A 288,358-nucleotide genomic window follows, 5' to 3' on the forward strand; every position below is an offset into this window, starting at 1 on the left:
ATCCCCCGCCACTAGTCCATCCTTGCCCCAATACGGCTGGGGTCACTCACCCGCATACTGCATGCTCCTGTGGCATCTCCGGCCTGTTTCCTCCCTCCTAGCCTCCTCTCCCTGCCCTCTCCTCCTGCCTGTCAAGGTGAGGAATAACCATGGCAGTGTAGGTGGGAAAATATGGACAGGTTTGACATTTTAAAGGAAGACTTATATTAACATAAGACTTCAGTCATAAATTGTGTTATTTATCCATGTTCATATAAATATCTGCCATGTGTATATACACGTAATACTAATATAATGGTTAAGATGCATAATTTTGTGTCCTATGTTTCTCAGCTCATATTCAAAGTTATTTTCTGATGGACCCAAATTTCTACTAATAAAATTATGTTAAGAGCTGCATAAAAAGCTAGAAACTGACCAACATATGGTATTTTTTCAGCAACTTTGGCCGCATGTGTATTGAAAAGTATTTAACCTTTAACCTCATCACTTATTACTTGTCACAAAATTTTGCATTCAACAACCCAAATCATATCACAATCGTATTTTTGTCTTACTTTTAAAAATTGAGTCACAGGGCAAAATTCTGAGTTCTTAAATGAATTGTGGGCTAAAGGGTTCCTTTTACAATTTTTTTTATTTTGATTTTTGTGGGTTCACAGTAGGTACATATTCATGGAGTACATGAGATGTTTTGATTCAGGCATGCAATGCATAATAATCACATCAGAGTAAACGGGGTATCCATCCGCTCAAGCATTTATACTTTCTTTGCATCACAAACAACCCAATTACACTTTTTTAGTTATTTTAAAATGTACAATAAATCATTGTTGACTGTAGTCACCCTGTTGTGCTATCAAATATTAGATATTATTCATTCTACCTAAGTATATTTTTGTACCAATTAATCATCCCTACTTTCCCTCACCCTCCACTACCCTTCCCAGCCTCTGGTCACCATCCTTCTTTCTCCATAAATTCTATTGTTTTGATTTTTAGCTCCCACAAATAAGTGAGAACATGGGAAATTTGTTTTTCTGTGCCTGGCTTATTTAACTTAACACTATGACCTCCAGTTCCATCCATGTTGTTACAAATGACAGGATCCCATTCTTTTTTTACAGCTGAGTAGTACTCCATTGGGTATATGCACCACATTTTCTTGATGCATTTGTCTGTTGATGGACACTTGGATTGCTTCCAAATCTTGGCTATTGTGAATAGTGCTGCAATAAACATGGGAGTACAGGTATCCCTTCAATACACTGATTTTCTTTCTTTTACGTATATACCTAGCAGTGGGGTTGCTGGATCATTTGGTAGTTCTATTTTTCATTTTCTGAGAAACCTCCCAAACTGTTCTCCATAGCGGTTGAACTAATTTACATTCCCACCAACAGTGAACATGGGTTCTCTTTTCTCCATATTGTTGCCAGTATTTGTTATTGTCTTTTGCATAAAAGCCATTCTAACTAAGGTGGGATGATATCTCATGATAGTTTTGATTTGCATTTCTCTGATGACTGATGATGTTGAGCACCTTTTTATATGCCTGCTTGCCATTTATATGTCTTCTTTGGAGAAATGTCTACTCAGAATTTTTGCCCATTTTTTATCACATTATTCAATTTTTTTCCTATAGAGTTGTTTGAGCTCCTTATATATTCTAGTTATTAATCCATTGTCAGATGAGCGGTTTGCAAATATTTTCTCCCATTCTGTGGGTTGTCTCTTTACTTTGTTGATTGTTTCCTTTGCTGTGTATAAGCTTTTTAACAAGTGACCCGTTTGTCCATTTTTGCTTTGGTTGCCCATGCTTGTGGGGTATTACTCAAAAAATCTTTATCTAGGCCAATGTCCTGGAGAGTTTCCCCAATGTTTTCGTGGAGTAGTTTCATAGTGTGAGGACTTGGATTTAAGTCTTTAACCCATTTTGATTTGATTTTTGTAAGTGGCAAGAGACAGGGGTCTAGTTTCATTCTTCTGCCTTTGCATACCCAGTTTTCCCAGCACCATTTATTGAAGAGTCCATCCTTTCCCCAATGTCTGTTCTCGGCACTTTGTTAAAACTGAGTTCACTGCAGGTGTATGGGTTTGTTTCTGGGTCCTCTGTTCTGTTCTGTTGGTCTATGTGTCTGTTTTTATGCCAGTACAATGCTGTTTTGATTACTATAGCTCTGTAGTATAATTTGAAGTCAGGTAATGTGATTCTTCCAGTTTTGTTCTTTTTGTTTAGGATAGCTTTGGCTATTCTGGGTCTTGTGTGGTTCCATGAAAATTTTAGGATTTTTTTCTATTTCTGTGAAGAATGTCTTTGGTATTTTGATAGGGAATCAAATGATTTCAAAGAAAGCATTGAACCTGTAGATTGCTTTGAGTAGTATGGACATTTTAACAATATTGATTCTTCCAATCCATGAACATGGAATATCTTTCCATTTTTTTGTGCCCTCTTCAATTCTTTCATCAGTGTTTCAGTTTTCATTGTAGAGATCATTCATTTCTTTTGTTAAGGTTATTTCTAGGTATTTTATTTTATTTGTAGCTATATTGTAAAGGGGATTACTTCCTTGATTTCTTTTTCAGATTGTTTACTGTTGGCATATAGAAATGCTACTGATTTTTGTATGTTGATTTTGTATTTTGCAGCTTTACTGAATTTATCCGTTCTAATAGTTTTTTGGTGGAGTCTTTAGTTTTTTCCAAATTTAAGATCATGTCAAGTATAAGAATAATTTGACTTCTTCTTTTCCAATTGGGATGACCTTTATTTCTTTCTCTTGTCTGATTGCTATAGCTAGGACTTCCTAAAGGGTTCTTGATAGAGTTTTTTCCTGGTTTGAGTTTTCTGATGAATTCCTGCAAATGGTTTTTCTACTCGACTTTAGGATTAGTATCACCCTGCTGTAAGAACTGTACTACTGACTGAGGAATGAGTGATCACTGGGCCCTGTCCCTCATTGGTTACACTGAAATCATTCTACACCATGTGAATCCTTATATGTCCTACAAGAGTTGCTGTCTGAATAAAGGGTTTCTTATGTTTATTTCACTTCCTTCTCCAGTAGAAATTATCTGATATTCCCCTATTCCATTTTAACTACACTAGGGGTATATGGATATTGAATTCTGACACTGTCCAGAGTTAGCATCAGACTTCACATGTTTAAAGGCTCATTCCCATTGAGCTTCTCTTAAGATTTCAAATACCAGGCACACTTTGGGGGGCCCCAAGCCACTTGCACTTCTACACAACTGGCTACAAAATCAGAGGTTTTCATTTCCCCTCAGATTCAATAATTCACTAAAATGACTCACAGAGCTCAAAAGTAAGCAATAATTATGATTACGGGTTTATTATAAAACATACAACTTGGTAACAACTAAATGAAAGGATGTATAGGGTGAGGTCTGGAGGGAATGTAGAGCTGTGTGCCCTCTCCCCATGGAGTCACTGTTGGTTACCCTCCTGATCAGCAAAGTGTTCACCAACCTAGAAGCTGCCCTGAGCCTCAGTGTCTAGAGATCTTACTGTGGTTTCATTATGTAGGCTTGGCTGGCTAAATTTTTGAAGCTCTGTGCTAAGAACTAAAGACAATGTCAGATGTATTCTTTACTATATCACGTCCTCCAGTACTCCCCTAAAACACCCAGGAAGCTTCCTCTTCCTGATTCAGAATTTCTATCCAATTTCTTGTGTTTTTTTTTTTGTTGTTGTTGTTGTTTGTTTTTTGTGGGTTTTTTGTGTTTTGTTTTTGTTTTTGCAGTTGCAAGATTTAATAGAGTGAAAACAAAGCTCCCATAAAATGGGAGGGGACCCAAAGGGGGTTGCCGTTGCCAGCTTGAATACTTGCGTTTATATCCCGATCATTGTCCCTCCCCCTGTGCGATAGATGATTGGCTATTTCTGTACCTCCTTTTAGCCCAGTTAGCATTTTAGTGAGCTCTCTTTACTAGCTGATTGGTCGGGTGTGAGCTAAGTTGCAAGCCCCGTGTTTAAAGGTGGATGTGGTCACCTTCCAGCTAGGCTTAGGGATTCTTAGTCAGCCTAGGAAATCCAGCTAGTCCAGTCTCTCAGTCCCCCTCTCAACAGGAAAACTGAAGTGCTGTTGGGGAGGTTGGCTGACAACTGCTCTGTTTCCTGCTGAATTGGGCGTAGTAGGGGTCGTGCAGTTGAGATTTCCTCAGGAGGGGTGTCTTCAATGTCATTAACATCAGAGCATGGGCTAGCAGGCGGGTCCAGGGGTCTGCGGTAGATCTTAGTCATGGACTGCATCTGGGGCTCCATTTGAAGAACTATTTGTAGTTTTACAGCTTCTATTCTGGAAGAGACAAACTTAACAAGGAGGTTAAAGATACAGGAATTGAAATGTATGGCCTGCAGTGCAGGGGATTATTTCTTTGACACACTCTGACTATCTGCTTGATAGTTTTGAAAGGCCTGGTCCAGTAAATAATAATTTGGCCATCTGATGGTTGCTATCAATGACTAAGTGAAAGGTTTGGTGAAGGGTTTTAAGTAATTTCCACTGATTAGCTGCAGGCAAAAGTATTTTTCCTTCTTCGGTGGCTAGCCATCCTGAGGGGAGGAAACTATGTCCTTGTGAGTTTCCTCCTTCTATTTCTCCTGCTGAGTACTGGGGCTTGGTTTCCTGGAGGGGATTACCCCATACTAAGGGTCCTTCTATGAGCATTTATTTTTGTTGTTGTTGTTGTTTTGAGACGGAGTCTCGCACTGTCGCCCAGGCTGGAGTGCAGTGGCGTGACCTTGGCCCACTGCAAGCTCTGCCTCCTGGGTTCACACCATTCTCCTGCCTCAGCCTCCCAAGTAGTTGGGACTACAGGTGCCCGCCACCATGCCCGGCTAATTTTTTTGTATTTTTAGCAGAGATGGGGTTTCACCATGTTAGCCAGGATGGTCTTGATCTCCTGATCTCATGATCCACCTCTCAGCCTCCCAAAGTGCTGGGATTACAGGCATGAGCCACCACGCCCGGCCTCTATAAGCATTTCTAGTGAAGGGTCCTGCCTTGCAGCTCTTTTAGCTTCAATATCCACTTGGCAGTTCCCTTCTATTTCCCTTTTCTTTCCTTTCTGATGACCCCGGCAATGTAAGACTGCCACCTCTTTAGATTTCTGTATAGCCAATAATAATCTCCTAATGGCTTCCTGATGTTTGATAGGTGTTTCCCTGGAAGTTAGGAATTCCCTTTCTCTCCATATTGCTGTGTGGGCATGGAGGACTAGGTAAGCACACATAGAGTCTGTATATATATTTACCCTTTTTTCTTCTCCTAATTCTAGTGCCCGAGTGAGGGCTACTAGTTCTGCCAGCTGAACACTAGTTCCTGGAGTGAGGGGATTGCTTTCAAGTATTCGATTATCACTGACCACTGCATACCCTGCTTTTTGAAGTCCTTTTTCTACAAAGGAACTTCCATCAGTATACAAGTTGAGGTCAGGATCAGTGGGAATCTCTAGAAGGTCCCCTTGAGCACTGTAGGTTTGAGCAATTACTTGTTGACAGTTATGTTCTATTTTTTCTTCATTGTCTGGAAGAAATGTGGCAGGATTGAGTTGCAAAAGTGCGCAGACACAGCACTGGCCCTTCAAGTAATAGAGTCTGACATTTAAGCAAACGGTTGTCTGACAGCCACAAGTCTCCTTTAGCAGTGAGTATGCCGTTCACATCATGAGATGTCCACACAGTAAGTTCTCCTCCCTATATCATTTTAACTGCTTCAGGTACTAAGACTGCGATGGCAGCAAACAGCAGTGGTGGACGGCAAGCGAAAGCTCAGCCCGAGCCATAACAAACGGCTAGGCTAGGCGAGCCGTAACAAACACAGACAAGAAGAGTGTGCACTTGCAAGATTTAATAGAGTGAAAACGGAGCTTCCATAAAATGGGATGGGACCCAAAGGGGGTTGCCCCCAATTTCTTATTAGAGGCTATTCCTCCTCTGGGTTTTCTTGTGCACACTGGAGCTGGACCTCTGCTGAATGCTTGTTAAAGGTGATTACAGACCAAGGGCTTATCTACAGTACAGTTCAGTCCTGTTGTTTAAAGGATCAGTTAGATATGACAGGCATAAAGTTTCTCCTCCATGTAAGTTCTCTGGTGTTTATAAAGTTTACAGCTACTGCTGAAGGCTCTTATGCATTCATTACATTTCTAATGTAGGTTCTCCCAGGTTGTCCATAGTCAGAGAATTGACTGAAGGCTTTCCCACATATCTGACATTCATACGATTTTTCTCCCCTATAATTCTTATTTTTGGTGTGTGTGTAAATCAAGTGAGAGCTCTTGATACAGGAGATAGAAAGAAATTATTTAGGCAGATAGTGAGGGCAAAAGAGTCCTCGACAGAGCTTCCCTTCTAACAAAAAGCAGCCCAAGAAATCATTCCTTTTTTAACAAAGAGAAGCATGTAAGATCGAGCTGCAAGCATCGATAAGGAAGCTGTAAGCTTGCACTGGGGGAGGCCTATAGCTACACCCATAGAAAAGGGCTACCTAGGGCCAGGCATGTCCACCATGGGGCTCCACCTTCCCTTTTTTTGTTACCATGTATACAGTCCGAAAGAAACAAGCAACGTGGAGTAGCTACCCACCTGCATAATAAAAGATTGGGGTGGGGGCTGCCAGAGATTCATGCCCTGTGCAAATGGCACAATTGGTCCTAACCGGATTTTCACGCCCTATGTAGATCAGACACCATCTTCCCATTCGCTCATCTATAAAAATCCCCTGCATTTCACCACAGATTGGCAACCCATTTTCCTGGGACCCCTCTCTGTAGCAGAGAGCTATTCTCTTTCTTTCACCTATTACAGTTCTGCTCTAGACCTCACCCTCGTGTGTGTCCGGGTCCTTAATCTCCATGGCCATGAGACCAAGAACCTCCCCACAGACAATGAGGCCACTTCACTCTGATCTAAAATCCTGGTCACAGTCACTTTATTTCTTTAGTGCAAATTCTCTCATGTTTACTAACCAGAAATTTGACCACACTCTTCCACATAAATGACATTCATATCATTTCTCTCCAGTGTGAATTTGCTTGTGTTGACCAAGGGATAAAGGATAACTGATGGCTCTTCCACCGTCATTACACTTACAGGATTTCTCTGCAGTGTGAATTATGTGGTGTGAATAAAGCTGAATGCTCAGGTGGAATTCTTTCCCACATTTACTATATTTACAGAGTTTCTCTGTCATGGCAGTTCTTTGGTGTGAATAAAGGTTACACTTTGTCTGAGATGCTTCCCAAATTTATTGCATTTATAAGGTTTCTCTCCTGTGTGAGTTCCATGGTGTGAATAAATTTGGTGTTCTGACAGAAGTGTTTCTCACAGTAATTCCATTTAGAAGGTTTATCTCCAGTGTGGATCTTCTTGTGTTGTCTAAGGCCAGCGTATGTACTAAAGACTTTTCTACATAGATGACATTCATATACTTTCTCTCCAGTGTGAGTGGGCTCCTGTTGTCTAATGTGAGATCAATGATTAAAGCCTTCCTGCATGGATGACATTTATAAGGTTTAACTCCAATGCGAGTTGATTTATGTCAACAAAAGGACTAGCAGTCACTGAGAATCTTTCCACATTGATTGCAGGCATGGGGTTTTTCCATGTGGGTTATCACATGCTGAGTCAATGTGGAGCTGGGATGGAGATTTTCCTACACTCACTGTATCCAAGGGCTCCTCTCCAGTGTGAGTTCTCTGTTGTTGGGAAGGTGACAGGCTGCTGAAGGACTGATTACGCTCATACTTTCATTAATTTCTCTACAGATAGATTCTGATCATTTCGTAATAGTCTCCAGTCAAAATCACTTCCATATTGCTATACGTAAATGTATGTTAGTTACACACAGACTCTCTTGCATGCACAGAGATTTTCTCTCTTGTAGCATCTCAACGGTATAACTATCTGATGTATTTTCAAGGCTTCATTATGTTTCAAAGATGATGTATGAGCCATGTCTATGCAATTGTCCTTTTATAAAGAATTCAGGTTCTAATTTTGAGCTCAAGTTAATTTCTTTCCTAAATTCAAATATCCAAAACCATATGAAGGGACACACTCCCAGCTCCTATTAAAGCCATGTGACTGTGCTGTGTTCCTAACTCAGCCCATCCCCAGTTCTCTAATCTGGAGGAACAGGGTTCACCCCCATGAAGCTTATCATTGACAAGCAAGTAGAGGGACTCCTTCCTCCAGAGAAAGTGTATGGATACCATTTCTTGTTTTTAAAGGCCACCCTGCCTGCCTAAAATAATTGAAAAAATTAAATTGCTAGACTGGCATTAGGAGAATGAACACACTGAAAAGGATACAAGGCTCACGTGGGTAGGTTTCAAATACTGGCTCTCACAGGGGAGAGACATGTGAAATGGAGGAATACACCAGTGACTAGGAAGACATTTGGGGAAATTAAAAATTTTAAAGTATTTTCAAGAATGAAGAGAAAAAATAAAGATATGATATTGGGGAGGTCATGAAAAGGAAAATCATCAAAGGGAAGGGACCAGGGCAAAGGTCACAATGTGAAACTTTACCTCTAAAGAAGACATGAATATATGTGAATGAAACTGGTAAATATATGAGAAATAATAACATTATGTATGGAATTTTTCTCCCAATGACTTCTCATAGTTTTCTAAAAATATTATTCACTCAAGGTCATCTGCATTTGACATTATCAAAGTTCTGTCCCTCACTGACCAGGCACCTCCTGCACTGAGCCTATCTATCTGCAGCTCACCTGGATTTGGGCTCTGGGGAAATCCTTCCTTCCCTCCACAACACTGCTCCTTGCTTCAACTGGGAAATCATGAATGATTTGCAGAGCTGACGCTCTGTGGGCAAAGTTGCATGGATTTTGAATTCTGTGTGAGAACTGTGCATGTTCTTCAGATCTAAGGCAGGCTCCCAAAAAGACAAGGCAAGCATGGAAGGGCACCCAGGGAAGAGCACCTTGAACACCTTGAAGGACATTGAGGGCCCTTCCCTGGAGCAGGAAGGAAAACCCCGGACACCAAGCCCCTGACAGTCTCAGAAGCAGTGAAGATTTAAATGTTTCCACAGTGGGTTGTGGAATTTATTCTCATAATTAATCCAATAAAATTAAGATCCATTGAAACAATCTAGGTTCTATTTGGAAAAGAAAAATGGCTATATTTTTATTACTATGGTCTCAAACCCTAGCTTAGTGCTTAAAACAGTATTGTCACTTAGTAAAAAATTTAATCCATTTATTTATTCAAAAAAATAGTCATTGAGTTCCCAGCACTGTTCTCAATGTTGGAGACGGAGTAGTAATAAAGACACAAAACTGTGGTCAGGAAGACGTGTTCTAGTGGTTGATGAACTAGATTTAAGTAAATAAACAATGTTCAGGCAGTTCTAAGTGTGGTGAAAGAAAACAGATGAGGATAGAGACAAAGTAGCATATGTGGAAGCTGCCTGGCCTGACGGGCTGAGCACCTGATGAAACCCTACCTCCATACCCGACCTTCAGCACCTGCTGTCACACATCCCTGTCACCTGTGGTCACCACACACCTAAGACCCCTGCAGCCACTGACATGGTTAACTGAGTGAGTCATTTCCCTATCATGGCATTGGATGGATGAGAAAATGACAACCCTCCACTTATGTTCCCTGAAAGGACATCCTCAATGGAGAATGAAAAAATTATTGTACATGTTGGGAAGGACATGATCTCATGATCAGTTCTTGACCTGCCACGAGCATTCCAGAGTTCTGGAGAAACAGAACTTGCATGAATACTTCTCGGACACACTTACTAATAGAAGATCCAGGCTGAGAGGAGAAATGTGCTTGTCTGCTGGCAAAGGGTAATCAACTCAGGAGAAAGAGCAAGTCCCCACGCACCCATGGGTTCCTTGTCAGGAACTCGGCTGCCACCTGTCTTCCTCCACATTCTCCCTCAGGATAGTCTGAAAGCAGACAAAACTGAAGAAGGATAAAGAAAGGATAAAGACCCTGGTCTTATTCACCCCTTCATGGACCTCCAAGCCTTCATCTGGGAGTTAGTGGCATCACCTCCAACCCACATGCACCTGCAGGGTGATCTAAGACAAACAGGAGGAACCCTTTTTTCCCAGATCACAAGGAAGAAGGCTTTGGCTACAGCAGCTCATAAGGAACATGTGAAAATTCTCATTTTATAGAAAAATAAGAGGACAATTACAGTGTTGTATGCTTTACTTAGACCTGGGATTCAGGGCTATCATGTAATTCCCTCCCTGATGGCAAATCCTAGGAGGACCTGACTCATGTCACATGGTGATTCTTGTTTGCACAACCAACAACAAAATTTTGTGACTTAATACTTCTTGGTTAGGTGCATTAGCATTCTTTCGCTAACACTCACCCAGCCCTGCAGAGCAAAACTCTCCCTGCTGTGCCCTGCCCTCAACCTCCCTGTCCTGTCCCACCCTACCCCCTTCCTCTCGATCCTGCCCTGTAACCCACCCCCACGCTCCCCCCTGCCCCCACCCTCCAATGCACTTGCCCTCAATCATCTTGACTCTGCAATGTGTGGGTTCAGGCAGCACCAGAGCCTCAATCCTAGCTCCATGTCCCAAGGCCTGAATGTGCAGCCAAGCACCTTTGGAATCTGTTTAACAGTGGACATAACAGTTCAAAGCCTCATCCCCTGTTGGAGGGTTCAATGGCTCACTATGTTAGTTTAGCAACAAAATCTCTTTTACCAAAAAGAAGCGGAAGTGAGCCCTTTCTAATGCTACTGCTGTGTCTCACAGTCACCCTGGGGCAGTGGATCTCATAGAACACAGAAGGAAGGAGCTTAGTTTTGGGGGACATTTGACTCCTTTGGAAATCTTAGTGAAATGGTAGCTGGAGTTTTGCCTCAGTAATTAGCATTGGCAGGAACATCTCAGCATTTCATAATTTATGTATTTGAAAACATTTGTCAATAGTAGACTACTTTCTAGAACAATGTTAATAATTGGATGTATTGCATGGACGGATAGTGATAATGAGTCGTGAAGAGGGTGAGAAGACAACTCCTTGAGTTAGGTCCCCAAAAGAGAAAAAAAGTCCCATAGCATTAGCTGAGACTCTGCGAATCACTTACTTGCATTTGCTTATTTAATCCTCACAATAATTTTGCTATTTATGGATCAGCTGTCCATATAACAAGTGATGTGAAGTTCTAAAAGCTTTATGAATGTGACCAAGTGATGTGCTACAAAATGACAGAGCTAGAATTTAAACCAAGCTCTGCCTATCTGTGTCTCAAATTTCTACATGTGTTTGTCTTGAGAGAGGTGGACACCAGAGCCAGGTTTTACTGGGATATGTCTCCTGTCTGACCAGGGAGGAGAGGCTTTTCCTTGTTATTACAGCCTTGTCTTTTTAGTCTGTACACACAGTCACTACCCTATCCCATGCCCAGGTTCTACTCTATGCTCCAAACATCAGCTCCCACGTCTCCCTATTTTACTGTAAACCAAAAAGCGCCTGAGACAGATCTTCATTGATTAGAGGTTTATTTTGCCCAGATTGAGGATGTACCCAGGAAAAAGAAATGCAAGTTACAATAGGATCTGTGACCTGTGCTTTTTCCAAATTGAAACACCATGCCCATTAAACAACAGCTCTCTATTTCCCCCTCTCCCCACCCACTAAAAGCCACCATTCTACTTTCTGTTGCTATGAATTTGACAACTCCAGGTTCCTCATATAAGTAGAATCACACAATATTTGTCGTTTGGTGACTGGCTTATTTCACTTAGTATAATGTCCTCGAGGCTCATGCAACTGTACTATGTGCCAGAATTTTAAGGCCAAATAATATTCTATTGTATGTTTATACTACATTTTGTTTATCCATTCAACCACTGAAGGACACTTGAGTAATGCTACTTTATTTAGAAATCCACCTACGGATATCTCTTTTGAAATTCTTTTTTTTTTCCAGTATAAATTTCCCTCGCAAATTCAGCATTGGGGACTAGCTTCTTCTGGCTTGTGAAGGGAGAAAGGCCTTTGGCTTTTTGACCTGCTGTTTTATCAGTGTTTCTTGTCCCTTTGAACCCGTATGTTAAACTAGGCTTACCTGACTTTAAAATGGACAAATTGACATCCACTTAACACTGCATCTTCTGTCCTTTCTCCCTCCCCACTATATGTTTTATTCTGATAAAATGCTTTAGTTTTGTCCTATTAACATTTAAAATTTTTCCATCTCAGCCTTGACACCTGCACATTACCTTATGATGGAAATTTGCTACCATCACAAGAGCTCTGCTTTTCCCTTATATTGGTAATGTAAAAGCAATTATAAGGCTGCATATGAAGTATGATAGTAAAGGAACTGACTTTTGCACATATATCTAAACGAATGTTGTCCTTCAGAATGATCACCTTCTTATAATGTCAGTGGAATTGTCTTCCCATCTATTTTATGAGTTTTATTACTTTACAGTCTCAGGGTGCTTTCGTGGTTGATTATCTCCTCTGCTTTTTGACTCAGTTTGGGCACCTTCCACCTTCCCTGATGCTGTCCTTGACTGTAGGACCAGACAGTGAAGTGGAGGTGGAGGACATGAAGAAGAGGACTATTTCATGTCAGTTTTTTTCATGTACCAGCTGCTTGTCTGCTCAGCGTACCTTTGAGCAGTTAGAACTTTAAGTTAGAATTGGTTAAGTTAGAATTGGTTGTGCACCAGAAACCCCAAATCTAATTGCTGTAACTCCATAGCCCCAGATGCATATAGGGAAGCCATTTCTTTCTATCTTTTCCCCTACCTTCTCATTGCATCACTACATCCTACCTTCACTGCTGACTACATATACCATGTATAGTTGTGCAGGTTGTGCACTGACTGAAGGCACAATATCACAGAAATATATATATATAATATATGCACACACATATATGCCTGTGTATATATACAGATCTATATCATAACAATTTCCAGAAAGAAGTAAAGAAGGTACATTGAGGAAAGGGAGCCTTTTTCTGCTCCCTATCAAAATATCATAATGGCCCAGCAGCAGCTCTGCCTTTCAAGATCCCATGCTTGCATACCTTAGATACCATAAGGTCTGAAAAGTATGACTTAGTAGTGGCTGATACCTAATTCACAATTAACTGATTAATTCACTATTGCCTTATCATACAGTGGTTTGAGCAAAGCCCTAGGTCAGTTTTTAGGAATTCATTATGACTGGGCTCTCACACACAGCTCACACAGCTCATTGGTTATTTTAGTCTAGAATACAAGACCAGCCTTAGACTAGACAAGGAAGGAATTGCCTACATTATACGATATGGAGGCTTTTGTTCAAAACTATCTCCTCCATTGGCAGTTTTAGTACATAAAAATTCATGATGAAATTATTGAACTGGAGGGAACTTGCCGATAGAACCATGAAAACCATGAATCATAGTTTCCCCCCAGTCCCTGTCCCACCCTGTCTCAACCACACAGGCATTACGAATATCACAGCACTTTCCTGTTGTGCCTGGATACCCTTCCTAATCCAGAGCTTCAGGCAACCCCACATTTCTACTGGAGTGGGCATGCATATAAGACCTATTTGTCAACTTTGAATTCTAGTCCAGGAGAATCATTAAAATACAAACACCTGGGAGGAAAAAAAACTTTCAGTCTTCACTAACACCTCAGGAGGACCTGTCACCACAGCATATGACATGAGAGTCTCATTTGATTACTCTTTCTCCCTGTTGATCTACACAATCAACCAGAATATCTGTCATTCAACTTCTAAAATAACCCTCAAAGTTATTCCTACGCCCTTTCCACCACAACTACTAGCTTTTCTCGCTCTTGTCCACTTGAATTGCCGCAGCAGCCTTCTATGCATGAGCTTCTCCTGAGACCACTCCCACTCCAGCCAATGCTGCTGGAAAACCTGCCTGGATGATGGGAGCTACTGCTTGAGACAGACAGTCACACCCCACTGTCTGTAGACAAAAGGCCAGATTCTTACCCTGGTCAGGTTTAAGAAGGTATTTTAAGGGTCTTTGGTGCGTCTTAGGGAGGGAACTGGATTTTCTTAGAAAATACTTTTATTAGCAGGTATAGATGAGGAAGGTAAGTCCTTCATGGGTATGGACAAAACGAGGGAAGACAAACTGCACAGCACAGGAATGAATAGGAGTTCCAGAGTTGGGGTGGGATGCAAGGTTGTGGGGAGAGCAGAGGAGAGGAAAGGGGTGTGTGTGTGTGTGTTTGTGTGTGTGTGTATTTGTGTGTGTGAAGGGAAAGGATAAAAATATGCACAGATGCCATCCCGTGGTCAAAGAAACAAGTGACACTGCTATATGTGTGTACCGGAATCGAATGATTTAGTAAATGGATGGCAGATGGTGGGAGCCAGGTTTAGGGAGATGATCCTAAAATGATCCATGTGGCAATGTATTAGAATTGGAGACCTCAGTAGGAACTCCTGTTTATAGATATGGATTGTTATCTATAGATATATTTGTTGCTATGTGTATATAAAAAGGTTAGTGCACATACACATATTTCTTTGCTCTATGAGCTAAGAACACCTAGAAGCAACAACACTCCAGTAGCACTAGCACACCTAGTACCCAAATCTTGGTTTCCAATACTATTCTCCAATAAAAGAAAACAGGGATCTTGGAGAAATGGCCGATTCTGGGACTGGGGCAGGAAATATACAAGATGAGTCTGGAGTTTCTTGTGAGTGCCAGGAAGTAAGAAAATGCTAAGACAAAAACAATAACCTAGAAACTCCACAATGATGGGAGTGTGTCAAAGGGGCACAGAAGCCAACCAAAAGAGCTCCCTATAACACACACTGGCAGAATTTGAGTGACAAAATTACTAAAGTAGTAGTGTATTATAACTCCAAGTATAAAATAAATATCCATGGGTCTATACTGATATAAATAAATGATGGAATAAATTAACAAAGGGAGAGAAGAGACAAACTCCTGTGCAGTAGAATTCCAAAGAATTTATGCAGATTCTCCACCCTCAAGGAAGGAAAGCATGATGCCCCACTCCCTGAGTGTGGGCTGCATATAGTGACTTCCTTCCAAAGAGTACAGTATGGAAAGGGATTTAAAAAAAGAGTAATTTTCCAGTGGAGAAACTTGATAAATACTACCTCAGTTGGCATTGATCTGATCAAGGTCCACATCAGCAGTCACAAATCATGTTGATAGTGCGAACCATTGGTATGAAGTGATAAAAATCCCATACAGATGCAAGATATTAACAATAGGGGGAAAATGGTATGGGGTATGTGGGAACTCTTTGCACCATCTTCTCAATTTTTCCATAATCTAAAACCGTTCTAAAAAATAAAGTATGTTTTTAAAAAAGACTCAAGAATGGAAATATTAGATAAGCAATTTTAAGTTATTTATGATGCTATGATATTAAACCCATCTGTCTGCCTAAACCAGTAAGAAGATCTAGCATACTCACTCATCCTGGGGTGATGGTATGGTAGGAAATAAAGCAACAGGGCAGCAAGGCCTTGCATCTATCCTTCTCCTCAGACCCTAGGAAAGAGAAACATATGCTCCAGAAAGGGACTCCAATACAGGCAGGGTTGTCACTACCAACAGGAAAACTTCTGTGGCCATGGCACAGCTGGCATGGCAGGGAGGAGCAGCTTCATGGCAGGCACCTCAGGAGGAGGTCTGAGACCAAGCCTTCTTTCTCACCTTCATCAGAGGAGGATGTATCAATTGAGATCTAGTCAGGAAAACTATTGTAAGTATTTCAAACAGAAGAAATTTAATATAGAGGTTTGGTTCCAAAGATGTTGGCAGGGTTAAGAAGCACCAAAGGGAGAAGAGAGATTCTGAGGAAGCAAAAATGAAGGAAGTGATGCCCAGAGATCAGAAGCTGTCAGCTGCAGATCAGCTGAGAAGAGGGGCCTTGATAACAGGGGTCAACTTCAGAAAAGAAGCCCCAGCCTCCCTGGGGCTGCTGAGTCCAGAATCACCCCATCCTCACTGCAGCAAGTGCCAGCAACTACCAGCAGCCACTAGCCATGGCCACGCTAGAAGAACTGACACAGAAGCATCTCTCCTCTGCCCATTGATCTTCCTCTGGCGCCCTCTCTTGGCAGAGCATAACAGGAAGCCTGGAAGATGCAGTGAGCACACGCTAGGCCCAGCAGTGTTCAGAGTAGAGTGCAAAGATAAAGATGGAGGCTGACACTGCTAGTGAGTAGCCAGGAAAGAAAGTAACCCTTGATGAGGGTGTGATTGATGCCTACTTTATACTAACCCTCATGGCCTTCCTTTCCAACATTATTTATACCTTCGCTTCTTTTTTTTTTTTCTTTTTTTCTGTGATGGAGTCTCACTCTACCAACAAGCCTGGAGTGCAGTGATGCGATCTCGGCTCACTGCAACCTCTGCCTCCCGGATTCAAGTGATTCTCCTGCCTCAGCCTCTCAAGTAACTGGGATTACAGGTGCCCACTACCATGCCCAGCTAATTTTTGTATTTTTAGTAGAGAGGGGGTTTCACCACATTGGCCAGGCTGGTGTGAACTCCTGATCTCAGATGATCCACCTGCCTCAGCCTCCCAAAGTGTTGGGATTGCAAGTGTGAGCCACCATGCCTGGCCCATATACCTTTGCTTCTTGTTCTCTGCTCCTCCCGCCAGAGATCCCCAGTATTTCCTATGGTAACCTTTCCCTCCCCAGCATCCTTGCCTTTGCTATTTCCTGAGGGATGCCCCTGCCCAAGATGTATGAGTCCAAATCCTATACTACATCCCTTCAAATTCAGCTCATGTAGGTCCTGCTCTGCAAAGCTTTCTCTCTCTCACTGTTCTCATCTGCAAGCAGAAGTATGCTAGTTAAAAGAAAAAAAAAAAGAATCCCTGCTATGTAGCAACTGTGTATTTCCATGGTGCAAATAATCCCAGAGGAACAGTTGCTAAATGTCAGCTCTTGTGAGCCTGTCAGCTGGTCCTGGCATGGCAAACCACAGTCCATGACCTGAAAGCATACTTTCCTGTTGTGAAATTCCTTAGCCATTCATGCGACCCTGTCCCACAGTGACCACTCACCACATTTTGCTATGAGTGATAGTCATTTCTGTGCAATTCTGCACTCAACTCCAGAAAAGCATCCTCACACAGGGAAAATCATGGCTTAAAATTCCAGCCCTACACTCCCAGCTCTGTGACTGGTAACCCTGTTACTTACCAAGCCAAGTAACTGGTAACCCTGCCAACTACCAAGTGTTGGGACACTTATCAAATGTTCAGAGCCTCAGTTTCCTCATCTATTAATGACAGCAGCAATGTAAATCAGTACAGCCATTAAGGAAGACAGTATAGAGGTTCCTGAAAAAATTAAACATACAACTACCTTATGATCCAGCAATTCCACTTCTGGGTATGTACCCAAAAGAACTGAAAGTGGGGTCTTAAAGAGATATTTGTACACCTGTGTTCACAGCAGCATTATTCACAATACCCAAAAGGTGGAAGCAAACTAGTTTTAGCTATTCCACCATCTATACATATATTAAAACATCATATGATACATCATAAATAGATACAATTTTTGTTGATTTAAAAATTAATTTTAAAAAGTTTTTTTTTTTTTAAAGAGCAGCAACAACAGCAACCCTGCCCCACAGGGCTGTTACAAGAATTAAATGAGTGTATTAGTAGTTTTCACACTGCTATAAAGAACTGCTGGAGACTAGCTAATTTATAAAGGAAAGAGGTTTAATGGACTCGCAGTTCCGCATGGCTGGGGAGGCCTCAGGAAACGTACAATCATGGCAGAAGGTGAAGGGGAAGCAAGGACCTTCTTCATATGGTGGCAGGGGAGAGAAATGCCGTGAAGGGGAAACTTCTAAACACTTTTAAAACCAGCCGGGTGTGGTGGCTCACACCTGTAATCCCAGCACTTTGGGAGGCTGAGGCGGGTGGATTACCTGAGGTCGAGTTCAAGACCAGCCTGACCAACATGGTGAAACCCCATCTCTACTAAAAATACAAAAATTAGCCAGGCGTGCTGGCAGGCACCTGTAATCCCAGCTACCTGGGAGGCTGAGGCAGGATAATTACTTGAACCCGGGAGGCAGAGGTTGCAGTGAGCTGACATTGTGCCACTGCACTCCAGCCTGGGCAATAGAGTGAGACTGTCTCAAAAAAAAAATGCCATTGGCTCTCATGAGAACTCCCTTACCATCACGAGAGCAGCATAAGGAAAACCACCTCCATGATCCAGTCACCTCTCATCAGGTCCTTCCCTTGACATGTGGGGATTACAATTTGAGATGAGATTTGGGTGGGGACATAGAGCCAAACCATATCAATGAGATAACAATGAAAGTGCATTGCATAACAGTCCCTGGCACATTGTAGAGGTTTAATAAATGTTAATGTTCTCCACTCCTCAGGCTTTAAACAGTCTAGGAGAGAAGTCATATTACAATTCATTTTTTAATTACCCTGAGTGTCAAAAATACTACCTTTGTAACTTGTTCAAAAATATGTAATCGCTCAAAAATATTGTTGTTAACCTATCCACTGGAAATATGAGGGGGTTGACAGTAAGGGGAGGGGGCAGGGAGGGATGAGCCCAGAACCGGCGGGGGAAGTGGGGATGGGCTGGGAAGAAACAAGGGAGGCAAGGAGCACAGGGAAATGGTGCTGCCTACGCCCAAGATCCCCAGAGGAGCTTGGAGGTCCTCTTTGGCATCTCCCTCCCTCAGGCCTTCTTACCTCCACTGGGTGCACACTTACTATTGCTCACTTTTCAATTCTGGCTGTGGCTGAGCTGGACACCAGCGTCCTGGGACAACAACCGCCTTCTGGGTGGCAATAATGACAGCAGCAGCTATTTCAACTGCAGCTGCTAATGGTATTTCCATATACTTAATCCCACAGGGCAGAAGTTGGCAATAGTGTCCAGCAGCAGAAAAAAATGCTAACTGGGAATGCTGGGCTTAAGGAGTTTAGTACAGAAATGGCAAATACCCCACAATTTCTGACCTTTTTCATCCAATAGGATACCTATCAACTAAACCCTACCTAAAACCTAAAATGCTTGAAATCCACCTAGAAGCTTCAGTCTGATTTTGCCCGTAGGTCAAGTGTTAATGAACTCTTCTTTTCTTCATTTCTGCTCCTCATCTTTAATCTAAAAACCACGGAGTCATGGAATGGGAAAGAACTAGAGCTCCACTTGCTCTAGTTCTCTTTTCAAAAACCATAGGTCTAAGGCAAACCCAGAAAGCCAGCCACGAGGAAATGCAGACTTACAGACAAAATCAATTTGTTCCAAACTGGCGTGCTCGGGGGGTCTGGCCCTTCTGGGAACCCAGGGCTCAGGCTCCCATGCCAGGTATTTTGTCACTTGGCAGCCTCCTTGGACACGTCAGAGTCAGGGAGCTGGGCTTCTCGAAAGAAGTCCACTCCATCTACGGGCAGCATGCATAGCAGGGGCAATCCGCCTTAGCAAACCGCTCAGTCTGTTTCCTCCTAGTCAGGGATTCTCGATAGGTTTAGGGGAGGGGTAGGATGGAGGGAGGTTTTATCATAATCACAGCATTTGCACTATAGTTTGAAAGATGTAACATAAAGCTGCTGCTTTAGTACCAGCTGCCATATTTCTTTTTCTTGGAGGTTTCTAATAAATCTAAAGAAGGGTGTTCTATTAAGTTTAGCAAAATGGCCTGAGGTTCCAAGAGGTAGGAGGGCTGCTGCTGACTTCAATTTCTCCGTATAGCTGAAGATGAGCTCTTGAAGCCTGCAGATCCCAAATCCGGGATCTCTCTTAATGTGGCATCACACACATCTGTGTGTACCTGTCTTTTTTTTCCTCCATGGGACCAGCTCTCTGCACATCCAACGACAAGCCTCCGATTATCTGTGGATCTTTTGATACATCTCCTTGCTTGTAATCATCATTTGATAAATGCTTTTTAAACACAGGTGCCTCCTATGCAATCAGTACAGCACTCATAAAACAGATATACTCAACAAAAAGATTGAATGAAACACGACAACATGTTCAGGGTTTTTCTCTAGGCAGGGACAGCACAATTTCATCTTTTCTTTTCCTAGTCTATCCTAAATTAATATACTTAGCACTGCTTTTTAAAATAATAATAAAAGACTTATTAAAAGAAAGGCACCCCAGTTGATCATAGCCAAGGAAAAAAAACGCAGCCAGTTTTTAGTTCGGCGAGATTTAGGGGATTTATCATTTTCGCTGCCGATATTCTAACTAAAAAAAGCCAACTAGACAGCCCAAAGAACGAGGCAACTTTCTGAGGCAGGCATTCAACTTCTAAGGCTCGGCCAACTTTAGCAAATAAGTTTCGTTTCACGGCAACACCAGAATGCCCACCGCGTGCCCCCCGCCGGGCGAGGCTCGGAAACTGGCCACCCGGGTCGTGCCCTTGGGTTAGAGACGCACCTCAGCGAAACAAACCCAGCCGTACCTCCCGGCTGGCGCCCGCGCGCTCTAACTCGGGGAAAACAGACCGGAACGCGCATGCGCCGCGCCGTGCCGCACCGCCCACCAGCCCTCCAGGCCACATTCTTCGAAAACCAAGGGAAGAAAGGCGGCAACTGCGCCTGCGGGGAGAGAAGCCGGAGGGGCGCGGGCGGAGCCGGAGGAAGGGGGTGGAGGCGCGCGTGCGCGTTGATCTCGCCAGCAGGAAGCCCGGCGCGCGGGGGCGGGGTCGCGCGGCGGCAGGAGGCGGGGCTCTCGGGGCGCTGTCGCTGCCGCCGCCGCGCATTGTGCAGCAGGCGGGCCCCCGCGCGGCAGGGCCCTGGACCCACGCGGCTCCCGGGGATGGTGAGCAAGGCGCTGCTGCGCCTCGTGTCTGCCGTCAACCGCAGGAGGATGAAGCTGCTGCTGGGCATCGCCTTGCTGGCCTACGTCGCCTGTGAGTGCGCGCCCGCTGCCAGCTGGGGAGCCCCATTCATTCCCCGGCGCCGCGGTGGGCCGGGCGGCTGTGGTGCGGGGCCCCGAGGCGGCCCTGCAGCCCCGCGTTGCTCCCCGCCCCGGGCGGGCCCGGCGCTTTCTGCTCCCACCCCTTTCCACTCTTGCAGTAAAGCGGGCCAACTTGGGCGCACACCCCCAACCGCTTAGGCCCGGGCGCGGACCCCGGGCGGAGGGGCCCCTGGGCGGAGGGGCCCCTAGCCCTCCTCAGGCGGCCCCAGGTCCCTGCCTCCTGCCCGGGCGCGGGGGACTCGGCGGCGGCGCTGTCGTCCATGTCGCGCTGGGAGCCAGCGAGTGTCCGGGTCGGCGACTCCGGAGCGTGCCGCGTGGGAATACCCTTGGGGACACCCGAGGTCGCGCCGCGGTGTTGGTTAAGTCGGATAAAAATACTGTGGCCATTGGGAGAGCCCCCACTCCGACTGTTTGCTCCTCAGGAAAATTACTCAGCGTTTAACTCTTGGGGAGCCAAGTGTGGGCGGCCCCCCCCGCCCGCGGCCGTGCCCAGGTGTCGGGGCGCACGGGCACCCCCATTCTAGGTTTTCCCCCGGGGCTCGGCGGCCGGGCCAAGCAGGCAGGCAGCTCGGTGGCCGGGCAGGGCGTGCCTGCAGCTTCGCCGTGCGCGGGTCTAGTTTCTGTCATCGCTCACAGCGTGCTGCCTGGAGACAGGGCAGGAGGGGCACTTCGCAGGCAGGTGGTCGGCCCTCTGCTTATTAGGGAAGTCAGAAACCGTCCTTTTAAAGATGTATTCGTTGGGAATATGTTTTAATTGCTGCTATTAATACGTTACCAAGTACCAAAATTGGACTAGAAATAGCTCCCAGTGTGAGCTGCGTTTGAATGCTAGCCACCCAGACACACACTGAAATGAAATCACCTGCTAACCTGTTGAGTTACCAAGATCTGATTCCCGAGGTTAGTGGGTACTTCACTTGTCTGAAGTGACTTCAGTTGAGCTCTAGGAAGGCAAGTATGAGTAGATCCAGCCTGTCTGCTACAGCCCAGCTGTTCAGGAGGTGGAGCTGGAAAACCCCAGCAGGACTCCGGGTTGCTAGGGGAGGTTTCAGGCCTCGGATGGGTGTTAGATGTGTGTAGTTTTGCAAGGGAGGAAGAACTAGTCTGAAGTGTGTGTGGTCAATCTTGAGTAAGAAAGCTGAGACCCAAGAGGAAAGACCATTTAAAGTTGAATAACTATTATTATGGCGGTAATACTACCTGCATTTGTTGAGTGCTTAACTGTGTGAGTCATGATTCTTAGTGCCATTGTCTCAATCATTCAGCAACCCTGGGAAATCGGTACTATAATGATTCCTATTTTAGAGGTGAGGAAGTTAAGGCCAAGAGAGATTAGGAAATTTATGGATGATCACACAGATAGTAAGAGAAGGAGGGCCAAAATTTGAACCCAGAAAGGCCTGGGAGCAGGAGCTAGAACCCAGGTCTTCGGACAGCAGTTTCAATGTTTATTTTGGGGGTATTCTATAGTTGCTGCAAGGGTTTAGAATTAATAAAATAGGGGATTTATGGAGCCATGGGAAGTTTTTTTTTTTTTTTTTTTTTTTTTTTTTTTGAGACGGAGTCTCGCTCTGTCGCCCAGGCTGGAGTGCAGGGGCGCGATCTCGGCTCACTGCAAGCTCCGCCTCCCGGGTTCACGCCATTCTCCTGCCTCAGCCTCCTGAGTAGCTGGGACTACAGGCGCCCGCCACCACGCCTGGCTAATTTTTTGTATTTTAAGTAGAGACGGGGTTTCACCGTGTTAGCCGGGATGGTCTTGATCTCCTGACCTCGTGATCCGCCTTTCTCGGCCTCCCAGAGTGCTGGGATTACAGGCGTGAGCCACCGTGCCCAGCAGGAAAGTTTTTTTAACCAATCATTCATCTGACCAGGAAATCCTACCAAGTCCTTACTGTTGTTGCTGAACTTGGCACCAGGAGACACCATGGGGTGCTAAAACTTACCTGGTCTGTGCTGTTATGGTGCAGACCATATATACCACGTAGTGTAGCACATTGGTTCTCAGACTTAAGCATGCATCAGAATCAATAGGGTTTTTTTTAAAAAACACAGACTGCTTGTCTCCCACCTCAAGTTTCTGATTCAGTTGGTCTGGGATGTGGCCTGAGAATCTGCGTCACTAATAGGTTGTTCTGTATGCTGTTGCTGTGACCTGACCCCACTTTGAGACCCACTGGCCAGGATGGTGAGGTGGGCATGAATTGGAAATGAAGGTTAAATTGCAAACTGGTGTGAGGAAAAGGAATGCATGAGAACTGTGTCAGGAACTCCTGAGTGAGAGCAATCAGGTACGTTTGTTTTCTTGAGAAATCAAAAAGTGAGCTGAGAATGGAAGGCTTATGTAGGAGTTAACAGGGAAGTCATAGGACAGAGTGTGTTCTAGGAGGAGCAGTGTGTGCAGAGGTCCTGCGGCAGCCAAGAGCAGGCAGTATTCTAGGAATGCAAAGAAGGATGGTATTGTTGGAGTGTGAAAACAAAATTCCAGCCATGAGGCTGCCCAGGCAGACAGGGGCCAGAGCAGGCTGGCAGGCAGGCAGGGGGTGCAGCCCACGACATGGGTGATTTTAGCTATGAGGGGTTTAACACAGGGTGGATGCGGTGTTAGTAAGGAGCAGGTATGCTAAGTCTGAGCCACTCTGCAGGGAAAAATGTTACAGGGCTTGTGACTGATAACACCCAAGGACGCTGAAAATGTAGTCCCTCAACCGTGATGTCTGTGTTTTCTAATCTCTGCTTTTCCTAATTAGTAATCTTGCCCTCCCTGTTACAAGTGAAATCTCACCACTGTTTGAAAAAACTGTCCATACTTCCCAATTATATACACCCTCACTGTTAGCCAGCCTCCGTTGCAGAAATGCCCTCCCTGTTTCGGGAACAGAACTCAAGTTCTGTTAGCCTTTCTCCTACTCCTTACGCCTTTCCCAAGGTCTTTGTTACCTACTCTGGCCCTGAGTCTCCTCCTTGATACCACATAACTCTTCTTCATGTCTTGGGGTTGACCACCTGCCAACTTGCATTGTACTTGAGTTCTTTCCCATTCATATGTTGGCTTTTTTTTTCTCAATGAAATCCCAATTCTGAGGACAGGGATTGTGTCTTATGTGTTTCAGCCCTTGAAGCATTTATAGCAGTGCTAATGGCTCATTGAAAGAACTCAGTTTCTACCCTTTGTACTGAATCAAAAATCAGGCCAACCTACTAGGTAGCTCCTGGGCAGACTCGGCTTGAATTACCTTTAACGTATTATTTTTTTAACATGCATATAGTGTAAAAAGTTAAATAGCCTCTGCAGGGCCAAACAGTATCCCCTGTCACCATTTCCCTCTCCCCAGAAGCAGGCACTTTACTTCTTTTTCTTTTCTTTTTTTTTTTTTTTGATTCAGAGTTTGGCTTTTGTCACCCAGGCTGGAGTACAATGGCATGATTTCGGCTCACTGCAACCTTGGCCTCCTGGGTTCAAGCGATTCTCCTGCCTCAGCCTCCTGAGTAGCTGGGATTACAGGCACGTGCCACCATGCCCAGCTAATTTTGTATTTTTAGTAGAGACGATTTCTCCATGTTGGTCAAGCTGGTCTCAAACTCCTGACCTTAGGTGATCTGCCCGCCTCGGCCTCCCAAAGTGCTAGGATTACAGGTGTGAGCCACTGCGCCCAGCACTTAGGCATTTCACTTCTTCTAGTTGATTATTTTGGTATTTATCGTCGTGCCATTGAATCACCTGGCTTCCTGATTTTTCAGTTGTAGATATTACCTAGTGACTTTGTTCTTTGGGAGATGATTTTTATCTTCTCTTTGCCCCTGTACATGCTTTCCACCCTCCTATATAGATGTGGTAGAATCTCACGGAGCTCAACATGCAGTGTTTACAAGCATGACTATGTAAATGCTGTTCCTAGTGAGTCATGTTGTACGTTACTTTTTGTTTTCTCCAGCAAATAATTGGCTGGTGTTCTAATTTGCTTGCTTTCTATGTAGTATGACAGATCCACCTCCAAACTCTTTGCCAGTTGTTGCGTGTTCCACCATGATGTTCATGAGCATCAGGATGCCCCTCTGTCAGCACCCCTTCCTGAAGAAGGGCCCCGAAGCCTTCTACTGCAACTTGTGCATGCATCTGAGGATCAGCTGCCAGCCTCACCACCTGCACCCACATCAGCCTGGACCTGCCCACGGCAGGGCTTCTGTTTCCTGACTTCCTCTTCCTCACTCCCTGTTGTTTCACTCCCTGGTTTGGATGTGATGGGAGGTGAATTTTGAGACTTTACTCATAAGTATATTTTCTGCCTTCATGTCTGATAGATTGATAGTGTAGAATTTTAGAAAAAAAGTTCCTTTAGAATTTTTGAAGCATTGGTCCAGTGCTTTTTGGCCTCCAGTATTGTTGAAGAATTTCAAGCCAGTCCTTCTCTTTCTGAAGATTGTAGCATCTTCCTTTCGGATCTGGTCGTCAGTGTTCACCACACATGTCCAGCCCCCTGTCCCCCAGGCTCTTGGTAGGATTGCCCTCCCTTCCTCACTCCCTGAGCTTGATGGCCTCACATGGTTGCTGTGCCAGTGGCCTGCCCAGGAGCTGAGCGGAAGTGCTACTTCCACTTCTGGGCCTGCACTTAGCTGCGAGTGTAAGTTGCTGCCAGAGTTTTCCTTCCCTTTAGTTTGGTTCTGAACTCAGCTTGACAATGATGATACTTAGCTTGCGGAACCCCCTCCCACCCATGCTATGACCCTGTTCGATTGAAATAAACTTGAAGAATAAATCTTTGTTGTTGTAGGCCTCTGAGGGCTTTTGGGCTGCTCATTGCTGCAGCTTAACAATGCCTGCCCTGACTGGTACATCCATGGTGTTCCAAGATCCACAGTGCTAGGCCTTGGTGTATTTTATCCAGCATGTTGGGCATTTTTTGTGCCCTGGCAATCCAGAAACACTTATTCTTCAGTTCTGGGAATTTTCTTGAATTATTCTTTGGTGATTTTTTTCCCCTCTCATTTTCTATTTCATCTCTTTCTGGAACTACTACTATTCTGATATAGGATTGCTGGACCAATCCTCTTATTCCCTATTTTTGACCATTTTAAGGTTGTTGTGCTTTTGGGAAGTACTCCTCATTTTTGTATTTAGACTCTTCTAGTGATTTTTTTTTTACATTTTATTTTTGCCATACTTTTTCATGTATAAGAGTTCTTTTTTGTTCTGTGAACTTTTTTTAAAAACTAAAACATGGTCTTCATTTCGTGGTATATTCTCTTGATTTTTAAAAAATTTGTTTTCTTTTCTCCTTACTGAAGGATCTCTTTCCTCTAGGCTGCCTTCCCATTTCTGTGTGAGGCTCTCGTCCGATGGCCTGCCCATGTTTAAGAGTGGGGGAGTCTGGGGATGGGCAGTGCCTGCTGTGAGCTGAACCTTTCCTTGTTGGGGCCTTCTGAGCTTAGTGCTGCGGGTTGGTCCTCCTAGGCTGTTGTCACAAGACTCTCCCCGGTCCCTGCAGGAAGGGGAGGCTTGGCTGCCTGCATCCTGGAACCCAGTGAGCGAGGGCTATGGCCTAATTAGTAACCTGATTGTCCCAGGGGGATCTGTGCTCCTCTGTCAGAGACCCTGATTCTACCCTCTCCAGAGATGGAGCCACTTGTCTTCTGCCAGGGTGGGACAGGAGCTGGAAGTTGTCCTGCTTCTTAGATATTTTTGAAAATTAGACTTCCTGTCTCTGCTGACTCCGCATCCATTGCAGATGCGCCAGGCCTGGCTAGTTCTTGACCCTAAGTATAAATGGGCCATTCCACTGCCCACCCACGTCCGTGCCCTCTCCGTGTCCCCATATTCACCTATCTTCTTTTTCCCATCCAGCAGCATTTTGCTGCCTGTTCTCCCTTCCCCTTCTCCCTGTCCACGTGGATTGATTCCTTAAACAACAAGAACAAAAAAAAAAGTCAGGGAGGAGGGATATGGAGAGAGGGGCAGGGAGGAAAATAGATTGCCTATATTCAAAAAAAGAAAAGAAATCAAAGACAAAAAACATTTTCTGATATTGTAGTTGGGTTTAGGAGCCATTATCTTTTTCACCTTTAGCCTTTGAAAATTAGAGTTGAGGCTGGGCGTGGTGGCTCATGCCTGTAATCCCAGCATTTTGGGAGGCCAAGGCAGGTGGATCAACTGAGATCAGGAGTTTGAGACCAGCCTGGCCAACATGGTGAAACCCCGTCTCTACTAAAAATACAAAAAATTAGCTGGGCGTGGTGGCGGGCACCTGTAATCCCCAGATAGGAGGCTGAGGCAGGAGAATCTCGTGAACCCGGAGGTGGCAGAAGTTGCAGTGGGCCAAGATCGTGTCATTGCACTCCAGCCTGGGCAACAAAACAGAAACTCCATCTCAAAAAAAAAAAAAAAAGGAAATTAGAGTTGTGACATCTAGTAACATTTATGTAATTTTTGGTGTTTCATGGATTTTGTTGTAGTGACATTTTAGTTGTGGTACCTTTCTTTCCTGTCAGTGTTACTTAACAAGAAAAGAGACAAAACCTGAAAACCATATGAAAGAGTGTTTTATGTGTCTTAGTTTTGTGTTTATGGTAACAGACTTCAAACTTCTCTGAGATTGGGACTTTGGTTACAGTATAGTTTTGCCCTTAATATAATCAGCTCCCGCATGATTGGCAATTGCCCTCATAAATTCACTCGGGACACAATTGTTAGCCTCTGCCTTGGAGGATGTGCAGCAAGTTAGATATCACTGTGACACCAGAGGACCCTGGGGGAGAGGAGACAGCCAAAATCCAACAACCTAGTACCAGTGGCATTCCCAGGCTGACCTGAGCATGAGATCAGCTTGGGTTTGTCAAATGCAGGTTCCTAGGATCCTCCTAGGCCTGTAGGAGCCTGAGGGTTGGAGGTACAACCTGGAAATTGTGAATTTTCAACATTTTCAAACTTTCAGATTTTCTATCTTTTCTACTAAAAGAATGTTTTAGTGAACACCCAAATACTCTCTGCCCAGATTCACCAGATGCCTACATTTTTTCCACATTTGTCTTTCTGTTACTTTTTTTGTATATATTTTATATATACTTTTTTTGTTGAAATATTCGAAAGGTGCAGACATAACAGTACTTCACCTTCAAGTACTTTACATATATCTCCTAAGAATAAAGGTATTCTTCTATATAATCTCATTACCATTATCACACTCTAAATCTTATCTAAGATATAGTCTATATTTAAATTTCCCCCCATTGTACCATAAATGACTTTGATAGCCTTTCTGAGATTTTTTTTTTTGCTTCTGCTTTTTGGGACAGGGTTTCAATCTGTGCCCAGGCCAGAATGCAGTGGCACGATCTTAGCTCACTGCAGCCTCAAAATCCTGGGCTCAGGTGATCCTCCTGCCTCAGGCTCCGGAGTAGCTGGGACTACAGGTGTGTGCCACCACACCCAGCTAATTAAAAAAATTTTTTTTGTTTAGTTTAAAATCTAGGACCCAGTCAAGATTTACATGTTGCATTTGGTTTTATGTCTCTAAATTTCTGGAACCATAGTAGCCTGATTTTTTTTGTTTGATTGTTTCTCATGACATTTACCTATATGTGTGTGTGTGTGTGTGTGTGTATACATATTTATGTGTATTCATGTATATATGTGTGTGTGTGTAGATGTATATATATAAAAGCCCAGAGCAGTTTTCCTATAAATGTCCCACATTCTGGATTTGTCTGTTTCCTTATGATTAAATTCAGTTAAACATTTTTATAACAGTGCTTGCTAATTGGTGTCATTGGGAACATGTAGTGTCTGGGCTGGTCCCACTTGACAGTGTTCAGTGTGACCCCTGGAAGGAATGGCCTCTATGCTGCTTCATTTTGAAGGTACATTTTTGCAATATGCAATCTGTGGAGTGATTCTTGCCACCTGTGTGAATATCTTGTTCTCCAGCCAGTGCATTTCATGTCCATTGATGATCCTTGCCTGGACCAATTTTTATGTTGGGGATTGCAGTTAGTGATTTTCTAATTTTGTAAATCTTTTGATAGTTATTAACTGGTGGTGTTTTGAAAAGAACTTTCCCTCCCTCTTTCTTCTCTCACTGTATTAGTTTCCCATGGCTGCTGTAACAAATTACTCCAAATTAGGTGCCTTTGAAACAAGAGATATTTATTATTTCTAAGTCTGGTGGCCAGAAGTCTGAAATCAAGGTGTTGGCAGGGCTGAGCTCCCTCGGAAGGCTCCTCTGTGGCTCCAGAGTTTCTTGTCTTTTGCCTGCACTGCTCCAGCCTCTGCGGTGACATGGCCGCCTCCTTTTCTGTCTGCTAAATCTCTCCTGGGTGTTTCTTATAAGAACATTCGTCACTAGATTTAGAGTCCAACTGGATAGTCTGGGATGATCTTTTTGTCTTGAGATCTTTAATTACAGCTAAAAAGATCTTTTTTCCAAGTAAGATAACAATCACAAATTCTAGGAATTGGGATGTGGACATATTTTAGGGGGCACCGTTAAACTCATGGCGATCTTTCTTTAATCACTGTGGACCCGTAGCTTCTTTTAGTCTTTGAGCACTTCCTTAATGTCTAGATGTTTCAGGCTCATCTTGTTCTTTTTCTGCCCCAAACCTGGAATCAACTTTCTCTCCAAGGAGCCAGAATTGAATGGAATCATTGGCCACTTGCTTGGTGTCTAGAGAATGGGAGAATTGGTTGGTAGTATGGGAAAAGCACACGCATGTGGTATCAGAAGTGTTCTGTAGGTAGAAACAGGGTTTAAGACTTGGGCATCTTTATTTTCAACAATTTTCCCATTTTCCACCATAGTTCCTAAGAAAACGGACAAGGTAGAGTAGTCAAGGTAAAGTGCTGAGTACCATGAGAGAAATGAGATCTGGGACTTGGAGAGAACGGATGCCCTTAAGACCTGGGGCATTGAGTTGGCATTTAGCAGAAGGATACAATTTGGGCAGTGGAGTTGAAGGTGAAAGTGATGGAATGAGCAGAGACTGGAGTGGCACAATGCCAGGAGCAGGAGTCTTTGTGGCCCATAAAGGCAGAACGTGGAAGTCTGACCTGACATAAACTTGATTTAATGAGATGAGTAAGCCCTCCATAAGAATTTGTGCAGCATGAGAGGGATTTTGATGAACATGCCTGAAGTGTTCAGACATTAGGGTAGGGCAAAGTTGAATCAGTTTTGCATTTTGGGGTTGGCCAGTGTGGCCTGAAATGTGCTTTGTGGTGTGCATGTCTCCTGAGCTGCCTACCTTTTGTAGATATGTGACTGAATTCTAGTCCTGGTATATGATACGTATGCTACTTCTGTACAGGCCAGTGCTGTGATCTGAATGTTTGTGTCCCCTGGAATTCATATGTTGGAACCTAATCCCTGAAGTGATGGCATTAAGAGGTGGGGTATTTGGGAGGTGATTAGGTCAGGAGGCAGAGCCCTCATGGATGGGATTAGTGTCTTTTTAACAGAGGCCCAAGGGAGTTCATTCCTCCCTTCTACCATGTGAGGATACAGCAAGAAGGCACCGTCTGTGAATAGGAAGTGAGCCCTCACCACCCGTGTCTTGATCTTGGACTTCCCAGCCTTCAGAACTGTGAGAAACAAATTCCTGTTTGTTAGCCACCCACTGTGTAGTATATTTGTGGTAGCAGCCTGAACATGGACTAAGACAGCTGAGAAGTCAAGAATATGTCTCATGTGAAGTTGGAGAGCTTTCACAAATAAATGTTGAATAGGTGAGGCCAGTTATCAGATTCGTCATGTGTACTGAATCCACATTAATGTCTATTGCAAATTTCTTTTTTTGCTTTTTGTTTTACAAATATGACAGGTCCTAGGAATTACCTGAAGGGTAAATGTGGGGAGGAGTAATTCAGGGTCAGCCCTTTCCTTTTTCTTTTTATGCATTTATTTTTTTCTGAGACAGAGTTTCTCTCTGTTGCCCAGGCTGGAGTGCAGTGGTGCGATTTTGGCTCACTGCAACCTCTGCCTCCCGGGTTCCAGCATTTCTCCTGCCTCAGCCTCCTGAGTAGCTGGGATTACAAATGTGCGCTGCCACGCCCGGCCTAATTTTTGTATTTTTAGTAGAGATGAGGTTTCACCATGTTGGCCAGGCTGGTCTCGAACTCCCGACCTCAGGTGATCCACCCACCTTGGCCTCCCAAAGTGCTGGGATTAGAGGCGTGAGCCAGTGTGCCTGGAGGGATCATCCCTTTTCTGAATAAAGTGGTCTCACCCTGATTCAGCTCACCCTATCACGTGGTGCAAGCTTTCTAACCTTCTGTTTCAATTTTTTTTTCCATTTGTAAAATGAAAATACTCTGGTCTCTTTTGCCTTGCAGGGTAAAAATAATTTGTTTTAAATACTGTGAGGACTTGAAGGGATTTCTCTAAAGAGATGATAGCTTCACTTGATGAGCCTCAAGGGAAAAAAGGTGTGGGTGTGTGTGTTGTAAAGTAACCTGCAACATGGAGGGACTCCTTCCAGGCAGGAAGGGCAGTGAAGGCCACCAAGTGGGAACTTCTCCTCCGAGGGGGGCTGAGGGTTTCCTCATCGCCCTGCATTTAGAAGGGCCAAGAGTGAATTTGGAGTTAATCCATCAGTTTCTTTTCGGTTAAGCTTTTTAGAGTTGCTGTAACCAAAATAAATAAGCGAAGTAAAGCAACAGCAGAAAACATTTGAACTTCAAAGCAGTCTTTTTCAGAGGGAGTCTGGATGTGCTAGAAAAGGAAAACAATTTTGTTAGGGTGGTGAGATCTTGGAATGTTATTCTTAGTATCTTTGAATATTTTTATAGTATTTTTAGAAATTGAAAGCAAAGCATGCTGGTTCTAAGTTAGAATTTGGTTGACGTATATACTGGGGGTGACCTTGTTTTTTTAAAAAAAAATAAAAATAAAAATAAAAAAGACTTGAGCAGGCAGCTGGGTTTTATCAGCAACAGAACATTGGTGGTGTAGGATAGTTTGGTTGTAACCAAGGGAAAGAACCAAGTTATTCTGACACTCATCAAAGGGGCTAGTGATGGCTCTGGTGGAAATGGCCATTAGCTGTGAATAATGGATCCTCATAAACAGGGCTTCTCAGCAAAACTCATATGTTGCCAAATCTGGATCGTTTTCTTTTTTTCCTTTTGGTTTCTTTTGCTGTTCTGTGGAATTTAATTCTGATTCCCTGCTCCCTTACCCCAATGTATCCTACTTACTGCCCTCCTTAGGCTTCACCTTGCCTGCGTTCCCACCCCACCCCCACCCACCAGTGTAGATGCTGAAATGCAGCCCTCACTTTGGGCAGGAGAGGCAGCACCCGACTATCCTACAGTGAGGTGTGAAGAGGGGAGATGTTCTTTCCATTTCGTAGATGGGGAAACTGAGGCACAAAGAATGAGCCCAGAGCACTGACAACCCTCTGGGTTGGGGCGCAGCTGCGGTGGCTGAGGATCGTGCCCATGGGTGCTGTGGTTTGGAGGTGGCCCTCCTAGATCCCTCTCTCACCTTCTTTCCCTTTCTGCCCTTTCTGAACACAAAATGAAAAGGCTCGCTTAAAACCATTATTAAAACTTTTTAAACTCCCTTTTGAAAATTACAAAATACAGGAGAAATAAGAAAACAAGGTGCTCAATGAGGAAAAGCTAGAGAATGAAGTGCATAGAAGAGAAAAATCCCAAACCTCATAATTTCTGCATATTAAATTGCCTTCCCATCTAGACATAGCGCCTAGCTTTTCTTTACCAAGCTTGTTTAAGCCGTGACCTGTGGACTGCATGTGGCCCAGGACAAATTCATAAACTTTCTTAAAACATTATGAGTTTTGTTTTGCTTTTTTTGCTCGTCAGCTATTGTTAGTGTTATATGTGACCCAAGACAATTATTTTTCCAGTGTGGCCCAGGGATTCCAAAAGATTGGACACCTGTACTTTAGACAGACCTTTCTTTTGGCCCTCAGGAAAGTTTTGTAATTTCTTTCTTTTGTGAAGTGTATTTCCATCAAGTTTCTCTTTAGCATTCATTCTACATCAAGATCAAGTATCAAATATATTACTAACAAAACTTTTTAACGGTAAGCAATAAAATGAGCCCTGAAGGCATAATCCATCTTTTAAAAAAATTTCTCCTTTGCCTTTTGCATTAATCCTTAAGCTGTATACATTTTTCGCATCTTGTTCTTAACTTTTAGAAAGTGCCCTACTTTCTGAAAGAAATAATAGAGCTTTACATGTTATGTCAGATCCTAGCATTAGCACTCCTGGGTTTCTTAGATCATAGTAGTTCCTCCTAAAAGTTTTGGTGAGAAGTCTGAATTTACTTTTTCTTCTTAATTAGTATGGATTTTTTTTAATTAATTTTTTTTTTTTTTTTTTCAGACAGAGTCTCACTCTGTAGCCCAAGCTGGAGTGCAGTGGCGCCATATCGGCTCACTGCAACCTGCCCTCCTGAGCTCAAGTGATTCTGGTGCCTCAGTCTCCTGAGTAGCTGAGACTACAGGCGCACGCCACCATGCCCAGCTAGTTTTTTGTATTTTAGTTGAGACAGGGTTTCACCATGTTGCCCAAGGTGGTCTCAAACTCCTGAGCTCAGGTGATCTGCCTGCCTTGACCTCCCAAAGTGCTGGGATTACAGGTGTGAGCCACCGCGCCCCGCTTGCCCCAGCTTTCTTTGCCTTAGGCATTCTAAAAATAGATTCATCAACGATTATTCTCAAACCTAATCGGTGGTGCTCGCTGGAGCCTGCTGAGAAGGGAGCATGTGCTGGGAGCTGGGGCCTGTTAGCAGTTTTCAGAGAGGAAGCCGCACTTGATGGTGAGGTTCCAGAGCCCTGCCCTGAGCCAGGGACGTGATCGGCAGCGGGGAAGAAGAGTACAGGGCTGCTGAGCGATGTGCCTGTAAGGATGAGGGCCCTGATGCTTAGCCTCACTGGTGACAGGCGTGGAAGGGATGAAACTCCAGTGACCTCTCTGCAGCCCACCCTGTGGGATGCCCCCATGAGCTAGGAGGGATTCCCTCCCCTTGGTTTCCCTCTTTTTCTTTAATAAATCTGTTCGTTCCATCAGAAAACTAAGGAGATTCATTCATTTGGTAACCTTAGGGGAAGTATATTTCATTTTCCATTGTTATTGTTTGAGGTAAAATATTGTCACATTTCCTTAGGTGGAGGCTACATCTCTTTAAGTAGAAAAAGACAAAAGAAATAGCATGGCAACATTTTCTACCATGCCACACCAGGCATCATTGATATTTGCGAAGTTGGGAGGAGAGGAGGAAGGAGAGTCCATTTCTTGTCATTTGATATTTGTCTGTAGTAATTTGCAGGATCAAAGCCCATTTTTGCTTTCTGGGGTTCAGAAGTGGTCTGGAATTTTTCTATTTCTTTCTCCCTATTCTCCCCAAATTTGATGCTATCCTCTGGTATTTCAGATGAAGAGATGTTTTGTGCTTGTTAAATGGTGACACTGGACTAGAACCTCGAGTGAAATGTGTGAGTGCAACGTGTTTGCAAGTTTATTGGTGTCCTGCTTCCAGTGACAGAAAGTACTTGATTTTCTCAGGTGGAGATGTGCAGATAGTGTATCTTATTTCCAGCTCTAAGAATTAGTCACATAATTGTTACTTAAGTACTTATTGCAGAGCTTTCTCTCTGTAGTATTTTTGGAGCCAAATGCTAAGTTGAGGTGGAGAACCTGGGAAGGTACTTGGTGGTTAAGAGTAGTTTATAATTTGGATAGTGAGATGCAAGAGTCATTGATATTTTACATATCTTTCTGGGGCTTAGTTTTAATTCATAATTTTAACAATCAAACAATCTGGAAGTGTATGGAAAGCATCGGTCCCTTCCAGCTAATCCCGTTGATCTTCCTGTGGGTTACTGGTTGTTTCCTTTGCATTGTACCATTTGTAGAATGTCTTAGGTGCTTTTAAAATGTAAATGGTTTTATGCCCTTGATTTTTCTGTGCTTTGCTTCTTTACTTTGTATGTGGAGGAAATCTTTCTTTTTTGAGACGGAGTCTCGCTGTGTCACCTAGGCTGGAGTGCAGTGGTGTGATCTCGTCTCACTGCAACCTCTGCCTCCTGGGTTCAAGCGATTCTCCTGCCTCAGCCTCTGGAGTAGCTGGGATTACAGGTGCACACCACCATGCCCGGCTAATTTTTGTATTTTTTTTTAGTGGAGATGGGGTTTCACCATGTTGGCCAGGCTGGTCTGGAACTCCTGACCTTGTGATCTGCCTGCCTCAGCCTCACAAAGTGCTGGGATTACAGGCATGAGCCACCGCACCTGGCCATGGAGGAAATCTTTCAACGCAGAGATCTACCTCATGAATCTATGGTTGCACAGAACTCATTGGTAGATTTATATCATAGTGTCTTCTCATGTAAACAAAAAGAAGGCTTTGCATGAGTGGGGACTTGTAGTGGAAAATCCTGTTCCTTCAAACTGTTGTTCTTACAGCCTTCTTGAATAAGAGTGAAACCCCTTAAGGATAGAATGCAATATTTGGAACTTTAAAGTTTTACCTTCAAGCCTGTCTTGGGATTTGAAGGTCAGTCATGTTAAAGTTCTCATTGTAATCTCCATTTCCTTTGTAATGTTGAACTTGCAGAGTAAAGTAGAGAATGAATCGGACAGGGACCTTGTCCTCATGGTGAAGGTGGAGACAGGAGCAGGCGGAAGACTCCGTGGTGATACAAAGAAAGGGTCTGGGCGGGCATCTGAGAGGGGGTGAGGCCGCACAGGGTCGGGAAAGATGACAGAGCCAGAGTGCGGAGAGCAGGAGAAGTGCAGGGCAGGGCCTTTGTGCAGAGGGTCGGGGAAGGGCCAGGGTTTGAAGTCAGAGCAAGAGCAGGGGTTCAGCGTGGAGTGGGGGAGACCGTGGAGGCCTCATCACAAAGGGTTCCTTTGGGCGTCCTGTCCAGGAACATGGGCAGGGAGCCCTGGGATTGGCCTTGATTTGGAGAGGGTGCCTCGCCTGTGCCTGATGCATGACGGAGCCACAGAAGGAGACTGGGCACCCTTAGGAGGAGGAGAGAGCCAGACACCAGTGACCATGCAGGGCTTTGCTGCACAGAGCAAAGGTAACATGAAGCCCTGCTCCCAAGCTGTGCCCAGTCCAGCCCACAGGGACCTGATGCTGAGCGAGCTTTATCAGCACCGCCCTGCTGTCCGTTAGATAAAAGGCCCATTAATGATCAGATGCTGATTATTTCTTGATCAGGAAGTACGAATGTGATAGAAGAAGCTGGAAGGCATTCTGTGGTTCAGGAAGGCTGGGGGGTACTGGGTGTGCTCAGAACTACACTGCCCAGCTTGCCGCAGGCGATGGAGGAGTGGACATAGGGCGGGGGCAAGGGGGCTGGGGGTGGGGGCCAGTGCCAGGCATCCACTAGGGTGGGGCAGGGTAAGCCCCATAGGCCCTACTCCACGTGGAATATTGTAAAAAAGATTGCGGAGCTGCTATATATGCACACACCCACTCTAACATATATACACACACACACATATACACACACGTACATGTACATATACACATATATGTACACACACATATATACACACACATACACCTACTTGTATATATTTACACACACATACATATACACGCACTTGTATATGTATACATACACATACTTGTATATATGTACACACACTTGTATGTATATACACACGCATACATATATACATACACATGCTTTTTGCCTTGTCCTTTTACATTGTTTTTTTCTGTTATAATGAACATAATATAGTGGTACATATACATGTATGTGGGGTGCATGCTCAAGGCTGATAATTGGAAGTGGGTGACCAGATTGTTCTGGAGAACTCGAAATCTTGAGCAGGAAAAGCACAAAGACTTTTTGGACAAACCGTGTAAAGAAGGGAGAAGTGCCACGTGGGGATGGCATAGACAGAAGGAGGTGGCCTGGTGATGCAGTGGCCAGGGCCCCCACGTGGCAGGCACAGAGATGGGGGAGACGTGGAAGAACACATTGTCAGCATCTGCCAACCACAATGGAAGAGCAGTGAAGAGGGAGAAGGGGCATCTAGAATTTAGTAGTGCCTGCGACGGAGGAGGTGTGTGCAGAGTTCTTCTGGTATTTGACTCTGTTCTTTGTCTTACTAAAATGTGGAATGTCTTAAGAGGAACTGAGTAAGTGAGAACACAGGTGGGTGCCCAGAGCAGAGGGTCTCAGATTTGGGCCACATCAGCATCACCTGGAACCTTGCTAAGGCCAGATGGCCAGGCCACACCCCAGAGTTTCTGCTTTGGGAGCTGTCCTACCCCAGGCTGCAATAACAAAATACCACAGACGGGGTGGCTTATAAACAACAAAAATTTATTTCCCACAGTTCTGGAGGCTGGGAAGTCCAAGATGAAGGCCCCAGCAGATTCAGTGTCTGGTGAGGGCCCACTTCCTGGTTCATAGATGGCGCCTTCTCCCAGTGTCCTCACATGGCAAAGGGGTGAGGGAGCTCTCCGGGGTCCCTTTTAAGAGGGCACTGACCCCATTCATGAGAGCTCTGCTTTCCCAACCCAGTCACCACCCACAGTCCTCACCTCCAAGTGCCAATATATTGGGGGTTAGGATTTCAACATGTGAATTTTAAGGAGACACAAATATTCAGACAGGAGCCCTGCGTGGGACCTGAGAATCCGTATTTCTAGCAAGTTCTCAGATGAGGCTGCTGGTACCGTTCAGGAACACACTTTGCATAGCTCTAGTCTAAACAAGCGTTTGTTTGTGCTGTTCTCCATTAGAGGGTTCCCTGTGGAAGTGTTTCTTTTATCCAGGCTTTTAAAACAGAGTAGTAAATTTCCTTGAGATACTTCAGTAAATGGTTTTGAATTTCTGGCTCTTTTGACTTACAAGTTTATATAGGCTTTTAATTTATTATTTAATTTACAATTTGGGGAATTTTGCATTATACTTTGAAAACCATGATATTGCCCTACCTGGACTAGACAGACCAACTTAGCATCCTCTATAGACTTAAAAAAGGTGTTCAAAAGTTTATTCTTATGATTTGCAGAAATTAAAAGAATACAAAAGTATAGGAAGGTCATATTACCTGGTGTCCCCAGACTTCTAAAATAAATACATACATGTATAGCTTTAAAAATGCATGTAGCTAGGCTGGGCTTCGTGGCTCACACCTATAATCCCATCACTTTGGGAGGCTGAGAAAGGCGGATCAACTGAGGTCTAGAGTTCAAGACCAGTCTGGCCAACATGGTGAAAGCCCGTCTCTACTAAAAGTACAAAAATTAGCCAGGTGTGGTAGCACGCACCTGTAATCCTAGCTACTCAGAAGGCTGAGACAGGAGAATCGCTTGAACCCGGGCAGCGGAGGTTACAGTGAGCCAAGATCATCGTGCCACTTCATTCCAGCCTGGGTGACAGAGTGAGACTCCATCTCAAAAAAAAAAAAAAATTCATGTAGCTTTAAAAAGCAAAAGCATTGACCCTGCTGTATGCATTATCCTCTAAGTTGTCCTTTTTACTTAACATTGGCATTTTATGTGCAAAAACTTTTAAAAGGTGCAGATATCATCTACGAAACCCATACTTTTAACGACCTTTTAAAAAAAGTGACATCTTGGGGCAAAATTTTTTCCCCTGGGCATATTGGTAGGCTTTTATTAGGTAAGCCTATGGGCAGGTGTGCATCACAAACAAGAGTTTTATAGCCGGATTTCAGAGCCTACCAGCTGGGGTTGCAGAGAGCTGCTCTTTTGCCTGCTTCTGGAGGCAACAAATTGGAGTTCTGGCTTCCTGGAGGGCTGAGAGCAGGGCGAGGACCACAGGGAGGTCTGATAAGCAAGCGCCTTCTGTTTTAGGCTTGGAGCATGCCGGTTGCTAGAGCCTGCTCAGGTACCCCAAATTACCTTTTTACTTGGGCCACTTTTCATCCTGTGTAACCACTTAGGATGAGCGCAGGCCTGGAAGGCTGAGGGCGGTGGCGGAGTGCTTCTCTAGTCTGGGCATGCTCCAGGGTTTAGGGCTAAGGCTCCTTCAGGTTCAGGAAGGCATGGTTTCCCGTTCAGCAACTGTCACTCTTGGGTCTATCATGATGCCTGACCTTTGAGCACCTCATTCTTTTGGTGGGAACTAGCAACTACGAAGCCCCCTCACCCCAGGGACACATCCCCCTTTGTTACTCAAAGAATTAAACACAGAGCAGTATCTTCTAATTTGAACCTTCTGGTCAGCTTAAGCAAAACTTTGAATGCTTTTCTTCTTAGAAGAATGATGCATATTCTTATCTGCTTTAAGAAAACATTTCAGTTGTGCCACCTCAGGGTTTATCCAAGGAAAGTCAAAGATTTGCCCTTTACCAGAGTGCTAGGATGATTGGGGTTCTTCAGAGGTGAGTAAGGATGCATCTTTCCTGTGTACACCTGTTTTCTTCAGATGGGTGGTGGGAGGACTACAGCTAGGTGGTGAGCAGCCTGGGTTGGGGGGATCGGGATCAGAATTTTCCGAGGACTTCAGACTTGGCCCTTGCCTTCTACCCAGGCGGGCCAGTCTCTATGCAAAGCACTGCCTTCGAATGGAGGAGGCGCAGATACACTTGGTAGGGCATGCTGTAGGTGAGGAGGGATTTAGCCCTATATTTGGCTTGATTTGAAGTCTGTGACCTGGGCGTATGAGCATCAGTAGATTAAAGGTGGTGACAGGTCTGACTCTGTTTTGGTTGTGGTTATGTTTCACTGCTTAACCAACCACTTTAAAACCTAATGACAGAAAACAGTTACCGTTGTATTTATACCCATGGGTTTGGTGGGTCAGGAATTTGAGTTGGGGATGGCTCTTTGTTTCGTGATGCCTGGGACCACACCCAGGTTAGAGCATCCACTTGCAGGCGGCTTCTTCACTGGCAGGTCTGGACCTTGAGGACAGACTCAGGCTTGGCTGTTAGAGTGCCCACAGGCAACCTATCCAGCCTCGGGTGGTCAGACTTCATGCATGGTAGTTCAGGGCTCTGAGACCAAGTGTCTCAGCAAATGTGGCAGAAGCACTGGCTGTTTGTGACCATCTAAAGACATCATATAGTGTATCTTCTGCTCTTCCCTATGGTCCAAGCAGCCCAAGATCCCCAGACTTAAAAGAAGGACATAGAGACACTCCTCCTGTCCCCCCATGCAAGGTGTGCCAGATAATTTTTGGACAGGTTTTAAAAGTGTCGCTTTGGAGTCTCCCTTTGGGTATAAAGGCTCCATGTAGCTTTGCTGCAAGCACTTGGCAGACAAACTGTTTTACAACTCAGATGAAATTTTTCGATACAGCTCACATGTTCAGAAAAGCTTGAGAGGAACAGCAAACAGTCCAGCATTGGAATGCATGCAGCAGCAGCATTCTGGAACTTTCTCTGCCAATAATGCTTTCAGTGTGCTCAAGGTGCCCCTGTTTGTACAAGATTTCCATGTTGACTGTCTCTCTAAATTAAAGTGTTCCTGCTCTGAGCACTGGAAGGTTGGAAATCGCTATTTGTTCTCCTGAAATGGGGGGCATCTTTCACATTCCAGGAGGCTTCGCTGCTCCACTGAGGATTTCATGGAGGTTGATGTCACTCAGTTTTTGTTTGAGCACGTGCCACGTGGCATTGAGGATGGGGGATTAGCTTAGAGGATGTGTTTGGAAATGAACAAGATGTGTTTCTTCCATGCAGATGGGAAGGAATCTGGAGCCCTTTACAGGTCATGCAGGCCTTGGACTGAGGCCTCACTTTTCAAAGGGTGGCCCAGGGATAGGCTAGCTGTGTGTCCTAGAGCAAGTCACCGGCTACCTTGGGGCCTGTCTTCCGCTGTGGGATGGTGGTGATACCATGACTTTGTGATTTAGAACCAACATAAAAGGCCCACGTGGAGTAGGTGCTCAGTAAGCAGCAGTGATGCTGGCATTGCCACTCTTACCGGGCACATGCCTTGGTTCTGTTACAAGGTCCTCCCCAGGGCTGTGGCCTCTCACTATGTGCGCCCCGCACAGGCCCTGGGGTTGCACCTCTGGCTGGTGCAGGCCTTCAAGCCCCAGGCCTCAGGTTCCATTTGCCTGTGAGACATCTTCGTGTGGGTTGCTACAGGATGCCCTGAGCTAAGCATGTGCTTATCTCAGATCATCCTCCCCTGCCCCAGCTGTCTGCCTCTGGTGCTCTTATCTTGTGACATTACTGTCCTCACCCTCAGGACCTGTGGGCTCTGCCCTCTGCATTATTTACTCTCTGTTCACCTCCTCCCTTGCCCATTTGTCTCTCACACCCCTGCTTCCAGATTTCCTCAGGCTACCTCACTGTCTCTCATGCTCTGAACAGCTGTTCATTGCCTGCTGTCCGGAGCCCAGCTTTCTTGGAATAAAATAAAAGGAAACAAAGTGGTGCCCGTATTTGGTTCATGAACAGAATCTCCTGGGGCTTGTTATGAAAACAACCATCCTGCCCATCTTGACCTTGCTGCTGCATCTTCCCCTCCCCAGAGGCCTCTGCTGGCATTGCCCCCTCTTCCTCCATGAGACTCTCCTTCTCCGTCTGGGAGTCATCCCACTTATGAGTATGAGGCCCACAGGCATCTTCACACTACTCCCCAGGACTTGGTGACTTCAGCCTTTACTTCTCCAGCGTGCATTATATATAGGTGGCTGCTGGCCATTTTCCTTCAAGGATAAGAACTCCCTAGACTGGAATCACCCTAGTCATTCTGGTATCCCTTAGAGCAGAGGTCAGCAAACTGTGGCCCATGGGCCATATCCAGCCCACTGCTAGTTTTTGTAAGACCCAAGAGCTAGAAAGTTTTAACAATTTTTAAATGGTTGAAAAAAGTCAAAAAGAATACTAGTTCACAGTGCCTGAAAATTATATAAAATGCAAATTTCTGTGTCCTTCAATAAAGTTGTGTGGAAGCACAGCCATGCTTTTACAAATTATCTTTGGCTGTGTTCATTCTGCAGTGGTAGAGCTGAATAGGTGGGACGGAGATGTCCCACAAAACTGCAATATTTGCTATTTTGGCTCTTTTAATAGAGTTTTGTGGGTTTCTAATTTTTTTTTTTTTGAGACAGGGTCTCACTTTGTTTCTTAGGCTGGGTGCAGTGGCATGATTATGGCTCACTGCAGCCTCAACCTCCTGGGCTCAAGCGATTCCCCCACCTCAGCTTCCTGAGTAGCTGGGACCACGGGTGTGTGCCACCATGCCCAGCTAATTTTTGTATTTTTTTGTAGAGACAGGATTTCACCATGTTACTCATGCTGGTATCAAACTCCTGGGCTAAAGCAGTCCACACTCCCAAAGTGCTGGGATTACAGGCGTGAGCCACCACACCCAGCCTACAGTTTTCTGACTTCTGCCCTAGAGTAGCAATTCCCAGTCATTTGGGGGAGATTTTTAGTCATTCTTTCAGCAAATATTTAGTGAGCACATATTATGTTCATCTGTCTCAGTACCCTAGGTAACAGCACTGAACAAAACAAAATTGTTGCTGCTGTAGAGCTTACATGTTTTTATTGGGCACAAACAGGCAATAAACATAGACATAGATACGTAGGTGTATTAGCTGGCGATAAGTGCTGTGAAGAGAAAGAAAGGCTAACTGGGCTATTGGTGGGGGTGCTCCTACAGGTAGATTGGTCAGAAGACCTCTTTGATAAGGTAACTTTTAAGCTGAGACCTTGGATGAACTGAGGGAGGAAGGGAGGGAGGGGGAAAGGTGAAGAGGCAGTTGGGAGAAGTGTAAGTGCAAAGGCCCTGAGGCAGGCAGACGTGGCAAGTCTGAGGAATGACGAGGCAGGTGGCCTGAGCCTGGACTCTGAACATTCAGAGAGGTGGGCAATAGGTGGTGGCAGCAGGTCCCCAGATCCCTTAGGGTAGAGGTCCTCCTCCCTCGCCAAGGGTCACAGTCACCTGGGGTACTTAAAAAATACAGCTGCTGAGAGGCCTCTGCAGAGATTCTGATTCAGCAGGTCTGAAGTACAGACCTGTGGTCTGGAAGGTCCTAGATTTTATCAGTTGTGATGGGATAATCAGATCCACATTGCTCCACCCCCGGCCCCATCTCTGTCAGTGTTGGGGCCTGCGGAGCCCTTGCAATGCTAAAAGGCAGTGTGGATTAGGAACCTTGGCTACTGGACGTCACACATTGCTTGGCTCCTAGAAGATACTCAAATAAATGTTTAAATTCTTAAAAAGAGACCTGCATTTGCCCTGTGACTGATGGCCCGTTACTGTTATTTTGGGGCATACCTTTTCTTTCTCTGGGCATGGTTCGGTCTAGAGGCCTAAGTCTAATAAAGGGGTAAGTCCTCCAGCATCTAGCCAGCAGCGGCTGCTCCATCTTTTATTGCAGGAATGGGGGCATGCTGTTTCCCATAGTCTGAGGTGGACCTCCCCCCTCCACTGCTTGTCACCCAGCCAGGCCTTTGGGAAGGGTTCTCCACGCCCTCTTGGGGGATCCTCCCCATACATGCTGCATTTCCATCACAGACCCCACGTTGCCTCTGGACAATAAAGCAATGTTTGCAGGGTCTTAACTTGTGCATCCGCAAGCACTGAGTTTGTTGAATGAATGGGGGATGGATGAGCAAGGAAGGATTTTAGGAAACATTGGAAGGAAGGCAAAGCCTGCATGAGGACCCTGCAGCCAGGGGCTGCCTGATTTCACTGAGCATCCAGCAGGCTGCTTTATAGGATGTCATACTGTAAAGAAGCGCATGCCTTACATACAGTGTTACATAGATAACGTAGGGTAGGAGAGCAGTCTCCCTAAATCACATTTTCTTCCTGTGACTTAGTGTAAGAAAGTACATGTGCTTTCCAGTTTGAAATAGTGATCGGAATGACTGAGAAAAACATGCTAAAGCATACTGTAGCCATTTAAAATGGACAGGTATAAAATGGAAATGATGATTTTGCCTGATCCAGCCTTGTAACATTACTTGAAATAGGGCCATTGAAATTGCTACCCAGATCTGGATTCCTGGTGAAGAATCTGTACTTTCTGTGTGGCCTGGCATTCAGGGACTCAGACTATATCCCTATTCTAAAACAAATGTGCCTCTTAAAATCCCGGGCTTTTATGGATTCTGAGTTGGTGGTTTTTCATTTGTTCGGGGTCTTGAATTCATTGGAGGACCTTTGAGACCTGTGAACACACAATTTCACATGTGCTTTCACATGAGACTCCCCGCTTGTCTCCCTGAAACCCATTCAGGGATCCATGGAGACCCACAGACTTCAGATTGGAAGACTGTGTTCTAAAAGGATTGATCTCATGATAGCTGATGATTATTTAAGAAATCAAGTTAGACTCAGATTATGAAAGTGTTGGGTTAGCGTTTTAATATTTTCTTTGTTGGAAAAGGACACTCATTTTAATCATATCCTTTAAAAAACTCAATTTTTCACTCTAAATGAAAATTTTTGTGAGTTAGATTTTCTTGAACTGAGTTCCCTGCATAGCTTGAAGTCTGGATACCAACATAATGAGAACTATGAAGCTGATATGCCTCAATTTACATACAAAGTATTTTTTAAATTTATATTAAAAATTAAAATATCTTGAAAGCTGTGTAACGGCATTCAGTTAAAAGCCCTTTGTCAATAACTGAATAATTATCTTTCTTAAAATACTTCCTTTACTTAATATTGATTCCTGGTACTATATAAATGGGTTTAATTCAGTTCAAATATTTGTAGAGTGCATCTATTAGTAATGCCCAGCTATCTGTTTGAAGCACCGTAAGGTGGGTCAAAATAACTCAAGCAGATTGCAAAACCTTTAAAGCAATATTAATTTAAAGTAATGTTTAGCTTTTAAGGTATATGCCCTGCAACCTTCCAGGCTACTCTACACAAAACTAAGGCTTCATAATTGTTGGAAATTGCTTGTGTCTTTCCCTTTGGAATCTGTGCAGCAACATGGGGGTTTTTCCTGCTTTGCTGTATGTGTGTGTCTGTTCTTTGGTCTGGGCTGGGTATTGAATTCTGTCTGAAGCAAAGCAGGTAGAGCTTTTGATAATTTGAAAGGAGGCCAGAACACTTGACATAAAAACATTGTAAAGATTAATTGGTTATAGTGCATCTGAAGATAAAAAGTAATAAGCAAGGGATAAATGTAAGAAAAGGGAAAAATTACTTGGCATGCATTCAACTAATTTTAGTGCTTGGACCATGTATGCCTTGTGTAACAAATGTAAATATGAAAACACCTCATCTTGCAGTGAGACCTACCTGTAAGGTACCAATTAGAATAAAACATGTAGTAGGCCTTGGCCACACAGCAGGGCCACCAGTGTCTCCTGGAGCAGGAGGGAAGGTTGAAGATGCTTTCTGGAGAATCAAATGCTCAGATGAGTCTTGGAGGTGCAGGTGCCCAGGACACTACCTGTAGACGAGCTGAAGGGTTGGGGACAGCAAGTGGTTTAGGGAGGGTGGAGAGTCACATGCAGGGGGCTGCTTGCAGGGGCCTGCTCTGGAGGTGTGAGTGGTGAAGCGTGGAGGTCTGAGTGGGGAAGGAAGGGATTCGTGAAGCCTCCTTTGCAGTGTGAATCAGGAGGTGCAGCTGGGGAGGAGAGGGCACGTCTCCAGGTGCATCTCCAGCCTCCAGGGGCAGTGGAAGAGGTCTGAGACACAGAAGTGGATCTGGTCCATGTCTGCTTACATCCATTCTTATCCATTTATGAAGGGTGGTAAAGCTTTGGCTGTGGCTTGGGCATCATTCCCCAGGGCTGATCCTGGGAAGCATGGGTGTCACCTGCTTCCCCAGGAAGAGATGATTAAGGAGAACCAGTGGGCAAGGGGAGAGGGCTTAGGACATCATGGTCAAGGAAACAGAAGGTGTCTGGGATGGGTGGCAGCCTTCACTGCTGTGAAATGGACTGAGAATAGAAAGATTGAGAGATTTCTGTGAAATCAACTTTTTTTCTTTTTTCTGAGACAGGGTCTCACTTTTGTCACCCAGGCTGGAGTGTAGTGACGCTATCTCAGCTCACTGCAGCCTCGACCTCCTGGGCTCAGGTGATCTTTCTGCTTCTGCCCCTGCCATGTAGCTGGGACTGAAGGCACAGGCCACCACCCCTGGCTAATTTTTTGAGATGGGGTTTTCACCAGTTTGCGCAGGCCGGCCTCAAACTCCAGAGCTCAAGCGATTTGCCTGCCTTGGCCTCCCAAAGTATTAGGATTACAGGCATGAGCCACTGCACCAGCCTGAAATCAACATTTTAAAGTGACTTGAAGAAAGGTTTGAAAGAAAAAACTGAAAAAGCAAATAACCATGGAATGATTTGAAAAGTCTGCCAAAAGGTGCTGCCCACCCAGAAGGCAATAAGAGAATGGATGCTTCCATAGCATGGAATACTTATTCTCAGTAAAGCAGCTTAATCCTATAGCCAAAATGAGACAGTATACTTATTTGAGATATATAGCACAGTAAAGAAAAGCACACATGGGTTGGGCAACTGGTGGCTCACAGGTGATCTTCGTGGACTCTGGTGGCAGCAGTGCCTGGTGTCCGAGCTGAGGACTGACCCAGGTGTTCACCAGGTGTCTAGAAAGAGGCAAGAACAGGACAACAAGGACATAGAGTTTAGTAAGGGTTAAAATCTCTTCCCTCCTTTTTTAAAAGTAAGTAAACTTTTTTAAAAGTAAGCAAACACTTAACCACAAGGAAAATTAAGCAGTTACTCATGTCATCATTTAAACTCAGTATTTTGGAAATTTCACAGTCTTTTTTTCCCAATGCATTTTATAGAAGTGAGAGTCACACTGTATATATATTTTTTTGTCTGGTACTGTCATAACTGCATCATGTTACAGTGTAGTTCCGTGGTCATATTTAATGGCTTTCTGATTTCATCAAATGGCTGTATGACAATTTATACAGCAATTCTCTAATTATGGGATATTTTGGCTTATTCCTTTTTTGTGTGTGTGTGGTTATAAATAAGGCCATGACACTGGTGAGGGCACTTTTCCTGTATGTTTACTGATTTCCTGAGAATAAGATAAAAGCAAAATCACATGGTTGAAAGGTATAAGTGTTACAGGAAAGGGGTCCCAATCCGGACCTCAAGAGAGGGTTCTTGGATCTTGCACAAGAAAGAATTCAGGGCGAGTCCTTAAAGGGAAAGCAAGTTTATTAAGAAAATGAAGGATTAAAAGAATGGCTACTCTATAGAGAGGGCAGTTCTGAGGGCTGCTGATTGCCCATTTTTATGGTTATTTCTTGATGATATGCTAAGCGAGGGGTGGATTATTCACAGCTCCTCTTTTTAGACCATATAGGTAGGTAACTTCCTGACATTGCCATGGCATTTGTAAACTGTCATGGCGCTGGTAAGAGTGTAGCAGCGAGGACGGCCAGAGGTCACTCTTGTGGCCGTCTTGGTTTTGGTGGGTTTTAGTCAGCTTCTTTACTGCAACCTATTTTATCAGCAAAGTCTTTATGACCTGTATCTTTTTTTTTTTCTTGAGATGGAGTTTCGTTCTTGTTGCCCAGGTTGGAGTGCAATGGCGTGGTCTCAGCCCACTGTAACCTCCATTTCCAGGGCTCAAGTGATTCTCCTGCCTCAGCCTCCCAAGCAGCTGGGATTACAGGCATGCGCCACCACGCCCAGCTAATTTTGTATTTTTAGTAGAGATGGGGTTTCACCATGATGGTTAGGCTGGTCTTGCACTCTTGACCTCAGGTGATCTGCCTACCTCTGCCTCCCAAAGTGCTGGGATTACAGGTGTGAGCCACAGTGCCCAGCCCATGACCTGTATCTTATGCTAACTTCCTGTCTCATCCTGTGACTTACAATGCCTTAACAGTCTGGGAATGCAGCCCAGTAGGTCTCAGCCTCACTTTACCCAGCTACTGTTCAAGATAGAGTTACTCTGGTTCCAATGCCTCTGACAAAAGCAGTTTTTATTTTTTTTAATGAATAATGAATCTAGTTAATAGCTGTATTTTAATTTCTCCCATTTCCCTGCTTTCTTGCCACTTTTATTTGGTCATATATTGCTGTCTTTTTTTTAAATCAAGTTTCCTCCTCTGTTTGAAGAGAGATGTGCTTTTGTGGAATTAGCAACATTCCCCTTCTTGAGAGTGGGAATTTCCTGTGGGGGTGTAGTTTGGATACTGAATCCTATTTGATGAGTAGCTATTAAACTCACTACTACACACAAGAGGATGGCAATGGGAAGATGCCTGGGGTTATGAGATCCTAACCTCAGGGCCTTCCCAAGCTCACAAAATTAACAGCCCCGGACAGGGAGAACGTTTGTGTTTAATCTCTCTGTTCTTCCTCGGCACCTGGAAGCACCTAAATGCACCTGGCACTTAGAAGGCCTTCAGTATCTGCTGAGTGGCCAAATGAGGGCCAAATAGGAGTGTGTACAAAATATTAGGACTGCTTATGCTTAGGAAAGGCTTCCGTAGAAAGAATCCTGCTCAGTAACTTAAAGTGAGTGCTCATGGTCCAGTATTACGTTTTAAAGTTATCTGCTGTTGATTCAGGGCTGACTTACACACACTTACTGAAGGCCAGCTGTATACAGGCACAGGAGAGCCTGCCCACCAGATGCCTAGAGTATAGAAGGGAGATGTGGTAAGTGCTGAGAAAGGATGGCACTCCCGTTGGAGTTAAGCTGCACTGCAGGCCACTGTTTAACCTCTCTGGGTTTGCTTTCATCATCATTACAAGGGAGAGGTTAGACTGAACCTCAGGACTTCTTTCAGACATGTGATTATTTGATTTTTGTGACTAGCTCTTCCTCAAACAAAGGTTGAGAACATACTGTTTATCAAAACACATGCATCCTTAGCTAGGTGTGGTGCCTGCAGTCCCATTTACTCAGGAGGCTGAGGCGGGAGGATCGCTAGAGACCAGACTAGGTAATATAGGGAGATCTGTCACTTGGGAAAAAAAAAAAAAAAAGAAGCTTCACACGCACTCTCCAACTCCAGACCCCAAAAGAGGTATTCCAAAACTGTGGGGATAGATAGAAAAGAAAAACAGCTCAGAGCAATGTGAGCCATGTGAGGTATGCAGAATTGATCAGGCCAGAAAGTCATGAGCACGGAACTGAAGTCATGCCCTGCCATGACCAGGGCCAGTTCTTTAAAGGCATTTTGTTTCTGCCCAGCTGCCTCACCCAATTATCTTTTTCCTGGAATTTGTGATACAAAAAACAATATATGGCCAATCAGTAGCTTATGTTATTTTAATGTAAATTCTTGATAACTTAGAAACTGCCTCTTCCTTTAAAAGCCCACTTGTCACTGCTGCTGATGGGAGCATATATTCAGGGCAACTTGAATCGATGTTCCTGGGTTGCAGTTCTCAAACTTGGCCTGAATAAACTCTACCGATCCTGTTTTTACTTATTTTGTAGTAAGATTTAATTGTTTTGAAAACAAAGTGTGCATTTTGTTGTCTTCATGACATAAATTAATTTTCTTTGTAAAATTTAAAATATTGGTTAAAATTTAAGATTCCATCCATTGGAATCCCTGAAAGTTGTGGACTTAAACATTGACTTCTTTTTTTTTCTTTCTCTTGCAGCTGTTTGGGGCAACTTCGTTAATATGAGGTAATTGTTTTTAATTACTTGGGTACTGTGGTTGGATTTTATACCATGGATGTCGTGGGTTAATTGAAAAATATTTTTAAAACAAAACTGGGTTCTTGGTATTCACATATCTGAGCTGTTTCTTTTCTCCTATGGGTATTCTCAAGGAATGCAGGTGATTTTCACAATTACCAAGTAAGGCCCACAAGTAAAACAATGGTCGGCCACCCCTGCCTTCCCTCCTTGTGTAGATAGTAAAGGGTTGACCCTAGCTTATGTAAATCGTATTTCTGGGTGGATTGAGCAAGAACACTGAGGGGCTTTTGCAAAGCCTTTTGAGAAGGGAGCTGTCTTCGGGAAGCCATGGCTGGCCCATGACCTCAGGGGGCCAGCTGTGGATATCTATGCAGAGACCACCTATTTAGTCTAGCGTTAGGCCTGTATGCATCATGTGTGCGTCTTCGCAGGGCAGGAGGCACTCTTGTAAAAATAAAACCCTTGTGTTATCTCTTTACCAAATTAAAAAAATAGCCTTTAAAAAAATCAGCAAAAAGAAATAAGCATTTATCGTAAAAACAATGTGGTACTGTTAATAGTTTTCCATGTAAAGGAAAGTTTGCTCCACTTGGTTATGTTGTGAGAATCACTATTGTGATGATTAGGTTGGTATTGCAATATAATGCGGCTGCACATGTCTACCAGGGTAAAAGGTTACTATGCCCTCAGGAGGCTTTTCATGTGGAGTTGGGTTTTGCAAGGTGGGTAGGGTGGTGTTGATTTGATTCCTACCACCAGGGCATGTGTGTGTCTCCTGACAAAGGCTGCTGTGTATGACTGGGTGGGGTGCTCAGATCCCATTTAAAGGAACTCTGTGGTTTTACTTAAAAGACTCCATTTTTGCATTAAATCCCCAGGAAAACCCAGCAGGCACAAACATATACTCCTACAGACATACTTCCTGCTTCAAATTTAAAATCCTGTGTTGGATGTAGCATAGCAGTGAGATTATTTTAGTTTAGTGGAAATAATCCATTAGGTAATACTTAGCATGTTCATAGATGGATTTAAGGGGATTCCTCCCTTTGGTTGTCTTCTTTTCCTCTGGTGCATCCCTTCTGGAGGGAATTGTACACATGACTGATACTTGAGCAGGAGACGGAGGTGGTCTGCGTCCTTTGAGTTATGTTAGGGTAATTTATTCAGAAACAGTTTTAAAGTCACAAAGCCTTTCAGTTGATCTCAGTTTTATAGCTTTCTACTCAACAGGTCTATCCAGGAAAATGGTGAACTAAAAATTGAAAGCAAGATTGAAGAGGTTAGTCTCTTTTCTATTTTTGTATCTATTTTGTCTGTGTACTTGTCAATTTTACTTCCTTTACTCGTGCTGTCATTCTTATTGTGGCAGCTTGATGCCGTTCTGTGATTTTGCAACCATGTCTCAAAACATTACTCCCTTATTTTAGAGGACATGCAAGCTGTTACTGTTGGTCCGTTTTTGACTTATTAAAACAAGTTCTACCTCAAAGGCAAAATGGATTTAGACTTTTACATGACTTTTCAGGTAAGCATTTTTTAGAGAAAGGGAAGTGATTGCCTTTGGGAGATAGGGACGAGTACCAACATCCTCTCACTGGCACAGGTGCTGAAAAGAAAAATGGCCGCCGATGCTAGGTCACAAATGTAAAGAGCATCCACGTGCACAGATGGAGACGTCGCACACCCACCCAGCTGAAGGCTAGCACCTATGCTCGGTTATGCACCTCCTATTTAAATACATATAGATACAGCCAGACCATTGTAACATGGGCTATGGGGGAGGGGATGGGAGGTTACTTACTTTGGATTTGAAGCCAAATGAGGGAGTCCTGGGAAGCCCTTGAGTTGCTGTCTTTCTGCCTGAGTCCACAGTGTCTACAGACGTGGATGTAGGTTGACTCACAGCCTGCAATTTATGTGCTGCAGCTGATAACATGAGTATACATAGTAATTGCAGAAACAAGATGTTAAGCTTTTGTGGGCCACTCTCAGGGGATTGTTCCTAAAAAGAGACGGATAGCGTTGATCTGTTTTTATGAGCCTGAAACACCTTTTACATTTTTCCTAGTAGGATGGGTGAGCAAAAACGTTAATTGTTTCACAAACTGAGGCATTTATGGAGTAAGAGTTCAAATGGCCAGTTTATCTGTTCAGTTCTAGCATTGTGATGCAAGTGGTGTATCTTAATTTCAAACTGGAAGTTAATTTGTAGAAGAAATTAAAACCTGTTTTGCCTTATCTGAAACATCAGAATGGAGTGAAAGGGGTTGAGAACTGTGTTTTTGCTTTAAAACTGATTTTTGTTATTATTGTTCTAGATGGTTGAACCACTAAGAGAGAAAATCAGAGATTTAGAAAAAAGGTATGTGTACTTTTTGTCTTAAAGTCAATAGTTAAAATAAGTTTGTCTCAATTGAGTAATTAATTCTCAGTTTGTTTTCTCCAAACTGCCAACCTAAACAAATGTCTATATACGCATTTCCGCCACTTTGAGTGTAATACCCAGATAGAACATAGGGAGAAGAATCAATCTAGATGTGTTAAGATCTTCCTTCTTCAAACTCTGAACGTCTGAATTTCTGCAAATTTATTACATAGAAGTTGAGGCCAGGCCTCACATTTTCCTTGAACTTCTGCATATATTGATCAGTTGGATAGAATTTCAAAATAGGAGGACAATCCGATATGTAGTACCATATGCAAACACCACAAAATAAGGATGTGGAGCCTATGGTGTGTCATGTGTAGTCATTTAGCTGCTTTTGTCACCAAAGTTCATGAGGAGGTTTCCAGAATTTAGTCCAGGTGAAGTGGGAGGGAGGAAGAATTAGGTAATATGATAGAAATGTTTATTTGAGTCAGATTCCAGAGAGAACCCCTCCTCACCCTTTGGGACACTATTGCCCTCAGGTTCTCTCTCAGGCACTCCCGAGGCCGCTGAGCCTCAGCCTCCAGGACTTTCCTCTTGCACGTACTGTATGTGGAAAACTGTCTAGAGTAGCAGTTGAGTCTTTAGAAATTTTAAAAAGAAAAATGACAGCATTTATTAAAGTTGATGTGATTTTTTTCCCCTTATTGGGATGAGTTTGGACGATTTGTATCAGCATTGAATGAGCCTTTTACAAGTCCAGAACAAAAATGAAGAAATGAAGAGCAGTTTTTCTTTGATTTTCATTAAATGATCAGAGGGAAGTATGATTGGAGAAGAGTCATTAAACAAAATGTGTCATTCACTTTCTTCTTATCCTCAACTGAGCAGTCAAGCAAACTGTTAATTTCAGCACTTATCAGAACAAAAGTTGTCAGTAATTTTTAACAGATTCCTTAGTAATATAAGGTTGTTACTTGTGCTTTAAATTTTTTTGCCATGATTTTGTGCTTCAGTTATACAGCTTGTAATATTTCCTTGGATGGGAGCCAGAAAATCTGCCTTTGATAAGACAGCAGAATTGAGAGATTTTAATTAAAGCTTTTTTTTCTTTCTTTTTTTTTTTTTTTAAGAAAAATTGGGACGATAAGAAATAACCCACCACACGTTTTCTATATTGGTTTAAAAACTTGTCCACCAGTGATTATTTTCTTTAGACGATAGAATTCATTTATGAAAAGAAAAATGTCTCAATTCGTTAACTTCCCTAAGGCAATAGCTTACAAACAAGAGCTCTCAACATGTGAGAATTACGCAATATCTTTGATACTTTTGTGATTTCTTTGAGTGTGTGCTTTTAAACTGGACAGAGAAGCACAAATAAGAATTTGATCCTAAGAATTTACTAATAATTTATTCTTGTCAACCCGTGAGACCACCTTGAAGATAGTGGCAGAGGGCAAACATTTGCCTCTCGGGCTGCTTTCAGGTGACTCATTCTGGAATGGTTCTGTCCTTCAGGTTGGTCAGCAAATCAGGTGATCCACGTGCCTGCATTACTGTGTCAGAAGGTCAAGCGTAGGCCTGGCTAAAAAAGCGTGACAGTGGAAATTGATGGAACTCCGTCTAGCTTACTTTTCCTGACTCAGTGTATGATAAAGATGATCAAACAACCATCTTGACACTGACAAGATAAGAATGTAACTGGAAATAGGTTTACTTGACATGCTTGTCACTTTGAGCAAAGTGGCCCCCAAGAACTAAAGATATTTTTGGAAGTTACAGGTTATATTTATACAGGGAAAGAAAGAAGACAGTGTCATTCTAGAATCCTGAGTAAATGGATTGTATGTGGGCTTTTTCTCTTTTACCACACTCCCATTGCTTAATACTTTGATTATATGCCATTTGTTTAATTTTAACTTTGTATCTTTAAATCTTCTTTGAATAGATGGCAAATGATGATAATTTAAATTCTAAGTAAGAATATTGCTTACTGGCTAAACAGTAAGTTTAATCTGGAGTGGCATAAATATTAATAATTAGTAAAGAACTAATTATTAATTAGTAATATATATTTATATATTAATAATATATAATTAATATTTATATATTAATAATTATACATTAATAATATATATAATTAATTTGGGGCTGTAAGAAAAGATTTGTTACCTCATTCTGCCTCTGCTTGCTGGTTTCTCTCTCGCTTAGGAATGCAGGCCTCATGCCTCTGCTGCTTTTTGCTGCTTAATCCCCAGTGCCTAGTGTAGAACAGTACTTAATGGAAAGTTCCTGAATAAGTGGATGAGCCAGTACACTGGGTAGGATTTTCACCTGCTACAGGTCTTTAAGAAGCCTTGTGGGCCAGGCACGGTGTAATACCAGCACTTTGGGAAGCCTCGGCAGGCTGATGGCTTGAGCCCAGAAGTTCGAGCCCAGCCTGGGCAACATAATGAAATCTCATCTCTACAAAAAATACAAGGCTGCAGTGAGCTGCGATTATTCCGCTACACTCCATCTGGGGCGATAGAGTGTGAGACCTTGTCTCAAAAAAAAGAAAAAAAAAAAGGCCTTGTGCTCCTGCCCAGCCCTGGGTCAGTCCAGCAGGTGCTTGGGAGCACCAGGCAGCTGGCTCAGCATGTGGCCCAGCCAATAGCACCCACATGGCCACTGCACTCTATCGGTCTCTGTGCTCTGTCACCCATTACTGCAAGGAGGAAAACAGGATGTCATGCATACTGAGGAGGACCCCACAGGCACTCTCCCCTTCCTGTTTTTCAGCTTTGTATGTGTGGCTTCTCGAAGAAGTCAGGAATATAAGGTAGTTTTTTAAAAGTTTAATTACTTGAGCGTATACATATGAAATCTAAAACTTGGCTGCTACATATTGAAGAAGAACAAAGCAAGAAACTCAACCTATTTTCATTTTTTAAATTAAAGGTTTCAGCACGCTGCATTTGAAGTATTTTTTAGTCCATCTCACGCCCGTCACTGTGTATGTCGGGCAACCATGCCTTTGCTTCAGTTCAATTTCTTTGAAGTACATTTCCTGTAATAAAACGGTTTGGCCGTTTCCTCTTGGTATAAGTAGCACACCACATTTCATTTTAAGCTTTCAGATAGGGACTATTCTAAGCTGACAGCTTGGATTAACATTTGTTTCCATGGCCCCGGATGCATACTCCACAGTCCTGTGCCTCCGTTCCTCACTGAATTGGTTTTCTCCCTGCACCTCATTTTCCCGTATGTAGCTTACTCCCATTACCGAGCGGTCTTGACTCTAAAATCGTATACACGGTAGAGCAGGAGCCCTGAAGGTGAGTGAGGGGAAGTTCTGAGTCAGAGACGGCTCCAGCGTTTTCACGACAGACAGTCCGGAGGAGCCACGGTGCTTGTGAGCAGTCGTGGGAAGGAAAGAGTCTCAGCTGTGCCACGGCACTGGGTATGCCACTTGGGGATTGAGGCTGAAGACTTGGATATCGTGAGCTCGGAGAAATGAGGACATTTGGAGCGGTGTGAGAGGTGCACACAGTTAACTGAGATTTACAGTGCCGTCCCCCAGCTGAGTTGGTGAGGGAAGAGTCGGAATGACAAGAAGTGTTACTTGGCAAACAAGACATCTGTGCTGCTCCCGCCAGTGTAACAGCATCGCTCCTGACTCAAGGCAGAACTTGCTCCTGCTCCCCAGCTGCATGGATAACATTCCTGAGGCACTTCCCATGGGTGGCAAGTACTGAAGACAATCTGTGAGCTCACAAGGGGGAGCCCCAGGTTCCCACCCTTACCCTCAGACTCTCCCATCTGATTTTGTAGTCTGCAAAGGGAACTTGAGCTTTTGAGACTCTGAAAGTTCTTAATGGGGGAATTCGTCTGCATTGTAATAGAAAGCCCTTTCACTCCAATTTAAGCACACTCGGGGCTTTCTGGAGTTGAGAAACCCCTGCTTCAGGGGCTTCTGTCTAATGACCCTTCATATTCCCTTCAGTTCAGTGACCATTAAGGAAGTGCATTCTGTATCCTAGTGCTGTGTCTGTGCTGGGGACAGGGCAGGGATGGAGACAGTGCCATCTGGCCCAGCACCTCTCCAATTAGTATAATGACCATAAAGCTGATGTCTCAGATTTTATTTAAAGCACTTTTGTTCCTAACTGAATCACTTTTAAAATGAATATTTCAGCTCTGTGTTTATTACCTCTCACTGGACGTTTTATATTCAGATCACACTGCCCTGCTCCTGGGACATCAGCGTGGGCTGGGGACCCATGGCACCTTAGGGCAGCAAGAGGGCATCAAAAGATAAGTGAGACTTAGGGCCAGAGCAGACCTACAGAGACAGAAGATGCTGATGCTCATTCGTTTTACCAGGGACGCTGGTCAGGAAGAGGATGCCGTGATTGCGAAAATTCCTGGAGCAGGAGACAAAGTTTCATTAATATCTCTTCTCACTCTTGCGGGGCGGTCCTCATGCGTTGGGCCTGTGACTTCACGAAGCTGCTTTCTTCCACTTGGGCCCTGATACAGTACCCAGAGAATGCCATGAGAAAACGAAGGCACTGAGAACAACAGGTGTTACAGCCGAGAAAGAGTTTAATCGCAGGGCCAGCCACGTGTGAGAATGGGAGAGGTTTCTCAAATCTGCCTCCCTGAGAACTCGGAAGCTTGAGTTTTTAAGGGTAGTTTGGTGGGGCGGGGGCCTGGGGAGCTGAAACAATCGATTGGCTGGGTGTGAAATCAGGGGGGTGTCTAAACTGTCTTCAGGCAGCTGAATCAGTTCATGGAAGCTGAGTCTGAGGACCGGGTGACATCTCTTAGTCTGTCTGCCAAAATGCTAAATCTGAAAGATACCTCAAATACCGTTTCTTTAGGATTCACAATAGTGATGTTATCTATAGAAGTTGTTGAAGTTTCAGATCTTGCGATCTCTGTTTGAGTGACCCTGGGGCAGTAAGCAACACACGGAAAAGCAAGCTAAGCTAAGCAATGGCAGGTCATTGTTTATGCTTATTCCTTTAGCAAAGTTCAGACCCTACCATAACTCTAACCCTGGCTTAGGAATGTGGCTTCAATCTCGAAACAAGGAGGAGGGTCAGTTTTCCTTGCCTCATCATTTAACTATAAATTCCTCTCCTAGTTAGCTTGGCCTCTGCACTAAAATAAGCAAAAACAATAAAAACAAAAATTGAGCCTGTGAAGTTAGGTGGAGCCAGTCATATTAGATTTCTATTAGATTTCATATTAGATTATTACAATTCTGCAAAGGCAGTTTCACGGCCATCTCCCTCATGGTGTGGTTTTATCTGGACTAGTAGAGGTAGTGCCTGCCCTGCTTTAGCAGCTGCTGGAAGCCTGTAGCTCCTTGAGCTTTCGCTTCTCAGAGATAGAATCTCAAGTCATGTCTTTAGCTTGGTTCTAAACAAGGAGCAGGTTAGATAGCTCTTTACCTCAAGTTAACTAGTGACTTGTTGGTTTCTCCAGCACTCATTCAAGAGTAGAGAGAAGGAGCAAACAATAACAGTCCCAAAACCTGGCACATGCTTTGATGGTAGACAGAGAAAATATTCAAATGAGATGTTTGACTTTTTCCTTTTGAATCTCTTTATATTATACAGCTTTACCCAGAAATACCCACCAGTAAAGTTTTTATCAGAAAAGGATCGGAAAAGAATTTTGGTAAGTTTGCACACCTGAATAGTATTTGTAATATTAAGAAACTTTCTTTTTTCATTGAGAGATAATTCACATATCATAGAATTCAAAGATACAATTCAGTGGCTTATAGTATGTCCACAGAGTTAGCACCGTGTTCTGATTCCACAATTTTTTCATCACCCCAAAAAAAAGTCCTGTACCCATTAGTAGTCACTTCCAATTCCCAGCCCCCTCCCGCCAGCTCTGGGAAACCACTAAAACTACTCTCTATCTCTATGAATCTGCCTTTTTTGAACATTTCATCTGAAAGAAATAATGTGATATTTGATCTGTCTTCAAGGCTCAGCTGTAGCATGAATCAGTACACTTCATTCCTTTTCATGGCTGAACAATACTGCATTGTATGGGTGTACCACATACTGTTTCCCTGTTTCTCAACTGATGGGTGTTTGGAGTTGTTTCCACCTTGAGGCTATTGTGAATAATGCTGCTGTGAATGCATGTGTGTTGAGTTTTCGTGTGGACACAGGATTTTCATTCTTTTAGGTATACTTAGGAGTGGAATTACTGGATTGTGTGGAAACCCTGTATTTAACTTTTTGAGGAAATATGAAACTTGAGAGCAGGGGTTTTTAACGTTTTCTGGTTCAGACCACTTTGAATTCACCCAGGGGGCTTCCTTGGCTAATAGTGCTCTTGTTAAACATCAGTATCAACTCACCAGTGAAAGAAACCCTTTTAACTATTAGGTAACAAATTATGTCCAAAAAGATTGCATGTTGCATTTTTTTAAAGCAACAGCTTTATTGAGATATAATTCACATACCATACAATTCACCCTTAAAATGTATAATTCAGTAGTTTTTAATGTATTCACAGAGTTGTGCAACCATTACCACATCCAAATGTAGGACCCCCCAAGGAAAGCCTATACCCGTTAGCAGTCACTCTCCATTTTCCCCTTAGGCCTTCCACACCCCAATCTCTAGGCAACCACTAATCTGTTTTCTGTCCATGTAGATTTGCCAATTCTGGGTATTTTATATAGATGGGATAATGCAATATTTGACCTTTTGTGACTAGCTTTTCTCACTTAGTATGTTTTCAGGTTTCATTCATGTTGTAGCTTGTATCAGTATTTCATATATTTTTATTACCAAATAATCCGTTACATGAATATACCACATTTAATTTATACAGTAGGCCCTCCATATCCGTGGTTTCCATATCCATAGGTTCAGCTAACCACAAATTGAATATGTAGTTAGGCCCACAATGGTTATGTCTATACTGAATATGTGCAGACTTTTTTTCTTGTTATTATTCCCTAAACAATACAGTGTAACATTTTTACATAACATTTACATTGTATTAGGTATTATAATTACCTAGAGATGATCTAAAGTATACAGGAGGATGTGTGCGGGTTATATGCAAATACTACACTATTTTATATATGGAACCTGAGCACCTTTGCATTTAGGTATGGGGGATGGGGTGCGGTCCTGGAACCAATTCCTCGTGGACACTGAGGGACGACCGTACGTTTGTTATATGTGTCATAGGGTGACTCTCTTTAACCTTTTGAGAAACTGTTGTTTGCCAGAGCAGCTGCACCGTTGTACATTTCCACCAGCAGCATATGAGGGTTCCAGTTTCTCTACATCCTCAACATCACTTCTTATTGTCTGTCTTTTTGATTGTAGCCTTTCTACTGGGCGTGAAGTGATATCTTTTTGTGGTTTGGATTTGCATTTCTCTGATAGCTCATGGTGTTGAGCATCTTTTTGTGTGCTTATTGGTCATTTCTATAACTTCTTTGGAGAAACCTCTATTAGATACTTACCCTATTTTTTAATTGGGTTATTTTTCTTTTCGTTATTGAATTGAGTTCTTTATATATTCTTGATTCTGTTAAAGTGTTTTTTTCTCTTGCTGCTTGTACTTGGGTGTCCTATTTAGGAAATCATTGCCTAAACTAAGGACACAAAGATTTACTGTATTTTTTTCCTAAGAGTTTTATAGATTTTGTTCTTAAATTTAGGCCTGTGATCCATTTTGAGCTAATTTTTGAATAGGGTATTAGGTCATCATTCTTTTGGATGTGGCTGTCCGGGTGTACAGCACAATTTGTTGAAAAGACTATTTATTGCCCATTGAATTTTCCTGGCATCCTTGTTGAAAATCGTTTTACCATAAATGTACAGTCAAGCATCACTTAACAATGGGGATACGTTCTGAGAAATGCATTGGTAAGTGTTTTTGTTGTTGTTCTGTGAGCATCATAGAGTGGACTTACACAAACCTCGATGGTACAGCCTTCTACACACTTAGGCTACATGGTATGACCTATTGCTCCTAGGCTACAAATCTGTACAGCATGTTGCTATACTGAATACTGTAGTAGTTATAAATAACAAAGGTAAGTTATTTGTGTTCATCTGTATAGGCCACTTACCACAAACAGAGTTTGCGGGACTAGAAGTTGCTCTAGGTGAGTCATTGAGTGAATGCCTTGTAATTAACTAATTTCCTATTTGGTACCTTTCCCTTCTTTTTCCCTGTGGAATCCAGTTACTATCTGGGGTCACTTGCTTTCAGCCTGAAGAACATCCTTTAGTATTTCTTGTGTGGTAGGTCTGCTAGCAATGAACTCTCTCATTTTTTGTTTATCTAGGGATGTCTTATTTTTGGAAGTTATTTTTGGTTGTATATGATTCTTGACTGCCAGTTTATTTTTACACTTTAAATATGTTGATAGAGTTCAGATGTTTGTTCCAGCCTCCCAATCCCATGTTGAAATTTGATCTCCAGTGTTGGAGGTGGGGGCCTAGTGGGAATTATTTGGGTCATGGGGACAGATCCTTCATGAATGGCTTGGTGCACACCCCACTGTAATGAGTTCACACGAGATCTGATTGTTAAAAAAGAGTATGGGACCCCCTTCTTCTCCCTCTCTTGCCATGTGACATGCCTGCTCCCCCTTAGCCTTCTACTATGATTGAAAGCTCTCCGAAGCCCTCAGCAGAAGCAGATGCTGGAGCCATGCTTCATGTACAGCCTGCAGGACCGTGTGCCAAATAAACCTCTTTGCTTTATAAATCACCCAGCTTCAGGTATTCCTTTATGGCAGCACAAAATGAACTAATACGTATGCCATCCACTGCTTTCTCCATTGTTTGTTGTAATGAGCCAGCAGTTAATCATATTGGGGTTCCCTTATATGTGACAAGTCATTTTTCTTTTTCTGCTGTGTGAATTTCCTAGGACTTGTATAACAGTTACCACCATCTCAGTGGTTTAAAACAACAAAAATTTAATCCCTCGCAGTTCTAGAAGCTAGAAGTCTGAAATCAAGATGTCAGCAGGGCCATGCCTATGCCCCTCTGAAGGCTCTGAGGGGAATTTTTTCCATGCTTTTCTCCCAGCTTCTCGTATTGCCAGCAATCCTTGGTGTTCTTTGGCTTGTAGAGGCATCACTCTAGTCTCTGCCTCCAGCAGCACATGGGTCTTTGCATGCCTTTAGTATTGGATTAAAGTCCCACCCTAATCCAGTATAACCTTAACTAAATATGTCTGTAGGGGCTCTATTTTCAAATAAGGTCACATTCTGAAGCTCTGGGACAGACATAAACTTTGTAGGACAGTATCCAACCTAGTACAGCTGTTTTCAAAATTTTATCGTCTTTCTTTGGTTTGTGGGATTTCTAGAATGATGTTATCTGTGTGGATCTATTTTTGTTTGTGCTCATCCTAATTGCAGTTCATTGAACTTCCTGAATATGTACATTCATATGTTCATCAATTCTGGGGAGTTTTCTGCCATTATTTCTTTGAATATATTTTGTATTCCTTTCTCTTTTCTGATACTCCCAGTGCAGCATGCATGTTGATGCACTTATTGGTGTCCTGTATTTGTCTGAGGCTGTGTTTAGTTTCCTGATCTTTGGGTTGCATAAGCCCTTTCAATCCAAGTTTGCTGATTCTTTAGCCTAGTTCCAATCGACTATTGAATCCCTCTGTTGAATTTTTAGTGTCAGTTGTGGTATTTTTCAACTCCAGAATTCAATTTGTTTCTATTTTGTAATCTCTCTTTATTATCTATGTATTTCTTTAAGCATGGTTGCCTTTCGTTCTTTGAACACTTGCCATTACTTTTAATGGCAAAAACTGCAATTACTTTTGCATCAACCTAATATTTACGGTGGTTGCTTTGGTGTCTTTGTTATATACAATACCTGGGACTTCACACAGACAGTTTTTACTGCTTGGTTGTTTTTTCTGTTTATGGGTCACCCATTTCTGTTTCTTTGCATATCTTGTAATTTGTTGTAGAAAACTGGGCATTTTAGGTAGTATATTGTAGCACTTCTGGATACTGTACCCTCATCCCAATCCCCACCTTCCCCAACTTGTTTTATTTTATTTACTGATTTATTTGTTTAATGACTTGTCTACTTTAGTGAAGTGTTTCCTATTTCTCCCCGCCACTGCAGTGTGAAGCTTTGTTCCTTGGAGGATGTAGCCTTGGCCACACCCCCTGGGATGATGGTGGCTCTAATAGGCTCATGTTGACAGTCTCTTTCCCTGATTTCTCTATTAAGCCTGCACAGTATCTCACCCAGCTGTTAGGCTGCAGTGGTTGCTAGCTAATTGCTTTATTTTTCAACAATGCTGTGGGTTTTAAATTGCTCTTCAGCCTGATCCAGTTAAATTCTGTCCCCTTGGCAGGGGTAGATTTTGAGACCAGTCTTTGAGATTTGTTCTGACCCCAGAAGGTTTCTTAAGTGTCCACTCCCTGGTTCTCTCTGTTAAACAAGCTGGCCTCGGATTTAGCTTTTTATCCTCATAGATCTACTGCCTTCTATTTATTGCTTACCATCTGCATCTCCCTTGTTCTTGAGAGCACCCTTATGCTTGAACTTCTCCACTTTCTCTTTCAAATAAAGTCAACCCCGTTTCGGGAGGGCTTTTGAGTGCGCTGTTTTCAGTACCTCTGTCCCTCAGGAAAACCTCTGAACCACTGCCCTGGAGCTGGGGTGGGAGCAACACCTCTGTTTTATAATCAGGGTGCTGTAGCCCCTGATTTCTTTTTCTTTGCCCCTCTTGGCATGGAACTTCTCCCTTCTAAGCAAGTTGGGGCAACCGTGACTGGAATCCTATTATTCTCAGCCTTCCCTGTCTGGGAAGTACTGCTAAGTGGCCCTTCCTGGTGAGATACCATGTCTTTTGAGTGGGGTTCTCATTTTCTTGGCCACACCCAGCACATTCCCCACTCTAAACTGTGGGGATGGACTCAAGTGTTGCAGACTCTTGCTGTTCTTACTTAATTTTATATTTTCTTTCTTTCTTTTTCTTTTCTTTTCTTTCTTTCCTTTCTCCCTTCCCTTCCCTTCCTTCCTTCCTTCTCTTCCTTCTTTCCTTCCCTTCCTCCTTTCCTTCCCTTCCTTCTTTCCTTCCCTTCCTTCTTTCCTTCTCTTCCTTCTTTCCTTCCCTTTCTTCTTTCCTTCCCTTCCTCCTTTCCTTCCCTTCCTTCTTCCCTTCCCTTCCTTCTCTCCTTCCCTTCCTTCTTTCTTTCTCTTGCTTCTTTCCTTCTTTCTTTTTTTGAGATGGAGTCTCGCTTTGTCACCCAGGCTGGAGTGCAGTGGCACGATCTCGGGTCACTGCAACCTCCACCTCCTGATTTCAAGCGATTCTCCTGTCTCACCCTCCCAAGTGGCTGGGATTACAGGTGTGCTCCACCATGCCCAGCTAATTTTTGTATTTTTAGTAGAGATGGGGTTTCACCATGTTGGCCAGGCTGGTCTTGAACTCCTGACCTCAGGCTATCTGCCCACCTCAGCCTCCCAAAGTGAATTTATATTTTCTTGAATACATGTTACTTCATTTGCTGTACATGCTTAGCACAATTTCCAGAGACTTTTAATAGTTATTTAAAAAATAATTTGAACCACTTATGGTTGTTTCCTTGGGGAACAGGTCTGTGGACCACTTTACACTGCAATTCTATAAGAAATGATTTATATATGACCTTGATGTTGAAATGACTAGTACACGGGTTGTTTTGTTCTTCTACCCATCACCTAGGCTGTAGGACTGTGCATCCCTAAAATATTATTGTCACTTCTGGATCGATATTAGACTATTACCCCATATAATCTCTCTGTTCTCCTGGAAGTTATAGAAGTCTCTTGCCTTTTTGAGATGGCATACATAACTCTCGCTGTGAGCAGACTCTGAAGTCTGTTAATACTTGTATGTCCCTCTTTTGAGGTTATTTCTATTGCATCAAAAAGGTATATACATTTGAGCATGAATTTGTAAATATATTAGTGTCTCAAGTATCATAGAAAAATTAATTTTTTTAATGTTTTGTTGCCATGTTGTCAGATTGATCACAAATCTGATAGTCTACTTTTCTTAGTTTGTTTTGTGCCGCTGTAACAGATTACCACAGACTGGGTAATTTATAAGTAGAAATGTATTGGCTTATGGTTTGGAGGCTGGCAAGTCCAATATCAAGGGGCATTCTTGCTGTGTCATCCTGTGGCAGAAGGGCAGAGAGTGGATGAGAGAGACAAAGGGGACCCAACTCATCCTTTTACACATAACCCACTGCCACAATAATGACATAACTCATTCATGAGGGTGGGGCCCTCATAGACCAATAACTTCTCATTTGGCCTCACCTCCCAATACTGTTGCATTGGGAATTAAGTTTCCAGAACATGCTTTTGGTGGTACACATTCAAACCCATAGCATTCTGGCTGCGGTCTCTAGAATTTATGTCCTTCTTACATGCAAAATGTGTTTATTTCATCCCAATAGCCCAGCATTTTAACTTGTTCCAGCACCAACTCGAAAGTCCAAAGTCTCATCTAGACATCATTTGGGAAAAATTCAAGACATGATTCACCCTAAGGCAAATTCCCCTTCAGCTATGAGCCTGTGAAATCAAAACAAGTTATCTACTTGTAAAATACAATGGTGGAACAGGCATGGGATAAACATTCCCATTCCAAAAGAGAGAAATAGGAAAGAACAGGGTAACTGGTCCCAAGTAAGTCCAAAACCCAACAGGGCAAACAAGATCAAATCGTAATGCTCCGGATAATCTTTCTTGACTCCATGGCCTGAGTCCTGAGTACACTGGGGTGGGGGTTGGACCTCCAAGGCCTCTGGGAGCCCCAACCCTGTGGTTTTGTTGGTCTCAGTCCACCTGGCAGCTCTCGCGAGTTCTGTGCCTGTAACTTCCTCAGGCTGGTGTTACATGCTGGTAGCTTTATAGTTCTGGAGTCTTGGTGGCAGCTGTATCACTGCAATGAGTCTCTGCCTACCCACCGCCACCTCCCACCCTGTCCTGGGCTATTTGTGACATCCTTTGAAATCTAGGTGGAAGAAGCCATGTTCTCATGGCTCTTGCATTCTGCACACTTGCAGAATTAGAGCACCACGTGGACACCGCCAAGGTTTACAGCCTGTATCTTCTGGAGTGGTAGCTTAGCTGCACCTGGACTGGCCAGAGCCACAGCTGTGCTGGCTGAGGAATGCTAAGGGGAGCAGAGACTTGCGGCAGCACAGGGCAATGAATGGTGACCTCGAGCACCTCTCTGGAAACATCGGCCTCAAGGTCTCAGCTTGCCTGGAAGATTTCTGAAATGCCTTCAGGATCATTATCCCATTGTCTTAACGGACAGAACCTGGCTTCCTTCTAACCATGCTACTCTGTGTATCAAAGGGTCAATTGTCTGCACTCTTGCACACTTTTTCATTCTTTATATGGCAAGGCTGGGGACTTAAAAATTTTTTTTTGTTCTGTTTCCCTTTTAGTTATACAGTCTGTCTTTAAATCATTTTTCTCTTCCCTTATTTTACTCTATGTAGTTAAAAGAAGCCATGCAATTCTTTTAATATTTTGCTTAGAAATTTCTTCCACCAGATATCCTAGCTCATGGCTTGTAAATTTTGCCTTCATAAAGCCAGAGGACACAGACACATTTCAGCCAAGTTCTTTGCCACTTTGTAACAAGGATAGCCTTTACTCCAGTTTCCAGTGATATGTTCCTCATTTCCTTCTGAGACCTCATCAGAATGGCCTTTACTGTCCATATTTCCACAATTGTTCGGATCACAACCATATTACAGGTAATCTCTAAGAAGTTCTAGACTTCCCCCACAGCTCTTCTCTTCTGAGCCCTCACCACTGTCTCTTTAACACTCCATTCACAGAAGTGTAGGCTTTTTCTAGCATGCACCTCCAGATTCTTCCAGCCTTTACTCATTACCTAGTTCCAAAGCTTTTTCCACATTTTCAGGTGTTTGTATAAGCAACATCCCACTTCTTTGGTACCCATTTTCTGTCCTAGTCCTTTTTGTGCTGCTATGACAGAGTACCTAAGACTGGGTAATTTATAACAAATTTATTGGCTCATGGTTCTGGAGACTGGGGAGTCCAAGATCAAGGGGTTGTGATATGGTGAGGGTCTTCTTGCTATGTCATCACATAGTGGATGGGTAAAGAGAGGGCAAGAGAGAGACCAAAGGGACTGAACTCGTGCTTCTATGTGGAACACACTTCCACGATAACAAACTCACTCCTCTGATAATGGCATTAATCCATTTACTTCACCTCATGACCTAATCACCCCACCTTTTAACACTGTTGCACTAGGAATTAAATTACCAAAACGTGCTTTTGGTGGACACATTAAAAGCACAGCAGCACTGATACAGGAATGCTGCAAAATCTTGCCATGAATTTTATTATGTGCACATGGAATGATCTTCCTGTTGATGCTGAGTATTATAGAATTTATTTTGCTTTACACATCACCACAGCAAACAGACTTAGTTTTTTTTTCCCCTCATCTGCCATCTCATAGGTTAAGCACATTTCTGAGGCATTTGGCATGTGAGTCTGGTATATTGTTGCTATAACTTAAAGCCTTTTCAGTAAATTGGTAAGCCTTAGGACAGCTTCAACAGGAAGAGGAGGCTTGCTTTGAAATACATTTTTTGATTTTTTGCTAATTTGCTAAGCATCATGAGTTTGAACGCTGACCTTGAACTATACCACTTTAGCTGCCTATTGGCACCCACAATAGCCAGCAAGAAAGCACACTGAGAAACCCCAATACTGGAAAGCCATGCAAAGCCATGTAAGTTCTAATCCATCTCAGTGTAAGAGGTCTTACTTCTTTTCTCCTGTTCTCTTTTGGGTATTAGCTCCTTGTTATTCAAAGAGTATCCTTGGGTTTGGTGATTAGTGTTCCTGATAGAGCTTTGTAAGTGCTAAGCTTTCACCAAATTTGTTTCTATTTGAAACACTTGCCTAATGGGCTAACATTGATTAGGATAAAAAATTGCATAACCATCCAGCTATGTTATATAAATCTTAAGTATTTTAGGTAGAAGGAAATTACTTCAGAAAAAAAAAATTCCGGTGCATTTTAGTCAAGCTAAGGTGCTTCCAACAATTTTACGTCAGTACTAAGACTAGTGAGATGTTGGAGATGATCATGTATAATTTAATACGCTGCATCTCTGATATCTCAGAACTGTCTGCCAGGTATTTTGGGTGCAGAGATGATGTTAGAGTGCCACTGAACATTTTGTTTTCAGAAATATTTGCATATAGAGAAACAGTTACATTAAAAGGGGTTAAGTTTCTTTTTAAAAGTTGCAAGTTTTTAAATGTAAAAATCATGGAAAACTTGGAAAAATGCAATAACGTGAAGATAAAATGAAATCTCATCCTGTGAGTTAAGCTCTAGTGGTGAGTCAACTTTGAATTTCAATTATTTTTCTGGAAAATCGTTTTTCATAGTCATTGTTCAGGTATAGCAGTAGAATGTGGGAGCTCTTAAGATGAAACACGAACCAGACAAATTGACAGGCAGTAGAGAGCATGTAATTAGAAAGACTGTAGCTTTAGTCTATCCCAGCTAGTGATCTCTGAGGATTTTAGTCAAAGACATAACTTCTCTGGGTGTCAGTTTCTTATCTCAAAGGCAAAGGGGATTTGGAAAATGGTGCTGTTGGTAAAGCCAAATGAAAGCTATCGAGCACGGGGATAGCTTTCTCAACCTAGTCTCACCCATCCTGTCTTAACCATTTGATTTGATTTCATCAGAGCATATGTAATATCTATGTGGTGGTTAAGGGATGGTTATTCTTGAGGTTGGCCTTGTTAACTGAAAAACCAAACTCTAAAATATTTTAGAGGTTTATTATGATCCAGTATGAGTAACTGCAGCCCCAGGAAACACAAAACCAAGAAGCCTTGAGTAAGTGTGCCCGAGGCAGGTGGATTACAGTTTAGTTTTAATACATTTTAGAGAGGCAGAAGTTACAAGGAGGTATAAATCAATATATAGGGCTTTTACATTGGTTTGGCCCAAAAAGACAAGCTCTTTTGAAGTGGGGACTCACAGGTAGAGGCGGGTTAAGAGATTCTGTATTTTATTTTATTTTGTTAATTTTGAGACAGGGTCTCTCTCTGTCACCCAGGCTGGAGTGCAATGGCACAATTGCCACTCACTGCAGCCTTGACCTCCCTGGCTCAGAGATTTTTTACTTTGTAATTGGTTAAAGGAGTAAATCTTTGTGTAAAACTTTGGAGTCAGCAGAAAGGAATCTAAGTTATGACAAGGAAGTCTGTTCACCAATACACTGGGTCAGAATGACCTGGAGGGATGTGACTTAGCTCCTGTCTGGCACGACCCTAGGTCCTGTTTATGATCTCTGTTTTAACATTAACGTTGGTCAGTTGTGTCTAAACTCCAAAAGAGAAAGTATAGTGAGGCATGTCCAATCTCCTTTCACATCATGGCTGGGAATTCAGCTTTTCAGGTTTCTCTGGGGTTCCCTTTGGCCAAGAGGGGGCCCACTCAGTTGGGGGCAGTTAGGATATTTATTTATTTATGAGACAGAGTCTCGCTCTGTCACCCAGGCTGGTGTGCAGTGGTGTGATCTCAACTCACTGTAACCTCCACCTTCTAGGTTCAAGTGATTCTTGTGCTTCAGCCACCATAGTAGCTGGGATTACAGGCGTGTAGCTAATTTTTGTATTTTTAGTAGAGACGGGGTTTCACCGTGCTGCCCAGGCCAGTCTCAAACGACTGACCTCAAATGATCCACCTACCTTGGCTTCCCAAAGTGTTGGGTACAGGCATGATCCGCTGCAACCAACCCAGATTTCATTTTTAGTTTATAGCCTCCCCTTACTTCCCCTCTGCCATTTTTGATCTTTTTCATCCAGATGGCTTCTTTCTTTTTTTTTTTTTTTTTTTTGAGATGGAGTCTGACTCTGTCACCCAGGCTGGAGTGCAGTGGTGCAATCCACTGCAACTTCCGCCTCCTGGGTTCAAGTGAATCTCCTGCCTTAGCCTCCCAAGTAGCTGAGATTACAGGAGTGTGCCACCACGCCCGGCTAATTTTTTGTATTTTTAGTAGAGATGGGGTTTCACCATGTTGGCCTGACTGGTCTCGAACTCCTCCTGATCTCAAGTGATCTGCCTGCCTCGGCCTCCCAAAGTGCTGGGATTACAGGCATGAGCTACCACTCCAGTCAAATCCAGGTGGCTTTACTCTCTCACCCGTGGTGAATATTTCATCGTGTGTGAGATTTCATTTATTTTAAACAGGAGTTTCATGGAGAATTACATGTTTTAAAACCATAGACCTAGGAGTTTGTCTACCTTTTATTTTAGGTAGAAAGGATTGCTGTCTTCCTATTAATTCTTTCAGTTTGAAACAGAAGGGTGAAATGAATGAGAATTTTGGTGAAGAGAAGGCAGAGTGGAGAACAGGGTACAGCAGGCTAGAGAATGAGTTGCGCATGGCAGGTCTGTTTTCTGAGCCTATTCTTTTCACTCCCACCGCCTATTCCCTTCCCCCAGATGAAATTCCCTTTATCCTCCTCCAGTTACACCATTTAATTTGAATAAAATACCTGTGTTCAACTTAAAAGTATTTTTCAAGCGCAGTTGACTTTTCACCTTTGCAGGGGTCTAGGTTTTGTTATTACTGAGTTCCTGTCAACACCCCTCACAGCTGCCTCATTGTGCTCTGTGGCTGGGAGTGGATACCACACTGTGCTCGCATCACCACTCAGAAATTAACCACACAGTGGACTTAGGCATTTAGGGCTTTAGTCTACAAACAGCATGTATTGCTTATTAATTTGTTCTCATAAACAATTTAAAAGATATTCATTTTTTGTGCGGTTTTTGAATCTAACTTAAATATTAAGTTTTTTTTTTTCTTGGTAGTTCACCAAATCTCTGCATTTTGCTACTTGTTTTTTCTATAAAGTAATTTTTAAAGTTCTCAGCAGTAATATTAAGACCATGTGAGCTATGTCCAGCATCCCCTTTGTTATAAAACAAGAACCTTTGACTAATGGGAAATTCTCTGTCAGCAGACATTTTGAAATTTGTAACTACGATTTTTTGTATTCTTCCAAGAGTGGTAGTTTGAAATTTTAGGCTGCTTAGGAGTTTACAGATAGTGTGACCTCTTTGTTCTGCAGTAAGAGTCAAGATGCTACCTTAAAACCTTTGCTGTCTTCCTTGCCCACCTTGCTCCTGAGTTTTAAGTTGTGGCTGCACCAGAGATGTCTCTCCGTGGAGCTGGTCCTCACTGTGTTCTCATGTGCTTTTTCTGGGAATGTTCTGCACACGCTGTCCGGATGCAGATAACCGGAGGCGCAGGGTTCGTGGGCTCCCATCTAACTGACAAACTCATGATGGACGGCCACGAGGTGACCGTGGTGGACAATTTCTTCACGGGCAGGAAGAGAAACGTGGAACACTGGATCGGACATGAGAACTTCGAGTTGATTAACCACGACGTGGTGGAGCCTCTCTACATCGAGGGTGAGTGAAAACTGCACCTTGTTATTATTCAGAGCTGCGCAGGTGGCCTCGCCAGAGCTGCAGGAGGGTAAGCTGTTTGACTGAGCTCATTGAAAGCTATGTTGGGTTTTATTTTTGAAATGTCTCGATGTGTATGAGGTGCCGTCCTAGTCTCTGTGATAACGAGTGGTTATAACAGTGTGAATAGCCGTCTTCTCTCCTACATGGCACCCCTGGTCCTGAACTTCATGGAGCTGTTGAAGTAACTTTCCTGTAGTACACATCTGCTGTGGTCTGAATGTTGGTGTCCCCCTAAATTCATATGTTGGCATCCCAAGCCCCATAGTGATGGTATTAGGAGGTGGGGCCTTTGGAGGTGATAAGTTCATGGAGACAGAGCCGTCACAAATGGGATTAGTGTTTCTATAAAAGAGGCCCGGGAAAACCCCATTGGCCTTTCTACCATGTGAGGACATGGCGAGAAGATGCATATATGAACCAGGAAGCAGGTCCTCACCAGCACCCAATCTGCCAACCCCTCGATCTTGCTAATTTGATAGAAAACCATTGGTTCAATGTACATTTCTTTGGTTATTAAATATGGTTAGACTTTAACATGTTAATTCACCAGAGAAATACCAATGGTTTTGTTAGTCCATTTTAAAAAATATTCTTTTAGTATGAGTTCTTTGTAATAGGAATGTTAACTGTTGGGCTTGTATTTAGCATTTTTCCCACAAAGGCAAAAAGTTTTTGCCTTTTCGTTTGATCGAAATTTTATAACATAGTTTCATCTGTTCATATCCTTTTTGCTGTTTCTTCTGTTCTCTTTCTACTCTAACCGTTCCAAGATGAGATGAATATTTAATCTAATATTTAGAAAGCAGCCATGGTGTTATTTTGTTGGTTGGTTTTTTGCTTCCTTTTTAAACATTTAATTATGTAATCTATTTAGGGTTCATTTTGGAGTGAAGCTGTAGTTTTTGTAAAGTGTAACAGGCTATGTAGATTATAGCTCAGTGGGCTCACTTTCCTCTTGGATTTCCTCCTGGGATTGCTGTGGGGTTAACTGAGGTCATGCATGTGACAGGGCCTGGCAAGCAGATTCTCACAGTTCCCTGCTAAGAATCCCCTTCCCATTGTTCAACCCAAGATGCTAGGTGGTGCTGTCACAGGACTTTGCTGATAGAATCAAGGTTATGAACCAGCTGGCTTTAAAATGAGGATGATCCTGGATTATCTGGGTGTGCCCCCACATAGTCACATGAACCGTCAAAGGCAGCAACAGAGAATGGAAGAGTCAGGTAGAGAGACTGAGTAGAAGAGATACCACGGGGAGACCGGGCAGAAGGGAAGCTGGAGAGGTTTGCAGTGTGCAAGGGACCTAACCTACCCTGGCTGGCTTTGAAGGAGCCATGTGTGGGAGAGTGTTGGCAGCCTCTGGAAGCTGAGAATGGCTCCCTGGGGAGAGCCTGTAAGGAGACCTTAGTCCTGCAGCCTCAGGGAACTGAATTTTGCTGTCATCCTGAATCATCCTCTGCAGAAAGGAACACAGCCCCGCTGACACCTTGATTTCTGCCTGGGGGGAGGCAGAGCTGAGAACCAGCTGAGCCACACTGTGCCCGGTCCTATAGAACTGTCAGATCAGATCGTGAATGGATATTCTTTGAGCCTCTAAATTTGATAAGGCAGCAATAGAAAACTACTGTGAGGACTTAGCACAGCACTGGGCCCTCATTTCGCTAAGTGCTGCCCAAATTATACCTTTTTTTTTTTTTTTTTTGAGATGGAGTCTCACTCTGTTGCCCAGGCTGTAGTGCAGTGGCATGATCTCAGCGCACTACAAGCTCTGCCTCCTGGGTTCATGCCATTCTCCTGCCTCAGCCTCCTGAGTAGCTGGGACTACAGGCACCCGCCACCGTGCCGGGCTAATTTTTTGTATTTTTTAGTAGAGACAGGGTTTCACCCTGTTAGCCAGGATGGTCTCCATCTCCTGACCTCATGATCCACCCGCCTCGGCCTCCCCCAGATGATACCTATTAATATTACTACTCTCTTCTCTTTTTTAGCACGTGGCAAGAAACATTTATTTTATGACACTATTGTTTATGTAATTTCAGTACCACTGAGAAGCCAGAACTTAGTAAAAATGGTGTTTTAATAAGTAAATTATCTTCTTTAACTGTGAGCTTTGATACCAAAGCTGCTCTAGGCCATTTCTGCCAATTCTGTGACAGTGTGTAGGACGCGCACACACACACACACATACATATACCTGCAAACACACACACACACACACCCACACATTGAATGAAGTCATACAATAAATGATTGGTGCTTTGTCCTTTGCTCAGAGTATTGCATTCCCTCAGTTGGCATTTATGTTGGGAGAGCATAAGATGCTTCTCTGCCTCTGTAGTTTGAAGCCTGTTTTTCACTTTCTCCTTCAGTGGGTCCTCAACTTTAGCATCAGGTCTTCTGTGCCCTTGATAATTTCCCCCTTGCTGCCCCTCCATCTCTTCACTCTTTCTGCTCTCACAATGCCCACTTCATCCAACAATGCCAGAATGCACCTTCCTTTGAAGCCCACATGGAACATTCTCCAAGATTGATCATATTCTGAGCCATAAAAGACACCTCAGCCAACATGAAAGAATTAGAGTCCTATAAAGTGTCCTCTCAGACCAGAGTGGAATTACACTAGAAATTAGTAACAGAAAGATATCTGGAAAATTACAAAAATATTTAGTGATGAAACAACAAACTTCTACGTAACATATGGGACAAAGGGGAAATCTCAAGAGAGATTAAACATACTTTGAACTAAATTAAATAATTAGGTTTCTTGTTTATATATTTGATAAACAATGAGATGGAAGAGAATCTGAAATATTTTTCTCTTTTCAAAAGAATCTTTTTTGCTGATGATGAAAATAATACATACATGTTAAAGAAAATATAGAAAGGTATTTTACAAAGCAAATAGAAAATTATTTTTAATCTTTCTATAAACTGTTGAGGAAGTTGGCTGGGCACGGTGGCTCACACCTATAATCCCAGCACTTTGGGAGGCCAAGGAGGGTGGATCACTTGAGCTCAGGAGTTTGAGTCCAGCCTGGGCAACATGGTGAAACCCAGTCTCTACCAAAAATACAAAAAGTTAGCCGGGCATGCTTGTGCATGCCTGTGGTTGCAGCTATTCAGGAGGCTGAGGCATAAGAATCGCTAGAACCCAGAATGTGGAGGTTGCAGTGAGCCAAGATAGTGCCATTGCACTCCAGCCTGGGTGACAGAATAAGACCTCATCTCAAAAAAAAAAAAAAAAAAAAAAACCGTCGAAGCTAACATCCAGTCGTTTTCCTAAATGTGATTTTTTTTTCCCATTAAAAACATGCTTAATAGGTAATATGGTTCAGTTATTTTAAAAAGTAAATGGAAAAGATGGCCGGGCACAGTGGATCACGTCTGTAATCCCAGTACTTTGGGAGGCTGAGGCAGGCAGCTCGCTTGAACCTAGGAGTTCCAGACCAGCCTGGGCAACATGGTGAAACTCTGTCTCTACAAAAATTACCCAGGCATAGTGGCATACACCTGTGGTCCCAGCTACCCAGGGGTCTGAGGTGGGAGGCTTACTTGAGCCCAGGAAGTTGAGGCTGCAGTGAGCCATGACTGCACCGCACTCCAGCCTGGGTGACAGAGTAAGACCCTGTCTCAAAAATAAATAAATAAACATAAAAGTGGAAAAGATAAAACTATAAAGTTAAAGTCTTCCTCTTGCCAGTTCTCAGCTGTACTCAGGAAACAGCTGTTGATCCTTTCTTTGTATTCATCTGCAGTGTGTGTGTGTGACCCAGCTAACACAATAGGTATTTATAGTTCTCCCTTTTTATATAACCTATTATGTATTGTCCTGAATCTTATTTTCTTCCACTTACTGTGTCCTGGTGATCTTTCTATATCATATATAGAGACCTTTTTTGGCAGCTGCTTAGTGTTCTATTTTGTGGCTATACTAGCTAGATCTCTTTACCAAGACACAGATTTTTTTCCCCCTCAACATTACTTGTTAGCAAGTTGCCTTCTTATGAATGTATTGTAATTTCCTTAGTCCTGTGTTGTTGGATCTTTAGGTTGATTGCAGTTTGCAGCCATCATAAACCGTGCTTCAGAAAGCCACACATCTGTGTCTCTGTCATCATTTTCATAGTACACTGGCTTTCCCAGGGTCCCGCTACAGAGCACCTGTGCTTCCCTGAAATGCTGTCCCAATTTACTTTTCCACCGTCTGTATAAGCAGGGATCTTGAGACCAGCATTTCCATGGGGAACAGGAAAACGCAGAAATGTGCATTGTGTCATGGGAAGACCAGTACCGGGAACTTGTAGTATCTCTGTTGAAGAGGTCCAGGGAAATAAAAGAAGAAAGTGACCATAGCTAATACTTAGCTATATTCCAAGTGCTATTCTAATCACTGTTTATGGTTGGCAAGTTTAATTACGTCAATACCCATGCAAAGTAGGCAGCTATTTTCCTCATTTTATAGGTGAGGAAACCAAGGCATGGAGCCCTTTCCATTACCTGCCTTTTACCTGGATGCTCAGTTGCTATGGAGGGCCGGGGGTGGGGGCACCAGGAGAGGGAAGACGGGAGAGCCAAGCCATCAACCCTGGGCATCCATCCTAAAGAGGATGTGTGGAAACAGTGTTTGCCAAGGGGATTGAGTCCATGTTTATGTAGACATTTAAAGCATGCAGCTCTGATGAGAATATTTTTGTTGAAGTATCATTTAGAAATTTTTTTCTCAGCTTTCAGTTTATATTGCAAATGTAAATAAAACTGCAGTGGCGGCTCTTAGAGATAGCCCTCTGTTTAATTTGGAGCTGTGGGGGCTTCCTATGGAGCAGCCTAGGACACTGGAAATTCTTTCCCCTGCGGTGGCTTCACAAGGAAGGTGAGCCCCTCACTCAGAACAGTTGACAGCACTGGCGGGCAACCCCAGCTCCCGGGGGCTGAGCCAGTCTCTAGTGTGTGCAGCTGTTGCCCTAAGTAAATAAATTTGACATGAGATGAAGGGAAAATCTTGCTGTTCTGCTTCTTTGTGCCGAGAGAAATTTGGTCTTTATACTTTGAGAAGTTCTGTATCTTCTTCATTCCTGTTTTCCATCCTAAATACTGTTTCTGGAGACAAAGACTAGGGCCATGCTGTGAGACTTCACATCGCAGAGAGGGACATCTCGTTGGGGAGTATTTCTACCTCTGACTCGAGTGTAGAAAAAGAGAATTCTACTGTATCTTTTATGATGGGAATTTAGTATGTGCTAAATAATCACGTGAGTTATCACAGAAAGAAGTAACCCACTGTTTTGCGTTTTAGTGTTTCTATAGTCTTTAGTTTGATGGTACAAATCCTGAACTGGCCTTTGGCAGTTTCGTACAGCGTGCGTGTGGCACAGAATGAGGCTTGACACAGACTATGTCACTAACTTAAGACAAAATTAAAAAAGAAAATCAACAAAGGAGTGGAAGCTACAGTCAGTTTTTATGTGGATTTCCCCTTTGGTAGAAGAAAATGTTGATTTCTCCGACGTGTTCTGAACAGTGGTTTCAGGTTATCTCGAGTTGTTCTTTTCCTACGGTGATTTTTTTCTTCCCTATTTATGTGTCATTTATGTGGGTTTTGGGCACAGGGAAATTCAACCTAAGACCCTGTAGGGAGTTCATTTGTGGTTTGACTGGTTGAGTTTCCCCGGTCAGAATTCACAGAAGGGCCGAGTGAGTCACAGCCGTGCCCTCACCCAGCCTCTTCCCAACATAAGATTACACTGCGTGCTTTCTTGTAGGAATGCTGCTGATCATTAATTGGAGCTCTTTTAGGCTCATTTCTTGAGACTTCTATTTTTCTAGCTGAGCTCCCAGCACGTGGCCTTGTAAATGTGAAGGGTTGTGGCAGGGTCTCTAGCGGTCTCTGGAGCGGCTGTGTGGGCACCCATGAATGGGCTGCCTTTCTGTCCCACTTTGACTTCCTCTCCCCACCTCAGCTTGGATTTTGGAACGTCAAGCTCATGCTTGGTGTACTCTGAACTGTGCAGTTGACATATTCCGAGGGCCTTTGTCCTGGCCTCTGAGGGTTAACCTTGCTGCTTTATTTATATTCCGAAGCCAGTTGTTATTAATGTTACTTAGTGTTTACCTAGCACCTCTCATTGCTGGTTATTTGTCCCTGCTCTGAATTTCCCCTCTTCTCTCCCCTTCAGAATTTCTCACCAGATTATTTAACCAACAGACTCTGCTGCAGTGCCCTTTTTAGGAGAGGAACTGGAGTTATTGTTAATGTTACAGGAAGAACACATTCTCAAAGGAGAGGGGGTGGTGGGAAACTTTGATTTTCGTAGGGTTTTCAGTTTCCTCTCAAATGGGAGGATGCAGCAGTGCCACTACTTAACTGAACGTCTTGACAGTCTGATGGGGCAGCCCTCAGCCTTCCGGAGCAGCAGTGGGACTGACCTGTCCAATGAGGAAGAAACACCAAACCAGATGGAATGGCCTTTGGGGATGGAAAAACCCCAGTTTACGCTCATCTCTTCTCTCAGCTAACTTTTTTGGAGCCCTGTTCCCAAATTGGCCTGGGCCAGAGCACCATGGAGGGGTATTTGTTTTAAATGAAAGTTTTCCAGGCCCTCCTGGAAATCCTGAAGCATTGAGACCTGCAGTGGGCTCAGGAGTCTGCATTCGTGGGTGACCGAGGGGGCCTCCCCTTCCTGTAGAGTCCACACTGTGGAGAGCATCAGGAAGGGAAAGGCCTGCATCTTGTGCTCAGTGAGCTCGTCTAGTGAGGAAGGCATGTGTGAATCTCTGGACAAGGCAGTGCTGAGCTGTTGTGGACTAGTGGTGCAGGCAAGGGATTATTTCTGACCAAGGGCCGTGAGAAGGTTTCCCATACAGACTGACGTCTGGATTGAGCTTTGAAGAAGAAAGCCAGGACTGGAGGAGATGAGGAGGAGGGAAGAGTGCGAGGTTAATGATAGTGGCTTTCTGTTTGATGTAGGGGAGGCTTCCTGTACTCTCAAGGCACACTTCTTCCCTCTTAGCCTTTAATGCAGTTTCCTGTCTTTCCCTGCATACCTTGTCACCCCAAGAGTAAAGATAGTGATGAATAATTTGTTGTGTAAGATCACAACCCGTACAGAGTTGTTTATACTCTCTTTGAGGAACGTAGGGTGACCCTGTCTGTGTAAGCAGAAATGCCCATGAGTGTGAGTCAGGTGGCAGCAGGCTCCAGGTCTAGCACACCTGAGCAGGCTCTGTGGTGTTGTACTCAGCTCCGAAGGTTTGGCCAGGTTCATTTTTTTTTATTTTAATTTTAATTTTTAAATTTTATTTATTTTTTTGAGATGGAGTTTTGCTCTTGTTGCCCAGGCTGCAGTGCAATGATGCCATCTTGGCTCACTGCAACCTCTGCTTCCCAGGTTCAAGTGATTCTCCTGCCTTACCTTCCCGAGTAGCTGGGATTAAAGGTGCCCGCCACAACACCTAGCTATTTTTTTTAATATTTTTACTAGAGACAGGTTTCACCATGTTGGCCAGGCTGGTTTCAAACTCCTGACCTCAAGTGATCCACCTCAGCCTCCCAAAGTGCTAGGATTACAGGTGTGAGCCATCACGCCTGGCCCTCATTTGGTTTTGAACTTTGTGCAGTCCTGCTCCAAAGTGGCAGTGGGTATGAGGAGGCATCTTCAGAGGAGGCAGCACAGTGCGTGTTTCTGGGGCTAATGGTCTGCTGCTTCTACCTGCAGCCCTGGAGCTTGGAAGTAGGTGTGCAGGAACTGACCCGGTCTGTGCTGATCCTAGCTGGAAACTGCAAAAGATAGTTTGGCCTTAGAATTATGGGACTTTGTGAGAACTGATTTTTAAAAGGTATCTTGTTAAATTACAATTTGTATAACAGAATATTAGTTCACCTTTTATTTTTAGCAGTTTTTCAGCTCAGAATAACTTGTGGGGGTGGGAACAGCGGTCACAGGATTTCCTTTTACTTGGACAGATCCTTTCAGTGAACTTGTATTTTGACAGACCGTCAATAATTTTAAAGATTTGGTGTTTTGTTAGTTCTCTTTACAAAAAGATTATTCTTCCCATAAGCATTGGTTCTATTTCTAAATTAACTCACTGTTTTTCAGACTTGGCTTTCAAATGTGGAAAAAAAAATACATACATATATATGAATGAAGGTCTAGAGTCTCCCAGCCTGCTTCAGGGTGTTGGGGACCCAGGCATCACCTCACTGGGTGACTAGTGCACAGTCAGGATTGATTGAGAACCTCCAGACTGACCTGCTGTGGCTCAAAGGCTTGATCTGCAGCTCTTCCATTACCAGCACTGGGAAAGGGAAAACAGCAGCAGTTCCCTGGTCAGCAGGAGCCCGGAAGGCCCGGGCAGAGGGGCCCCTGCAGGTATTCTTACACATCCATGTGCAAGGGAGGACTCATTTTGGCAGCAGAGCTTTCAGATCCCTGTTCCTCACTCCTGTGGATGGTGGATGTGTTTCCTCACCAGTGGCTAAAAGTAGAATGGCATGACAGGGACTTTGTCTGGAAGAATGGCGTTCCTCCTGTGTGTGTGTGTCTGTTGCTGCCATTCCACAGGGAGAGGTTGGTCCCCGAGGACTTCTCTGCTATGTGCAGATGTTACCTGACTTGGTTCTGTGCTGGAGCACTGTGGGTAGTGACGTTAAAGTGAATGCCTTTCCAGGAGGGGCAGGGGTTGTATGGAATCTGAATTGCTTTGCCATTCATGGCTTTAAAAACCCCCCTCCCTCCCTCCCCATGGTCTCAGGGTCTGGTTTTATGTATACAGGATGCATAAAAACAAAGGAAAGGCTACTTTCTCCCATAGTTCCGTGTCTTTGGTTTTAAGTCATATTTGCCTTACAAACTAAAAAAAAAAAAAAATTCATGCTTAATTCTGTGTCTGAAAAAAAATCAGTCTTCCTTCTGATTTGAATGCTTTATCTGGGACAAATATTTCAGAAAACAATCAACTCAGTAATCGAATTGACTCTGGTTACACGAGAACAGACTCAGCTGACCCAGCACATGTTTTTGTTTCCAGATAGACTTTCTATTTTTGTTTAACATTTTTCTAATTACAAATGTAAATTAGCTTATATAAAGAATAAAATAACTTGATTTCAGTGAAAGATATACTAATACGTTTATTATACAGCATATATCCTAGGAGGTCAGTATTTTTTTAGTGCTTTTTCTGAAGTAACAGGCTTCTGTTTTGTCTCCTTTAGTTGACCAGATATACCATCTGGCATCTCCAGCCTCCCCGCCAAACTACATGTATAATCCTATCAAGACATTAAAGACCAATACGATTGGGACATTAAACATGTTGGGTAAGTTGTCATTTTCTTGTTTTTTGGCTGTTGCTAGGAATATTTTAGATGATTATAAGCATAGGTCATTGAATCTTCTACTAGAGTTTAATCTGAGTGTGTTCCCTCATCCCTTATCGCCCTGCCTGTGGTATTTGGCAGTTTCGCAGTGTTATTTCAGTGTGACTTTATTTGTCATCAGAATATGTCATGGAGGAGATGGTCTAACTTTTCATGCATTGTAGTAATCAGGCTGCAGCACCCTGGTGGAGATCCCCTGGAAGTGACCACAGGGGCTTCATGTGACCTGACCACCCAGCCTGCCTCCCTCCCCTCCTCTGAAACCAGCTGATGAATGCTGAGGATAAGTGGCATGCCTCATGCTGGAAAGAGGCAGTGGTGGCTCTGATCCCGAGGTTGGGTTGGCATGGCCTTACACACAGAGGTGATTCAGTGGCACTCCTTGAAGGAATGGATGGAGACATCTGTATGGGGTGTTATCAAGACTGAGTACCTGCCCTAGATTGGACTTCAGGGTTCGCATTCATAAAAGATGGAAGAAAGAGCATTGGTAAGGGTGGCCATATGTGTATATTCACAAATGACATGCCCTTAGATTTATAGCACTGGGTAATGTGCACATATTAATGTTTAAAATTAGAGGTATGCTTAAATTTGGCACAGTTTTTTCAAAAAACTCTAGGGGTTTTGTTTATTTGCAAAGTGGAAGAAAGGTACCACTTTTAAAAATGGCAAGTAAATGATGGATTTAAGTATAGGAACATTTAGTACAGGTTCTGCAAATAGACTTGGGAAATACAGCACTAAATTTTAATTTGAACAAAGCATGGAGTCAAGAGAATGAAAGGACAGCCAGAGATTGGTTTATCTCTTAGATGCAATATTTTAGGGGGTGGTACTAGTCAAGGTTCTACGGAAGAACAGAACCAATAGGATGTGTAGAGATTTAGAGAAAGAGATTTGTTATGAGGGATTGGCCCACATGATTATGGAGGTCGAGAAGTCCCACCGTCTGCCTTCTGCAAGCAAGAAAGAGAACCAAGAAAGCCAGGGGTGTAGTTCAAAGGCCTGAGAACCGGAGAGCCGAGGGCAGATCGATGTTCTATGTAAGCAGTCGGCCTTCCTCCATCTTTGTGTTCTAGTCAAGCCTGTAAGGGACTGGATGATACATCCACATTGGGGAGGGCCATCTGTTCTACCTAGTCTACAGATTCAAATGCTCCTCTCTTCCAGAAACACCCTCACAGACGCCCCTGGACATAATATTCAACCAGATACCTGGGCATCCTGTGGCCTAAGTTGACACATAAAATGAACCATCACAAGGGTCAAGTTGTTTGGAGTAAACAACTTCTTCCTATCTGGAAAGAGCTTTATCTTCTTTGTTACCGTCTCCTGCTCTGGTCACCAGACAGAACAGGGTGCTGCTGCTTCTGCTTAGAGGTGTGCGTGGTGCCCTCTTCTTGCCATCACAAGCACCTACCCCTCCCTACACTCTCTTTGCCCCACCCCCCTCCATCATACCAGAACTAGACCACAGAGGAAAAGCCCATCATGTACTTGGTATTTAGAGAGATTCCATTTATTCTTCCTACTCGGGGGATGCAGTCACTGTGCCCGTGGGTCCTGTCACTGTGGGGCAGATTCAGATGGGGTTACCCTCAGGCTCTTCTGCACTTGGCGCCCCATGGGGGTTGGGGGCTGCTGAATGGGCACAAGCGTTGGTGATACCTAGTAGGAAAGGAAAGGCTCCCAAAGAGAGGCCTCAGCAAAATGCTATTAGAGTTAAAGGCAAAAGTGATTCGAGCTAGGGCTTGAGCTATGACTGAGATTGAATGTGGAGGCCTTGCAGGAATGGTAAAGAGTCTTCCAGGAGAGATACAAAAGGCAAAGAAACCCAAATTGGACTTTGTATTCTGAATCGAGAGGAGCCGTCATTAGCCATCTTGCACTTGAGACAAGATGCCATGAACTTTGCCTGGCTTCTTCCTGGTGAGGCCCTTTCCTCTATGTAACTTGCCCACCTCCCAGACCCTGTGCTAGAGTTCTTTCTCTGATGAAAGTTTTTCGTAACCCCCAGACACTACAGCAGCAGGATAGCTCCCTTGGCTTCACTCCCTGACAGTTGTCTCTGTAGATCCTGCGTAAGTCATTCCATGAAAGTGATACAGAAATAGTCTTAGTTTCAAAATCTTTTAACTCAGTTGTTTTTGAAATATAACACATTGCATTTGTGATGTGTGTTTATGACCAAAGTTCAGAGAAAACTATAAACTAGAAAGAACTCAGGTAGGGGGGAATATAAAATGTATAGTTACTCTGGAAAACAGTTTGATGCTTTCTTAAAAAACTAAATATGCACCTAACATAAGACTCAGTAATTGTATTCTTGGGCATTTCTCCCAGAGAAATGAAAACTTATGTTCACATGAAAACCTGTATGAATGTTCATAGCCGCTTTACTTGTAGAGGTCAAAAACGAGAAGCAACTAGAATGTCCTATCATAGGTGAATGATTAACGGCAGTGCATACATATATCCCCTGGAATTCTACACAGCAATAGATTAGGAAGGAACTTTGATACACACTGCAGCTTGGATAGGTTTTGAGGGAAATATGCTCCGTGAAAAAATTCAGTCCTAAGAGGCCATGTTCCATTTGTGTATCATCGTCGAAATGACGCAATTATAGACATGGAGAATTGGTTAGTGGTTGCCAGGGATCAGCAGGTGGGAGGGAGCGAGGAGAGGCTATAGAAGGGCCATGTGAGGGAACCTGGTGGAGATGGAAATGCTCTATCACTTTTATCAATGGAATGTCCGTTTCAGTGGAAATAGTCACCGATCATATCAATGTCAATGTCCTGATTGTGACACAATCTAGTTTTACAAATTTTAGCATTGGGGGAATCTGGGTAAAAGATACATAAGGTCCCTATACTACTTTGTACAATTGAATTTGAATGTACAAATATCTCAAAAAGTTTAATCAGGAAGAAAAAGATCTCAGCGTCCTTCATTTTGAAGCTACTACATTGTCGGACACACTAGAATCCTTCCACCCCACCCAGCCTCGCCCAGAAGCGCACATAGGTTGCATGCGCCTGGCTCGTCTCACCCTCCTAGCAGTGCTTTGTGGGCATGTGTTGGCCCCTGCTCTTTGTGGGGGGCAGAGCTGAGGGGTGTCCAGCACAGCCCCCGTCTAGTGTAGTGGCGATTGGGGGTGGGGTATGTTGCCTGTCTTAAGTACAGGGTTAGTGAAGGTTAGGGGGGTTCTTGGAGCCTGTAATGAACCACTGTACACAGGGACTCTGTGAATGAGTTTGGAAGACTTTCCATACTTACTTGACCACCATAGATAATGATGTTCTAGTCAGTTACATGTGAGTGATCAGTCCAGGAAAGGGGTTCAGAGCAGGATTGAGGAATGTGACAGTTGCTTTGGAGAAGGTGCTATGTAAGCTGAACCACAAAGGAGAAAGAAGAATGAGTGGAGAGTTACCCAGACAGGGTGGCATGGGCAGTTAGAAGAGCCCAGGGACGTGTTCAGGAAGTGGCAGGTGGACCATTGTGGAAGTTAAGGAGAGAAGGGCCTTGCCTTCTGTCAACCAAGGGAAAGTTACCCAGTAAAATATAGGGTAATATTTGGGGGCAGAGGAGTCTTCACGAAACTTCTCAAATCACACTTTATCAAACTTACAGATTCTGCATTTGGACCTGCTTATGACAAGTATTCAACAAAATACTGGCCTTCTGAGAATCCATTTAGGTTTTTCTTACTTCATTTGTTTTATTTATTTTGGTGCCAAAGCAGATGCAGTAAGGGTAGATAATTGGATAGATAATTAAATGTCTTTAATACTAAAACAGTGCTTAAATTGGCCAGCAAAAAATGTGCCTGCACATGTAAATTGAGTCTCTTATCATGTCTTTGCTTTCTATAGGGCTGGCAAAACGAGTCGGTGCCCGTCTGCTCCTGGCCTCCACGTCGGAGGTGTATGGAGGTAAGTAGGAGGCTCTCTCAGGGGATGCTCACTGTAGCGCTTGGACTGTTTTCATCCTGTCTCAGAAGAGTCCAGGGTTCTTTTCTGAGGAGGCCCAGCCTGCCCATGCTCCTCCTGTTGCAAGAGGCTACCTGTCAGCCTCCTGGGTCGCCAAGCTCCTCCTCCTGGTGGGACAACCTCTCTTGTTTAATCACACATCACTGGAGGACTGTACCCTGTCACCTGGCCAATAAAGACCCACCATTTATGATTCCACAGAAGTGTTTCTGCCATTCTGCTCTGAAAACATCCCAGAAATCACACTATCTTTTTACCTGTTTGGCTAGCACATGCCATTCTTCTATATGAGTCATGCATGCTGCATGCCTGACCTCCCAAGAGCTCGTGGGCTGGCCTTTAAAGCTTGCTGGGAGAAGAGACACATGCTGACTGTCTCCCCTGTTGTATAACGAGTTCTGGAAGTACCTTAAGCAGGTAGTGTCAGAACACCCATGAGCTTGTTTTACCAAGCTACAGCCTTCTTCTCCTTCACTGCCTGGGAAGGAGTTGAGGAGTGGGGACCAGGGGCTATATTTTCAATGTGTGTTTATTTCTCTTCAGCCCCAAACCAGCTGGGTGTGCAAGGTTTAGGAGAACTGCTTAGCTGATGCAGCAGAAGCCAGGTTTTAGTATGATGTAATTTTTCTATTTTATGTTATTATTGTGGACAAGAGAAGGAAGTAAGAGGGTAAAATCAGAAGAGACTTTTTTTTTAATTAACGAAACTGAATGAAAAAAATCATAGCAACAGAGAAATTCTTCTAAATGCAGTGATATTCTTTGTAATCTCTATGAAAAGGTAGTTCATTGTCTACTTTTTTGAAGTCCTGGGCAGTTATTAATAATAGAGCAGAGTGTGCCCCTCCCTACCTATGGGGTATGGTATCTGTCCAGAGGGGAACGGTGACATCTTTCCCACAGCCACCCTGCTTCCCCCACTCGTCTCATTTATTATCTGCATGTCTGACAGGAGCCTGTGTTCCTTAGGCTTCCTAAATAATTGGAGAGTGTAATTTATGGAAGTCACCTGGTGCTCTCCTCTGACCTTGAATAACCAAAGTAAACTTTTGTGGAGTATTTGCTTAGTGTCTTAGCCTCGCAGAATGCCGGAAAGGGGAGATGATTGGAAATTATTTTTGACTCTAGATCTTTACTTTTGTATTAACAATGTAAGTTTTGCCCTGTTTTTTTCCATGGTGATTTTGTGAGGGGACTTATTTAGAAGCTTGGCGTCCTGGGCATTTCAGTCCAGATGGTGCCAGTCCAGGGACAGATGGGCATACCCAGCCTTTTCTTTCTTGTCCTTTGTCAAATTTATGACCATCTTTTTTGGAGTGTAGCTTGCCCAGCTCTTGTCAAAGATCCCCAGAAAAAGGTCTGATATCAATCATCTGGTACATTCTGTGAATTTAAGTCAATGGTTCCTTTCTCTCAGGAAGTATTTTCCTTAGAACTTTTCTCTCACTGACTAGTGAGAAGTTTGCCCTTCGAAAGGGAATTTTAAACCACAGCAGCAGATACATAGACCTTTCTTTGCAGCACACTTCTGCATTGCTGCGGAGGCTGTGCTGACCCAGAGGGATCGGCTGAGCAGACATGTGGCAGGATACCTGTCTGTTTACTTCCCTGCACCTGCTCAGGTCCACTGAGTCCCAAGTCAGACTTCAGGGGTAAGATAAACAAGATGGGAATTTATAACAATGCATCTTTTTGTCCAGATTTCGTGGCAAAGACTTATACATTTTATATCATAGTTGTACTCAAGTATGTATAAAATTCTTGGTGTACTAAATAAATTAGGTGTATATTCACATTCCAGAAATATACCTGTGTGAATAAAAGAATTTGTCACTTGTTTTCTTCCAATAGTCTCTTCCCCTGGTATGTCTTAAAGTGTGATTGATTTATACACTAGAGAAACAGGAATTGGGAGTGTAAAATGAGGGCTAGAAGAACAGGCACGTATTTGCCAGGGGTCACCCGGTCCCTCCACCTGCCCTACAGGAGCCTCCACGTTGTCTCGTCACGGGTCCCAGATTTGTTCTGCTGATGGCACATGTCAAAGTCATCATGTTCCAGAGATGCTGCATTTTTCTTTTTTTTTCCAATAAATACATGTTTTGCTCCAGTTATCAATTTTATAAATATAAAACAAAACCATGTATCTCTTCACATAGATTTCATTTAATTGTAATTTGGGTAGCACTGTAAAAGTTAAGAACAATTTATAGAAGAGAGGGAAGACTTAAAATTGGGAGACCTGATGTTTTTTTTTTTCCCTGTAAGTAAAATGTTGTCATTGCTTAATATCATGTCCTACTGGAACTTAGAGAATGGACTGGAAACCTGAGGTTGCCTCTTTAATACATCTCTCCATCTCTAAATGTGTCTTTCCGAAGTTCCCTTTTGCATCATAAATATGCATTATTGATATGAACTGGAAAAAGAAAAGATGAAAACAGTCTCACTTTTCTCCCATCGTAGATCCTGAAGTCCACCCTCAAAGTGAGGATTACTGGGGCCACGTGAATCCAATAGGACCTCGGGCCTGCTACGATGAAGGCAAACGTGTTGCAGAGACCATGTGCTATGCCTACATGAAGCAGGTATTTCACCAGGGTCTGGGCTTGCGGTTTAGGCATGCTGAGCGCCCTGACCTCAGATGTAAAGTGCTGTAAAGGAATGAATGCCATGACTGATTTTGTCTGGGGATAGGTGTTTGGGAAGCTCAGTTTCCCAGTATTATAAATTAATGGTATTATCAACAGCTTTTTCCATGTATCTCCTTATTTTAAAAATGATTTCCTAGAGATCAGTTCTTGGGTTTGGAATACTATTTTATGGCTATGACCAGAATGCTTCTTCATTGCCAGTTGCTCACCAGCAGCTAAGAAGTACCTCTTTTCCTGAAGCCTCCAAATCAATGGATCTTCTTTTTTTACTTTTCTATCAATTAAGTATAAAAATGGATGCGTTATTGCTATAATTTGAACCTCTTTAGGAATTGTTATTGATATTTAGTTACTGTTATTTCATGCTTTCTTCATTAGTCATTGTTGTGCTGACGATATTTTATGTCACAGATTTGGTCACCCGCATGTTATAGCAGAAATTGCTCACAGACCAAGAGGTCAAGGTTGCCACACTGGCCATACTGCCGTGTGACTCCAAGATTTAAGCCGTCATTCTCTCAGTTCTTACCTCTGACACAGGGTTTGTGAAGCCTGCCCTGCCCATCTCAGGGTGGTGCAGGAGCCAATGAACTGTGCAGAGAAGGCGGAGGCCTGGGCACAGGATATCCCACTCATGTTCTCACTGAGTGTGTCCTTGGGCTTGGGTCTGAATTTTCACATCCTCATGAAAATGCCCTCTGGTATAGTGGGACATGCAGGTAAATCAACGTGGCTGTGGAACATTGGTCCAGGACAGGCTGTTGGTAGATGCAGTGTCTGTTTCTGGGAGCAATGCTGTCAGGCCCAGGATCCAGTCTGCAAGTGAGCTTGGGGAACTGTCGGCTGTGTGCTCTGTAGGAGGAGAAAGTGTCGTCAGCATGGCCAGCATCCAGGAGTTTTCCTGACCGTCTGTCTCAGGCTCTGGCAGAGCCCCAGTCAAGCATGTGCCAAGGGCCAGGTCACCTGCTCCTGACCTCGGGATGAGAGTTTAATCGCCTTCCCTCCCCGTGGTACCACAGAGGACAGGGCAATGTAAAGCCAGGTAGGCTCTCTGAGGGGTAGGAGAGAATGTCGAGGACTCTCTCATCATGTGTTTAATGAAATGCCAGCATTAAAGATCCATAAATTAACCTTATGCTATTGTTGATATTTAAACTTTTCTGCCTTATTTCTTGGCCAGAAGCAGAACTAATTGCCTTCTAAACTACTTCAGTCTGTTGGCTTACGTTATCCACTTCCTCTATGAAATGCCGATCAGTTTTAGTAGGCACGTACTTTCATCATTTTGGGGCCCAGAATATCTTGATTCAAAAGTTTCAGATGATCTCCCAGACACATAGGACCACTCTGTGTGCATGGGTACTTAGGAGTACTGAGGCACATTGTTGCATTTTATTCTAGAATATGTTCCAGGAGTGATATGATTCTCAACTGTTTTCTTTTGTTTTCAGTCCTATAATTGTATTTCTTACCTAGTGAATTTTCATATAGGTAAAGCTGGTGGACAAATGGGACATTTTGATTGAGCTTTTAGTTTTAATTAAATGATTATTCGGCTAATGTAGTTGATAAATTTATGGGTATACATATTACCTTAAGTATATGCTTGCGATAATTATGGTATTTGATAATAATAGAGGCAGCATTTCTTGAGCACTGACTGTATGTCAGGTACTGTTCTAGGGGCCTGGACTCCAGCCAGGGTCTGCATTTCACACAAATGCTAACATTGGATCCGTTCCTGTCATCTGTGCCTGGGGGTTCAGGAAGGTAGCACTTAGTAACTCTGGAACATCAGCATTTAAATTCCTGCTCACATAGGTCTCGGGAGCTTAATGGCATGGGCAGCGTTGCCCTGAAAACCGTGAGTAATATACCTGTTAGAAGCCCCCCGTGTGGTCAGCTGGTTCCTCCTGCTTAAGGTAGCACCCCTGACATGAACCCTGTCGGGAGGGTGTCCCTGTCACTCCCTTGGCATGATACGCCTTCTATGGAGTCACCAGGCATGTGCCTCCCACCTTGGAGTCCCTAACAGACAGTTGCAGAATGGCTGCAAGAGTCACTTCTGTGGCCAGGTTCACAGTGTACTTCACACAGGGGTGCCGTGGGTTCTTCATGTGGGAACCACGCTTGCTGCTTTCCGTCACACTGGGAGGCTTGAGAATTGGCCCATGGAAGACAGGTGCAGCACTTTCTAGGAAGGAGAGTGTGGAACTTGGGCTCTTGGCCAACAGGTCAGTAAACTGTAGTTTCATTGGGGCTCACACTCTACTTAGCACATGTGCTGAGGGTTTGCATCTGCCCAGGTGAGAAATGGCACCGAGGAAGGTCCACCTCTGGTGGCACATTGAGGGGGGCATGTAAGCAGGTGTGATGTTGCCACCCTTCACCATGGACCCTACCCGTTCCCACTGTGCAGTCATTATGTCAGGGAGTGACCGTGCCCTTGACCCTAGGGGTGCTGGGGCCCTGTCCAATTCTGGTGGCTGTGAGGCAGACAGGAGGAAGTTGTAGTTTCCTGATGAGGCAGGAATGACGTGACCAAGAGCAGTGAGCCTGTGAGGGTCACTGTGGTATTGCCTGAGTTCCAGGAGGCCTGTGAAGAAGGTGCAGTGTGTTCTTCCCACCTTCCATCCTGTTATTCATGTTGTAAATATTGTGCTCCCTTGTAGGATGAGCCATGGGTCCAAGGCCACAAGCCCCCCTGGGCCCTAAGATTGGTACCCGAATAATTACTCCCACTTTTGTCTGAATGGGTGCTGAGGAGGGAGGAAAATGTTGCCTTTCCTCTCTGCGCATAGGAGCAGACACCTCACAGCTGAGACAGGTTTCAGTTCCTGCTATGGCAGTATATTTTGCCAGGTATAGAAAAATAAGAAAATACTGATTAAGCAAGAAAAAAGAAAAATTGCTATGCATAATCCCATCTAGAGACAAACATAAGGGGGAAAAGTAAAATAAAACAAACACCACTATATAAAGATTGTGAGAGATATAAAACGTTGAAATGAAGACGTTGAGATGATTCTTTAACTCAGGATTTTGTGACAGCTGGCAGCAAGGGTGGGTCCAAGCACCTCCTGCCACACTGGGTCTGCCCTCTACCTGTGGCCTGATCGCGGGCAAATCACTGGACCTCTTTGGGGCAACAACTCCAAAGTGATTGTTGTTTTCTGGGACTATGACTGTGTTCTGAGCACAGCGGCCTGCAGGATGTTGTGCCTTTCTGGATGTGCCAGTGTCTGGAGGTGACATTGTTTGAGGATGCTCTGCGTGCCTGCCGTGGGTGTTGTGAGAGAGCAGGAACTGGGGGGCTGGAATGCCTGCCGCGTGCTCAGCCTCTGTTAGGGCTCGGTCCGTTTAATCTCAGTTAATTCCCCGCAGCCCCCTCAGGTGGGAGCGGTCAGCCCATCTCACAGATGGGAGGATGGGCTCCAAAACTGGTTTCCAGGTTCCTAGCCCATAAGTGGGGCTGGAACCCTCAGCTGGCTACCTGTGGGGCCTGCTCCTCCCCACACTCCCTGGCTGTCCCTGCAGGCTGAAGCAGGTAAAGAAGCGTGAGTGAGCAAGAGGAGACCACGCAGCTCCAAGTCCAAAGGCGCCAAGGCTCCTTTGCAGCTCTCACAGTTGTGGGACACTGCCCAGAACGAGTAGTTCACGCACCTGTGGTAGCGTCACCCCTGCACCTCTCAGCTGAGAGATTCAGCAACAGGAGCTGCACTGTGACCTTGTCAGTTTATAGTTCTAAACATGTGATCTTTTGAGATAGTTTGGGGAGAAAATTTAAAACTTTGTGTATTATATGCTATCTGAAGACAAATGAAAAATCAAGGAGGATGAACCAGGTGGAATAGTACATCTGGCATATTTTTAATTCATTATTTTAACAATTTTAATTAATTTCTTATACATAATAACATATCCCCTTTTAAGTATGAATTGTGATTTTATTGTCAAGATCCTGTGTAGTATGTGGATATGTCTTACTCTGAATAATATGTAAAGATTTAAAATATAAACAAGATAGAGGTAGGAATAATTTTTTTAAAGAAAAATTTCTCTTTTCCTAAGGATTCTCTTCTGAGTTTCTTTTAATGAATGAACTGTCCTAATGTATTCAAAATAGAATTTTACTTTCCAGAAAAATGTACCACACATCCCTTAGAAAAAGAGAAGCTCCTTGGAATCTTTTTTCGTGGGATGGAGTGAGACGGAGGTTGAGATCAAAGGGCAGAGTCTCTCCCGAATAGTTAGAACTTGCCAGGGAGGAATTAAATTGTCACCTCTGCGTGCATTTGGACTCAGTGGCTTGATAAGTATGGGGGCCTCCCCTGTAGGCTGCGGTCAGTGCTTAGTGTGCATTTGAGTTCGCCCTCTCATGAGTCTGACTCTGAGGTCTGTGGCTCACCCACTGAGCTGGATCTGCAAAACAGGCCACCATTCATAAAACCAGCAAATGGCAGAGTGGAAAGAAAGCAAACTCAGAAATCACCTAGTCTAATGGCCCTGAAGGTATGGTTTTCTTTTAGTTCCTGGCATCAAAGTACTTTTGAAAAAGTCAGAGTTGGTATATATATTCTACCTGAGTCGAAAAAAAAAAAAAAAAAAGCAGCCAAACCAGGTTCAGTGTTCCACGGGTAGGACTCACACCCCAGGAGGCCTGTCCTGTCCTCTGGACCTGCCCAGTAGCAGCTTGGCTTCCTGGCCCTGTGACTCACTCACTGGGTGCCTGCTGGCCGCATCCCACGTGTCCCACCTAGACACTGGCAGAGTGATATCCACCCCTCCTGGCCTGCTGCAGAGCAAACCTCAGGGAAGGTCAGCTGATTGTTGATGCTGAAGCAGGAGTGCTGAGGAAGATGGCCAAACAGACGCAGGCACACCCCTCCTGGACCCCTTTCCTCAGCTAACCCCTCGAGTCAACTTGAACCTTTTAGCACCTTTGAGAATCGTGCTTCAGCACAGTGAGCTGTGCATTCTGCAGTGGCCTTAGTCTTATCCACAGGTAGGGAGCAGAACCCGTCGAGATGTATGCATGACAGGCCCTAGGGGAGTTAGGGGGTTCGGCCCTCACAGCCTGGCCCTGTTGCTTTAGGGATGTGCATGTACTTCTCTGAGAGAAGCATCAGAGAGAGCCTGGGCTGCTGTATGTCGGTGCACTTCCTGGCATTTCTCCATCCCGTTCCCTACAGGTGAATATGCCCAGGCACCTCCTTCAGGACCTGCTCCCTCTATGCAGGGCTCTGTTCCACCTTCTATCAATAGTACCTTCTGTCAGCGAATATAGTGATCATGTTACAGTGTTCAGTGGCTTGATATAGCACAGTAAGTCATCACTTAACAGCATCAGCAGGTTCTTGGAAACTGCTACTTTAAGCAGAAGGACATAGAACAAAATCAGCAGTACCACAGGCTAACTGCTATAAACAAGAGTTAAGTTCCCAGGCATATTTCTGATCACAAAAACATCACCAAAATTCTAAATAAAGACTAAAACACTTCTAATATTAAGGATTTGAAATAAATGTGAGCTGTCCACCTAAGGAAGATTAATAAAAACAAGATAATTATTTACAGGCTCTCAGGTGGCCAGAGCCTATTGCAGCAGCTCCAGGTTCCAGGCAGGAGCCTGCCCTGGACAGTATGCCACCCTCTCACAGGGTGCACTCAACTCACACTGTGACCACTGGAACAGCCCACTTGTCTGACATGCACAGCTTTGGGATGTGAGAGGAAACCAGAATACCCGGAGAAAACCCACGCAGATGTGGGGAGAGGAGAACCTGCCAGCTGCATGCAGACAGTAGTCCCAGCCAGGAGGTGATTTTTTTTCTCATCCGTATTATCATGAAATGATATTATTTGGGGACCTGTTGTACTCTCCACTGAATGATTGCATTTTAAAAGAAATTTTGAGGGAGAACCCATGTGTCGTGAGCAGGGCAAGGTCAGACATAACCAAGTCCATGAATGTTTGTGTCTTTCCACAAGGTCAGGCTTTTATCGACACTATTTCCATCATAAAATCCATGTGCTCCATGCAGTTTCCAAGGAGGGACTTCTTAGTACTCTCCATTCACTCGGTAATCAGAGCTGTGGTCACACAGGCTTAAGCCACCCTACAGGTCAGTCAGTACTGCAAACCATACCTAGTAGTATACTTAATATATAAATGTTTAGATTAAGCATTCCACATCAAACAGAGTAACATTTAACATCAAGAGATAAGGGGAGAGGAAAAGGTGTTCATTAACCAGTCCAAGGACAGTGACATGGACAAAGAGAGAGTCCTGGGCTTATCTGGATGCGCAGCATCATCTTGCATGGAAGAGCCCTTGATTTGGGCAGTCTTTGGCGGCAGATGCTGGGTGCTGATCGTGAGTGACAGCAAGACGGAGTCTGTCAAGATGGCCATCTCGAGGTGTAGAAGTCCTGCTCTTGAAGTTACGGTCCTTGAGCCCTTTGGTGAGGACTGACAGTAAAGGGTTATGTATGCCCTTAATCTGGTTGGGTGTTGTCTCTGTTGATTACGCAAACATCTGGACCGCGTTGGCTGGGTGCCTTTTGAAATGTGAAATGGAGTCATTTTCTAAGATAAAATCACTTATGTCAGAGGTGCTCTGTACACTGTGTAATCCCTGCTGGTAACATTTCTGTCCTTGGGAGATACCTGGGGAGGGAGGAATCCCTGTACCTTCATTATTCCTTTTGGATCACCTCTTTTGCCTGTCAGGCCTGCTGTTAGTTGGCTCCATGTCTCAGGACCTGCATACCCAAGCCCTCACCCCTCTCTCAGCTGCTACGAATGAGGCAAGGAGGCGTTTGATGCCAGCTTACACTGTTCCAGCCTAGTTGGTGTTTCCAAAGGGCCTTTGGGAGGCTCAGCCTGTCCCTTGTATTCCTAGTGTCCTGGTGGCAATGTTTGTGAGCTATTCCACACGTGGTCACCATCACTTCAAGGTAAATTAGTGTCATCAGAAAACTGGGGACAGAGGTCAAGGGCAATTACTGGATTGAGAACCATCCCTTGGAGGTATATAATAATGATGGCAGTTTTCAAAACAGTTTCAGTGTTTTAACCCCTGTGTTGTAGGTAGAATGGATATTATTGTCCTCATCTCAAAGATTAGGATCTTAAATCTTAGAAAGTGACTTCCTTGGGATAATGAATCCCAGGATGAGACTAGGCCATCCAGACATTGCAGCCTCCACCCTGTGCAGGTCCCTCAGCATCCATCCTCTCTAAGTTTCCGTTGGTTCTATGTTGGCGCAGCTCAGGCTTGTAGGAGTTGTCTTGACCTTCCTGATGCTTGGAGCTGTCCATGACTCATGGGCCACCACACGGGACGGAACCACAGAGCATAAAGTGAAATCCAGCCATGCCTAGGATGAGTCAGCAGTTAGCTTTCTGACTGACAGCTTTGTCTATGCTCAAAGGCACCAGCTCAGTGTCAGCAGGACCTGACCACTCCCAGGCAGAACATTGTGTGGGAGTCGGGTTCATGAATGTGTTTGCTTCTTGGTCCTTCAGAGGTGGGCTGTTCCTTAAATGAGACAGCATTGCCTGGTGTGCACTTCCTGGGTTTTCAGCCTGGCTCTTCCCTTCTTAGGAAGGTGGCTTGGGGTCAGACCCTGGACCTCTCCTCAGCTCTGAGATGAGGAATAACTATACCTTCCTCCAAGGCATGCAAGTGGGTGGCGACTGAACTGCCACCGTAAACAGTGGTGTTGGCACCCACCGACTGTCCCCCTGCCTGCCCACATGGTCCCACCATGAGGACTAGTGGGAATGAGGATTCAGCAGCAAGTGGACTATGCATATTGACTGGGGGTCACCTTTGTGTGAAGGCCAAGGGTTCCCTGATGCTACCTAGAAAGGGATAGATGGGCATACAAACTGCAGAATACACCATCATCCCAGAGGAGAGCAGGTCTTCACTGGAGTGAGCCTTGGGTTCCTGTCTATTTCGTGTAAGGAGTTTAGGCTTCATGAGTAGCTTGTCTTATTGGTGTAGACCAGCCTTGAGAGCTAGCGTTCTTGGAAGTGTTGTTGTGCTCACAGCTGTTGCACCTGTGTAGAAGGGCTGCCCTCTGTCGCTGAACCATTACAGGCCCAAATAGAAAAGCCACAGCAAGCAAGCCTGTTTATGGGTTGGACACTTAATGTCTGCTGATCCTAATGAGGCCATGTTCTGGAATATTGTTTTGTGGAAAGGGAAGGTCAAGAAGATAAAAGCATTTGATTTGCTGCAAATTTTGCCTAACCCATTGAGCTTTTCCCCTGCCAGGCACATTGCGTTGATTATTGTAAATTTGCTGAGGTTTTTCTAGTCTTTTCCTAGAATAAAGCCATAGCCGTTCACTTTCTTTCCTCATCTTATCAATTAAATGCAAGTGGGTGCTTCTGAGTTATTTTCTGTTGAGAACAGCATCTCTGCTCCCCACCCTTTTTAATACACTCATTAGTTCAGTGGGAAAAAGGGTTGATTTATTCTTGGACTTAGCTCATATCTTTGTCCTGAGTATCTGAGTGGCTCATGTGAAGTATTACAGTGTATTGCTGGGAAGAATTAGCACAAATAAAGCACTCTGACTTCTAAAAGTTAACTGTGTGCTTCCATGCCTCTCACCCTTTTTCATATCACAGCACACGTAAAAACCTGCCTGGGTTTGTGGAACACCCTAGGGAAATTGACAAGCCTACTGTGGGCCGAGGTGGCGGCCGTGTCACTCCAGCCACTGAGAGGGCTGATGGGGCCTCTGGGGCTCATGGCTCATGGCTCATGGCTCATGCCCTTTAACTCGCTATACTAGTGGAGAAATTCTGTGCTAAGTAAGCCTTGTTAGCTAAGGGTTCATTGGATTCCCATTCCCAGCCCATGCCAGCCTAAGGTGTTGGCTGAAATTGAAAAAAGAACTGTTTCAGTAGGTAGTGATAACTGGCACCCAGTACAGCCACTGGGCCTGTGCTTCAGTCTTAGAACACTGAGGCGGTCAGGTGAGTACCGCTCCTTTCCCAGTCTCACTGCGACTGAGTCAGTAGCAGGCCTGGGCAGTGAGCGGTGGAGCGGGAATGGCGGACACATGGGCGCAGTGAGAAGGAGGAGCCCAGGTCCTCACGCCCCAGGCCCCCTGCCCTCAGATGCCCAGAAAGTGCACGTTTGTTCTGCAATGGATCAAACATTAGATACATATACACTGTAAAAGCCCACTAATTCAGAGTTTGTGATAAAAACATTTAATTTTTCCATCCATGGCAAAGCAGTCTGTGAAGTTAATAATTAACACGATCATTTAGAGCAGGCGTTTGTTATTCAAGTATGCACTTCCCTGATTGCATATTTGAAAACAGGCTTTTCTGGATTACTAAAGTAATACATGTTTATTGTAAAAATAGAAGCATTAAAAATACATAGAAGAAAATGAACATAGAGATGAAAATGAACAGGAGGGATGACTATTTTAGACAGCGTCAGTATTTTTCTCTGTCCAGGCCATTAGCTAATAACCTACACTGGGCACTAAGTTGTATTTAGTTTTTCACTAAAACAGATGTTTTTTAGTAAAATAGATTGGGAGTGTAGGTGCAAGGTCACTCAGTAAGAACGTTTCTGTGTCCCCTTTTCTTAAGATAGAGAGCTTTCTTGTATTTCTCCCTAGCTATTAAATATTCATTGACATCTAAATCTCTATTGAGTGATTAGTTTGCACAATATATTATGTGAAAAAGATTTGAAAAGCATATTCATAACATGATCCCATTTGGGAAAATATATATTTAACTGGGAAAAAAATTTATATAAACACACATTTTTCCTCCTTGTACTGTTTGGCTGGTTTTCTACCAAAATATTAATGCTGGTGGCCTTTCAGTGGCGAGATCTGAGACAGCTTTGACTCTCTTTGGTATAGCCCTGTGTAGTCTCCCGATTGGTCTATAATGAGCACGTTATGGAATCAGAACAAAAAAGTCATTTCCATTTTGGAATGGGAAGCAGAATGTTTCCACTCTGCATTGCATGCAGGGCACTGGAAATGCAAAGTGGACGCATGGACCACACAGGGGAGCATGCCTGACCTCCTCTTCTCTCTGTTCCAGGAAGGCGTGGAAGTGCGAGTGGCCAGAATCTTCAACACCTTTGGGCCACGCATGCACATGAACGATGGGCGGGTGGTCAGCAACTTCATCCTGCAGGCACTTCAGGGGGAGCCGCTCACGGTAGGTCCTGGCCTCGGCTCAGGGAACACCTTACAACCCAAATCGAAGTCAGCTCACAAAAGGTGAGGGATGAGTGCATCTTGGTTCGGGGAGTGACACTTCTGAAGCTGCCGTGTATACCCGCTACGCTCCACTAAGGGGAAGGCAGGCACGGGGACATAACCCAGATGCATGGCTGTTCCACGAAACTAGAGTCACCTTGCCCTCCGTGGCCACTGGGGTCCCTGCCCATGCCTCCAGGTCTGCCTGCCTGCCTGTACCAGCCGGCCTGTGAAGACCTTTTCCGACATACTTTTGGCCTGCCGGCTGTAGCCAGGGGTGTGCCTGTACTGGGTGTCCTCAGATGGCTGAGAAGCCTGGACAGGTAGGGTAGGGAGGCGAGCCGCATCTGGTCAGGCTGGGCCGTCACCTTGACAATGCCGGCAGGCCCTCAGTACCATCCTCCACTGGCCACCCTCAATCCAGGGAAACTTCTGGAGCCAGCAGAGGTCCCAGTGATCTGTGGTCAGTGGTCCGAGTGTTTCGCAAAGATGTCTGTGCCGACACTGACTGCTTGGTACCCTCAGATACCATCTGGGGTCAGGGTGGGTTTGCTCATTCCACACCTGTCCCCACAGCCCTCTGGCCTCCCTGGGGAGGAGCACCCCAGGCCTGCCTGGTGAGAGGCTCTGCCAGCGTCTTTGGTTTTGCTAATCCTCCCTCCCACCCCCAGCTCCCCGGCCACTCCTCTTCGTGGTTGTCTGCCCAGGCTGCTTCGCTCTTCTGATCCGTAGCCTCCTAGAGCACTTTCCAGCATGGCATTTTGTGGGACTCAAGAGTCGATTTGCATCCTGTTACTCTGAAAATCCTGTGGGATGGTTAGTTATCAATTGAGTGTATTCCGGGGGAAGAATTATAGCTCTGTGTAGTTCTGTGTAGTACATATGCACCTACCCGTTGATTGATTGATAACGTTAGCTCACTCTTCTGTCCTATGATCTGCAGGTGACATTATTCCCTCCATTTTCAGGCAAGGATGCTGGAGCGCAGAGGTTAAATGAGCTGCTCAGGCTTAGGTGGCCACACAGTGGTAGCCTGGGTTTTGAAGCCAGAGCCCCCGCTCTTCATGAGCATTCTCCGTGGTGTGTATGTCTCCTTGTCTGTGTTAGCTGCTCCGCTACCAACGTAGAACCAAAAGCCTAGCCTGTTACACAGTGGGATGACTCTCTAGGGCAGCTGCATTGTATAGCTGAGTTTCACTGAATGCATTCCCGGGGAGAGGTGAGTCCAAACTCAGCTTTAGGCTCCCAACATCCCATGCCAGCTCTCCCACCTCCCCCTGTCACGAAGTGGTATCTTAGTGCCCCTAAATGGAAACTCTGTGACTACACATGGCTCTTCTCTTTCCTTCGCTGCACAGATCCACCAGCACATCCTAATGGCCATGCCCTACCTAGGTAGAGCCAGACTCCAGTCCCTGGTCTACACTGCCGCCACCCTACCCTTATTTATTGCCGTAGCCTTGGAGCCACTCTCATTCTCCCTGTCTTGTGTACTCTCAACCCCGCAGCTGGAAGGAGCCTTGTAAAGAGAGGTCAGAAGCTCGAGTGGCACTGCAGCTCCAGCAGAGCACGGGACATGGCCCTGTTGCCTCCGCGCCTTCCCTCAGGCCGGGCTTCCTTGCTCCCTTGCTCCTGCCTGTCCCAGGAGTGTCTTGCTTTTCTTCCAGGTGTTCTTATTCATTCATCCTCTCCTTAAGGGAAACTTCTTGACGCTTCTCTGCATTACGGCACCAGGCTGGTTACCATGACCATGTTAGTTGTCTTCACTGCCCTTGTAACCAACTGAAATACAAATTTTCCAGCCCCAGTCCCTGTTAGTACAGTGTACGCTCTTCAAAACCAGGGACTTTGTTTCATTCACGGTTGCATCCCCGGCTCCCAGAAGACCACCAGGCACATGGACGCAGGAGAGAAATGTTGGGTTGACTAATTACTAGGTTTGTAGTGGCTGCTTTCCTTTATGGTAAGTGAAAGTGGTGAAACTTACTGTCATCTCATGTTCCCCTCTTATGGCTACTTGGGGTTCCGAGGAGCTTGTGCCGTGCCCTGCGAACCCCTTAGTCCACCTGATCAGTTGAAAATTCCACATCTGAGGACAGCCTGGTGACTTTTTAGCGACTGTGTTCAGAAACTCCCTCATGCTGTGAGATGAGAGCTGCTTTGTTTGCAGAGTAAACTGTGAAAGCCTCCAAGAAGCAGCTTGATTTAGTGCCTCCTTGGCCGCAGCCAGGGCTCCTGGTGTCCCCTAGCCGCCCCAAGAATGTATGCATTGTTGGCAGAGGCGATAACTCATGTGTTGTCTTCACATTGAGCAAACTTTTGTGCCAGAGACAGAAGGGAGAAGATCTCTGGAGCCATCCATGACTGCAGTTAATCCAGAACGTGGCGGGCTTCAGTCTCTATAGGCACCTTCTGGTGGCAGGAGGGAGAAGTCCTGAGAGAGGCCTTTCAGAATGTGTTTTGTTTCCTTTGTCACACAGAATTCTATTTCCCAGCAAGAATTTGATGAAGTCACTGACTTCATTCTTTTCTGTCCAATTGAGATACCATGCCTTGCTCTTGTCGGATGGCTCTGCGGAGCGGTCTAGGGAGAGACTCGCAGGCCTGCCTCAGCCAGCCTGTCTTTAGGAATACTTGGCTTATTGAGGAAGGGAAATCAGGAGGCGTGTCCACCTATTTCCTTTTCTGCTACATTTCTGACAAGTCACTTCCAAGATGAAGACCTCTTCGAGGGTGGCCGGAAACAGCTCAGTGTCTCATCCTGCCTTTCCAAGCTGGATGGGTGCGATTGCTTACCTTGCAGCTGTGTTTTTGAGCAGATTTCTCATGCCTGTCTTAGCATCTCACTCGCTGCTGTACCAGATGCCTGTGAGGAGGACTCAGGGAGTATGTCACTAGGTTAAGTGCATCATACATCAAAGCTGTATTTTAAGTGGAATCATGTAGAAGTTCAGCAAATTTTGCATCTCAGCTTAGAAAATAGATGAGCATGGTTCAGGTAGAGCTATTGTCCTACGTTTATTTTCAAAGAGGCTTTGGCCCACAGCTCAGTTACAGCACGCACATTCACAGGAGGGGTTCATTCTGCTTTCCACCTTACATGATTTATCCCAGGCTTGGATTTGCCCAGGACAGGTCAGATGTGGTAGAATTTGGGTTTGAATCCAGTTCTATATCATTTTAGAAGCCTTGCTATTCTTCCAAAGGGAAATTTTGGAAAAATCATACTTCTAAGACTAATTCAAAGCTGGTATGATGTTTAGTCTTTTTACTGATACTGTGGTATGTTAAGTGATTCTTACATTGGGCCTTCGTTTGTGGCGGAAAACCATAGGATTTGTTAAACAGTTATTCAATGGTACTAAAGTATGGTGAGGAAGACTTTATTCAGGACCATCATGACAGGAATACAGATCACTGCAGTGGGATTTTTCAGGGGGAGAAAGACTGGGATCAACTCCAAATACAGCACAGGCAAGCAGAATTTACAGCCAAGGAGCAGGGAGGAGGTGAGTGGATGGAAAATTATTAAGAGGAAGCATCAGAGGTAAGGAGGATTCTAGCTAAACCAACCTAACAGGATTCTTGCTGACAACAGGCCAGGGTGGTCGGACACACTCTGGGGGATATGGGGGGTGAGGAATGTCAGATATCGAGGGTGATCAGATACCGAGGGTAAGGGTTTCCTGCTAAACTGACTCAGCAGGGTTCTTGTTAAAACTGGATTTTACAAGGAAGTGCACAAATGGGCCTAGTAGAAGGTACTCGAGCCTGAATGAAGTTTGGCCAAGCAAAGAATCTTTGTTACATCTTAAACACGTAAAGCACAGCAGCTGGGGACATTGCCAAGTGATCATGAGAGCTCCTTGCTGCCCCTCACCCCCAGCCGGTCCTCTCTGCTGTTGGTTACTCCTTGATCATCATGCTGCTTTGACTTGCACACAGCCATTCATTCCCCGGCCCTCAGTAGCAGCCTTGACTCTTGCACGAATCTCCCTGCATCTCTTCTGTTCTGTGAAATGAAGCCAGAGGGACCGAATCTCACACTGTCTTCTGTTAGAAGAACAATGAGGAGGCTGAGGGAGCTCTACTGACATCACCTGTCCACACCAGATCCCTGTGATACTCATGCCCTGGATTTTGCTGCACACCCAATTTGTGCCAAGTCCCTGCGGGCCTTATCTTGAAGTGGGGGAGGTGGAAGGCCTCAGAACACGCTGGGAGGGCTGTACGCAGGGGCTGCAGTTGCATTCTAGAGCTCAGGGAAGACAGATATTTTGGATGGGGCATAATTGCATAGCATCTCTCTTGCACACACACCCCTTTCTTTTACTTTACGTTTTCACATTAGCGCACACAGTGAATACTTCACAGTGAGTACTGTGTTAGTGAAATAGGGAGGCTAATTTAAACCAAAGTATAGATGATGGATATGATATGCTATAGAAACTGAAATCCAGCAGGACTCTTAAGGATACGAGGAAGGAAGTGTTCCAGGCTGCCACTGACATTGCATCTTAGCCTAATGCACACACTGGAGCATACAGACCTTCAAGACTCTGCCAGCAAGGCCTGTGGGGGTGTGCAGTGGGCATCCCATGGGATCCACGCCTTTCCACTGCAGCCCAGGCAGAACAGCCTCCTCTTGTACTAGGGACTATTTCCTTGAAGCCCAGTTGCTTTGTGGACATCAGGTGGGACCTCAGAGAGGGTGCCGCTGAGCACCTTGTGTCACCGTACCTGAAGGGAGCAGAGCTTACCCAGTGACCGTAGTGCCTGCAGATGAACCTTGTGTCAGTGCTGGCTGGGTGGGGAGCTGCCCCTGACGAGTCACTCAGGGAAATGCGCCCACAATTGTAACTCTCCTTCCAGTGCACTTTGAATGAGGCAACGGTAGGAAATACCCAGCAGACTGCAGGTTATTTCGGGAGCCTTTTGGACTTCCCAGGCTGCAGCCCTTTGGGATTAAGTGACATTCAAGCTGCTGAGTGTCTCCACCACAAGTGCCTTGTTGTTTGGTTGAGCAGGTACCTGGCACGGTTCTTCACATCCTGACCCTGGCAGCCTGGTTAACCCATCCCGGTCTGGGGGCTTACCCAGCATATGGTGCCCTGGATTGTGTTCCTCCAGGGCTTGGGGTCAGCATGTTTGGGTGGAATGGAAAGGTGGGCTTTCTGTGAATATGGCTGGAATGCACTAGCAGACTGGTGAGCCCACCATCACAGTGGCCCTGACTGAGTGTGGTGGGAAGGTGCAAAATAAGTAGCAGAGATGCATCTTGCGCTCAGCTTTGAGAGCAGAGCCCCGGATGCAGGCAGAGGCAACAGGCAGGACAGCAGCACAGCCCGAAACCCACCTGTAGAGGAGCCTGTGACGTGGGAGTTGCCTAAATCTCATGCTCACTACAGTGAGGTTGGAGAATGGCCTGGTGCCAGCCTGAGAGCCACAGTTTGAAAAAAGAAAAAAAAAAAATCTACAGACAGTTCTGAAATTGTGAACACAATAGGGTGGGAAAAAGAATCCTGAACTTGGAGTCAAGATAAGTTTCACTCTACTGAGTGCAGGTCACTCCACCACTTTGACCTTCTATCACCTCATCTCCAAAATAAGTTTGTAAAAAACAAAAAGAGTTACACCTACAGCACTGGTGTAGAGGTGAGTTTCAAGGCTGAGGGAGCTGGCAGTGGGTGGACCTCCTGTCCTACCAAATCAGGCCCACTGCTTCCTACCTTCCTCACATGTATCAGAAGTATCAGCCAGGCCAGAGAATCAGGTTCAGGCAGAACTGTCAAGGAACTCCCCTCTGCTTCCAAGAGGCCCATGCCCATCTTTCCTCGATGTTCCTTTACTGAGATTTGTTGCAGCTGTAGTTTCTATGTTGACAGGAATCCCCATTCCTCAGTATCCCCAGCCTTTTCTCAGTGGACGGCCTTCCCCCCAAGAACAGAACCTACATAAATAGAACTGATACACCTGTGAAATGGCATATAAATGCTTGTTAAAAAAACAGATAGCCTTTGAACCTGCTTTTTAAATAAATAAATAAGGCATTCAGGGGGTTTGATGCATGTGCTTTTTTTTTTTTTTTTTTTTTTTTTTTGAGACGGAGTTTCGCTCTCGTTGCCCAGGCTGGAGTGCAATGGCACGATCTCAGCTCACTGCAACCTTCGCCTCCCAGGTTCAAGCAATTGTCCTGCCTCAGCCTCCCTAGTAGCTGGGATTACAGGCAGCCACCACCACACCCAGCTAATTTTGTATTTTTAGTAGAAACAGGGTTTCTCCATGTTGGTCAGGCTGGTGTCGAACTCCTGACCTCAGGTGATCCGCCCATCTCGGCCTCCCAAGGTGCTGGGATTACAGGCCTGAGCCACCACGCCCGGCCATGCATGTGCTTTTCTTCTCCACCTGCTCCTTCCCCTTTTCCTTCTCAGAGCTGGATGGAGGAGCTCCAGGGAAGCCAGGCTGAGTGTCTGGGGCTGAGGGGGCTGGTGCTGTTCACAGAGCTGCTGGCAGGGGCTCTTTTTTGCTGTCAAGCGGGAGGAGGCCCCAGGGTTGTTATAATCAAGCTTGTTCCCAAAGACAGTCCCTTCCTCCCAGCTGCCTGCTTTCCACCACAGGGAGGTACACAAGCAAACAAAACCCCCGCGGGCACTCTCGTTCCTGTGATGTTGCGCTTAGGAGATCTCCCCAAGCACCTCTGTTGCCGTCTCCACCTCAGTGAGTGGCGTGATCCATGGCGCTCCGCAGGTCATTCAGCAGATGCTCATCCCATGCTGGTATCGCACCACGCATCACGCTGGGCTCCAGCAGGGCAAAGGGGGTTCGAACACCAGTCATTCTGGGGAGTTCACAGTTGGGGGCAGTTGGCAAAGGGCTTTCCCTGGGCAATGAGCCAGAGGAAGCTTCTCCAGGAGATGGCATCAGAGCTTGTCCCTAAAGGATGAGTAGCACTCTGCCAGATGGAAAGTAGACAAGAGGGTCTTAGCCGGCAGAGCAAAGAACACAAGCCAAGCTATGGAACTGTGGAGCCAATGTGCAGTGGAAACAAAGGGGAATGTGACCTTCCCTCCTGTCACCTCCGCATCACTTTCAGAGTCTCCTGTGTGGCTCTCCACCTTGACCTTATATTAGAATCTCCTGGGGAGCTAGCTGTAACAGGAGATGCCGGCCTCATCCCAAACATTCTGTGGACCAGCCTGGGCGGCATCCCCAGCTCTGCTGCTGGGCAGTCAGAGTGAGGAACCCCAGTTAAATGCATGTATTAATGTTTGTGTGTAGATCTGTCACCTAGCTGGACTCTAAGGTCACAGCCCCCAGAGCCTCACATGATGCCTGACACATCGTAAGACTCCGGCAGAAGCGAATTCCTTCAGGCACTGTCTTTTGAGGGAAAACTTTACACATCTATACCAGGTGCACACTTTAGGTATTGCTGCCACCGTCTCACTATCAGGGCATGGTCTCGAAGTAGAGTGTGGGATGTGGCGTTAGATACTTTGAGTCAGTATCACTGCCCCCTGGGATCAGTTTCGAGGTCGGTCTGTGTCCCCTGGAGTTTCGAGGACACCTATGCAGTACTGGTGTGCTTTTCTCAGGAGGCCTAATTATTGGTTTCCTTCCAGGTATACGGATCTGGGTCTCAGACAAGGGCGTTCCAGTACGTCAGGTAAGACTGTCCTGCCCTGCCCCAGCCTTAGCAGTGCTTTGGAGCAGGGGTCATGCCGACTTGACAGACAGTTCAGTGTCTTGTATATGTTAACCATTTCCACAACGTCAACACTATATATTGATTAAAAATTTTTAATTTTATGATGGGAAAACTTGCTGTTCTCTGTTTGAAAGTTAAAATTTGCATTCATCTCCATGACTATTGTGACTCATGTGCTAGTGTTTTACTGCCACCTAGCGGTGTGTGGGTGAAGTTGCCCAACTCTGAGGGTGACTTGGGTGATTTCAGCGCAGGCGGAGTTAAGAGATGGCCTTATGCATCCGGCAGACCTGTGAATGCCAGAATCTGACCCATTGCAAACATGGCTCGCGGGGTGGAGGAGATAGTCCTTGTGGAGGGCACAAGGTAGATAGTGGTCTCATGTTGAATTTCATGCTGAAACTAAATGCAGATAAAAATATATTTTTTGAATAGATTCACTTGGTGATTTTTATTGTTTTCTTGGCAACCCTTATAAATCCGCTGTTCTGTTGTTCCATTCCATTGGTGATTAATTTTAGAAGTCAGTATGGATTCTCAGAGTAGTCAGGATAGAAGCAGTTGCGTATGCCAAAGTGCATCCACCAGTATGTGGCTATTGTAAATTCTGTGAAAGTTTCTGGTATCCTGAATTGTTGTAAAACCCTGTTCTATGTTTTGAACCCACATATTTTCACTCTTCATTGCAAATACCCCAGTATGCCTGTCAATCAGGAAGTGTTATTCCTGCTGTCTTGGGGCCATCCCAGGGGCACTAGGGTGAGATGGTGGCTGTTGTGGTGCAGGTCGGGGCAGCCCCCAAGTCCCACCTCAGCCAAAGCTGAGATAGCCAAAGCTATCTACCCAGGACCCTTGGGTAAGTGTCCTGGGTAGGAGTCCCTTGGAGAAATGGAACTGGTAGTAAAATGAGATTTTAAAAAATTCAAAATAACCATGTAGATTTTTGCTGAAAGTATGTGTGAATTTCCATTTACTCCAAAAGAAAGCTGTGAGTAAACATTTACAGAGGCAGTGGTTTTTTTCCTCCCCACCCATTAGTATCTTGCCTCAAGGGGCAAAAAGCCCGGAAGTGTACTATAACCAACTATGTTGCCCAAATAGGCATGCACATTCTAAAAAGCGATTTAACAGGGAAATGGCAGCTGCCCCCGCTTTGGGACTGTGTTCATTTCAAAGCACTTAACGTAGGCACTATGTCCCTGGAGGAAACTATCATGGCACACTTCTGTATGGGGACCAAACCGTGGGCCTCCCGTGAATTGAGTACCGTCTTTCCGTAGTGACACGTTCTCATCCCATCCTCCTCCACTCACCCAGCTATGCCCTTTTCTGAGGGAGTCTTGCTGTCCTCGGTTATGTGTGCCTGCCTTGGGCTGCCTCACCAGTGGCCCCCAGGCTTATCCAGCCCCCACACCACATGGAATATCAATGAGGTGTTGTGCGGTGAAAGGAAACCAGTCAGAACCCATTCTTCTTTCTGCTCTCATTATCTCAAGGGCATTGTGTGCAAAATTCATTTAAAATAGCCTCAGAGACTTTTCTTTTTGCTGGGGATTAAAATATTTTGAGCATTCAGTGATGCCTGTGCTATGTGCTGTCCCAGCTCAGGACAAAATGCACCCAGGGTGCCTGGCCCGCTCTGATGGCCTGGTCACTGTCCTGCGCCTGCTTTGATGGTCGTGGCTCATGCTCTTAGCTGCCATGACATGCATCGTCCTCTCCCACACCACTTGACTACTTGAAAAGAGGGCGTGGGCAGTTTCCCTAGACACATGGTTGTTAACCCTTTTAGAAAACCCCTTTTCATAACGCTTCAGTAGTATTTATTTACTCCCCACTCTGGTGATCCTCTCTGGTTTCATGTTAGCAGAGTCTGAGGTGATGAGGCTTCAGGGACTTTGCCATACTTGGGCAAGGGTTTCCTGACTTAAACTTTTTACTTACTGAGGACTTAGCTGAGTTCATTAACTGACCAAAGTTTTGATGTTTTTCACAAGCAATTTTTTAGGAACTGAGCATCTTTTAGTAATGCACGATGTCTGGGTCCATAAGTTACTGTACTAAATTAACCATTCCCCAAACCCATGATTGCCTGGAAACAACAGTGCAGGGAGTCTGAGGTGTAGGTGGCCATCCGCATCGGCATTTTGGCATGACTGTGTTTAATATTCTCATGGCCGGTTTTGTCCTCATTTACATAACAAAGGCATGCTATATTTTTTAAAAGTCACTTTGTCAAAATGACACTTGTAAAGAGCTTCAGGTTAAAGGAGTGTGTTCTATGCAATTTTGACCTTAAAAGTTGCCAGTTTATCATGTAAAAGGCCCATGGCTCTCCCGTCTGCCCCACTGAGGGTGACTACCTGAGTCAGCCTTCTTCCAACTCAAAGAAACCCCACTCCCCAGTTTCAATATTAAATCATATTGTGGATGCAGTGGAATGGCAGCTTTTAATGTCTTTTTATAAACGTGCACAGATGTATGTCATGAGTGCACTATTGTAATGTAACAATACTGCCATAGTGATGAAGTGACTTTTTGCTAGTTTCTGTAAAAGAGAAATCATCCAAGGTCAGCAGGGATTTGCATTTGTGCTTGATCCTTGAGAATAGAACATTTTAAGCACGTTCATATGAAATATGCATTTGTCGTAAAGGAAAACGCAGAGACATGTGATTTACTAAATACCCCAGTAGTTTTTTTCAATTGAAAGCAAAACCTATCTGCGGTTTTCTTTTGGAAGTTTATCCTGACCCAGAGTGACCTGCTCCTCACTGGTAACGATGGAGGAGGAGAAGGAGAAGGGTCAGAGCTTTAAAAGTCTTCTAAGAATTGTAGCTCATGGAAAATTGGCATAGAAAAAGTGCTTGTGCTTAGCAGTGAGGTGTCATTTTTACGAAGTAACTTTTTTTTAACAGAGCCACACTTTAAAGCTTCTGAAAATAAGAACCAAACCTTGGTAAGCGAAAGTTTGCTTACTTATCTTCACCTTCATGGCCCAGTTGATCACAATCCATTTGAAACATCCAAATATCCCTGACCGTTTCATACGAGGTGTTTTGGGGGGTGGCGACTTCAAGGTTGGGGGAGTAGGGAGTGACGTTTCTGTTTATTTCAACCCTCAGTATTGTTTGGCTTTATCTGTGATTTGCCAGTATGGGGATCACATACTGGAGTTCGTTCATTTCCGTGGATCTTGTTTTTAAAAGTAATCACATGCTTTCGTACAGGTCAACTACTGGGTTCACATTAAACATGAATTTTCTTTGGAAACTTATGTAAACTCCATCTTTTTTGAGTGTATGCCTGTTTTAACTTATGCTTAGTTTTTAATTGTTAAAGGACTTCAGAAATGCAGTGGCAAACTCAGCCCCATTGCTCAGCTTCCATCTTATTTAACCATCTCCACTACACCCAAAAAAAGCAAATCCCAGACGTCAAATATGTCATTTCATCCATCAATACCTTCGCATTATAAACACCATCTTAGTTTGTAGGGTTTTATTTTGACATTCAATTTTCCATTGGAGTTTTTGTTTTCTCCTGGGAGTGGTAATTTTTCTTCTGGGAGGGCTTCTACGTGGTGCATTGGCACCAGCACATTCCAGCAGGCAGAGCCTCACCCGCCTCCCCTTTTTTTCCAGTGATCTAGTGAATGGCCTCGTGGCTCTCATGAACAGCAACGTCAGCAGCCCGGTCAACCTGGTGAGTGCTCCTCTCCCTCCACTCTGCAGGACAGCTCAGACTTTCGTTCATTTGTGAAACCATGAGCAGCACCAGGCTTTGCTTCATTTGCCATCAGCACACTTAAGGCATTTGTGTTTGTTGCTTGCTAAATACTAGAGGAAAAACAAACACAAAGTAAGAGTATACAAAGAAGTAAAATATCTGCAAGGCATGGGTGAGTGATGTAATCAGTCCCTCCACCTTCTGAAGGGCCCAGGTCTAAAATTGTGTGAAGCCTTTTGGTGGTAGTAGGTGGACATGTGTATGCATCTCGTTCTCTATCTAACAGGCAGGTCATCATTATAAGACCTGATTGCATTTTTAGAAGATGGAGGTTGTTCAGAGGGAAAGTTTTCCAGTTGCTGATGATGTCTATCATTTAGCCGGACAGACCACCTTCATGGCTTCTTGCCTTCCCTGCATGCCTGCCCACAGCCCCAGAACCTCCCTGTTGGAGGGATCATCCAGCCTTGAGCAGTTTCAGTGCTGGTGAACTTGCTTCTGCTTAGAGAAATTCACCCTGTCTTTGGACAGTTCTGGCCGGCAGAAAGCTCTTCCTTATATTGGACCAGAAATCTCACTTTCTGCACACCTATCCACTGACCTCACTTCTCCACCTGGGGGCCATTCATGGCTAGTGTGATGCCTCTACATTGTGGTAACTCTCCAAGGATTTGAAGGACATGGTCCTACCCCCCAAGCCTCTTCCTCCTTGGCTGCGTCAGCCAAGGTCATGGTAGGACCTCTTACCCTTTCTATTACTGAGTGATTTTCTGAGCAGTTTTGTTCCATCTCTTTTAAAATGCAAGTTTCCAATGTGGACTGTCCAGCATTCAAGATGTTCTGCTTATGTTGATGGCAGTGGACACAAGAACCCCTTAGCTCACTAGAGACCTCCCCCTTAACCCTACCTTGGGGTCATTTCAGGTGCTTCTCCCAAATTACCTCTCCTGGTTCCTACACAACACTCTAAAGTTTGGGGAACTCTAAAATGTTGGCCATGTGACCTATTTCTTGCAAACCATGTCACCTTTGCTTATGTATGTCGTTGTAACCAGCCATCTCAAATACAGTGCAGACCATGCATTTTTCCCCGAGGTGAAAGGGAATTCTCATCACGTAGGAAAGAATGTGCCCTGGAGTGCTGACTCCATTCTGGGACTGTTGCTGATCCATGCGTACAGTGTGCCACTTTTGAAAAAACATTCACTTAAAACAGACCAGAACGTGCCTCACACTGTAAGCCTCATTTTGCTTGCAGCGTTTGCCTGTGTACACTGGAGAGGCCTGAGCCACCCCTGCTGTGCGTTTTTGCTGCAGGTTCTTTAGCAGGGGTGTTGTCATTGACTTCCCTGGGCAGCCAGGCTCTTCTCTGTAGATACCGTGTTCCTCCTTCCCTCTTTGTGGAGGGTCTTTCACAGGGACAATTCCTAAAATTGGAATCGTGTGTCTGCCAGGAGAAAGGCAGAATCACTTTCTTGCAAATTCCTGTCGCTCCACTTTGCTAGTCAGTCCCCTCTGTGCTCCAGTGAGGCCCAGGGTCTCTCCCTCCACATTGACCATCTAGCTTCAGGCTAACTGAGGACCTGGGCATGAAGAGGCTTTAGGATATAGAATTATCAGACATTATGGTGGTCTCTTATGACGGGGGCAGTGGTGGCAGAGTAAGAGTAACAGGTGCTGTGATGTGTGATGGGAGGGAGAAAAAGAGCAAGTGGTTTTCCTTAAAGCCCCCACAAGTATTCTCTCTTTATGAAACACATGGAGTTTGTCCTCTGGCTTGCTGGGGACACTCACCTGTGAGCGTACTCATTTCTGCCTTAGCTTTTGGGTGTGAGATTACAAGTCCTTCATCAGTGACATGGTTAACACAGCTCACCCAGAGGGGAATAGATGGTGTTAGGAGAGCTAATTTTGTAAACCCAAGCTTTTATAAAAGTGACATTGAAGTTATGTTAGATATGGAAATTGTCTGATAGTAAGTGAATGTGTGCCTTCATCAGAGACTCTTGACCTATCCAAAGCCTAGCCTTGTACACAGCAGCCTAGAGGCTGAAGGTATAGATGGTACAGTTTAGCACTACCAGGTGAGTAACTGTCATCTTGGAAGCGGAGTACCCTCTGGCACACGGAGCTCTGCTGAAGCAGTGCAGGGAGGTCAGACTCGGCCAGTAGACGTCTCTGCAGACACGCCTGTGATCTGGGTGGTGGATTGCTGCTGTTGTCATGACGCTTATAACTGGAAACTGTTTTTTCCTTAGGGGAACCCAGAAGAACACACAATCCTAGAATTTGCTCAGTTAATTAAAAACCTTGTTGGTAAGTAGGATAAGTCGTTTCCTGAGTAAAATCGGCTGTGCCTGCCCTATCTGTTGATAACACCTTGACTAGAAAGTGGGTAATTAATACAAGCTAATTGAATTGGATCAAAGCAGAACTTTTTATCAGGAACACTTAAGTGTTTTCTAATTTTTAAGGAATAGAAAGATAAAGGAGGGCAGGATTGGTTTCTCCTCAGTTTTCATTGCAGGCTTGCATGGAGTGGGAGGGAGGAGGAGATTTGCTCCCAGTGTTTGAGGCACGATTGTATTAGATCATCCTACATGGGTGACAACTATTGGATTTCCAAACTGGTCATGTCAAGCATAGAATTTCAGACAGCAAGAGACAGCAACCACCAGCTGCGTGCTTCAGGAAGGTTTGAAATTGTTTGCAGTTCTGGTCATCCTGGCCACCACCCACTGGGGGCAGTGTAGCATTGGGAGCACCCCATCAAGGTGGGCTCTTAGGCCACGAGAAGGTCAGGTCTTCCAGGCCAGCCCTGGATTGCAGACATAGAGTGGATGAGCCCTTGGCCTCATCCTCAGACTTCCTGGAGCTCTGAGGAGTCAGACTCTTGGAGGGTGTCTGTTGTCTGGGGTTGATCGCGAAATTTGAGTGAAGTCACAACCAGACTGGACTGGCAGGTAGGCCAAGGAGGAGTATGCCACGGTGTGTCCTGAGGTGACCATTCACACCCCACTTGGCTGTGTTAATTCCTCCAGCGTGCCCTTCCTGGCATCAGGCTGCCATTCACCGGCGTTGGTCTAATCAACACGGACGGCTGGAATCCTCTCGTTGCTCGTGGCAGCAGAGGCAGCGGTCTTCCTCAGACAGAGCCTCCATCATCTGTGGCTCCCACAGCTGCTCCGATGCACTTCCCAGCTTTTCCATCCTGAATCTGTGTGTTCCTCCCGCGTGAGGAAGGGGCAGGCTCAGATCACAGCTCTGTGCCATCCACTCCTTCACACCCTCACTGCACAGAGTGAGGCCCGTGGGCCAGCGCAGCAGCAGCATCATCGGATGCATGTTAGAAATTTGGACTCTCATGCCCTAGCCCAGGCAGGCCCCCAGATCAGGATCTGCCCGTTGACAGGCTCTTCAGGTGATCCGTGCGTGCTGACGCTTGAGAAACTCTATTTGAAACCTAAGGTTGTGGGAGGGGCATGCAGCTTTCCTGCTGTGCTGCTATGTATAGCTTTGTGACACACCATCCTGAACCACCTGTGGTGGTGATTCACTGCAGAGTCTGCGATGTGGCCTCCATGACAGGGAGGCAGGGAGAGCCTCCACAGGCTTTCTTCTGCAGGTCTGGCCCACAGTCACTGGTGGGGCTGTATACTGCTGGCCAGTGGGGCCTGGGCCCAGCAAGGATGTGGAACAGGCCAGCCTTTGCCATCCTCTGAGAGGTCCCTCCAGCTGGGTGGCTGCACATCTTGGGTCTCAGGGCTGTCTAGGCTCCAAGCACCCAAGTGTGACCCACTTGGGGCATCCACCTCAGGGATAGCCCCACACCACGTTTGTGGTCTCACACCGGGGTCATGCTCGGTGGGCACGTCTGCTCTTGTTACCTGGTGTGGGTGGCCTGCCTTGGAGCAACCCGCTTGTACTGGGCGGTAACTCAGGCCTGTTGAGACAGAGTAACGTGCCCCCGCCGAGCTCTTGCCGGGCACCTGCACACAGTCAGCTTGGCCACAGCAGTTGCAGGAGCGCTCCCTGGACTTCCACGCCGAACAGTCCCTCGGGAGCTCCGGGGCTTCTCGAGAATTGCATTTCCACCGCCTGCACCCTATTCACACCGCATATGGGGTTTGACTTTGATGTGGATGGTAAGGCTGTGCTTACCCATGCTTTGTGATTCTCTCCTACCTTTTTTTTCTTTAAACATCTCAGGTAGCGGAAGTGAAATTCAGTTTCTCTCCGAAGCCCAGGATGACCCACAGAAAAGAAAACCAGACATCAAAAAAGCGAAGCTGATGCTGGGGTGGGAGCCCGTGGTAAGTGCAGGGAGTTAATGCTGCCTTGTGGGGAGAGGCCTCCCGTGTCCTGTGTCTGCTGTCCTGTAGGCACTGACCCTTGTCAGGCACCCCTGGGGGAGCAAGGTGGGCTCGGCATCCAGGCAGATAGAGGGTTTTCTCCAAGTGGTAAACAGCCTGTCCTGTATCAGGAATCTCAGAGTATGTTACCTGGGAAGCGGCTGGAAGCCCCTGCTCTGGGCTCTGTTTTCGCAGAATCTCTCACGCACACGCACATTCTTACACTCTCTCATACACATACACTGCCATACAAACACTTGTATGCACACATACTCACACTGTCTCCCACACATTCACACTGTCATATATACACTGTCATACGAACACACTTAATACAAGTATACTCACACACACTCATTTTCATACATATACATTCACACTATCATACACATTCTCACATTCATACACTCATACTCACACTCACTTATCCACACACACACACATTCACACATACACTCCCACTCCCACATACATACACTCCCTCACACACACACACACACACCCCTGACTGTGAACGCTGTGCCAAGGGCGCTGGCGGCACACACTCAGAGCCCCGCGTAGCCCCGGTTGCCTGTCTATCGAGTGTGCGGGGCAAGGTCAGGGGGCAAGTGGTCCGCATCAGCCCCGCAGTGGAGCCCCTGGTTGGAAGCGTGCGAGACTGAAGGGTGTGGAGGAAGGGGAACTGCGTGCCTTCCTGTTGTCTTCAGTGTGTCTACTGAAGGGGGCAGGGTGGGGGCGGCTGCCGCCTCCCTGGGGCTGAGCCTGAACCCCGCCTGCTTCTGCTCTGCCGCCTGCTGTGCCCTTCCTGCCTTGGGTGACTGCAGGCTCCTCCCCGCCAGAGAACGCTCGCCCTCAGGGCTGCCTGTGTCCTTCAGAGACCACCTGTATAGGGAGGTTGGCTGGGTTGGCCATATCTGTAGAAGCAAGCCCACCTCATTTACTGTCACCTCTGCCTGGCTGTTCCCTCTTTGCCCACCCTCATGTGCCCCACTGAAATTCGGGCTCCCCTCAGGCAGAGGCGTGTAGCCCTGTGTCCAGCAGGAGCCCAGCACCTGTCAGACCTGACACACACTGGGTGCTCAACAAATGTAGGAGCATCTTGGCATGGCCCGTGGGTTGTGGCACAGTCAGAGAGTCAGGGATGCAGTAGAGAGCTCAGTTTACCTTTTTAAAATGTGCATAGTCAGAGCTGAGTGAATAGAATCCTAGAATATTGAACTTCAAAGGGACATGAGAGTTCCAGCCTGATCCTTATTTCATTCTGTGATGTACAAGTCTACATGATCTGCTAAAAACCACAGAAATTTGTTGAGTGAAATAAAAATACAATTAACACCCAGGCTTCACAAAATCGAATAATCCCAAGCTGTGCAAAACAGGTTATAGCAGCCTAGGTTTCTTGTTTTTTGAAGCTTTGTAAGGGGCCATTGGTCCCTTTGTAAGGAGAGCCTATATTTTTAAACAAAATGTTTTTTGAAGAGTTAAATATGCTTCACTGTGTATTAACTATTGCTTTTTATGTGAGGCGTGTGTATGCTCAGTATCTTTATCTTTCTGGAATTTAGACCTATAATATTCTAACATTCTTGGAATGTGAGCCATCTACCACTGGTTTCTCTTCTAGTAGTAGTTTTAATTTATAATAAATTTTTGAGGGATATGATCCAAAGAAACTTATAGGCATTATCCATCTTAATTGTCCCAAGTATGTGTGTTTAACAGCTTGTTGAGATATAATTGACAAACTGCACGCTGCCCATATTTAGAAGATACAATTTGATAAGTTTTCATCTATTTTGACACCTGTGAAACCATCGCTACAGTCAAGCTGACAGACCTTCTCCCCCAGCGGTGCCCCAACACCCCTTGGCAGTGCCTCCCTTCGCCTTTTCTCTTTCTGCTCTTAATCAGCAGTTGATCTGGCTGGTTTCCTGTTGGCTGCAAAGCAGCTTCAGATGAAGGTTGCTTTGTGTGGTGTGGGCTGCCGTGGGTCCCCTCTCAGACTCAGCCTTTTAGTATGGTGGGGGTGCAAGTGGGCCGTGATCCGCTGGGCAGTGCAAAGGGTTGATGTCACGTGGGAGAATCGGGCGTGTTGACCAGACGCAGATCACCTTCCCAAAGCATCTTCCCGCCACTCCAAGGTGGATTTCTTCTGAAAGAATGGGGCACATGGGCATTATCTGAAAAACAATCTTGCCAGCCGATTCAAACTGGAGTAGACATTATACCAGCAAGAGGTAGTTGGGGTCTTTTGTGAGGTGGAGCTCACCTTACTTCAGTAAGAGTGACGCTTGTTAGCTCCACAGTACATTCTGAAAGCGGCCCTGAAGGACCTCTGGCTTTTCTCGGTGGGGCCGTGATGCTGGATGCTGGATGCTGGATGCTGTCACAACCAAAGTGTGGTTCTGTGAGTTCCTCTGAAGGAGGCCTGACTGGCTGCAAGGTGGCACTTCCTTCCTGTGATGCCCTTCTGTCAATGTGACCTTGTCTCCCTTTCTTGCTTTCCCTTTAAACAGGTCCCACTGGAGGAAGGTTTAAACAAAGCAATTCACTACTTCCGTAAAGAACTCGAGTACCAGGCAAATAATCAGTACATCCCCAAACCAAAGCCTGCCAGAATAAAGAAAGGACGGACTCGCCACAACTGAACTCCTCACTTTTAGGACACAAGACTACCATTGTACACTTGATGGGATGTATTTTTGGCTTTTTGTTGCTGTTGTTTAAAGAAAGACTTTAACAGGTGTCATGAAGAACAAACTGGAATTTCATTCTGAAGCTTGCTTTAATGAAATGGATGTGCCTAAAAGCTCCCCTCAAAAAACTGCAGATTTTGCCTTGCACTTTTTGAATCTCTCTCTTCATGTAAAGTAGCGTAGATGCATCTCTGCATATTTTCAAGTTTTTTTATCTTGCTGTGAGAGCATATGTTGTGACTGTCGTTGACAGTTTTATTTACTGGTTTCTTTGTGAAGCTGAAAAGGAACATTAAGTGGGACGAAAAATGCCGATTTTATTTATAAAAGTGGGTACTTAATAAATGAGTCGTTATACTATGCATAAAGAAAACTCCTAGCAGTATTGTCAGGTGGTGGTGCACCGGCATTGATTTTAGGGCAGATAAAAGAATTCTGTGTGAGAGCTTTATGTTTCACTTTTAATTCGGAGTTTTTCCAAGGTCTACTTTTGAGTTGCAAACTTGACTTTGAAATATTCCTGTTGGTCATGATCAAGGATATTTGAAATCACTACTGTGTTTTGCTGCGTATCTGGGGCGGGGGCAGGTTGGGGGGGGGACAAAGTTAACATATTCTTGGTTAACCATGGTTAAATATGCTATTTTAATAAAATATTGAAACTCACCAGTCATGGACTTCCAGTTTTAAAGGTTGTCTTTCTGCTTTGGCATGGCACTTGTTGGAGTGCTAAGGAAAATATTGGAGAATTTCATTTCAAAGGAAATTCTGAAAACATTCAGGTTTGTGCACTATATAATTTGATTTGTAGCTATTGAAAACATTTATATGCTACTTGGGCTGAGTGTAGGCATATAATATTCACTGCCATGTGAAGTGTTCAGATCTTAGCCAGGGTTAGAATCAGTTTTGTGCCCTTCCTTGGGAACACAGAGCAGATGGAGAAAAAAAAAGGTGCAAATTGTCTCCTCTGGAGAGATTCGTGAACTAGGCTTATTGAGTGAAAACTCTGAGAGCTTTTGTTTTCAATAAGAACCCTTTCAAGGTTTAGTGTTAGCATTTTGTTTTTCCTCTTAATAAATGGAAGAACAATGCGGTAAGTTAAAGCTCCACATTTTCCAAGTAGATTGGCTCCGCGTGACAGCAACACAAACCTGAGCAGGTGCTGAGCGGCTAAAGGTTTCTATGTTTCAGAAGCATTTAAAAATGAGAGATCCCAAGATACCTAACCAGTGTGAGCTAGACTTGCCTGTCCTTTAACCACCTCAGGATTCTTCTTAATTGGACATATTTTTGGAATCCCAGTCTTGGGCAGGGCAGAGGACGATGTGGTTTTGTTTGTTTGTCATGCTAAATTCTCCAGAAGATTCTGGAACTAGGGTCAGTGCTAGATTGGATGTGGTGTGAGAGAGAAAAAGGAATCAAAGATGGTTTCTTATTTATAATTTTAATTATTTTGACCAGAAGTAAGTGATATACCATTTACCGAGATGGGATTAACAGAGCTGGGAAGCTCATTTGGGAGCTACTAATGGTAACCAAGACATTGAAGAAGGAGTGTAGACAGGGAAAGCTGAGAATTTGCGGGGACTAAGCTCTGCAGTGCAATTTGGGAGAACATAAAGGCCCCAGGGTCCAGAATTCTCTTACCTAGTTACTTGCTAGTTAGTATCTGGAATTCTTCCATGGGATTCATTCTTTGGTTTTCTTGCCTGTGATATTCATAAAATATTTTCAGGGGAGGGCGGAGGAAGGGAAAGAGGAGTTCTATCTAATTCATCCTAAAGAAAGAAGTAATGCATCAAGGATGTAGTGTAAGGTTAATTTCCATGAATGTCCTAGGAAGAGAGGGAAGTGGAGTTGAGGGGCCTGGAAAGGGATGAATGGGTAGACAGAGCATGGTTACTGTGGTCTGAATGTTTGTGTTCCCCTATAATGCATGAGTTAAAACCTAATCCCCAGTGCAATAGCATTAAGAGGTGGGGTGCTTAAGAGGATTAGGCCATGAGGGCAGAGCCCTTTAGTGCCAACAAAAGGGGCCCAAGGGAGCTTTTTTGCATCTTCTGCCATGTTTTAAGGACACAGCAAGAAGGTGCCATCTATGAGGAACAGCCCCTCACCAGACAGTAAATCTGCCGGCACCTAGATCCTGGACTTCCCAGCTTCCAAAACTACCAGCAGTAAATTTCTATTGTTTATAAATTACCCAATCTGGAGTATTTTGTTCTAGCACCCTGAACCAACTAACACAGTGGTGCTCCTGCATCTCAGGATTGGCTCCCGATTGAGGCATCACTGCTATTGCTTGCAGGGGCAACACTGGTACAGCTGCTCTTACTAACTTCAGTGACAGTCATAGTGGGCTTAAGCAAGGTGCAGATTAGAGAGTGAACACACTGGATTTCCACTACACCCTCTTAGATACTGAGCCCAGCCCACTGGCCCAGGTGGACTCTTGTGACTCTTGTGGCATTGCTCTGCTCCATCCCTGATGGCATCTCTGATCACAACTCTGGTGCTGCATGGGCCACCATTCTGGTTCATGGTTCTTAGTTATGTGTGAGCTTGACTTTGTTCTCAATCTAAAAGGTGTATTGAGTGAAATGCTGGTCTGGTGATAACTGTGAACTACAGTTTGGTCTCTTAAGACTGGGAAATCTAGAAAATCCTCAGCAGTTTGCTAGGGCGGAAGAGTTGTGAGTTTTAATGTTTCAGTTCATCTGTTTTAAGTGGTTTGTTGACTTTATCCAGATATTCTCAGTGGTTGGTTGTTACCTTTGATAGGGAGTTGAAAAGTTATATTATAACCCAAAGAACTGATGCCATAGTATCTGGGGTGTGATGCAGTGAGCTTCAGAGACAGCAGCAAGACTTGGTTCTAATCACCATGATTAACCCACATGTTTTCTGTGTATTAAAAAGCCCTGATTGTGTCCTGCTTGTACCTTGGCCACTTTGGAGAACAAGAGTCACTTTTATCTACAACTGTGTTGTGGGAAGGAAAAAAGTAAAGATATTATTATCCAAAACATCAATGTTTTTAAAAAGTGTTGCTATTTTGGTGCTGCTGAATTTTAAGTTTCTGTATTTTATATACATTTTACTTGAAGTAAAACTAATGTGGTGTGGTATAGAATTCCAGGATGTAAGAGTCAATGTAGGTGGCTCTACCATGTACTAATGAGGGGAGGTCAGTTTTTAAAGAAATGAAGATAAAGGAAAATGCAAGGAAGAGGCTCTACCATTTTTAGAAAATGGAGTAGACATACTTTCCCTCATCTTCCTACTAAGTACAATTTAAAATTCTGGACATTATATGTAAAACAAGCATAATATGCTGAAAGTAGATAGAAAAAGGTAGACCAGCCAGGGACCTCAGGACCTGAGGAAGAATGCAGTGGTGATACGGGCTAAACCACGTTGCCTTAAAATTTATATTGAAGTCTTAACCCACAGGACCTCAGAATGTAACTATAGAGATTAGGCCTCTGAAGGTGATTACGTTAGAATAAGGTCTTTAGGGTGGGCCCTAATCCAGTCTGAATGGTGTCCTTGTAAGAAGAGAAAATTTAGACACCAGAGATATGCATGCACAGAGAGAAGGCCATGTGAGAACACAGCAAGAAAGCAGCCATCTCAGCCCATGAGAGGGGCCTTCGGAGAAACCACACCTGTCTACACCTGTTGATCTTGGACATCTAGCATCCAGAACTGTGAGAAAAAGGAATTTCTGTTGTTTAAGGCACCCAGTCTCTGGTATTTTGTCACGGCACTCCTAGCAAACTAATACAAGTAGTGAGTTCCCTGGGTTTTCTTTTTGCCTTCTATATGCCAGCCTTGGAGCTGGATAAGTTATTAACCAAAGAGTGCCAACGGACACAGTCAAAAACCCCAACAGAAACCTATTCACTGCTGCCAGCATACCAGGGAAAGGGCAACCTAGTAAAAAGGAAAACTTTTAAACAGAAATGGCTCTACTGTAGCCAAACACCACATGAAAAACACTACAGCCCCTCCCCATCCCTTCCAGCAAAGACCAAGTGGGGCCTGGAGCTCCACCCTCACCTAACTTTAAGAAGATGCCTCAACCTGCCCCCACCCCCACTCTTTGCTCTGGTGCTGTCAGCAAAGGCCTGTAGGGGCTTGGGACTAGAAGGCCTGAACTGAGATTTGCATCTCCACTGGGTAGTAATGACCCCAACCCCATGGCATCAACTGCCTAGTGGAGAGTCAGGGCTTTCAGCACTTTCAATAATCAGCAGTAATAAGGCAACCTCAGTGAAGGCCACATGGGGAGCAGTAACAAGCTCCCCACCCCTGACAGCCTGAATGTTACCAGTGGAGGCCTGGAGGGAAACCTGGGCTTCCACCTGCTACCTGGCAATAAAAAGGCAGGTTCCCCCTTCACTCCCTGGAGCAGTCAGAATAGGCCTTCTAAAATTCAAGATTTAAATCAGACCCAGAGTCTTACGGCACTCAGAACTGATGAGGTTTAAATCAAAAATTATTCACCACACCAGAAACCAAGAAGATCTCAAGGTAAATTAGAAAAGATAATCAACAGATACCAGCACCAAGATCACACAGACATTAGAATTATCAGACAAATTAAGTTTTAAAGCAGCCATTGTAAAAATGCTTCAATTAGCAATTACAAACATGGTCTAAACATGAATAGAAAATTTCAGCAGGCCGGGCGTGGTGGCTCACGCTTGTAATCCCAGCACTTTGGGAGGCCGAGGCGGGCGGATCACGAGGTCAGGAGATCGAGACCACGGTGAAACTCTGTCTCTACTAAAAATACAAAAAATTAGCCGGGCGTGGTGGCGGGCGCCTGTAGTCCCAGCTACTTGGAGAGGCTGAGGCAGGAGAATGGCGTGAACCCGGGAGGCAGAGCTTGCAGTGAGCCGAGATCACGCCACTGCACTCCAGCCTGGGCGACAGAGCGAGACTCCGTCTCAAAAAAAAAAAAAAAAAAAAAAAAAAGAAAATTTCAGCAAAGAGAAGATATGAAGAACTAAATGGAAATTTTAGAACTGAAAAAATAACAGATAAAAAGCTCTGTGGATAAGTTCAGCAGCAGAGTGGAGAGAACAGAAGATAGAACAATCAAAATTACCCAGTCTAAATAACAAATAGAAAACAGACTGACAAAAATGAACAGCGCCTTGGAGATATGTGGAACAAAGCATCTGTCATGTCATTGGTATCGTAGAAAGAAGAAAGAGGATGGAGTTGAAGAAAATCTAAGGAAGAAGGGCTGACAATTTCCCAAATTTGACAAAAAAAAAATCAACATGCTGAGTAACCACCCAAGAAGATAAACCCAAAGAAATATATGCCAAGATTTATCATGGTTAAACTGAAAATTAAAGGCAAAGACATGGTCCCTAAGGCTGCCAGAGCAGAATGACACCTTACGCCTAGGGGCAAAGCAATTAGAGTGGTAGCAGGTTTCTCAGTGGAAACAACCGAGGCCAGAAATAAGTGACACAAGTCCTGAAAGAAAACTGTTAATTCAGAATTCTATATCCAGCAAAAATGTCCTTCAAGAATGAAGAGGAAATCAAGACATTCTCAGATGAAGGAAAATTATGAGAAATGTAAATGAGCAGACCTCTAAAATAACAACAGTTAACAGGAAACAAAGGAATCTTGTGGCATCAAGCAGGAAGAAAGAACATAGAATGAAAATATCAATAAATGCAATAGGCTTTCCTTTTCCTTGTAAGTTTTCTAAATTATGTTTGAAGTTTGAAGCAAAAATTGTAACATTCTCATGTGACTATCTATGTAGAGGAAATAGTCAACTATATTATACATATCAGAAGGTAAAGGGAGGTAACGTTTCTACACTTCACCCAAATGGGGAAAAGTTGACACTAGTAGATTTTTGGTAAGTTATATGTAATGTAATACCTAGAGCAACCAGCAAAAAAAGCTATACAAAGAAATGTACTCAAATGCACAAATAAAATCGAATACTAAAAAAAAAAAAAAAAAAATACAACCTGCAGGGGCAGGGAAGAGAAAATGAAAATATAAAACAAGGTAAAACAGCAGATTTAAACTTTAACACAACAATAATTGCATTAAATGATTGACAGAGTATATTTTTAAATGGCCTAACTATATGCTGTCTATGAGAAACTTCAGTGAAAACAATATATGTAGGTTGAAAGTAAAAGGATAGAAAAAAAATACTATGCAAAAATCAGAGGAAAGCAGGAGTGACTAATATTAAATAAGATAAATTTCTGAGCAAAAAGAAAAAAAATTGCCAAGGTCAGAGAGGAACATGACATTATAATAAAAGGATCAGTCCAACCAAAAGACCCAGCAATCATAAAGGTGTGTGCAACAAGTAACACAGCTGCAAAATATGTGAGGCAAAAACTGGTAGACCTTAGAAGAGAAATAGATAACCCAAAATTATAGTTGGAGAGTTAAGCACCATCTCAACAATTTATAGGGTAACTAGACAGGAAATCAGCAAGGATATTGAACTCAATATCCACCAACAGGATCTAATTTGCATTTATAGGACACTTCACAGAACAGTAGCAGAATACACATTCTTTTCAAGTGCCCACTGAACATATACCAAGGTAGACTATATCCTGGTCATAAAACAAACTTCAACACATTTAAAAGAACTGGAATAAAACTGAGGGACCACAATGGGGTCAAACTAGAAATCAGTGACAGAAAGATAACAGGAAAATCTCCTAACACTTGGAAACAGTGCATCACACTTCTGAATAAGCCATGAGCCAAAGAGGGAGTCTTGTCGAAAATATATTGAACTGAAGAAAAATGTCAAAATTTGTGAGATGCAGCTAAAGTTGTGCTGAGAAAAAAATTTGTAGCACTAAAATTCTAATATCAGTAGAGGAAAAAGAAATGTCAATAATTTGAGCTTCTACTTCAAGAAATTTAAATGAAGAGCCAAGTAAGCCCAAAGCAAGCAAGCAGAAGGAAGGAAATAATAAGTGCAGAAATCAGTATTGAAAACAAAAAGCAATAGAGAATATCAATGAAACAAATTACTGGCTCCTTAAATAATAAAAGCCACAAACCTCTAATAAGACTGACAAAGCAGAAAACACCATTAATGGGAATGAAACAAGGGATGTCACTTAATAGACATTGAAAGGATAACTAGGGAATACTAGATATAACTCTACGTACATAAGTTTGAAAACTCAGATGAAATGGGCAAATTCCTAGGAAACGTATCCTAGGAAATTCTCAGTATGAAATTTGTAATTTGAATAGCTTATTTAATGATTTAATTCATAGTTTAAAATCTGAAGGAAAAAAAAATACTCCGGGCCCTGAAAGATTGACTGGAGAATTCTGCCAAACATTTAAAGAATTCACACCAATCCTATACAATCTCTCCCAGAAACTAGAAGAGAAAGGAACATTACCCTTTATACAAAGAAGGGTAATGTTCTTTGTATAAAGCCAATATTACCCTGATACTAAAACCAAAGAGTACAAGAGCATACAGACCAGTATTCCAAATTCGTACAGATGCAAAAAGTTTTAATAAAATGTTAGCAAATTGAACACAGGAGTATATAAAAGGAATTATTACCAAGTGGGGACTATTCCAGGGATGCAAGGACTAGCTCAATATTTGAAAATCTTTATATAATCCATCATTTTAATAGGCTAAAGAAAAAATCCCATGATCATAGCAAATAATGCTGAAAAATCACATTAAATAGTTCACCTGTATCATGGTCTCTGCTTTATGCCTGTTGTCTATCTGACAAAGCTTGAATCTGAAAGATTATGTCTAAATAAAGGGAGGAAAACTTAAAAGGCATTGAAAAGGACTAAGGAGTCGGTAATAATCACTAAAAATGGAATTTTGTTCATTAAGTGTTAAAGCTTGTCATTGAAAATGAAAATATATATGGGTAAAAGTGATAACACCTATTTTCCCCCTTTAAAAGGTGATAGGTTGCAGTGACGTAATATGCAAATGTGAGGCAGAAACGGTGATATGGTGTTTCTTCACTACTTCCCAGAAAAACTGTGTCTGAGCATGCTGGGCAGCTGGAGAGGTCACCCTGGACAGTGAACCACGCTCTTTATTCCCAACTTCATGATCAAATGGCAGGAAGCAAAATCCATCTGTTGTCAGTGCAGGAAGGACCCACTCAATGGGGTTCCTCTCTGCATTTGGGCTTCTTCAGTAATAGATGCTTACCATGTCCCAGTTTATTTTCACAAAATTTGTTTCTCAGCAAGAAGAGAAAGGGAACTCAAAATCAAAAAAGAGTAAGGTGAGAGAACTCAATTTAAAAACAACAGAAGCAGCAGCAAAGTGCCAAATCACATCAAAGGCATGACACATCATTTGCAGTGGAGTCTGACTCACACCTTCTTCATAGATGCTACATCTGCTGCTTGCGTGGGCTTTTTCTTGATTCCATTTTAACCGTGATGGAGGTGCAATGACATAGTATTGTGCTTTTCTCTCTCCAGGTCATCTTATGTTAGGTGTGTTAGGCACAGGCAGAAAAAAAATGTACCTCACTGGAAAGACACAAGTCTTTATAAATCCCAATTCCCGACTGTACTTACCTGTTTCCCTGTTTGCTGCAGTAACCTGACAGGAGAAGCAGGATAGATCAGGAAACTGCTAGAAAAGCATCGGCCTGGTTTATGGGCAAGTCAGCTGCCCTCCCGGAGACTTCGTTTACTTGTCTATAGCCTGAGGGGGGCGGTGGATCGTCCTGTGTCTAGCCTTGCCACCACTCCTTGTGTTTGTACACTACTAGTTTTATTTTAGTGAAAGTTTCAGAAGAATCGGGGACTAGATCTCTTCCTAAAGGCTCAGCAGGGATGGAGCAGTGAGTTGCTGTTGTACTTGAAAATCACCATTGGGTATCCCATGGCTTCAGACTTTAAGAAACTTTCATCTTCAAACGCAGAAATTTCTATAAACAGTTTTTACAACTGTTCACTCGCCCTGCTGGAGGCACTTAGCTTTGTGAAGCTCCCGTTCCATTATCAGAATTCTGAGCAAAAATTGGCTTCACTGAGCAGCCACTCATGGGGCCTGGTTGTGCCCTTGGGGCTCTCCAAGAACAAGACAAAGACTTTCCTCTTGACAGCCCTTCAGATGTTTGAAGATGAGCAGTCAGGCCAGTCCTTGGACTCTGCTCTTCTAGGCTTGACGTCCCCAGCATGGGTTCCCCGGAACTCAGTCTTCTCTTTAAAAAGTTGGGGGCAGGGATAGCAATGCCTGTTCACACGCCATCTTTCTGTCTTTGATCTGTGGCTCTTGGTCAGTATATTACAGTAGGGGTTTTTGTCCTCTGTTGAAGAATCAGCTTTATATAAAATGTCTGGTTTACAAAATCCTGGTGAGTAATTCTGATCCACAGAAGAAGACAGTGCTGCTTGTTAAAAATGGGCCCTTAGGGGAGCAGGTGATATGATTTGAAAAGCTCACGGCCAAGGGTCTCTGGCCAAGCTTAAACGAACTACTGCCGGGCACTGTGGCTCACACCTGTGATCCCAGCACTTTGGAGGTTGAGGCAGGAGGATCGCTTGAGACCAGGAGTTCAAGACCAGCCTGGTCAACAGAGCGAGATCCTGTCTCTACAAAAAAATTAATTATCTGGGCATGGTGGCACACACCTGTAGTCTCAGCTGCTCAGGAGGCTGAGGTGGGAGGATGGCTTGAGCCCAGGAGTTTGAGCCAGCAGTGAACCATGATCACACCACTACACTTCAGCCTGTATGACAGAATGAGACCCTGTCTCCAAAAACAAACAAGCTTCACACCTGACAGGATTGAAATCTCACCTGTAGTCACAGCACACTCCTGTTCACAGGCAGCTAGCTGCAAGGGCGGTGGTTGAGTGGGAGAAAATGTTAGTTTGCTGTTGCCAAGCCAAGAATAGGCTCAAGAAACTCCAGGCCCAAGAGGCATACTTTGGAGGGAGGGGCATAAATAAGCTAACGGGTGGTGGGGACAAGGGAGAGGAATAATGTGGTGTGGGAAAAACGTCCACATCTGAGTCGTAATCCCTGCTCTGTTCCTAACTCACCTTGTATCCCAGGAGCTGACTGTCATTCAACCTCTCTGGCCATCATCTTCTTCATATGTAAAAATGAGACTAGATCCTTCCTTTGTGTAGTCAGGATCCATTCGACACTTATTAAAGCTCACTTACTCTGACAGGCTGTATACTAGGCTCTGAAGGTTTTATAGTGAGCAGAAGCAGGTGTGAGCTTTTCCTGGGGTTCACAGTCTTGCAGAGTTGGCTGAAGTGCAGAGCAAGGGAGATTGAAAACAGGAATATTAAGAGGTAGGGAGGGGGCCAGGTCTTATAAAACACATCAAGGGTTTTCATCTTTATCCTAAGAATAACTGGAAACTTTCACTCTGGATATATTACAAGAACTGGAATAGAAATCCCTTTAAATAAGGGGTCTCATGAACTTGAATGGGAAAGAAAAAATGAACCTTTTTGTTTCTACTAACCCCTAACTCAAATTTAGCCTTCAATTATAAATGTAGACAACAAACTGTGATGGAAATAGCTCTTAGCTGGGATTCTGCCACATATAGAAATCAGATATATCATCACATTATAGTTGTTACAATTGTCTCAAAATGTCATTTACTTTCACTACTTTGAAATTACAATAGCTGTAGACCTACCAGTAAGTCTTGTTACTTACAGCATGAAGAAACACATTTATTACTATCTTGTAAATTTGTCTTTTAAAAGGTTGGAAACTTTTTCAATATAATTGATTTCCTTTGTAATCCTGTGTACTTGGTTTTATGCATTTACAAATGTTATTCTTAAAGATTTCCAGAGACAGAAAAGGTAAAGAATGTTTGGTTTGAAATAAATGACCAAATAGTTCTGTCTCCAGCAGTATGACAGATTAATGTGAATAAACCCCTCAATGGGAGCAAATGAAATGCTGGATGTGATTTTATATACACTTTCCTTAGATGATAAATAAAGAATCTGCAGAGTCCTAAAACGAAGAGAAAACCAGCTATTGCCTGAAAATGTCTGCAGAATCATGTAGAGCTTGAGAATCTTTGAAAGCTGCAAAGGGCTCAGGACAGGAGATAAAGTTTAGGTCAGATTACCCTGCATCAGCCTGAGCTCCCAAAAGGCTCTACCTTGGTGTACGGGCCAATGAGAAATAAATCCATCACACAAAAGGGGGCAGTTGTGATGCTTTCTTTCAAATTTCAGTTTGGTGGGAGTGGACTGAGAACAGTAAGTACAAGGTGTCTCTATGTGGTCTGTAAATCCACAAGCACAGAATTTAAGGTGGTCCCAGTTTGGTAGACTCCATTGCACCCCAAGTCACTAGCAAAAGAAAATGCAAGTGCTGTCCTGAGGACTTCAACTTAACTCAGCTTTCAAGTGTGTCTTAAAAACAACATTCCAAAAAGAATGAGCAGGTCATGGTTAGAAATTACATAAAATCAAGGAGACAGTCACTGTGAGTGAGAAACCATAGATGGTAGGCAGAAAGAGATTCACAAAGACCCCAGATACTGGAAATGACAAAAATATAAAAGTATTTTACACATTTAAAGAAAGAAAAGAGAAACTTGAAAATCTAAACAGGGAACAAGAGATATAGCCAAGCATATTTGAATAAGAAAGGAAAAATATAATTGAAATTTACATACTTGAATAAAACATTCCAGAAAGAACTACTAGAATGAGGGAGAGACACCATTCAAAGAAAGAAATGGAGGAGAATTTTCCAAATTGTTTGAAAGACACCAATCCTCAGATTAAGCCCAACAAACTTCAAACATATTAATATTTTTTTTTTTTTTTATTATTATACTTTAGGGTTTTAGGGTACATGTGCACAATGTGCAGGTTTGTTACATATGTATCCATGTGCCATGTTGATTCCCTGCACCCATTAACTCGTCATTTAGCATTAGGTGTATCTCCTAATGCTGTCCCTCCCCCCTCCCCCCACCCCACAACAGTCCCCGGAGTGTGATGTTCCCCTTCCTGTGTCCATGAGTTCTCATTGTTCAATTCCCACCTATGAGTGAGAACATGCGGTGTTTGGTTTTTTGTCCTTGCGATAGTTTACTGAGAATGATGTTTTCCAGTTTCATCCATGTCCCTACAAAGGACACGAACTCATCATTTTTTATGGCTGCATAGTATTCCATGGTGTATATGTGCCACATTTTCTTAATCCAGTCTATCGTTGTTGGACATTTGGGTTGGTTCCAAGTCTTTGCTATTGTGAATAGTGCCGCAATAAACATACGTGTGCATGTGTCTTTATAGCAGCATGATTTATAGTCCTTTGGGTATATACCCAGTAATGGGATGGCTGGGTCAAATGGTATTTCTAGTTCTAGATCCCTGAGGAATCGCCACACTGACTTCCACAATGGTTGAACTAGTTTACAGTCCCACCAACAGTGTAAAAGTGTTCCTATTTCTCCACATCCTCTCCAGCACCTGTTGTTTCCTGATTTTTTAATGATGGCCATTCTAACTGGTGTGAGATGGTATCTCACTGTGGTTTTGATTTGCATTTCTCTGATGGCCAGTGATGATGAGCATTTCTTCATGTGTTTTCTGGCTGCATAAATGTCTTCTTTTGAGAAGTGTCTGTTCATGTCCTCTGCCCACTTTTTGATGGGGTTGTTTGTTTTTTTCTTGTAAATTTGTTTGAGTTCATTATAGATTCTGGATATTAGCCCTTTGTCAGATGAGTAGGTTGCAAAAATTTTCTCCCATTCTGTAGGTTGCCTGTTCATTCTGATGATAGTTTCTTTTGCTGTGCAGAAGCTCTTTAGTTTAATGAGATCCCATTTGTTGATTTTGGCTTTTGTTGCCATTGCTTTTGGTGTTTTAGACATGAAGTCCTTGCCCACGCCTATGTCCTGAATGGTATTGCCTAGGTTTTCTTGTAGGATTTTAATGGTTTTAGGTCTAACATATAAGTCTTTAATCCATCTTGAATTAATTTTTGTATAAGGTGTAAGGAAGGGATCCAGTTGCAGCTTTCTACATATGGCTAGCCAGTTTTCTCAGCACCATTTATTAAATAGGGAATCCTTTCCCCATTTCTTGTTTTTGTCAGGTTTGTCAAAGATCAGATAGTTGTAGCTATGCGGCATCATTTCTGAGGGCTCTGTTCTGTTCCATTGATCTATGTCTCTGTTGTGGTACCAGTACCATGCTGTTTTGGTTACTGTAGCCTTGTAGTATAGTTTAAAGTCAGGTAGCGTGATGCCTCCAGCTTTGTTCTTTTGGCTTAGGATTGACTTGGCGATGCGGGCTCTTTTTTGGTTCCATATGAACTTTAAAGTAGTTTTTTCCAATTCTGTGAAGAAAGTCATTGGTAGCTTGATGGGGATGGCATTGAATCTATAAATTACCTTGGGCAGTATGGCCATTTTCACGATATTGATTCTTCCAACCCATGAGCATGGAATGTTCTTCCATTTGTTTGTATCCTCTTTTATTTCATTGAGCAGTGGTTTGTAGTTCTCCTTGAAGAGGTCCTTCACATCCCTTGTAAGTTGGATTCCTAGGTATTTTATTCTCTTTGAAGCAATTGTGAATGGGAGTTCACTCATGATTTGGCTCTCTGTTTGTCTGTTATTGGTGTACAAGAATGCTTGTGATTTTTGTACATTAATTTTGTATCCTGAGACTTCACTGAAGTTGCTAATCAGCTTAAGGAGATTTTGGGCTGAGACAATGGGGTTTTCTAGATATACAATCATGTCATCTGCAAACAGGGACAATTTGACTTCCTCTTTTCCTAATTGAATACCTTTTATTTCCTTCTCCTGCCTGATTGCTCTGGCCAGAACTTCCAGCACTATGTTGAACAGGAGCGGTGAGAGAGGGCATCCCTGTCTTGTGCCAGTTTTCAGAGGGAATGCTTCCAGTTTTTGCCCATTCAGTATGATATTGGCTGTGGGTTTGTCGTAGATAGCTCTTATTATTTTGAGATACGTCCCATCAATACCTAATTTATTGAGAGTTTTTAGCATGAAGGGTTGTTGAATTTTGTCAAAGGCCTTTTCTGCATCTATTGAGATAATCATGTGGTTTTTGTCTTTGGTACTGTTTATATGTTGGATTACATTTATTGATTTGCGTATGTTGAACCAGCCTTGCATCCCAGGGATGAAGCCCACTTGATCATGGTGGATAAGCTTTTTGATGTGCTGCTGGATTCGGTTTGCCAGTATTTTATTGAGGATTTTTGCATCAATGTTCATCAAGGATATTGGTCTGAAATTCTCTTTTTTGGTTATGTCTCTGCCAGGTTTTGGTATCAGGACGATGCTGGCTTCATAAAATGTGTTAGGGAGGATTCCCTCTTTTTCTATCGATTGGAATAGTTTCAGAAGGAATGGTACCAGTTCCTCCTTGTACCTCTGGTAGAATTCGGCTGTGAATCCATCAGGTCCTGGACTCTTTTTGGTTGGTAAGCTATTGATTATTGCCACAATTTCAGAGCCTGTTATTGGTCTATTCAGAGATTCAACTTCTTCCTGGTTTAGTCTTGGGAGGGTGTATTTGTTGAGGAATTTATCCATTTCTTCTAGATTTTCTCGTTTATTTGCATAGAGGTGTTTGTAGTATTCTCTGATGGTAGATTGTATTTCTGTGGGATCGGTGGTGATATCCCCTTTTTCGTTTTTTATTGCATCTATTTGATTCTTCTCTCTTTTCTTCTTTATTAGTCTTGCTAGCGGTCCATCAATTTTGTTGATCTTTTCAAAAAACCAGCTCCTGGATTCATTAATTTTTTGAAGGGTTTTTTGTGTCTCTATTTCCTTCAGTTCTGCTCTGATTTTAGTTATTTCTAGCCTTCTGCTAGCTTTTGAATGTGTTTGCTCTTGCTTTTCTAGTTCTTTTAATTGTGATGTTAGGGAGTCAATTTTGGATCTTTCCTGCTTTCTCTTGTGGGCATTTAGTGCTATAAATTTCCCTCTACACACTGCTTTGAATGTGTCCCAGAGATTCTGGTATGTTGTGTCTTTGTTCTCGTTGGTTTCAAAGAACATCTTTATTTCTGCCTTCATTTCATTATGTACCCAATAGTCATTCAGGAGCAGGTTGTTCAGTTTCCATGTAGTAGAGCGGTTTTGAGTGAGTTTCTTAATCCTGAGTTCTAGTTTGATTGCACTGTGGTCTGAGAGACAGTTTGTTATAATTTCTGTTCTTTTACATTTGCTGAGGAGAGCTTTACTTCCAACTATGTGGTCAATTTTGGAATAGGTGTGGTGAAACATATTAATATTTATAGGCATAGATGTGGATATAGATAACAAAGAAGAAAAGTAGGTATCAAAACAATTTAAGAGGACAGTATCACCTATAGAGGAATGGATATTAGATGAATAATGAAATTCTTAACATCAGCAATGGAAACCAGAGACAGTAAAATTCAAAGTATTGATTAAATAACCAAGAATTTTATGCCAAGTAAAACAAGGGAAAGTGCCAAACAAATTTGAGAGTTTACCACCAAATGGCCCTCAGTAAATAGATTCTGAAGGATATGATTCAAACCAAAGGAAAATGATCTCAGATGCATGGGCTGAGTTTTAAGGAGAAACAGTAGAGCTAAGGTAACGATGTGACAATCTAAACAAACCACTGATTATGAAACAAAGATAATCTGCAGGGAAAATAAAGCAGACTAGATTTAAAATGCCAAGTTGCAGTCACATGTAAGTTGGAAGGGGGAATGCAAGGCCTGTGTATTGTCCAGGAGAACACTATGGCTGTTGAGTCCCTTTAACTTATTAATATGTATGAAATAAGGCAAACACCAATAGAATAGATCAGTGTATACCTTCAGTGGAAGTAGAGAGAAAAGAGTCCAAATGAAGGAAGAGAGGAGCAAGTAAAATGGAGCAGATCAAATGTTCAAAATGTGATGTTAAAAATAAAACCAAATCACTAATCACAATAAACATAAGTGGACTAAATTCTCCAGTTAACATTTTGTTTTATTTTAGAAGCAAAACAAAATTCAGCTATGTGCTTATTACAACAGAAACACCTAAAGCACAGAAAGATTAGAAGTCAAACAGTGGAAAAGATAGACCAGGAAAATATTAACCCAAAGCAGGCAAGTATAGTCATATTAATATCAAAGGAGAATTCAGGCAAAAAGTATTACTCAAAATAAGGAAATTTCTTACATAATGATAATTCCACTTACTGGGAAAAGGTACTGATTCTAAATTTATGTATGTATGTATATGAATAGTGTATAGCCTCATGATATACAAGGCCAGACTCACAGAATTAAAAGCAAAAATTTTAAATCCATCATCATCGTAGAAGATTTTAACACATGTAGATCAAACAGACAAAAACAGTAAGAAAGTAGAAAATGTGAACAGTGAAACTATGGAGCTTGAATTAATGGGCTTTTACTGCATCTGACATTTGGAAAAGACACACTTCTTTCAAGCACACATGGAACAGATGCGGGGATTGACACGCCCCAAACATAAGGCTCGACCAATACACGTCAAAGGATTGAGATCCGCCTGACCACATTTCTTACTGCAATGCAATTAAGTTGGAAAACAAAGCATGTAAGATAATTAGAAAAGTCCACTCACTTGGAAATTTAATAACACATCAATGTATGGGTCAAAGGAGAAATTGTAATTGAAATTAAAAGATTTCACCATGTAGTTTTTTACATCAGACACATGGGATACAATACTTGGAAGGAAACATAGAGCATTAAGTGCTTGCCTTAAAAAAAAAAAATGAGAAGGCTCAAAATAGAGCTAAGATCTAATTGAATCAAAGGCCCACAGAAGTAAAAAGAAGGAAATTAAAAGGACAGAAACTAATGAAATAGAGAAACACACAAAAGCGATCAACAAAATAAAACCAAAAACTATGTATTTGAAAAAGCATTATTCATTTTTTTAAAAACACACAAATGGAATGAAAAAAAGAACATAACTGCAGATGCTACAGAGAAATGCAAGAGGGAATAAGAACTGCTCTCAACACACTTCAGATCTTTAATATAGTGGATGACTTCCTAGAAAGACAGAAGTTAGCAAAAGCAACTCAAAGAGAAACAAAAAATCAGAGTCATCCTTTACCTGTAAAAGAAATACAACCAACAGTCAAGATTTTTCCCATAAAGAAACCAAGTCGAAATAGCTCTACCTGAATGCTACTAAACTAAATTCAGGAAACAACAATTTCATTCTCACCATTCTTAGACAAAGAATAGTAAACAAAACACTCTCAATTCATTTTATGAGGCCAATACAGCCTTGATACCCAAACTGCAAGAACACAACCAGCCAGAGAACTACAGGCCAATCCAACCTCACTTTATGAACATGGATGCAAAAATTCTGAACAAATATTACCAAACCAGATCCAGCAATGAATAATAAAAGATGATACATCATGATCAAGTTGGGTTTATTCCAGCAACTTGACTACTATTAGAATTGTTATTAATAAAATTCACCTTAGTAACAGATTTAAAAGGAAAACTTAGTAAAGAAAAAAATAGAATTAAACATCCATATAACATATGACATTAGAAAAGTCTTAGCATATTTTTAGAAGGAAATTTTTTTAACTTGATAAAGGACATCTACGAAAAAAAATCTAGCAAGTACAGAGTTAAGGCACATAGAAAGCAGTCCCTTTAAGATAAGGAATGAAGCAAAGGTCCTCTGTCAGCCCCTTCACTCCTCTTTAAGATTGCATTGGGATTTGAGCCAGCTCAGCATAGTCAAGAAAAAAGAAAAGTGTTAAGGGTGGGAATGTAAAATGGTACACTGCTATAGAAAACAGCATGGAGGGTTCCTCAATTTTTTTTTTTTTTTTTGAGATGGAATCTCGTTCTGTTGCCCAGGCTGGAGTGCCATGGCGCAATTTTGGCTCACTGCAACCTCTGCCTCCTGGGTTCAAGCGATTCTCCTGCTTCAGCCTCCCTGGTAGCTGGGATTACAGGCGCCCACCACCATGCCCAGCTAATTTTTGTATTTCAGTCCACTTCAGCCTCCCAAAGTGCTGGGATTACAGGCGTGAGCCACTGTGCCTGGCCTGGTTCCTCAAAAAATTAAACATAGAATGAATATATGATCCAGCAATTCCAAAGAGAATTGAAAGCAGGGACACAAAAAAATACTTGCACACCTGCGTTCATAGCAGCATTATTCACAAGAGCCAAGAGATAGAAGCAGCCTGAGTATCCATTGATGGGTGAATGGATAAGCAAAAGTGGTCTATCCATACAATGGAATATTCTGCCTTAAAAAGGAAGGAAATTCTGATACATGATGCAACATGGATGAACCTTGAGGTCATTATGCTAAGTGAAATAAGCCAGACACAAAAAGACAAATTACACTACTTGTATAAAGTCCCTAGAGTGGACATTCATAGAGACAGAAAGTAGAATGGGGGTTGCCAGGGGGTTGGGGGTAGGAATGGGGAGTTGGTGTTTAAAGGATACAGTATCAGTTTGGGAAGATGAAAAAGTTCCAGAGATGGATGGATGGTAGTGATGGTTGCACAACAATGTGAATATACTTAGCCACTGAATTGTACACCTGAAAATGCTTAAAAGGGTAAATTTTATGTATATTTCACTACAATTTTAATTTGTATGGATCCTCAAGGAAGAAAAGAATGGCCTTTGTTTATGATTGCCCGTAACACCACTGCTCTGAATCCAGTGCTTCCTACTGGGCCCAGGGTTATTGACTACATAGGGTTTCTGAATGGAGGTGTCAGAGGCTATCTGCAAAATTGTAATTTTTCTGAGGAAAAGAGCAAAAAGCTTTCATCAGACTGTCAGAGGAGTCTGTAACACACAAAAGTCTAAGACCTGTTCTGAGTTGCCCGCTCATGCTGTTAATCTCCTCTCCCACCTCACCCCCTGCAGTTCTGCATAGTCTGGGACCAGACCCCTTCCTATCAGCAAAGGCTCAGATTCTTCACTCACCTCCCCCGTCTTATCCTCCCTCTCCTCACCCAAATACCACCTTTTCTTTCATTCACTCAGGTTGTTTACAATGCAAAGAATATTCTTAAATATGTCTTAAATTCATGGAAAGAGGTTTTATTTTTAGATTAACTGTGGCTCTGACATCAACCAAATTTCAGGTTTTTTTCTGTTGCCCTTCATTTCTTGGATGGTAACATTAAACAGGTCCAGCTGTAGCTCAGAACCAGAAAGGTTCTCTGTCAAATGATTGGAATCCTCCACGTTCTGTAACCACAGGTTATTTTCAACTAGCTTTTCTTGCTGATTGTATGCCTTGCATTTCATGTAGACTGTGTTCTAACAAACTGAAGACCTCTCACTCAGTCCCGTGGTCTGCCTGGGTGGTGGTGAGGAATCTCACGGTGGTAACAGAGGGTGCCTCTCAGATGCAACTTCAAAACATCAAGGGAACGAGAAATGTCACCAGCTTAATTTGTGCCAAAATGAATTCTGAGACTTTTCTTTTTAACAAAATGCTTTATTTCTATTTTTAAATGAGATGCATTTTAGGCATTCCCATGAAATATCAAAAGGCATTTACATGTGTTGTTTTAACTCTTCTTTTTTGATTACACAAAGTAGGTAGAAAAGATCTGCTGAAATAGAACAAATCAGAAACCAAGTAGTGTAAGGCATTAGGAGATACAGGAAGAGAATCGCTATTTGCTTCTTGTACAGCGTGTGGCAAGTCATGGTTAGTAGTCATCGTAGTTGACACTGGCTCCATGCCTAAAGCTGTAGGGGCTCCGGGGACCAATTGCAGAGTCTTCATCATAGTGACGTTGGTAGTAATCGCCATAGTACTCATGTCCATTTCTATCTCTGTTAAGCCAATAGGTGATGTCATCTTCAAATTTCTGGAGGAAAAGAGAATGATAGAGAATGGATTTAAGGGCACACAGTACCCAAAGACCGAATCTTACCTATGGCTTTTCTCCATGGTGGTTTTTCTTCAATGATTAACAAACCTTAGTCACTCCCTGTTATCGTATTCTTGTGCTTAGAGGCCAAAACAGTCAGCAGTATTCACTGTGATAAAAGCTATCTTTTCCCAAAGGAGCGCAGGCCCATACCTTTGCAAAATATTTGCTAAGTGTACTCCAGACTTAAATGTTTTTCTCTCTCGGTAAATCAAATGGACAGCTGCCCAAACACTGTAACAACTTGGCCTGACCCTCAGGCCACATCTCACCGTGGCAAACACTGTCTTATCTTCCTACCCCATTCCTGTGCCTGGCCTTTTATATTGCATGTAGTAGATGCTTAATAAAATGTTGCCTGAGTTAGATCAACCACTGCATTGGCCTATTATAGTGCCAGGGCAGAGAACTGGGGGTACATTTGATGGTGACTCTTATACCTGTGTTGTTGGTTAGAGAGTACACAGATGCATTTATTTATTCTGCAAACGCTCTGAGATGGGCACCATGTGTCATGCCCTGTGCTGGGCACCGGAGGGCTGCCAAAAACAGAGTCTCTGCCTTCAAGAAGCCTACTGTTCCTGAGTGACAGATATGAGAAGAGACAGTTGCAGATAATAAAAGGGATAGAGAAGCAAAAGCTGAGTAAGTAGTGTAGAATGATGCCCAGGTTTTTGGTTTGGGCAACTGATCTTGGCTATTAATACATTCTTTTTAAAGGAGAGACTAATTTTTCTTTGGTGGTGGTGAAGGTGCAATATTAATTTAGACTAGGACTCACGGGTGTTGATGCTCAGAACGTGGCAAGAGATCTAGTGTGAGAGCAAAAAGGCAGAGAGATGACAGATGGGCTGGGTGAATGGGTCATGCCATTGGGGTACAGGGCCAGTTTTTCTCCAAGCATGGCCCATGCACCCCTGCATCTAAATCACAAATGCAGGTTCTCAGGCACCAGCCACTCCATGCCTCCTGCATGGAACTTTCTGATATAGGGACTCAGCAACCTGTTATTATTTTAACAAGACTGCCAATGAACATTAATTAATATTGAGAACTTTGTGAGGCTGGAATCCCCAGCCTAGCCCGTGTCTGTGGTCTCTGGGGCTCAGTGGTAATCCACTCTTGGTGGGTAGCGGGCCAGCTAGTGCTGGGCTAAAGAGGATGATTCCAATTTCTCACTACCATACTCTATACCTGGGGTCTGAATCATCTGAGCCCACCGCAGCCTCTGCTTTGGGAAGGAGGACACCGACTTCTTTGGCTCCATCTCGTTTTGCTTCTCCCATAATACAACATTTTTGGCCATGGGTGAAACGATCTTGCCTCTTGGGTTTTCTCATTTTATTTTATTCATTCATTTATTTTTTAAGAGGGAGTTTCACTCTTTCACCCAGGCTGGAGTGAAGTGGCGTGATTTCGGCTCACTGCAACCTCCACCCCCCACCAGGTTCAAGCGATTCTCCTGCCTCAGCCTCCCGAGAAGCTGGGATTATAGCCATCCGCCACCATGCCTGGCTAATTTTTTTGTATTTTTAGTAGAGACGGGTTTTTGCCATGTTGGCCAGGCTGGTCTCCAACTCCTGACCTCAGGTGATCCACCCATCTCGGCCTCCCAACATGCTAGGATTACAAGCATGAGCCACTGTTCCTGGCCTCTCATTTTACAAATTTGCTTACAGTTTTAGCTTAAATATGTATTTTCAAAAATTTTTAAAAATGTTTGATGAATACAGAAATAATGTAGACTAAGATTTTAAAATCTGTATGTGAGAGAAGAGCATAGACAAAGAAGATCATATTCCTTTGCCAGAGACCACTAGTGACACTTGGATGTAGCCATTGTACTCTTTTTAATGCATATTAAGTTACTGTAATCTTATTTGATCCTCATCTTTATTCTAGTTTTGTCACCCGACATTATTTGAGCAGTTTCTGCATGTTAAACTCTCTTTTTTTCTTTTCTGAGACAGAGTCTCATTCTGTCGCCCAGGCTGGAGTGTAGTGGTATGATCTCAGCTCACAGCAACCTCTGCCTCCCGGGTTCGAGGGATTCTCCTGTCTCAGCCCCCTGAGTAGCTGAGACTACAGGCATGAGCCACACACCTGGCTAATTTTTTGTATTTTTAGTAGAGACGGGGTTTTGTCCTGTTGGCCAAGCTGGTCTTGAACTCTTGACCTCAGGTGATCCACCTGCCTTGGCCTCCCAAAGTGTTGGGATTACAGGCGTGAGCCACCATGCCCATCCCTGCATGTTAAACTCCTAATGCCCATTTTAATGATGGTCATCAAAGAAATGCAAATTACTGAAAGAGGATATAGCATTTTCATCTATCAAGTAAGCAAACATATATTTTTAATTTTCAGTGAGAACACCAGATGCTGCTGAAGATTCCAGAAAACTGTTGCTCTTACATGTGACTCACAGGAATGTGCAATTTGACAATACTCAGAGATACTTAAATGTGATTCCACCCTTGCCCCAGGAGCCTCACTGGGAAGAATGTGGTCTAAGTAAGAGGCAAACTGTACAGAGATGCAAATAATAGCACCTGCCTTTTGGGTTGTTGTGAATGTGAAGTAAGTTCATACCTCTAAGTACTTAGAATCATGCTTGGCTCAGAGTTTGGCTATACATGTTTACCTATTTGCACAGAAAAAGAAAAAAAAGCAAAAAGACACTTAGGGAACAAGTAATATGTCCAATGGTTGGAAATGTGAAGGAAATTATGGTATAGCCACATGATTTCATTTTATGTAGCCATTAAAAACGATATGTCGAAGGGGTTTAGTTTTTTCTTCACCTACTGCAGTATTGTGTATACACCGTCTAAATGAATCATGTGCCCGTTTTGAAAAACACATCCGACTGCCCAATTGGAGGTCCTGCCCATGAAAAGCCCATTTGCTCCCTGGTGGGGCAGCAAAGGCCACGGGTCCTCCCTCTATGTCTCACACAGGGAGCTCAGCCTCCGCAGTCACCATGGACGGATGCCCATGCGGCCGCGTCTATGACTTCCATGGGCTGCCGTCTCACCTCCACATGCACCCCAGCTGGGAGCCTAAGATTATAAACTCTTTGTCTTTCATTCAATGAATACGTCCACCAATGCCGTCTAGGCACATGAACTGTAAACCATCTTTTCCTATAAGTGCATTGACAAATTTTCCCCAAAACCTCTACAAAGACCCATCCTCTCTTTACAGGTCCTTTTTCATCTCTTTTCATTATCATCATAGATCCTGGCATCCCTGTTGTTTCTGACAGTCTTCAAGGTAAAAGTTAAAAGGTTTTGGGGGATTGTGAGTTATTTTAAGGATACTCTGGCAAAACTGTTCAGCCAAGTTAAAAGGGTTCCCAAGAAAGTCAGATTCTCGATGAATCTAGGTCCCCGCTGTTTTGGTTCATGACTGCCCTGGGTTCTGCCTCCTGAATGTACCCTGGTGGAAACTTCCAGCCATCGCCCTTACACCGTAGGTAACATGATCCAGTGCCTGATAGCACTTGGCATATGATGGGGCTCTTACTCTAGGAATGAACAGCAAAGCTGAATTTTCTGCTTCCTATTTCCCCGAGCCAGGCCTCCTGCCACCCTGCCCTGTAGAAGCCAGGCCTGCAGCCGGAGGCAACACCTACCGCTTCATCAAAGCCCATGTAGAGAAACTGCTGGTACCACTGCTGCACCTCGGGCCGAGTCCGGTCCCACAGCTGCCGCTTCTGGCGCTTCAGGCTGCCGAGGAATTCTTTGGCTTTGTTCTCATCAACGGCCACTTTAGTCTTAGTTGGAACAGGTGCTGAAATCATCAATTCCCCATCCCCAAAGCACAAAGAATGATTTCCTTCCTCACTTGCGGTGAATCCCTGTTATACATCCCATCCCCCACCACCGTGTGTAGGAGGGTTTTGACTCTCAACTTCATTCTTACTTGCATGTGACAATGTGACACAGCTTCATAGATTCTGTCACCATGCTTCCTGTTAGTAAGTGCTATTTGGTACAACCCTATAAAGGGGCATGGACTAAACTTCAGCCTCTAGGTCCTCAGGGTAGAAACGAAATTCAGCTCATCCCCTGCAGCCCACTCGCGCCCGGGACCCAGGACTTTCCCACGGGCAAGTGGCCCACCCCTCAGGCTCCGCATTCAGGAAACAGACTGGATATCTAGTGCCACACAGGTATACAGGTATACGGGCATGTCCATTGCATATGTCAACACAAGAGGTTGTGCTTGGCTCGGGAGATTTTGTAAGAAAAAGGAACTGGAATGATGAACCCCGGGTGAGCAGGGACCAGACCCTGCCCAACAGTAGAGCTGATTCTCACACCAGGCTGCTGGGACACCGAATCCCCTTAAGCCAATGCCTCTCTGCACCTCACAGTCTGACCATTGATGCAGGATACTGACACGCACCCTCACACTGCTGCTGCTAACGTCTTTCCATCACAGTCTCAATTGTTGAAATGGAACCACTTCTGCAAGATGTGCTCGAGGAAGCCACTGTGCCATTAGGCATTTTTCTCCTGCTGTCACGTTTTCAGCCTCTGTCCCTGTATCTATAAAAGTGGATGGACAGCCCCTCTTGATGACGTTAGGAAAAATACACAGGATCATGGAAATGCAGGCCTCGTGCATTTGTTGGTCATATGGATAAATATCAGCAGGGTCTTTTGTTTGTTTGTTTACAATCCCTTCAGGGATTGTAACAGTGTTTTGTACACAGTAGGTGCTCAGTATGTGTTTCTTGATTTGAACTGAGTCAAGGCTGCGGGATGCACACCTAGGAGTTGTGACTGCCTCAGCAGCTTGCTCACCTATGACAAACTGGCTCTGTGAGGGTGTTGTTCATCCCTGGGCATCCGTGAGGTGAGGCTCTGGCCACCACATAGCACAGGGAGGGGACCCTGTGAGCTAGCTGCCTCAGAGATTGGGGGTGGGCCAGGGCTTCATGGGTGTCTGGAAAGCCAGGAAAAGATGCTGGGACCACCCCCAAGCTTGTTCTCCAGCCACCTGTGGGAGGGACCCTGAGCAGCAACTGGGGAGTGTGGGAAGAATGACTGAGGACCCCACTTCAGGGAGGAAGTTCAGCCTGCTAGAATCCCCCGTAAACTAGGAGGGAAAGAATGACTAAATGGTCACATCAGAAGTGTGGTCACACTTTTTCATTTCTAAGGGATTCTTAATTTTACAGATAAAGATGATAGTTGGGAGAGGGAAAATGACATTCACGAGACCCCACAATTGATCCACCTGATCTGATTACAGCAGGTCCAGAACCTGTGTGTTGTGACCCCCCAGACTGTTCAATTTCTATGACATTTTGCTGCTCTCACATTTATCTTAGATGCATTATTCAAAACAGAGGCTAATAACAAGAAAGGCTTTCCTGTTTGAAACCCTTCCCCAAGAGCTCATCGGATACACGGACTACCGCCACACTGCTGTTCCACGCCTGCCCCACCAACTGAGGATTATGTGCGCCAAAGATAGTCTCTAAAGTGCTTCATGGTCCTAAAATAAATAGCATGCAATTAACACTGTACTACTGTTTCTTTTATTTTTGAGTCCACACTGACAGGTTTCAGAAAAATAACCTTCAGACATTTACTGGCAATAATATTTATCTAATAAAATACCACACCACATACCCACAGAATAAGCCCTTCATATCTGCTAACCTTTTAAGGAGTAAACACTTTTGATTTTCCAAATACAAGACTCCAGTGAGCACAATCCATATTGCCATTTTATTTCCATCCAGTTAAGAATGCATCCCTTATCCATTCGGGGTATATTTACCTTCTCGTTTTTGAAGCATCAGCTTGAGTTTATTTCCACTTATGCCACCTAAAGAAATGAAAATCGAAATCCATATCAGAGTTACACTGCTCCCTTCAATTTATCAAAGGCAAAAATCAGAGTGGGAAAAAAGAACTGCGGGCCCCCGCCATGATTTGACAACTTGGTAACATCACAGTATTACTTAATGCTTGCTGTATTCCCTGTCCTGCAGGACAAACAATTCAGGCTGCCCATGGCTAATACTGGTGATAATGACCACAGCCGACCAAGGGCATTATGATTGGAGCCAGTCAGAGTGATGCTGTTCTTTTAGCCCTGTGTCTTACTATGAGGTGCAGCCATCTGTCATGTGCATCCTCCCGCAAACTTTCGCTTCACGGTGTAATACGTTGAATGGTGAATAGTGTCCTCCCGAAACTCCTATCCACCAGAAACTCATGAATGGGAGTTTATTTGCTTATTTGGAAATGGGGTCTTTTCAGATATAATCCATTAAGGATCTCAAGATTTTCTTTTTTTAATTTTCTTTCTTTTTTTTTTTTTTTTTTTTTTTTTTACAGCCTTACCCATCACTGAGAGGGTCTCAAGATGTTATCATACAGGATTTAGATGGATAGAAATCCAGTGACTGGTGTTTTTATAAGAAGAAGAGAGGATCCAGAGAGGTCACCCATGTGAAGACAGAGGCAGGCAGAAATGGGATTCAGGCTCCCACACGCTGGGGAACTTGCCTTCGCTCTCTAAAAGTGCAGCCCGGTTTTGTAGCTTGCCCAGATCACCCTAAAATCAAGCATGATTTATACCACTTGCTGTTATTTGTATTCACTTTTAAAAGTGTTTCTGATCAGCTCAATCGTTGTTAACAGAAAATACCTTGTCTGGCCTGATAGAACACATGCCTTCACCCAGCGAACTGGCTTGCAGACCTATAGAAGCCTCTGACCCTTAACTGTTGCATGCAGACATGCTGACATCGTAAGTAGTGAGTAGAGCATCTTCGGGTGTAAGGAACTGGAGTCAGGCCCCAGGATGGAGGTAATGGTGACCACTTTCTCAGCAGGGTTCTTAGCCTCTCCTTCCATGGACAGGCTCTAGGGGGTCTAGAAAGGCATGTAAAATTGCGTTTGCATCTGCAAAGGCACAGTTTTCTGGGAATAGGAACCATAGCTTTTGCCAGACTCTTAAAAGTGTCTGTGACCCAAATAAAATTAAGAACCCCTGCTTTGTTTGTGAATTATACATTGATAAAGCTGGGGGGAAAAATAAATGTTTTAAAAGAGAACCTCTGCATAAAGAATTTACTATGGAGTTGGGGAGAAAAATATATCCATAGCCAAGAGTTACAAGCTGGCTGCCCTACCTGAGGATGCATTTTATTAGCATACCCAGTGTTTACAAATTTTGAATTTGAATGCCTCTCAGCCCAAGTCACTTAGCACACCCATGGTCCCTAAGCAGCCACCTAACCTACTAGCCTCCTGTAGCATTTGGATTAAAGTACTACCTAGCTGCCTTCAGATTCATTGGGCCATCCAGGGAGCCTGCTGGCCTGCCCTCTGGGATGGGACAGGGAACCTGCTAGAACTTAAGTCTATTTCCTGCTAAGTGCCTCCCTCGTGATTCACAGGTAGGGTGGCCACACTTTCTGGCTGTCCAGGGACAGCCCTGGTATATACCTCTTGTCCTTGTAAATTAATGATAGTGCCTCCTTTTGCTCTCAAAAGTGTTTCAGCTTGGATGATAAATTACATGGCCACCCAATTTTTCGAGGTTTAATGGCATGGAAATGGCTTCATAAGATCTCTAGGGACCGCACTGAAGGGCCAGGGAAGAGAGGTGGTGGTTTCCCTCGCACCTTCCCTATGAGAACTGGGAGTCTGCTGGGTGGCGAGCTAAGGTATCAGCGTAGTGCACAGCAGCCTGTGGGAGAGCTGCAGTGGTTTTTGTTGTCTGTGCTCAAGTCGGTCTACAGTGATGTAGTTGTTTAAAAAGCAATTGCAATTTTAGGCTGTTTAATAAAGGATACTTAAAAAAAAGAAAGTAACTGTCCTGTCGCTGTTTCATCACAGCTCTGAACAGACCTCCCCTCTACTATTTGGTTCAGTTCACATCATCTCACTTGAAGAAGGTCGTAGAAAAACTGGAGTTGTGGTCAAAGGACAGTGTCCAGAGAGGACTAGGGCCCAAACATGTGTTATATGAGAAGAAATTAAAGGAATTTAGTTTAACCTAGAGAAATAAAACTTGTGGGGCCGGGTGTGGTGGCTCACACCTGTAACCCCAGCACTTTGGGAGGCCAAGGCAGGCACATCGCCTGAGGTCAGGAGTTCGAGACCAGCCTGGTCAACTTGGTGAAACCCTGTCTTTACTAAAAATACAAAAAATTAGCCGAGTGTGGTGGTGCATGCTTGTAGTCCCAGCTACTCGGGAGGCTGAGGCAGGAGAATCACTTGAACCTGGGAGACGGAAGTTGCAGTGAACCAAGATAGCGTCACTGCACTCCATCCTGGGTGACAGAGTGAGACTCCATCTCAGAAAAAAAAAAGAAAGGAAGAAAGAAAGAAGGAAGGAAGGAAGGAAGGAAGGAAGGAAGGAAGGAAGGAAGGAAGGAAGGAAGGAAAGAAAGGAAAGAAAAAGAAAGAAAGAGGAAAGAAAGAAAAAGAGAAAGAAGAAAGGAAAGAAAAGAAAGAAAAGAAAAAAAGAAGAAAGAAAGAAAGAAACAGAGAGAAAGAAAGAAGAAAAAGAAGGAAGAAAGGAAGGAAGGAAGGAAGGAAGGAAGGAAGGAAGGAAGGAAGGAAACTTGTGGGAGGAGAGCAAAGGCTTTGAGGGGCCACTGGGCCATAGGTTAGGGCATGAAGTAAGGTTTCTAACACCCAGACAGACAGCCACCCAAGATGGGACAAATGGCCTTGGGGGGTTTGAGATTAAGAGTTGCTGGAGGCATCTGAGCATAAATAAACAAAGATGAGCACTTGACCAGGCTACTGTAGAGGGGATTTTCTAATTAGATGGGGGTGGGACTACTGTTAAACCCTCTACTTCCCTTCCAAACTTAAATTCAATGAAGAAATCTATGAAAATATTTGCCAAGGGAGACAGATATGTTCCTTGGCACTAATAATAGCATTCATTAATGTCTTAACATTTGTCAGTCTCTAACAGCTCACAGGGTAGTGCATACAGAATTAAGTATGGCCCCTCCATCTGTTTGCCTTCTGTAAAAGTGTTTAACAATTAATGAATGAAATGTGGTTTGATGTTGAAATAGACATTGGGTGTAGGCATTTGCTATGAGGCTGCAATTTCCTGCAGCAAATGTATGTCACTATTACTCCAGAAACAAACCTTAGCTATAGACTGAAAAGCACAAATAAGTCCCAAATTATGAATTATGAATGCTGCTACTGTGCCAGGTACTACACACTGAACTCCATATCAGTACATATAATTGGACACTACACTAAATTTGTTTGAGGAAAAGAATAAGGAACAATAGAATAGCTGTGATTTTTTTCTGTATTACGGATTTTTCACCCAATATCATCAGTTGTTCATTCGAGACTGCAATAATAAGCACTCCTGAATTTATCCAATCCAGTTGCCTAGTATTAGCTCTCCCAGCAAATTCAGAGCTGCAAAATGCTCCTTTGAAGGAGCTTAATATTAATACATTGATCAAGAAGGGGCCACGGTTGTTTTCTTTATTAAATGTTTGTGAATGAGGAAGGGCGTGGTGGTTCAAGCCTATAATCCTAGCACTTTGGGAAGCCGAGGCAGAAGCATCACTTGAGCCCAGGAGTTCGAGACCAGCCTGGGCTACATAGTGAGACTCATCTCTACTAAAAATTAAAAGCAAAAAAAAAAAAAATTGCCAGGCATGGTGTCACACACCTGTAGTCCCAGCTACTTGGGAGGCTGAGGTGGGAGGATTGCTTGAGCCCGGGAGATCAAGGCTGCAGTGAGCTATGATCACACCACTGCACTCCTGCCTGGGCAACAAAGTGAGACCCTGCCTCAAAAAAAAAAAAAAGTTTGGAGGTGGCATAAAGAGTCACCTTTGGGATTACATAAAGATTTTCACTGTAGGCTGGGCATGGTGGTTCATGTTTGTAATCCCAGCACTTTGGGAGGCCAAGGTTGGCGGATTACCTGAGGTCGGCAGTTCGAGACCAGCCTGACCAACATGGAGAAACCCCATCTCTACTAAAAATACCAAAAAAAAAAAAAAACCTTAGCTGGGTGTGGTGGCACATGCCTGTAATTCCAGCTACTTGGGAGGCTGAGGTAGGAGAATCGCTTGAACCCGGGAGGCAGAGGTTGCGGTGAGCCAAGATCATGCCATTGCACTCCAGCCTGGGCAACAAGAGCAAAACTCCATCTCAAAAATATATATATATATTTTAATTGTATAAGAACTTTCACATCCCAGCTCGGTGATGATATTTTAACTGACTTCTATCACTGAGTTATTGGTATAAACTAAATAAAATACAAGTCCTGAAAATAAATGGCTTGTAGCCAGTGCTCACTCGACTTATTCAGATGTGCTTTTTCCTTCTTCTTCTTCTTCTTCTTTTATTTATTTATTTTTTTATTTTGCGACGGAGTTTCGCTCTTGTTACCCAGGCTGGAGTGCAATGGCACGATCTCAGCTCACCACAATCTCCACCTCCCAGATTCAAGCGATTCTCCTGCCTCAGCCTCCTGAGTAGCTGGGGTTACAGGTATGTGCCACCACGTCCGGCATTTTTAGTACAGACAGGGTTTCTCCATGTTGGTCAGGCTGGTCTCGAACTCCCTACCTCAGGTGATCTGCCCCCCTCGGCCTCCCAAAGTGCTGGGATTACAGGTATGAGCCACCGAGGCCGGCCCAGATGTGCTTCTTAAAATGGGAAGAACAAAGAGTGGGAGGCAGGTAAACCATACAATGGGAAATGACTGACTAGCTTCACCTGTGATTCTAATGTGGAACAGTAATCCTCCTCACCTGAACAGACCCCACCACCTCTCCTGCTGTTCTAGCAACCCTGGGGCTGCATCCTAGGGCTCCTACTGAATGTCCCCTGCCTCTTCTCACCTGGAGTTCAGTTTTCATACCTGTTTTGAATGAGCACAATACAGAAACTGAGCAATCGAGTGAGCCTCCCTTTCACATTAGGCAGTGCCCAGCTGCTTTGCAGTGGGACAGCGCCAGTCTCAGGCTCTTGGGCAAGTCACTTCATACACCGGTAACTCTGAGGTCACAATCCCTGCCTCCCCAAGGTGTAAGCTTCAAAGGCAGTCATGTGTCCTTGAGGCCACTTGTGAACCATAAAGGTTCCTCCTACCCAGTGAAGGTGGTAACTCAGGACAAACCACGGCTTCAGATTATGGTTCCTAAAGTGGGGCCTGTGGAGCCCAGCGTTCAGATATCGGAGCACCCATCATTCTAGGTGTGCGTATGAATGCACGTTTTACAGAGAGCGAGCGGGGAATTTTGGAGTTTTCAACCGATTCGCTGGGAGCTCCACGAAGCAGAAAAGATTAAGCATTACTCCTTTAAGAGCCTTTCCCCTCTCTGGGGTGTGAGGCCTGTGCCCAGCTTTGCAAATTGCAACTTGACCACCTGGGAAGCGCAAGTCAACTCGGTTGCCAAGCGACTGCCTGGAAGGGAATCGCGGTGATGATGCCATTTGCCTCCTCTGGGTTACCAGCTGCGTAAAGCCCCCACAACCCCTTTGCCCCTTACGTTACACCCCGAAACACTACTTGCCCACCCTTCGGACGCCTGGCCCTCCTTGCCCAAGGTTGCCCGGGAGATCTGAGACCCTGCCCTTGACCCCGGTACTCTCTCCACCCGCACAAGCTCACCACTTCGCACTCGTGCGAGTGCAAAACCCCAGACCCGGTCCCCTACCACCCCCTTGGCCCTGCCTAGGCTAAGGATGTGTCCCTACGCCGCCACCCCATCACCGATCGCTCTCCCCGGGCACCCTGGAAGCGCCACACGGGGCCAACCCCTGGCGCAGCTATCAATCAGCCTGGCATCGCCCCGCTCACCTGGGCCCCAGCACAGGAGCAGGAGCAGCGCCAGCCCGGTCAGGGCCAGGACAGCAGGCCGCGCGGGGGAGGTGGCCATGGCGGCGCAGCGCGAGCCGGAGGGTGAGGGGCGCACTTGGAGCCGCTGCGCGGGAGAACTGGGCGCGGGAGAGGGGTGCGAGCGGGCAGGCGCGGCCGCGGGTTATCCCTGCGTCGCTGCCGGGGCGGGACCTAGTGGGTGGGCGCCGCGCCAAAGGGCTGAGGGCCAAGCAGCTGCGCCCAGCGCACGGGCGAGCACCGCCGAGGTCCTCTCTCCGGCCCCGGCCCCAAGGGGAACGCAGACCCTGGGCTCCAAGGCCAAGGATGCTCGGCCACGGAGAACCGCCGGCGGCGGGGCGCCGCGTGGCCAGCGCTGCCCGCAGCGAAAGCGGTTAGGACAAGCTGGGTTCCGGAGACCCAGGGAAGGGCACAAGGCATCAGGAGAAGGGACGAGGCCCCCTGGCCACTCAGAGGGAGGACTTGCCGGATCCCAGCGCTGGGGTGTCTCCTTGGCTCCCCCACTTCTTCCGCCCGCCCCAGCCACGCCACTGTTCCCCTTACTCCTCACCCCTTCCTTCCCCATCTCCCTCCCTCCCTGCTTGGGGGCCTTGCTTCTGCCTGATTTGTAAAGTGGGCTTTGGAATTTCCTTAGTTCAGAGCTGCTCTTAAGGATGCCTTAGGCGGGGCTGTTTTTTGAGATATTTTGAAAGACTCCACAGTCTGGGTTCAGAGCTGCAGTCCAGGAGATCGTCTCACCCAAACTTCTCCAATAGAAAAGCCTCTGAGAAACCAGGAACCTGGTGCCCTGCAGCTGTGAGCAAAACCACTGCTTCCCTTTGCCCACTCTGTAATCCGGGCACACTTCAGCAAGCGATGTTAAGGTGATACCCAAGGGAAACACAGAACTGCATCCCAGTAACGGGCCTGTTCAAATGTAGAGGACACGTGAAAGGCGGCGTAGTGAACAAAAACTAGAACAACTTTATCCCAACGGACTCTGAGCGGGTCACCTAATTATTCTCTCCAGGCCTGGGCTACAAAAGGATGGTGATGTGAGATTACCTTTCCTGTGTTCCCATCTCAGATCTGCCGTGAAGTGAGCTGATTACCTCTTTCCTTCACCAAGGTTCTCACTTATTTCCCGCCCCCCGAGACGGAGTTTCACTCTTGTTGCCCAGGCTGGAGTGCAGTGATGTGATCTCACTCACTGCAACCTCTGCCTCCCGGGTTCAAGCGATTCTCCTGCCTCAGCCTCCTGAGTAGCTGGGATTACAGGCATGCGGCACGAGGCCTGGCTAATTTTGTATTTTTAGTAGAGAAGGGATTTTACCATGTTGTCCAGGCTGGTCTTGAACTCCTGAACTCAGGTGATTCACCCACCTCGGCCTCCCAAAGTGTTAGGATTATAGGTGTGAGCCACCGCACCGGCCAGTATTTTTATAGCCTCCAGCGGTAAGCACTTAACTATCTCTCCATATAATTAGCTCTCCATGCAATGCAGCTGAATTTCTCCAGCAGGAAGGAGAAAGAAGTCTTCTAACATTGAGTTAGTAAAGACAGATGGTGGCCGACCAAAGAAAAAAGTGCGAAGTGGGTCTGAGTTAAATAATGATACTGCCCAGGGTGTCAGAGACAATCAGAAGAATAATGTCACGCATCTAGTTATCTTGGGGAAGTGCTTCTAAACCCTTGAGGAAACTGTAGAATAGGGAATAGGAGTTTTAAAAGTAACTAGGCATGTATTTACTTTTGCCTGAGGACAAGAAATTTATCATTACAAAGAAAAATCAAGGCACATAAAAAGCTAATGTTCTGTTTGGATTGGTTTAGAACATACATTAAACATAATGGCTGTAATCTCTTATTTATCCTGTGGAGTTCATCCCCCTTACCACAGATTGCTACCAATATCTGCTTCTAATATGACATTCAAATTCTCGTGACTTAATGTCTTGTGACATTCAAATTCACCATGACTTAACGGGGGTCATGGTGGCTCATGCCTGTAATCCCAGCACTTTGGGAGGCTGAGGAGAGCAGATCACTTGAGGTCAGGAGTTCGAGACCAGCCTGGCCAACATGGTGAAACCCCCTCTCTACAAAAATGCAAAAATTAGCCAGGCGTGGTGGCTCATGCCTGTAGTCCCAGCTACTTGGGAGGCTGAGGCAGGAGAATCACTTGAACCCAGGAGGCGGAGGTTGCAGTGAGCCGAGATCGCACCACTGCACTCCAGCCTGGGTGACAAAGCGAGATACTATCTAAAAAAAAAAAAATTATCTGCACTTAATCGGGATATGATCAGAGAGGGTTCTATAGCAGGGAGCCTCTTACTGTGCCTTCAGAGGGGCCGCTAAACTCATGTGTTCAGCCTGGAGACACTATGTCAGTTCTTATGCTGATATCTAAGTTCCTTTTCATCTGTCTATTTGTTCAACGATATTTACTTATTGTCTTAGTCCATTTGGGCTGCCAAACAAAATACCGTAAGCTGAGTAGCTTATAAACAACAGAAATGGATTTCGCACAGTTCTGGAGGCTGGAAATCCAAGACTAAGGCCCCAGCAGATTTGGTGTCTGGTCAGGCCCTGCTTCCTACTTCCTAGATGGCACCTTCTTGCTGTGTCCTCATATGGTAGAAGGGGTGAGGGAGCTCTCTGGGGCTCTTTTATGAGGTCATGAATCCTACTCATGAGGGATCCATCCTCAGTACCAGATCATCTCCCAAAGGCCCCACCTCCTAACACCTCACTTCAGGAATTAGGATTTAATGTACGAATTTAGGGGAGACACAAAAATTCGGTTTGTAGCACTTATAAAATGCTAACTACATGTGAGACACTATTAAAGGTCCTTTTTTACTAGTCACTTAAATTTGTCATCCCTTTCATGTACAAGACCCTCCTTTCTCCCACTGCTAAGTCTGGTCTGATTTTTCATTCTAGTGTTTCTCAAACTTAGTCTGAAAATCCCAAGGGGCTTGTTAGTGCACATTTCTGGGTCACATCCCCTGGAATTCTGTAGGTCTTGAGTGGGGCCCAGGTGTTTCCATTTTGTTTTTATTGGCTTCTAGAGGATGCTGGTATCAGTAGTCCTCAGACTGCACTTTGAGTAACTCAGTTCATTCAGCTCTCCACCAAAACTCACCTGCTTCCTAAAGTCTCTACCTGGCCTCACTCAGTTTAATAATGCACAGTTTCTTTCCCTTGATATACCATACCAAATGAACCCCAGGGCCTTCGTTTCTGCCATGTGACAGTAGCTAAGGACGCGGGCTTTGGGTTCCAGTTCTTTCTGCATTATGCACAAACTGTGTAATTAGATCACCTGTCCTCTCTAGGCCAGAGGTAACATGGGGGCAATATTATCTATCACACTGGGATAAGAGATCACATGCACAGAGCCTGGTGTACAGTAAGCACTCAACAAATGTTAGAAATTATTTTCAGTACCGAACTCCCTCTGGCCTCTGAGCTCCCCACCCAGTGCTCTTACACCTCTCTCATCCTCCCTTCCTTTGGCCAGGAGCTGTCATTGTGGACGATTCCAATCCACTCCACATATCATTGTCACACATTGTCAGATTGACCTTCTCAAACACAGTCCAGACATGGCGCTCCCTTCCTCCACATGCCTCAGGGGCCTCAGTGGTCCTCCCTCTGTGGCTTCCAATTCACAGATACCTGGCAAAAGCGGATAGAGGACTGTAGGAAGTGCCATCACCCTGCGAGCGTGCCATGAGCTGAATGCACACAGGGGAAAGGGGGCAGGGTCTAAGACGGAGTTGCCTTTGATTATGAGAGGCCTCAGAGAGACCAATCACAGCAAGGCCGGGTCCATCTTGACTCTGCCTCCAAGGAGCCAGCAGTAAGAGAGATTTGACAGCCGAGTGGGCTTCATTTTAACATTGCTAAATATTTTAGGTGTGAAAATGGTACTTGCAATTTTAAAGCCCTGTCTATTAGAACTATACACTGAATTTTTATGGGTGAAATGTATGGGATTTCACTTAAAATAGTTCAGGAAAAAGATTGGCAAACAGAGATCATTCTTTTGCCAGGAAACCACTTACACAGTCCTTGACTCCTAATTATTATGTGTTTGGGAGCTATGGTCTGAATGTTTCTGTCCTCCCAAATTTCATGTGTTTAAATCCTAGCCCCCAAGGTAAGGGTATTAGAGGTGGGGTCTTTAGGAGGTGATAGGGTTGTGAGGGCAGAGCCTTCATGAATGGGATCAGTATCCTTTAAAAAGAGTCCTCTAGTGAGCTCCCTCTTTCCTTCCAACATGGGAGAACAAAGTGAGAAGGCGCCATCTATGAATCCATGAGCCAGGAAGTGAGCCCCCACCAGACACCAAATCTGCTGGTGCCTCCATCTTGGACTTCCAGTCTCCATAATTGTGGGAAATCCATTTCTGTTGTTTATAAGTCACTTGGTCATGGTATTTTGTTATAGCAGCCTAAACAGACTGAGACAACAGGGGATTACTATGCTATTCTCTGTTTGTACATCTTTATACATTTTCATAATAAAAACTTAAAATATAGACTCCTAGTGGCACTTCATTAACTATACATATGTAAGAATACATAACATATACAGAGACCTTCAGACTCTCTAGTTAGCCCTTAAACATGTACAACAGTGATTTTTTTTTCTTATGCTTCCTATAGTTTTCCTAATCTCCCCAAAACTCAAAATATGTGTATCTATTCTCTGCATCTTCACAGGTTCATGGCTTTACCTACAACATTCCTAGTTTCTGGGATGCCTTTGGGCCCTTATCTCTGCTAGTCAAAACCCTACTGTTGCAGTTACCAATCACTGCTTCAAAACTGATCCCAGATTTAGAGGCTTAGAGAACAACCACCATTTTATTATGCTCACAATCCTGGAGATCAGGAATTTAAGAAGGGCTCAAGTGAGCGGTTCTTCTGCTCCATGTGGTATTGACGGAGATCATCAATGATACTCAGCTGGCAGATGGGCTGGACTTGAGAGTCCCAGACAGCTCCACTCACCTGTGTGGCACCTTGGGACGGATGGCTGGAAGGCTTGACTCAGCCAAGATTGTCAACTGAAGTGCCTACATGTGGCCTCTCCAGCATGATGGCTTAGGATCCCAGAGAGAGTATTCCAAGGTCAGATATTCCAAAAGACAGGAAGAGGAAGCTGCCAGTATTTTTATGTCTTGGCCTGGTAACTGACATAAATCAATGCCATTGTATTATATTGATCAAAGCAGTTCACAAAACCTACAGGCATTCAGGAGGAGGGGTATAGATTCTATTTCTCAAGAGGAGGATGTCAAAGGGTTTGTGCACACCTTTCATCTGCCACATTTACCCACCTTTCAAGACCAAGCTCTGATGCTACCTCCTTCAGGGGCTTTCCCTGCTTCTCCGTTCAGGCCAGGACCACATTTTCTTTCTTTCTTTTTTTCAAAAGAAAGTGTGGTCCTGGCCCAAAAACCTTTGGCTCCCCTGAATGTTTTCCTATCTTAGATGTATTTGGTGCCTTATTTCTCTTTTCTCCCTTGGATTTTAATGTGTTCGCTCCTCAATTTGTTTGTTCTCTTTTTGAATTACCTCATAGAACCAAACACCCTGTATTTAGTTGATGAGGGAATAAATGTCATCTAAAAGTGGATCTATGATTACACAGATCATGTATAAATGAGATTATTTCATATGACCCTGCTTGTGTTTTCTAAAGTTTGATATTAGAAAAGTGTGTGGTACATATAACAATAGCTCACAGCAGCAGCCAGGAACAGTGACAAGGAAGGCCCACTATGGAGGGAGAACCCTGCCCAAGGCCAGCCTGAAAACTGCCTAAACAAGGGACCGGCAACCACAGGGTTAACATTCATGCTCAGTGGTGTGTCCTCAAAACTCCTTTCCTGTTTATTAAGCAAGTTTCCATGCTGGAATTTTAATAACTTGTGCCATTTGCCATTTGAAATAACTAACTGAAGCCAAAGTCAGGGAAAGGGGGAATGTTTCCTTTCAGTCTAAAAAAAATATTGAGAAGCACAAAGTTCTTATTATATAAGGCTCTAGTTCACAGAAGGGTTCTGTGAGTGGGATTGGCAAAGAGGTGCCCAAGACCCCACAGGTAGACATGGCCCCTGAGTGACTGGGCCCAGGACCTCATGGGGAGGGGTGGCCCATGAGTGAGTATGAACATAAATTACCAGCCAGGGGACCTGGACACAGCCAAAGAAGTTGTGAGATAAATGGCCGTTGCATCTGTAAGGGTCCTCTGGTCAAATGAGATGACATTATTCAAACAGATTAACACATTGAATGAGGCCAGTTTCTAGTCTCTTTCAAACTTTAATTTTCAGCACTTTAACTAAAAAGGTACTGAAAATCTGAGGAGACTAGGAAGCCATTATCCAGCCTGCCATGGCTGAAGCACGGATTGCCTCATTAAGATACTACCCACACACATTTCCTGATTTCCTTTGCCTCATGCGGTAGAGGCCCATGGTGGACTTCTTCATCTAAAACTCAGAGCAGCCCTCAACCAACTGGACACAAATCATAGGCTCACAGCAGGAGCTTGTAGCTCCATGGGTGGTGGGCATCAGCCTTCGGGCACCCAAGACCAATACCCAGATGCCTGCTGTCAAAGATGGGTCCCATGATTCACCAGCCTGCAGTCTGGTTAGCCAGGAACTGGGCAAGATCAGCCTGCAACCTGGCACCAGGGGAGCAAGCAGAGAAAAAAAGACCCCATAGGAGTCACCTAAGTGATTTCTTGCCTATTGAATGACCAAACCAGTCCCTTCAGCTTTGACAGGCATCTTCAATCCCCCAAGTAGTGGGAAAGGGTTCTTGTAGACACACTGCTCCTGACGGTCTCGGAGAATCATTGCTGGGGCCCTTCTCAGCTCTATGCAGGGCCAAGTCATCAGAGCCAGTTCTCCAACTAAGTGCAGACTACAGCCACAACAAGCCACAGAGCCACCCCCAGATAGTTTTTTTCATTCTTTTAAAAAATGTTCTCTTTTTGTGTGTTGTTTTGTTACATACTTAGTTTTGTTTATGTTATTTATTTACATATTTATGTCTATTGTGCACAGGATTCTAAGGCTGCTAATGTAAATGCAACTTTATATGCAAGTGTGACCGTGTAGTGATCCTGTGGTTCTGGTGAACATGCAGTTGAAACCAGCTCCCCTCAAGCGCACGTCAGCAGTAGAGTTCCAGTCCTTCTGTTAAGGCATTGTATCACCAAGACACTTTGTTTAAATGAAACTTTGATAAGGTAGTAACAGTAAAACAGCCACCAGTCATTGCGGAAAGGAGAAAGCAGCAAAGGCAACCGTATCTATATTAAGCATTTTATCCAACAATTGTCTAGGCACCCATGAGGTACAATGGCTGCCCCTGCTCAGGTGAAGCCTCTGGTATAAATGGTACTTTACGATTTCCAGATTGACCTCCCCAGGTCCTTCAGAGTGGGCAGGAATAGAGCCTCCATTTACAGATAAGGAACCCGAGCGTCGGGGGATGCTATTGCCAGTCAGCAGTTTGCACCAGCGTCTAGGTTTTCTTACTTTCAGTCCCGGGCTCTTACCCTCTGCTCCAGCCATCCAGTCTGCATCTTGGTGGCTTCCAGAGGACAAGCTGTGCTGGGTGCTGTGCTTGGCAGGGTGTGAGGGCGAATCCTAGCCCTCAGGAGGCTGTCTGTCTAGTTGGGCAACAGTACACAAACTCTAATGTGACAAGCAGCGGCGACTGTAGTTCGATTTTGCAAGCTGTTTGAAAGCTGTCTCAGAACTGGTATTTATTATTATTATTATTATTATTATACTTTAAGCTCTGGGGTACATGTGCAGAACGTGCAGGTTTGTTACATAGCTATACACGTACCACGGTGGTTTGCTGCACCCATCAACCCATCATCTACATTAGGTATCTCTCCTAATGCTATCCCTCCCCTAGCCCCCAACCAACCGAAAGGCCCCAGTGTGTGATGTTCCCCTCCCTGTGTCCGTGTGTTCTCATTGCAGAAGTGGTATTTTAAGGACCAAAATCAATCAAGGTTTGTATTATTAGAAACAAGAATGATAAAGATTCATAAAAGTGATTGACAGGTTACAAAATACCTTACACAGAGAGTTCATTATCTCAAACTTATGGTTCTGGGGTGAGGTCATTCCTCTACCAAAACGTGCCTCTTTGGCTTGAGATTCTGCTCCAGGATTTCTTTCCCCTTTGGTGGTCATAATGTCATTTGTATCATATTAGCATATTAGTTTGAAATAATTGAGGTATTTCCTTTGTGAGATTTAGTCTTTGCTCTGTTTCCCCCTGAGTGTGTTGCAGGGCAGGTATTTTGAAGTCATTTTTCATACTGCATTAGTTAGAGCCTCTGGCTTTGGGTAGACAGTCCTGAGTCATTGTTTACCACTGACTGGTATGTTTCATACTTGGAGAGTTGCCTGGTGGTGCAGGAAGGGGTGGAGTAGCCTTGGCTGCTGGAGAGGGGCCAGGTGCACTGGTTGAGGGGTTTGGCGCAGAGGTGTCTCTCACAGAGCCCTTCCATTAGTCTTGTCTCACTTTAAAGGTCTGAGGAATGGGGAAGTTCCTGCCTCTAGGCAGGAATGACAGGTGCCAAGGCACAGCCACAGGTCGTCCCCCTGCAGTCATTGTGGGTGGGTGCTGTCATCTTTCTTCCTTCCATCTGATGGACCCTGGGCACCAGTCGCCGGAAACACAGTCCAGGGACCCCAGCCCTAAAGACAGAATTGATTGGGGCCCCAATTCCCATCATGCAGTCTGCTGAGCTACTTAAATATGACTTTTCCCAACTTTCTCAATCTTGAAAACTGAGTCTAATCACATCCACATTTTCTAGTGACTTTATTGAGGTATAATTGAAGTACAATAAATCACTCATATTTAAATTCTTTCATTCAACAAGTTTTGACAAATGTCTGCAGTTGCATAACTACCACACAAGCATGGCTCTCCCGTCACCCCAAAATGTTCCTCCCTTCCCTTTTTAGTGATTCCCTTCTCCATCCCCTCAGGCTCTGGCAATCGCTGTCTTACCTTCTCTACCAACTATAATTTTGCCTTTTCCAGAATTTCATATGGATGGAATCGTAAGAATGACGTCTTTCATATCTGGCTTCTTTCACTTAGAACAATGTTTTCAAATTCGCGTTGCTGTATCAGGAGGGTTTCCTTTATTGAGGAGTTTTATTGATGATTCCATTGTATTGATACAGAAGGGTGGGGCTCCTGGCTAAACTCCACCCTTAAGCCTGGAACCCAGGCCCTAAGTGAAAACAGTGCCTAAATGTTGCCTTTTTTTGGCCTGCCCCACCCCTAACATTTGCCTATAAAAGACTTCAGCTGGCAGAGTAACACAAGTGGCTGAGCGTCGAGGATCGAGCGGCTGAGCCGCAAGCAGAGAAGCAACTTACGGTCGACATTAAGGATAGACGTAGCTAACATCAGACGATGCTGCTTCGGGAGAGGAGCCTGATTGAGCATCAGGGAAAGACCTTCCCATCCCCTTTCCAGCCTCCCTTTCCACTGACAGCCACCCATGGGTCAATAAAGTCTTCCACATTTATCATCTTTCAAAGAGATCGTGCAACTCGATTCTTCCTGCATACCAGACAAGAACCTGGGTGCCGAGAAGGCAGGGCCTGCCACACTGACCCTCCACTGAGCTGGTTGGCACTTAATTGTCCCCGGACGGCAGAGCTGAAAGAGCATTGGTTGTCACATGCCTGGATGCTGCTGCAGAGCCTGCACAGAGCCTGCTCCCGCTGGAGAGGAAAGACTGGCCCGGCCTGTTGCAGAGTTCATTTGCTCGGGTTCCTGCACTCGGCGGGCTGAGTGAAATGAGACACTCCAGTTTCCGCAGTGAAGAGAGTCAAGGGAACTATCACGTCCCATCATAGGCCATTTATTGATGTATCTACTCACCAATTTGTGTATATGTGTGCTGTGTCCGTTTTAGGGGACCATTACAAATAAAGCTGCTATAAACATTTGTATCCGTGTCTTTGTGTGGGCTCATTTTCTTGTCTCTTTGGTAGGTCCGTGGGAGTACGATGGCTGAGCAACGTAGTAGTTTGTGTTTATCTACATTATTTAACCTCCATCGAGATAATGAGGATGTGCAAGGCCACCAATTCATTGCCCAAGTGTGCATTGAGCAACTTGTGCCAGGCAAGTCATGAGGAACTCGAAGCCAATTCAAGGGGCTGACAGTTGGAGGGGAGGCCATTTCACAGAAAAGGGTGCCAGCTCCTGAAGGGACAGAGAGTGAGTGGAATGGGTTCTTAGAACCCATGTCATTAAGGCTTCTCAAAGCAACAGCCAACCCTCCCCCGCGTGTGCGATCCTGACGTCAGGGACTCACCATGCCACAGGAAGCCATCCCCACTAAGGCACTGCTCTGTGACTGTAAGGAAGCTCTTCACCAGGGTGGGCTGATGTCACTCTCAGCTGACAGTGCTGTCTGGAGTAAGCCTAACCCTCTCCACCCAGCCTGTGATCCTCAGAGCCCCTTCTTAGCTTTGACTGAGTCCAGGAGAGACCAGCTGCACAGTCCTCCAGCTGAGCTGCCCAACTCACAGAAATTGTGAGAAATCATGAGTTGCTGTTGTCAAGCCACTGGTTTGGGTGGTTCATTATGCAGCTGTAAGTAGCCCAACAGCAGTCTTTTCTAATCTGAGCACCACCACAAGGCTAGGCAGTGCCTGGGCTCAGGCGCCCCCTCAGGGGATCTGTGAGGCAGAGTCCTGAGAAGCAGACACACAGAGGACCAGCAGGGAGGAGAGGCAGGGGTGAGTCTGAGAAGACCCTGGTGAGAAAGGAGGGTACTAAGGAGCAGGGAAAGAAAACAGCAGGAGGGAAAAGTGTTTGCTGAATGAATGAAGGGCTCGGGCTTGTGTGGGCCATATGGACGGGAATGCAGCAAGAACAGGGTGGCCACAGTGAGGGAAGCCTCAGTTGTGACTTGCAGATGAGTACAGAAATCTATGCTTTGGTACTGATGGCAGTATTTTTAAAATACGTGAAACTGGACAACACAGGTTAACAGGCACCTTTAGCTTCCAGGATAGGGTAAATTTTGCCATAAGGTTATCATCGTACCTTTACAGTAATCTCAGCGTATTTTAAAACTTTTTTGTGATAATGTATAGTTTAATGTAATGTCATGAGGACATCAAACCAAAGGAACTCAATAAAACTCCAGGAGCCGCACAGCAAGTCAAACCTCAAACACATTTCGGCCTCCTACAGGATGCCCGGTCCTCTGGGCATGCTGGTGGCTGCAGACTCCTGGGAAAGTCACAATGGTCAGCCCCTAAAAGAGATGTCATCAGGCCCCTGCCTGCCTGAGGCACGCTGGTCCCTCTGCATGGTGAACTCCATGCTGTGACGTTATGGTGGTGCTTTGTGGAGTCCGGCTTTATTCCAGCATTGAACTGCTTCTTTCTATTTCTACTAAGAACACTGCGTCTGTAGCCGTTGCTTTTGATTTCCTGCCTCAATATTGCTGGAGTATTTTCCCCCCAAATTTAATTTAGTATGCATTTATAGTGTGTTTATGTCTTCGAAGCACTGTTGGGGAATCCAAGATGAACAAGACATGCCCCCTGCCCTCAACAAATGCATAGTCTATTTTAATTATGCATTTTGCTATGTCTTTGCTTTAGACTGTGACGCACAACCATATAGCCAAACCCACCAAATTCTGTCTCTCTTTCCATGGTTGTATAATGGAAAGTTATAGGTAGGTTAGGACATTGCTTGCTGTTTTTTGGTTTTAAACTATTAAATGACAACCATGTCAGAATGATATTGGTTAAAAGACCATAGAAAACCTGTGGCCAACCACAACTGGATTAACGGCCTGGAGTGAGTTAAGTGCCTATCTTGCCCTGTGCATTGCAGCGCTGTTTTTTCTGCTTTGCACATGCCCACTGGTGCTCCCCTTCCTATTTGCTTCCACCAGGGACTCCCTTCTCTTCCAACCTGTGCTTCCCCCTCCTGGGTGACCTTCTCTTCAGCCTCCGTGGAGCCACCCAGGAGCGCACAGCTGATCCAAGTCCCTTCCCAGGGACACTCAGACCCATGCCAGTGACAGCATTGCTCAAGGCAGCTGAAGCTGTGAAAGGAAAGTCCAGGGCCTGTTGGTGGAATCTTGTGGAGAATGCAGTCTGCAGGAAGGGAGAAGGATGAAGTCACAGAGGAAGCGGAGAGATGAGAATGGGCATCCTAGGGACCTGGTTGGGCTCTGCTTTGTGACTTTCTTGATCCTGTGTGAGATATCCCATAATCTTCCCAATGAATTAGTTGCTTGCTTAAATCAGTTGCTCAAGTTCAGTTTTAGTCCTTAAATTAGGACTTTGTCACTTAAGACACAAAGTGGCCTGATGCTCCAAAATTTCCACAGAGCCGGGCTACTCATCATTCAACACCTACCTCGAAACAGTATAAAAATAATAGAGGCCATCCCACAGAGCTTTCTCTGTTACAGTTCACATTTTTGTACTTGGGCCAAACCCACTTTGCATTTCCTGTGTTACACCCACAGAGACTGGCATCTGGGAGGGTTCAGATACTTCGAATAGCATATGGACAGCAATGCTGGAACCTGACTGGGATAAGTAAGAGCATTCATTTCCATTAATAAGAAGCAAAAAGCCTCCTCATTAAATGGCCAGGGCCTCTGGATAATCTTAACATTAAGGCATTTTGTCCACATCAAGCAGCTCTCCTTCTACCAACAGTCTTTCCACCCCTTACCATGCCTATGCCTGCATTGTCAAACTCAAGATCAGACTTGGATGCAAAGAGAAGTCCTGTCTCCTTTAAGAGCTTACATCGAAGCAGCTCCTGTTGATTATACCAAGCATTTTGGTTCCTTATATTTGTTGCTTTTTATATGGAGCAAGTCATATTTTACACTGCATGAAAAAGAGCCATAAGCATTTAGATACTCCATGAGAATAGAAGAAAATTCCACAGGATAAATGCTTCTTTACAAGCCCAAGTACCTCAGTTAGTCACTCCTCCCTCTGGTATTGAGAGAAACTTAAAATAAATATCTTTGGGAGAATTTGAGAGAGGAAGACACTGGCTAGAATTTGCTCAGTTTAAAAGAATCGGCTTCAGTTTCATGAAAGTCTAACATCTAAATCAATTGAATGTTTAGTTGGCTCAAGATTAATTGTCAAACATCTCGATGAAAAGGACTGATTAAATACCACTGACTATGAATTTGAGTGGAATCAATCATTTATATAAAGCTTTGGCGCAAATTGTTTTTCCAGATCAGCTTTTGTTTTTCATCAAAATTCCTGATGATGGCAAAAATGCAGAGACCAGAGTAGACTTTAGTCATTCATACCATGTTGCTGCATATCCAATGATTATCACTGCCAACAAAACAAGGCCTTTCAATTTCCCCACAGACATCAGACATGCAAATAGTTGGGAGATTATTTAAACATCAATTATCAAAGTTATCCAGGCTATGCTGTGCAGACAAGTCCCTCACTCCAGCTCCGTGCCTCTAGAAAAGGGTGAATTTAAAGCTTGTTCATTGATATAATCAACTTCCATATCAAACAAGAATGGTGAAATCTACAGAGTTTCCAGGACTATGATTTTGAGCCTTCAGATGTACTATTAGAGTTGCCACTTTCATTCATGGAGGGTGTCTTTTGGTAAACTCAGTGGGTTCAGAGTTTCTCTGAATTGGGTACTATGCTGAAAGGGGCGGAGATGGGAACAGAGGCACTCCCATGAAGGGCAGTCCCCAGAATGACGCCTTTAGCTTCTTCATTCCTGTGCCTGAAATGCCGACAGGAAGCCCTTTCACTGGGTTTCTCCTCCACTGAGGAGCTAGGTGTGCTGGGGGCCACTATCAGTCATTATCCTTAAGATCAGTCCAGTTTTCTGAGGGTGAGGCTGCAGCTGGGAATAACTGGCATAGAGAATGGCTCAGCTTTGCTGAGCAGGAGATGAGAAAGGTTGGAAAGAAAGGACATTGCCAGACTCAGTTACAAGCTGTGTTGGGAGGTCTGACCCTCTGTGTGGAACTGGAGGGCGCCACCTGCTCTTCTCTTCTCTTTGGGACTAGCCCTGGTGAGATGCAGCTGAAGCATAAGAAGACATGGATGAAGATCAATCAATAAATAAACACCAGGACAGGTGCGGTGCCTCATGCCTATAATCCTAGCACTTTAGGAGGTCGAGGCAGGAGGATCACTTGAGGCCAGGACATGGAGACCAGCCTGAGCAACATAGGAAGACTCTGTCTCTACAGAAATTGTTTTTAATTAGCTGGGCATGGTGGTGCATGCCTGTAGCCCCATCTACTCAAAAGGCTGAGGCTGCAGTGAGCTATGATTACACCACTGCCCTCTAGCCTGAGCGACAGAGTGAGACCCTCCCTCTAAAATAAATTAATTAATTTTGAAAAACAAGTAAGTAAATATAGCCAACCCCAACCCTTGTCAGCTTTAAACTAGAGAAATTGGAATAGAACAAAGTTGTATTGGGAGCCAAAAGGCAAAACCAAAAAATCCAACCAGCCAAACAAGGAAAAAAACCCAAAACAAAAACTCAAAGCAGAAACCCAATGGAAGGAAAATGTGGGACAGAAATTTAAACAGTAAATAAGCACGAGGTGGCAAGAGGCAGGTCATCCAAGCCTCAGTTATGAAATGAACCAGAACTGGATGGCAAACATGCTGACATCCCCTCCATGGGCACAGGTCCCAGCGTGGTGAGGGCAGGGTGGCCAACTTCAGCCAGAATCTTGTTATTGTGCAGATTTCTTTTCTTTCTTTCTTCCTTCTTTCCTTCCTTCTTCCCTTCCCTCCCCTCCCTCCCCTCCCCTCCCCTCCCCTCCCCTCCCCTCCCTCCCATTCTTCCCTTCCCTTCCCTTCCCTTCCCTTCTTTTTTTGACAGAGTCTTGCTCTGTCACCCAGGCTGGAATGCAATGGCGTGCTGCAACCTCCACCTCCTGGGTTCAAGCAATTTTCCTGCCTCAGCCTCCCAAGCAGCTGAGACTACAGGCGTGTGCTGCCATGCCTGGCTAATTATTGTATTTTTAGTAGAGACAGAGTTGCGCCATGTTGGCCAGGCTGGTCCCAAACTCCTGACCTCAAGTGATCTGCCTGCCTCTGCCTCCCAAAGTGCTGGTATTACAGGCGTGAGCCACCACAACCAACCCATTATTGTGCAGATTTTGTGTAGAAAATTTACTGCACTGGTACACAATCAAAATTCCATTATAAGCACACACACACACACACACACACACACATTCACAGAACGACAGCAACAAAACCTTAATGAGAAAACCTTATGTGATGGAAATTAAAACTATAATGTTGGGAAGTAGCTCTAACTATAATGTAGAGATGTTCATCCCATAGTATGTTAAAGATTTTAACAAAATTCTAAGTCAAATAAATTATTTTGCACATTTATGTTTATACATCACAACTAATTCACAATATTTAATGCCCCATGGAGCCTGGCATTGTGCTTTGCATGGGGTAGGATGTCAACCATTTCTCTGTCCTTAGGAATCAGACCATGGAGCTGCAGACACTGCTCAAGCTATGGCACTTATGTGAGAGATACACACATATATATATATATATATATATATCTCATAATATATATATGTGTGTGTATATATATGTGCCATATATATATATACACACGCACATAAGTGCCATATACATATATATGGCACTATATATATATATATATGGCACTGTATATATATATATACGGCACTTATGTGAGAGAGAGAGATATATATATATATATATTTTTTTTTGAGATGGAGTCCCACTCTGTCACCCAGGCTGGAGTGCAGTGGCACGATCTCAGCTCACTGCAATCTCTGCCTCCCGGATTCAAGCGATTCTCCTGCTTCAGCCTCCTGAGTAGCTGAGATTACAGGTATGTGCCACCACGCCTGGCTAATTTTTGTATTTTTTTTTTTTTTAGTAGAGATGGGGTTTCACCACATTGGTCAGGCTAGTCTTGAACTCCTGACCTCGTGATCCACCCCCCCTTGGCCTCCCAAAGTGCTGGGATTACAGGCTTATGTGAGATATTACAGGTACCTCTGCTTCCAGGCATGATGAAGTAACTGCTACCAGACAAGGTCTTCTGTCATAAAGAACTAGAAAACTGGACATAACATGGGAGATAATTGTTTCTGGGCATTGGACAATGACCAGCATGGGACTGCTCCCTGACAGAAAGGAAATAAATGAGAGAGCTCCACATCCTTCTCATTTCCTGCTTGGAGGCATTTGTCAGACTGTGGGCCAGGGAGGGGAACCCAAAAAGAGGGCAGCAATCTCACTGACACGGGGAGACAGAGCTTGGAGTTTGGTGAGGATGAAGTAGTTAGGATTTCCAGAACCAAGGACTGGAGAAGGGGGAGCTACAGAATGAAAGAGCTCAAGAATGCTGCATAGGGGTCCTCTGAGTCTGTTGCTGAATACTAAGAATGTACATGGAAGGTGAGCCTCCATGGGGCTGTGCAGAGAGCTACCAGGGAGATATAAGCTGAAAAACACCCCAACTTTGCACCAGGCTTAGAGACATCTGCTCTGATCAGCCAAAATGGAGAGAGATCACTGAATATTTGGAACAGGCAACAGTGACCCAGATTGGTCAGGGCAGTTGGTAGAACTAAACTAAACCGGCATAAAGGCCACTCTGGACCCACAATAACAATCCTTAAAAAACAAGACTCTGTTTTGAGGATTCTTTCATCAAACTGATCTGCAAGTAACTTAACTGGTTGCCAAAGCAGAACTCAATGCTCCTCAAAGGAAGATGACAAAACCCAGACACTCACAACACACACAAACAAAAACAGAGATAATTCTTTCCCAGCAGGTAAGAATACTATAAGAAATATTAAAAGAAGTTCTTCCAGCTTATTAAAAAAAAATGATTGTAGAGGGAAACTCAGATCATGAAAAAGGAATGGAAAGCATCAGAAATGGTAGATATGTGAGTGAAGACTTTATTTTCTCTCTTTAAAAAACTTTCTCACGAGAAAATGTTCAGTTTAACATGAAAATAACAATATCATGGGGCTTATATGTAGAAATAAAATGTTTGACAACCATAGTGCAAACAGTGGGAGGGGAAATGAAGTGTATTGTGGAAAGATTCTCACACTCCTTGTGAAGTGGTGAATAGAGTCAACACCATCCCAATCAAAACTCTATAAGGCTTTTATGTAGAGATTGACTGCATAATTCTAAACCTGATAACGTAATGCAACTAATCCAGAATAACCAAACAAAATTTAAAAAGAAGGTGGGCCGGGCATGGTGGCTTGTGCCTGTAATTCCAGCACTTTGCGAGGCCGAGTGGGGTGGACCACCTAAAGTCAGGAGTTCGAGACCCGCCTGGCCAACATGGTGAAACCCCCGTCTCTACTAAAAATACAAAAATTAGCTGGGTGTGGTGGTTGTGGTCCCAGCTACTCGGGAGGGTGAGGCCCAAGAATCACTTGAACCTGGTATGCAGTGAGGTGAGATAGCGTCACTGCACTCTAGCCTGGGCAACAGAGTGAGACTCTGTCTCAAAAAAAAAAAAATGAAGAAGAAGGAAGCTGGAATTCTTAGCTGAGTTAAGGATGCATTACAAAGCTATGTAAGCAAGACAGCGTGGTACTGCTGTAAGAATAGACATGTAGATCAGTGGAACAGAATGAATGTCCAGAAATAAACCAACATAGAGATGTAGATTTTCAACAAAGGTGCCAAGATAATTTGGTGGGGGAAAGAATCATTTTTTCAACAAATGGCTTTACAAAAACTAGTTGTTCAGATGGAAAAACAATCAGCACAAAAGTTATCTCCAATTGGATTAGAGTCAAATTAAAAAGAAAAAAATTAAATTTTTTAGAAAAAAAAGTAGGAGAAAATCTTCAGGACTTTTGGGCAGGGAAAATATTGCTTAGGCGACAAAAAGCATTAACTGTAAGAGAAAAAATAATGACATACTGAATTCCATTAAAATAAAAATGTCTATTCCTCAGAAGATATTAAGATATCGAAAAGACTCCAAGATTAGGAGCAAAGGATATTGGATTAATGGCAGCACTGGCTGCCACAGAAAAGTAACAAACACCGAAGGTGGAAGCCACACCAATGGTCTAGATGGGTAGAAGCCAGGAGGAGGCCCCAGGAGAGTCTCTGGGGTTCCGCAGCCAGAACTGCCATGGTGGTCCACTCCAGCATCACACATCCTGACATGAGCTAGGCTTTGGCAAAGAGTGTTTGTTACCACATCCAGCAGTGCCTGGGTCAGAGAGATGGGGCCGCCCGCGGTGTCTGACAGACTGCAAGGAATGGGTCACCATAGCCCAGTGACCTGGCCTGGCTTTCTTCTGCTCTTCCTGAAAACAGTGTGTACCATAAACCCCAGCAGATTCCTCTGCCTCCCCTCCCCGCTGGGCACAGAGGAGGTGACTAATCTAGCAGGGACTTCCAAGGGTAAAGTTGAGCCTACAACCAAGAATCACAAACAATTTGAAAGGGACCGTCACCAGGAGAGACAACAAACTTAACAGAAAATCTTACACTTAGGGAAACTGAGTTAATAGAACACATAGAACAGTGCTTTAAAATAAATACAATTTATATCCTCAGAGTAATAAAGGAAGATTTCAAACAAGAACTCATTAGATATATTGGAAATAAACTGCTGAGTAGTAAATTCATGTGCTAGAGGGTCAGGCTAAGGAATCCTCCCAAAACGCAGTACAAAGGGGTAAAGAGATAAAAGGTATGGGGGGAGGGAATCACTGTGGTTATTATCATTATTACTATTATTAGCATTATTCTTATTATTATTTGAGACAGGGTCTCGCTCTGTCCCTGAGGCTAGAGGGCAGTGGTGCAATCATGGCTCACTGCAGCCGTGACATCCTGGGTGGAAGCAATCCTCCCACCTCAGCCCCCAGTAGCTGGGACTAGAGGTGTGCACCACTACACCTGGCTAATTTTTGTACTTTTTTGTAAAGACTGGGTTTTACCATTTCTCTCAGGCTGGTCTCGAACTCCTGAGCTCAAGCGATCCACCAGCGTCAGTCTGCCAAAATGCTGAGATTATAGGAGTGAGCCACCATGCTCGGTTCCTATTATGTTTTGAATTGCCTGGATAGGAAGCAATGAGAATAACTGGGAGTCACTGTAATATTCCAGGTGAGAGATGACGAAAATTTGACTAGGGTAGTGTTGGCAGGGATGGAGAGATGTGAACAGAGCTCAAAAGACACTTAGGAGGTAGAATGGACAAGACTTGGTGACTGGTTGTAGAAAATGAAACAGAGGGTAGAGTGAGATGGTCTCTAGGTTTCTGGTTTAGCATCGGGGTGGATGATGCCACATTCATACAGCAGGAGGTGACAGGAGTGGAGCTAGATGTGATGGCTCATTGAATTTGCAGGGCTAGTGACACCCAAGAGGAGCCACTAATGGGCAGTTGGATATCTACTGGTAGGCCTGGACCTCGGGAGAAAGAGTTGGCCGGAGGTGATCTGAGGAGATCTCTGACTCCAGATGTGGAGATGTTCACCCCGGGAGATGGTGGCAAGTCTTGTGTCTAGAAAAGAACTTAGAAAAACACTGACATTTACAGAAACCTAGAAATAGGATGAAGATAGTCCTGGTAAGGATGAATCATTAAGTTACTAACTCTTCAGTATGAAAGTGTCTATCCCTCTTTCTTTTCCTGAGAGGAAAAAGCATGAACACCTTAATTACTAAAATGGAGAGATCCATGAAGGAGTAGAGTGAGGAGGACCCCAGAGACAGATTCCAACCACACTATCCTCCAGCCAGAACTAGCAATTGTAATTCAACACTGTGCCAAGAAGACACCGCATTGTCAAATGGGCTGACTCCCAGGTAAGCCACACTCCTCATTTATTGGCATATTTGGCATTCACACCTGCTATGTCGCATTGACAAGATGAGCTGGCAAGATTAGGGATGGCTTCGTTATGCATATCTGAGTTCCTAAGGGGGGGTGTGGCGTGCGATGGCACTAAGCTTTAGCTTGTTTGATGTAAGCAAAATACCCAGTCGTAGATCATGTGTTTGAAGGCATAACATAAAGTACATGGCAGGATATAAACATTAGCTATTGCTATTATGATACTTCATGTAAAGCAGAGATACTAACCATTTGTTTGATTAAATGAAGGGTCAGCTTGATCTGGCTGCATAATTCATTGGATCATCAGTGAGACAGAGGGAGGGAGAAAGCATGAGAGATGGGGAACGAAAAGAACGGAAGGTCTTCTAAGTGCCCACCCTGTCCCAGGCATGCAAAACCGTATTCTCTAGTTTACTTTCCACAGTCATTACGTGAAGCAGGCTCCATTATTTCTGTTTGACCCAAGAAGGGCTGGAGGCCCAGAGCCCCACAGTAGGGGACACATAAAAATGACTGCCAGGCCTTCCAACACCAAGTCTGCATTTTTCCACTGTTGCATAAGGAATTTTGTTTTCAAATAGTTCCGTTTGAACTTTAAAATACTTTTGAACCTACTCTGAATTACATTAAACCTTTTTAATACCTTCCTGAAGCCTGGAAGGAAATTGTACCAGGGAAGTACAGTGGAGATGGTGGGAGACTAATAAGTTATTATGAGGCGAGCATCACTGTCCCCAACAATAATCAATCTATTGCAATCTCTGTAAAGTCCCAGGAGACTTCCCTCCCTCAGGCAAACACAGCCTCCCAAAAGGTCACATTGCAATCGCTGGTGAGGAAAATGTCAGGCTGCTGCTAACACTGCACTAAATCATTTTTGCAGTTTTTGCACCAAGAATGCCCAAGACTGCCAGAGAGCCAATGTGTGCCTCTCAAATAGTCACACAACTATGTTTAGTAGATTGTACAGAACACTGGCCAGAGCTGCATTTGTTCCTGAAGACTCATTTGACAGCAAATGATATGTGAGTCTACCAAGGGTTTCTAGGAAATCAGTTAAAATCAAGATAGGGCACAAATTGCAAAAAGTCATTAAATGAGTGTCTCTGTAATCTCCTCAGATGATAAATGGGAATAAGAGATTTCATGGTATAGGCTGGATTCTCTTTATATTCTCCTTTCCTATTTATTTGTGATTATTGTTGCCACAATCGACTTTCATCTTCTCGTTTCTGCCTCACTTGATTTTTGTACAATAGGGTTTGTCCTGACTGCCCTCTCTTCTCACTCTTCCTTTTCACTCTCGCGTGACAACCTGTGATTTTACATATTCATGCTTTTTAAAGTGCCCGATATTCACAAATCTGCCCTGTATCTCTGTATCCAAGGGCCAGGCTGTTTTTAGGTCAGCATCTTGGATCAAGCTTAGATGGCTTGGCCTCAGCATAGGAGATTCAGTGGCTGCTACAATCTCAGGAATCATAAAAGTTAGAAAAAAAACAACAAAAAAAGAATTCATAAAGTCACTCTTGCAGTACATCACGGATGGAAGTTTTAGAAGGTAAAAAGGCAGTCTCTCAGCGTAAAGAAGGCAGGACTGAATGTCAAATAATAGCTTCTATTTCAGCTGCCTCCAGATGGCTGTCTCTGTGTGGACATGTGTCACAGGCCTTTTTCTCAACAGGCAGGGAGAGCTCTTGTCCTCCACCTCCCCAGCTCTGTCTCCCCCACTCCTAGGACCGTTTATGTTTCTCCTCTTACCAAATGTATCTTCTTTTTAAAGTGCTCTCATTTCCATATGAAAACTAACTCCCTAAACATCTGTCCCAAGGAGTCTATCAATGGTCAAGGCTGACACCAGAGCCTGTGTCTTTGTGAGCTTATGATCATTTAAAGTTTGCTAATTCAAATATTAGATTAGTTTTTTTTGAGACAAAGTCTCATACTGTTGCCCAGGCTGGAGTGCAGTGGCCCGATCTCCGCTAGCTGCAACCTCAACCTCCTGGGTTCAAGCGATTCTCCTGCCTCAGCCTCCCGAGTAGCTGGGACTGTGGCATGTGCCACCACGCCCTGCTAATTTTTGTATTTTTAGTAGAGATGGGGTTTTACTATGTTGGCCAGGCTGGTCTCGAACTCCTGACCTCATGATCCACCGCCTCAGCCTCCCAAAATGCCGGGATTACAGGCATGAGCCACCATGCCCAGCCAGATTAGATTAGTTTTTTAAGCCTATAATTTAAGAAAAAAAAATCAGAATTTCAGAGAAACCAATAAATAACATCCCTTTCCTTGTCTGGGGTATGAGACGACACGGGAGACAGACACAGGAGACAGACACACGGAGATCAAAATATCATCCTCGTTACAAATAAATGCAAAGTTGGAGAAGAGGGGTTGGGGCAACTGGTGAGCTGCTAATCCTGAAACCCTGGGTGGGGTTCACCTACCTGTCATGGGCTTCATTGGCAAGTACAGGCCTGCCTCATGTGGGTCTGGAGAAGTCTTCCCTTTCCCAGGAGAGGCGAGGGTAGAGACAAGAGATCAGGGAGGGCAAAGGAGGAGGTCACGAGTGTATCACTGCAGGAAACGGAGAGGGTGCTCACAAATGCACATGGAAGTATACCAAGAAGTAACAAAACACAGAACCGCATAGCTGAATCTGGTTAACATTACTGCAGGGGCTCTCAACTCTTCTCAGGCCAGGTTTATAAAAACATCAGCTATCTGAAAAATACCCTTAACCTTGGAAGAAATAAAAAAGAAAGGCGCTTGGAACAGTGAAAACCTGAAATGAGTACAAACATGGGCCAGTGGATGATGAAGGGTTCATTAACCGAGTTAGAGGAGAGAGGCCGAAGGAGCTGGGCGGCTTTCTCTAAGAATGGGAAGGCCAGATGGCTGCCTTCCAATAGCTGAAGATGCCTGAAGACATCACTGTGCCCAATTTCTGTGGCTAGAAGTGGGACTACTAGGAGATGGTTACAAGGACACAGACTTCAGGTCAATGTATAAAATGGGATCACTGGAAAAAATAAACTTCCTATTCCAGAAAAAGATTGCGCTGAGACTAAGTGACCACTGTTAGGAATGCTGCAGAAGGTTCTACTGAGCCATCAGGGTGGTTGGACTAGAGTAGTCATTCTCAAACTTTTTGGTTTTGGGACCTCTTTACACTCTTAATTATCGAGAAGCCCAAAGAGCCTTTTATCTACCTATACTTACAATATTCAAACTTAAAACTGAATTTTTTTTTTTTTTTTTTTTTTTTGAGACAGAGCCTTACTCTGTCACCCAGGCTGGAGTGCAGGGGCGTGATCTTGGCTCATTGCAACCTCTGCCTCCCGGGTTCAAGCGATTCTCATGCCTCACTCTCCTGAGTAGCTGGGATTACAGCCAGGCACCACCATGCCGGGCTAATTTTTGTATTTTTAGTAGAGACAGAGTTTCACCATGTTGGCCAGGCTGGGCTTAAACTCCTGGCCTTATGTGATCCGCCCGCCTTGGCCTCCCAAAGTGCTGGGGTTATAGGTGTAAGCCACCGTGCCTGGCCCAAAACTGAGATACTATTAAAGTATTTGTGAATTCATTTAAAGCAATAAAGTATCTTGAGTATCTGGTTCAACAGAAGCCAAGTGGATTCTCATCTCTCCTTCGGCATTCCATCTGTTGTTTTTGCTGAAGTGCATGAAAAATCCATCCGTACTAGCTACGTAGTTGGTATAGGGAAGAGTATTTTAGATACTCCTTTCCAGATAATTGTGGATATTCTTTGATACTACACCAAAGCTTAAAAGTGGTAATTTCCTAAATGTTAGCTGGAATGAGAAATTTCAAATTGCATCAATAACTTTTCATATGTCACATTAAATCCATAAGTCCCCCTCACACTTTGAATAGATCTTTTATCATTCATGATTTGGTAACATCGTGAATGGTAACATCTTATTATTATAACAATAATATAACATCTTATGATTATACGTAACATCTTATTATTATAAGAATAGCTCAGTTTTGCAGATCCCCAAGTGTCTGTGCATCTCTGTGGGGGGCTGTAGGTCTTTCTTTGAGGGCCACTGTCAAAGAGCCCTCATGGGGCTCCAGGAGTTTACTCTGCAGGAGAGGCAGAGCTAATGTTAGGTTTATTGCAAGGAAGAGAGACGCACTCAAACTCAAACTAGCTCAAGCGAAATGGAAGTTAGCTGAAGTTTACTCCAGGCAAGCTCTTAGAATTCACCTATTTTTCATGGAACTGAACTCTGAAGATTGAAGCTACTCCCTCACCTTGAATGAAATCACGTGGCCTCTCTTCTCTGCCCACATCTACTTCATTCTTCTGCATCTCTCCTAGCAAAGTGGTGGCTTCTCCATTCCACCGTAGCTCTGGTGTAAAGGTGGCTTTGATTTATCCAATTCTAGGAGACCTCAGGTCAAGCAACCATCTTCTCTCAGTATCTCATATTCTTGATTCCAAACTCCTGAGAGAGAGAATCTGATTAGCTCAACCTGATTTATGATGAGTCATGGGTCAACCCCTAGTCCCAGTACACTGGGTTAGCAGGTACAAACATGGCCCCCAACAGACAAGTCAAGATGTGTCCCCTCTATGAGGACTTTGAATTGTGCATAAAATAAAGTAAAAGCTTAAAATGTAGGAAGACAGAGAAAGCAATAAAAAGTGACATGTTATAGCAGAAACAGAAGAGAGGAAAAACCCAGTAGTGTTCAGCATGGCAATCTTGTGTTAATTAATATTTAGCAGTAGCAATAATAATAGATGGTGTTTATTGAGAGCCTATTTTGTGGCAGCCATTAAACTTGGAACACACTTTCCTCATTAAAAGTGAAAAATAACCCAAATCATAGGCTCTATTTTTATCCCTAATTTAGCATAGTAGTTAAGAGTCTGGGCTTTGGAGCCAAACCATTGGAGTCTGTGTAGTTGGATGGCTTTGGGTGAGTTCTTCAACTTTTCATTGGCTCATTTCTTTCACTCTTTTTCTCAGAGTCAAATAGCCTCTGATGAAAAGAAAGTGGAGTGTGAGTGGTGGGGCTGAGGGCAGACAGTCTAGATTTCTTACCTGACTCTCAAATGCAGACAGTAATGATCAGAGGAGAGCGAGAGGGAAGCCTGTGCTTGTTATGGACATGGTACATTAGAGTACATCAGAGCTCTGGCCAAGGCTCTCAGGTTCAAATCCCAGCCCTGCCATTTTCTAGCAGCTGACCTTGGGCAAGTTTCTCAAAAACTGTTGGCCAGGTGCCGTGGCTCACGCCTGTAATCCCAACACTTTGGGAGGCCGAGGCGGGCGGATTGCCTGAGCTCAGGAGTTCATGACCAGCCTGGGCAACATGGTGAAACCCCGTCTCTATGAAAAAAATACAAAAAATTAGCCGGGCATGGCAGCATGCACCTGTAGTCCTAGCTACTTGAGAGGCTGAGGCAGGAGAATTGTTTGAACCCAGGAGGTGGAGGTTGCAGTGAGCCAAGATCACGCCACTGCACTCCAGCCTGGGTGACAGAGCGAGACTCTGTCTCAAAAACAAAAAACAAAAAACCAAAAAAACAACTGTTTCCTCATCCACAAAATGAGGGAAATTGGCCTTCCTCATGGAGTTGCTGGGAGATCACATGAAGTGACAGATGTGACATCAATTTCACAACTATGTCTGCTGCTAGTGAAGGTGACCTGTGATCAGAGCTTTCTATGATCAAAGCAAGGCTGGTGCACACGCCACAGCTGTGCTCATCCAGTCTCAAAGTGCACTGGAATATGACACACATCCTTCTCTGTCACACTTTTCTTCCCCAGGTACAGGAGCCTTGACGTTCTAAGACCCGTTTCAAATGTCAATTGAGCATAGAGCCTATAAAATACCACATGTTATTAAACAGAAATGCTGCCTAAATATGAACTTCAACTGCAAGAACTTTTCTGTTTCCCTTTTAATAGACAATTTCTAATGCTGTTCCCCTTGGTCCTCCTCAGAAAGAAACCAGAACTGGGCACAGGGTCATCCACAAGCAAACATTCTCCAAGATGTGCCATGAAGCAGTCTTGCCCTTGCTCCCACTCCAAGAAGCCGTTTTTGCCTTTCTTGCTTTTTTTTTTTTTTTTTTTTTTTGAGATGGGGTCTTGCCCTGTTGCCCAGGCTGGAGTGCAGTGGTGTGATCTCAGTTCACTGCAACCTCCGCCTCCCGGGTTCAAGCAATTCTCCTGCCTCAGCCTCCTGAGCAGCTGGGACTACAGGTGTGTGCCACCACGCACAGCTAATTTTTGTATTTTTAGTAGAGATGGGGTTTCACCATATTGGCCAGGCTGGTCTCAAACTCCCAACCTCGTGACCCACCTGCCTCAGCCTCCCAAAGTGCTGGGATTACAGGTGTGAGCCACTGCGCCTGGCCCTTTCTTGCTCTTAAGATAGCTCTCTGATCAACTAGATCTTGTTAGACTCTTAACTGGCCAAGTTTCCACAATCAGGTAAAAAGCCCCCCATCTGCAAGGTGGGTGAGTCCAGGTGACTCAACCAACACCTCTAACAGTCTGTTATGGCAAATGGATTTTGTCCTCTGCTTTGCAGAATGTGGCCAACTCTGTCAGTGTTTGAGACACACGTCCCCCTAGGAAGCCCATATGTTACCATTTTACCTTTGAGATCAGTTGGCTTGCTGGCTTCTGTCCCAGTGCCTGGACTGCAAAAAAGACCATGTCTGACCAACAACAAGTTGCTCTCTATCCAACTCCTTGGATAGATTCAAGTCTCTTTGAATCAGGACAAGCAATGACTGGCAGGTGGGGAGACGTGTTTGAAACCCTTAGGCTCAACAGGCTTGAATGGCGAAGTCTTCTGAATGGCAGTTTTCATCCAGCATTATGCTTCTGTGCCAAATCCTTTCCTAAATGTCTCCAAAAGCATTCAAGGGCCCTGGCTAAGGAGAGAGGTGGCTGCAATGTCAGAGAGCCTGGTTCCCTGGGGACAGTGATGGTAAACAGATGTCCTGACAATTTCTGAGCAGCAGTGATTTAATTCCTGCCAATTGAGGGAGTGATGAACAACAGGTTAGTGAAGGAGGCACTGGAGTAATTCCTTGCAGGTGTCCAGCAGAGAGTGAGTTGTTATTCTCAGCAAAGGAAATGGACTCTGGGGATGTGCTGAAACAGCAGAGGGGTGGAGCTTGAGAAAACAGGACACAGGGCCTCAGATTCTGGGTTTGAGTCCCAATCGCCTATCTGCTAGCAATGGACAGTGGCCAAAACTGCTTCCTCATCTGTAAAATGGGTACACTATTACTACTACTACTTCCTCGCTTATTTAACAGGATTGTGGAGAGAAAGTGAGTTATAGGAAAACATGTTGGACAAACTCATATATGATTTCTGAGTTCTCCCATGGCCCCTTGCTCCTTTTGCTGTGTGTGTGAGAGAGTATGTGTGTGTGTGTGTATGTGTGTGTATATGTGTGTGTGTGTGTGAGAGAGAGAGAGAGAGAGAGAGAGACAGAGAGACAGAGAGAGAGAGAGTTTCCTGTGGCTGCTAACAAATTACCACAAACTTGGTAGCATAAAACATCTCTTTACACAGTTCTGGAGGTCAGGAGTTCAAAGTCAGTTTCCTGAGCACAAATCAAGGTGTGGGCACAGCTGTGCTCCCCCAGGAGGATGTCTGGGAGAGCCTGCTCCGTGGCCTCTTGGTCCATGGCTCAGCCTCTCTCCTCTAACACAGCAGTGGAGCATCCTGTGTCAGTGGTGATATCGTCACTTTCTGTGTCAGACCTCCCTCTGCCTCCCTGTTATAAGGACCCTTGTGATTGCATTTAGGGGCCCTCAAATAATCCAAGCTCCTCTCCCCAGCTCAAGATCCTGAATCATGTCTGCAGTCTCTTTTGCCATATAACGGCACATTCACAGGATCCAGGGATTAGAACGTGCACCTCTGGGAACCATTATTTAGCTGATCCCGCTATGCAGGAGGTGAGGGGAGGAGCCGGTGTGGAGATTGGAAGGGGATGGGCTCCCGTGTTCATGAGGAAGTGCACAGAGACCCTTCCAGCTTTTCATATTTCCAAGCAAATCCAACTGCTGTTCATTCAAAGTCTCTCTATGTATATACGGGGGCAGGCCGGATGTGAGTGGGGCTGACAGGCAGACACTCAGATCTGAACCTAACATCAATGCTTCTCAAAGTGGAGTCACTGGACCGGCAGCCTCGGCATCACCTGGGAACTTGTTAGAAGTGCAAAATTTTGGATTCTACTCCAGACCTCCTGGATCAGAGACCTGAGGTGGTTTTAAAAGGCCTCCAGGGGATTCTGATGCTGGCCTTTCATAGCTCAAGTTTGAGCAAGGGACCTTGGAGGAAAAGATAAGGCCTGGGATTGGATCCTGGAGCAGAGGTTCTCAGCGCTGGCTGCAGATTCTAACCACTGGGGGGGCCTTTGAAAAGTAGTGCATAAATCAGAGCCTCCGGGGATGGGGCCCACGCAAGGAAAGCTTTTTTTTTTAAAGTTCCCAGGTGATTCTTACCTGCAATCAGCTTTTAGAGCAGCTCACAGTGCACAGCAGCCACCCCACTCTTTGGCCTCTTGGGGAAGAATTGGGACTCACAAAATCAGCATTTCTGAAACTTAGGACAGCATCAGAATCACCTGGAGAGTCTAAGACACAGATTCCAAGGCCCACCCTCAAGTCACTCATGTAGTCTGGGGTAGGGCCTGAGACCTGGCATTTCTAACACATTTTGGGGTGACGTTGATGCTTTCAGTCCAGGAGCCACACTTGGAAGAATGTTGCATTCATGCACGAATATTTTTTATTATTATTATACTTTAAGTTCTGGGATACATTGTGCAGAACATGCAGGTTTGTTGCATAGGTATACACACGTGCCATGGTGGTTTGCTGCATCCATCAACCCGTTATCTACATTAGGTATTTCTCCTAATGTTATCCCTCCCCTAGCCCCCTACCCCCCAACAGGCCCTGGTGTGTGATGTTCCCCTCCCTGTGTCCATGTGTTCTCACTGTTCAACTCCCACTTATGAGTGAGAACATCCTGTATGATTTTAATACCAACAGCCTACTCAGAATACCTTTCCCAGAGCAAGTTAAAATCACAGAGCCTAAAAGCCTTAGGAATTACTTGATTTGCTTCTTTCCCCTGATTTTGTTTTTTAGGGCAAATGCCATTGGAACTTAGCTGTTGATATTATGGTGCTCATGACTTACAGATGCAAGACACCTTGTAGAGATGGAGTTTGAGAGGGTAGTGAAGAGAGAAGGTCATTGAAAATAGGTGGACTGGGGAAAGAAAACCAGAAATGACCCTAGACTGCTTCACAACTTTGCCAGTGTCTGACCATGGTTTCAGAGGGTAGGGGAAGAGGGAGAGAAGCAGTAGCAGTGATTCAGCATGATGCTCTTGATTTAGTGACTAACCCTCCAATGTTCTGAGATAGCAGTCAACTTTTCGTTATTAAGATAATTTTCAGTTTGAGTCAACAATTTAAATCAGCATCTCTCCAGACGTCACCTGGTGGTCCTCTCTGCCCCTTGACAGGCAGGTCCCGTTGCCTTGAAATCCTCCATCCCACGACTAGGGTTGAGTTGCCCTACTGAGTATTCCTGTTAATTCCCAAAAAACTTCAATCCTTGTAGGTCTTTACTAACTAAAATGGCTTGAAAGCTTTGACTTCTTAGATTCCTCTTTCTTTACCCCAATGCAAAACTCAGCCTCTTCATCGGTTTTCTATTAAAATTTTAAAAATTCACACCCACGAAGAGTTTGATTAAGGAGGCTTTGCTGAAAAAGGAAGCTTTCTCACATCTCATCACAATTTTCCTACCACTCTCCGCTTGACTTCCTGGGCCTTCCCTCTCCTGCTTCTTATTTGCATTCCTCTCATGAGCAAAACTTATCCTTGTACAAAACATATCCTGCTTTTTATCTCATATCTAGGGGATGAGGATTCGCCTTTTGCAGTAGGGAGCATGGAGGCTCAGCCTGGATTCCAGAAGCACTCATCAAACACATCTTCCAAATTCATTGTTAGATTTTTGATACAATTCAGAGAATTTCTGGTGAACAAAATTTTTCTTTACCTTGGCATAAATGTTAGCTATATTTATCCATTCCACTTTAAATAAACTTTATATTTTAAAATAATTTTAGATGTACAGGAAGTTGCAAAGCAAACACAGAGAGTTTTTATAGCCCCACACCCAGTTTCTCCTATTGTTAATATTTTACATTCCTATGGCACATTTGTCACAATTAATGAACTAACACTGATGCATAGTTATTATTAATTAAGTCCAGGCTTTACTCAGATTCCCTTCATTTTTGTTTTGTTTTGTTTTTTCGATGGAGTCTCACTCTGTTGCCCAGGCTGGAGTGCAATGGTACGATCTTGGCTCACTATAACCTTCGCCTCCTCAGTTCAAGCAGTTTTCCTGCCTCATCCTCCTGAGTGGCTGGGATTACAGGTGCCTGCCACCATGCCCAGCTAATTTTTGTATTTTTAGTAGAGATGGGGTTTCACCATGTTGGCCCGGCTAGTCTCGAACTCCTGACATCAAGTGATCTGCCCGCCTCAGCCTCCCAAAGTGCTGGGATTATAGGTGTGAGCCACTGCGCCTGGCCCCCCGCTTCGTTTTTTTATAATGTCTGTCTTCTGTCCCAGGATCCCATCCAGGATATATTATATTAAGTCCTCTTGTCTCCTTTGGCTCCTCTTGGCTCTGACGGTTTCTTAGACTTTGCTTGTCTTTGGTGACCTCTCCAGTCTTAAGGAGTGCTGGTCAGGTATTTTGCAGAAGGTCCTTCAATTTACTTTTGTCCGACATGTTTCTTATGATTAGACTGGGGTGAGGATTTTGGGAGGAAGATCTCAGAAGTAAAATGCCATTCTCACTGCATCGCATCAAGAGTCCATACATCAGCACGACTTGTCACTGTTGATGCTAGCCTTCATGACCTGGCTGAGGCAGTCTCCATCTCAACCCTGACATTTTCCACACCGTACTCATTGGAAAGAAGTCAGTAGGCACAGCCTACACTTACTTGTGGGAAGTTATGTCCCACCTCTTTGAGAAGCAAGTATCTACATAAATTATTTGAAATTCTGAATAGGAGATTTGTCTATTCTACCCTGTGTATTTAGCTATTCAATCACTTATTTATCTAACTACAGACACACAGTTGTTATTTTATACTTTGGGTTATAATCCAAATTACATTATTTACTTTGTTGCTCAAATTGTTCTGGGTTTAGCCATTGGGAACCCTTTCTGTTGGCTCCTGTGTTCTTTTGATGTAACCCCATGCTTTTGTGGTTTTTTTATTTGTTTTCTTTGTTTGTTTTGAAATGGAGTCTTGCTCTGTCACCCAGGCTGGAGTGCAATGGCATGATCTCAGCTCACTGCAACCTCTGCCTCCCGGGTTCAAGCGATTCTCCCACCTCAGCCTCCCAAGTGAATTTTTTTTTTTATTTTTAGTAGAGACAGGGTTTCACCACGTTGGTTAGGCTGGTCTTGAACTCCTGACCTCAAGAGATCCACCTGCCATGGCCTCCCAAGTGCTGGGATTACAGGCCTGAGCCACCACGCCTGGCCACATGCTTTTGTTTTCTGAGGTCCTTCTTATCTTCTGTGATTATGAGAGGTTCCAGGTTCATCTCCAGGTGCATTTCCCACCATAGCCTTAAACTGAGCCATTTCTCCAAGGAGCTCTGGTTCCTTTAATGGTATTAGAAACCAAAATCAGGGTGAGGAGTGTGCTTGTTGTTACCAGGGTTCATTGATTCTAGGCCCTTTCAGCAGACAAAGTTTGGAAATATATGAGGGTGTGTCTACCTGTGTGTATACACATATCCAGAATTATTTTCATAATTATCCACCTGTATCTACATTAAGCTAAACATGAGTCTAGATTAATGTCTCACACAAAGAACCACATGGTTCATTCTAGGCATTCCCTTGGCCTCCTGTAACCATTTACTCCAATAGAGAGAAACCTGCCTTCCACCATCCATCATCTTTTACTAATAATCTTAATCCAAGTATACATGTAGAGAGTATCAAAACTGTTAACCCAAAGCACATAAGAAACAACTTTATCAGCTGGAGTATAGTACCTCTGTATTGTTTCTTTTGTCTTTAGTCCTGCAGGCTCCATTGATTTCCAAAGTTACTTAGGTCTGCACCTTTTCTCCTGCCTCCTTCAGTGAGGTTATGCCACATTGTAATACAGTTAGATTCTTTTGCCACAGGCTGGATTCCATCTTGGGATTACCAATCTCCTAATTGATAAATCCATAGTGTCATGTCTCCACAAATACAATGCCTTATGAAATAATTTCATGGCCGTACAACAATTCTGGGTGCTTTCCTTATTCCTCCCGTCTTCTTCCCCAATCCCCTGATGAACGTGAATCTGTTTTCTATCTTTGTAATTCTTCCCTTACCAGAATATCATAAAATGAAATCATACAGTATGCAGTCTTTTCATGCTGTCTCCTTTCACTTAGCAATATGCATTCAAGATTCATCCACATTGTTGCTTGGACTGAGGGCCCATTCTTTTTAATTGTTATATAGTATTCCATTTTATAGATATACCACAGATTGTTTATTCATCCACCTCTTAAAGGACATCTCAGTTGCTTCCATGTTTTGGCAATCATCAATAAAGCTGCTATAAACATTTGAGTGCAAGTTGTTGTGCGGACATAAGTTTTCACAACAATCACGTAAATACTCTGGAGTGCAATTGCTGCATTATATAGTGAGAGTATGCTTAGTTTTGCAGAAACTCTCAGGCTGTCTTCCAAAGTGGCTATACCATTTCTCTTTCCCACCAGCAGTGAATGAGACTTCCTGTTGCTCCATATCCTCACCAGAAACTGCCATTGTCAGCTTTTGGGATTTTCGCCGTTCCAGTAGGTGTATACTTGTGTCCCATTTTTGTTCATTCCACTTTTAAAAATCCACATTGGAGCACGGCCAATTTGGAAACAATTTTTCGCTGGCCCTGTATTTGATGTTTTTTTTGTTTTTGTTTTTGTTTTCTTTGAGATGGAGTTTCACTGTTGTTGCCCAGGCTGGAGTGCAGTGGCACATGTTCTCAGCTCACTGTAACCTCCACCTCCCGGGCTCAAGCAGTTCTCCTGCCCCAGCCTCCTTAGTAGCTGGGATTACAGGCACCTGCCACCACGCCTGGCTAATTTTTTTGTATTTTTAGTAGAGACAGGGTTTCACCATGTTGGCCAGGCTGGTCTCGAACTCCTGACCTCAGGTGATCCACCCGCCTCCGTCTCCCAAAGTGCTGGGATTGCAGGCATGAGCCACCGTGCCCAGCTGACATTTATTTTTTAAGATGAGATTTTACGTGTCCTTTGCAGCAACATGGATGCAGCTGGAGGCCATTATCCTAAGTGAATTAACACAGGAACAGAAAATCAAACACCACATGTTCTCACTTATAAGTGGGAGCTAAACTTTGGGTACTCATGGACAAAACGATGACAACAATAGAAACTGGGGAAGAAACTGAGGCAGCAAGGGTTGAAAAACTATTGGGTACTATGCTCAGTACCTGGATGGTGGGATCAATTGTACCCCAAGCCTATGCATCACACATGTATACTCATATAACAAACCTGCATATATGCCCTCTGAATCTAAAATAAAAGTCTAAATTACGGCCGGGTGTGGTGACTCACGCCTGTAATCCCAGCACTTTGGTAGGCTGAGATGGGCAGATCACTTGAGGTCAAGAATTTGAGACCAGCCTGGCCAACATGGTGAAACCCCGTGTCTACTAAAATACACACAAAAAATTAGCCGGGCGTGGTGGCTGATGCCTGTAATCCCAGCTACTCAGGAGGCTGAGGCAGGAGAATCGCTTGAACCTAGAGGCGGAGGTTGCGGTGAGCCAGCCGAGATTGTGCCACTGCACTCCAGCTGGGGCGACAGAGCGAGACTCTGTCTCAAAAAAAAAAAAAAAAAAGTCTAAATTATTTTTTTAAAAGATATTTTTTTCAAGGCCAAAAGTCTTAATGGAAACAGCAGCAACTGATTCCTCAGTGTACCTGAATCCATGGACTTTGTTAGTATGTAAACAGAAGTGTCCGGTTGCTTAAGGCCCGTAAGGAAATAACAAAGTGAACAGAGAATGGGGGAGAATACAAGATCAGCTTTCATCAGAGCAAAAAATAATTTTTTAATACTTCATTAAAATAATTAGGCCAAGCATAGTGACTCACGCCTGTAATCCCAGCACTTTGGGAGACTGAGGCGGGTGGATTGCTTGAGCCAGGAGTTTCAGACCACCCTGGACAACATGGTGAAACCCTGTCTCTACAAAAAAAAATACAAAAATTAGTGGGGCATGCTGGCACATACCTGTCATCCTAGCTACTTAGGAGGCTCAGGCAGGAGTATTGCTTGAGCCCAGGAGGCAGAGGTTACAGTGAGCTGAGATCAAGCCGTTGCACTGTAGCCTGGGTGACAGAGTGAGACTCTATCTCAAAAAAATAATAATCACAGTTAAGGGAAACGCAGGTAAAGAGGCAAAAACCTGTTACTGATGGGATGCACTGGGAGATGGTGTGGAATTCCCACTGGGTACAGCACCATTTGTTTATGAACAAAGATTCAAAGGTAAAAGTCCACCCTCCATCTCTCATGAACTATTTCACAATTACAACATTCCCTGCAGTGTGATGCAAGTTTTCAACGCCCTGATGCTGAGAGCAGCTGGCTGGGGGTGGAGTGGGAGGGGAAGACAAGTGGGGACTGGAAGGGACAGCCCCAGCCAATCCCACACTCATCTCGCTGAGTAAAGACGAGCCCCTAAGCCACGGGGGCCTCTGCTTGGCTAGTTGCTCCGCCAGCCCATTAATACTCGACTACTTAGTACAGGGGCCAGGACAGGAACAGTGCCACCCCAGGCCTGGACAGCACAATGCCAGGTAGTGCTTCTGCTGCGCTGTGCCTGATTCACAGGCCTGATGGCTTCTCCAGGAGTCCCATCCTGAAGGCACGAGCTAGTCTATTTCAGGCAAGTTCTTCCTGTTTTCCAGCAGTCCTTGACTTACTTGGCTCCCCTCCCTCCTTCCTTACATTCCAGGCACAGATCTGTTTACACAACTGTACTTGATCTGAGAGAACAGTAGATGCCAGAAAAGGAAGCACAAGCTCCCGCAGCTCCCCAGCACCCCTGCCTTCTTCCTCACCCACCCTCTCCTTCCCACTCTTTCCCCTCTCCCCTTCCTCCTTGCCTTACTCACTGTTCATAAAATCTTTGGATCAGCCACAGAATCACATTCTGCAACTTGAATCAAGATCTCCGGTCTCAGAGGAGACACCGCTGCACCCTCTGCTGACCTAGAAAATCTCCCCATCCTTCCTGTACGTGACATGTCTATTTTTAAAAGCCAGGAATAATTTTCTATTCCAGAATTTTCAATTGCAGTTTTTAAAATCTACCTAAAATGACACGGATGGATCTCAAAGTATCATGTTATATATGAAAGAAACCAGACGTTCAAAAGTACACTGTATGATTCTATTTTATATGAAGTTCAAGAACAGGCAAAACAAAGCCATGGTGTTAGAGGTCGGAACTGTGATTAAACCTGGAGTGTGGGGTACTGGCTGGAAGAAACGCAAGGGCACATTCTGGATGTGGGAAATGTTTCGTATCTTGATCAGGGTTGTGGTTACATGAGGGGTGTGTGTGTGTGTGTGTGTGTGTGTGTGTGTGCGCGCGCCTAAAAAGTCATCAAGCCGTACACTACATTGTGCACTTTATATTAATTATATCTCAAAAAAGTACAGGAAAAAAAGTTTCCCTGAAGTGAATGGACTAAACTGTGAACACTGAGTGCAAAATAATAGATAGAAATCCCCCAGAGCCCTTCATAGAACAGAAGCCCAGAGAGGCTACATGGCTTGCCTGCAGACACACAGCCAGTTAGGGCCAGACTCTGATAAGAGGCAACAGAATATGCTGCCTAGTTCCCTATGGCTGGGATAATTTCTTCTATCTAGGTAGTTTTCTTATTTTCAAAGAGAAGTTTTAAGGCATTTTCTTATTAGAAGGGGATCGATCAGATTACAGCACCTGGACCCATCTATTCCATGAGATGTACGTCAGACTATGCTAAATACCTCATTCTACAATCTGTAGAATCCACACCCTGCCCAAGATTTTTGCTAGGAAAATTGGAGTGGTGGGGTGTGTCAGGATTTACTCCTCCTGTTCATATACTATAAGGTCCCAAATCTCTGTTCTTCTCAGACTAAAAAGAAAAAAAAATACAGCTTCTTCTTTGATTTCCACATGGAGTCACAGAGCAGATATTTATCATGTATTTTAATCCAGCCTTCCTAGATTTGAGACCTTGAACCCCTGGGAGTCTCTGTGCAGCTGGTTTGCTGTGCCAGCCTCTCTTGCCTCCAGGGCTCAGGCAAGTCTCCCAGGGGAACAGAGAGATGAACTCACCAGAGACCCTGAGTCGGGGGTAGTGACACTGGTGAAGGTGGTGGCAGCTACACACAGGTTTCAGAGAGAGCAGTGGCAGGGCCTTACGCAAGGTGGCCTATTTCCTGCCATAAAGGTTATCTCATCAGCTGGCTCTGGACGTGTTGGAGAAGCAACTCGGCTGGTTAATCCTAAGGGGAGGTGAGGTACGGAGGGCGTGGGTGTTGGTGGGAGACCAGGCAGCCACAGAGGCGGCCTTGGAGGCCTGCTTCCAACGAGATGGTGGTGCATACTGCAGCATCTATACTAGAAATGACCACAGTTTGGGCTCTACTGGGCCCATTCTGGGGTGATCTGGGCATGACCCTTTACCATAAAGCCTCTAGCCCAGTTCTCTGGTCCCCAGGAGTTCTTCGATCCAGCTAATATCCTTTACCAAATGCATTTGCTCCTCAACTAGCCAGAATAGGTTTCTGTTGCTTACAACTTGGAACCTGGCAGGATGGTGGTAATTTTGTATGTAATAAACCCTGCTGAAGATTTGGAGGAAACAGGATTGCTTATATCACACCAATGCAGACAAGCAAGTGTCCATCAAACCTGAGATGTCCATGTCCTCAAACCCCTATGGAAGCTCCACCAGGTACTTCTCCCCCATCATGCACCCTCACCCTGTCCTGAAAAGCCCCAGGCTCACCAGATCAGGCCAGCTTCTTTCACTATTTCCTCCCTTTCAGAAGCAAAGCAAAATTTCTCTCATTTTCTCCAGCCAGAGCGCTGGGGCCACCTCTGTGGCTGCCTGGTCTCCCACCAACACCCATGCCCTCTGTACCTCACCTTTCCTTAGCAGTTAACCAGGAGAGTTGGTTCTCCAAGAAGGCTGGAGCCAGCTAGTGAGGTAGTAACTTTTATGGCAGGAAATAGGTCACAGAGGTGTGAGGAGAGGTGTGGCCATACGGTGCCATGCCTTCTGTCCTCTTGTGTGGCAAGCCTAGAGGCCAAGTGATGATGGAGGCGCAAAAGATAGTGGGAGCCGAGATCCAAGTCACACCTTTAAGGAGAGCCATGCCTCCTCTTTCGACCAGGACAGACAAGGAAAAAACCTTTCGCCGTGTTGTTGGAGAAATTCAGACGTTGAGGGTGGCCATGTTTAGCCTTCCTGGGTAGTACACTAAATAAAGAAATGCTAGTCACATCCAGTGACCCATGGGGCATACACCTTGGTTGCTGAAACACTGAAAACATATTTTCTTTTTTAAAAACTGTTTATTTATTTACTTTTATTTTAATAAGATTCAGGAGTACAAGTGCAGTTTTGTCAGCACCACACTCTTAGCAACTGAGCTAACCGACCGCCTACAAGTGCAGTTTTGTTACACGCATATATTGCATGATGCTGAGGTTTGAACTGCTAGTGTACTCATCACCCAAAGAGCGAACACTGTACTCGAGAGGTAATTTTTTAACTCTCACCGCCCTGACCCTCCCCACTTTTGGAGTCTCCAGTGCCTATTATTCCACTCTGTGTATCCATGTGTACCATGGTTTAGTTCCCACTTATAAGTGAGAACATGCAGTATTCAATTTTCTGTCTCTGAGTTATTTCACTTACGGTAATGGCCTTTGGCTCCATCCATGTTGCTGCAAAAGACATGATTTCATTCTTTTTATGGTTACAAAGTATTCCATAGTGTATATATACCACATTTTTTTTTCTTTTCTTTTTTTTTTTCTGTGAGATGGAGTCTCACGCTGTTGCCCAGGCTAGAGTGCAATGGTAAGTAAGGTCTCAGCTCACTGCAACCTCTGTCTTCTGGGTTCAAGCGATTCTCCTGTCTCAGCCTCCTGAGTAGCTGGGACTACAGGTACATGCCACCACAACTGGCTAATTTTTGTATTTTTAGTAGAGACGGGGTTTCACTATGTTGGCCAGGCTGGTCTTGAACTCCTGACCTCAGGTGATCCGCCCACCTTGGCCTCCCAAAGTGCTGGGATTACAGGCATGAGCCACCGTGCATGGCCTATACCACATTTTCTTTATGCAGTCATCCATTGTCGGACACTTAGGTTGGTTCCATGGTTTGCTGTTGTGACTATTACTGCGATAATGTATGATTGCAGGTGTCCTTTTGATACGATGGTTTATTTTCCTTTGGGCAGATACCTAGTAGTGGGATTGCTGGATTGAATGGTAGTTCTACTTTTAGTTCTTTGGGGAATCTCCATACTGTGAAAACCTATTTTCTCATATAAAAACAGGGTCCCCATGACCAGGTACGAGAAGTATCCTGGTGGCATGGGAGATCAGATTGGAGCAGCTCCGAAGGATGCTCCTTCGAGGCCCAGCAGCCACGTGCCTCTTCCATTTCCCATGGCCTCTGCTCTTTGGAAGGTCTCTGTGTCAGTCACTTCCAACTTAATGTAACTTTTAAAAATGTGTTGTGAGTCCTTAGGTCTTGCATTCCATCCTTATCTCTCTTCAGGGAATCAAAGTACTTGGCTTTGGGGATTATGGGTTTCAGAAAGGAATTGAGGGGAGGTCCCTTGAGGAATACAACATCTTTTCTGCCTCGACAACACTCAAATGACCCATGTATGGTAAGTTGACTGTGGCTGTGAACCCATCACAATGTACACAGTAATGAGAACGATTCCTAAACCAACGATTTTTGTGGAACTTGGGAGTTCATTTTGCCAGCCTCTCTTCCTTCCAGGACGGGATTCCCCTCCCAGTTGCTGATAGTCACAATTCGAGGCCAAGTCAGGTCATCTTGCAATGCTGAGGACCTTTCCACACCCAGGGTGACCTCTCCCATGGCTGGACAATGATAATTTTGAAATTTCCCCTAGTTTTATCCCCAAGCCCAACCCTCTTTAATTCGTTGACTTAGTTCTACTACCATAAAACATTAGAGCCCCACCTGTAGCCCACTTAACCACATCCTTCTGTGTCCTAATCGCCTTTCTATTTCATGTCTTTTTCCAACCTTTCTTTTCTCTTTACTTTGATTTTATTATCTAGATGCTGGGATTTCATTTTGTCTTGTTGGGTCATATGAATCTTTGTAAGTTGCTGTTGATCCTTTTTGAAATAAAACAGGTTAAAGGAAAAGAAAAAGAAAGGATATTCTTTCTTTTTCATGTATTCTCCCATGAGATACACAGAATAAGTCAAAGCTTTTTTTCACATCAACCCGTCAAATATTTGAAGGCAGCTGGCCAATATCCCACGGGCCTCCTCTCCTAAAGACACACATTATGAATGGGTTCAGTTCTTCCAGAGATTAGAAGGTTTCCAGATTCTTCTCCATCGCAGGTTGGCCTCCTCCAGGGCTTCCCTGGTTAGCTAACGAGCTCCATTAAAATTCCCAGTGGGACTGAGGCCTGCTGAGACCTCATGTGAGGGGATGTGGGCAGTCTTGGTATTTCCTGCAGGCCTGACCCTGTGCGTCTGATACCAGGCTTCAGAGTGGGGCAGCTTCACCACCATCTGCTGCTGCAATGTACTTGAGCCCTTGCAGAAACTTGTGTCCACAGCTCTTTTTCTCACTACACAGGAATATTTCCTTTATTATCTTAAAGCAGTTTCTCAAACATTTAAAACCGATAGTTCCCTTTTCACATACCTAAAATTCTTATGCCTCCTTTTAATGTTATTTTAAGTTTCCAAGAGGCATTTTTTTTCAAATATAAAGTTATAATATTGCACATCCTCGTATGCATCCTCCCTCTACCTGCAGGGTGTAGCCTCTTCTGAGAAGCACTAGAGTCACATCTTCCACCTTCTGACCAAATGTGCCATCGTCCTGCTGGATCACCCACCTTCATCAGGGCTCTAAAGAGCATTTGGTTGGTTCCAAAAATAAAGACATTCCCAAGGAGGAATATTTGTTAATACTGGGAATTGCCCCCCAAAATATGAGGCAGAGTCTAAACTCAATGTCCCAAAAGGAGTGGACTGGAATAAATGCTCAGGCTCTCAGAGCACTTAACTGAAGGGGACTACACTCACTTATCAGGAAAAAAAAAAAAAAGTCAACCACCTTATTGCTTTCTAGTCACATTTTTATTCAGGCCCACACATGAGATCTGCTCCAGGGCAGAATTTTGCAAGGAAAAAGAGATGACACCTCTGTGAACAAGAAAATGCTTTTCCCTGGTGCCTATGGGCACATATGCTCAATATTTCTTTTTTTTTTTTTTTTTTTTTTGAGACGGAGTCTTGCTCTGTCCCCCAGGCTGGAGTGCAATGGCGCGATCTCAGCTCACTGCAAGCTCCGCCTCCCGGGTTCATGCCATTCTCCTGCCTCAGCCTCCCGAGTAGCTGGGACTACAGGCGCCCGCCAACACGTCCGGCTAATTTTTTGTATTTTTAGTAGAGACGGGGTTTCACCGTGTTAGCCAGGATGGTCTCCATCTCCTGACCTCGTGATCCGCCCGCCTCGGCCTCCCAAAGTGCTGGGATTACAGGCTTGAGCCACCGCGCCCGGCCAATATTTCTAATTTCTGAAACTCAAAGCAGTGAATAGTGGTTTATCACAAAGTTAAAGGCAGGATTTAAAATCTGGTATAGATCTCATTTGTAGCCAGAGGAGGTTGAGAAAGAAAGAAAACAAGAAAGGAGGAGAGAGAGAAGCAGAGAGAAAGATAGAGAAAGAGGCAGAGAGGGACAGCAAATGGGGAGAGAGAGATAGGAAAAGAGATGAAGACGTAGAAGGGGAGAGAGAGAAGGAGAAAGACAGAGACAGAGAGGAAAGAGAGACAGAGACAGACAGAGAGGGAGAGAGACAGAGAACATAATTGAAAAAGTAAGAAAGATCTCTCCCACCACACTGTCTGTCCTAACACCCCAAACTCAGCCCACATCCCAGAAAAAGACAGAGAATAAGGAAAGGGAAGGATACATCTAGAAATAGAGCGTCAGGTCAGAAGAGCTTAGTGAAGGACTCTTATGAGCTAAATTATGGTTCCATGAGCCAACCTTCACCATAGGTCCCTCTTGACTCCACACTCTCAGCCAAGCCACCTGCTAGATGCTCCTGGGGCCCCTGATTTCACAGGCCCCAAGGTCCTGCCTGAGGAACAGAACAGCCCAGGGTGGGGAATGAGGCAATCGAAACTAGGGAACTCCTTGAGCTGCTGGTGTAGGCGGAGGGCAGGAGGGAGAACACACCTCCTCACACACTTCTTACGTCTACCTTTTACCTTGCAGAAAAATGTCAAAAGTCTTATTTATTGTAGCCAGGAATGCAAGGCAGGTTTCAAATTTTGGAAAGGAAAGAGCAATCTCATGTTCATTTAAAATCATAACTTAAGTCATAATTCTCCCCCTTCCCCCTTCTACTCCCCAACTTTGGGCTAGCTGAAGCTGGTTTTAGGGCATTCCATTCCAAGTTTGCATTCACAGATTTGCAACTTGAGTGAGCTGAGCTGGGTAAAAGAATAACCCAGCTTCGGATGAGGACACCTGTGGGCGCTGCCTTGTCCTCATTCCTCAAGGGGAAGAGAGTGCAACAAGGATGCTTGCGGCTGCTCAGATGCTGGCTCAGGCACAAAGCATCTTCCAGCCCTGACAATGGTGCCATTTTTCTTCCAAGACCAATTGCTAAGTCCTGCAGGATTTCAGCCTTCATCAGAGATATTAAAAGTGAGCAAAAACCTTCCTGACACCAGTTCCCAGATCTAGGGAAAACACTCAAACTCCCTCTGGGAGGTTTCCTGGCTCCTCTGATGTGGTTGCAAGAAACAATCCAATAGTAGTTAGCCAATGTGATAGCAGAAATCCACAGCAGGCAGAATAATGGCCCCAAAGATGTCCACATCCTAATCTCTAGAACCTGTGAATATATTAGGTTACCTGTCAAATGGCTATGGAGGTTGCAGATGGAATTCAGACAGCTAATCAGCTGACTGTCTTGGATATGCAGGTGGGCCCAACGTGGTTGCAAGGGTCTTTATAAGTGGAAAAGGGAGGCAGAAGAGAGGGAACCAGGGAAATGCAGCATGAAGAGGACTCAGCCTGACTTTGCTGGCTCTGAAGGTGGAGGAAGGGGCCACAGCCAAGGAATGCAGGTGGCCTCTAGAAGCTGGAAAAGGCGAGGAAATGGATCATCACCTGGAAGGAAGATAGCACTGCCAACACCGTGATTCTGGCCTAGTGATTGCAGGAAGATTATTAAATCATAAACCAGTGAAATTTGGGGGGTGAGATAGGCTCAGAGTGTAAGAGGTAAAGGATAGGAATGACTATCACTTTTTATGTAGTTTTGACTTTGTTTTTTCTTTTGAGACAAGGTCTTGGTCTGTCTCCCAGGCTGGAGTGCAGGGGTACACTCACAGCTCACTGCAGCCTCAGTCTCCTGGGCTGAAGCAATCCATTCCTCATACCTCAGCCTCTTGAGTAGCTGGGACTACAGGTGTGCACCACCATGCCGGGCTAATTTTTGTATTTTTTGTAGAGATGGGATTGTGCCATGTTGCCGGGGCTGGTCTCAAACTCCTGAGCTCAAGCAATCTTCCTGCTGTGGCGTCCTGAAATGCTGGGATTACAGGCGTGAGCCACTGTGCCTTGCCAGTTTTGACTTTTGAATTATGTGTTTTACATATTCAAAAATAAAATTAAATCAATAAGTTTTTTAGAAGCACTCTAAACTTGGATAAACACAACACAATGATCATACTATCTACCAAACTGGTTACATAAGTACATAGAGAAAAAGAATTAAATAACTTAAAAGCTGAGCTCCAAGCATACACATTTAGTTGGACTTATTCTCAGGGTAAAAAGACCTGCAAAGAAATCTTGATCTTAGGAGTTTTGTTGTCAGTACTGGTATCGATATTGTGATTCTGGAATATTTTGAGTTATGTCCTAGAATAAAGCAATGAGTAAGGAAGAAGAAAGATACAAATATGGTGTGGAGGATATTGAGGAAGAACTCGGCAATGTATTTGTGTTGAATTGTCTTTTAATTGAAGGTATCAGTATAAATCTGTGATTCCAAAGATACATTCCTTAGTTCTCTCCACTGAAAGGGAGACACATTGAGGCCCTCATAGCAATGAGCATATGTAGGCCCCAGATCTTGGTTTCTTTCACCCGGATCTAAGTATCACTCTCTATCAAAAGGAACCAGGATTCCTTGGTAAATAGCTAATTTGGGTGTTGAGCAGGAAAAACATAAGGTGAGCCTGGAGGTACTCAAAGACCATAGTGACTGCTAAAAAGCGGCCCAGCTAGGAACCAAACCCAGGTCTTCAAATGTCAAACCCAACAATTATTTCTACTTCACTGCCCTGTATTTCCCACCATGAAATCTGCTCCCTACTTTACACAATCTATATTTTGGTATCACTTTTAAATATTAGAATTTTGTTACAGCCATCACAGTGGTATCTTTCTCATTTTATTTTCTTCTCCTTTAATAGAAATAAAGCTTTTGAAAAGCCAATCACCAGCCTACCCGAGCATCCAGGATTAGGGTCTGAACTTCTTTTATGTTCTTGAGCAGCGTTCCCCAGCCTTTTTGGCACCAGGGACGAGTTTCATGGAAGATAATCTTTCCACGGACAGGGATTAGGGGGAGTGTAGGGGTGGGGAAGGGTGGTTTTGGGATGAAACTGTTCCACTTCAGATCATCAGGTATTAGATTCTCATAAGGAGCGTGCAACCTAAATCCCTCGTATGTGCAGTTCACAATAGGGTTCGTGCTCCTTCGAGAACAAATGCCGGGCTGATCTGACAGGAGGCATGGCTCGGGCAGTAATGCTCGCTCGCTCACCTGCCACTCACCTCTTGCTGTGCAGCCCAGTTCCTAACAGGCCACAAATTGGTACCAGTCTGTAGCCTGGGGGTTGGGGACCCCTGTTCTTGAGCTCCAAAGCATGCCTGCTAAAACCCTGCTCTGAACATCCAGACCCAGCCTCGGGTAAAGAGACAACTCAGGGAGACGGATCCTTCTGCAGCATGGCCTCCTGGTTGAGGGTGGTTATTTTTTCTCTGCATTAGTTACCCTCATTCTTTATCTGGAGAAGGAGCAAATGGAAAATAGGGGACAGAGAATGAGACTTTTTTTTTTTAAATAAATTGAATATTGACCCTGGCTAACAAAGATTTTGGCAGCACAGATTGAAATGCATTCCTGAAACAGACTGGAAGATCTCCTTAATATGCATCAAGTGCACCAAATTCAAAAGCTATTACCTCCTACGTTTTCCTTCCATCCACAGGAGGCCCTGCCCTCCGTAAAACAAACAGTTGTCAGGGGGCCGATTCCCCAGTATGGTCACTGTGCAGTGCTTCAACATTTGTTATCACCACACCATTAATTTCCACACACATCTGCTTGAGGATTTCTTCCTGCCCCCGATGGCATGTTCATCTCCATCTAATTCACATTTTATTGCCCTTGTCTTGCCCCTAGCAAGCGTTATCAAGTGCTGTAAGCATTCCAGAGCTGTGCCAGGTGGCCGGGAGGCCCTCAGCCCCATTCCCTGTGGTTTGAGGCTGCACTTACAGCTTTAATTTCCAGTCAGCTGTAATTCTGGACCACAAATGGCCAAATTGAAACGGCTCACTCACTTCCAAAAAGCATCTCACCAGTAGCTCCTAATTACAGAGCCGAGTGCAAACAACACTGCCTTGCTTGGAAGAGAAGTGAGGGCTCTTTCTCTCTGCTTATTTCGGATACCCTGGGTCACTGAACAACTAAATCTACACTGGAGGATAGCTGCTCCCATTTCCCAGGGGGCCTGGCAGAGGTCCCAAAAGGCAATTTCCCAGGCATGCCTCGTGTGGAGGCCCTGAGAAACTTTGGCTGAAATCAAGCCCTGCCTGGGCTGCTGCAATATTTTCCAGCCAGTGCATCTCAAATGTGAGAAGTGCACAGATCATCTTAAAGGGAAAAAACTACACAAATTAAGAATACAACTCAAAGGACCCTCTTTAAACAGCACTGCAAAAAAAAAAAAAAAAAAACCCTAAAATCTCATTCCATGCAAATGCCCTTTAATTGCATTAGCACTGCAAGAGTTCTGTCTGTATAACTGGTATAATTTAGAATGTGCCTGCAGCCCTGGTGCAGTTTGGGAATGAACCTATGCCTTATTTTTAGAATTGTTCTGCAAGGAGTTATAAAAGGATTCACACTCATACCTTCTCATTGCACCAGGCAGACCCACCTCCTCTCAATTCTAACAATATCTCACCTAAAACCTGCTGTCTAGCATTTCTTTTGATCCTCACAACTATCCCTGAGCCTGGCAGGACTCCTCTAGAGTTTTCAGGAGAGGTGAGAGAAGTCACTGGCCCAGGGTCACAGGAGTAATAGCCACAAGGTTGGAGTTTATGCATTGCTGTTTTGGCAGAGCAAAAAGAATCCAACAGCAGTAATTTCTTATGGTTCAGCCTAATGGAAGCTGGCTCAGAGCCTGGGATTTCTGACTCCCCATGGAATGTTTTGCTGTTAAGCTGAGATACTTCTAAAACAAAGTTAGGTTTTTTAAGTAATTCATGGGACATCTTTGTAATGAATTACCAGGTACCCATTAACACTGGGTTTTAAAAGGATGTGGGAAATAAGTTTCTTTCTTTATATTTTTAGAAAAAACAAAACTAGGATTATAGAAATTTTACTTCTTAAATTTTTTTATTCACATGCCTTCTATCAAATGGAAGTATAAGGTAGATTGAGAGAAATCTAGCTTCACCCTTGCTCTCTCCACCTTCTCCTTCCTCTTAAAGATAAGGATGCTATTCATTATATAATCAATCCTTCTGTTTTATTTATATATATATTTTTATATCCCCTCTTTCTTAGACAAATGGCAGCATATTATATTTACTTTTCTATATTTTCTTTTTTCTTTTTTTGAGATAGAGTCTCGTTCATTCTTTTTCGCCCAGGATAGAGGGATGTAGTGGTGCAATGTCAGCTCAATGCACCTTCTGCCCCCAGGCTTAAGCTATTTTCCTGCCTCAGCCTCTGGAGTAGCTGGAATTACAGGCGTGTGCCACCATGCTTGGCTAATTTTTGTATTTTTAGTAGAGACAGGGTTTTTCCATGTTGGCCAGGCTGGTCTTGAATGCCTGACCTCAAGCGATCCACCTGCCTCGGCCTCCCAAAATGCTGGGATTATAGGCATCAGCCACTGCACCCGGCCTATATTTACTTTTCTCTACTTGCTTCTTTCAATTGACAATATATCCTGGAGAACCTGGCATGGCAGGATCTAGAGATATTCCTACCTTGTTTTGAAAGCTGCACACAACTCCGCCAGCCTCCGATTGGTGGACATTTGGGGCCATCACAAATAATGTTGCTGTGAATACACCTTTGCATATGTCTTTTGGGGGGTCTTGCCAATTTTTTTTTTTGAGACAGAGTCTTGCTTTGTTGCCCGGGCTGGAATGCAATGGCATGATCTCGGCTCACTGCAAGCTCCACCTCCCAGATTCACGCCATTCTTCTGCCTCAGCCTCCCGAGTAGCTGGGACTACAGGCACCCCCCACCATGCTCAGCTAATTTTTTGTATTTTTAGTAGAGACGGGGTTTCACCATGTTAGCCAGGATGGCCTCGATCTCCTGACCTCATGATCCGTCCACCTCAGTCTCTCAAAGTGCTGGGATTACAGGGGTGAGCCACTGTGTCCAGGGTCTTCCCAGTATTTAAATAGGTTCCTGGAAAGAACATTGCAAAAACAAACGGTGAATGCATAGAGAATTTTATTAGCCACTGTCAAAGCCTCATTTCACTTTCATAAACTGCCATTTCTCCAAGCCTGCCCTCACTGGGTACTACTCAACTTTGCGATTTGATTAATCTGATAGTAGGACTTGGTAACTCAGGATAGTTTTTATTTGCATTTCTCCTCTCTGGCCCACTTTTCTATAGGATTGTTGGTCTTCTCTATTTTCAGAAGTTTTTTCTTTATTAGAGCTATTGATCCTTTCAGGTGTGAGTTGCTGATATTTACTGCCAGTTTGCCATTTGTCTTTTTTCGTTGCTCGAGGTGTTTCTTGTCATACAGATTTTCTCTTTTAAAAATTGTATACAATCAAATATATAAATATTTTTCTATATTGCTTCTAGATTTTGAGTCATAGGTCAAAAGATCTCCCCTCTCCCAGGTTATGGAAGATAAGTTAACTTCAAAGGGAGTGAGACACAGACAAGAGAGTGCCAGAGCCAGACGGTGGGAGGAAGGACTTAGTGACTCCAGGGACACGGGAAGTGGGCTCCACAGGTAGTGGCTAAATAACAAGATGCCCAGCCTGTAGAGAGGCTCGTGAGTGAGCCAGGGCAGGTGATCAGGTGTCAAAGGAAGTCCTGTAGGGACCCTGAAGGGGCTGAGATGACACTAAAGATGGCCCCCAAGGAAAACACACATTCATAGGGAGCAGAGACAGTCCCAGGTTACACCAGAGTGGCCGCATGGCTGCTTCCACCTCTCCCCAGAACAGAAAGTGGAAGAATAAAGCCCACTCCCCTCTCCTTGCCCTGAGTTCTGGAGACGCAGGTCAGACCTGTGATGGGGGAGGAGAGTTTTGAATCAGATATAAGATTGAGGTGCTACCTTGAAGTTAACGAAATTTTTGTAACAGGAAGTGACCCTCAAATTATAGAATCTGCCCAAGGTGTTATGAATGGAGGCAAGACCCAGCTGGAGAGAGAGGTTTGATGTCGCGTAACTCAGGGCAGTGATTGGAAAGCTCAAAGTCATTTTATGACTGTGTTCTGGTTACATACACTTCATCTTATTTAATCCATAAAATAAGGTAGATATTACTGTCAAAATTTTATAGGGGAGAAACTGAGGCTCAAAGAGTTAAGTGGCTTTCCCAAGTTCCTCTCCTAGTGAAGGTGTAACTAGAATTACTAACCAGTTGTCTTTGATTCCAAAGCCCATGCTGATGTCGCCTCACAGTGTCTTCCCAACATGTGGCCTCAGCTGGCATATTGAACCTGGTCTGCAGGACAATTTTACTTCCAATGGTCCTCTGTTGAATAATTATGGTTAAATTTAAGAACATTAAAAATTAGCTGGGCGTGGTGATGTGCACCTGTAATCCCAGCAACTCAGGAGGCAGGAGAATCACCTGAACCTGAGAGATGGAGGTTGTAGTGAGCCGAGATCGCACCATTGCACTCCAGCCTGGGCAACAAGAGTGAAACTCTGTCTCCAAAAAAAAAAAAAAAGAACATGATCATCTCAAATGGATTATTGGAAAAGAGATACCGTATACTCAACAGTAACTCTCCCCAAATATAGAACAGGCTTATGCTGGAGATCTGAAAAATCAAAGTGGGGTATTTCTTCTCTGCTTTTAAAGAATAAAACAAATGTAAAAGTAATTTCCCTGTAGCTCCACAGTACAAAACCTAAATTTGGAAAGGTCTGCCCCAGAGTTTATCTATTTGGAAAAATAGGTAGCTAATGCCTGTGGCAAGTACTACATGGACAGGTACATATCTTTATATCTGGAAACATAATTAGATTAGTCTCTTAATGTCTGACCACCAGATATAGTTCCCAGAGCTAAAACAATTACACCCTAGAATGCATGCATTAAATCCAAAGGGCCACATCTTCAACTGAGCCAAAAAGGCACCACCTCAGAGGAGACAGAAAAACACAGAACATAAATATCTGAGTATACAGACGTTCCTCACCTGATGATGATGGGTCTATGTCTCTCCCAATAAGCCTATTGTGAGTGGAAAATATCATTAAGTTGAAAAAGCACTTCATACACCTATCCTACTGAACATCATAGCTCAGCCTAGCCTACCCTCAACATGCTCAGAACATGTACGTTAGCCTACAGCTGGGCAAACTCAGCTAACACAAAGCCTGTTTTATAGTAAAGTGTTGAATATCTCATGTAAGATTATTGTGCCACATATCACTAGCCCAGGACAAGATCAAAATTCAAAATCCAAATGAAGTATGGTTTCTACTGAGTCCATATCGCTCTTGCACCATTGGAATGTGGAACCATTGTTAAGTCAGGATCATTTGTAATTCAACCAGTTTCTTCTAAGCACTCTATGTTGGTGCAGACATTCTGCAAATAGCCCAATATCTCAGTCAGCAAGTACCTTTTGTGTGCCTCTGGGTACTGAGCTTGGTGCTAAGTACTGACAGGGACCAAAAGAGACAATGAGACAGTAAATTACATTAGGGACTTTAAAGCAAGTTATGATATAATGACAACACAGAAGTTAGGGATGAAACCCTTACATGTGAAATAGAGATAAGCTAGTCAGAGTGAGGGAGTGTATGCTGGAAGTGGATTCCCTTAAAGTAAGGACACAACCTTTTCTCCTTCCTGCTGGTTCAGGTATGTATGTGATGGTAAGAGTTGAGTTAACGATCTTGGACCCAGAGAGAACTCTATTTTGAGCATGGCAGGGCCACCCAACCAGCCCTGGACTGCTTACCTCCTCATAAATATGTGAAAGAGAAATATACTTCTAAATTGTTTAACACACTGCATTTTGGGGAGTCCTTATTCCAGCCAGCTAAACTATCCTAATTAATACAGGTGATCAATGGGGAAAGGAAGAGGGATTCATTAGTAACAAAAAAGGCCTTGTTGGGAAAAGATTAGTGTCTAGTGGAAGTAGAATTGTGAGCAAATAAGAACATTTTAAGTATGCTATAATAAAACCATGATGTGCGTGTGGTGACCCATTTTAGCCATTTGGCATTTGTTCCTCTACTCGAGAAGCCTAGATATAAACCAAGGTCCTGTCACGCACGTCCGTGTGAAAAGACCACCAAACAGGCTTTGTGTGAGCAACAAGGCTGTTTATTTCACCTGGGTGCAGGCGGGCTGAGTCTGAAAAGAGAGTCAGCAAAGGGAGATAGGGATGGGGCCGTCTTATAAGATTTGGGCAGGTAAAGGAAAATTACAGTCAAAGGGGGTTGTTCTCTAGTGGGCAGGGGTGGCGGTCACAAGGTGCTCAGTCGGGGAGCTTTGAGCCGGGATGAGCCAGGAGAAGGAATTTCACAAAGTAAGGTCATCAGTTAAGGCAGGGACTGGCCATTTTCACTTCCTTTGTGGTGGAATGTCATCAGTTAAGGCAGGAACAGGCCATTTTCACTTTTGTGATTCTTCACTTGCTTCGGACCATCTGGATGTATGCATGCAGGTCACAGGGGATACAATGGCTTAGCTTGGGCTCAGAGGCCTGACATTCCTGCCTTCTTATATTAATAAGAAAAATAACATAAAATAGTATTGAAGTGTTGGGGCAGCAAAAATTTTTTGGAGGGTGGCATGGAGAGATAATGGGCAATGTTTCTCAGGGCTGCTTTGAGCGGGGTTAGGGGCAGTGTGGGAACCTAGAGTGGGAGAGGTCAAGTTGAAGGAGGATTTTATGGTAAAGGGTGATATTGTGGGGTTGTTAGAAGGAGCATTTGTCTTATATAATGATTGGTGATGGCCTGGATACAGTTTTGGATGAATTGAGAAACTAAATGGAAGATACAAGGTCTGAATAAAAGAAGGAGAAAAATAGGTATTAAAGGATTAAGAATTGGGAGGACCCAGGACATCCAATTAGAGAGTGCACAAGGGGGTTCAGTGTAATTACTTGCATGGTTGGCAAGTTTTTGGGCTCTATCCTTGAGTTTTTTTATGTTGTCATACACCACGCCAGATTGATTTAGGTAAAAACAACACTCTTCATTTAAGAAAATACAGAGTCCTCCTTTTTCAGCAGTGAGTAAGTCAAGGCCATGGCGGTTTTGGAGGACAACTGCAGCTAAAGAGTCAACTTGGGCCTGGAGACTGATAAAGTTTGTGATATGTCTGTGATGCTAGCAGAGAAGTCATTAGAGAGGCTACGGAAGGTCGTGACAGAGGTTGAAATGTCTGCTATTCTAGTACTGAGAGCAATAGTGGAGGCAGAAAGTCCTAAACCTTGGACAAGCAAGGGAATTAGTGAAATAACTCTTTTTTGTCATGTCGGTGTCATGAGGGAAACAGGGAGCTCTTTGGTCCCATTTGCAAATTGAATTTTGGGAGTAAGGAAAACTAGTGTGCATGTGCCTGTCCAATTAGCAGGTAGACACATGTAGGTAGAGGATCCACAGAGGAAGAAGAGACCTTGTGCGAGACAAAACTAGAAGTGCAAAGTAAAAAGATGAGAAGGAGTGCTGAAAGGGGTGTCTTGTACCTAGACTCCTAGGGATCCAGCTAGGGCGGCAGCCATCAGAGGTTGTAATGGGGACTGATGGGGTAACTGCATAGAGGGGGAGGTTCAATTTTCATGGTGTATGAGAAAATGTTGAGTGTCTACAAGCAACCTTTCACTGTTACTTATGGGGCTGGGTATAAGTAAACAAGAAGAGGGCCTGGGAGGAGAGTCTGACGAGCAAGGGGAAGGTAGCCAAGGATGGAGTGAAATACAGGGTAAGTGTCTTCCTAAGCAATAATTACTGCTAATGTTTTTAAGTTTGCCAGTATTGATAGAGGGCTTATCTGTAATACAGAGCTGGAAGGCTCCAATTGTTTCAGTGATGTGTGTAGTTGGGCTTGGAGATGAAGAGTGAAGGAACATCGAGAAGGTGAAAGGTTACCCAGGGGAATTCCAGTGGGTCTTTCCTGAGAGATACATAAAGGAGCGGTCACAGGAATAGTAGTTTGTGTTGTGAGGGGTCCAAATATGGGGGGAGTAGAGTTGATATAAAGAGAAAGGTTTTTTAAGTAAGTGCAGAGGAGGGTGGCAGCTTGCTGATGTGAAATGTCTGGGCAGGTCTTGCTGGACCTGTCTAGAAAGTAAATGAGTTCTTCAGGAGGGTAAAGGTGAGGGCTGTTAAAGAAAGTTCGGAGGTATAGGGAGACAGGAGATGTTGCCCAGTCTGTATGTAAGGCGGGGACAGCTGTGTAGGTGCTGGAGGAAAGGGAAATGGAAAGCCAGCAATTGTTAGCTAAGGAGGGATTAGAAATGGCTAGGAGAGAGTGGGTAAGGTTGATAGTGTGGTGGAGATAGCCGGGGAGAGGTAGAGGGTGGCATAAGAATGGGAATGAGTATAAGACTGAGTATGAAAGTAAACAATAGAACTTCATCAGGGTGAAAGTATTGGAGGGTCCCCTGCCAGTGAAGATCATCTATCCACTCTAAGAGGGAGTTAAGAGTGGCAGTTTGGGGATAGCACCAAGAGATATCAGCTGTGATGGCTTGGAGAAACAGTGTAAACTGGCAGTGTAAACAAGAGTAGTGCATTTATAAGTAGTTGAGAATGGTGAATAGGAGTATGACTAGACAGAAGATAGTAGGGATGACTAGTTTTTGGGGCTCAGTCCAAGTAGTGGGGGTGACTTCGTAAAGCTCTGTTGCAAAAAGTAGGGTAAAGACAAACAGACCTAATAGAATGAAGGGATGTATTAGGCTGATAAGGGTTACTATTGTTCTTCAGAAATGTGAGTTTAAGGGAAGTAGGGGAGAGTACTTGCGACTTCCAGGAGGAAGAGGAGGGATTAGGCTGGCTGTCCAATGGACACAGCTTTATTCTGAAATGGTGTACCCAGTGAGGAGGATCCTGCAGATGGACAGCAGTTGAGGTACTATAGATGACTAAGTAGGTTCCGGTCCATCGAGGTTGTAGAGTTTGAGGGGTCAGATTCTTAACCAGAACTGATCAGCCAGCGAGGGTGTCTTCACATGGCTGAGAATCTGGAGTAGGCAAGAGAAGATTAGCAGCCTGGCGAATTTCTTGTCTAGCCTACTGGAGGACTGGAAGATAGTCACCTAGAGGGCTGGTGTCTGGGATGAGATTGGAGCTGAGAAAGAATGTGCATCCATATAAAAGTTCAAATGGACTGTACCCTGTAGCATCTTGAGGACAGGCTCTAACTCTGAAAAGGGCAAGAGGTAAAAGTACTGTCCAGTCCTTTTTAAGTTGGAGGCTGAGCTTGGTGAGGTGTGTCTTTAAAAGACCATTAGTCCATTCCACCTTTCCTGAAGATTGAGGATGATAAGGGATATGAAGGTTCCACTGAATACCAAGAGCCTGAGAAACTGCTTGGGTGATTTGACTAGTAAAGGCCAGTCCATTATCAGACTGTATAGAGGTGGGAAGGCCAAACTGAGGAATTATGTCTGACAGAAGGGAAGAAATGACCATGGTGGCCTTCTCAGACCCTGTGAGAAAGGCCTCTACCCATCCAGTGAAAGTGTCTACCCAGACCAAGAGGTATTTTAGTTTCCTGACTTGGGGTATGTGAGTAAAGTCAATTTGCCAGTCCTGGGCAGGGGCAAACCCCCAAGCTTGATGTGTAGGAAAGGGAGGGGGCCTGAACAATCCCTGAGGGGTGGTAGAATAGCAGATGGAACATTAAGAAGTGATTTCCTTGAGGATAGATTTCCACGATGGAAAGGAAATGAGAGGTTCTAAGAGACAGGCTAGCAGCTTGTAACCTACATGGAAGAGGTTATGAAATGACGACAGAACAGAATAGGCCTGTGAGGCTGGAATGAAATATTTTCCTTGGTCTAAGAACCATTTGCCTTCTGTGGGAAGAGATTGATAGGTGGAAGTTTCAGTGGGAGAGTAGGTGGGAGTGACCGATGAGAAGGAGAAAAACTGGCCATGAGGGATAGAAGTTGGAATGCTAGCTGCTTCTTTAGCCACCTTATCAGCATAAGCATTGCCTAGAGCAATGGGATTTGACGCCTTTTGATGGCCCCTGCAGTGAATGACTCCAGCTTCCTTTGGAAGTAAAGCGGCCTTGAGAAGAGTTTTTATTAAAGAGGCATTAATGTTAGAGGACCCTTGTGTAGTGAGGAAACCTTTCTACTCATATAACAGCATGGTGGTGCAGGATATGGAAGGCATATTTAGAGTCAGTATAAATATTGACATGTAGTCCTTTTGCAAGAGTGAAAGCCAGAGTTAAGGCAATGAGTTCGGCTTGCTGAGAGGTACTGCAGAGGGGCAGAGCGGTAGCCTCAATGATAGATATGGAAGATACTATAGAATAGCCTGCCTTTGCTGGTGAGTGACGATTAGGCCTGGTAGAACTGCCATCAATAAACCAAATGTGATCAGGATGAGGAACAGGAAAGAAGGAAATATGGAGAAATGGGATGAATGTCAGGTGGATCAGAGAGATACAGTCATGGGGGCTAGGTGTAGTATCCGGAATAATGTGGGAGGCCAGATTGAAGTCCAGGCCAGGAACAATGGTAATTGTGGGAGACTCAACAAAGAGTGAGTATAGCTGAAGGAGCCGGGGAGCAGAAAGTATATACATCAGGTGTGAGGAAGAAAATTGATTTTGGAACTTATGAGAGCCGTAGAGAGTGAGTTGAGCATAGTTTGTGATTTTGAGGGCCTCTAAAAGTGTTAGGGCAGCAGCAGCTGCTGCATGGAGACATGATGGCCAGCCTAAAACAGTAAGGTCAAGTTGTTTGGACAAAAAGGCTACAGGACACAGTCACAGTCCTTGTGTAAGAATTCTGACTGCACAGCCCTGTGCTTTGGCTGTGTGTAATGAAAAGGGTTGGGATGAGTCAGGGAGAGCTAGGATGGGGGCAGTCTCTAAAGCTGTCTTCAAGGAATGGGAAAGGATTTAGGCTCTATGGGGTGAGCTAGGTTTCCTTTTGTGAGTTTATATAATGGTTTTGTTAGGATGGCAAAACCAGGTATCCAAACGCAAAAGTATCCAACCATGCCTAGGAAGGAAAGGAGTTGTTGTTTTGTAGAAGGTGTTGGGGTTTGAGAGATCAGTCAGACACAATCGGCAGAGAGAGCACGTGTATTTTTATGAAGAATTATGCCAAGGTAGGTAATGGATGGAGAAAAAATTTAAGCTTTGGAGGGCGATATCCGATATCCCTTGGAGAATAAATGTTGAGGGAGCAGGAGGGAGCAGGAGGAGAAGATTCAAAGGAGGGGCTACAAAGTAGAAGGTCATAATATATTGAATAAGGTGAGAAGTGGAGGGGTGGAGAGAAATTAAATCATGAGAAAGAGCTTGGCTGAAGTAATGAGGGCTGTCCCTGAAACCTTGCGGCAGCACAGCCCAGGTAAGCTGCTGGGACTGATGGGTGTCAGGGTCAGTCCAGGTAAAAGCAAAGAAAGGCTGCAATGAGGGGTGCAGGGGAATAGTGAAAAAAGCATCTTTAAGATCAGGAATGGAATAGTGAGTTGTAGAGGAAGGTATTGAGGACAAAAGAGTGTATGGTTTGGGCACTACAGGGTGGATAGGCAAAACAATTTGGTTGATAAGGCACAGATCCTGAACTAACCCATAAGACTTATCTGGTTTTTGCACAGGTAAAATGGGGGAATTGTAAGGAGAGTTTATAGGTTTTAGAAGCCCATGCTGTAGCAGGTGAGTGATAACAGGATTTAATCCTTTTAAAGCGTCCTGCAGGATGGGATACTGGGGTTGAGCGGGGTAAGGGTGATTAGGTTTTAAGGGGATAGTAATGGGCATGTGATCAGTTGCCAGGGAGGGAGTAGAGGTGTCCCATATTTGTGGGTTAAGGTGGGGGCATACGAGAGGAAGATGTAAAGGAGGCTTTGGGTTGGGAAGAAGGGTGGCAATGAGATGCGGCTGTAGTCCAGGAATAGTCAGGGAAGCAGATAATTTGGTTAAAATGTCTCTGCCTAATAAGGGAACTGGGCAGGTGGGTATAACTAAAAAGGAGTGCATAAAAGAAGTTGTCCAAGTTGGCACCAGGGTGGAGGAGTTTTAAGACATTTTGAAGCTTGGCCATCAATACCCACAATAGTTATGGGGCAAGGGAAACAGTCCCTTTAAAAGAAGATAATGTGGAGTTGGTAGCCCCCATATCGATTAAACAGGGGACGGACTTACCCTCCACTGTAAGGGTTACCTGAAGCTTGGCATCCATGATAGTCCAGGGGGCTTCTGAGGCAATCAGGCAGTGTCAGTCTTCAGCTGCTAAGCCAAGGAGATCTGGGAAGGAGTCAGCCAAGGAACATTGGGTTTGGGCTCCAGGGGCTTTAGGAGCAGCGGCAATGTGAGTCAGACAGTCCGACCTCCAGTGGGGGCCCATACAGACAGGACACAGCTTAAGAGGAATCCCGGGCTGCAGGCATTCTGAGGCCCAGTGGCCAGGATTTTGGCATTTGAAGCATGATCCACGAGGAGGTTTTGAAGGAGCCCCTGGAAGCTGTGGCTTGGATGTTCTGAAGTTTTTGTATGCTGGAGACGTGGTTGTGGGTTGTCTTACAGTGGAGGCAAGTAGCTGTAACTCAGAGATGCGTTGTCATTTGGCTGCCTCTTCTCTATTATTGTACACCTTGAAGGCAAGGTTAATTAAGTCCTGTTGTGGGGTTTGAGGGCCAGAATCTAAATTTGGAGTTTTTTCCTAATGTCAGGAGTGGATTGGGTGATAAAATGCTTATTAAGAATAAGGTGGCCTTCGGGCCCCTCTGGGTCTAGGACTGTAAAATGTCTAAGGGTTGCTGCTAAGCGGGCCATGAGCTGGGCTGGGTTTTTGTCTTTACCTTGGGTAGTTTCTTTAAGTTTGTCATAATTAACAGCTTTGTAAGCTGCCTTTTTAAGCCCTTCAACTAGGCAGGAAATCATGTAATCTCGCCTAGCTATACCTGGGGAATCTGCCTGATAGTTCCATTGGGGATCCTCTTGGGGAACTGCTCTAATGCCTTCTTGGAAGTCTGGCTCATGGAGCCAGCAGTTGTCAGCATGAGATTGGGCTAGAGAAAAAATTCTTTCCTGTTCATCTGGGGAGAGGGTAGAAGTCAGGATGACATGTAAGTCACTCCAGGTTAAACTGTAGGACAGTTTGATATTGGAATTCCTGTATATATTTAGTGAGGTCTGATGAGAAAGAGCCTAAACACGGACTGATCTGAGAGAGGTCTGATAGAGAAAAAGGCACATGTACCCTGACTATGCCTTCAGCTCCAGGCACCTCTCTAAGAGGAAATTACTGGGCAGGTGGGGAAGAGCTTGTCACAGAACCAAACTGTAAGCCGGACTGGGTGTGAGGAGGGGAGGTGATAGAAGGATTATAGGGTGGAGGAGCAGAGGCTGAGGAAGAATTGGGACCTAGCTCAGCCTGGCGAGGAGCAGCCTGGGGAGGAAGGGAGAGGTCATATGGGTCTGTAGAAAAGGAAGATTGGAAAGACTCAGCGACACTTCAGGTTGGGACTGAGGGGACAGGCGGGAGGGAAAGAAAGAGGATTTGGGAGGAATCGCATTGGGAATAGAGACTAGGGAGGGAACGAAGTGTGAAAAATGCCTGGATGTAAGGCACCTCAGACCATTTGCCCATTTTTTGACAAAAATTATCTAGGTCTTGTAGGATGGAAAAATCAAAAGTGCCATTTTCTGGCCATTTAGAGCCATTGTCAAGTTTGTATTGGGGCCAAGCACTGTTGAAGAAAATAAGGCATTTAGGTTTTAGGTCAGGTGTGAGTTGAAGAGGTTTTAGGTTTTTAAGAACACAGGCTAAGGGAGAAGAGGGAGGAATAGAGGGTGGAAGGTTGCCCATAGTGAAGGAGGTAAGTTTAAAGAGAAAGGTAGAGACGTGAAGGGGGTGGGTGAGCAGCCAAAGCAGGCATCCCCACAATTGACTTGCCACCAAGGTAATGTGGGTGAATGATCAAGGCAGGCGTCCCCACAGTGGTTAGACACGAAGGGAAGGCTGTCTTCCCGAGTCCCTGACCAGCGCAGAGTTTTGGGTCCACAGATAAAATGTGTCTCCTTTGTCTCTGCTAGAGAGGACAAAGAACTGGAATTGGAAGGACAGGGAGATTGAAGGGTAGCAAGAGAGGGAGATTGAAGTGTAGCAAGAGAGGCTGGAGAAGTGAGTGAAAAGGCCATTTACCTGATTTGAAATTGGTGAGATGTTCCTTGGGCTGGTTGGTCTGCAGACCCGAGGTCGTAGGTGGGTTTCCTCATGGAGTGAGGGCAAGGACAGGTGACTGGTCTCCCAAAGGAGTCCTCCTGTCCTGGGTCTTTGGCACCAGTTGTCACACGCATCCGTGTGAAGAGACCACCAAACAGGCTTTGTGTGAGCAACAAGGCTGTTTATTTCACCTGGGTGCAGGCCAGCTGAGCCTGAAAAGAGAGTCAGTGAAGGGAGATAGGGGTGGGGCCATCTTATAAGATTTGGGTAGGTAGAGGAAAATTACAGTCAAAGGGGGTTGTTCTCTGGCGGGCAGGGTTGGGGGTCACAAGGCGCTCAGTGGGGGAGCTTTTGAGCCAGGATGAGCCAGGAGAAGGAATTTCACAAGGTAATATCATCAGTTAAGGCAGGGACCAGCCATTTTCACTTCTTTTGGGGTGGAATGTCATCAGTTAAGGCAGGAACAGGCAATTTTCACTTGTTTTGTGATTCTTCATTTGCTTCAGGCCATCTGGACGTATATGTGCAGGTCACAGGGGATACGATGGCTTAACTTGGGCTCAGAGGCCTGACAGGTCCCACATGGCCCAGTCTTATCTGAGCATTAGATTTAAAGAAACACTTTGGGCTTGGCATATATTAAAAGTAATTTCAGCCTTCCCTTTCCTCCTCAAAGAAATATTTTAAATGACTCAACTTATTCTGCACAACAATTTTATAAATTTCCTTTCTTCTCAAGTTTTCCTGCCCCCTGAAGTTGCTCCAGGGTTTCTCACTCCCTAAGTCTTTCACTGTAATGTCCTATGACTGGCTGTCTCAGAAACCAGGCCTAGTGGGTTTTCTCTTTCCTTCTCCTTCTGTGTCTCATAGTCCTGTGGTTGGTACTGAGACTTCCTCTTCTCTAATCGAACTGTGTCAAGCAGCTTTGGATGGTAAAAAGCTCTGGAAGAGCCAACAGGATAATTTCTTATAGGCAAGATTCTCTACTTCTTTACCCTAGCTTTTGAGAATCTGTAGATAGTTTTGCAGAGGAGACTCTTAAGGCGTTTATACTCTAAAGGGAAGTCGACCCGTACAGAAGCCTTTTCAAGATTAACAATTAAAACAATTAAAATCGTGATTATGTATTGGAAAAGAGGTCAGTCATGGAGGACAGGGACCTGTGCTCATGAGGACTGGGTGAGCAGAGCTTACTCCTGGGACTGCAATGGTCGAAGTTACAGCACAGTCACTCTTGGCCTAAGTGGCTCTCTGTTTACTCTAAGTCTGTCCTACTTGATAGTTGGTCACTGTTGGATACCTCTGCCTTGACCCAATTGCCTAGTCATTAGCCAAATGTCCCAGTGCATTTAACACTCTGATTGGCCAGAATCAAACATTGTCTCTTTGGCGATTGAAAATGGCCTCACTAATCTGTGCTTCCATGTTCATTGCAGTGTTATTCACAATGGTCAAGAATGGAAACAACCTAAGAGTCCATTGACAGGTGTATGAGTAAAGAAATTGTAATTAGATATATAATCATACCACATATATATATATATATATATGCACTATATATATATATACAGACACACAGACACACACACACACACAATGGAATACTAAGGAGGTCCTGCCATTTGTTGCAACATGGATGAACCTGCAGGACCTCATGCTAAGTGAAACAAGCCAGGCACAGGAAGAAAAACACTGCATGATCTCACTTATATGTAGAATGTATGAAAGTTGAAAGCACAGAAGCAGAGAGTAGAAGGGTGTTACCAGGAGCCGGGGGTGAGGGGAAATGGGGAGATATTGGTCACAGGGTGCATACTTGCAGTTATGAATGATTTTAGAGACCTAATGTACAGCATGGTGACCATAGTTAACAATCATATATTGAATACCAGAAATATGCTAAGAGAATAGATCTCAAGTATTCTTGTTGCCAGAAAGGGGTCCACATCTAGACCCCAAGAGAGGGTTCTTAGGCCTCACACTTGGAAGAATTCAGGGCGAGTCCATAAAGTGACAGCAAGTTTATTAAGAAAGTAAAGGAATAAAAGAAAAGCTACTCTGGCCGGGCACAGTGGTCCATGCCCAGCACTTTGGAAGCCTGAGGTGGGTGGATCACATAAGGCCAGGAGTTTGAGACCAGTCTGGCCAATATGGCAAAACTCCATTTCTACTAAAAATACAAAAATTAGCCAGGTGTGGTGCAGGTGCCTGTAATCCCAGCTAGTCAGGAGGCTGAAGCAGGAGAATCACTTCAACCCGAGAGGCAGAGGCTGCAGTGAGCCAAGATCACACCACTGCACTCCAGCCTGGGTGACAGAGCAATGCTCTGTCTCAGAAAAAAAAAAAAAAAAAAAAAAAAGAAGAATGGCTACTCCATAGGCAGAGCAGCAGCATGGGCTGCTCACCTGAGTATACTTACAGTTATTTCTTGATTACATACCAAACAAGGGTTGGATTATTCATGAGTTTTCTGGGAAAGAGGTGGGCAATTCCCAGAACTGAGAGTTCCTCCCCTTTTTAGACCATATAGGGTAATTTCTGGACATTGCCATGACATTTGTAAACTGTCTTGGCACTGGTGGGAGTGTCTTTTAATATGCTAATAAATTATAATTAGAGCATAATGAGCAGTGAGGACAGCCAGAGGTCACTCTGATCACCATCTTAGTTTGGGTGGGTTTTGGCCAGCTTCTTTACTGCTTGCTGTTCTATCAGCAAGGTCTTTGTGATCTGTATCTTGTGCCAATCTCCTGTCTCATCCTGTGACTAAGAACACCTAACCTCCTGGGAATGCAACCCAGTAGGTCTCAGCCTTATTTTATCCAGTCCCTACTCAAGGTAGAGTTGCTCTAGTTCAAACGCTGCTGACATTCTCACCACACACACAAAAGTAACTATGTGAGATGATACACATTCATTGTGGTAATCATTTCACAATGTACACACCAACACACTGAAGAAAGAAAAGACTGGAACTAAAATACTATGGTTTTCTCTGGGTGGTAGGATTATAAACAATTTTTAATTATTTCTTTTTATATACATTCTCCAATTTTTGTGCAATGAAATCTTTTTTCTTCTAATTAATGGTACCATTCCATGATATTATTTCAGTTCATTTTTGTTCACTTTTGTTCATTTTGCTTTGAAAGAGGAAAAGCATTGAGGACCAACAGATGGGTCTCCATGGAAGCCAGTATGGCACACTTTGCAGGGGACATTGGAGGAGGGAGAAGCCACCCCAGAAATGTTCAGTAAGGATTTGGGGAATATGTACAAATATTTGACTTAGGGTCTAGAATGAACACTTCTACCATTGCCTTGTGGGCTCTTTATCTAGGCTTATAGTCATTTTCTCATATGAAATCTTTCAAAAGAAAAATTACCTTAAGATAATCGTAAAGATTTCAAGTCATCATCTGTGTGGGCTGTTTATTTTCTCACCTGAAGTGATAATTGCCTCTTTGTGACATCATAATTGCTTGCTGGAGAACTGATTATCATGTCACCAACAGAAGATTAAGCCTTCAGGTAAGGGGAAGCTGCAGGAGTAGATGAGCCCCCAGGAAACCAGGATTCAATTTTCATGCAAATGTCAAAGTTAATAAAGGCAAAGGGAGGAAAGGTTGGCCATTTGACTTTCATAGCATGTCTGTTACTCTCACCAAATGGGTTCACAGTATTTTCTATGAGCTGCAAGTGTGCCTTTAATTTTCTCCAACCTAACCCCGACATACTGTCTGCTGATTAATTCCACGATAGAACACACACACATCACACTTCTTTCCTGCTGGGTGGGCCAAGGACAGACTGGTGCTAGATGTGGCTGGGGGATGGGAAAGCAGTGTGAAGCAAGCTTGAGGAAGTCGTGAATCTTTGACTCACATTCACTGTTTAAACATAAAATACAGCCAGCTATATTTAATTGAACTGTTGCCTTTCCTAGACAGAAAGAGTGCTTAAAGTGTTTCCCTACTGAAAGCAATTTTACTAATTTTATTTATTTATTTTTGTATTATGAAGTACACCACCTATTTTCTCCCTCCTTGGTGTTTATTTATTCTTAAAATCATTGCATATAAGGTAAAACCTTAAATAATGAAAGACCCAAGCGGTAGGCTATAGATTATAATTAACAAAATATGCTGGTTAACAGAAGATTAAAATGGAAATACTCTTGTTTTTATCTTTATCTTGAAAATAAAACCATTTACAAATGCAAGTTCTGGATAGATGGGCTGAGTTAACTGATATTTTTTTTTTTTTTGCATCTGTCCTTTAGATTAGGCCTAAGGTATTGTTTTCCACTTAAAAGGTCAGACCTTAACAACTGCAGGAAAGGCCTGTGGATTGCAACTATTACCTCACCATGGAAGGAGCGGGATCAAATGACGCTGGCTTATGCCAAGCTTTCATTTTTGAGATCGTAGGTTTCCTGTTAATCATATTTTCTTTCCTCAATCCTTTGAGCTTCTTCAGAAGGTAATTTCACCGTTGCCATTTCTATAACCCCTAACTCAAAATAGGCTAGATTCACGATGTGGTAACACACAACTCCAAATCTCAATGGCTTAGCACTAAAAGCTTATTTCTTGCTCCCCCAAAGCCCTTTATCCTCCACAGGCAGCTGTTGACTATGTGAGTCTTCAGGATCCAGACTTTTGTCAAACCCATAGCTCTGTCATCTTTATATGACGAGGCCACCACGCTTCACACCAAACGGAAGGCAAGAGATTGAAGAACTGCACAAGGGCTCCCCACTGCCATGGCTGGAAAGTAATCCACTTATTCCTCCTGCTCATGTTGTAGGACTTTTCCTCAGTTCAGCTAAAGATGGGGTCCTTGTCACATGACCATGAAAAATTAGGCTCGTGGACAATTTGAAGGGTGAGAAAAATGGGATTTACTGGGCAAAAAAGGAAACAGGAACTCTCAGCTGAGTGAGAGTCCTGCTAGTACATGCTTCCTGCCTGGCAGATTAAATTCCAGATTCCACCCAGGAAGAGGAGGAGCCAGGCTCTTCCCCACTGCAAATGGCAGAACTTCTGTGGCTCCACCCCAGTGCACATTACCAGTGTGCAGGCTGGTTGGAGTTATTCCGGGAACTCCTTTGCACTTGGCTGTCTCATTCACATATCTTTGGCCAGATGTAGTCATGTGGTCCCAGCCAGCTACAAAGGACTGGTAAGTGTAGTTTTACATGTTCCCATCAAGGAAGAATATAAAACAGACTTGGTGAACATACAGCATCGTCTCTTCTCTATCAGTCTTTTTAAACACTAAGTGAAAAGAAGTAAATGCCTTTTAATTGAGAGGTGTGGGAGCTTATGAACGGATGCACTCTATGGAACAAAGGGCAAGGTGTGGTCTTCAGACAACTGTCTAAAGTCATATGTATGCACCCCAGATCTATACAACCTGTACCTCTGGAGTGGGAGCCCAGGAATCTGCATCTTACTAACCTCTCCGTGTAAGTGTTCTGCATTAAACTTTGAGAAATAAATCAGATGCTCCTGGAAAAAAAAAGTAGGGGCAGAGTTCCACTGCCACAGAGGTTTCAAAACACTGAATTCTGTGTTGCCCACTTGGTTATTCACAACATGCTTTAATATGTAAAAGACTCTGACCAAGAGCCTTTAGAGGGTCTTCCAATCATGGCAGCGTGAAGAGGTCAGCAATCCTTGTCTGTACGAATGCATATAATACTGCACAGGATTGTCTGAAATAATACCCTTAGGGTACTAAAAGTCAAACAAAGATGGACAATGAGTAAGGACTCATTTTTTTTTTTTTTTGAGACAGAGTCTCACTCTGTCACCCAGGCTAGAAGGCAGTGGCACAGCCTTGGCTCACTGCAACCTCTGCCTCCCGGGTTCAAGCAATTCTCCTGCCTCAGCCTCCTGAGTAGTTGGGATTACAGGCACATGTCCATGCCCAGCAAATTTTCTGTATTTTAATAGAAATGGGGTTTCACCCATGTTGGCCAGGCTGGTCTCAAAATCCTGACCTCAGATGATCCACCCACCTTGCCCTCCCAGAGTGCTGGGATTACAGGGATGAGCCACCCCACCAGGTCTGAAGACACATTCTTAACAAAATTGCTAGAGCTTGTGTAAGAGTTTGTGGCCTTGTTGCCTGGGGCTGCTTCCCTACCCCCTTGTCCATAGCTTTGTTAGCAAAAGTAGTAGTTTGACCACAGTTGTGATGGTTGCAAAAATCAGCAGCTTTATTGCCAGAATAAATATTCCTTTTGGGGGCTGGAGTTGGGGTGAAAACTCCCTATGACTTTGTTGGCAAAGAGTGATGAACTTGATTGAGAAAGAAGAAGGTGAAAAAGATTCTCTCCTTCACCAAACTTTAGCTCCTCTGTGCCTCATTTAACCCTCACTGTTGGGTCTTCGCTTCATGCCTACACAACTCAATTTTAATGAGAAGCCTACTAAGTCATTTTAGCAAGAATCCCCCACCTCAATATCTGATCACTGTCAATATCTGATCAAATTCCTCATCCTGAGGCAGGAGAATAGGTCTGGAGGCAAGGAACCTAAGGCTGTTTCATGCTAACTTCCTTGAACTAAATTGAAAGGAAAATCCCTAGCTTTCCAAATTAAGTAACAAAAGGACCAGAGGCTACTCCCTTTCACCTTTCCTGTGAGGCAGATGGGAAATTTACTGTCTGCCACAAATCAGACTGATTGTGGGTGGAGTTTTGGTTTGCAATTTTGTAACTTCACCCTAGCCTCTGATTGGTTGCTTTTTGCAACCAATCAGATGTTTGCAGAGGAGTGTGACCTTTGTAATTCACTTCAGCCTCTGGTTGGCTGCTTTTTGCAACTGGTCAGACTGATTGCAGGCCACCACTTCACTTACATGTGGTGAGCATGAAGTGGCCAATAGGAAACTTCTAGGGGGTGTTTGGACCCAAGAAGATTCTGTATGCAGGCCCTTGAGCCACTGCTAGGGTCTGCTCCCACACTGTGGAGTGTACTTTCATTTTCAATAAATCCCTGCTTTTGTTCTTTTGTTGCTTCATTCTTTCTTTGCTTTGCTGGGAGTTTTGTCCAATTCTTTGTTAAAAATGCCAAGAACCTGGACAAGTTTCAGTCATGACCCTCTACCAGTGACAAACCCATGTCATCTCTTAAATGATGCCTGATCCCTATGGCCTGCTGTATTAATCTGTTCTCACACTGCTAATAAAGACATACCCAAGACTGGGTAATTTATAAAGGAAAGTGGTTTAATTGACTCACAGTTCCACATGGCTTGGGAGGTCTCACAGTTATGGTGGAAGCGAAAGAGGAGCAAAGGCACATCTTTCATGGTGGTAGGCAAAAGAGCATGTGCAGGTGAACTCCCCTTTATAAAACCATCAGACTTTGTGAGACTTATTCATTATCATGAGAACAACATGGGAAAGACCTGCCCTCGTGATTCAATTACTTCCCACTGGGTCCTTCTCACAACACATGGGAATTGTGAGAGCTACAATTCAAGATGAGATTTGGGTGGGTGGGGACACAGTCAAACTATATAATTCTGCCCCTGCCCCTTCCCAAATTTCATGTCCTCACATTTAAAAACCAATCATGCCTTCCCAACAGTCCCCCAAAGTCTTTACTCATTTCAGCATTAACTAAAAAGTCCACAATCCAAAGTATCATCCAAGACAAGGCTAGTCCCTTCCACCTATGGGCCTGTAAAATCAAAAAACAAGTTAGTTACTTCCTAGATATAATGAGGGTAAATGCATTGGGTAAATAGACCCATTCCAAATGGGAGAAAGTGGCTAAAATGAAGGGGCTACAGGATCAATGCAAGTCTGAAATCCAGAAGGACAGCCACATCTTAAAGCTCTGAAATGATCTCCTTTGACTTCATGTCTCACATCCCAGTCATGCTGATGCAAGAGGTGGGCTCCCTTGGCCTCAGGCAGCTCTGCCCCTGTGGCTTTGCATGGTACAGTCTCCCTCCAGGCTGCTTTCACTGGCTGGTGTTGAGTGTCTGTGGCTTTTCTAGGGGCATGGTACAAGCTGTTGGTGAATCTACCATTCTGGGGTCTGGAGGATGGTGGCCCTCTTCTCACAGCTCCACTAGTTAGCTCCCCAGTAGGGACTCTGTGTGGGGGCTTCAACCCCACATTTCCCTTCTGCACTGCCCTAGCAGAGGTTCTCCATGAGGGCCCCGCCCCTGCAGCAAACTTCTGCCTGGATATCCAGGCATTTCCATACATCCTCTGAAATCTAGACAGAGGGTCCAAAACCTCAGTTCTTGACTTCTGTGCACCCACAGGATTAATACCATGTGTAAACTGCCAAGGCTTGGGGATTGTACCCAATGAAGCCATGGACTGAGCTGTACCTTGGCCCCTTAAAGACATGGCTAGAGCAGCTGACACATAGAGGACCAAGTCCCTAGGTGGCACACAGCATGGGGGCCTGGGCCTGGCCCATGAAACCATTTTTCCCCCTAGTCCTCTAGATCTATGATGGGAGGGCTGCCACAAAGGTATCTAACATTCCCTGGAGACATTTTCCCCATTGTCTTGGTGATTAACTTTCATCTCTTTGTTACTTATGGAAATTTCTGTGGCAGGCTTGAATTTCTCCCCAGAAAATAAGATTTTCTTTTCTATCGCATTGTCAGGCTGCAAATTTTCCAATTATGTTCTGCTTCCTCTTGAACACTTTGTTCCTTAGAATTTTTTTTCCACAAGATACCCTAAATCATCTCTCTCAAGTTCAAAGTTCCACAAATCTATAGGGCAGGGGCAAAATGCCTCCAGTCTCTTTGCTAAAGCACAGCAAAAGTGACCTTTACTCCAGTTCTCAACAAGTTCCTCTTCTCCATCTGAGACCACCTCAGCCTGGACCTTATTTTCCATATCACTATTAGCATTTTGGGCAAAACCATTCAACAAGTCTCTAGGAAGTTCCAAATTTTCCCACATATTCCTGTCTTCTTCTGAGCCCTCCAAACTGTTTCAAGCACTGTCTGTTATCTGGTTCCAAAATCACTTCCACATTTTTGGGTATCTTAACAGCAGCACCCCACTCCACTAGTACCAATTTACTGTATTAATCTGTTCTCACATGCTAATAAAGACATACCCGAGACTGGGTAATTTAGGAAAAAAGGCTAATTGACTCACAGTTCCACATGGCTGGGGAGGTCACACAATCATGGCGGAAGTGAAGGAGGAGCAAAGGCACCTCTTACTATGGCAACAGGCAAGAGAGTGTGTGCAGGGGAACAGCACTTTATAAAACCATCAGATCTTGTGAGACTTATTCAGCATCTTGAGAACAGCACAGGAAAAACCCGCCCCCATGATTCAATTTCCTCCCACCAGGTCCCTCCCACAACAGGTGGGAATTATGGGAGCAGCAATTCAAGATGAGATTTGGGTCAGGACACAGCCAAACCATATCACCTACCTTTAGCAATAATACTTTTAGGTTAGTTTAGTAAGAATTTTCACTACCCTTGATGTCTCCTATTAGTAATTTTTTCATAAACCATATCCCTACAACTTCCTCCTTGGCTAAAAATTCTCAATTGTCTTTGCTGTATTTGGAATTGAGCATACCATATACTGAGGTCTCTTGTCCCCTTTTGCAATAGTTCCTGAATAAAATCTGTTTTACTGCTTTGGTTAGTGTCCAGCTCTGGTTTCTTTTACAAAGGAAAGCCTGCTGTTTCACTAGCCTGAGACTGGGGACCTGATTAAAGCAAGCAATGAGACAACTAGCAACTTAACAAGAAAGTATTAGAAATAAGAGAGCCACAGAAGAACTAAGATAAGCCCTTCACATGGTCCTGGGCAACTGGAAAACTATTCAGCATGGAGGAGAAACTAAAGAGAGCCTGATAAAAATTGAAAGCCTAGGGATACTTAAAACTATGAGGCATTCTTTGGCCTACACATAGATACCTCAGCAGAGGGTGTAAACCTTAAAGACTCGAAGTGTTTGAGCACCATCGAAAACATTGGCTAACTGTAGAGCTATGCAGATATGGGGCAACTTTTAGGTAAGGCCAAAAAATATAAAGAAGCATAAAAACATTAGTAGATTCATATCTGGCACACCATAGTGGAGACAGACTTCAGAGTTTAAATGCTGGCAATGATGAACAACAACAACCTTAAGAAAAATAAAACAAAATCTACAGTTGCTACAATATATTATACAAAATGTCCAATTTTAGTTTAAAAATTACTAGACTGAAAAAAAAGCCCAATAATGTGTGACTCATATTAAGGAAGAAAAGTAGCCAAAAGGCACTGACTCTGGATGAGCATAGAGTTTGGATTTAATAGACAAAGGTTTCAAAGTATCTGTTATAAATATATTCAAAGAATTAAAGGAAAATATCACGATGACTCAATAAAGAATCTCAATAGTGAAATAGAAACTATAAACAAATTAAAAGCTAGTTTTAAAGTTGAAAACAATAACAAAAATGAAAACAAAACACTTAGATGGACTCAACCGCAAATTGCAGATAACAGAATAATAAATAAATAAATTTAAAGGTTGATCAATATTAACTACCCAGTCTGAAGAACAGAGAGTAAAAATATTGAAGAAGAATAAACAGAGCCTCAGATATTTATAGGAAAACATCAAGTATACTAGGAGAAAAGAAGAAGGAAGAATCAGAAAAATATTTGGAAAAATAATTACTAAAAACTTCACAATTTGACAATAAACATTATAGGTTCAAGATGCTCAACAATCCTTAGATAGAAAAAACATAGAGATCCCCAGCTGGACAGATAGTCATATAGTTGTAAGCAAAAGAAAATGAGAAATTGTTGAAAGCAGCAAAAGAAAAGGACTTCTCGCATATAGTGGACCATTAATAAGATTAACAATTGTTTTCTCATCAGAAACAATGAAGGCCAGAAGGCCAGAAATTGCATGTCTAACATGCTAAAACTCAGCTGTCAACCAAGAATTCTACATCCAGTGTGATTCTTCTTCAAACATGAACGTGAAAGTGAGGCATTCCCAGATGAACAAAAACTGAAATAACCCTTGCTGGCAGACCAGTTCTTTAAGAAATATGAATGGAAGTTCTTCATAATAAAATAAATTAGGTCCATAGGAATGCTTAAAGAACACAAGAAATGGTAAATATATGGCCAAATATAAGACTTTATTTTTTGATTTCTTTGATAATTGTAAGATTATTTAAAGCAATAATTCTGACATTTTATTGCTGAGTTTACAACATACGTAAATCAATCTTTATGATGATTACAGTACAAAAAATAAACAGAGAAAATTGAGTTATGCTGGAGGAAAGTTGGTATATATTATTGAAATTAAATCAGTAGTAACCTGAAGAAGATTGTAATACACTGAAGATGCAGTTGTAATTCTAAGAACAATGACTGTAAAGAAATACAGAACCAAAAACATAGCTAAAAATAAAATAATTAAAAATGGAACACCTACAAATATTTGTTTAACACAAGACAATAGAAAGATGCTCTGTACTACCTTTACAACTTTTCTGTAATTTCAAACTATTCTAACACACATAAAAGTTTATTTTAAAAGAGGAGCAGAGAAACAAAACTGACATGAGATATATGGAGAATAAAACAAAATAATAGGGATAAATCCTATCTCATCATTAAAATATTTACTGTGAATAGACTAAGCACTCTTATCAAAAGACAAAGATTGTCAGAATGAATAAACAATGAAGATCCAATGATACGCTCTCTTCAAGAGGCATATTTTATATTTAAATACAGAATAGAAAAAGTTACACAGAAAGAGTCATCATCAGAGAGCTGAAATGGCTATATTAATATCAGACAAAATTGAGTTCAAGAAAAGGCATATTTTAGAGGCAAAAAGGAACATTTCATTATGATAAAAGAGTCAATGCATCAAGAAGAAATAACAATGACCAATGTGTATGCACTTGACAACAGAGGTCAAAATTACATGAAGCAAAATCTAAATAATTGAAAAAAGAATTAATTCAATATAGTTGGAGATTTGCATATTCCTTTCTCAATAATTGATGTAACAGTTAAACAGAAAAATAAGAAAGTATATAACAATACTATAAACCAAATTGACCAACTGGCACATTATAATGCTCCACTGAACAGAAGAGTATATACATTCTTCTCAAATGCACATGGGATTAACCAGGAGTTGGCAGATTTTTTTAGTAAAGGGCCAGATAGTAAATATTACAGGCTCTGCAGGCCATGTATGGTCTCTATCACATATTCTTCTTTGTGTTTTTTGTTTGTTTGTTTTTTACAACACTTTAAAAAGGTAAAACAAACAAACAAACAAAAAAACAACCATTCTTAATTCCCAGCCTATACTAAAACAGACTGAAAGCCAGATTTGGCTCAAGGATCACAGTTAGCTAACCCCTGAGCTAACCTGAGCAAGAAAAGAAAGAAGACACAAATTGACCAAATCAAGAGTGTCAGAGGAAACATCACTACAGACCCTATGGTAATTAAAAGGATTAGAAGAGGTTAGTATGAACAACTTGATGTTAACATATTAGACCATTTTTATGAAAAAGAAAAAATTCCTAGAAAGATGCAAATCTTATAAAACCTTTTAAAATTATTAGATTTCTTCTATGATTTGAATTAGAAATTTAAAATCTTCTGCAAAAAAAGCCCAGGTCCAGATGGCTTCACTGGTGAATTCTACTATACATTTAAGGAAGAAATAATACCAATCTTACATAAACTCTCTCAGAAAATAGAGAAGGAGGGAATGTTTTCTGGCACATTTTAAGATGCCTGTATTATCTCATACTAAATCCAGACAAAGATATGACAACAAAAGACAACTACATATTCTGTTCCTCATGGATACAGATGCAAAATTATTTTTAAAATTTAGTAAACTGAATCCAGCAGCATATTAAAAGGATTATATACAGCTATTAAGTGGATTTTATCCCAGAAATGCAAGATTGGTTTAATGTTTGAAAATCACTTAATATAATGCACCACATTAATAAAAAAAAAGAACAGAAAATGTGTGATCAAAATAGACGCAGAAAAATCCTCTAACAAAATTTAGCACTTATTCATGATAAAAACTCCCACCAAACCAGCAGTAGAAGAACTCTGTTTAACCTAATAAAGAACATCTTCAAAAAGCCACCACTAACAACAAACTTAATAGTGAAAGACAGACTTAATCTCCTAGTTGGGAACAAGGCAAGAATGTCCACCACTACTTCCATGGAACATTGTACTGAAAATTTAAGCCACAGCAATTAAGCAAGAAAAAGAAATAAAAGGTATCCAGATCAGAAAGGAAGAAGTAAAGGTATCACTATTTTCAGATGACTTTATCTTGCATATAGACATTTTTGAGGAAATGACTAATAAATTATTAGTGCTAATAAGCAACTTCAACAAGACTGCCAGATATAAGATCAATCTATAAAAATTAATTGTATTTCTATGCACTAGCAATTAACAATTTCAAAATAAAATTAAGAAAGCAATTTTATTTACAACATCAAAAAGAATAAAATACTTAAGAATAAATTTAAAGAAAAAAGAGTATTTGTACACTGAAAACTATGAAACAGTGTTGAAAGAAATTAAAGAAGACCTAAATAAACAGAAGGATACCACATGTTCATGGATTGGAAGATTTACTATTGTTGAGATGGCAATACTCCCCCAAATTAATCTACAGATTCTATGCAATCTCTATCAAAATTTCAGTTGTCGGCCAGGTGCGGTGGTTCACTCCTGTTAGCCCAGCACTTTGGGAGGCTGAGGTGGGTGGATCACCTGAGGTTAGGAGTTCGAGACCAGCCTGGCTAACATGGCGAAATCCTGTCTTTACTAAAAACATAAAAAGCCACACATGGTGGTGGGTGCCTGTAATCCCAGCTACTTGGAAGGCTGAGGCAGGAGCATCACTTGAATCTGGGAGGTGGAGGTTGCAATGAGCGAAGATTGCACCATTGCACTCCAGCCTGGGCAATAAGAGCGAAACTCCATCTCAAAACAAACAAACAAACAAAAAACAAAAACAAACTCAGTTGACTTACTTGCATAAATTGATAAGCTGGTTCTAAAATTCATGTGGTAATTCAGGGACCCTCTATAACCAACAGAGAAGAAAAATGTTGGAGGACTCATGACAGCTGTAAAACCTATTACAAAACTATCATAATCAATACTGTATAGGTACTAGCAGAAACATAAATCAATGGAATAGAATGCAGAATCTGGAAATAAACCGGCACATTTATGGTTGATTGATTTTCAACAAGTATGCTAAGACAATTCAATAAAGAAAGCATAGTATTTTCAACCAATGGTAGGAGGACAACTGGATATCCACATACCAACAAATAAAGTTGGTCCCCTTCTTCACTTTATACACAAAAATAGACTCAAAATGAATTATTAACCTAAATGCAAAAGTTAAAACCATAAAACTCTTAGGAGAAAATATAAGAGCAAATTTAATGACCTTGTGCTAGCAAAGCCTTCTTAGATATGATACCAAAAAGATGAGTGACAAAAGAAAAACTAGATAATATGGACTTTCTCAAAATTTAAAATTTTTGTGCTCCAATGAATACCATCAAGAAAGTGACAGGACAACACACAGGAGAAAAAATAGAAATATAACAGAAAAAATAGATAAAAGAAAAATAACTAATTTTTTAAAGGGCAAATAATTTGAATAGACATTTCTCCAGAAAAGATAAACAAATGGCTGATAAACACAAGAAAAGATGCTGAACATCATTAGCCATCACGGACCTACAAATCTAAACACATGTAAATACTACTTTATACCTGCTACAATGGCTATGGTCAAAAAGACAGATGTAACAAGTGTTGGCAAGGATATGGAGAAATCATAGCACTCATACACTGCTGATGGGAATATAAAATAGTACAACCACTTTGGAAAACAGTCTAGTAGTTAAACATGAAATCACCATGTGACCTCCAGCAAGTCCACTATCCAAATTGTTCCCACTCCCCAGATATACCCAAAAGAAATGAAAACATATGTCCACACAGAAACTCATACATTAATATTTGTAGAAGCATTAATCATAACAAAGAGTGGAAACAACCCAAACGTTCATCAACTGATGAATGGTTAAGTAAAGTGGGGCACCTCTACACAATGGAATATTATTCAGTAATAAAAAGAAGCATGTGCTGACATATGCTACAACATGAGTGAAATTTAAAAACATCATGCTGAGTGAAAGAAGCCAGCTACAAAACACCACATAGGGTATTGTTTCATTTATATTGAATTCCAGCATAGGAAATTCATAGAGACAGAAAGCAGATTAGTGGTTGCCTGGGGCTGGGGAAAGAAGGGGTAGAGGGTGGGACCGGAGGGAGGTAGGGGCAACTGAGGTGAAATGGGAAGTGATTACTCAACATTTATTTATTTATTTGAGATGGGGTCTCACTCTGTTAACCAGGCTGGAGTGCAGTGGTGTAATCTTGGCTCACTGCAGACTCTGCCTCCCAAGCTCAAGCAATCGTCCCACCTCAGCCTCCTGAGTAGCTGGGACCAGCCTTGTTCTGGGATTACACCATGCCTGGCAGGGATTGATTACTAATGGTGTGCACATTCTTTGGGGGTTGATGAAAATATTTTAAAATTGTTATTATAGTTGCACAACTCTATACACATATTAAAATTCATTTGCCCGGGCACAGTGGCTCATGCCTATAATCCTAGCATTTTGGGAGGCTGAGGTGGGAAGATCACCTGAGGTCAGGAGTTTGAGACCGGCCTGTTGAACATGGTGAAACACTGTCTCTACTAAAAATATGAAAATTAGCTGGGTGTGGTGGTTGGCACCTGTAATCCCAGCTACTTGGGAGGCTGAGGCAGAAGAATTGCTTGAGCCCAGGATATGGGGGTTTCAGTGAGATGAGATCACACCACCGCACTCCAGCCTGGGCGACAGAATGAGACTCTGTCTCTAAATAAATAAATAAATAAATAAATATTCATCGAATTGTTAAAAAGAAAAGCCAAAGTGAATGTATAGGTGTACTATGGATTTTATACTCTAATTGGTCTTACAGGGTCTAAATACTGAGCGTCTGGTGTGTCCATGCACTGCATTAGGCAGTGGGAATATAAAAACAAGCTTATTGCTTACAGAGTGCAGAGCAGTACATAGTACATATCATGAACTCAAATGTTAGTACAACATTGACAAATCTAAAAATAGAGAATTTTAAAAATAACACAGAACAAATTCCACATATTTTTCTTGTGCTCTATTCTGCCTCTTTCTGTCCACTAATTTTGAAGCCACTTCAGAATCCTTCAGACTTCTAAGGGTATCTGTATGAACTGCTAGTTAACCAGGGTTTCTGGTGCTAGGATGCCACATACGAGTGGTAACCTGTAAAAAGCTAGACCTCTCTGACCAGGTGTCGAGGATTAGCTTTAAGCCCACAGGAAGTATTTTGGCTTCATGATGCTGGGTTGTTCAATGTATTTTCCAGATTGCATTGGCTATAAATTTCCATTAGTGTATAGCAGGTTTATATTCTTCTCTGAAAGCTGCTGATATATTGCTAAAGCTGGTGCCAGCCTGCTCTGCAACTCCCCAAGCCACGTTGGAGGCACAGCTGCCCACAGACACAGCACAGCACCAAGTGCCCCAACAGGCTGGTGGCCACAACTGGGTTCAAATCATTAGCTTTGTCTCCACCAGCCTCTCTTCCCATGTTAACCCCTAATAACTAGAAGATGATTCCTTCTGCTACCCTTCCCACCTTCTCTCCAGGAGCCTGGGATAAGGCTTCAATAAAAAATCTCTACATGTATCTCTCATAAGCTTCTTAGAGAAAGGTGTCTCTGTGCAGCCCAGGCACAGAACTGTCTGTAAGATGTGTAACTGCCAGTGTTATGTTTGGTACAGGTAACCTCTCTTAGCCAGAGACTCAAAAACTGGGACTTTCAAAAACAAAATAATTTTTTTTTCCTGCCATCTATTGCTAGTAGAAGAAAGCAGGCTGTAATAACAAAAAAATTGTGCCAGGAATTTTTTTTTTTAAGATTTTGTAAAAACTGTCCAGGATAGTTATAGACAGAAGTGATCTTTACATGCATGGCTTAATTTGTAGAGGAGTGTGGTCAGCTTGCCACACTCTTACGAAAGTTCACCTCTAGAGATTTGTTTTTCAGCTCAACACTTTCCCAATGTGAAAATGTAAATACAATAAGTTACATGGCTTTTACTACTGTTGAAGCAGTGCCATTTCTCTGGGGTAGCACCTGAGGTTTGTTGTCTCATGCCAAGGAAAACAAGGATGCTGACAAACAAGAAGTGAGGTTAAGAGCAAAGGTTTTAACAGTTGAAAGAAAGAGAAAAGATCTCTCTCCTGAAGAGAGAGAGGGGCCCCCAAGTGGGTCTTCCAGTTCTGTGGTGAAATGCACGGGGTTTCACATACAAGCTTGAGGAGGCAGTGTCTGATTTACATAGGGGCCAAAAGATTGGTTGGACCAGGTGTTCTATTTACACAGCGTGCAAAGAGGCTGGCCGCCCCGACATAAATCTTTCAATATGCAGATAATTTCTTTACCTGGCCAGTGCCATGTTGCCTGCTTTTTTACTGTACATGTGGTGACAGAGAAAAGGGAAGATGGAGCCCCTATGTTGAACATACCCGGCTTCCAGGTAGCCTTTTCCTATTGGCACAGCTGCCGGTGTTCACCCGTGCAAGCTTCCAGATTGCTTATCTATGTCTGCAGCTTGATTTTACAGGCTGCTCTCTGTCAGAAAAGAAATTTTTGAGGACTGCTCCTTGTTAAAAGGGAAACCTTAGTGAGGACTCTCTTACCCCTCATTAACTGCCTAAATAATTTCTTTTTAGCTGCTGTATCACTGTCATATGAAGGAGTTAACTGGTCTTCTCCTGTGACAGCTCATTACTTTTGGGAACTTGTTCTGCAAGAGGATACAAGGGCACCAGCCCAAAAGTTTCTGATGAGGACACTAGTGGATGTCACCCACTGCCTTGTGATGGTGTTGGTGCTGAGTAGCTGGGGTGGGACCCGAGGGGTGGGTGGCCCGTCTGAGGTCACAAGGTGCCTCTCAGGAGAGAGAACAAACATGAGACAAAAACGAGGAAGAGAGTGCTGAAAGGAAGGAGGAGATACACCTACCTCCAAATACACCCAGAGATGCCCGGGGCCCCTGAAGCATGCCTCTCCACCAGAAGGTGCCATTTCCAAGCTGTCTAGTATGGCAGCCAAGGCTATGGATGAGGGACCTAACCCTAGCTCACCACCATCCTTGTCACTCTGAGCTGTCACCTCTTGAAACTCCTAGAGATTCCTTGAGCTCCGCCTGAAGCTCCCTCCATATGCCCGACCCTTTATCCCAGATTGTTCCTACTTCCGTTTCAGAAATTCATCCCTGGCTCCTCCCTCAGATTGTGACAGATGACCCCCCATGTCCACCGCACTGGCTTCTCACTCAGGACCTCAGCCACCCTGCCTGCTGTGTGCTCCCTCAGTGACCCCTTTCTGGCAACATTAGACCCCGAGGGCCTGGTGTTGTTATTCACATTTCCCTTCCCAGTGCCCAGCATAGAAGAGACCCTAACAAATAATAATGAGAAAAATGGTTTGTGAACAAAGGAGTTGAATATCTTACTGTATCATACTTACAAAAATACAGTAGCAAATCAGTCTTTATTGCTCTGAGTAAATACAGCACTAAATTTGGGAAAATATGTATTATTTTCCAAGGGCTTTGCCACAGATGTGCTCCTTTGGTGTGAATAGCCAGGGTGTTGCACGCTGGGTGTAAGAAGCACACTAACCTCCATGATGCTTGATTGGCCCAAGAAGAAGAATAAACATGAGTTTCAGAGTCAGTGGGAATTTATGGCTGGCCCAAATCTGGGGAACACGCAAGCAGTTGGTGGAAACAGAATGATGAAATGTGTTTCACATGTGTGAACTGACAGGCTGGGAAAGGTGAAAGGAGATTGCCCTGAGGAGCGAGCCAGCATCTGGGATGGGAAGCATGGGCATGCCTAAGTCCTACCACAATCTCAGCACGGCTAGTAAACTCACCTCTTCCCTTGTAACTGTCATTCTCAGTGACGGGGAGATGGCAGGTGGGGTGCAGAGGGTAAGGTCAAAGACTGGGGAAGGCTGAGCCATGAGCTGCAGGAAGGCAGGATTGAAAATCTCCTCACCTGACAGATGAAGGGCACGGAGCAGGGCGATTGCATTTTCTGCTCTAAAAGACCTTGGAAATGAGACAGTTCTGCTCTCCCACCATCTCCTGGAGAGTTCAAAGCCTCCACACACACGAGTTCTCAATTCTCAAGGCACTCAAGCAAGGCAAAATATATCTTTCCCACCTGTAGTTCCATTGACAAATTATTTACAAAGCTAAAAAGGTTTTGCTCATCCTTTGAAGACATTCCTTTTGTTCCTTGCCATGTTACTAAAAAGCAAAAGCAAACTCAAATTGCAGAAATAACTCTACAGTATACCATGTGGGTCAGATAATGTTTGTTAATTCAGTCATCTGGACCCTTTCCGTGTAAAATTGTTCTTGGCTAACATGTATGGATGAATTATGGGGTTGAGATTTCACCTGGCAACACCATAAATCACACAAAATAACTGGAGACTGTGAGGCTGAATTTCTCCTATGTCTTTCCTGTGAGAGAGGGCAGGGGATCACTCAACTTGGAAGCATGGCACCTTGAGAAGGCCAGGCCACTCCATTGCCCGGGCTCCCCTTGACTAAAGGGGACATCCCTGGATCTTGGACCAGTCTTTTCCATAGGAGTCCCCATGCCCAGTCAAGTCTGGGAAGATCAAACCAAATCCTGAAAGACTAAGGCACTAACAGTAACGATGAAGACTTTCCAAATCTCCAAGGATAACAGACTATCAGAGATCATGACTAATTGACAATTTTTTTTTTGAGATGGAGTCTCACTCTGTTGCCCAGGCTGAGTGCAGTGGCACAATCTCAGCTCACTGCAACCTCTGCCTCCCAGGTTCAAGTGATTTTCATACCCCAGCCTCCCAAATATCAGGGATTATAAGCCTGTGCCACCATGCCCAGCTTATTTTTGTATTTTTAGTAGAGATGGCATTTCACCACATTGGCCAGGCTGGTCTTGAACTCCTCAAGTGATCCCTGCCTACCTTGGCCTCCCAAAGTGCTGGGATTAAAGGCATGAACCACCAGCACCCGGCTAATTGATGATTTTTCTTTGTGATTTTTAAACCTTATTTAACTTGATTACCTCTCTTGAATATTTTAAAATTTAAATGGCTTAAATAATAAATGAGCAAGTAAGCAGCAAATAAACTAGAAAAAAAATCATTTGGCTTAGGGATTCCAATACTATAAAATTTTAATTAAGCACAAATTAATTTACTAAAACTCTAAGTTAGCTAGCATTTTCTGTCCACCAGTATGCCTTTTATAATCACATGTTGTTAAGGTCAGTTTGCCCACATCCTTATTTACGGTGTTACTCTGTCTGGATTTCTGTAGCCCTGCATTGGGATACCTTTGATTGACTGGATAAATTCACTACTAGCATGTTTTTCTTTCAAACATTGCGTTTGAAAAATAACGTATACATGCACTGCCCCAAGAGAGGTACAATGGAGGCAGCTGAGTTTAGAAGATGTGCAATACTGTAATGCAATTCTGACACTGACCAATCACAGCTAGAACAGACTGCACAGGTCTAAGGAAACAGTCCCCAGAAAGACTCCCCTCACTTCAGACACCAGCCACAAGTTCTATGGTTCCCATACTTCTGATCAACTGGCCACAACTACAGGAAGTTCTCCTGACCCCCTCAAGTGTGATGATTTACTAGAAAAACTCACAGAACTCAGGAAAGCATAGTACTTAGGATCAATTATAGTTCATTATAAAGGATACAAATTAGGACCACCATAAGATGAGCTCTGGGATGATTTTTAAACATGAAGCTTCTGTGTCCTTGGCCCATGAATTCAAGATGCACTACCCTCCTAGCACATCAATGTGTTCAGGAAGCTCTACAGGGCTTCAGTGTCCAGAGTTTTTACTGTAGTTTTATTAAGTAGACATGATTGACTGATGTTGGGGTGGCCAGAACCAACACCAGGCCATGGGGGCAATGAAGTCCAGCGGAGTCAAAGGAATGAGAAAAGACAAGTTTAGAGTGCATGAAGTAGTGGGACCAGGAGGCCAACACTAGTATGGAGGCTGTGAAGGCCCCGAGCTCTGGGAGCCCATGCTATTTATTGGTGATCATAGAAGCAGGTGGTGAGGATGTGGGGGTTGAAAAGAAGCGGTGCATCAAGCACATGAGCTATAGCTGTGACGGTTTAGCATTTCCTTTGAAGTATATGGAACATATTCTGCCACTTGAGATAATGGGGAACATGTTCTTCTAGTTTAAGATACAATCATTTTATGAGCCTGGGAGTGCTAGAAGCAAGAAGCCAGTGAGTCTAGACACATTGCAAAGGCAACGAGGGGTTTTATACCCTGAGCCCTGGAGTCCATCCAAGCCACGAAGGGTTTTATGCCCTGGGCTTAGATTGTGGTGTGGCAGGGCAGACTTCCACCCTTTAGCACAGAGCTTGGTGTTCCAAAGGCCATGAGGGGCTTTAGACCCTGGACCACAGACATGTTCCAAGACTCTTTTACATCATGTCAGACAGGCAAGCCCTGCCTCAGCTTCTCCCAAAATGCCCCCCCTTTTTTTCATAAAACCACCACAGCTATCATTGCTTGTTCTCGACAGCAGCTTTCTTTCCAGAGGTAGCTTCCACTTCTGCAGACTAAAAGGAGACAGCACAAGCACATAATTATTAGGATAGAATTTACAAATGTAGAGCTTCCAATGGCCTTAATCCATTTCATAGGATTGATTGCAGACAATCCATCGGCTGCCTTGTTCAAGATGTCAGTTCCAGGGTGCAGGACTAAGTGAGCTTAAGAAGCTTCAAAAACCTGCTCTTTTAGCTTCACAATACTGAGGGTGAGATTTTTCATCTCTGCTCTCCAGATGGCATTTAATCTTTTCCCATTGGTGTTCTGTCTCATTATAACTCTGGGGAGTAAAACAAAAGTCGGATGTATTCCAATCACATTGCATGTGGATTCTACTTTCTAAATTCATAATACAATCTCCCATCCAAATCACTGTCTGATGGAGATCATTAATTTGGTTAACTATTTTTGATCTATTTGAACCTGAGAATTCCATAATTTTGTGGAATTCTTTTGCCACTTATTGACAAATTCAGCAGTTTGCACAGATTAGTGTAGAGCCACACCAGCTACTGCGGCAGTGGTAGTAACAGCAATGAGGCCAATTATAGCAAATATAAGAGCATCCATAAATCTTTTGGAATGGGATAAGAATTTTTTAAGGATCTTAGTTATAATATGAATAGATGATGATGCCTCCCATGGTCTATTTAGGGACACAGGGATCCAAACTCCTTCCCTGGCTCTAATTAATAAAATAGTTTGATTTTTATCAAAGGTTGAGTTAATGCAGGTAAACAAGTGACATTTGGAGCATGTAATAAAGCGTGTATTTATATCAAGAGTAACATTTCCTATTGCTAGCATAAAAGGTGGCTGAACACAACTTTGAATCCAAAAGGTCCTGTTGGAAAGAAAAGAAAGAACGTATTTATTTTTACCTCCCTCCCCACTATATTTATTATATTTGCCCTCCAAAATTTTGATTGAACTTTGAGCTATAGTTAATTTCCATAATTCTGAATGTTCTTGTCCTATGGCAGGAGGTATCGTTTTTGGACTAGGGGTGACAATGCCAGCGGGACTCCATATGATAGGGGAATCAGCTTCTGTCCGAACATACTGTGTATGATTCCATTGCCAACGATTCCACTGGTTTATTACATTTGTTCAACAAGAGGGCCTTCCAGTGTAATTTTCTTTAAAAATCCCCTTTGGGGACCAATCAATGACGATTCCATAGGAATTATTTTGTAGCACCTCAGCCTGACTTGCTATACAATCTTCCCAAGTTCAAGTGTCCACACCTTCAAACCAAACTCTGTTTTGCCCATATTCAAGCTTATTCAGATGGAACTGCAGAATTTTAGGATTGGAATGATTATATTTTAAACTATGCCTTGAAATAATGTGCAGAATGGCCTGTGATTTATTTTTTCCAGGAACTATTGCCAACCAGGCTTGTGTGTTAATTTGTAAGCATCCAACAGCAGGTCCCAGGCATATTGGAGGATATTTACATCCTATGGATATATTCATTTTCATCCCTTCCTCATTAGGATGCATTGGCCTTTGGTTATCTATGGGATCAGGCATCCAGGTACTGTTGTTGGTGTACTTCTCAATAACAGGATCCATCCAACTCACAGACCTAATTAAAGGAGGAAATGGGACATACACCCAGTAAGTGAAATCTGAGTTGCTCCTAAAGTAGGGAAGGTTACCACCATGGTAAGTACCACCAGCATGGCCACCATCAGGTTACTAGTTGTTTATGTTCTGTGCTTTTAAGTTGTCCTCTGCCATCTTCACCAACTTCTTGATTTGTCCTCATGTTGGAGGATTTGCCTGACAAGTATTCTCAGTTTTCTCCTTCATCTCTGAGATGTTTATTCGTGCCATCACTCGTATTGGGAGTTCTGGCCCTTCCCAGAGTCCTCTCTTCCTGCTGTGGCTCATGATAGATCTTCAGATGTTTGGTGGGCACTCCATTGTTGCAATAAATCTCTACCCCATAAATTGACAGGAATAGGTGTAATAATAGGTTGAATTGTCCCTTCCTGGCCATCTGGCCCTTGACATGGTAAAATCAAGGGACTCTGGCAGTCCCTACACCAACAATACCCATGGAAGTCTTTTGTTTAGGCAAGTGTCAGGGCCATTGATTTAAAGCAACAATTGAGACATCAGCTCCAGTATCTACTAGTCCTTCAAATTCCTTTCCCTGAATAGTTACTGTACAAATAGGTTTTTTTGTCAGACACTTGATTAACCCAATATACAGCCTTTCCTGCTGGATTAGTACTACCAAAGCCTCCTGTTCTTTTCACTGTGATGCTTCCTAGTTTTGTGTAAGGTAACAGCAACCACTGAGCAATTCTTTCTCCTGGGGAGGCAGACCACGGAGTTGAGGAACTAATAACTAGTTGAGTCTCTCCAGTATAATCAGAATCAATTATTCCTGTATGTACAGTGACACCTTTCAAATTTAGACTAGACCTCCCAAGTGATAGACCAACTGTTCCTGAGTGTAAGGGTCCCCTAACTCCTGTAGAGACCTTTTTTGGTGGCTCTCCAGGAAGCAGGGAGATGAGAATTGTGCTGCAAAGGTCTATGGCAGCACTGCCTGCTGTGGCAGGGGACAATTGTTGTATGTTTGTAAGGGCACTGGCTGTGCCAGATATGCCTCAGTTTGTTGAGGGGTCCAAGACCGGCCCCTCTTCCTGTTTCCAGAAAAAGGTTGTCCATCCCTGTAGCACTTATCCTTTCCCATGCCCGTAAGCACACAGAGCACAGCTGAACAATGGCAACATCCTCCATTACTGCTTGATTTTCTAATCTGCTCCAATTAGGGTCGACTCCCATTAACTGTTCAAAGGCAATAGGCACAGGTGGCTGCACTTGTGTGTTTTCTCTTGCCTGATTTTGAGCTTTGTCAGCCCACCAGGTTTTAAACTGTAAATACTGAGATGGAGTGAAAACAGATTTTGTTAAAGTATTCCAATCATATGGTATTAACCTATTATCAAGAGCCACATTTTTTAACAAAGTTTGCACAAAAGGAGAGTTTGGCCCGTATTGACTAATGGCCTGCTTGAATTCCTTTAACAACTTAAATGAAACGGTGGCCCAATTAGCTATATTCTGTCCTCCTTGCTGGGTTATAGTAACTGGAAATTGCCATACTTCAAGGTCTCCCTCGGCTCTAGCCTTTTGAATAGAGTTTTGTATAGCACCACCAATTGCTCCGTGTTTTAATGTTGCAACTACTGGAGCAGTAAGTTTTGCAGCTAATTCATCTTTTCACCCATTAAGGGGAGAGGGAGGAAGTGGTCATTCACTTATTTCAGCAGGTGGAGCCGACGGGCTAGTAAAACATACTTTTTCCATTTCCTTTTCTTTTCTTTAATTTCCTCGTTTCTGTTCTTCACATTTAGAATCTGAAGTTAGTTTTTTACAGTCGTCCTCCCCTTCCTCATGTGACTCTGCCTCATCATCTGTTTGAAATGGCTCAAGAGCTGCCTTTATTAGTGCCTACATTGACCACATGGAAACTGGAATTTTTGCCCCCTCTTTATACGCCTTTTAAAAATCTCTTCCAATTCTATCCCATTCATCCAACTCTATGGTCCCTTGTTCTGGGAACCATGGGCAAAACTGCTTTACTGTACTAAAAAGTGATAACAAATTCTGAGTACTAACTTTCACTCCCCCTTTTCATAATAAATGCCTTAAGAAATTCAAATAAGCAGTATATTTGCTTTCATTCAGTCCCATTGTTACCCTGGTTCTTCCGAGTGCTCAGCTTTCCTGCTGAGCTTCTTTCAGTTGTCCTCAGGTGTCCTTTAATGATGCATCCTCTGCTTTCACATGCTCTAGCATTCCTTCACTGGAGTCTTCATCACCCCACATCGGGTGCCAGGAATGTTGGGGTGGCTGGACCCAACACCAGGCCATGGGGGTGACAAAGTCCAGCGGACTCAAAGGAATGAAAAAAGACAAGTTTAGAGTGCATAAAGTGGGACCAGGGGGCCAACGCTAGTATGGAGGCTGTGAAGGTCCCAAGCTCTGGGAGCCCATGCTATTTATTGGTGATCAAAGAAGCAGGTGATGAGGATGTGGGGGTTGAAAGGAAGCAGTGCATCAAGCACATGAGCTGTAGCTGTGACTGTTTAGCATTTCCTTTGAAGCATATGGAACATGTTCTACCACTTGAGATAATGGGGAACATGTTCTAGTTTAAGAGACAATCATTTTATGAGCCTGGGAGTGCTAGAAGCAAGAAGCCAGCAAGTCTAGACACATTCCAGAGGCCATGAGGGGTTTTATATCCTGAGCCCTGGATTCCATCCAAGCCATGAAGGGTTGTATGCCCTGGGCTTAGATTGTGGTGCAGCAGGACAGACTTCCACCCTTTAGCACAGAGCTTGGTGTTCCAAAGACCATAAGGGATTTTAGACCCTGGATCCCAGAGATGTTCCAAGACTCTTTTACATTATGTCAGACATGGAAGCCCTGCCTCAGCTTTCCTCCCAACAGATTGATTCACCGGTTGTGTGGATGAACTCCATATCCAGCCCCTGTCTCTTCCCTGCAGGTCAGGTTGATATCATATGGTACAGAACCCAATCCTGTAATCACATGGTTGGTCTTCTAGCATGACCAGCACTTACTGTGGGTCATCTCATTAGCATAAACTTAGCAGTGGTCCCAGGGGCTTACCAGGAATAACAAAGACACACCTATTACCTGGGAAATTCTAAGGGTTTAGATGCTCCCTCCCAGAAACCCAGGACACATATCAAATTATTTATTATACAAGAAAAAGAACTACCTTAGACAGCAAGACACCCAACTTTTAGGCCTTACTTCACTACTCACCAGTTCAGTAGTGAAACCTGAACAAATGCTGAAGTTGATCTGATAAGTGATTACTTCGAGATATGGGTTAGTAAGGAACAAGTCAAAACATATGAAGTAAACTGAGTCATTTGTTTACCTGATCCATTTATTTATTCATCTACTTATTCAGCAGATACACAAAAAGCTAGTAAGTGCTAGGCATAATTTACATTGCCACCAAGTGCGACCTGTAATTGAGTTCATAAGGCTAGTGGGTAGGTTTTCCCCAGGAATGATACCTTTAAATCCAAAAAGAAAAAAAATAGAAGACATCCTCCTGAAACACTGGAAATTAGTTAAGGGCAAGGTGCAGAACAGGGTGGAGAGGTGGCTAACATGATCAGATGCCCCCAGTTTGGGCATAGTCAGGAAAACAGTGAGTGCAGCTGGATGCCTACTATCAAGCCATTCCTTGAATCCTCATATCAACCCACAGGCTTTGCATTCTCATCATGGGCGAGGCAAGCCGGGGGGCAGAGCTGCCCTTGTGACTGTCAGTGTGGCCAAACCAACAAGTGAGGGACTGAGACTGAACCCAGGCTTCCTGACCCCAAGACCACCTCTCCTTCCATCATTTCATGCCTAACTTTGCTCTCACTTAACATTGTTCCCCAGGTTGGCATCTCTTCTGAAGTTTGGTTTCAGGATGTTCAAGAGCTTCGAAGGGAAGTAATTTCTGTTGCAACTTGGATAGCAGTTGGGCCACATTCAAGGAAAAATGATAACTGTATCCTTTCTCAGTCAGATCTGGGAATGTATCTTTGTCTGTTTTCTTTTTTCCACTTGGAAAGAAGATCCAAGTGAGGACTAAGTTCTGATTTCTTTTATCTTGCCCAAATTCCTATCTAAGGGGTGTGGAGAGTCTTGCCATACAAACCATCAATTCTCATCAGATGGGTTTTATTTGAACCTGTATATTGTGACTTACTTTTTGATCTGACTCTGGCATAACATTACATGACAAATAAGAAAATCGAACTGTTTTTACCCCAAACCATGTTTCTTTGCCCTATTTTAAAATGGTCCTACAAAGCTGTACTTTGTGGGGGAAAATTTTCATCTGTAAAGAATCTCTATTAATATAGCTAGATCTTTTTCTTCCAGGCCTACCCAATCCTGAAGAGATTAACTGAGAGTCTAGCACCTTTTCAAGGCCTGAATAGGAAACCTAAGTTATCTATTGTCTCTAAGGCAGCCACTATGAGACTTCAAAAGAACTTTGGTCTCCACAACCTTTAATCTTAACCTGAAAATTTCTTTTCTATTGATTCCAAGTCTTTAGACAAACTCAACCAATTGTCAACCAGAAAATGTTTAAACGTACCTATAGTCTGGAAGCCCCTGCTTCGAATTGTCCCACATTTCTGGACCAAACTAATGTATTTCTCAAATGTATTTGATTGATGTCTCATCCCTCCCTAAAATGTATAAAACCAAGCTGTGCCCCAACCACCTTGGGCACAAGTTCTCAGGACCTCCTTAGGACTGTGTCACGGGCCATGATCACTCATATTTGGCTCAGAATAAATCTCTTCAAATATTTTACAGAGTTTCACTGTTTTTTTTTGACACAGGCATCTTTTTTATACATGTCCACTCCTCCAGACAGGGGTTGTAATACCTAGCCCCCAGTATTTGTTACTATTACTGCATATCAGATTATCCCCAAAACCAAGCAGCTGGAGTGTCAATGAGTGTCAACAAGTGACAACAAAAAGAGTCAAACTCCATAAAATATTTGAAGAGATTTATTCTGAGCAAAATATGAGTGACCATGGCACATGACACAGCCCTAAGGGGGTCCTGAGAACATGTGCCCAAGGTTGTTGGGGCACAGCTTGGTTTTATGTATTTTAGGGAGACATGAAACATCAATCAAATACATGTAAGAAATACATTTGTTTGGTTCAGAAAGGCAGGACAACTCAAAGGGGGGGCTTCCAGGCTATAGGTAAATTTAAACATTTTCTGGCTGACAATTGGTTGAGTTTATCTGAAGACCTGGGATCAATGGAAAGGAATGTTCAGGTTAAGGTAAAGTATTGTGGAGACCAAGTTTTACTGTGCAGAGGAATCTCTCAGATAGCAGACTTCAGAGATAGAGCAGGTTGTAAAATGTTTCTTATTGGACCTAAAAGGGTGCCTGGGTCTTAGTTGATTGTCTCCTTGATCTGGAAAGAAATGAAGGAAAACAAAGGGGAAAAGGGATTATCTATAGGATGTAAATGTTTCCCACAAGAGACTTTGTAGGGCAATTACAAAGTATGGCAAGGAAATATATTTTAGGGTTAAATATTTTTTTCCTTGTCTCATAATATTATGCCAGAGTCAGATCGAGAAGTAAGTCACAATATATAGGTTCAAATAAAACCCATCTGTTGAGAATTGATGGTTTGTAAGGCATGGCTCCCTAGACCTCTTAGGTAGGAATTTGGGCAAGATAAAAAAACCAGAGCTTGTTCCTCACAAGGAACATTTGTTATCTCACACAGCTTGAGATGGTCACAGTCCAGCAGTCCCTTAACTGGGAAGTTCTGTTGTAGGACCTCTTATGAAGTTGCAGTAAAAGTATTGACAGGGGCTTCCATCATCTGAAGGCTTGACTGGGGTAAAAGCTCCCAGCTTCTTACCATGTGGACATCTCTGTATGACTGTCACAGCATGGCAGCTGGCTTCCCCAAGAATGAGTGACTGTGGGATCTGGGGCTGGCTCAATCCAGTCAGAAGCCTCACTATCTTTACAACCTAGTCTCAGAAGTAACATACCATCTACTTTGGGAGGCTGAGGTGTTTGGATCACTTGAGGTCAGAAGTTTGAGACCAGCCTGGCCAATACAGTGAAACCTCATCTCTGAAAAATACAAAAATTAGCCAGGCATGCTGGTGCATGCCTGTAGTCCCAGCTACTTGGGAGGCTGAGGTAAGGGAGGAGACCACCCCTCATATTGTCTTATGTCTAATTTCTCCCTCCAAAGAAAGAAGAAGTAAAAACCCAGAGGCAGAAATGAAATCCACAGGCAGACAGCCCGGCGCCATGCCCTGGGCCTGGTAGTTAAAGATTGACCCTGACCTAACTGTTTATATTATCTATAGATTCCAGACACTGTATGGAAAAGCATTGTGAAAATCCCTGTCCTGTTCTGTTCCGTTCTGATTACCACTGCATGCAGCCCCCAGACACTTACCCCCTGCTTGCTCAATCAATCATGACCGTCTCATGTGGACCCCCTTAGAGTTGTAAGCCCTTAAAAGGGACAGGAATTGCTCACTCAGGGAGCTCAGTTTTTGAGACATGAGTCTTTCCGACCCTTCTGGCCAAACAAAGCCCCTCCTTCTTTAACTCAGTGTCTGAGGGGTTTTGTCTGTGGCTCATCCTGCTACATTTCTTGGTTCCCTGACTGAGAAATGAGGTGATTAATGGATGGACAGTTGAGGCAGCCCCTTAGGTGGCTTAGGCCTCCCCTGCGGAGGATCCCTGCAGGAGACTCTGGCCAGCTTGCGCAATGTGCGTCCTGAGAGCACTCCCAGGTAGGCATTTGGCCCAGTGGAACACCTCACCAGAGCGGTGCATGGCAGGCCCCCAGAGGATCAACACAGTGGCTGAACACCAGGAAGGAACTGGCGTTTGGAGTCCATACATCTGAAACTTGGTAAGACTGGTCTTTGGAACTTGCCCACTCCATTTGAGTGGAAGCGTGGCCTGATCACCCACAACATGCCTGTACTGGCATTTTGGTTTTGGTTTTGGTTTTGATCTGACTTGGATTTCTTGATACTCTGACTTTGGTTTTGATTCTGGTTTGGTATAAACTAAAAGTATGTGTGTGCTCTTTTTACCTGTTCTTTGTTTTGTGGTGTGTGTGTGGTGTGAGTGTGGTGTGAGTGTGGTGTTTTGTCTCGAGGAAGCATGGGTCAGGCACAAAGTAAGCCCACCCCACCAGCAACTATGTTGAAAATTTTCAAGAAAGGATTTAAGGGAGATTATGGTGTTACTACGACAGATGTGTGGTGGTACTATGGTGGACCTTTACTGGGCACTCTGCCGAATAACCATAGTGGAACTTGTGCTTTAGTCCAATTGGCTATCCCTTTCACCCTGGCATTTCATCAACCAGAGGGAGGAAAAATAAGGCACCATAAAGTGAGAGAAGCCCCTTACGGGTCTTTCGACTCTCACATCTATTTAGACGCAATTGGAGTCCCACAGGGAATACCAGATCAGTTTAAATCTTGAAATCAAATAGCTGCAGGATTTGAGTCAATATTTTGGTGGGTGACAGTTAATAAAAATGTAGATTAGATAAACTACATCTATTACAACCAACAGCAATAAGCTTTTCATGAGTTAAAAGAAAAACTCATGTCAGCCCCAGCCCTGGAGCTACCTGACCTGACAAAACCCTTTACACTCTATGTGTCAGAAAGAGAAGAAATGGCAGTTGGAATTTTAACCCAGACTGTGGGGCCCTGGCCAAGGCCAGTGGCCTATCTCTCAAAACAACTAGATGGGATTTCCAGAGGCTGGCCCCCACGTCTAAGGGCCCTGGCAGCAACAGCCCTGTTAGCACAAGAAGCAGACAAACTAACCCTTGGGCAAAACCTGAATATAAATGCCCCCCATGCTGTGGTAACTTTGATGACTACCAAAGGACATCATTGGCTAACAAATGCTAGATTAACCAAGTACCAAAGCTTGCTATGTGAAAATCCCCACAGAACCATTGAAGTTTGCAACACTCTAAACCCTGCCACCTTGCTCCCAGTATCAGAGAGCCCAGTTGAACATAACTGTGTAGAGATATTGGACTCAGTTTATTCTAGTGGGCCCAACCTCTGAGACCATCCTTGAATATCAGTGGACTGGGAACTGTACACGGATGGGAGCAGCTTCTCCAACCCTTGCAAAATGACTCTGAAGAAGACAACAAGCCCTGCTCCAGTCACACCCGGAAGCTGACTGGTCCATGCATGGCCGAAGCATGAGGAAACTCTTCGCAGGACTCATTTTCCTTAAAATTAGGACTCGTACAGTAAGGACTTCAACTGACCTTCCTCAGACTGAGGACTGCTCCCAGTGTATACATTAAGTCACTGAGGTAGGACAAAAAGTTGCTACAGTCCTATTATTTTATGGTTATTATAAGTGTACTGGGACTCTAAAAAGAACTTGTTTGTATAATGTTATTCTATACAAGATATGTAGCCCAGGAAATGACCAACTTGATGTGTGTTATGACCCATCTGAGCCTCCCATGACCACAGTTTTTAAAATAAAATTAAAGACTGAGGACTGGTAGGGGCTCATAAATGATACAAGTAAAGTGTTAGTCAAAACAGAAGAAAAAGCGGTGCCCAAACAAGTCACCTTGAAATTTGATGCCTGCGCTGTCATTAATAGCAATAAGTTAGGAAGGGGATATGACTCTTTAAACTAGTAAAAAGACTACATGACCAAAAATAAGTACATTTGTCATTAATTAGGACTGTGTAAAAATGAATGTGGATACTCGTCTTGTGTCATTTGGGCTACTTGGATAAAAAATGAAAAGGATCCAGTCCACCTTCAGAAAGGAAAAAATGGCCCTTCCTGTACTAAGGGACAATGTAACCCCTTAGAGCTAGTAATAACAAATCCCCTTGATCCTCGCAGGAAAAAAGGGGAGTGTGAGACCTTAGGAATTGATGGGGCCAGACTGGATCCTCAAGTAAATATCTTGGTTTGAGACGAAGTTTATAAATGCTCTCCTGAGCTAGTATTTCAAACCATCTATGATGAACTGAATATGCCAGTACCAGAAATTCCAGGAAAAACAAATTTATTTTTGCAATTAGTCAACCATGTAGCCCAGTCTCTCAATGTCATTTCATGTGCAGAAACTGTAATGGGAGATCAATGGCCATGGGAAGCCCAAGAATTAGTACCTACAGATCCAGTTCCTAATGAATTCCCAGCTCAAAAGAATCACCCTGATAACTTCTGGGTCCTAAAATCCTCAATCATTAGACAATACTGTATAGCAAGAGTGGGGAAGGACTTCACCCTTCCTGTAGGAAGACTCCGCTGCCTTAGGCAAAAACTGTATTATAGTACTACAAAAACAGCCACCTAGTGGAGTTCAAACCACACTAAGAAAAATCCATTTAGTAAATTCCCAAAGTTGAAAACTGTGTGGACCCACCTGGAGTCCCACCAGGACTGGACAGCCCCCACTGGATTATACTCGATATATGGGCATAGAGCTTATGCCAAATCACCCGACCAGTGGGCCAATTGGCACTATTGAACCGTCTTTCTTCCCACTGCCCATAAAGACAGGCAAACTCCTGGGCTTCCCTGTCTATGCTTCCCGTGAAAAGAGAAGCAAATCTATAGGAAATTGGAAAGATGATAAATGGCTCCCTGAGAGAATCATACAATCTCATAGGCCTGCTACTTGGGCACAAGATGGCTTGTGGGGATACCAGACCCCCATTTACATGCTCAACCGAATCATACAGTTACAAGCTGTCTTAGAAATAATCACTAATAAGATGAGCAGAGCCTTGACTATTCTGGCCTGGCAAGAAACTCAGATGAGAAATGCTATCTATCAAAATAGATTGGCTCTCGACTACTTGCTAGCAGCTAAAGGAGGGGTCTGTGGGAAATTTAACCTTACTAATTGCTGTCTACACATAGATAATCAAGGGCAAAGAGTTGAAGACATAGAGATATGACAAAATTGGCACATGTGTCCGTGCAAGTGTGGCATGGATTTGATCCTGGGGCCAAGTTTGGAAAATGGTTCCCAGGGCTATGGTTTAAAACTCTTATAATAAGAGTTATAATAGCAATAGGAACCTGCTTACTGCTCCCTTGTTTGCTACCTGTACTTCTTCAAATGATAAAAAGCTTAATTGCTATCTTAGTTTACCAAAATGCTTCAGCACAAGTGTACTATATGAATCACTGTTGATCTGTATTGCAAGAAGACATGGGTAGTGAAAATAAAAGTGAGAACTCCCACTAATGAGTAAGGTTCTCAAAGGGGGGTAATAAGAGAGGATACCACCCCTCATATTGTCTTATGCCCAATTTCTGCCTCCAAAGAAAGAAGAAGTAAAAACTAAAAGGCAGAAATGATATCCACAGGCAGACAGCCCGGCGCCATGTCCTGGGCCTGGTTAAAGATTGATGCCTGACCTAACTGGTTATGTTATCTATAGATTCCAGACATTGTATGGAAAAGCATCGTGAAAATTTCTGTCCTGTCCTGTTCCATTCTGATTACCAGTGCATGCAGCCCCCAGTCATGTACCCCCTGCTTGCTCGATTGATCACAACCCTCTCACATGGACTCCCTTAAAGTTGTAAGCCCTTAAAAGGGACAGGAATTGCTCACTCAGGGAGCTCGGTTTTTGAGACATGAGTCTTGCTGATGCTTCTGGCCAAATAAAGCCCTTCCTTCTTTAACTCAGTGTCTGAGGGGTTTTGTCTGTGGCTCATCCTGCTAGAGGCAGGAGAATCACTTGAAGGTTGCAGGAGGTGGAGGTTGCAATGAGCCAAGATTGTGCTACAGCACTCTGGCCTGGGCAACAAAGTAAGACTCAGTCTCAAAAAAAAAAAAAAAAAAAAAAAAAAGAAGTAACATACCATCACTTCTGTTGTCTTTTGGTCACACAGACTGACCCTGACACATGGGAGGGGTCATCCTAGAGACTGGCAATCACAGCCCATGCTTTGGCCACCAGTGATTCACGTTCTTCTGCATGATAGACACACCAGCCCTACCTAGATCTTCCCCCTTGCTCGCCCAGCAAAATCTTATCCCCATCACAGAATCAGCTCAAAGTCCAAAATCTCACTCTCAAAATCAGATCCAAGTGTGAAAGAAGTTCCTCAGGTGTAGTTCCTCAGACATAATTCTCAATCTGAAGACCTGTGACATAAGCAGACAAGATATCCATCTGTTCCACACACACCCAACATTGGTGTAATAGGCAGGGAATAACTGTATAGACATTCTTGTTTTGAAAGAGGGAAAATGGGAGCAAAAGGGAGTCATGGTCCATAGCAGTCCCTCTGGGCAATGGTGGGAGTCCTGTGCTCAGGACTCAGTCCTACACTGCCCAGAAATAGCTCCATAGCTCTTAATTCCATTTTCTGAGCTCTTGGACCCACCTCTGAGTCATCTATTTTTTCATGACAGGTACTATGTATGGTTTTCTCAGCTTCTTCTTCTGCTTAAAGAAATTAGGGGTCCAAAGTTCTCTCTTCTTTGTGAACTGTCTGTGTCAGTCCAAGCTAGATGTGCTTCTGGTGATGTAAGTCTCTTAAAAACATTGTGGGTCTCATGTGAATCTCACTGGGGTTTACTCCATTAGACAAAAGTGACACCCACAATTCTCTTTGATGTAAATCCTTCTCCATTTTGGATTTCTGCTGAGGAACAGCTCCCTTAAGCATCATAGAAGCTCTCTTGTGTAATGGAGAGGATCTGTGAAGCATACATTTAAAATTTTAGAGGGCCTTTTGCCTGGCTTAATGGTATTCAGAGGCACCATCTTTGATCTTTCTGAGGTCTTAACAAAGGATTTTTCAGTCACACACTTGGCTTCATCTCTGAACTGTGCTTTTCTGAGAGTTTCCTGTGTTTGATCTTTGCTCAGAAGGCATTTCTTAATTTTAGCATCAATTGCCATCTGAAGAGGGTGGGAATCTTCAAAAACAGCAAATTTTGGCTCCTTTCTCTTCAATGTATCTCTCTTCTCTCATATTTTACCATAAGCAATAAGAAGACACCAAGCGGTACCTTCAACTCTCTGCCTTGAACAACATCCTTGGCTAGATCCCCTAGTTTATTAAATCATCTCTTAACTCCTGAATTACTGCATGCAGTGGTGTTGCTCAGCTTTCTACCACCACATAACAAGGATCTCATTTTCTCTCACATCCAGTCAAATTTTCCTCACTTTCCTTTATGACCCTACCAGTTGCCTCCTCAAATTCAAATGCTACTGATAGCCTGTCCCAAGCAATTTAGGCTTATGTGAATGCTTTCCATAAGACCTCCCAGCTAGTGCCCATTGCCTGGTTCTAAAGACACTCATGTTTTAGGTATGTGTTGTAGCAGTGCTCTACTTCCACATACCAAAATTAGTATTAGTTATTGCTTGCTGAGTAACCTCAACACAGAGTATCTAGAGATAACGAATGTTTTTGTTACAAGGTTTCTGAGTCAGGAATCTGGGAGTGGCTTTGGTGGGTGGTGCTGGCTCAGGGTCTCTGATAAGATTGCAATCAAGCTATGGCTGGAGCTGTAGCATCTGAGTGCTTGACCGGGGCTGGGGATCATGTGCTTGCTGGTAGGAGGCTTCAGTTCCTTGCCACGCAGGCCTCTCTATAGGGCTAAACATGACATAGAGGCTGATGTCTTCCAGAGAGCATATTCCAAGGGGCAGGGGAGAGTGAGGGCAAGACAGAAACTGAGTGTATTCTGCAACCTAAACTCAGAAGTGACATGACTTGGTACAGCATGGGAGGTGACACACAAAGACACTATGGAAAGTGGAGATACTTAGGGACCTGGTGGCAATCATGCTAATTGCTGACACCTGCTCTTACTGCTAAGCCCCTGCAGCAGGCCCCCAGCAGGTCCTTGAGTCTGCTCAGAGCTTGTCTTAGATAGACCCACTACTAATATCAAGGGGCTGGACTGCTTCCTCCTGTGAATGCTGTACACATAATTTTAATGTAGCAATTCACCTTTTAAATATAGCCATAAGCTATTTTCTCCACTTTACTGCCAGAGGGCAATGCTCTCTGAGGACTTCACATGGCAAGGAGGCCTAGATGGATACCTAATTTTCTCCCATAGCAGTAGCACACCTCCAACTCTGCAGTCTGACTTGTGATTCTGAATTTAATATGGGATCAACTTATTGTTGGAGGGAGCCATCCTGATAGAGGCACCATTGTGTGCACTTTTTTTTTTTTTTTTGAGACAGAGTCTCACTCTGTTGCCAGGCTAGAGTACAGTGGTGCGATCTTGGCTCACCGCAATCTCCACCTCCTGGGTTCAAGCGATTCTTCCACCTCAGCCTCCTGAATAGCTGGGACTACAGGGGCGTGCCACCATGCCCAGCTAATTTTTTTTTTTTTTTTTTTTTTTTTGAGACGGAGTCTTTCTCTGTCCCCCAGGCTGGAGTGCACTGGCGCGATCTCGCCTTACTGCAAGCTCCGCCTCCCGGGTTCACACCATTCTCCTGCCTCAGCCTACCAAGTAGCTAATTTTTGTATTTTCAGTAGAGATAGGGTTTCACTATGTTGGCCAGGATGGTTTCAATCTCTTGACCCCGTAATCTGCCTGCCTCGGCCTCCCAAAGTGCTGGGGGATTACAGGCATGAACCACTGTGCCCAGCCACGGTGTGCACCTTTTACTTTTGAGTACAAAAGTTCTGGCTAGTCCTGCATCAAAGTGTTGCATCAGAACATGCAATGTAAAAGTCTTCCTGGCTGGGCGTGGTGGCTCATGTCTGTAGTCCCAGCACTTTGGGAGGCTGAAGTGGGCAGATCACCTGAGGTCAGGAGTTTGAGACCAGCCTGGCCAACATGGTGAAAGCTTGTCTCTACTAAAAATACAAAAAGGTAGCCGGGTGTGGTGGCGCGCACCTGTAGTTTCAGTAACTGGAATGGCTGAGACACGAAAATCTCTTGAACTTGGGAGGAGGAAGTTGCAGTGAGCCCAGATTGCTCCAGCCTGGGTGACAGCAAGACTCCATCTAAAAACAAAAGCAAAAACAACAACAACAAAAAAAACCGTCTTCCGAAGGCACAGATGCTGAAGAGGCTCTGTTCTTCATTCAGTTCTCCAGAGGGGAACATGAGGGTTGTTTCTGGGGCTTGCCCATGCAAGGAGACCTCATCCTGGATTCAGCTGCCCCCTCTCTCTCCAGGTCAAACCCTTCAGGCAAGGAGCCAGGGTCTTCTCTGTGGATCTGAGCAGGCCGGAGGTCCCAGGCCTGTATGGGGAGACAGGCCTCTGTTAAGGCAGCCTGTGGGAGTGCACATTCTTTGGGGAAGCCCCACATGAATTGCAGGGAACAAGGGAGCTGGTGCAGCCCATGAAAATATTTGTTTTTAATTTTCTTGATTTTTTAGACCATAGAAGTATTACATGTTTGTTAACACGTAATGTTTGTTAACATTTTAAGTATTACATATGTAAAGCATAAATTCTTACACAAGAGTATAATATTCTAGCATTTTGTTCATGTGTGTATGCATATATATGTTTATATAATTTTGAAATATTCATTTAGCAGATATTTATGTGCACTGCACACTGGGGATATAATAAAACAATCAGACATTATAGAGCTTACATACTTATCTGGAGAAAAAAACAATGAGCTTAATAAATGAAAAATTATGTAAGATATGAGAAGGAACTAAATGTTCTGGGGAAATTAAGCATGGAGAAGGAGAAGGAAAGGCAGAGTGAGAGAGGATTAGTTTTAAATAGAATGATTATGAAAGGCAGCACTAAGAAGGTAACATTTGAGCAAAGACCTGAAGGAGCAACCCACGTGAATACCCAGGGCAAAAATCATTCCAGGCAGCAGGAACCACAGGTGCAACTGTCCCGGGGCAGAAACACATCTGGTGAGTTCAAGGACCAGTTACAAGGATGACATGTCTGGAGCAGAGAAGGCAGAGGAGAAGGAACAGGAAGAGAGAGTCAGAGAGCTGTTGGGTGGCAGGAAAGGGGAGGCATTTGAAGAGTCTTGTATTTTACTCTGAGAGAGATGGAGCACCATTGAGGAATACAGAACAGAGAAACAACATGATCTCACTTCAGCTTTAAAAAGATCACCGTGCCTGCAGGTGACCACAGACTGTAGGAAGGCAAGGCAGAGGCAGAGACCAGTGAATTTAACCCGGTGGGCTCAGGTACAGAGGAGGTGGGAGGTCAGATTTAACCAGGGCTGGCATTTAGCTGAATGAGACAAATTGAGAAAGACACAAAGGGACTGAGGCTAACACAAGAATGGGAAAATGATTGGCACTACAGCCCATCAGGGCTGGGGAAGAGGGAAGTGAGGCTGGGGAGAGGGAGAAAAGATGTGGGACCATGGCTTAGAAGGGATGCCTAAGTGGTGGAAGGTGTGTGTGGGTTGTAAGTTTGAAAGGGATTAAAAAGTTAATGGAATTGGAGAAAGAGAGGAGTGCATGGGAAAGAAAAGCTGGGGTTACTGGAGAATGGAACACCCCAGATCAAGATTCTAAATAGCATTGCAGTTTTTGGTAATATCATCATCAAGGGTATGACCATGAGCTGGGGTGGGGAGGAGAACTTGATTACGGGAGGAAAGGAGGTCAAAAACTGAAAGGCCAGATTGTAGAAGGATTCCAAGCATGGAGAGAGTTGGCCAGGAGCTCGAATGTCCAGAAAAAGGGGGCTAATGACTTTAGGGTAGGAATTTGATGGCTGCAAAGAAAACTAATCATGAATTCTAGCAGTTCCAGCTTCAAAGACAGAGGATTTTAGGGAGCACTGAGGGAGAATGGTCTGCAAGTGGCGTTGAGGAGCCTGGAGGACCCCCGCCCACTTCCAGACCTGAGGGACTCATTTGATACATACTGCTCTACAAGCCATAGGCACAATTAATGTCACAGTTCGTTTTTATAGCTGTTTCATTTCCCATTTCATAAGTATCTCATGATGCATTTCACTGTCTCCTCTTGAAGGTCACTGAGGTTGTTTCAAATTTCCTCTTGTCATTACAAGCAATCCTGAAATTGCCATCTTTGTTAATAATTACAGTGCCCATTAAGGCCAGGCAAATGGGAAGCAGGAACCTGGGGCCTCCGAATTGCCCACTGCTCACTAATGACTGGGCTGAGAAGGCGCAGCCTGCTCGCAGCCCCGTGCCCTGATGGGGATGCCTTGCAATCCGGTTTAATTTCCCACATCCTCCTTTATCTGGGCTCACTTTCTTTGGAACCCTGCCCAGGGGTCTCTAGAGAGACTGCGTGGGTTGTTCCTCTGTCTGCATGATGATTTGTGCAGCATGAAGTCCGCCTGACAACCTAGGGAACTGAAAATATAGGACATCTGCCAACCTCTTGGTGGACACCTGAGAGGGAGTGGAGAGGACTGATTTCAGGCTCAGAAACACAGCATTTTATGAAGAGAAGGACAAATTCGCATGTCAGCATCTTGAGAGAAAACCCTAGACATGGAAAGGAATCCATTTGGGTGGAAGGAGCCATGGTTGCCAGCTAGGACCTGGGTTCTAGGGCTGCTTCTGCCACAATCTCTCCACAGACCTTGGGCAAACTCCCCACCCTTCTCAGAGCCCAAGTCCCCATTTCTAAGTTGGAAACTGGGATCCAGAGGACGGAGCACTATCACTGAGAGGGAACCAGCCGGAGCTGGCTTTCTAGCCAGGTGTCCTGATTTTCCTCAGTAAAGAGCCTACTGGAAGTTGATTCCTCTTTCCCACCCAGGTCCATAAGCCCTTACCCAAAGCCTTAACCATTTTCGGAATCGAAAACACTGCAGCTCTGGAGGAGTAGCACGCTGCACGTGCTATTTTACATGACGCCCTGGTGGAGGGGTGGCTGGGGCAGCACCCATCACCAAACTCATGAATATGCTTCAGAGAAATGTGTGCATGTTCACTCCCAGTGGGATCAGTGAAAATGAGAGATAGCATTACGTTGGGTCAGCTCGGGTTTTGCTGTCCAATGAGCCATGGAAAGACTTCTCCTTTTAGGTCCAGTTTTTCCCTCTGGCATAGAAAAGGCAATGGCAGCAGACCTGGAGAGAAGGCATCTCATGTGGAGAGAAGGCATCCACAGAACGTGGGGGTCCTGGGCTCCTGCTTCTCTCAGAGCCAGGGCATGCCATGCCCTGAGCAAGAATGCAAATGTTGCGAAAATGTCACATCTGATACTTGTGCATGTTATCCTCCTCCTGAAGAAAGCACCTGTCCTCAGAATGAGCCCAGAACACCTCAGGGTGCCCTGTTCCCCTCTCTGCCCACGGGCTCCCTCCTGGGCTTCAGGAGGGGATAGAGTATCCATCTGTCTGTTGCCTCTACTGTTCCCATGCAGCAGCCTCCTGCATATCACAGTGACATGACCCTGCTCTCCTCTGAACCCAGGTGCAGCAAAGGGAGCCAGGAAGACCTTGGTTCCTCACATGTCTCTTTTGCTCTTGGTCTGAGATGCACCCAGCAAGGGCAGTCAGAACTCAGGCTTCGATGACACCTCCTGGCATTTTGCTGTGAAAGCGGCTGCAGCTGAATTGCTTCCTGGTAAACCACAGTGCCTGACTTTGGATTCCAGTACTGGATCCACCACCTGTAAGGCAGCTTTGATTCCCCTGTCTGTAGCGTGGGGGTGATAATAGCCAATACTCAGCATGGTTTCATCAGCTCATGCACATAAAATGAACAGCACACTTCTTGTCATTGTGGCCCCCCTACAAATCAATGTTAGTTTTCTTTCCCCTTTAACTCTGAGTCTAAACAAAAAGGAACTACATTCAGTTAACTCACTTTCACCATTTGTTTAGAAGTCATCTACTTCCTTTCATGCTATTTTTGAATGGTTTTAAAAAACTATAACCACTAGGGCAATTAAACTTCTGAAGAGATACTTGGAAACGGTTTTGGAACTAATGTATCCCTCAGACATCTTAGTGAGGGAGACTTACTCCTGGTAACCTTTTGCATTGATCTTCTCAGCATTTGCCTTAGAAAGCTTTCAAAAGTAGATGTTATCATTTTTGTACAGGACACTAGCAAGTGAAAAAAAAAAAAGGACACGTGCATTAGTTTCCTCTGCTGTCTGTGCACATTGAGTCACCAGCTGAAGGTGGAGGTAACATGGGCTGCAGAGGGCCTACCTCGCTCTCTAGGGAAGCTCCTGTTGCTCCAGCTCATTCAAGTCCCCAGCTCAATGGGCTTCTGCGTGGTGGGGGCTCTGGCATCCTGACACTGAATGCCAAGCAGAGGTGGCCATCTCTCCAGAAACTTATGTAGAGAAAGGCTCTTGCTGGGGACAGAGCAGAAAGGGGGCGGTGTGGCCACCTAGGGCTCAGGGGTTGGAATGGGACTTCCAACTACATTCCCATCACCCTCATATCCCATCACCCTGGATATGAGTGAATCTCACCTTTTATGTCACTACTTATTGTTTCTGAGTCTTGGTTTTCTCATCTATAAAATAAAGATAATACCATCTACCTCAGAGGGTTCTTGCAAGTTAGAGAGCACACTCATGTAGTGCCTGGTGTGTAACTGTATCTGCTGTTATTATGGTGGTGCTGCTTACAACTAGAAGAGGGGAACCTCCAATTCAGAAGTCCAGAATGTTTATTTGGCAGGATCGATCCAACATAACTGCAGAGGAATCTCCATGTGACTAATATTGAGGGTCACTTTCCAGCTTTCAGCATTAGCAGGATTTCAGGGGTTCCCAAGGTGGTCCCCATGAAGTGAGCTGGAGGCAGTGAAACAGTGGAGTCACCAATATACTTGTCACAACCTTAATGAAGTCTTCATTAGAGGTGGCATACAATTTGTCCTCAAGTCTGCATGGATTTTTGCATGTGAATGAATATATATACTTGCTAGCCAAATGAAACAATAAACATGGAAATGCTTTGAACAGAACAACATCAACGTGTCCATATTCAGGGAAGATATTGTTTTTATGTGCAGACACCAACCTATGAATAACCAGACTGGTGGTGCACTGTACTAGCAGATAGTTTGTGTCTTCCTGACTCTTTCTGGTTAGGGACACTTCCTTTGTGTCCCTAGCACACCTACGTGCTGCAAGTGGACATAACTGATCTTCCAAAGCTTGGCCTCCAGGTCTCATCAGCTAGATTTGCTGGGTGTATTTGTCAGAATAGGCATGATTCTGCTCCAATTACCAATTAATGCCTCGTGTCTCTGTGGCTTAGTACAATGAATGTGTATTTGTCATTCATGTCCAGCCTGATGCAAGGCAGGGGCCCCTTCTGTGCACTCTGGGTCCCGAGGCTCCCTCACGCTAACCAGTGCTTCCCCCGCCTTCCATGGGTGATGCAGGGACCTGGCCCAGCTGCACCAGGCTGGGAAATGGAGGGCTGGCATGGTATTTGGTGAGCTCCTGAATCTCAGAGACCTGGCACTGGCAAAACTAGAGTGGCCTGCCTTTCTTCCAGCAACATCTTCTTGCTAAATGTGCATCCATATGTCCCACATTTCTAGCGAAGATACAAGAGGGCCTGCTGCTCCATCCTCCATGGGCTGCCTGGACTCATGTGGTATTGCCCTGTGGTTTCCTTGTGAAAGGCACGCCCTGGGGGAGGTGCCAGACTCTCCTCTGGGGTGTGGAGGGAAAGAACTACAGCTTCAGAAATTTTTAATGAAAAAATTGTGTTCAGAATGAAATGGAGATGGTTATTTTAGAGATCGAGGAGGTAACTTCTTGACTGGCTAAAATACCATATTTAGTTCCTTTCAATATTCTGTGATTATTCTCCTCTCATGACAGAGGTTTACTCAAATGTATGTAGTTTTTTGTTGTTGTTGTTGTTTTAATGAGGCCCTCAGGTCTTTGGAAATGGCATCACGCTTCACACTAATCTCTTAGTGTTATGCTCACCTTTAAATTTAAAAAAGAAATTTTGAAGTATTTATCTCCACTATGTTGTAAAATTTTCCACAATGGCAAATGCAAGCCATTTAGTCTTGCAGGGAAGGAGAAGCAAGACTGACGATGTCCACGCTGGAGAGCTGCCTATCTTCCTTTTTCTTCTCTTTCTTTTTCATTTGTTGGGCAGTGGGTAGTGGCAGTGGAAGTGAGGAGACAGAGGGCAGTGTCTATACTCTCTGGGCCCCTGAGCAAATCCCATCACTGTCCAAAAGATGGAGCTGTGATCCTGTAGCCAGGGTGGAGCCCTGTGGACCCTGCTGGAGATCCTGTTCCTAGAGGGAAGGCCAAAAATCACTTGTTGCTCATGCTCGGAGTATGATACCTTAAACAGAGAAAAACGATCCTTAAAGGTAGGAGGAAGCCAAAGATGGCAAGAGGACGAATGGCTTCTGCAACGGATCATCGAATATTACAGTCCTGTCACTTGGGCAGAGGATGGTTCATGAGGTTATCACACTCCCATATTTTTGCTAAATAGAATAATTAGACTACAGGCAGTTCTAGAGATAATCACTAACCAAACCACCTCAGCCCTGGAAATGCTCGCACAACAACAAAACCAAATGCACCTGACAATTTATCAAAACAGACTAGCACTAGACTACTTATTAGCAGAAGAAGGTGGGGTCTGTGGTAAGTTTAATATCTCTAATTGCTGTCTTAACATAGACGATAATGGAAAAGCAGTTCTAGAAATTGCTTCCAACATCAGAAAAGTAGCCCAAGTACCAATCCAAACCTGGAAGGGATGGGACCTGGCAAACCTTCTGGGAGGCTGGTTCTCTAATTTAGGAGGACTTAAAACACGGGTAGGGACAGTAATCTTCATCAGTGGGCTCCTCCTGTTTCTCCTGTGTTATATACATTGATAATAAAAGCCATTAAAACTCTTGTTGAAACTACAGTTAACCACCAGACAATCCAGATGATGCTCCTGCTACAATGACACAGTGGATACCAACCCATCTCTCAAGAATACCCAAAAAATTAAGGTTTTCTTTTTCCAAGGTGCCCACACCACCCCCTAGGTCACGCCTGCAGTAGTTATTGAGAAACTTGCCCCTTTTCCCTTTTTTCTATAACCAAATAGACAGGAATGAAAGATTCTCTCTGGGTCCTGAAAGCTTGAAGGGATGAGTTACTCCTCCCTTCTCAGGCCCAGTCCAAAGGCACAAGGCCATGTGTGTCAGCAAGATAGCAGAATCAGGAAGAGAGCCAGCTGGAAGACATCTACCGTGGCTGGAAGACACGTACCGATGAAGATTGAGAAGGAGGCCGTCTGGGTACTACGTAGCAATCACGTCAGACTGGGACACTTCCTGTTTACAGAGGACTATAAAACTCCTGTCATGTCCTTCTTGGGGCTGATGTCATTTTAGGCCTCAGCCCACCTGCACCCAGGGGCTCATTAAAACAGCATGTTGCTACACACACACACACACACACACACACACACACACACACACACACACGAAATCACTTGTTGCTTCTTCTACCTGAACATTTCAGACATGGCTGCCCTGGCATCAGTGTACCATTATGAAAATCATGGCAATTTTCAATGCTGGCCTTCAAAAGCTGGTGAAGAGTGAGAAAATGCTTTCATTTTCTCCCCAAACACAGTCTGACAGTATCTTTTGCTTTAACTGAAATTCAGGGTCTGAAGTTAGCAAAGTCACCCGTGCTGCAGGACACTGCCTGGCTGGTGGGCAGTCGGCCTGTTGTGAAGTGTGGTCCGAACTTAACCTTGAAAGTGGGGTAATAATGATCAACCCATCACCCTGCTTACCTTGAGGCTGCTTAAGATCTAATAAGGAAAGCTTTGGAAATCCCTGGAGCCCATGGACACAGGAGGGCCCACTGGCTGTCCAGGTGGCCACTTGGGTCTCTCTCCATCAGCAGCCCCCCTTCTTAGCCTGAGCAGACACCCCCAGCTGCCTGGGGATGCCAACTGCCTGTGGTACCATCAGTAATCTCTCCTGCCTCTATTCACATGTTAAATGCACTTTTTCAAAGCCTATTCAGTCTCTGGTAACTGCAACATTTGATAAGTATTTGAATGAGGACTTTAGAAACCAGGTTCCAATTTAATTTAAAACTTTTTACTTTCAGTTAATTATAATTTCTCTAAAATTGAAATTTCTGGCAAGGCTCAGGGGAGGCCAGGTAGACCTATTTAAGCATAGGAAGTCAATTAGACACTCTTAAAACCAGTGGTTTGCAACCTTGGCTACATATTAGAACAATCTGGGAAGCTTTCAAAACTCCTGATACCACAGTGGGGCACCCCTGGCCAGGGCCACAGTATGAGTTTTCAGGGCTCCTTCATCTGTAAAAATATATTGAGATATTTTATGACTGCTTTGGTATAAAGACAAATATGTTAATTTTGCATATTAAATCTTTTGTGTGTTCTAGGCACCATGCCTAGTGGGTAAGTCAACCCTGCAGAGAAGGAGTTTATGGGGTGAACCCAGCCTTTAGCATTTTCTTAAGCTCCCTTAGGTCATCCTATTGCAAAGTCAAGGTAGATAACCATTTTCAACCATCTAGGACAGGAGGCCTACTTGGCTGGACTTGTCCTGGTGATCCAAAATAGCCTGGAGAGGTCTGTTTCCTTTAGTTCTAATGGACGCTGTCCAGCAAAGGTCAGCCTGACCTTGGCCCTGCCTGCCCCAGGCCCTGCCTGCCCCAGGCCCTGAAATTCTGGTGAAATCAAACATCCCTCACTCCCACCTTTGGGATTCTGACCTGTACCTGCTGCCAATGAACCCTCCATCTCAGAGCTGGAAAAACAGAAGGACATTGTAGACCCATGTAATTTCTAGTTGCAGAAGCAGTCTTGTTACTGTAGTACCTGGTTCAAGGTCATGTAAATGACCAAAGCTAGAACTGGGCCCAAGCCCTATCTACACATCTCACTCTAGGCAACCCCTCAAGAATGAACCTCATTGCCCAAATGGGCAAAACCAGTATGCTCTCTTGAGGGTGTAACTTGCTTGGTCCTTCTCTCTGCCCAAGAGCAGGCCCAGTGGTGAAACCATGAGGGGCCAGTTGCTCTCTGGTTGGCACTAGCTATAGCTTGTCTGAGAATAGGGTGAATAAGAACCAAAGTGGAAGCCTCCAGAGGCAACACCAGAAGGCTGCTTATTACACCATGTTGATGCCAGGCTCAGAGGGAAGAGGAGATGAATGTTAGTGATGGCCACAAGAGAGCTGCAGATGTTCTGAAAGATGGGGCACAGCTGCTTTAACTGCCTTCACACCCATGGAATCCCTTCCCTCCTCTCCACTTTCCCTCTCTCCCTGCTTCCTTCTTTCCCTCCTTCTTTCTTTTCTTCCTTCCCTGCATCAACAAACACCTGTTGAGAACCTATTTCTAAATGCGTGGGAGACTGCAGGAGGTGTCTAACAAGGAAGAAACACATCAAGCCGTCAGGGTCTATGGGGAGAAAGCCCAGCACGTAGGTAAATTACAAAACATCAGCAGCAGGTCAGATATATGGGAGCATAGGGCAGGGGGCATGTCATGGCCCTGGGGCTTGCTGAAGACAGGGTCTTATAGGTAGTGCCATTTGAGCTGATTTTTGAAGAAGGCTCTTTGGTTGTCATGGAGATGAGGCTGGCAGGTGAGCCTGCAGAAGATGTGAAATTGAAAGGGAATTTGAGTGTTCGCCAGTGCTGTTGACTCAAGTGCTTCCCATTAGGAGTTGGGGCATTAATGAAATGCAACCACCTCAGTCATTTTCTTGATATCCTTTCTGCAAATACAGCTAAGAGCTAGAGCTGGGCATTTAGCTAAAGGACCTTTTTTTTTTTGCTTCCGTGTATACCCCCTGAAAGCAATTACACCGTTGTCAAAAAGCCCTGCATTTTCACAGGTTCCTCAGAGCAATTCAGTGAAGAAACGGGACAGGTGCATGGAGCAAGTGAAGAAATGGCTTGCAGGGAGCAGAGCTGGAAAGTTGATGGGCGCTGCATGTTTTCCTTAGGGGTTCCTCAGCCACCTCAAGCCTGTCTGCACAGCAGCCACAGTCCTCTCAGAACTCATCACTGTCTTCTAGTTATTTTACTATCTTCTCAAAGCAATGCCTAATGAAGTACAGCACAGATCAAGGGCCTTAAAATGGTTTTTATTTTGCATTACTTTTGTTTTGTTCTGTTTTATTTTTTGTTGTTTGTTTCTTTGTTTTTTGAGACGGAGTCTAGCTCTGTTGCTTAGGCTGGAGTGCAGTGGCACGATCTTGGCTCACTGCAAGCTCCACCTCCCAGGTTCACGCCATTCTCCTGCCTCAGCCTCCCAAGTAGCTGGGACTACAGGGGCCTGCCACCATGCCCGGCAATTGTTTTTGTATTTTTAGTAGAGACAGGGTTTCACCATGTTAGCCAGAATGGTCGCGATCTCCTGACCTTGTGATCCACCTGCCTCGACCTCCCAAAGTACTGGGATTACAGGCGTGAGCCACAGCGCCTGGCCTGCATTACCATTTTTGACCATGCATAACAGGAGGTTGAAGAGAAATATTCCATTGTGCTTGAGTGATGGGCTTTTTTTCCTTCTCTCTCTCATATTTTTTAACCTTTTATTTTAAAATAATCACAGACTCACAGTGATTTGGAAAAATAATACAGAAACCCCCATGTACCCTTCTCCCAGCTTCCTCCAATGGTTACATCTTGTATGGTATAGACACACAATGGAATATCATAGTCTAATGAGAACAAAGTTTCTCCAACTACTCACAACAGTATGAAGGAATGCATTCAGAAGCATAATATTGTACAGCATCAAACCCAGGTTGACATCAGTGCAATGCTATTAGCTTGACTATAGACCTTATTCAGATTTCATCAGTTTTTACACACACCTATTTGTGTGTAGTTTTATGCAAATTTATCACATTTAAAAATTCATGTTCTCAGATTTTAATAACTTTTTATAATAAGAATATATTTGTTTCATAATAAAGAAGAAGGCTTTACTTTTCAACTTTTCTGGGAATCTCTCCAAGAAAAAAGAAATCCTAAATATGTAAATTCCTAGACACAAAGTTTTTTATTGCTAAGTTACTTACAATATAAAAAAATTAAATCACCCAAGCATCTCACCAGAAGTAAATATAATTAACCAGAGAACTTCTGCTGAATGGACTATTGGGCAATGATTTGAAATGTTTATGAGAAAGGATGTGATAACACAGAAAGATGCTTATGATGAGGTTAAGTAAAAACCAAGCTACAAAACTGTACAACAGTGTGATGATGACTATGTAAAAAGAAATCAATGCATGGAGGAAAAACAGGGGGCAAACACTGATACGGTTTGGATTTGTGCCCCCACTCAAATCTCCTGTTGAATTGCAATCCCCACATGTCAGGGGAGGGTCCTGGTGGGAGGTGATTGGATCATGGGCGCAGATTTCCCCCATGCTGTTCTCGTGATAGTAAGTGAGTTCTTATGAGATCTGGATCTGATGGTTTAAAAGTGTAGCACTTCTGCCTTCGCTCGCTGTCTCTCCTGCTTCGCCATGGTAAGATGTACTTGCTCGCCCTTTGCCTTTTGCCATGATTGTAAGTTTCCTGAGGCTTCCCCAGCCATGTGGAACTGTGAGTCAATTAAACCTCTTTTCTTTATAAATTACCCAGTCTCAGGTAGTTCTTTATAGCAGTGTGAGAATGAACTAATACATACACCAAAACTGTCCTTCTCTCTACTTTTCCTATATTTTCCTAAATTTTGTTATTGAGAAGGGATTTTCAGATTTTAACATGCATCCACTGGTGATCTTAAAATACAGATTCTGATTCAGTAGGTTTGAGGTTTGAGGCAGGGTCTAAGATTCTGTGTTTCTCAGGAGCTCCCCGATGACATAGAGGCTGCCGTTATATAAGAGACACTATGTTTAAACAATGATTATTTTAAAAGTGGACCTTTGGGAATAATAATAAAGGGCTTCTTATGTTGAAAAACCAGCCTCAAATGCCAAAGCATACTCCCCCCCCCACAAAAAAAAACACAAAAAAAGTTCAATAATATCACCTCTTTTTACAGTCTTCACTTGGATTTTCCAAGTAAAGGACAATGGAAACTGGGCTTGTCAAGCCCTAGAGAGTGAGATTCTTCTTTTGTTCTGAATTATCTACTGAGACGGGAAGAGTTTTCCACCCATTGTTGGGTGTACTCACCTTCAATTCAAGGCGTGACTCTTGTCGAGTCTGCTTTTCTTGGGAGACCTTATTTTGTTCCCATATAATCATAATGCCTAAGAACAGGTATCTACCGAGAACCACCTAGAGGATGAAAAAGCACAGCCCACAGGCACTCCTCAGACAGGTAACCAACCCTCATGTTCAACAACCACCTCCTTGTTAAGAAAGGTAATGTGAGGAATTGTAGACCCCGTTTATCTCTTGGCAGCCTGAACTGTGAAGCACTTTATTTTTCTTTTAATCTTTCAGCAGGAGCTGTTTCTGTTCTGGCTTTGCCAAATAGATTACAAAAAAGTAAAGTTCTATTTTTAAAAAATCAGCCAGTCTTCCTTATGAGCCAATCAAGCAATATATAACAGCTTTCATTTATTTTGTAATTTATAGATCTCAGTGCTCTTCTAGAGATATTATTTGACTTTGATAGCATGTTTCTTATTTTTAAAGTAAAGCATTTTCCATGTTGAATATATAGATTTTTAAAAAGGCAAAAATAAGAAAAATTCTTTTATAACATTACTACTCATAATGGTGTACTATAATCTTTTTTTCCCAAATAGAATACATGTGTGTCTCTTTTTTATGAAGCTGTATCATATTGTTTTGTATAATATCCGCTCTATCTCACTTGATCCTCAGAGTAGCCCTGGGAGGAGGCAGGGCAGGTATTACTAATTCCATGCCATTGGAATGGATTCATCAATGATAAATTCAGTTGCAGAAACTCCTCTTTCTAAGGCTTGGTCCAGTACCTTCTCCAGAACCATGCACGGTGAAGGCTGATCACAGCCTAAATAGTTCTACAAATATATCTACATAAAAGAGAGTGATAAAGAAGGAGAAAGAACGTTTCCTAGATATTAGTTGCATGAAATGAAATTTATGGATTGGCCCCGTCTTTAAAGAGGTGGCTGCATTAAACCATATTTGGTTTCCATCCAGCCTAGAAAGTGACACTAATCAGAAGTATATTAAAACCAGACAGCTAACAGACAAATTGTGGTGTCTGCCCACAGTGAAATGCGATAGACATCTCACAATATGAACGAATGCTTTCAGAAACATTACACTAGATGAAAGAAGCTTGGCACAAAAGGATACACACTGCACGGCTACATTTACATAAGAGCAGAAACAGGCAAACTGACTCTCTGGGGTCAGAGGTCAGGGGAGTGGTGAACATAACGGACTGGGGGTTGTGGTGACTGAAGGGCCCAGGCAGGACTCTGGAAGCACTGGTAACAGTTTGTCACTTGATCTGGATGAACACCAGTGTGTTCCATTTTGGAAATCCTTTGAGCTGTACTTACCCTAAGTTTTCAAAAGCCTCTTAGTTTCCGGTAGGTTGTACCTGCCTTTGCAACTCTCACAGAATCCACCCATTTGTTCAGGCAGGGATCATTTGCCTTCCATTTTTATCATTTCAGGCCTCACACATGCAAATCTAACTGGCCAGGACTGACCGTGAAGGAGGGAGAGCTCTGGTCCATGGGTCTCCCCTCCCCACCAGGCAGGCTTTGGTCAACAGCGCTCAGAATGAAAGGAAGGTGGTGGTGCTGGCTTTCAAGTCTCCTCCAAACACAACGAACCCGGGTCTGCCTGTCCTCCATTAGCTTTTGCTCATTGGAGAGGGATAACACACCGCTAAGAAAAAGACTTGTTCTGAGAGTGAGGACTGCCCCCGGATTTTGTAACCAGTTGCAACCACCTGAAAGCAGCTCTGGGGAAGAGGTCATTGAAGAGTCTCTCCAGGTGAGGGTTTTGTCTTAGATCACCTGCTGTTTTTCAACAATGAGGAAGACTAAAATAGTCCCAGCATTTCTATTAAAATGCTCTGTTCTCACTGCTGACAGTCGGTGTAGCAGAACCAAACAAACCTGGGACTCAGTTCAGTTCTGCCCCCAAACCAGGTAGGTGAGCAGAGGCAAGTCAGTGACCTCCAAGCCTTAGTTTCCACAACTCTAGAATGGAGATAAGTAACCCTACTTTGGGTGATTCAAGGAGATAGTGTATATTGAAAGAGACTAGTATACAGGTTGGCAGATAGTGAGCTATTCATAAACTCCTCTCAGAAATAATATTCCAGCCGGGTGTGGTGGCTCATGCCTGTAATCCTAGCACTTTGGGAGGCCAAGGAAGGAGGGTCGCTTGAGCTCACGAGTTCGAGACCAGCCTGGGCAACATAATGAGACCTTGTCTCTAAAAATTATAATAATAATAATTAGCTTGGCATGGTGGCATGCACCTGTAGTCCCAGCTACTTTGGAGGCTGAGGTGGAAGGATTGTTCGAGCCCAGCAGGTCAAGGCTGCAGTGAGCCATGATTGTGCCACTGCACTCCAGCGTGGGAGACAGAGTGAGACCCTGTCTCAAAAAAAAAAAAAGTAATATTCCCCTGGGCTTTCATTCATTCAGCAAACACAGATGTGCACCTGCTAGGCACTGGGGACACAGGAGATGCACCAGGAGGAGGTACACGAGGCCCTGCCTCCTGGAGCTTACACGCTGCAGGGCGGAAGGCAGCAAATAGGGAGGCAGACACATGAACATACTTTACTTGAATGCGATGAGTGGTTGTGAAGGAAATAAATAAAGTTGTCAGATGAAGAGAATGGTGGAGTTCCATCCACTCGACACAGTGGGTCGGGGAAGTGTCTCTGAGAAGTCAGTGTGACCTGAGGCCCTGGGATTAGGGACAAACTAGTCCCATGATGAATGGAGACTGGGGTGCAGAGGAAATGCAGGGGCAACCTCTGGGAATAGGAGAGGGCTTGGCATTGTGGGGTACAGCAACGAGGTCAGTGTGGCTGGAGGGTGGTGGAGAGGATGGGAGATGGTGGGGCTAAAGGATCAGGTAGAATCCGCACCCTGGGGCAGGGCCTCTGGAGGCCATCGTGAGGGGTTTGGGAGTTTGGCGCTGAGCAGGAAGGAAGGCTATGCTGGCTCTCAGCTGGTGTGATGTAATACGACTGGCATTTTAGGCCCCTTGATTTGGATACTGTATGGAGAAGAGACAGCAGAAGAGCAAATGGAGGGGCCTGAATGAGGTGGTTGCGATTATCCTGGGAGGAGGGGCGGTGACTTAGTCTAAGGAGGATGGAGGTCAAGGAGATGGAGGGACATGGACAGACTGGAGAGAGGTTCTGAGGTAGGAGAGACAGGAGATGAGGAAAGGAGAAAGAAAAGAGGGCTCCTAGACCATGGAGACACCCAGGAGGATGAGAGCTGCTGCCTCAAATGGAAAAGAGCAGCAGGTTTGGGTGGTGGAAGGGGACAAAGGTGGACTCAGGCAGGAGGTAGGAATTTGAACTGGGAGCTCAGTGGAGGGAGTGGAAACAGAAATTTGGGACTTCTCCACATAGATACCTTTAAAGCCTAGGATATTGGGTGAGCTCCCTTAGAAGAACAAGGCCTGACTCCAGCCACGAGGATCTCCAACCTTTAAAGCCATGCCAAGGAGACGCCAGCACAGGAAACTAAGAAATAGCAACCGATGCAGGAGAAAGATGGGATGCATGCTGTCTCAGGAGCCCAGGGCGAGGGCTTCCAAAACAGCGAGGGACGGGGGCCCTGCATGAAGCCTGGAGTCTGAGGAGAACAGAGCAATGTTCTCAAGTTATAGCATGGGGTTGAAGGTGAACTTGACATGGATTTCAGTGGATGGTGGGTGTGGAACCCCAACTGAAGCTGTGGAGGAATGAATTGGGTGAGGCAGGGTGCTAAAGTTGGCGTCCCCACTGGGGACGTGTGTGGGGTTCCTAACCTCTCCAGGAGGCTGGCAGCTCTCGCTGCCAGTCCCCTATGTTCCCACCTGTAGTCAGAGGAGCAGCTCAAGGGCATGGGACATACCCTGGACCCTACAGGGAGAAGCTCTGAGCTGCTGAGGCCGCACAGCCACCACTCACATTCTGAACATGCCCTCTTGCTGGGAGTGGTGTTAGCAGGAACATTGATTCCCACAAAACTCTAAATAGCAGATGTGGGATGAGTACGGAATGCTAGCCTTTCTCTGTTTTATAGCCAAAGGAAAATTTTCTGGAAGCCATAACCTCTTTGGGTGGATCTGAAAGGAGGGAGGATGTGGCTTAAGTTGTCTGGTGCAAAGTTTTCCAGGTGTTGTGAAAGACGTATTTATTGGGGCTGGGAGTGAAAACAAGGAAGAAAGGGTAGAGCTGTAATGTTGATGGGAAATGTTTGTAAATGGAGATTTTTTTTTTCTTTTATTAGGTGGAAAGTGAAGTAAATGAACTCTGGAGTGGTGTCTTCCAACTCTCACTTCCAACTCTCCTGTGTTTGTAGACTCCATGTTCCTAAACAAGGGAAAATACAGCTACAACCTCCAACGGACAAGAGCTTATTCATTCCCTTAATTTATCTTTATTGAGGATGTTCAATGTATAGTGTAAAAAAAGTTGAAAGTGAATAAAGGAAGCTGAAGATGTTTAAAGATATAGTTGAGAAATCTAAAGCCTAATGAATTGTTTTAGAAGAAGAGTTTAAACAAAATAGGACTACTCAGGAGGCTGAGGCAGGAGGGTCACTTGAGCCCGAGAGTTCAAGGCTGCAGTGAGCTATGATTATGCTGCTGCACTCCAGCCCGGGCAATGGGGCAAGACCCTGTATCTAGAAGAAGAAGAAGGAGAAGGAGAAGGAGAAGGAGAAGGAGAAGGAGGAGGAATATAAATAGATAAGAGGCAGATAAGCTGTATTTATAGGATTCCATACATAATCAAGAACCCTGAGCAACTGTGGCCTCAGCACGATAGATATTGATTTCTCTCACACATAGAAGAAATCAAGCAGGGGATGAGGTAGCCAGCTGTGTTGGTGGCTCTATGAATTTGCCAGGGACCTACCCTGTCACACTCAACCTAGTCCCATCCTCATGGTCCAGAACAGAGCTGGAACTTGAGCTGCTTTGGCTGAGCTCTTCAGAGAGAATGGCATGAGGGCTTCACTGTAAGGGGATCACAGGCATTGCTCATGTGTCTTCTAAGCTAGAACATTCATCCATGGCCATGAGTAGCTGCAAGGGAGTCTGGGCATGTCTGTGGGTTAGGCAGCAATATGGGTGTTACTATTCTGAGAGAAGGGGAGAAAGTCTGGCACAGAGGCTAATCTACAAAAATCAGAATATGCAAAACAGATGTAAAATTGATGATGATTTACTTTACAAGTGATGTCTTATCTTGCCTCCATTAGCACAAGCCACAGTCCTTGACTCAGCATTTGAGCCCCTCTGCCTAAGTGCCTGAATCTACCTCTCCAAACTTATCTCCCTGTTCACATCCCAAACAGCCCTGGACTTCTGCTAAGCTGGTGATCCCTTAGTTCTGGGTCTCTGCTTGCTTTGTGCTAGCTTGAGTTTCAATTCATACACAAAGGACCGGATGAAACCACTGTGTGAATCTAAGTGGGCAAAAAAAGGAGCAATCTTCAGGAGGGAAGCACATATGCATGCCCATGTGCTGTAAGTGACTAGTGGAGTCCACTGCACACAAGATCAGAGATGGGTTGGAAAGCTGGTGGACCAGACACACGGAAGTGGGGACCTGGCACATGGCTGTTGCAGTACTCCCCTGGGAAGATAGGTTCCCAGGGGCTTGCCCCATCCTGGAGAAGAGGTGGCTCCCAGAGATAGCCTCACATGCCAGCAGGGTAACTGATCTTGTCATTATCCCCATTTCCAAGCTCACCTCTTTATGTTCAAAGAGAGATACATTTCTTTGACCAAGGAAGGCTTGTCTGTTTGCAAACACTTGACAGGAACATCTGTCACTCTTGTGGGGCTCTTACAGGTTCCAAATGTCCCTCACAGGGTTTCATTACCTCAACCTTCTAGATTATATTGAAAAGGGGAGGCATATACATGTGTGCTTGCAGTTGAAGGAAGAAACCCAGGCTTAACTTTCTACAGATTCTCAAAGATGTCTGTGACCCTGAAAGATTAAGAAGAAGGAATTAATTTGTGTTCCAGGGCTGGCTGAGCCTTGCAGCATGACAGTAATCCTGGGGAACTGAAGATCCACACCTTTGAAAAAAGAGCTGGAGAAAGAGACCCCGTGGCCACAGGTCCCAGCAGTCTTGCTCAGTGACCCCACCACATGGAATGCCAGAGACCAAGCCAGATTCCAGATGTAGTGCAGGGCAGCCGGGCACATAGCTGTGCCACCCTCACTGGCATACATTGTCAACCAGGAGGCAGATGCATAGGTCTCTGAATGGATGTGTGAGGGTGACTTTTGAACATTTTCATTCTGCACTTAGCTGAGCTAAGCTTTGAACTGGTGGTGGTGGAGTAAAACAAGGACCTAGCAAAGTGTTTCTTAAATGGTCATTTAAAAACTCTCCTAGCTTGTTGCTGTTAAATTGGACCTTACTATTTATGTGATACCTGGATTTTAGTACATTGCTTTTTGTAAGCCATTAACCATGTAAAATGATCCAGAGTCAATTTAGAGTTGAATAAGAGCTAATATTACAACCCCCATTTAATATTTTGGTTACATAGAAAGTTTTATTTTTAATAAAACAGGACATGTAATGGAAAGGAAAGCCAGGGGCCTGCATGCAATTACATTAAATACGCTCTGACTTTTAATAACACCATATTCACATGACTTGGGCAACAGCATTGAATGCTGTATTTTCATGCCACACATGTGACCCAGGACTTTATAAAAATATAAGTCATGTTTAATCGTACAATATGAAAAGCCATTCTCATGTCAATGGACTTCCTTCAAATTTCCACAGTTCAATAAAGGGCCCAAGAGCTACACTGAAGAAATCATGGGAATTAGAAATAGAAAAGATCTATTTACTTATAGGACATGATTTTAGATTCCTGTCTTATTCATGCAGTCATTCACTAAACATTTATTCAACACCTACATTTGGAAACATCATCCCAAACTCAGAAATAAGAAGTGACTGACAGCATGTCCTTCCATTGTCATGCCATGGCCTGCCAGGATTTTCAAATCTCTGGGAGAATAAATCTGTGTTTGACACTGTTGCTCACTGATTAGAGCCCAGTCTCTGTGATGTTACCTGTAGATTTCTGTCCATTAGAGAAGCTGTGGTTTCATTGCTCCATAGAACATTAACCAATGTTCTATATAACCTAGCAATCATATTCTAACACTCTGTTCCCAGAAACCTTCTAGAAATACCCAATTCTTAAAAATGCTTTCTGAATAGGCATTACTATTATATGTGTTCCCTTGTTCGTAATGAAATCTCTCTTTGACACACGTATTCTAGATTGGTGTTTTAGTCTATTTGTGCTGCTGTAACAGAATACCACAGAAAGGTACATACTTTATAAAGAACAGAATTTTCTTTCTACTCTTTCTGGGGTCTAGGAAGTCCAAGATTAAAGCATTGGCATCTGGTGTGGGCCTTCTTGTTCTGTTCTCACATGGCAGAAGTGGACGGGCAAGAGAGAACAAATGCCGTGTGCTTAACGTAGCAGAAGAGCAGAAAAGCAAGCCAGCCAAACACAGCTGGAGCCCCTTTTATAAGGGCCTTAATCCCACTTATGGGGAAAAAGCTGCCATGGTCTAATCATCTCTTAAAGACTTCACCTTTTAATACGATCACATTGGCAACACCTGGATTTTGGAGGGGACACATTTAAACCGCAGCAATTGAGATGACATCACATTTTTGACTTTTCGAAAGTTATACTCTGTGCTGTGAAAGGTTTACAGATCTATAAATGACAACTCCCTGCCCTCAAAGTCTGTCCACAACAGCTGTAATATTAGAAAGTGATCAGTGCCACAGGGAAGGATGGAGGAAGTAGGAAGCAGAACAGAAGCTTGATTGGCAGCTGGAAGCTTAGGGAAATCTTTATGAAAGAAAGAGAATGCTTGGCCAGCCCAGGCAGTGAGCAGAGGCATTAGGCTATGACGTCCCTGTCCTTTGGGGAAGTTTAATATCATCCCTCTTCCTGTTATCTCTTCATCTTTCTTTTTGTTTTCTTTCAATCCCAGATCTTCCTTTTCCTTGCTCATCTTTGCCCTTCCTCAGCTGCTCCATTTCTCTTTCCTCTGGACCCCATCCTTCTTGCCACTTACTTCAGAAGATAAGTATTTTGAAGAACTGGGCTGGGACCTCTCTGCAGATAGGGAGCTGAGCAGGGAGCCCATGCCACTCTCGGGGGCCTCCTGTGCTGTGGGTGGAAGGGAGCTCGTTTTAGAAGAAAAAGCTCCAGAGGATCAGAGGATGAAAAAAGAGCCAGGGAGTCAGGCAATCTATATTTATTTAAAATGGTTTCATGGAGTTGGCCATTCTCTTTAACAGGCAATTTAAAACAATATCAATATTTATAGGCACTTATGCAGCAGGTGCTGAGGCAGCCAGCACCTTCCCGAGGCAGCCAGGATTATAAAGACACTGGTCTGATCCTTTGAATGAGGAGAGCACATTGCTCCCTGGAGCTGAAATCACTCTTCCAGGGCCCTGGGGGGCCATTTGGAGTTCAGGAAGTGGAGCAAAACTCAATGGTCCCTAAGAACCCTGCCAGGGTAGTGTAGCTCCCTGAAGCAAGCCACTCCTTTTCATCCTTCCCATCTATTAAGGCTCATTCTCTCTGATTAAGCCGGGGGGCCTCAGTGCAGCACAGGGACCACAGATCATTCTCCTAAAGATGAGCAAATGGCTCCAGGATGGGACAGGGCAGAAACAAAGTCCCCATCTCCAAGTCTAAGCTGAACCTTAGCCTTGGAGTGCAATAAACACTCAACGACAGGGAGAAACAAACTCTAGGGGTGCCCTCCGGGTGACGCTTGGGCCAAGATCACTTACGAAGCACCGTTTCATCCCCAGGCCTCATGGGTGTTTCAGGGACCACTTTGCTTAGGCAGTTACAGGCTATCTGGCCAGTAGCCCCAAACAAGTGTTCTGCAATTTGCCTCTTTAGCAGTGCACAATAAGAGATTTATGAAATTCAGCAGAAGAGTGATAGCCCCTATGCAAAGCTTCTCACAAACGTGGCCTCTGAAAACCCCTTCCTTGATGAAAGGGATCTTTTTCAATGCTCTCCTCTTCTCTCTCCTCCTCTGGGCATGTAAACAAGACATCTCAGGCAGGATTCAGAAACACAGAAGCAATCACACAGCAGCTCCATGCTTGAGGAGCTTGCAGTCCAGCTGTGGAGCTAGGCTCAGGAGACGGCGGTGCTTAGCTGGGCAAAGGACATTGCAGCCTCCAGGAGGTGGTGAGGATCTGTGGCCCAGGCTTTCGGAGCAGCTCATTGAAAAGGATAAACTGTGGCAATCAGGAAGCAATTTCCAAAGAACTGACGTTCCTTGCTTGAGTGTCTCACACGCCATGAGAAGGACTGAAGATCACAGCTTTCCTTTCTTAAAATCTGTAGCAGACAGTGTTGCTTCCCACCCTCCCCATCCCTTACCACCTCAAAGCACCCCAGGGCAGCACCATCATTCTTTTACCTGAGAAAGTGGGTTTCTCCTTGCAGCCTACACAGAGGCATGGACTGGGACAGTCTCCAACCCATGCCAAATGGTGGAGTCATTTAGGAAATACCCCAGCGTCCTCACCCCAGGGCAGGAGGACTCAGAGGTGTATGTTCCACTCTGGCTTCCTGAACTCCCAGAGGGACTAAGCTCCTAGTGTCCAGGGCAGTAATCAGCTTCACTTCCTTCCTGGCAGACTTCCCTCCTGTCTCTCCCATTCCCACCCCCATCAGGGTTTTCTCCACCTTCATAGTAAAGGCACTCCCATTCTTGTATCTGGGTCTGCTTCTGGGGCAGCACAAAGCGAAGACATCCCTACTTTTCCTTATTTCTCTCTTCCTTCAGATTCGCATCCCTTCCTCTAGAAAGTCTCCAAGGAAATCTTCTCCCCCAGCCCCAGGCAAAGTTATACTCCTCTCCCACAGGCAGGCAGGAGCAAAAGAAGGCAGGGAATATTTACCTTTCCATTCCTTTGGTCTGCCCATTTAAAATATAGCGCTAACCAAAGTCTGGGATTATGTAAAGAAACCAACGAAGGGAGGTGAACCGAGTGGAGTTTTGACAAATAACAATAATAACAAATATCTAGTCAGGACGTATGTCTTAGTCTGTTCAGAATGCCATAACTAAATACTATAAATTGGGTGGCTTATCAACAAGAGGAATGGGTTTGTGGAGGCTGGAAGTTCAAGATCAAGGTGCCACCAGATGGGGTGTCTGCTGAGGGTGCTCTTCCTGGTTCATAAACGGCCTCTTCTCCTTTAGTCCTCACTGGTGGAAGGGAAGAACTCTGGTCACTTTGGCCTCTTATAAGAGCACTGACTGCACTCATGAGGGCCAACCTTCATGACCAAGTCCCCTTCCAAAAGCCCCACTCCCTAATACCACCACCTTGGGGGTTAGGTTTCAGCATATGGATTTAGGGAGACATAACATTCAGACCACAGTAACCTCGTAACCTGCCTGATCAGGCCTCCCCTGGCGGCAGCAGGAGACCCAGTGTTTGAATCCGGAGTTCTGCTCCCCTCACCCAACTCCTGCACTGCCTCCCTGGAAGGGAGAGAGCAGGAAAGGAGCTCTGGGCAGGAGAAGGGGTGAAAAGGCAGGAGGAAGGGAGCTGGCTGTGGAGCTTCCAGGGCTGGTAAAGGCACGACTGATGACTGTCATGCTTGGGAAAGAGGAGGGACCCATCTTAGGCTCAAGAAGGAAAGCCCTGGGGTTGTCTAGGCTCTGTCCCTTGGGGGAAGAATGTTCATCATGCACTTGTGCAAAACACCAGCATCAGCACCAGGATGCTCCTTGTTGTCATCAGAAAATGAAGACAGAGTCTCAGCGTCCTGGCTGCCATTCTTAATCTGCACCTCCCCACGCTTATCCCAGCAGAGTGTCATTGTGGTGATGTTCAGACAAGAGAATTCTGCCCTGGTGCCTGGCGTCTGAGCTTCTTAGCTTCTTTGTCTATTGGTCAGGTCACTTTGTCACTCTTCCCCATACTCTCTGTTTCTTTCTCTTTTCCTTCCTCCCTTCCTTTTCCTTCCCTCTTTCTGGTGCTTTTTCTTCTCTTTTTCCATTTCTTTCTTTTCTTACTTTTTGTGAACATTTTCAGCTGCCTATCCTTAGCCAGGTATGGTGCCCAGACAACAGCACAGGGACATCCAGCAGGCGTCTGCTGGGCAATTGGGGAGGAACTTGGTGATTTCCTGCGGCCAAGGCCAGTTCCTCAGCTGGTGGCACACAGATCTCTCTCAGGGGAGGAGGCTGGGAGCTGCTGGCCAAGGCGAGATAAGCAAGCTTGCATGAGCCTGATTGATTAATGAGAATTCCACTTCATTTGTTTCTGTGGGTGATGGACTGGTCAGGATCAGTGGGACCCAGGGATCCTCCTTGTGGGAGGAGATCAACTCAAAAGGCACCCAGTTAACCAGGGAAAAGGAATTTGGATATTCTTAGCATATTAGATATACAAAAGAATTTAGATATTTCTAAAGGGACATTTCCTTCCAACCAGAATATATATCATTTTAAGGCTCATCTGGTTTAGAAAACCAGAAACAAACATTGAGAAGTCTCCCTCTTTCTACTCATTAAATTTTGCTTCTCTTTCAAGGAGATTCCAGGCAGATCTGTTGAGCTCCCTGGTCCTTCCCCACAGGGGTGGTGGATGCTGAGCGAGCCCATGGCAGTCTCCTGGTCCTTAATTCCCCTACCTCATTCCTACCTTGGTCTTATCACCCCATGTAGTCCATGCATGCTAAATGCTACAATATACAACCTCCCAGATGCAGTGGCCTAATACAATCAAATGTTATTTCTCAGACCAGTGCAGGTTGGTGGCAATGGGAATGGAGACTTGGGGATACATGGGCAGAGGGAGGGAACTGCTCCACACAGTCTGCTACCATCTATGGCTTCCCCTCTTCTAGAGCAATGGAATCCTTCACTGGGTCTTACCTACATATATCTAGAAATTCTACATAGCAATGAGAATCAGAATTCTAATCTTATTTTCTGGGGAAAGCTCACTGCACGACACACACATGAACTCCTGGGATGATGCCTCCTTTATCACAACCAGTGATTTGTGACATGGACTGTCAGATTCTACTAGTGAATTCATATTTTGATCTGGCCAAAAAGCTTTTACTAAACAAACTCTACTTTCCCATGGAAAAAATGATTGTACTTTCTCTCTTGAAAACACATTTTGTTAAACTTCCTTTTTATAGAAAGACTAAAAGCTCTACTGTATCCAAAAATGGCTCAGCAGAGGGGGGTGAGATTCAAAGGATGTCTTGCTCTCAAATTGACAGAGGCTCATTACTCTCAATTGCTTCAAGCACCACCAAGATTAGAATTCTTCAGCAGCCTGTGTTGATTCAGAAAAATGTCACCTCTGAAGTTACAAGACACCCTGCTGCCTCTGAATCTGTAGGGTCCCTAGGAGCCTCTAATCAGCTGAACATCAGCTGCCTGACCTACTTGAAATTTGGACCAATGAAAATTGTGTATAGTCTTGTAGAAATCGGTGTTGGATTATAGGATTAACAGGCACTGCTGGGGGTGGGGCGGCCTTTTACTGTAGCTGACACAGGGCCAGTGACTCAGACTTTTGTCTAAGAACAATGCTGCCAAGGCACCACAGGGTCTAAGAGGTGTTTTGATGCTTAAAGACCCAAATGAGGCTGGTTGCAGAGAAAAAGCAAGGAAAAAAAAGAGAGGGAGAGAACAGGAGAGGAGGTCACAGAGGAAGGTTGGGTTGAAAGCAAGATCAGAGATGAGAAGAGGGCTGGACAGAGGCAAAGGCTGCATTTCTCTGCAACATTGTTCTGTGGGCCTGGAAACAAATTGCTTTTCTCGCCTGAGATCATTCCTTCATTGGTAAGACTGAGAATATCGGAATGGTCAGGATCACAATAGTATGGTTCAGCCCGATGGCTCTAAATTCTCCTTCAGCCCCAAATCATCCTGGCTTTCATCTCCCTCCTAAAACAATCCCCGTGGTTTCTAATGACAGGTGCTTACAACTTTCTATACTTTTTTTTTTTTTTTTGAGACAGAGTTTCGCTCCTGTTGGCCAGGCTGGAATGCAGTGGCATGATCTCGGCTAACTGCAACATCTGCCTCCTGGGTTCAAGCTATTCTCCTGCCTTAGCCTCCCTAGTATGTGGGATTATAGGCATCCACCATGACGCCCAGCTAATTTTTTGTATTTTTAGTAGAGATGGGGTTTCACCATGTTGGCCAGGCTGGTCTCAAACTCCTGACCTCAGGTAATCTGCCGGCCTCAGCCTCCCAAAGTGCTAGGATTACAGGCGTGAGCCACTGCGCCCGGCCTGCTTTCTATACTTTCTAAAATGTAAGCAGCAGCTAATATATTTCTTTCTTTCTTTCCTTCCTTCCTTCCTTCCTTCCTTCCTTCCTTCCTTCCTTCCTCCTCCTCCCTCCCTCCCTCTCTCTCTTTCTTCCTCCCTCCCTCCCTCCTTCCCTTCCTCCCTTCCTTCCTTCCTTCCTCCCTCCCTCCCTCTCTCTCTCTTTCTTCCTCCCTCCCTCCCTCCCTCCCTCACTTCCTTCCTTCCTTCCTCTCTCTCTCTTTCTTTCTTTTTTTTTGACAGGGTCTCACTCTGTCACCCAGGGTAGAGTGCAGTGGCATGATCTCAGCTCACTGCAGCCTCTGCTTCCCAGGCTCAGGTGATCCTGAGCCTCAGGCTCCCAAAGCGCTGGGATTACAGGCATGAGCCAACATGCTTGGCTAACAGCTAATATATTTCTGAAAGCTCTGTTTAGTCTGCCTTTTTGTTCAACTAGAGGGATTGACATATTTGGATGTGTGGTTGTGGTCAGGGGTCTCCAGAGAAACAGAACCAACAGGATGAAGATATATATAACATATATATATATATATATATATAAACATTATATATATATATATATATGTTATATATATAGAATTATATATATATTAAATGTTGGCATATAAGACATATATAACTCATAAATATATAAATACTAATATGCTAATATATTACTAATACTAGTATGCATACCAATATTTATAGTATACATATACTATACTGTTATATATGTTTAATAGTATATATACTGATATATATTAATATTAGTATAAGTATGTTATACTAATATTAATATATATACACACACATATGTGTACTAATATTTGTGTGTATATATATGCATATATAGAGAGAGAGAGGGGGACAGAGAGGGAGATTATAAAGAATTGGCTCACAAAATTCTGGAGACTGAAAACTCCCCAAATCCACAATCTGCACAATGAAGACCCAGGAGAGCCAATGATATAGTTACATTCCGGGTCCGAGTCCAAAGGCAGGAGAAGAACAATGTCCCATCTGGAAGACAGTCAGGCCAAAAAGTCTGAATCGTCTCTTGCTCAGCCTTTGTGTTCTAATCAGGCCTCCAAAAGACTGGGTGATGCCCACCCACCTGCACGGGGGAGGGCCATCTGCTTGATTCAGTCTACTGAATCAAATGTTCATCTCATCCAGAACCCCCTCCTATGAACAACATCTAACCACACCCAGCAATGGTTAACCAAGTATCTAGGCCCCCTGTGGCACAGTCCAGCGGATACTTAAGAATAACCATCACAGTAGTCATGAAAAACTGCGTGGTGGTGCTCAGGTAGCCTAGAGCAGTGCTTCGCAGAGTGTGTGGTTCAGGAACCAGCAGTGCCAGCATCACCTGGAACTTGTTAGAAATACAGATTCTTGGCCGGGCGCAGTAGCTCATGCCTATGATCCCAACACTTTAGGAGGCCGAGGCGGGTGGATCATGAGGTCAGGAGATCTAGACCATCCTGGCTAACATGGTGAAACCCTGTCTCCACTAAACATACAAAAATTTAGCTGGGTGTGGTGGCACACATCTATAGTCCCAGCTACTCGGGAGGCTGAGGGTGGAGAATCACTTGAACCTGGGAGGCAGAGGTTGCAGTGAGCTGAGATCTCACCGCTGCACTCCAGCCCGGGTGACAGAGCAAGACTCCATCTCAAAAAGAAAAAAAAGAAATACAGATTCTCGGACTCCAACCCAAACCCGTTGCATCAGATCCTCTGGAGACAGCCCAGAAATCTGCATTTTAATCATTCCCCAGGTGACTGTGATGCTCATTCATGTTTGACAACCATTGGCCTAGGGACTACAAGGCTGCATTGCTTTTAGTGGGGCTCCTTGACTCTTGGAGCATTATGTAATATTACAAGCTCATATTTGTATAGTTCTGTGCAATGCATTAAGGGCTTACATAAATTTGATCCTCATAATGGCTTTGTAAAATAGGTAAAGATGATCTTATTTGCAAATGGAGAAGTTGAGACTCAGAAAGATTAAAATGACCTAGTCATTCCTCCCATCATAACACATCACAGTACAGCCACCTCCTTTCCTCTTCCTTCCCTCCCTCCCTCCCTCCCTCCCTCCTTTCTTCCTTCCCTCCCTCCCTCCCCACTTCCTTCCTTCCTTCCTCTTTCCTTCCTTCCTTTCTTCCTTCTTTCCTCCTTCCTCCCTCCCTACACTCCCCTCCCTCTCAGTCCCTTTTCTCTCACCTCTCTCTCCCTTCCTCTGTCCCTCCTTCTTTCCAGTCATTCATTCCCTTGGTAGACATAGTAATGTGAAGCCCAAATTCCCCTTCAGGAATTGAAGGTCTATTCTCCCAGTGGCCGGAAGACCACCCTCAGCTATCAGCCCTCTTTGGGGGCTGCCTTGTCTAAAGACAGTCCCCTTGCCCAATGGCAGCCCCCTTGCAGGGAGTGACGGATGTGGGGGTGTAAGAGCCTGGCCGGCACCTCCTCCCCATATAGCACACGTCTGAAGGGCTGTGCTGCTCAGAGCTCCATGTGACCAGCTGAAGCCTTGGCACGGCAGCCCACCTCCTCCCTCTTTGCAATTTGGCTTCCAGCCCCTCCAGAAGCTCCACTGGTGTCAATCTTATGCCCCTAACAAGCATCCTGCATGCTGACCACCCTCTCAGTGTCAGCCTCCCAGGGCCCCCAACTGTGGCAGTCACCAAACTGACACTGGTTGTTATTTGCAATGAAAGAAACCTGTGCTGTTGCTGCCAACCTGCTTACATCTGACGTGACACTTAGTTGAGTACCTTCACTTACATACAAACACACAGACACGTGCGCGTGTGCGTGCACGCGCACACACACACCAATTCTCTAGAAGTTTTGATGCTGCTTGGTAGATACCAAGGCAAGATAGACTGAGCAATGCCTCTGAAAACAAAAATCAATTATGTAAAGCCCCTCTTATGAGAGAAATGTTTTGTGTATATACATCTGTACATACATAGATGTATATATGTATGTATATATATTTAACCTGTTTTCAGGTTGCCGCTTGCAAATCTAGAACTCCTCTAGCCATCCAAGGCTTTGGTTTTCCCTTGAAAATCTTCCTTTGACCTTTGAAATGCTTGGTTTCTGCAGTGCCTTTTGAGAGCTTGCATCATCTCAGCATTTCTCACAAAAGACCTCAGATCTGACCCAGCGCACACCTTTCAAGCTAACTATCCTTCAGCTATCCATGTGGAAGCTGAGGTGGTTCCTCCACTCCATCCTATTGGCTTTCTGCAGAGCATAGATCATCCTAATAGAGCTACACAGAGGCTGCTGCCTACCGCATAGGGAAACCAATTGTGTCTTCTTGTTCAATGACAAACATTCATATCTTTTTTTTTCTTGACAGGAAGGTATCCCCAGGCATGCTTTAAGGCATGACACCCTTGGCACCAAATCTAGCAGATACTTATTTTGCGTTTGTTTCAAGAAAGAGATACCTAAATGAGCTATTGTCTCTGCGAAACAAGTACTAATTAGCATGGCTTTAGTGTGGAACTTCGTTTTCCAAAAAATCATATTTTCCTGATAGAGGAGCAGGCGCGCTAGAGTCAAGGGAAAACAATGAACAGCAAGTTAATTGTGAAGCCCAAAGCTATGGGATCAGAGCAACAGGAAATGAGTCCTGCTGTCCTAAGTCTGCAAAGCGATTTCACACTGCAAGAAGGGAGACCTGTTGCCTGTGGCAGCCTCGACTGGCATTGACCTTGTACATGGGTCAGCCAAAGAAGGATGACATATAACCTAACTCATTCTGCCAGAGAGAAACAGAGGCTTTATCCTTGGGGTTGATCCCTTGAATTAAGATTATGTCACCCAGGATCAGAGAGGCCAAGTGCAACACTCAAGGTCACACAGAGCTTTTTGGCTTACAGTGTGGTGGATTAAATGTTTAAAATTCATTTTTAAATTTTTTAAATTGTGGTTAAATATACATAACTTAGACTATACCATCTTCACCATTTTTAAATATATAGTTTAGTGGCATTAGGATCATTCACATTGTACAACAATGGCCACAATCCATCTCCAGAATTTTTCATCTTTCCAAATTGAAACTCAGTGTCCATTAACTCTAGCCCCATTATCCTTGAGGCCAATCCCTTAAAATAAGATGATGTCACCCAGGATCAGAGAGGCCAAGTGCCCCAGTCGACATCAGACAGAGCTTTTGTACCCAGGCTTTTGTTTTCATTGTCTGCCACCCCCCTACACCCACACACACAACTATTTTGAACCAATTAACTTCTTATTCTCCCCTTCCCTGCAGCCACTGGCAACCTCCATTCTACTTTCCATCTCTATGAGTTTGATTATTTCTGGTACCTCATATAAGTGGAATCATACAGTATTTGCCTTTTTGTGAGTGGCTTACTTCACTTAGTATAATGACCTCAGGCTCATCCATGTCGTAGCATGTGCCAAAATGTCCTTTATTTTTTGAGGCCAAATAATATGTCTCATATATATATATATATATATATATATATATATATATATACACATATACTATATGTATAATATATATATAAAATTATACGTATACATATAGATGAAGTTCTGTTTATCCATATGAATGAACAAAATATGGTATATATATACACACACATATACACATATATACACATATGTGTGTGTATATATAAAAACCACATTTTGTTTGTTTATCCATTCATTAATCAAGGTATTCTTGAGTTGCTTCTGCCTTTTGGATATTGCGAATAATACTGCTATGGTAACTCAACTGGGACTATGGGCCAACATGGGTGTACAAATATCTCTGTAAATTTAAAGATACTTTTTTTTTTTTGAGACAGAGTCTTATTGTATTGTCCAGGCTGGAGTGCAGTGGTGCAATCTCAGCTCACTGCAACCTCTGACTCCCAGATTCAAGCCATTCTCCTGCCTCAGCCTCCAGAGTAGCTGGGATTACAGGAGTGCGTCACCATGCCTGGCTAATTTTTGTATTTTTAGTAGAGATGGGATTTTACCATGTTGGATAGGCTGGTCTCGAACTTCTGACCTCAATCCACCCACCTCTGCCTCCCAAAGTGCCTGGATTACAGGCATGAGCCACCACACTCTGCCTTAACGATAATTTCTAAGTTTAAATTGATTTTTAGAAAATATAAAATTGCATTTTCTGCTGGTGGAGCCTAATTGATATTTGAGCTATGCTGTCACCATTTTATGGTCTGTTTCTATTCTATTTACCCTGCTTGAGTGACTTTACAAACACAGGCTGTGGCTCTTCCTTTAGTCTAACCAAAGACATAAAGACAAAGTGGACACAATTGGCCCAAGAGTGGCTCAGCCCTTGCAGAATGTCCCTCCCGAGGACAGGGTGTGATTTGGTTCCCTGCTGTACCAGTGCCTAAGATAGTCCCTGGCCAAGGAGACTCTCTGTACACTCTTTTTTTGGTGGATAAATGAAAAAAAAAAGGGGAATTTTAAAAAATCAATTGATTGTATTGATCTATTCATTTTTAAACAAATTTATCTTTAACCAAACTTTAATGTGTATCTAGCTGTAGAACATATTTTCTGTAATAACCATCGTGGGATGGGAGCCGTGAGATTGTTAATAAATAGACAACAGCAAGCCTGGAAAACAGAGTGAAGTCTCCTTTGTGCCTTTAGCGCTATAAGGAACCTTAAAAAAAATCTTTGATACCTTGCTTCAAAAAAAATTATAAATGCTCATCTCTTAACTGCAACTCAGGTTGACAACTCCCCAAAAAATTCCAAGAAGATGCCTGTGCATCAGGTGACGAGCGTCATGATTCTACTGTGTAACACGAAACCACGAATCGCGCAGCATACAGGAGTGGGTGGTTTCTTAGCCAGCAGCCTCGGGGTTGGACACGCAGCAGTCAGGGGTTCCTTAGCCCGGGAGCCTCCAGGTTGGCTGGGGCGTGGCTGATCTGGGCTGGGTTTGGCTGGGCCATCTGCTTCTGAGCATCAGCGGGGCGTGGCTTCTCTAGGGGATCTGAGCTCAGGGTTACTCTGAGACCCTGATAAAGGAGCCAGTTCTGTCTTGGGGAAGCTCTCGGAGTGGCCAGGCACAGGCACATAGAGTGAGAACGCGAGTGGAAGCAGCAAAGCCTGTAAAGGCGCACCTTCATTTCCGCTTTCATTTATTGGCCAACGCTAGTCCTATGGCCAAAGTTAAAGGAAGGGGAATAAGTGGGAAATATGTTCTACCTTTTGTGGGAAAAACTGTAAAGTCACGGGGAAACACTATAATACAGAGAGGGCTGAAGAATTGGACAAATAATGGCAGCTTCCACTTCCAGCTATTGAAAAATAGCAAAGGACAGCTGTCCCTCCAGAAGATACAGTGGCTTGCTGAGATCCACTCAGCTGAGCATCACCACCATGAAGCCCAGGGAAGACTCTGAGGGGATCCTTTGACAGAATCTGGTTGTCATGGACTGAATGTTTGTGTCCCCCCACAATTTCTATGTTGAAATCCTAAAACTCAACATGATGGTATGGAGCGGTGGGGTTTTTGGGAGGTGGTTAGTTCAGAAGAGTGGGTCCCTCACGAATGGGATCCGTGCCCTCATAAGAAGAGAACAGAGAGTTTCTTCACCCCTTGTGCCATGTGAGGACACAGCCTGGAGGCTCCATCTATGAACCCGGAAGCGAATTCTCACCAGACACTGAACCAGTCCACATCTCCATCTTGCACTTCCCACCTCCAGAACTGTGAGAATAAATGTTTGTTGTTTAAGCCACAAATACACCCAGCCTATGATATTTTTGGTATCATAGCCTGAACTAAAACACTAGTGGTAAAATATAAAGGTAAGATTTACAGTAGTACTTACAGTGCTCCTTAAGAGTTCGCCTTTGCATTATTGCCACACCAGGCCTCACGCAGCAGCTGACAGGTTGAGGCTCCTAACGTCACCTACGCAGGGAGCAACTGTCACTTTGCCTTAGCCTTGCCATAGAATCCAATCCTTAGAACCTCATTAGATAGCACAGATGGTTTTCTGACTATTAATGACAGTAAACCTTGCTCTTCCCTGTAAGAAAAAAGAATGTCTGCCTTCACCCTGAGCATGGGATCCCCCATGCAAGGATAATCACTGTCAGAAGCTATTTTGATTTCATTGCTCATCTGGCAGCTGGAAGTGAGCACATGTGATTAGCTCAAAAGCAAACAGCAAGACTTCTCCGGCTGCTGGCCCTGGAAACCAGGTATAGGGCCAGGGAATTACAATAACATTCCTTTATGCTCATGCAACTGTGGCAGGACAGGTTTCATCGAAAACGAACATGCTGGCACAGTCTCTAAGGCTGCTTTCTGGGCAGATGCTCTAAGTGGCCTATAGCAGGGGTCCTCAACCCCGAGGCCATGAACCGGTAGGGGACCTGAGCTCTGCCTCCTTTCAGCTCAGCAGTGACATTAGATTCTCATAGGAGCTCAAACCCTATTGTGAACTCCCCCGTCTATGTAAAATCCCCCTCCCCCGTCTATGTAAAATTTGTCTTCCAAGAAACTGGTCCTAGGTGCTAAAAAGGTTGGGGACTACTGGTTATATCAGGCGGGCCAAGAGTGGGCCCTGAGTGACCCAGGTCTACCCACTGTCCAGTTCCTGTAACAGCAGGAAGTGTTAGGGACAGCGGAGAGAGGGAAAGCAGGGAACCCCTAGCATCACTGGTCCATTTCTGAGTGACTCAGACTTGAGTACATTTCCCTGAAGGTCCTCCTTGGAGTTCGTCCTCCTCCATAAAGGACTCAATGACTTCGATCAATCAGAAGGTGACTTGGGAAGCTGGGCCTGGAAAGCAGAGTTTATGTAAAAAAAAAAAAAAAAAGTGATGGAGGTTGGTAGTGATATTGTGAAAACAGACAACAGAAATAAGGACACAGACCCATTGGTCTAGAAATGGCTAGAAAGAAAAAATCTTATTATTGTCAACTTTGCTGATCCACTCTGGTGGACTATAAACTTTTCCATTCCATGAAATGCATTATTGAAGACTGGCAGATGTTGACTAATCTGTCGCAAGCAATCTTAAAATACAGAAATACAGGAATGTAGACTCAGCCTTTCTGTGTTTGTGCAGTCATGGGCCACATAACAACGTTTCAGTCAACAACAGACCCCATATGCAACAGTGGTCTCAAGATTATAATGGAGCTGAAAAATTTCTATCACCTAGTGGTGTCCAGCTGCTGGAACATGGTAGCACAAGGCACTACTCATGTAATTGTGGTGGTGATGGTGTAAACGCACCTACTGCCCTGCCAGTTGTATAAAAGTCTAACACACACAATTATGTATGGTACATAATACTTGATAATGATAATAAACAACTATGTTACTGGTTTATGTATTTACCATACTATACTTTTCTCATTATTTGAGAGTGTACTCCTTCTACTTAATCCAAAACAAGTTATGTGTAAAACAGCCTCAGGCAGGTCCTTCAGGAGGATTCCAGAAGAAGGCATTGCTATCATAGGAGATGACAGATCCATGCGTGTTTTGCCCCTCAAGACCTTCCAGTGGGACAAGATGTGGAGGTGGAAGACAGTGATATTGATGACCCTGACCCTGTGTAGGCCTAGGCTAATGTGTGTGTTTGTGTCTTAGTTTTTGACAAAAAAGCTTAAAACATTAAAAAAATTAGAAATAGAAAAAAGCTGATAGACTAAGACATAAAGAATATATTTATATAGCTGTACAATGTGTTTGTGTTTTAAGATAAGTGTTATTACAAAGGAGTCAAGATGTTAAATTAAAACGTTTACAAAGTAAAAATTTACAGTAAGCTAAAGTTAATTCATTATTGAAGAAAAACGTATTTTAAAATAAATTTTTAATAATTTTTATAAGCCAAGTGGACAGTGTTTATAAAGTCTATCGTCATCTACAGTGATGTCCTAGGTCTTCACATTCACTCACTGACTCACCCAAAGCAACTTCCAGTCCTGCAAGCTCCATTCATGGTAAGTGCCCTATACAGGTGGCAGGAGGTTATACATCTGCATTTGTGTGAGTACACTGTATGATGTTTGCACAATGATGAAATCACTTAAGGACACATTTTTCAGAGTGTATCCCTGTCGCTAAGCAACACATGACTGTATTTAAATGTTCCTGAAGATACTGGTCTTCTTCTCTTTAATTGCAATTGTCTTCTTTCCTCTCAATCAACTCTAGGTTTTCTACCTTCCCCGACAAGATAAACTGTAAGCTCCTTGAAGACAGGTATCTTCTTTGTCACATCTTCTCACTGGGGCACCTCAGGCTCCTGACATGAGTCTGGCACAGAAGAAGGGTTCAGTCAACATCTTGAAATGAATGAGGTATAGGAATAGCCCAGGAGTCACCACCATTGGCCTCCACTGAGAGAGAGACGTAAACAGGGATTGGTCCCCAATGAGAGAGAGACTTAAACAGGGATTGGTCCCCACTGAGAAAGAGACTTAAACATCCTGCTAGCATCTTTCAAGTTTAGGGTGGGAAGTGGCAGTAACAACAGGTTCCCTCGATGCAGGTGTTCTTCATTTAGTGAGGAGGCACTTGCATGACTCATGCTATGTACTGAATTGAATATCCCCTGCTCCCAAACCCATACATTGAAGCCCTAACTCCTAATGTGACTGTGTTTGGCAATAGGACCTACAGGAGATAATTAAGGTTAAATAAACTCGTAAGGATCGGGCTCTAATAAGACAGGATTTTTGTCACTTTAAGAGGGGACACTGGCCGGGCATGGTGTCTCACGCCTATAATCCCAGCACTTTGAGAGGCTGAGGTGGGTGAATCACGAGGTCAGGAGATCAAGACCATCCTGGCTAACATCGTGAAACCCCGTCTCTACTAAAATTACAAAAAAAAATTAGCTGGGCCTTGTGGCGGGCACCTTTATTCCCAGCTACTTGGGAGGCTGAGGCGGGAGAATGGCGTGAACCCGGGAGGCGGAGCTTACAGTGAGTGGAGATTGCACCACTGCACTCCAGCCCAGGCGACAGAGCAAAACTCTGTCTCAAAAAAAAAAAAAGAGACACCAGGTGAGGAAAAGCAAGCAAAAAGGTGGCTGTCTGCAAGCTGGGAAGAGGGCCCTCATCCAAAACCAAATCAGTTGGCACCTTGATCTTGGACTTCCCAGCCTTCAGAACTATAAGAAAGTTAATTTCTGTTGTTTCAGCCACCCAGCCTATGGTATCTGATAGTTGATAGTTCAAACAGACTCATGCTCATCTTGGTTATTCACAATTTCCCATATTCAGGGTCCTGCTGATTGTATCCTCCCGGTGCCATTTACTGTGTTCCTCTTTCTCCTATATTTCCAGGAACTTGGTTGTTAGAGCTCTAGGCTTGGTTAGATTCTGGCTGATTTCTTCTGGCAAGTATTCTCACAGGTGGTGCTGGGCATTTCACACTGCATCTCATGAAGAGACACGTGATGTCTGGTCACCCCTTGCTTGGTGACATTAGTGTGGCCCAATGGGCTCAGATGCCTGCTCCACCTAACAAGATTCCCATTCATCCCTTGTCTGAGTATTCTAGCATCTGTTGTTGATTATTGTCTGGATCCATGATCTCATGAAGAATAATACCTTCTTCTAAACAGGGCTCATCCTTGGCCATGATCCCAAGTTTGTGGCCACCTGTGGGTGGGTTGGAGAGGCAGGCAGCTATAGGACAAAACAAGAGAGGAGAACTCAACAGCAGGGGCCTTCATGATTGACGCTATTCCTTTCTAATTGTCAGTCACCCCATGTTGCATGGAGGACCTAGAGGCTGGTGACTTTTGTAGGCACTGCCATTGTCAATGCATGGGGATACCTCAGTGTCCCCCTTAAGCTCATCTTCAGAGTAATTTTACCTGATCACCAACTCCCTCTCCACACCCCCATGCAGGCATTCTCAGTAGAAAGGCAGTTCTGGACACAGCACCTTGTCATAAAATCCAGATTTTATTGTTGTCCTTGCCATAGCAGGTGGTCCCAAATGAAAATTGTGAACTTATCTCTTATTGCTTTTCTCATCTGTCTTATCAGTATGGAATGTGTGTTAGTTAGGTTGGATTAGATGATGTATTCGTCCATTTGCATTGCTAATAGGACACCTGAGGCTAGGTAATTTATAATGAAAAGAGGTTTAATTGGTTCACAGTTCTGCAGGCTGTACAAGCATGGTACTGGCATCTGTTTCCGGTCAGGGCCTCAGTAAGTCTTCAATCGTGGCAGAAGGCAAAGGGGGTACCAGTGTGTCACATGGCAAGAGCAGGAGCAAGAGAGAGAAGTGGAAATGCCACACACTTTTAAACAACCAGATCTCAAGTGGACTCATAGAGCAGGAACTCACTCATTACCTCAAGGATGACACCATGCCATTCATGAGCAATCAGGCCCCATGACTCAAACACCTCCCAACAGGCCCTTCCTCCAACATTGGGGATCACATTGCAACATGAGATTTGGAGGGGACAAATATCCAAACCATATTAGGTGATAATCTATCTGGTAAAAATTAAGCCCCTAAATCCGAAAGGCTTAACACAACCTAAGTTTGCTTCTATACTTGCAGTACATCTGACATGGGTTGATGGGGAGTGTTGATCCATGCAGTCACTCAGGGACCCTGCCACATCTGCCTTCAGGAAACTCTTCATGGAACAGGGAGCCTGGATTTCCCTGAACTTACACAAAGAGCTCACAGGACTCCTGTATTAGGTGGTTCTTGCATTGCTGTAAGTCCCTGAGACCAGGTTGTTTATAAAGAAAAGAGGCTTAATTAGCTCATGGTTCTGCAGGCTGTACAGGAAGCATGATGCTGGCGTCTTCTCTGCTTCTGGGGAGGCCTCAGGAAACATACAGCCATGGTGGAAGGCAAAGGGGGTGCAGGTATGTCACATGATGAAAGCAGGAGCAAGAGAAAGAGAGTGTAGGGGAGGTGATACACACTTTAAAACGAACAGATATCATGAGAATTCACTATAACTAAGACAGCACCAAGCCATGAGGGATCCACCCCCATGATCCAAACACCTCCCACCAGGCCCCCCCCCCAGCACTGGGGATTAAAATTCAGTATGAGATTTGCGCAGGGACAAATATCCAAACTATTTCAACTCCTTTGGGCCTGCTTACGAATGAAAACCATTTCTGAAGTCAGCCTGATAACTGCTGTTGCTGTAACCTTGGGATGACCTGTAAGCCCCCTGCCTGTGTCCATTGAAACAACAGCAAGCATTGAAACACACTCTGAATGGGCAACTCGGCTGGGTCGGCTCTTCACAGGGGCTTGGCCCAGTGTCTGGCAGACAGGAGGCACTCAATAAATAGCAGTTGTTTTTATTTTATAAATGAGACACCCGAGGCTCATAGGGTCAGGTAACTAACCTCAAGTTACCCATCAGTGAGTGGCAAAACTGGGAAAAACCCCAGCTCAGCTTGATCTGGAAAGCTTGGCCTCATTTCACCCGGCACAGTGCCTCTGCAGAGACAGAGGGCTCCTTTGTGGAGCCCTCAAGTGCTAGATGAACCCACAGAATTACTCATCAGCTGCAGGTAAGTGGGAGCCATCAATAGCTGGATGAGGGGTAACAAAAAAGTGACAAGAAACCCCATCTGGTAGCACAGCACAGGGTAGATTTCAGTGAACAGAAGCTAGAGGCTGGGAGACCCACTAAGACTCCATTTAAATAGGAAGCTGGACTCAGGTTGGGGTGTTAGCCAGGGAAATGCCAGATGACTTCTGAAGAGCTTGCAAAGGAAGCAGGAGTAGAATGTGGTGACTGGCCAGGGAATAAGGAAGAGACTGTAAGATGATGTAGAGCTTCTGTGGGGTCACGGGAAGATCATCCCAATATTGGCGAAGGGCACACTTGCTCCCAGGGTCTGAGAATCAGGAGACTGGGGAGTGACTTCTCAGCTAAGCTACTAGTTAGTTGGGTCACCTGGACTTGAAGAAGTCTGGGCAGATCCCATTCATAAGTGTGACTCAATAAGAAAAATGGCTAGGTTAATGGGACAACAAGGCGGGGCTGTGAGCAGAAAGGTAGGTGTGTGTGTGAGTGTGTGTGTGTATGCGTGAGAAGGGCTATGTGAGTAGAGGTGGTGTGTCTGTGTAAGTGTGTAAAAATGTGTTTATGAGTTAGGGTGTATGTGTTGAGTAGAGATGTGTGTATATGTGTATGTATATTTGTGTGTTGGGTAGGGGTGTGAGTGTATGGATGTGTGTGTGCGTGTTGGATAGGGGTGTGTGTGGTAGGTGTCTGAGTGTATGGATATGTGTGTGTGTTGGGTAGGGGTGTGAATGTACGTGTGTTGGGTAGCAGTGTGAGTGTGTGTGTTGGGTAGGGGTGTGTGTATGGATGTATGTTTGTGTTGGGTAGGGTTGTGGGGGTGTGTGTATGTTGGGTAGGAGTGTGTGTGTATAGATATGTGTGTGTGTTGGGTAGCAGTGTGTGTGTGTGTGTGTGTGTGTGTGTTGGGTAGGGCTGGGTTTATGTGGATAATTGTGTATGTTGGGTAGGTGTGTGAGTGTATGAATGTGTGCATGCTGGGTAGGGGTGTGAGTGTATGGATGTGTATGTGTTGAGTAGGGCTCTCTGTAGTTTTATGTGCGTTGGGTAGGTGTATGTGTGGATGTGTGTGTGTTAGGTAGGGCTATGTGTTGATGTGAGTGTGTGTTGGGTAGGTGTGTGAGTGTGTGGATGTTTGTGTGGTAGGTAGGGCTGTGCTTATGTGGATGTGTGTTGGGTAGGGGTGTGTGTGTGTGGATGTTTGTGTGTTGCATAGGGGTATGAATGTGTGGATGTTTGTGTGTTGGGTACGGCTGTGTTTATGTGGCTGTGTTGGGTAGGAGTGTGTGTTTATGGATGTGTGTGGTGGGTAGGGCTGTGTTTATGTGGGTGTGTGTTGGGTAGGGACGTGTGTGTATGGGTGTTTGTGTGTCGGGTAGGGGTGTGTGTGTATGGATGTGTGTTGGGTATGGGTGTATGTGTGTGGATGTTTGTGTGTTGGGTAGGGCTGTGCTTCTGTGGATGTGTGTTGGGTAGGGGTGGGTGTGTGGATGGATGTGTGTTGGGTAGGGGTGTGTGTGTATGGATATTTGTGTGTTGGGTAGGGGTGTGAGTGTGTGGATGTTTGTGTGTTGGGTAGGGATGTGTGTGTATGGATGTATGTGTGTTGGGTAGAGGTGTATGTGTGTGGACGTTTGTGTGTTGGGTAGGGCTGTGCTTCTGTGGATGTGTGTTGGGTAGGGGTGTGTGTATGGATGTATGTGTGTTGGGTGGGGGGTGTGTGTGTGGATGTTTGTGTGTTGGGCAGGGGTGTGAGTGTGTGGATGTTTGTGTGTTGGGTGGAGGGTGTGTGTGTGGATGTTTGTGTGTTGGCTAGGGGTGTGAGTGTGTGGATGCTTGTGTGTCGGGTAGGGGTGTGTGTGTATGGATGTATGTGTGTTGGGTAGGGGTGTGTGTTTACAGATGTTTGTGTGTTGGGTAGGGGTGTGTGTAGATGTTCGTGTTTATGTGGATGTATGTGTGTTGGGTAGGGGTGTGTGTTTACAGATGTTTGTGTGTTGGGTAGGGGTGGGAGTGTGTGGATGTTCATGTGTTGGATAGGGCTGTGTTTATGTGGATGTCTGTTGGGTAGGGGTGTGTGTGTATGGATGTGTGTGTGTAGTGGGTAGGGGTTTGTGTGTGTATGTGTGGTGGGTAGGAGTGTGAGTGTTTGTGACATATGTGTGAGTGTGTGTGCTGAGTGCAGCATCTGAACAGAACACTTACAAGGAGCATGTGCATGATTACATCTGCAAGTGAATATTCAGAATGAAACCTCCCTTTCTAGTCTTTGGTAGCTGAACTTCCCAAAAAAGGTATCCTGTAATTGAGCCCTTCAACTCTGAATATCCAGCTTTCTAATCAGCAAGAAAAATAAAATCCTGTCATCTGCCTGCGGTCATAGGGATTTACTTTGCAAGTAGGCACACACTCCTTTCCCAAGTCAACTAAAGATTTGAGGTGGCAAGGATAATAGGGTTGGGTTTCTCTACCTTGACTCTCTGGGATCCCATTGGGCATGTAATGAGGTGGGAAAAGGTATGAAACCCACTTCAGGAGACCAGAAACTGGCAGTCACACTACAGATGGAATCCTCAGGGCACACAGGGGAAGCTTTGGAAGTTATTTTGACAGGCTTGACAAATGCAAATTATATTAAGAGCTTAGCTATATGATAGGTTGGTCAGGGAGGGAGAATTTTTTGTTTTTTCAAGTACAAGGAACTCTAAACTCAGAGGAACAAATGTGTAACTAAGAGTTACACTTAACCCATTTAGCAGTCATTTCCTGAGCACTTGTAAAGTGATTTGCTTTTAGGTTAGAAAGATGCTGTGTATTGACCTCAGGAAGAAAATCGGACTCAGGCTAGGTTCTAAATTTATTCAGATAACTAAGAGATCCAGGGGCATCTTAAAACATCACGGTTGGCATGCTAATTACTCAAACAACTTTCTAATCGTCCTATTGTTTTTGGGCAGCCTTTCTAGCTTTTAACATTTCTTATCCAGCTGTATTATATTTAAAATGTTTTAAAGGTATTCTGTCTTTTCTCATAGTCTAAAAAGACTTCTTTGTTATTTCAAATGGAGTTTGGCAGAAAGATTTGTTTCCCTCTAGGCTGATTTCATTTATCTAAAGTTGGCCGAGAAAATCCTCCCCTCGCTGAAAGCACGCCTTCAACGGGTTAACCCTGAGGTTGACTTTTCAGTCATAAGGTTGCAGATTCGCCTTTGATCTCACTGCAAGCAGCAATTTTACCCAGCTTGGCAAGTCACAGGCCTGGGCGTCAGGAGGGCCAGAGCTCAGCTGCAATTTCTCTGCTAAGGATCTCTAACAGACATGCCCTTGGGAGCCTTTCCTTAGCGCCAATGTTTCCGTGCTCTGTGTGGCAGGCAGCGGGCAAGGTGACAGCCCCAAGATCATTTAGTTCAGCTGTGAAACTTCCACAGTGCCCAAGTGCTATAGGTGTTAATAAGAAAGTACTTAAGCAGATAGTGAGGGTACAGAACTCCTCAGTAAGGTTTTCCTTTTAATGAAAAGCAGCCCCCAAATCATTTTATTTTCTAACAAATAGCAGCCTGTAAAATCGAGCTGCAGAGATAGACAAGCAAGCTAGAAGCTTGCATGGGTGAATGCTGGCAGTTGGGCCAATAGAAAAAGGCTACCTCTGCCTAGCCATGATCAAAATGGTGGCTCTACCTTCTCTTCTCTTTTCCAGCCATGTGTATAGTAAGGAGCAGACCAGATGGCACTGTCCAAGTGGCAATCCCACTTACATAGTAAGATTAGGGTGGGGCAACCAGCCTTCCCTCCCCAGGTAAATGTCACACCTGGTCAAACCAATCTGTGGGCCTTATGTAAATCAGACACCGCCTCCTCAAGCCTGCAGTCCACTATGGGCTGGCTTTTCCCTTTCAGACACCTCTTTCTCACAAGAGAGAGCTGCTCTCTCTCTCTCCTTTCTTCTGCCTATTAAATGTTCTGCTCCTTAACCCACCCACATGTGTTCGTATCCTTAATCTTCTTGGCGTAAGACAACAAACCCCTGGTATTTACCCCAGACAATGATGCTACTTCACAAACAGCACATAGTGGAGTTCTTATATCTTGCAATACCACCCTCTGACCCTGACACCTTTGGTTTTCTTAATGGAAAAGATCAGCTCCAGAAGTGGGGGCCCCAGGAGGTGAGACCCAGTAGCCTGATGATGATTTCTGTGCAGGGACACTAATGACTTTGTTGGATGAGCTGAAAATTTCTGAAATTTTTCAAGGGGTCCCTACTTTCTCCTTAACTCCTGATTATGGATCTATCATTCCTGAGTTCATCTAGAGTTGTAAAACTGAAAGGGCCCTAGGAGCACATCCATCTGGTCATATCACTTATTGAAGACACAAAAGCTGTGGCCACCCAGAGGCAAAGACACTGCCCCTTTCCTCTTTTCTGGCCCCTTACTGGTCTCAGGGTCTGCACCCAAACCTGGAGTTACCAACACCTTTCCACAACTTGAAACTGTCATCTCTTTGTGCTTCTGCCTCTTTGACCTGTTGGAATAAGAAAGCCTTGAGTTGTTCTACCAGCTTCTTAGAGTGTTAACTGTCTTGTCCCAAAGCTGTGTTGCTGGAGGATCAACAGCTGCTCCCTTTAGAATTCCCAGACTGGATGGGCAGACATGATTGCTGGCCACCTCCATTGCAGACAGTAAACTTTACAAGGGAGGGTCTGGGGTCTGGGTGCTCCAGCTATTGTATCCTGAGTACCAAGCACACCACTTGGCACAAGGCGGTCTTTCAATAAGTGCAGTCTTCTAGGATAATGAACAAATGAAGTCCAATCGCTCCCATTAGCATTCCTTCTCAGGAATATTTCCTAATCTTCTCAGAATGTCTCCAAGTCCAGGGAAGAAGAATGGTAGTTTTGTTGCCACCAAGTAAACCTGTCTGTCCTTTCTGCTCATTGTGCTGACCTCTGTCTCAAAAGAGAGAATATGGCACCATTGGAAGCACAGAATTCAGTGCATTGGATCCACTCACACCGAGTCCTGCCAAGGCTAATGCCTCAAGTCTTCCTATTTCCCTTTGAGCAGGTCATTGTGGCCAATCCTTCCTTGTTCTTCTGCAGCTTTTGCACCCACGTGACCCTGGCCCCAGTGAACTGGGTCTTCTGGAGCTGTCTTGTACTGACTGCCCTGCATGTGAGCAGGATCAGGCCTCCAAAACACACAGTCTTGTTCTTGCAGCTTTGATTTTTTTTTTAAGGGTTGGTGAACTTGGCTTTGCTTTTCAGTGTCATTCCCATGGAACTTCAGAGAACAGAAGCGTTTTAAAGCACACACTTCTTGGCCAGGCACGGTGGCTCATGCCTGTAATCCCAGCACTTTTGGAGGCTGAGGCAGTCGGATCACAAGGTCAGGAGATTGAGACCATCCTGGCTAACACGGTGAAACCCCGTCTCTACTAAAAATAGAAAAAAATTAGCTGGGCGTGGTGGCGGGTGCATGTAATCCCAGCTACTCAGGAGGTTGAGGCAGAAGAATGGTGTGAACCCAGGAGGTGGAGCTTGCAGTGAGCTGAGATTGCACCACTGCACTCCAGCCTGGGCGACAGAGTGAGACTCCGTCTCAAAAAAAAAAAAGCACATACTTCCTTTGGTGACATCAGCAGGTTGCCTAAGTCCATGAGGACAGCAGCCACCACTGGAGGGACATCTGCCACCACCCGGAGCCCTACTCAAGCCCAGTCGGCAATGGGAAGGAGGCAGGCAGAACCAGATGCTGGCCAGCTTAGCCATGTGGCCTTTTCCTTTTTCCTCTTTCAGAAGGAGAAAAACCAATGTCCACTTTTTTTTGCCACATACTCATGGGACAGAGGGGTTTTCCTTTGGGATGAAGTCTAAACAATGAAGGGGGCGTGGGGCCAGCTTTATCACCTGAGGAAGTAACCAGGTTCTTTTTTCTCCCCTGCCTGCAATTTAGCAGATAGGTGGGTCTCTTGGCCTGTGGCTCCCTCTTTACCCAGCAAGTCTCCCTCCCCAGAGATGAGGATCCCTGTAATTACCTGAGGTGAGGTCCCAGCACCAGCTCTTGGAAGCCTCCCTACACACCTACAGTTCTGTCTCAAGGTCACTTTGTGGATTCAGAGCCCTGAGATATATTCTGAGTATAAAATACATATTGAATTTCAAAGACTTACTAAAAAAACCCTCAATAATAATTTTTTATATTGAATATATGTTGAAATAAAAATTTGTGTTGTATCAAATTAAATGAAATATATTACTAAATTTCAAATATTTCTTTTTACTTTTTCTTCCCCCCAAGACCGAGTCTTGCTCTGTCACCCAGGCTGGAGTGCAGTGGGGCAATCTAAGCTCACTGCAATCTCCACCTCCCAGGTTCAAGTGATTCTCATGCTTCAGGCTCCTGAGTAGCTGGGACTGCAGGTGCATGCCACCACACCTGGCTAATTTTTGTGTTTTTAGTAGAGACGGGGTTTCACCATGTTTGCAAGGCTGGTCTTGAACTCCTGACCTCATGATCTGCTTACCTCGACCTCTCAAAGTGCTGGAATTACAGGCGTGAGCCACCGTGCCTGGCCTCTTTTTACTTTTATTAGTAGGAAATTTAGAATTACATCTTGGCTTGCATTATTTTCTATTGAATCAGCACTTCTCTGGAAAGAAACCTAAGATCCCCTTTCACAATTTTTCTTTTCTTTTTCTTTTTGAGACAGAGTTTCCCTCTGTTGCCCAGACTGGAGTGTGGTGGTGAAATCTTGGCTCACTGCAACCTCCACCTCCCAGGTTCAAGAGATTCTCATGTCTTAGCCTCCCGAGTAGCTGGGATTACAGGTGCATGCCACCACACCTGGCTAATTTTTGTATTTTTAGTAAAGATGGAGTTTCGCTATGTTGGCCAGGCTGGTCTCAAACTCCTGACCTCAAGTGAGCCACCCCCCTCAGCCTCCCAAAGTGCTGAGATTATAGGCATAAGCCACCACACCTGGCCCACACTTTTTCTTAATCCAATATGCTCGGGAGGACCCTAAGGAGAGTCCAGTATCTTCTTTTCTGGTCTCTCCACTCCCTACCCTCAGGCCCTCTTGGGTCTTCAGATTCAGAGACCACGCAACTACCGTAGTCAAAATATGCCTCCCACAGTGGCCCTTCACAAACGGACTCCTGAAATGGCCTGGAGAAGTTCTGCATCAGGGACCCCCTCCTCCCAAGACACAGGCCCCACAGCAAGTTTTGTTTTCCAGGAGGGCATTCCTCAGTGTACTCTATGGTGTAAACTGCAAAATGGTGTTGGCCAGCTTGTAACACGCTGGGCTGACCTAAGTCAGATTTCTTTGTTGCAGGAATGCTCAGAGCGTGTTTATATTAATAAATACTGTGACTCCCTG

At 44.2% G+C, this 288,358-nt stretch overlaps 2 protein-coding genes across 5 annotated transcripts; one reads left to right on the forward strand and one right to left on the reverse strand.

Annotated features, from left to right (window-relative positions):
- The first annotated feature begins 20,702 nt into the window (after nt 1–20,702).
- UXS1 (UDP-glucuronate decarboxylase 1) lies at nt 20,703–115,971 on the forward strand. Of its 3 annotated transcripts, none has more exons than XM_012495724.2 (15): nt 20,703–20,941; nt 49,514–49,541; nt 50,787–50,835; nt 51,875–51,918; nt 57,537–57,597; nt 70,275–70,455; nt 79,730–79,834; nt 83,779–83,838; nt 86,362–86,483; nt 96,649–96,768; nt 104,432–104,475; nt 108,162–108,222; nt 110,505–110,562; nt 112,456–112,559; nt 115,115–115,971. In XM_012495724.2, exons 1-15 carry the CDS (start codon nt 20,848–20,850, stop codon nt 115,244–115,246), a joined length of 1,263 nt encoding a protein of 420 aa, XP_012351178.2. In that variant the 5' UTR covers nt 20,703–20,847; the 3' UTR covers nt 115,247–115,971. The 3 variants fall into 3 exon arrangements, with proteins under 3 accessions (XP_012351178.2, XP_012351177.2, XP_003277484.2); XM_012495723.2 differs by having other exon boundaries at nt 20,743–20,941; nt 50,772–50,835; XM_003277436.3 differs by lacking the exons at nt 20,703–20,941; nt 49,514–49,541; nt 50,787–50,835; ... (1 more) ...; nt 57,537–57,597; nt 70,275–70,455 and adding an exon at nt 76,740–77,443.
- An 18,839-nt stretch (nt 115,972–134,810) lies between these two features.
- Nucleotides 134,811–147,452, reverse strand: ECRG4 (ECRG4 augurin precursor). Of its 2 annotated transcripts, none has more exons than XM_003277435.3 (4): nt 147,112–147,452; nt 141,070–141,117; nt 138,908–139,065; nt 134,811–135,210 (listed from the first exon to the last, which is right to left on the reverse strand). In XM_003277435.3, the coding sequence occupies exons 1-4, from the start codon at nt 147,188–147,190 to the stop codon at nt 135,049–135,051; spliced, it is 447 nt and encodes a 148-aa protein (XP_003277483.1). In that variant the 5' UTR covers nt 147,191–147,452; the 3' UTR covers nt 134,811–135,048. The 2 variants fall into 2 exon arrangements, with proteins under 2 accessions (XP_003277483.1, XP_030683816.1); XM_030827956.1 differs by lacking the exon at nt 147,112–147,452 and adding an exon at nt 141,639–142,566 and having other exon boundaries at nt 134,816–135,210.
- Nucleotides 147,453–288,358: the final 140,906 nt, after the last annotated feature.

The sequence above is a fragment of the Nomascus leucogenys genome, chromosome 14, assembly GCF_006542625.1.
Source record: "Nomascus leucogenys isolate Asia chromosome 14, Asia_NLE_v1, whole genome shotgun sequence".
In the NCBI taxonomy this organism is placed as follows: domain Eukaryota; kingdom Metazoa; phylum Chordata; class Mammalia; order Primates; family Hylobatidae; genus Nomascus; species Nomascus leucogenys.

Coding starts and splice junctions, on each gene's coding strand:
- ECRG4 (XM_003277435.3), bottom strand. CDS start 147,190: ATGGCCACCTCCCCCGCGCGGCCTGCTGTCCTGGCCCTGACCGGGCTG. Junction 141,118..147,111: donor GCTCCTGTGCTGGGGCCCAG/GTGAGCGGGGCG, acceptor TCATTTCTTTAG/GTGGCATAAGTGGAAATAAA. Junction 135,211..138,907: donor ACATGGGCTTTGATGAAGCG/GTAGGTGTTGCC, acceptor CTTTTCCTCCAG/AAATTTGAAGATGACATCAC.
- UXS1 (XM_012495723.2), top strand. CDS start 20,848: ATGGTGAGCAAGGCGCTGCTGCGCCTCGTGTCTGCCGTCAACCGCAGG. Junction 57,598..70,274: donor AGGATCGGAAAAGAATTTTG/GTAAGTTTGCAC, acceptor GTCCGGATGCAG/ATAACCGGAGGCGCAGGGTT. Junction 110,563..112,455: donor GTTAATTAAAAACCTTGTTG/GTAAGTAGGATA, acceptor TAAACATCTCAG/GTAGCGGAAGTGAAATTCAG.